Source organism: Channa argus, chromosome 15, assembly GCF_033026475.1.
Source record: "Channa argus isolate prfri chromosome 15, Channa argus male v1.0, whole genome shotgun sequence".
Taxonomy (NCBI): domain Eukaryota; kingdom Metazoa; phylum Chordata; class Actinopteri; order Anabantiformes; family Channidae; genus Channa; species Channa argus.
The window spans coordinates 22,160,397-22,434,743 of NC_090211.1; the positions used below are offsets into that span (position 1 = coordinate 22,160,397).

Here is a 274,347-nt window from a genome sequence, read left to right on the forward strand (position 1 = left end):
TCAATGATACTGTAATCAGTGGTACTCAGTAGTCAGATCATTGATAAAATATAAATAAGCTGAGTAAAAGTCTGTTCCTTAATTCAAAGTGCAGAAGGTACAAAATGTTTTAAATCTAATAAGTTGTACTTATCACTATTAATACTTACTATTACTATTCTCATACTTTAAGTACATTGTTCTGATCCGTACACACTTTTACTTACTGTAAATTTAAATGTAGGACTATTACTTGTAATGTAGTGCAGTATCAGTACTTTTACTTCGGTAAATGGTGTCTTTTTCCTGCATAGTAATAAATTCAGGCCAATGGCAAAATGTGAATAAAACACGGTGGTGAAAAAGTACAGGAATGACACAACAATGGCACCAAACAAACAGAGGTGAGCGCACACAGACTCATGCCTGAATGACCAAATATGGACTCCTCTGACCTCCCCCCCCCCCTCCCTCCCTCCCTCCCTCCCTCCCTCCCGTCTCTCTCCTTCTCTCTTTCCTGCATTTAGCTGGAACAGCAGCAGGGTGTGTCTGTAATTCAGGGCGTGTGAAGCCATTATATCATCCCGTCAGGAGGAAAGCGACCCATTCGGCGACGGCCTGGTAGAGGAGTGTTAACTCACTGTGCAGCTCTCGCTGTGTGAAAACGTGTGTGTGACCAGTCATTCATTTTGTGTGTGTGTGCGCGCAAATGTTCTTAAAACAACTGACAGGAAATAGGTTTTTCACTAACGGCTTCACCTGGTGGAGAAACACGTGAACACACACGCGCTTTAATGTGGCCACGACGTGTCAGTCTGTGTGTAGCAAAATGGCCCAAACCACAAAGAATAATGAAGAGCAGCTCCAGCTTTTGGGATAATGCAATAATGAGGGTACAGAGTCTTTTGTCCTTTTTGTCCCGCCCTGTTTGTGGTGTCTCCATCCTCCTTTCCTTAGTAATCAGTACACAGGAAGGGGTGATAACACACACGTTGACTCACAGAAAGTCAGGAATGTGGAGCAAAGGGGGAAAATACGCAGCTTTGTCTCCTTTCTGAGAAGTCCAACGTGTGTACACACAGCTGTCACTTTATTAGGGACACCAGTCAGTCTAATCCAACAGTCCTTCTTCAAGGTGATAAAGTTCAGTTTGAGAGGAGTTGATTTAAGATTTAAGATTTAAGATTTAGGTTGGAGATTCCGGCAGCTTCTAGTTTGTGCTGCTGTTGAATTGTTTTAAGTTAGTGAGAATTGTATTGTTCACCCCCATCACACCAGTGCAGTCTTTTAAATATTTCACAATTAATAACTTTGACCTGGGAGGGTTTTTCTTTTTGATTATAAACAAAAAATGTATTATTATTATTATTATTGTTGTTGTTGTTGTTGTTGTTAACATTGAGATTATGCGTAGCATTAAATACATATGTAAGATCACAAAATGCAGTCTCTCTGTTAAGTGTTCAATCATTCTGACATTATCTCATGACCCCGTCAGGTTTATCTGGTGACTCTTTGGAGAAGTTGACCCCAAACTTATCAAGCCACTAACTCGCGTTTATATGTTTCCACCAACCAGTGCAGTTACAGATGTTGTCCATCTGTAACTGCATTGCACATGTTTGTCCAGACTCGTGTTCTAATCAGTTCATCCCTGAGTCCAAGTTTGTATTAGGTTAATTTCCAAAGATACAGCATTGATGAGAATGAGAGTGAGTTAGTTACCACTTATACACTTCATCTATAATCATTATTACATTATAATGAAAAGATGCTGCAAAATGTACTAATCAAGCAGAAATCAGTGAAACTCTCTGATTGGTTATTAGGTTGAGCCTCACTTTAAAACTTTGAAAAGTGACTATCTCTGCTGCTCTGTTCCTTGATACATATTTCTAATAAAACATGTTCAGAAAAGTCAAAATCTGCAGCTTCAAGTGGAATTTTAAATGCAGTATTTTGTAACTGTGTTACTATTGAAGCGTGCAGTACTTCCTCCACTGCTGCGGATACAGTATGTTTGCAGAAGGAGCACAGAGAAATGAAGACTCAACTAGAGGCACAAGCACCAACTGAGTGTGTGTGGATGGATGAAGATGGAGGCAACAGTGGCTGTTGGTATTTGTCTGGAACCGAATGGAGACCTAACAAGGTGGAGATCAGCATGTGTTTGAAATACAAATACTGCATGTATTTACTATAAACACATGCTGCTCTCAGGCCGTGCCAGACGAGGATGCTGTTACACAGTTGTGTTCTCTCTCTCTTCCTCCCACACACAGATTTCAACACACAATCGTGCACCTCATGCACAAGCATTCGGCAGCATGGCAGGAAGTATCATTGCAGACAAACCCGCAGCAAAAATGACCAGTTTCAGGCTGAGAAAAAGGCAGGAAAACAGGGACGAATTCTGCAGCTCTGCCTCTGAGCAGCAGCAGCCGCCGGCTTCTTCCCCTGCCTTTTTTTTTTGCCTTATATGGTCACAAGAGTAGTGGAGTAACAGAGATGGTGGAGGTGTGGTCTATTGTTTTTGGCGGAAGAGACAGGGGTTGGGTTACATGCTGTTCTTGAACCTTTGGAGCCTGTCGTCATCTCTTCGGTCACCTCTGGTCTGAATGCAGACAAACAGGACGAGCATGGGGAGGGAGGTGTGTGTGTGTGAGTGTGTTTGTGTGTGTGTGTGTGTGTGCTAGTGTGTGTGTGTGTGTGTGGTGCCTAGTTAGGGGAAAAAATTTGATTTCCTAACCGAGTTAGGACCTTTTGGCAAAGATAAAACATTTTGCTGGACCTCACAAGTTCTAAGGACAATTTGAGGGTTAAACTAGATTTTAGTTTTTTTTTTAAGGTTACATTTAAATTTTTGGTTTTGGTTTTGATTAGGGTTAATGAGAGTCCTAACAAAAATAGAAATATGAACCCGAGTGTGTTTTTTATTTATTTATTTATTTCATCAGTGCTAGAAGTACTTGGGTTGTTTACTTGACTAAAAGTGGCCTTATTATAGTGTGTCAAAGTTAAAGTACTGCATTCATAATGCAACGTAAGTAAAAGTATTCTTTATGCGGAATCCGTGAATATATGATATTATTGAATTATGAATATTCATGCAACTGTGATGCACATGTTGCAACTGGTACCAACAGAGCCGGAGATCAATCAATCTCTGTCATTATGCTGTATGTTGTTTTATCATTATAAAAACGAATTATTAACGAGTTATCAAATGAATGTATTGGAAATATATTTAAGTCAAAGTATGAAGTAGTAAATAATAAAAAGGTTAAATTAGAAACGTTTCACAATTGTACTTAAGTACACATTTAAAGTACTTCACTCCCAGTCAGCCAATCACATGGCAGCAACTCACAGCCTTTAGACATGTAGACATGGTCAGACAATCTGCTGAAGTTCGAACCGAGCACCAGAGCCAGGAGGAACAGTGGTTGAAGTGACTTTGAATGTGGCTCGGTGGTTGGTGCTGGACAGAGTTTTCAGGGGAATTCAGGGGATTTTCACACACAGAGAACAATCTGAAAAAGAGAACATATTGGTGTCAGAGGTCTGAGGAGAAGGGCTACACATCTTCAAGATGATAAAAGGCCACAGTAACTGAAAGAACTGCTGAATCTGTGGACACACAACATGTCAGCTGTTACATTCAGATGGTTGGTCACATTTTGGCATGAACAACGTGAAAGCTTGGATCTATGTTGCCCTGCATCCACAGTTCAGGCACCAGTGGTTTAATGGTGTGGGGGATATTTTGCTGGCTCACTTCGGGCCCCTGGGTCAACAAAATCTCTGAGGAATGTTTCCAGCACCTTTGTTGAAGCAGTTGTGAAGCCAACAGGACGTCCAACCTGGTATAAGCTGCCAGCTGGGGTTGTATCGCTTTATGTTACAACTGGCTCGGGAAGGTAGAGCGGTCGACCACCAATCCCCCAGTTGTCGGTTCGATCCCCGGCTCCTCCGTTCTCAAGTCGAAATGTCCTTGAGCAAGACACTGACCCCAGTGAGTGTTGGCCAGCTGCATAGCAGCTCCCCCATCAGTTTGTGAGTGTGAATGGGTGAATGAGAAGCAGTGTAAAGTGCTTCGAGTGCCAACAGGTAGAAAAGCGCTGTATAAGAGCAGAACATTTACTAGCAGGTGGAGCTTAGACATATGCAAACAAAACCTACGAAGAAACTCAAATCATCTTAATCATACTTTTAATATAAACTTTTCAACCGTAAGCAAAGTATAGCTGGATTTAAGTTTATTAAGTTGTTACGTTTATTAGGTTGTCACATAAACTTACCAAAACTTTTATGGCTGCAGCTTCTCAAACCTTAGGATTTGAGGCCTTTTCTTCTGATATTATCAATCACTATAACTAGAAAGTTACTGAAATAATCACACAAAGGCATCAGCCAACAATGACAGTAAAATGCTGCTCATACGTTAATAATAATATTTGAGTTTTACTATCATTAGCTAAAACAAGCAAAACATTAGCAAAGCATTGGGGGAAAGCTTATTTATTCTCGGAGTAGGGATTGGAAGCTTCTATAGCGAAGGGATTTTCTGTGATTGGAAAACATTGTTCAGAATTCATAAAACTGCCCCTTTAATAAAAGTTAATAGCCAAATGATGCAAATGAGCAGCTTGTTTCGGGCGTTGGGAGCCGTCAAGAGGCAGAAAGTGGTTCACATGGGTTCACTGCTAACATACCATCTCAGACATCTCAAATCTGAGCAGGAATGTCTTTCATCCTGCACACAACAGTCGTGTTTGTACATCTGGATCACCACCATCACTCATACCTGCTTGTGTAATGTCGCAGGAATTCGTCCGATTTCAAAAAAACAAAAACATGCAAAACATTGCTAACCTGCAATGATCTAATGTGAGCCAGGAGCACTCAAAGTGCACATGAGGATGTGGGCTTAATGCGCAGTCTGAAGGCCTCTGCGATGACATGCCAGCAGGGAAAGGCAGGCTGGGCTGGAATGTTTTGTGTGAGAAAGACGGATGATGGAACGATGACTGGAGGGACGTCTCTGACTGCAGGCGCTCTGCTGGCTCCTCCAGCCCTGTTCGACCTCATTTACTCGAGTGTTTCTAGCAGGCAGTGACATCACAAACGGCCTAGTCCTTCACTGTGAGCGAGCTGCTGCACAGGCATCGGAGTCATTTACTGCTCGTCTTTTGTCGATGACTTAGACGAAAGTGCTGCCATGCAAATGAACCAGCCTTTTAATTATTGACAGTGTCCAATGATAACGCTGCTGTTTATTACTTTTACTTTTAGATTTGGGAGCCATGGCAACTTAAACAACAGAAGACATTTATAATAAGTCAGAAATCCAAAGTCTGCTTCCAATTCAGCAGTTAAGGGAAAAGTTAAGGGAGGCTCAGTGCTGGACTAACATACTTTTGGCAGATTCACATTGTGGAAACTAAAGAATTCTAAGAAAATAAAGTGTTAATATCAGCTCCACCTTTACCTGTTACCATTGCCCTTAGTTTGTACTCATCACTACAAATGTTCCTTTAAATCTTCACCTTTGTTTGCAGTTTACAGCACAAAAATAAATGTTTTCTCTTTTTCAACAGTTTTATTTCTTTGCTGCGAAGCCTCCAACTTACTGCTACCAACTAAAGGATCAGTTAGTAAACAGAAGAAATGAATGTTGGTGATTTTCCACATGTAGCAAGTCAGAAATCTGGTTTTTAAAGTTGTTCTCTCTTTAAATCTGTACATAAACTTAACAAGACCTGAACATGTTCATTCACGTTATCAGCAGTCTTTAATTTGTGTTTATGTGTCTGTGCCACCTCTGTAGATCTGAGTAAGTTACGTTTTTTAAGGTTTTTTTTGATATTGTCCTGGTCTAATGTGGTTGTGGGGTGAAAAAAAAACAAGCTGGTCATCGTCATGTAGCAAGTGCAGGGACAGTAATAAATAACGAAAGTGAAATGTTTATTCGAACACTGTTGTTAACTGATGCCTGCAGATTATAGAGTCATTCGACAGGGAGGTGGTGTTAAATCTTATGGAGAAGGTAAAACTGAAAATGAAAAATCATGTAGATGAGTCAGGACTCAGCGAGCAGAGAAAGGTGATCGGGTGATACTGAAGCAGAGACGCTGTCGATGAGGGAAAAGGTCATTTAGAAGTAGCAGAAGTGGGTGGTGGGTGGTGGGTGGTTGTTCCGTTGTTTTTTTAACTGATGACAGGCTTGTGACAGCACGAGAATCATTTTAGGACAAAGAGCAGAGAGAACCGTCAGGGAAACTGAGGTGTAATAAAATAGGGAATTGAGCTCTTTTTCAAAATGATCAGTTCAACATGTCTGAAAATTCCCCTGGTGAGAAAAAGTTCCCTTCATATCCTGCTGCCACAGAAAATAACTACAGCTTCTTCCTGCTTCTTTGCAGTGGAAAGTGCATGGACGGTGAACACATTTAACAATAAGTGTATTCAGAAAAACGTGCAGGAAAGTCAGATCTAAATATACTAGAACACACTGGAAGTTTGCACGATGTAAGAAGAGTTGTGAAAAGTAACAATTATGAGTTGAGTATTGTTATGGTATTAATGTTTAATGTATAATGTTTCCTCCAGTCGTGCATTGACTTTTAAAATGACCCTGCTTTCAGTATTTAACGAGGTCATGTGTTTCCTCCCACTCGTCCTCCATTAAACCTGTTCTAAGGGCTTAAAAACATTTTCCTCTTCCCATTGAAAACTTCCTCATCTTTGAATCTATAATGTTTGTAAAGTTTATCACATCTTTTCCATTTAGAGCCACTTTCTGCACCGACATGCTGGTGGGTAATTAAAGTTAATCATTCAGGCTTTTACTGCCCTGTCTGGAGCCTTTTGTGATACACATGGTTTTGGAGAAACCTGGTCTATTCTCTACCTTCATTTCTGAAACCGTTGTTGTCACACGGAGTAAAGAGAAGCTGAGCAGAGTTTAGTGAGAGTTTAAATACTGCATCAGTGACATTAGCACCAAAAAGCTCCAAGAAAAACACATTTCAAATCAGCAGATTTTGGCTCCTTTATTACGTCACTCGATCATGTTCCCTGTACACAACCTTGAATGAATCTAGTATCTGCATTTCCTGCTCGACCTAAGCTTCACAGTAAGGACCCAAAGACAAAAAAAAAAGTCACATTTTTAGGCATGAAGGTGTAAAATGACCAAGCGTGACTCACGTTAAACAAATGTCACCCTCTTGTGGACAACTACAGATAACACACACCGAACCTCATTCGGTTCCGTCAGCTGTCAAGTTAAATCCCCTCCACCAGCGAAGTACAACCCTCTTTTTTCCACAGTATAAGTGTAGTATTTGCCTTCCTACAGCACACTGTTACACTCTGACTCTGCTGCTACAGTTTTAATGAACAGAGCTGTTGAGTGGACATTTAAAAGAAATAGATACTAGAAATTGAGCAGGAACTAAAAGGTTAATAGAGGCTCACACCCATCACTAGACAGAAGAAACGACGCAGACGTGCACAGCTGCAGCCATGTGTCGAGAGACGGGTGTGAGTTTCTGAGAGTTTGCCAGATGAAACCAGAACAGCTTTGTTCATTTGTTGGCAGATGTTAAACAGCAAGAACGATGGCGAACTGCAGATTCATTGTCCAATGATTTTGCTGACAAATGAGTCCAGCTCATCATCATCTTTGATCCCCACAAAATGGTCGACAACGTCGCCTCCACGTATGGCGATGACTGTAGGAACAGCAGACACCTGGAGATGGAACAAACATGGTTTTATCAGCCAACAGTCCCAGGATCACAAAACGGAAGCTTTGAGCAGCTAGTTAACAACTAGTGTGTATTTTGTGGCATGTTATTTGCTTTCAGCATCTGCTGCAACGTTCTGCTGGCTTTACTGCCCAGATAGTCACCGTGGTTATGCACAGACGCCAACTGTGCAGGTGTTTCGTGGTTTTCTTTCATTGTCACATGGCTTCTCCTGATGCATTTTGGGTTCCTACATTTTGGATGGGAAAACCTTACCCCATATTCAATAGCCAGGTCCGTGTGATCGTCTATGTCCACTTTGGCCATGGCCACACGTCCTTTCTGTTTGGCAATAGCCTTCTCCAACCTTGGTCCAAGGATCTTACAGGGACCACACCACCTAAAACATACAACCAGAGCTGTCAGTACTGATTAGCAAAAAAGAGCAGCACACCGAGAATATGATTAGAAAACAGGTACCACATTCTCCAGGCTTAAGATCACAGCAGAGTATTAGACACTTGTCTTGTTGAACAGAAAGAACTGAACAAAAATATGAGCCGCTGTGGCGCATACATCGCCCTTTTACACAGTGGCACTGTACAGCTGGGGAGGGGACTGGGCTGTTGGGGGTTCAGTGTCTTGCCCAGAGACACTTATCCACATAGAGCCGAATCGAACCACTGACCCTGTGGTCCGTGGACGACTGCCTTTACCAACTGAGCTACAGCCGCCCAGTATTAGTATGAATCAAAGTGTCATCTAGTGTCTGTGCGACAAAATGACTTTAGGAGGACATGAGAACCAGGTTTTGCAGGTTTATTTCTGGTGGTTGCACAAAGAACCTTAGACTCTGAGGGAGTCAGAAATTAGCTTCACTTTGATTTCTGACCCCGATATATGTTTCTCCGGGTGACTCACTGTGCATGGAAGTCGACCAGTACGGGCAGCTGACTGTTTATGACCCTGTCTGTGAAGTCCTCCTGGTCCTGAACGTTGAAGGAGACACCTCTGTGAGAGATGTGAGGCAGGGAGCGGGACGGAGACAGGAAGGATACCCGGGCTGCATTGGACTGCAATGACGTGGAGAAAGAAGAAGTAGGGGTGATGGTGGCGGTGGATGCTGGGAGGTAGCGGATATCTTTTGCAGACAGTGTCCAAATTCTACGCACTAAAAGCCTGAAAGCCATCTGCAAGAAGGACATAAGGAAAACAAGAGGAGTGTTAACTGCAGCACATGAGAGGACGCTGGTGCTAACAGCACTTCTTTCCACACAGTGTGTTTACCTGTGTGACGTGTGTCAGCTGGTGCACAAACAAGGTTTATTTACATTTAACAAGCAAGTGTGACGTGGAAGGACATGAGGACATGACTGTCTACTAACTGCATTTGATTAGATTCTAAGTTGACACTAGACTTTGCTGCTTATTGGATGTGTCTTTGTGAAATGTTTGAGTTCAAACAAATCAGTTTGACAAGTTTGATTTTTTTATGTTAACACACTCACACACAGCAGGATTTGCAACAGCAAACAAAAACAGTGTAATGGCTGAAATCCCCATCAGAAAGATCCTGACTGTTTGAATGACAGTGATTCCAGATTACTGATGAGCGCGTCTCCACATTTAAAATAATCTGGGACAGTTTATTTTTGTCATTTCTTCTTCAAGTGAGGTGAGGTCTTTGCAGCACTTCCCATGAGCTGTGGTCTTTATTACTTTATTAACATTTATACTTTGATTCATCTTTTATAATATTTAGCTTTTTCCGAATGTTTTTCATATTGAAATGAATAGAATAAAAAAAGAAAACCTCTTCAACCTTGTCATGTTTCAGCTCCAACTACTCAGACAATATTCACCCAAAAGACAGTGATTAAACTTTAAACAAATCCAAAGACTTACAGCGATTTTTCTTGCATTTAGCTTTGTAATATATTTTACGTTTTTTTTTTAATTATTGCAGTTATGGTTTTATGCAATTGGTCAAAATTTCTCTTCCTTAGTGCTGTTTTTAACTCGCGAGTCTGACTTTTATTTTTTGGAATTTCCTCACATAAAGCACATCTCTGAAAACGTCTAATCTGAAGCAGTGTTTAACACGTCCCACTCTCCTTGTCATCAGGTATGTTCAGGTAATCAGAACCTGGAAGGTACCAGTTCACTTCGCTTTCTGCCACATCACCTTTATCCAACATGATGATTGATTAAAACGCAGCGGGATCATTTCAGTATCATTCAGTCAGGGTGTGACTCAAACATGACTCAGCACTTTCAATTACACTCACACACATTTGTCTCCACTTTGAGATTATCTAGTTCAGAAAAAAAGTGTTCATTTTCAGCAAAATCACTCCAGAATTCACACTGGGTTTTCTTTCAGAAATGCTTCTTTTTTTGGCTTAAGTTAATTGTTTGGAGTTTTCACCTCAATGTAAATAATTCAGACCAGAGACGGAAACTAGAGCATTTTTAAAAAGCTGTGAATCCACAACCCCCCGATCAGAACCATGAAACAACTCCAGCTCCAATGTCCTGTCACAGTACATCTGTGCCACTAAATGTTTTTTTGTCATTTTTGTACTACAAATATCACTTTTCACCCTGTGAGGTTCCCCGTCTTACGTTCATGGAGGCGTTAAGTTAATACTTCTGTCATTTTAGTCCGGACTCACGTGCAGCTCAGTGGGACCCGTCTCTTTTTTATTTAAGAGATTAGAAATGGAAATTTATCCTGAATAAAAAAGACACACTAATCCAAACCGACCTGTAAAATAATATAAATAATAATAATGATAAGTATTGTATATATTTAATATAACTTATATTAAAATGCTTTTCTACACTAATACATAATATGTACTTTAGGTGATATTTACATCACTCTCGTACTTTGACAAGTAGTAAATCTGAGTAGCGACATGTTTTAGCACTGAGTACACAGTGTGTACAGTAACGTCCTCCATTATACTGCAGTAATTTTAACGCGTTGTGTAATTAAAGGTAGTCACGACTCTGATAAAGCTCAACCAGCAGCTCCTCCATTAAACTCTGACGTGACTTTGTCCTCTTCGTCCTCTTCTTCCTTCTAAACGTCCCGCCGCCGCATCACCTCGTTTTAAAAAGCCCATAAACAAATAGTCCTCAGGCCTGACACGTGTCGGCCCGAGGACGGTGGAGGACAGGTGACATGAGGGAAATAAAACAAAAAAGACGCCGTTTGACAACTTACCTTGCTGTTGCGCCAGCGCTGAGCTTCACGTAAGAAGTACTTCCGGCTTTTCACCGCCGCCACTGCGTCGCAGCTCTGCGGCTACCGCCACCTACAGGTCGGGCGGGGAAGCACAGAGAGACCCGTTTAAAAAAAAAAACTTTATTAGCAATTTTAAGTTCACAGCCATTCTGATTTACAAATGACACAAATGATAACATCCACAACAAAACAGTGCTAAGGGGGAAAAATCTAACCAAAAAATTTCACCATAGTACAAAAGGAATTAGATTTTATAACCATTGCATTTTCTCAATAGTAAATTGATGAATTGTACTGTTTGAACTAAGAGAGCATTTTTTGCCAGTGAATTTACATTTATGTATATGAAATATGAAATGTGATATACATCTGACGTGTGCAGTTTCTAAGCATTCAAACAGTACGTACATGTTTCAACGTAAAGCAAAACATAATATGAACATCACAATGTCAAATTAAACGGACAGGGGTCTCAAGGGAATTGTTTTTCTGTTTACGCAATGTGTTTTAACTGGGTGGACTTTATGAGGAAGTCTGTAAGATGACTCTTTAACTTTGTCAGTTATCAGATACCTTTTCCCATGGTGTGTAATCCACAAAACCATTCCAGTAAGCACTGCCGTAAGGCCAAGTAGTGCAGGATGACTACTGCTTGGTTGGTGTGTGAATACCACGAATGTGCATCAAAAACATCATCTCCAGTACAGAGAGGAGCTGACATCATCATCACAGGCAACGCGGACAAACAAGCAAATACCGAACATATCTCATGGGGGACCAGCAGAAAGCCCCCACATCAAATTATTCCAGTTGATGAACATAAAGTTCAGGTCCAAAAATAGCAGTACTGCTGGAGGGAAGTGGTTTCATGAGTTACTAATAAAAAAAAACAACATATTGAGTAACATATTGACATCATGAATATACAAGTCTGGACCAAATTTGTTTCGCATGTGCCTCTTAAATAAAGTTTTAATCCCATATATTCAGGTCTTGTTCAGTTTGACTCATGTACACTTATTTAAATACACTTAAAATACCAAAAATAAAAACATGCAAGAAGGGTCTAATTTATACATTTATGAATTATATTGTACTTACTGATGCCTAAATGTGTTAACGTGAGTCATTTTGACGCAGCTGATTTTAAAAACTTTATGTAGCAACAGCTGCTTCATCCACAGTAATACATCCACATTTCTCAGTTCATCAGAGTCTGTTTCAACAACTGAACCTGTCAGATCCATGGAGCAGTGAATAAATAAATACTAGTTTCTCTTGACTTGTAGTGCATTAAAAGAATTATAAAATGCCTCCAAACGTGTACTAATGTACTGTAAGTACAGCACTTCAGTAAATGCACTGCATTATTTTCAGCCACCAGCAATAACATGACCTGGTTGAGTGTTGGGTGAAACCACACTGCATTTCTTTCCTGTTACGTGCACAAATGAAGCTCTGTGTGGATCAGTCATCAAATAACTTTTCCTGCTAGTTGCTAAATTCATAATTTATTGAGATGGAACAGGGCGGTCGATGGGCCTTTCATGTCTGAGAGGGCAACAGGATGAAAGAGCGAGAAGGTGGGTGGGTTGTTCGGAATAGAGATGTCAGCCAAGGCTCAGTGAACAAAGCCAGGCTGGACACAGATGAACTGTCAGAAAGAGGAACTGAGTGAGGATCGCTGAAGCCAGTCGATGGTGAGCCGTGTCCAGGACCCGACGATAAATGATGGAGCTCAGAATCAAAGTACTTTGGACCCCTGTGGACCCTCTGTGTTACCATAGCGTGTGAATACTTTTGAAAAGGGGAATAAGCCAGAGATCTGTGAAGCACATCCCTACATTTTAAGATGGATAAAAGCATTGAGAGGAAGGCTTCTACTCTTCTGTCTGGACTCTCTGCCAGCTTGCTGCCACACAGACGGCTCCGGTCTATATTCTGTAGGTCTACAGTCTACAAAGTGGACTGTGCAGGGAAACGTGTGGAAGGTCCCCGGCTCTGTGAACGGCCACAGAGTCTGGGCTTTGCAGGTGCTGGACACAAACCGACCACTACCACAAACAACCAGCAGAGCCTGTTTATACCCAGATGCAGGGGGCACACTCAGTGGTGAACAACAGGAGACACGGACCTCCTATTTGGAGGTCCGTCATTTGGAGCCTCTGCTACATGTGCCACTGCTGCTTCCTGGACATTCACCCCCCACCTCTGCTGGCACATACACAGATGCCCCCATCCGTTCCTTAACTGTTCCATCACTGCAGCCACTCTCATCCAGGAGAAGGCGAGAAGCCAACTGAAGGGTTTCTGGTTGTGCATTTTGGTTCATTTCTTGAAACAATCTTTGTAAACTGTCCACTTTACTCTAATACATAAATTCTTGACTGGTCCATTGTACATGAAAAGTTGGTCACAAACAACAAATCTCAGCAAAAAACAGACCTCTGTAAAGATCTTAGAGTCTTGCTGAGTAGCTGTTTGCATCATATCATGTTTTTTTTTTTTGGTACCTTTCACATTCATACAACAGACAAATAGAAAACATGTCATAAACCCTCAATACCTTCAACAACAGTGTTTCCCAGCCAGAGGTGGGAAATCGCAGATACATGTGCAGCTGTCAGGGTGGAACTATTGTGGATTAGCTGAATTCATGTGAAGACAAATTATTTCATTATTTAAAACTGTATGGTTTAACTATGGATCTATCAAGCAGAATACTGGATTAGAAAAGTGGAGATTGGATTAGAAAGTTGCTCAGTGGTGCATATCCTTCTCCAGTCAAGCCTCTTGGCTCCCTGCACACATCAATTGGAACAAAATAAATTAATCCCGTGTCTTTTAAACTTTATAGCTTTTTTCATTGTTTTACTACCAGTGAATCATGTGCCTCCATCTAACTCTGTCCTCTGCATCCTCTTCTCTCACACCAACTAACTTCATGTCCTCTCTCACTACATCCATAAATCTCCTCTTTGTTCTTCCTCTAGACCTCCTGCCTGGCAGCTCCAACCTCAGCATCCTTCTACCGATATATTCACAGTTTCTCCTCTGAACATGTCCAAACCACCTCAATCTGGCCTCTGACTTTATCTCCAAAACATCTAACATGAGCTGTCCCTCTGATGTCCTCATTCCTGATAACAGTTGAAATTATTAGCAGTATGATAAAGTATAAATGGTAAAATGATTAAAAGGCTAAAAAAAAGTGGCTAAACTAGGAGATTACTACATAAACACTAGAACTTGACCATTTAGTATAAAATCAGCAGAAATAACACATTTGAAAGTGTTTGATGCTGTTGAAGAACAGGACTGAGTTTAATTTTCTACTATGGTTGGCTACATTAGAGGAAAATAGTTGGGGCCACTCTGCTAAAAGTGTCCATGACATTAAAATCCTCTTGTATTTAAGCATCTTCTTCTTTTTCTTCTTCTTCTTTATATTATTATGAAGCATGAAAGTTGTGACATTGAGGAAACGTCGGTTTCAGGTCTTGGTTTGTTTGTTCTTACCTGATTGGTCATGTCATTCTCTCACTGCTCCAGCAGAGGGACGAGTCCAGAGAGGAGGGGGCAGGTGTTTACGACCCTGCAGCCGTTGGGGCCTGAACAGAGCCGGGCTCTGTGTCCCTGCTGAGGTGGGATCTGTGGGTCAGGACCAGAACACACCAGCCTCAGTCCTGCCTACCGCTCTTCTCACATCCCCCTCCTGCTCATGTTTACCCTCAAACTGTTTGTGAGTGAGAGTCTTTTTTTTCGAGGCAGCTCAAGCCCCCAGGCCTCTTTCCACCAAATAAACATTGCACCGGAAATTGCAGGAATATCTGGGATTTTTGAGGGGTCCTGGTGGAAAGGAGGAGAGGGCTAGAACAAGGGTGCTCCCTGTGACACCTTGGAGGTGAGGGGAGGGTGAAAAGGCAGGTGGGAGGGGGGGATCCAGAGGGGAGGGTGTGACCTTGCCTTGAGTGGTGAATGCATATCCACTGACAGACAGGTACCGTTGACCCAGTTACCTATGACCCCATGGGGAGCACCCAGAGTGTGTGCTAAGCCTCTTTAGAGAAGGAGCTGAACCTGACTGAGGTCCAGAAAAAAAGATTCTCAGCAAACTGCACAGTAACAACATATTTGGATGGTTGTATCAGCTGCACGTCATTGTTCTGTTCAGCAGCTCAGTACTTCAATAAATGTGCAAGTACTTACTGACAGTCTTCGCTCAAGTTTAGGTTCATAGTCTAAAATGCAACTTAACTTCAAAAGTAGCACCACTGCTGTAAGAAAGTCATTCTTCTGTGCTAATGATAAAAATGTTGAGGTTGATGCTGGTATGAATGAACAAGTCCAAGCCAGATTTGTTCCACATGTGCCTCAGTAATAAAGTTTCTACAGGAATGTGAAACGCTCAGGTCGTGTTGGATTTAATTCATGTACAGATTCAAGGAGAGAACAACTTTAGAAATGTGATTTCTGACAACGTATAACGAAACGCAGATTGAAAGAGGAGCAAAAGCAAAAACAGACACCAAACGCCACAAAACCTAATCTCAGAATGGAGTAACTGAAGCCTCAGTACCTCAAATTGTTGAGTAAATGTACTTAGTTACTTTGCACATCTGCTTCTGCTTTTTGTGGCTGTTTATTCCTCGTGTGGATTCTGGATGAACAAACCTGCAGTTGGGAATAACAGCTTTCCCAGCAGCCCCCGACCCTGCGTCCCGTGTCAATGGCTCCCACCCACCTTTGTGTCGGGGAGCTTCGTCGCAGCTCCACACCCACTCACCCAGATGCCTTTCTCTGACAATAACAGCGGTGGGAAATCACACAGCTGATTTGGCAAAGGCTGTTGTTCACCACCGTGCTATTAAGATGATTACAGCAGATGAACTTGTGTTTATTTCAATTAGTGTGAAACTGTATCCTCAGCCTCTTTGCGCCGCTCTGTCATCTTTTGAAATGTTGTGACGTTTGTTTCTGTCTGCGCTCACCACTGGCCTGTAATTGAGGTATTTTGAGTATGTGTTCCTTATGCGAATGCCGTCAATTGGACCAAATGTAATATGCACAGTATATATATACATATATGGGGAAAGTGGAATTACACAAGCAGACGTTTAGACGAGCAGCTTTCTTGTTCTTTACTGAAAGTTTGAGGGCGTGAGCGCACAACCGTATACGCAGTGTTTACAAGGAGATGAACGTGCAGCCACACGTCCTAATGAGAGCGTGATTTTACAGTGTAAATATAGAAAATGTTGACAGGGCCGTGTTTGCTGAGGATGCAGACACGTACGTGGGATGTCACACCTGACAGCTGTGTGTGTGAGAGCTGTCTCCTTTTCCCAGATCTGCTCTTACACTGATCTGTGTCTCAGAGTTTGGAGAAGTCAACAGTAGAGTTCCTGTTCTTAGTTTAAAAATAACTTCAGGACTTAAATTCCTTCCCCCCTCCACTCGTCCTTTCTTACTGGCACTCTCCGAACCTCGCTCCCTTTGCTTGTTTTTCTCCCCACTTTCTTCTGTTTTGGGACAGGCCGTTCTTTGTAGCTGCAGCACAAACAGACAAACAGAGGACATGTCTGAAATGAATGACATCTAGATTATGTGAACGCTGATATCACACCAAACTCACATCCACGGCCGACAATGGCGTCGGATAATACGATATTTGTTCATGTGGGGCAGATTCTCCATAAATAAAAAAAAAGGAAGCTGAAAATCAAATTACTGCAAAGAGATGCAAAATGTGTACATCTATGTAAAGAGATACATTACACACAGAAGCAGATGCAAAACATCTAACTATAGATGTAGAATAGGACCTGAAATGCAGCAGAATCTACCACAAGGATCCTCTGTGGGTATGTGTAGGGTTGATGGGTTTGTCCACTGTCTCATAATCTGACCAGCAGTTTCACCACAAGCAATCATTTCCAGGATGATGACATTTGCACATGTCTGCACACCTTAGCATGACACATGAGCTCCTGCTGAGGCTGAACTTCATGCAGGTCCATGGATGGATAATGCAGAAAGGACCAAAGACAGACAGAGAAACAAAACATGCAGTCATGCTGTTTGTGATGGTATTACACCCCAACATTGTGTGTCTTTTTTGGTCGTTTGGTTTCCCTCATTTTGTGTGTTTGTGATCATTTCCCAATTTTCGTTGTTTTAATTTTGCAAACGTCTGCGGTCATTTTACATCCCAGTGGGTTTTTTTCACATCTCTTTGATAATTTTACATCCCTTTGTGCTCTTTTTGTGTCATCAGCCTGTCATTTGGTGTTTCTTCCCAGATGCTCTGTGTGGCTTTCTGGCCAACTGGTCCCTTTTGTAGTTACTGACAGTCTTATTGTGGTTAGTCTGCCTTCTCTCTCTGTGTGGTGACCACTTGTGGCCCATTCAGTAAACCCTTCATGTGTGAGTGCAAAGCTACTTTAAATTAAAATTAAAAACATCGACTACTCACACTCTCTGTGGGTTTGACACGAGACACGTTTCGCTTAAACAGACCAACTCTCAGATCCTGAATCAAACTGACTGACCAGCTGAAAGGACTTTGTGTACATATTGATATTTAGTGCATGTGTGTGTGTGTGTGTGTGTGTGTGTGTGTAAAGCAGAGAGTAGGAGTCGTTGCAGCAGGTGTGGGAGAAGCTCTCCTAAGCAAACAATCCACACCTGTCTTCCTCCCCCCTCCTGCCCACGTACTGTGGCATAAACAGACTTTTTCTTAGGCAGACACACACACACACACACACACACAGTGGTCTTATGGTAAAACCACCACTTTTCTGCTTGACTCAGATGCTGTGGCAAAGAATCGGATGCAAAATGTTCCACTGACCTCACAGTAAACTGTCCTGTTCGACTGACTTTCCTTTTTGCTCACTGCTCTAATATTTCCACGTAGCTCCCACCGAACTACCAGTACCTGCCTGTGAAGTACCACAGTACCACTTCAAATTCTTTATCAAGTTTAAGTTAAGTACATGCTGTGAAATGTGCTAAATCCAGGAGTTGTTAGGAAAGTTATTTCTCTTTACTGATAAAAAGTTTTAAACTTTAATCTGTTTCCACACGAGCCCCATAAATAAGGTTTCTGCATAAATCTACTGTAAAACGTTCGTGTCTCGTTAAGATTCAAGGAGAGAACCACTTCCTGACTACTTTTTAAAAAACAACTTAAAACTTTCCACAAAAGGTTACAAATAAGAAACAAAAGGACCAAATCTGAAATGACAGGATGCAGGATGTGTGCACGGGTCCATTTTCTCCCTGTGTGTCACATCCAGAATAACACATCCACATTTCTCAGTTCATCGGATTGTGATTTATCAATCTGCATCTGTAAAGGAACTAAAGCGTCAGATACCTGGAAATACTCTCGATGACCTTATAATCGCTGTACTTGTGGTTCACCCTTTTCAGTCCTTCACCTGCATCTCCAACCTCCAACAAACAAGGACATTTTCCAGTGAAGTCGTGCAGCAGACTTGTCTCACTTTAGCCATTTCCTGCTGTTCGCAGTGGTTTTGGAACCTAAAGGTCATTGCACGAGTTCCCACAGAGAGAGTCTCTGATCCCCAGGGACCAATGAATGCTTCTACTTTAGTGTGTTGGAAATTGTGCATGTTTGTTTATTAGGTCTGGGATGGAGACCAAAGTGGAAAAGACACATTCTTTGATGAGTCAATGGAACTGTAATATGAAAACAACACACTTCTGTGTGTGTGTGTGTGTGTTGTGAGGCTGTATGAACACACAGGCTTCAGTCAATCCGGTGTTTTTTCTCACTTTGTTTTCTAACGACGTGTTGGCCTTGTTTACTCGGGGCTGTTACATCATCTCCTCGCACCGACAGAGAGAGATGGATTGTGTGGGAAGAGGATGAACGTTCGGTGAATACAAATTTTTGGATTTGTGTGTGTGCGAGGACATAATGTAAGAACTGCAAGTGTGATGGTGTCTGTGTTGGTGTTTGTGGAGCAAGTTGATCATGTACTGTGTATATGCAGTGGGGTTTAGACAAATCCAATATTCAGAACACTGACTTTATATGTGTACTCCGCTCACTGACAGACTGCTGACTGTGAATTACAGCTCAGGAGGCTCCTGCAACACACAACACAAAACAACTACAACCCCAGTTGTGAAGAAGATGACCAACATATGAGATGTTGAAACTGAGACCTTTAACCATCTCATGGAAAATATTACCTCATTTTGAAAACACGTCTCCAAAAAGTTGAAACATTTTACACATTTTCACAACTTTCTGGAATTTTGGTTGTACAATAAGACTAATTACCCCAAAGAAACACAAACCACCCTGAGAAAACATCTGCAAACAGATTAACATCAGCCATTAAAGACTCAAACTAATGCAAAACAACAACAGACACATAAAACAGACAGGACAACCACAAAGAGACACAGGAAAACCACAAAGAGACACGGGACAACCACAAAGAGACACGGGACAACCACAAAGAGACAGGACAACCACAAAGAGAGACAGGACAACCACAAAGAGACACGGGACAACCACAAAGAGACACGGGACAACCACAAAGAGACACAGGACAACCACAAAGAGACACAGGACAAGCACAAAGAGACAGGACAACCACAAAGAGACACAGGACAACCACAAAGAGACAGGACAACCACAAAGAGACACAGGACAACCACAAAGAGACACAGGACAACCACAAAGAGACACGGGACAACCACAAAGAGACAGGACAACCACAAAGAGACAGGACAACCACAAAGAGGGACATAAAAACCAAGTAACGTGTGAGAGTGTTGTTTCTACACCACTAAACATAACCATAAAGGTTTTATTGTGCAGTGGATCTAAGCGTCTAAAGCGCCACAAAAAGACACAAAGCCTCTACAAAGACACACAGAAAACTATCACAACCAACATGGCTGCATGGTCATTGTCTCTATGTCAGTGTCTCTATAAGTGTGGGGGGGACTTTCACTTGTCCAGGAGCTAGTTGTTTCATCATCTGTCCAGGATTTTTCAACTGGTTTTAGTTTTGTTTCTATTGAATTTAGAAATAAAAATGAAACCCAGGAAGAAGCAATAATAAAAAAAGTAACTTATAAAACTGTTCAAACGGACTCTTTTGTCATCTCTACAAAAGCAAAGCATAAAAGCCCTTGTGCTGCTGCCCTGTGTGTCTCTGTGCAGCACGAACCCACTGAGCACCACTCCACAAGCAGCATCCGCTCGCTAAGTGCAGGGGGTGATTTACAGAGGATGAGGGAGGATGTTGGTACACATGGCTGCAGGCATCTCTCTGCTTAATGATACACTTTAGGAAAAACTCTAGGGGAAAACAGCAATTTCATCTCCCACAATCCCTCTCGCTGAAGTTCAACAAGCCGTCCACGACGTGCGCCCGCGTTCCTGCTGAACAGCTGAATGTCATGTCGGAGGGTGCATTTGTGGATGAACCCTGAGACAAGTCAGTGGGTAGCGTTCATGTCTTCAGGTCATCCTCACCTCCGCTCTGGACTCTTCAATGAAAACCTTCAAGCAAAAGGACTCTGTTCGTGTTTGCACACGTGGGAACTTGTGAGTAGGTAAAACGGATGTGGTGGCTAAAGACGGGACATGGAGGGAGGGAAGGAGAGTGCTGAATTGCAGGTTAGGTTACCTTAGTGTTTTCAGCATCTCTGTCACCCAGTCATGCTCCAAGCATGGATGAGTTCCTGACCGGGCCTACTGGGACAACATGTCCTAAAAGAGACGCACGATGGCCAAACAAAGACAAACAAATCACCAAAAGAGACAAAAAAATAAAATAAAATGAAACCTTAAAAAATGAGCACAGAAAGAACAAAATGACGCATTAAGACTTCAAATGATGACAAAACAGTTAGAACTGTATCAAAAAGTGATTTGATGACCAGAAAGACTAAAAGAAAACGCTAAAAGAGGCACATGGTGAATAAAAGGACACAAAGTCACAAAAAAGTCCCATTGACTTAGAAAAGAAATCACCAAATGATGACAAAACAGCTGAAACATATGTATCTGGCTTCACCCTGAACACTCAGCTCTCTGTGTTCGGCTTTGTGCGCTCATGAAAAACACCACCGGAGGAAAACGCTCTTGTCTGAAAACGTTTTTAGAAGTTGGAGACTGGCCCCCACCAGCATTAATGCAGCAGCTGAGTTTATTTATCTGCTTTCTCACAAAGCAGCCGCCGGACACAGGCATGCGTGTGAAAAATATCATTTTCACTGAAACATAAATAAATAAACAGTGAAAAGCAGCTCCTCTGTGCAGCGGAGTAATTCGGACTTTTTGTGAATGAGCGCTTTCATGCTCGGCCACGCCCCTGACAACAGGCAGCACGTATCAACGTTGGAGCCTCAAAACCCGCCCTCTGAATCGCGGGGGCTTGCGTCCTGATTGGCTGAGGCAGCCCGGAGTGGGCGTGGCTGCCCTAAAACCCACGGAGCTGATCCATAAAAATCCCGGCCAGACGTGTGAAAGATGGAAAGTGATGGAAGACGTTAGAGGATCGTCACAAGAGTCGGATTTACTCTTTTTATGGACAAGAGCTGTTGTTTTTTCACCCAGGATTTATTCTTTATTTCTTATTTAACCTGTTTCTATGTGAAGCAGCTGACATCATGGGGACACTGCTGTTATTTTTTGTCTTGCAGGTGGTGATAGTCGGTTTGGTGAGTTTGTGCAAAGTTCATTTCCTGTCAGTTTCATGTAAACACCGAGGAATAAAGCCCTCAAACTGCTAAAGCCCCCATCGAGGTCCACACACTTGATATTCTCTGCAGCACCACAGTTTTTAAGGAATAAAGGTCCAAAGTACAGATGTACATGTATTGACTCTGATGTATTAATTTTGCACATTTCAGTATTACATGTGGAAAAACACCATTTAACTCTGTTTAATACCATAGCAACTAGAGCAGAGTGGTTTCTGAAAGTGGGGTTTGGGGACAATGTTTCGGGGGTCCTCAGCAACACGAGTATCCGGATACTAAACCGCATGAATGCTAATAACTTTTAACTCTTCCTTTCCAATGCAAAAGGAAAAATTAATATGTTTTTTAAGGTACAATCAACAAAAAAGTCACATGAAAATGTGTCTGAAAATGTAAATAAAGTAAAAAATGCACAATGTACTTCACCAAAAGTAAAAGTACTCTCGCTGCTGACTCTGTGAGTGTTATGTAATCTGCATGAATATTAACATGGAAATTTGCAGGAAATAATCTGGACTTTTTATTTTTATAAAACCTCTATGTTTCATTTTCAAAATCATGATTTATTAAGTGACTGAGATGACAAATACATGTGGTGGAGGAAAAAAGTACTTGAGTAAAGCACAAGGAGCTCAAATCTGTACTGTAAGTCCAGTAAATGTACATAGTTGGTTCTTTATCCAGTTTAGACTCTTGTTTAAATCTACTCATGAAACAAAAATGGTTGAATTAAAAAGAATACGTCGACAGCGTAGAAATACTTCTTGTACTTGTGCTGCTTGAGTAAAAGCAAAGTCCTAAAAGGAGCAGTACTCATTATGCCGAAAGACACATTTTTGGAATAATGTTTCTATTATCGAGGTAAAATTACTAATCCACTAATGTGCAACAATGGATCTTATTGTAATTACTTCTTATACTCCTTATTATACCACACAATACTCTGCCACGATTATTCTAGATTGAATTTTGTGTTATCACTCAAGAAATAGTGGAGTATAAAGTATCATGATATTCAAGTCGAGTACGGCTATGTCAAAACTGTACTCAAGTACACTACTTGAGTACATTTACTCAGTTACTTCTCACTTGTGCCCAACAAGAATAAGTGTAATCATATCACGTCCAGACAGTGAGGGGCCACCGTGTCACAGCAAGACCTGGTCTGGGTTTAGTCCCTCTGGGTGTTCTGAGTGTGGACAGTCAGGTCTCAGAGTGGCTCCAGTGTGTGTGAGGTGAAACAAAAGCTGCAGGAGCAGCCAGGGAGGTGGGGGTGTCCCTTTCATCCCTGCTCGGCCAGCGAATGCCAGAGCGGAAGGCGACAGAGGGTTACAGAAATCCCTGCAGGGCCTGGGACAGTGTGGGGCATTGAGCTGAGGACTGAGCCTCACACAATCTGAGGAATTTCTGTGATCTGTGTAACATGAGTCAGTCTATTGTCCGCTCGCTGCTTTTACATGAAAAATGTCCTGCATTAAGCTGCTTGTCAAAACGATTCCAACATCTCCTCCTGCAGGTGAGTGCAGGCTGCCCAGTGGTGTGCGAGTGTCCGGCGGGGGCCCCGTCCTGCCCCCCTGGGGTTAGCTCCGTCCCGGACGGCTGCGGCTGCTGCAAGGTGTGTGCCGCTCAGCTCAACCAGGACTGCCACGAAGGTCGGCCGTGCGACCACCATAAAGGCCTGGAGTGCAACTACGGCAACGACGTGGGGCAGACGCACGGAATCTGTAGGGGTGCGTATGCCAGGAAGGGAGGGGTGAAGGTGCTGGGGTTGACTGAGGGAATGTGTAACTTCAGGGAGGGGATTCTGGCTTCCGCGCCAAGCGGCTGGAGAGCCTCTTTGATATGGGCTTGAGGTTTGTGGCCAGTGCCACATTTCGAAAACAGAGCACCTTCATGAGCTGTGACTGAAACCCAGCCAAGCCTGGGATTTATATAAGTGGTGCAGTGTGTACACAAACACGCACAGTAGTATTTTTGTATGGGTGTTTGTTTGGGGGGGTTTCTTTTTAAAGGTGGGGGAGGGGGAGGGTAATCTGGGGTGTTGCATGGGGAGTCCCACGGAGGCAGGAGAACGAGAAGAACATTGTAAACAAGCTCCTCTCTGGTCTAAGAATAGAGCTTCATAAATCTGCAGATAGAGTTTCTCCCATCAACCTGCCACACATATTAAAGACGCATTCAAAGTCAGTACCCAAGGGAAAGTGCAAATACTTGCCTCAAGAAAAAGGCTAGTACCACTTCAAATTCTTTACTCTAGTTGAAGTACTGAGTACGAAATGGTTCCAATGTTTCGAAAGTGAAGGTGCCTGAGTTCCTGGTAAAAACAAAGTATTTCAACTCTGTTGAACTCGATGAACAAGTTCAGATATGTGGCTCATAAATAAAGTTTTTGCAGAAATCTGAAAAACCCCTGAAATGACCTGATTTCTAACTAGTTACTGGGAAAACCAACCTTTACTCAGTGGCAATAATGTTGGAGGAGACACAGCAGAGAAATGAAACTCGTTTCACATTTGTGATGTCACCTGCAAACAAACGTTATGTACTCACAGCTACTTTAGCCTCAATAATACACCAGAGTTTATTAGTTATGTTAGTAAAATGTGTAAAGTGGACGACAAAGGACCAAATTTCACGTTGAAACTTAGTGGAGTAAAAGTAGCATAAGAATAAGTAAGAAATGTATTTCAGAGCAGAATTTCAGCAAATCTGCGTCTTTACTTCTGCTTCTATGAGCCTCGGATCAGGAATATTTGATTACTGCAGTTGTTGTACTCCTTGTGTTTTGTCACCCTCTCTGTCACGTCTCTCCCATCAGCGAAGGCAGAGGGGCGCTCGTGTGAATACAACGGGCGGATTTACCAAAACGGCGAGAACTTCCACGCTGGTTGCGAGCACCAGTGCACGTGCATCGATGGGGCAGTGGGCTGCGTGCCCCTCTGCCCCAGCCACGTGCCCTTGGCTTCCCCTTCCTGTCCTGCTCCCCAGCTGGTCAAGGTGCCCGGACAGTGCTGTCTAAGCATCAACTGCCACAAGGGATCCTCAGTGGTTCCCCCGGCCCACCGGCGACCCCAGCCTCCCGCTTATCCACCGTACCCCTTCATCCCTTACCCGGCCTACCCTTATCCCAAACCTTACCCGAAGCTGCGCCACAAACTCTACCCCTACAAGCCCAAGAAGGAGAAGGACGCCCTGGGCAACGAGCTGGTGGAGGTGGGGCGCAAGCTGGACCAGCCACGTGGAAACAAGCACCTGGCAGGTAAGAGAAGGTGCCGCTATGTCCGTTTCCCGCTCGCAGTGAAGCCTCGCGTTTGGCCCCTGACGCACAAACGGCCTCACTGTGCCCCCCTCCCTCTTCATGTGTCAGCGTTCATGTTGGGCTTGTTTTCCACTGGCTCCTTGCACACCAGAGGTTCTCTCACTGCCTCACACAGCACATACCTCTGTCACCCAGCTTTGCCTGCCTGCAATCACCCTCAGTGTGCGTCAGCGTTGCCTGGTCAGTGAATGAGGCCAGTGTGCGTCGCACCTCTGCCTCTGCCTCTCTTCCCCTCTAAAGCCCCCCCCCCTCACTTTTCCTTCTGCTGATGCTGCCTCTCTGACTTTAATTCATTCTCCCTCTCTGTCATCTCTCCTAGCATGGAGGCAGCTGGGGGATCAGTGCGTGGTTCAGACTACTTCCTGGTCTCAGTGTTCCCGGAGCTGTGGGATGGGCGTCTCCTCTCGTGTTACCAACGACAATGCTCGCTGTAAGCTGATCAAGGAGACGCGTCTGTGCAACGTTCGGCCCTGCAGCTCCATGTCTGCGCCTGTTAAGGTGGGGAGTGTGTTTGAGGCTTTTAAGACTGCACTGCGTCCTCCAAGGGCCTGTGCAGTGCAGCCACCGGGCTAAATTGATTCAGAGAAGTTCTCAAGGGGTCAGATTGGTATTAATACCGTGGCATTTAAACTGACCTCCCCCACTCTGTAGCTGGAGGCTTTTCTGTCTATTCACAGGTCTGTTGCCGAGTGGCAGGATGACGACAGAGCTGCTTTAGTACTGGAGCCTTATCACAGCACGTGGAGAACCAGTCCAAAGGCTGCGTTCACATGTTTAGGTGTTGATGACACTCGAGCTCTGAAAGTGCTCCAGAACCAGCTACGATACAGTGAAGGTTCTAATGTTCAATTCCTGGTCTCTCTTCCTGGTTTCTCTTTACCTGAACGAGGCCGACAGGTTATTTGTGAGCATCGTCAGTCCCAGAGCCGCACATGTAGGAGCACGTACATTCGTTCAGACTGTTCTGCTGTGATGTGATGTTTATCTTTGTTTTAATTTAAAAAAAAAAATAAAAGCTGAACATCATAGAAGCTCCTCTTAATAAAATCCATCATATGTCTGTGGTGGGTGGGGGGGGGGGGGGTTGAACCTGCGACACTGTCAGCTGCATGTATGATATGATAAATATGATAAACGTTCTCGTTGTTGCAAGATACCAATTAATGAAGTTTTCAAATAAACATCTTTCCATTACCAACATATTGCTTGGCTGTAGCTCTGAGTTGCAACATTATTAATAAATGCACTTCTGAGAAAAATTTATTTTTACACATTTTTATATTATGTAAAACAAACTTTTCAGCAAAGCTGCACAGATTGTCATGGTTCCAAGAGGACGTATCCTACCGACTTTTCTCTAGTGCATCCTAATGAATGCAGGCCTCCACCTGCAGCACAGTGAGGGGCAACAAAAATTGTTTTACAGGATTTTCATAATATTGGTTATTTGTACCCCCCAGAGCAGAGGTTCCAACCCTGATCTTCAGGAACCCACAGCCCTGTTTGTTTTTCAGTTATCCCCACCCACTGCTCATCCCCGTAATCAGCATTAGTGCCTGCAGGTCCCTGAGCGTAAGGGTTGGGGACCCCCGCTCCACAGGATAAAACATAATAAGCTTTGTGATCTCATCACTTGTCTCCAACATCCGGTCAAAATTTCAACGTACTTCATAAATCCACTTGCATGTCTGCGGACTTGTAGCCCCTCTCACTCCCTTCACTCTCTCTCTCTCCACAGAAAGGACGGAAGTGCTCTCGAACCCATAAGGCCCCTGAACCCCACCGTCTGTCCTACGCCGGCTGCAGGAGCACTCGTCTCTACAGGCCCAACTACTGTGGCGTGTGCAGGGACGGCCGCTGTTGTTCACCCCGCCGCACGCGCACAGCCGGCGTGACGTTCACCTGCCCTGATGGTGAACGCTTTAGCAGGTCTGTGATGTTCATCCAGTCGTGCAAGTGCAGCAACGAGTGCAACCATCTCAACGAGGCCGTCATGCCTCCACAGCGATGGCTCTTCGGAGACACGCACAAATTCATCGACTAGTGGTATCAACCCCCCAAAACCCACATTCCCTTAGAAAAAGACTGGCTCCCCCCATAGCGATCCCCGTTTTAGAATAGCTGTCCTTAGTGTATCTATGAGTAGACGCGAGCAAGGTGCACACGTCAGAACATCTTCTGTGGAGGATTCTTTGGGGAGAACGGGGAGAAGAACAATGAGCACAGTGACCAGCTGCTGCTTTACTGTAGATAAAGACGTACTTCTTCAGACTGTGACTAAAACGTCCAGCTGCTGCAGTGCTGCGATGCACCAACTGTCCTCTGAGCTGTGGGACAACAGAGCAAGAACTGATGGGGTGGATTGACATCACAGTTGCTGAACTGGTCTGACGGCCTTATAGAAAGTTAAATACAAAGTCTGTGACTTGTGTAAAGACTGTAAAGACTAAGGTTGCGACAGCAGAGGACGTTGTCTTTTGGTATTTATTCTTTGGTATTTATTGTTGAGACACAGAGGCCTGTTGATGCTGCTTTAGGTTCGGAGCATCGGAAAGGACTAACTGGGCCTTTGCACGTACAGCTGCAACCTGTTTGCCTGCTGAAGGTCTGGGGCTATGTGGTGCTGCTCCAACTTGGCAAAACCAACCAACACCTTTACCTACTTTTACCTTAGAATTCATCCATGCGGGCCAGAAGAATGACTTTCTGCTTCGGTGTCTGATTGGTCTTCACCTGGATGTAGCTGATTTGAGTCATAGTGTATCTGCAAACAGTTTTCCTTCGATTTCTACTGCTTGTCGCCCATCACGCAGTTGAGCTCAGCTGGTTTCCTTTCTATTGAAAATCAATGGGCAGCTGCAGCCGGCCCAGACTTTAGTAGCCCTACGTGTGACCACTGGGTAAACAGCCGAGTGCTGTCAGTCAGGAGAGGGAGAGGACGACTCCCACGGACCTCGGGGTCACAGGACAGAGCAGGACATGATGGTGGGGAGGATATCGCTGCCTTGTTTGCACAGCTGAACTCATCCCCGACCTTCCCTCTGCAAGAAACCGAGACATTTAACGAGATGCTGCAAACAAGCCTGGGATCCTGGAGATTAGAATTGGATTCATTGTGCAAATTAAAACCCCGACTCCGACAGAACATCAGCTGCTCTCTGCTGGGCAACATGGGACCTAAGGGAAACGTGTAGGAGTGATATTCTGTGTTGGCGACAACGGACAATAAGAAAAACTGTTGAAGTCTTCATGGATGCAAACAGCTCAGTGGAGGTCAATGAAAACTGTTTGGGGACATGTCTGAAGACTGAAGCATCCTTTAATAGAAACGTTCACATGTAGTAATCCTATAAAGTATTAAACGCCCCAAACGTTCTGAAGGTCTTTAAAGGTGGCAGTGGACTTTACTTTCATTGAAGTAACTCGATTCACAAACTACAGAGAACACTGATGTGAACCCCGTCAGTCTTAAACGTTACTTTACTTTAATAACTCATGTACATTGACTTTACTGTAATGAAGTATTTTACACATCAATGTACTCAGCCATGACCTAGTCTGGTATCGTATGTGAATGTAACGTGCAGATTGTGGCAAACTGATTAATTCAATTGTAATAAACATTTTATTACTTCATTTTTCCACTGTTGTGCCTGAAGTTGTTTTAATGTTTGGCAGTTACCTGTAAAACTGGGAAATTGTTTTTTTTTTAATCATTTCGGATGATAATTGTGTACTTTACCAATGTTATTTGCCCACTTAGATGCTGTTGTGTTACGGTGTCTATAAAGCAGCTATGTACAAATGCATTAGCTCCGTTCTATCTGCTGTACAAGCGCCGTCCTTTTACTGCGTTATACTACAGTAGTTTGTGTATAGTTTATCACTGAACGAGGCCGAGTTCTTTGAGTATTAAGTGCCAAGTTGAAATTGTGATTGTATGTGTGCTAACGTACATTAATACCATCTGCAACAAAGTCTTGCTTTGTGAGATTATACTGTATATTAAAAACAAGATTCTCAACACAATTTGTCATGTGTTCTGGTTATTTTTTTTCCAGGAGTTTTGAACAGAGCAAGTCAAGTTCAAACCCACAGGAATGCACCAAACAAGTGGTTTGCTGCTGCTTGCAGTGATAAATTGCATTTGCACCCTTAATATCTGTAAATACAATTGAAATTTTGTCAATGCAGTTGTTGTGAAGTGTTTTAATAACTAAAATCCAAGACAAGAGATACAGATTATACAGTGGCTTGTGACACATTTGTATTAAAATATGCAGATTCACCAGTAGGACATCACTTGTCACTTAAAGGAATTCTAAATTTAAAAAAAAAAGCAGGAGCTGCCATATAAGCCAAAGCTGTTTCAATAACTACATGACTACTCAATTATTTCCTAAAGGTTTCAGTGGGGAATAAAAACAAACCACGTGATACAAAGTAGTTTCACCGGCTAAGAATCACTTTTGCGAGTTCCTCAGAACTACATCTGAATGCATCCCTGGGGCTCAGCGCTGTGGCAGAGACTAGAAGGGCCTCACAACAGACAACAATAGTAAAAATGGCATTTTTATAAAAAGTTTTAATGTCATTGAGCATCAAAAAAGTAAAAGACAAATTAAAACCAACCATTGCCCCACAAACTGACAATAAAAATGTTTGGTAAGCACAGGGAACACGCAGAGATTTCAAATCAGTGAAGTACATCCAAATACAAGACATGGGATCCACAGAGAGGAGACACCTGCTTGGCTGGAGGACTCATCTGGACTGCTCGACTGAGGAGGGACAGAGAGGGACAGACATGATGAGGAACAGCTGAGCATACCAACTTTTCACCAGCAGTTTAAACATGTACAGATTTAATGAGACTACAACTGTTGTCTACAGATGCCAAAATGGCTGAAGGTTTAATCACAGCAGCTGCTTAAAGCCGACGAGCTCGCGGTGACTTCAACGGCGCAACACCAACACTGGTACTGGACTGCTGTTGTTTGCAGGTCCTGAGATTAATTCAGGTTCGGTTTTTGCTTTTCTGTCTGTATTTCTAGGATTGTTTTCTACATTTTAAACTGTTCAGAAACAGTCAGAGCTCATGCACGTTTGCGATGTCACTGAATGTTTACCTGCTCTTCGGTGGTTTCTGTCATTAGGACCCTAGAAACTACACTTCTATAGCTTGATTTCTACTGGAGAACATGGATTTCTCAGCCATGTTGGTATAAAACCATGTTGACCAATGGGTTCGTACAAAAGAACCAATGCATCCTCGCGTCAGACGTGTGAATAAGCTGGTTTCTACCAAATACTCGTCAACCTCTGCCAGCTGGCACTGTGTAAAGGACATCTGTTCTGCCATTAGAGTCATTTGACATAAGCTGCACATGGACAGCAGACAAGAGCAGGCAGCAGCACATTTATGCCTCATAATCTTAAAAGTGAAAACGCATGAAATTAAACATCTGAACGGATCAGCTTCGACTTAAAACACTGCAGCTGCCTCCATGTCCTCTAGTATTGGGCCAAATCCGCTGATCTGAGCTCTGCACACACGTAGTTCAGTGTTCAAACACGCTTTTATTTAACTTTAACTACGAGCTCATTTGATTTAACTCCTCATGTATCAGTCTGAAGGCTGCAGAGAGCTGTTGACTGGTTTACTTTACTCTTCAGGAAACCGATAAAACCAGTCAGATCCTAATGAGGTTTAACTGTGAAGCTGCTAAATGACAAACTACTGCCTTTGAACAATTAGTCTCTCTGTTGTGTTCTGGGCCTTTTTAATGCAGTTTTCTACTAAAGCCACATTTTGGATATTGGCATTTAATATTCATTTCCTGTACTTTACTCTGTCTGGAATTCAAAGTCTACTTGGTTTTTATTATTTACTATTGTTCTTAATGTTCATCAGGTGACCGCAGGAAAGGAAACCACACGTAATCCTGTCGTCGTTGGTTGGAACCTACATGACCTCGTTTCTTATGACTTGACCGTTTCTTGACTTCTGATGTTTAGAGTCTAAAAATGTGTTTTTGACAAAATGATTTACACTAACACAAAACTAAGATGCGGGGCTTTTTAAGAAGGTAGAACATGGATTCCCACATAAAAAAGTAAATATGAAAAACATGAATTCCCTCTCAGAGCAGGGGCACATTAAGCAGATCCAATATCTCCGCGGCTCAGCACACTCACTGTAAGAGGAGATGTCGATCTCCTCTGGCAGCTCGGCCACATTGACCTCAAAGCGGTCCTGCACATCGTTCAGAGTCTTGGCATCGGTCTCGTCTGACACGAAGGTTATGGCCAAGCCTTTGGTCCCGAACCTGCCAGCGCGGGCAACCTGGCGAGGGGAGAGACGGGATGAAAGAGCGGATTAGGCTGCGGTTACAGCGAGCCACAAAGACAAACCTGTTCGCTCAGCTCCCTCCTGCAGCACTCACCCTGTGCAGATAAGTGTCAGAATCTTCTGGCATGTCGTAGTTGAAGACGATGTTGACTCTCTCGATGTCCATTCCTCGACCAAACAGATTTGTAGCCACCAAGATCCGCCTCTGGAAATCTTTGAACTGCTGATAGCGAGACAGCCTAGGGTGTGGACAGAGCCAGGGAGGATTATTAACACAGCTGCTGTGGGCATTAACGGGCAGCATCAGCGAAGTGTTGAGTTAACTGATGAGGTCTCAGCCCCCACAAACACGCTCAGCATTTAGAGAACATGCGTTTGTGATAAAGAGGTGTGTGAACGCCTCACCTCTCCTCCTGAGCCATCCCCCTGTGGATGGCGATGGCAGGAAAGTTTTGCTCCACCAGCAGCTGTGACAAAGCAATGCAGCGCTGCACTGACTTGACAAAGATGACCACCTAGAGGTAAGACACAGATAATGAAACAGCAGTAGGGGCCTGAATTTCTCTCAGCACTTTTACTGTATTGAACAGTATTGAATTACTACCGACCAAACGACAATTAGCTGCCCTGGTTCAATTTCCCCTTTGTTTGATCTCTGCTCGTCTGATTGGATAACTAACTTCTGTGTACGTGTGGAGCGGTGGGATGTTTCCCCAAATACTCAACGATGGTTAAACATTTAACACGGAAACTTTTTAATAAGACAAGAGGAGCAGGAGCGTCACTGGCTTTTGTTGGATTACAATATGACAGACACCACACACCTGGTTGAACTCCAACACGTCGAGCAGGTCGAAGAGCTTGCGGTTCTTCTCACTGTCCTTTAGCTTGCAGTAGTACTGTTGCAGGCCGTGCAGTGTGAGTTTGGTCTCGTCATCCACAAAAACTTCCATGGGCTGTATGAGACAGAAACCACGTGAGCATCTAGCAGCTAAAAAAATTTAATTCAACGTACACCAGCTTCAATTCCTGATTCAGGGACAAAGCTGCATTGAAACAAACAGTGCAGATTCACTCACATCCTGCATGAATTTGCGGCAGACCGGTCGGATCTCTTTGCTCAGTGTTGCGCTGAACATCATGACTTGCTTCTCATGGGGAGTGATCCTGAAGATGTCCTGCACATCACGCCTCATGTCTGTCACACAAAAACACACGATTGCAGTGAGAACAGAACACACCTCCACATGTCTTTGTCATCTCTACAACAGAGATGCACAGATGCAGAAACAAACGTTCAGGGGCAAGTTAGATTTTTAACTACAGAATTTAAATGGCTAAAAACACTTTGCTACAATAGGTGGTGTAGTAGTGAAAGTCATTCACTTGTAAAAGGTGGCAGTGCTAGATCTGTTTACACAGAAACAGAGCTGAAGGCTTGGAAAACCAATAAATAAGTCATTATGCCAAAGAAAAAAAAGGTTGTATTATTGTTTAAGTTTTCCATGTACCAGCTGGTAAAGGTGGAAATAAACAACTTTCTGTAATGGCAGAGTATTAATACAAAGTTGTTTTTAATAAAACTGGTCTTCACTGCTGTTTTTCATCAGTAAAGTGCAGTGCACATGCTGCCCAGATGATTTTCTTTGGTTACTCAGATAAAGCAGTGTCAAGTCAGCTCTTGGTGATTTTAATCAAGACCAAACTGTAGAAGCAACAGGAAAGAAAAGGCTGAATCACGTTTTAAATGTTAACTTTCGAACCAAACCCTCCCCCAAACCCGGCCAGTCTAAGCTCTGGATGTGGTTGGGTTGAGCTTATCGTATTTCCAAAGACATCACAATGAGGACAGACTTCGACACAGTGAAGTCTGAAAAATGCACATAGCCTTTATCCAGTCAGAAATCATAACTATATCAAAGTCAAACTTTCATGCCATAAACAATATCCAAAGCATCCATCTGCACTTTCCAGTGCTGGTCCCTTTGTTGATCTCTATACAGAATATGCTGATTGCTAAAAATAGAAAAGCTACCTGCCTGTTTATTGCAGTCCATGAATGACTGAGCCACATTTTACTGGGCCACAGTGTAAAGAATGTGTATTTTATTAATACAAAATACATAAAATTAACAAGGTGCAAGCAAACAAAACCTACTGTCACACACACACTGTACAGGCACAGGCAATAACATGTGGGTCATTATATCAGGAAGTGATGTGACCACAGCAGCAGCCTGGTTCACATGAACAGTATTGTTCCTCCCTGCTCCTTCAGTTGCTCTAGTAACAAATTAAAACAAGCTCTGCTGCATAACTGAAGGATCCTATTCAGTCAACTATGAGACAAATGTAATATAGAGACAGACACACACACAGCAGCAGGGAGTGTTTGTCAGACGGGACAGTGAACATATCAGGGTTGTCAGGTAAGGGAGGGAGTGCAAAGAAGGAGCTGAGTCACAGGTTGTAAACGGTTGGGAAGGAAAACAGAGCTTAATTGAACCTAGTCAAAGTCCCTGCTGACAAAAAGAGATCACAAGATTCTGAATCGAGGATTTGATCTCGAAAAGAATTAAGCAACCAGCCCCAGTATTTGTTGCTTGTGTTGTTTCATTACTTAGTGTTTCACAGAAAACCTCAATAACAAATACTCACCTAGCTGCTCCAACATTTTGTCACACTCATCCAGGACAAAATGCTTGACGTTCTTCAGACTGAGGGTCTTGTTCCGGATAAGAGCGAGGATGCGACCCGGCGTTCCAACAACAATGTGAGGGCAGTTCTTCTTCAACACTTCCTCATCCTTCTTGATGGCCAGACCACCAAAGAAAACGGCTGCTTTTACATTTGGCATGTACTTGGAGAAGCGCTCATACTCTTTACTGATCTGGAAGGCCAGCTCTCGCGTGTGGCACATGACTAATACAGACACCTGAGGAACACAGACAGAAAAACAGACTCAGATACAAGACGAGTGAAGTGCAAACATTCAAATATTTGCCCTCTGCATATGCAGTTTATGCTGCTGCAACATGCAAATATACCCGTGTACATTAAATAATAAATCACAACTGGACGTAATGACGTCCTCGACAGGACCACATACATAAACAGTATCATTCCTCTTGCAGGAAATCTACGTACTAACCTGTCCATCTACAGGTTCGATCTGCTGCAAAGTGGCAAGCACAAACACGGCAGTCTTGCCCATACCAGATTTTGCCTGGCACAAGATGTCCATGCCGAGGATGGCTTGTGGGATGCACTCATGCTGGACTGAACACACACAAACAAGAAAACATGCAAAAAGTTATTTAAGCCACAGCATTGCAACAGCACAGAGCCTGGTGCTTGCAAGCAGTGACAGTTTCCATTTGGAAAACATCTCACACCCAGCTGCAACGTTAATACATTTAACTCCAGTGGTTACAGTGTGGTTCCAGAAAGTTGTAATAAAATGGTTTTAGCATTTTAGTAAAGTTTAGGTAGTGAATGCAATGTACTATGCAAGTTCACTGAACTTTGCAGTTTATTATTCATTTAAGTGGTAGCAGCAGCAGCTCATCATCACATCTTTTCTCATCATTTTTCAGTTGGAGATACAATTGAGAAGCAGGTGCACAGATTCAGTGTACAGTTACACAACTTTTATACAAAAAAAAAAAAAGCACAAATTTGTGTATGTTGTGCATCATTAACTTCTCTTGTTCCCTGTTTAAGTAGATCCCAATCAAGATGCCAAAATGGTGGCCTCTGATTGCTGGGCGGGGCCACACCTGGTTGGGTGGGATTTGAAACTGCGGCCTTCTGCTTCCCAACAACCCTACATAACTAACTATAGTGTTATGTTCAGAACTTCACAGCAGATGTTTTGGGATTAAGACATATTGTGGTCTGATTAAATGGAGGAAATTTTGTTTTCATAATTTCAGGCACAACGTGTTTTGTTCCTATATTACCACAATCTTTCTCAGACCTTAACACAAGTCCCTTTCTGACTAAATTCTACACATAATCAAAACAACCAAACACGCCTCACCTTCAGAAGGATGTTCAAATCCACAGTCAATGATGGCACGGAGAAGCTCAGGTTTGAGCAGGAAATCTCTGAAGCCGGAGCTGTGGATGGAAACGTAGGAGCCCTTCACCTCCTTCTTTCCTGTAGGTGCTGCACTCTCTGGGGCTCCCTGGGGCTCTTCATCTTCTTCATAATCGAGCAGCTCATTGTCAACGTCATTCTCAGCCATTGTGTCTGAAATGAGGGAAGCAAAGTGTTGACCTGCCAGTCTCTGTGAGATCAGTTAATGTGGCTGAAACTGTCAGAAGTATCTTCATCCTTAATCTGTTATGTTAGTTTAACAAATCTTTAGCAACGCAGACCACTGCTTTTCAAATGATAACTAGAAATAACTCCCTCATATTTTTTACTTTAGACTTTCGTTCCAGTTTACTGCACAATTGTGCAAGTGAACAGAAGGTCTTTTTACAAAGCTTACCTGTTGGTCTGTGCCAGACTTTTCCACATTTAAATATTAATATTTACGTAATTTAAGTATGATGGGCGATTGTTTACAAGTTAAAATCTCCGTATGAGTAGTGAAAGCAGTACAAATGCAAATCCTCCAAGGATCTTTGTAGTTTGCGCCCCCATTCAAATATGCGAGGTCAGTGGGAGCTAAGCTGGCTAACGCAGTGAAACTCGAGAGCGCACGCATTTTTATTTTTACACTTTGAGAGCTGTGTGTAAGCATTCTGTGCCCTGTGACACTTTCATTCCAGTATTACTAGCAAGTAAAACACATCATCGGACTTCAGCCGACTCCGCCGGATTAACCAGACCGGTTAGCTTCTACGCTACACACAAAACTATTGTGTTGCATAACCAATGCTAACGTGGCAAGCTAAGTCGCTGAATGGGAAGGCTATTCTGATAAGACTACAACACAACTACGGACAAATGGACATAATACTAGAATTATAATGAACACTTTATCAGGATTATAAATATGTATGGCCAAGTGAAATAAACTAATATGAGGAAGAACGGAAGGCTGGCTAAGCTAACTAAGCTAACTAAGCTGGGCTACAAAACGAAAGCTAGCTCAAGCAAACAATGAAGGAACATGTTTTAATTCTGGAATAACGTAGTTGCACATTTAGCAATTATGAAACTAATTTACCACTTTCTGTAAGTCAATAAAACCTTACAAATCTCCCCAGAGGGTATCATAAATTCAATAGTGCATTCTTACCTTTTCGGTGTTAGCTACTGCGTGAACCTTTAGATCAGAACCGCATGGGCAGGCCTCATTTGGGTTATACGACTAACCGGAAGACCCGCCTCCGCTTCAGTGCGTTATCGTGATTGGTAGATGCAGAAAATCACCGGTTAGCGCGGCCTGTGATTGGGCAAAAAATGTGCCGCAGTCCCCCGCAGGTTAAAAAAGCGGGACGCAGCGGCACTGGCCTCCATGTACGGGAACCTGTGAGGGACAGAGCACATAACTGAATATCTATGTGTTAATACGCACAATTTATTTTGATAATATAAAAACACTGATAAATATCAAACATTATGTCATATTTTGCTTTAATAAATAAGTTATTTGCTTTTTAGTAGATGTCTGGATGTGTGCACACACACACACACACACACACACATATATATATATATATATATATATATATATATATATATATATATATATATATATATATATATATATATATATATATATTTCCCTCTTTTAATTTGTTTTATTATTTTCTTTATTATCATTTCATCCACTATTTGTTTGTTTAATGTAAAATGTAATCATGTTTCTGATGGAATGTATGTATATAGTTGAGGGTGTCATTAAGTTACCCTCAACTATATAAATGTATTCCTTAGTCTACTGATTTGCTTTAACTGAAATGTATTTATCCCATAAGTGTGTCAGTCTTTAAATACTGTGTGTTCTATAATATGTTGAATCATTTTTTTTTCTTCAAAGATTATTTATTTATTTGCAGCTGTTGGAGATTTTTAACAAAACACTTCACATTTTTATTTAAGGGCCTTTTCATAATTTTTTGTCGTACTTTGTAGAAATTAATTTGTAGAAATTTCAAAGCCCCCTACTGTAATGTTTTGTACACAGCAATGATACATAAATTGAATTTGTCATTTTTAGTCCTGCATTTCTTTACACGTCATGTCTACTTGAACTTTTTGATCCATAAACACCACCACACCTTCTCTCCAGGCCTGGAAAACATGCATTTTGCATGATTTAGTGAATTTATTACTATGACTGCATGTACCTGCAATGTTTATAAAAAAACATTTTGTAAACATTTTAGCTTCTGTTAGACATTGTATTATTCTAAAATATATAAGTCTTGCATTACAACGCCTAACAGGAATGTTACATTCTTAAAGAATAGCTAATCATTTAAAAAAAAATCCCATAGAGGTGTAAAAATATGCCACTAAAAAAGTTAGTGTCAGTGTTAGCATGATGTCATTACATCATTGTTATATCTGTGACTCCAGAGCTGAAGAGAAGCTCCACTGAGTAGGAGGGAAGTACGGGAAACTGTCAGACTCAGGCCGGACATGACCCTCTGAGTATGTACCTGGGGGAGGGGCAGAACGGCTCAGGAAATCCCTGACAGGGGGAGGCAACGAAAGGAACAACCATTCTTCCACCAGCAGACCACCTCCATGCAGCCTGGAGCAGCAACCCAGTTCAGCAGGCAGTTCCTCCAGACTGTTACTGCGCAAGTCCAACCTGCACAAATGACTCAAAGCTCCAACCCCTCCGGGTAATACACTGAGTGAGTTGTGAGCTACATTTAGGATGCGAAGCTCCAAACACCTACTGAAAAGATCTGGGGGCAAGTTCTCAAGCCTGTTCCCACTTAGATCCAGCTCTGTGAGCAGCTTCAGTGCCTTCACCTCCACAGGCAGCTCCTCTAACAGGTTGCTGGCCAACAGGAGTCGACGAAGGCTGCGGAGAGTGAAGAGAGCTGGGGGAAGTGTCCGGATCTGATTGTAGGACAGATCCAGGATCTCTAGGGCTCGGAGCACACCAACACTATTTGGCACTGCCAGAACACGGTTATTGGCAAGTCTGAGGCAGGAGAGACGTCGCAGATGAGCCAGACTGAGCAGTTCCTCCAGAGTTCTCAAGTTATTATGCTGCAGGTTGAGTGTCCGCAGGTTGCTCAGAGCCATGAGGGCGGAGGGCAAACGCTCGAGCTGACAGTCCTGCAGCACCAGCTCTGTCAGGTCGACCATCCGCTTCAGAGCTGTCAGTACCAGCAGCCTGGTTCCCTCATTGTAGATCTCCAGCCTCACCAAGCTGCCTGCCACCTCACACAGCTCCCCAGAGACACGCTGCAACATCCCTCTAATCACCAGCACACGGAGGTGGCGCAACTGGCGGAGGCTGCCCAGTGCCCAGCTGCGACCCACCCCACCCTCGCTGCTCAGGCGACCTGACAGGTGGAGCTCATGCAAGCTGCGCAGGGAGAAGATCCAGCTGGGGATCTGTGATGCCTGAGTAAAGGTGAAGTGCAGGACCTCCAGACGCTCTTGGAGGACTCCAAGTGCACTGGGATCCACAGCTGCTGTGCAGTTGTAGAGGTGAAGCTCCCTGTTGTAGGACATAAAAGACACAGAAAGACATGATTGTACTGTGGATATCATAACATTCAAAGTTATAATCAGATTTCCGTTCTTTAAAATGTATATACACAACTATGCAACTGACCTGAGCGAGTTCATGTTGGCAACCTGTGCAGTGAACCTGGCCTCTGTAATCAGCTCCAGTTGGAGGACCTGAAGCTGGCTGAGGGTGAAGAGGGCTGGGGGGAGGCGCGGCAGGGCCACCAGCTGCAGTCTGGAGCAGCCATCTGCATCCACACTGGTCATGGCGTGCAGCTTCTCCTCCCCCCAGCGCCTCTCCAAGCTTTCCTCCAGCAGCCTGCTCTCACTGATGGGGGACAGAAAGACAGACAGACGCCGGGCCAGCAAAGGGTCATACTGGTCTAACATGTGTAAAAGAAAGGCCAGGTCATTCCTCAGGTCTGGGACGTCCCTCAGGGAGCACAGCTCCTTCAGTGAGTGGAAGGAGTAGTGTTGTAGAGAACTAAACGGAGCAGACATTAAAGAAATACATCACACACTGCAGCCCACAGTAGGATATGTTCAACCTCATGGGCTTTGTTCTGCTTAAAGGCTGTTTGACAATCAGAGCCTGTGCGTGATGCTTAAATGTGTCAACAGGTGTCAACCTTTTCTGCATATTTTTCAAAAATTGCGTTAAATTAAATATCAATATACTTACACAATAATCAACTTTACAAAAACTGTGGATGTACAGTTACATCTTTTCTTTATTTGGTGCAAATTTGCTGCTAGTAAGTTTAAGAATCTGATGAGAAAATTCAGGAAACTTCATACTTTCCTAAATTTAGTCATTTACATTAAACATATTTTTTCTTTGCTATTTTCTTTTTCTTTGGTCACATATTGAGTCAGAAACTAATATTAAACTGGCTCAAATGTGCAAAGATAATGGCTCTTTTTGAATATTCACCCTCCTTAAAGCTCTGTTTGGAAATGACGGGCTCTTTAACACCTCAGTGGGATTCTGAAGGAGGTTTTGCAACTTCTCCAACTCAAGCCCAAAGCTCTGGTTTCACTTGGCATCTCTGTTGTTTGAAAACAGCTGCTGCCCACAGCTGGAAACGAGGTTGACTGAGCGAGAGTGAATGGAATAATTACATTTCATGCACTGAACACTGAAACTATGATGAACGTTGTTTTAACAACTTGTTTGAGCTGATTCACACAATCTTTCTCCCTTGGATTGTTACTGCGAGCGGGGATCATTTTTCCCCGCAAAACACCTTAAAAATGAGTGCAAATTTAAAAATCTTCTAAAATATGCACTTTATAGGTATTTGTCTCTGCACACCTGTGTAAAATCCAGCTGATGGTGTAAAGGTTCAGGAGGCCATACAGCCCCAGCAGGGTCAGGTAGGCCACCATCAATTTACGGAGAAGTGAGGAGAGCACATGGATGCACTCAAAGGTGGAGTAGCCCACCAGGGCCTGCGCCTCTGGGAGACAGGTGTGGGTGAAGGAGACGGAGCTGAGGAGAGGGATGGTGTAAACCACAATCAGCATCACCAGAAGCAGTTTGAAGATGGTCTGAGCCAAGTAGACCTGAACATATAAAAGGAGAGTTCATCAATAAATTATCGACAAGCAACCAAACTTTTAACCATCAACTCACACGAAAAGATCAAATCAAGCTGCTATGCTCTTGGAAAATGATGACACAAGAGGATTAACTCACAGCAGGTTGCTGTAAACACGAAGACATGGGGGGATTATTGAGGTGGACTAATGCAAAAAATCCCAGAATCAAAGCTCTTCAAGGGGAATGGAAAGTGTTGTCAAAGACAGAACAATTACACAAAACACGAGCACAAAGAATGAAAATGAAAACAAGAAGACACAAGCCCAAGACTCTTGGTCTTGGTCTTTCTCCCAGGAAAGGGGTCCTTTTATCTCATCCTGGAGCCTTTATTTCTTTGACAAAATAAATTAAAGGTTGACGGATGAAGAAGATGTGCAATACCCAGAAGCCCAGGCTTTGTCTCACCTTATAGATGATGGTTGAGTTTTCACAGTGAGACCGAAACTTCCGGACCTTTTCAAACAGCGCCCTGGCCTGCTCCCCATCACTTTTATCCAGGCTGACCCCCTGCCTTGAACTATCCACCATAACTGACTGCTCGGTGGAAGCAAAGGGGACCCGGGAAGCCAGGGACACAGGCGACATGGTGGAGTTACAGGAGCGTGCTGAAGGACATGGAGAAGGCGGCACGGCCGAGGACACACTATCTGACCTTTTTAACAGCGGGCTGTCTGTGCCCGAGTCTGTGCTTGAATGCCTCGTGTGGCTCACCGGGGGTGAGGAAGGGGAGGGGGGAGGCCGGGGCGGCCGTCTCTCTCGCTGATTCTCCTCGATATTCTCCTGCCGGGCGGCGTGAGACAAGGCCTGAGATGTCCACGGAGACTCGCAGCACTTTGCCAAAATGGCCAGGAAGTGCTCTATGCAGGCGGAGGTGTGAGGGAAGTGAAGCCAGAAGGAGCCACTGGCTACCAGCACCAGAGACTGCAGCAAGGCCACATAGGGGAAGAAGCGGGAGCACCAAGGCAAAGCCTTATGGTAGCAAACCTAAACACACACACATCACACATATTTCTCTGCAAGTGTCTCAAAAATATCAGTTTGAAAGTGATACATTTCACTTTGAACAATTTTTAACCACATAGTTGATTCACTGTTTTGACTTGTAATCTCATAATTCCGACATTAAAATTCAAGCGTTTGACTCATCGTGACAGGAATGATGCTGCTTTAAAGCTTCTTTGCTGAAGCCAGCTGCCTTCAGTGGCCCTAAAAGAGCCATTTGTGTGATCCACCATAAATGCATCACCATCTACATAATAAATATAACATAAATATACAGTATTGCAGTACCTGACTGATGTAAACATACTGCTGGAAGACCAGGTATGTGCGTCTCCCTCGGGCTGTAGGATGAAGATCTGGGCTGATGTGTGGAACATGTGTCGGGGTCAGAACCACATCACTGTTGGCTGAGGAACGGTGATGGTTGCTGTTCGCAGAGACGAGTGGATCTAAGGGAATGCACACGACTTGGTCCCTGGACAGCTGCTCCGTACAAGCCAGGACAGAGGCCATCAACATCAGGACCACCAGGTAGTCCATGAAGACCTCCCACCAGGGCTTCAACAGTTTAAAGCGGTTCTGATGCTGGTTCAGAGGTGCCAGCTCCGACAGGGAAAACATGACGACCTGTGGGACCTACAGGGATGGCACCAAAGACACAAAAAACTGATGGACTGACCAGGTATTGACAGGTACCAGCTCACCTGACCTTCTTTAATCATACTTGAATATTTCAAAATAATGATACTTTATACTTCGCTCTACATTTCAGAGGGAAACATTGTACTTTTACTCTACTACACCTCACCGACAGTTCAAACAAGTGTCTCCTTTGTAGGATTTACGTCAACAAATTATTTAGCTAATATACAAAGTATTTTTACACAGTGGAAACGATACTTTTACTTACTAATACATGAACAACTTCCTGATAAATCAGAGGATTTTTGTTTGCTTTAAATCGAAGCAACTAAAGCTGTCAGATACACGGAGGGGGAAAAAAAGTACCTCAAACATTTCTTTACGTACAGCACTTGATTAAATATACTTTGTTACTTCCCACCAATCTCATCTTAAATTTATTTGGACCTTTTAAAACCTTTTGAGGAGCGTTTGCTCATGTAACATCAGACAAAACAACCACTAGACCCCACAAATCAGACATTAACGTCTGGTTATTTTAAAGCCCAGGATTAACTTTCACCTACTTGTGTAGAAAACCTTTCTCTCCCTGTGCTGATCCGCTCACAGCCGCCTTCACAGAAACCTCATTCCGGTGCTGTCCGGTTCTGCTGTGGAACAACTTCTGAAACTTACAACAAACCCCTCCTCGGCTGGCCGACCCACAGCTTTGCAACCTGTTGCCATGACAGCGGAGGATGAGAGGCAGAGAAATCTAATTCAGCACTAGCAGCCTGTGCACAGCCCACTGGGAAGGGGCCAATCCTGTACCCTTTAACTCCTTCAGAACCAAATCACTCTGAAGAAACAATGGGACTAGCCAGATTCACTAAAACGGTTTATACTACAGTAGTAAAAATACTTTTACTCAGTATTTTACTAATTGTTTCTTCAGTAAATAATATGAACAATTTCCTTCAAGTTAGATGGAACACACATTTCCTGTGTTCTGAAATTGATCATATGATGGTGCTAAATGCAGTTTCTCTGTGTGGTGTTGTGTGTACAGAAAATACCCAGCAGGGGCTGCTGAAGGGAAACTGCAGACTGGATCTGGATTCATATTTGCTTTACCCGTGTTTCCTACCCCAGCTATAGTGGGGTGAAAACACCCTGGTGCAATTGATGGAGTCAGTGCAGCTGATCAATGGTCTCTTTCTGCCCTTGGACTGTCCTCTGCTGTCACTTGCTAAGGACAGAGGGAAGTTAACATCTTTCGAAAGTGCAAGTAAAATATGTTCATGCTGTGAAGTGCGAAGTACATTTTACCCTATGGTGGCTGATCTAAGCACTGGATAATTACAGCTAATTGACACAGGAAACACTCTTATTTGTGCACAGCAGAGACAGAGAGAGAGATGAGGGAGTAGAAAAGGTTTCAGGGGCTTATAGTGACACAATGTGACCAAAATAGAAAGTTATGTATAACATGTACTAAGTGTGCATGGTTTTAAATCACACACTGTTCAAATAAGTACAACCCAGACATTCACATGTCACATTATTTGGCCCAACTTAAGTACATATACAACGTGTATTTAAAATGAAATAGTAACTCTGGGTACTAAGCTCTGAGTTCACCTAAATTCATTTTTAAGTGCTCTACACTGTTTTGGTTTTTTTTTTTAGTTATGTGAACTAAAGTGTCAGTCTAGTATACTTGAGGCCTAGTCCAGGTCTGGGCTGCCCCCCTTGTTTTGTTCCATTCTTTTTAGTTATCGTTGATGTCCAGCAAAATGTAAAAAGCCATTTGGACTAGTAGTAGGGGAACCTGTCCTTTTAAGTTCCTGGTTCCTGCCAGCAGTTTTTCAAAACACGACCACAAGGTGTCTCAGTCCCACCACACACCAGAGCCCCCGTGCTGAAATCACATGTGTCCACACTACAGGGGAAGTAAGAGGGAGTAGGGCCTCTGCTTTAAGAGCACTGTGTGACCAATGACAGGATTTATTCAGTCACTGGTATAAAAGCATTTCTACAAAGCTCAGTTTTCCTTGATCACTCCAAAATGGCAGGACTGCATTTTCGCCTTTTGGAAAAACACCAGCTACGGGGAAAATTTTAGCTGAAAGGATCATTTCAGTTCAAGTCAAGTCAAGTAAATTTTCCACAGTCGTGACACTAAAACTAACAACAAATTGTATCTAATCACGTTTAGTGTCTGTCAGTTCGCAGCCTGGATGAACTCATTGGTCTGTTCCCCAGACACACCTCTACACTGAAAATGCACAAAAAACAATTTACAGCTGTCTGAACCAAGTAAGAGTCAACTGCTCTGCCCGAGATTTGTTACTGACCAGCATTTTGGAACGAAGGTTGCAGACTGACAGACTCTAAACAGGAGGAAATTCACTGAAGTTTTCAATGACAGCTTCTATCCTTCAATGTTGATTCAATCTGTGTGTGTGTGTGTGTGTGTGTTTGATGGGGGAGGGGGGTTGACACACTAACTTAAACAATTAGGACACGCTCAGTACTGTCAGAACAAAGCAGGGTCATATATGACTCATGTGCATTTATGTCGTGTGGTTTCCTTCATATTTGGGCCAAGAACAATCTGGAGCAAAGACTCAACAAGAAACTGACAGTGAACCACAATGGGATCTACTCTACACAGCTGCTGCGTTTACTGTGCGTTCGTGCGTGCGTGTGTGCGTGTGCGTGCGTGTGTGTGATGTAGTGCAGATTGTGGAGTCAGGGGTTTAAAGGAAGAAAAGTGGCGTGGTAGTTGTAGCTGTGGTGGCAAACAGTACGTGTGAAGGAGATTGCCATTTTCTGCAGCTACAGAGAAAAAATTGCAAGATAAAGCGTGAAAGTGTGACAGATGAGGACAATTCCTGATAAGATTATCACTGTAGCTGCAATAGAGTCAAGCCGCTTATACATGGCATTAGCATCAGTGTGGTTTGAAACTTGGTAAATCTAAAACCAGCAGCTGAGGACACCTGCTGTAACTAAATAAAATCCTCAAACCCTGATAAACGACACAAAGAATCACATGAGTGCAGCATCTCACTGCACTTGCACAGTTTTTATGTTACAGTTGTCTCTGGTATGTGCCAGGACCAGCAAACCTCATCATCAGTACACCTGTGCGGCTCACACAATATCTTTAAAGAAAGAAAATTGTGCTCAGATGCGTCATTTAACTCCCAGCGTGAATGTTGAACTGCTCCATTACACTGTTTAATCACATCCTGCATAGATCAGCTACAACACTAGTGAAATGGTAAACAAAATGATAATGATTAATAATTGATTTTTTATTTTCACAACATGGTAAATGTCCTGCACTTATAAAGTGCTTTTCTACCTATTCGTGCTCAAAGCGCTTTACACTGCTTCTCATTCATCCATTTCTCACACACTGATGGGCCAACACTCACCAGGAGCAACTAACTTCAAGATTCAAGATTCAAGATCCAAACAACTTCATTGATCCCATCGGGAAATTGTGTTTCCTTGTTGCAGCTACTCTCCGTGTGACAAGTAGAAAAGAAAGGAAAAAACCTCTGATCAATAAGTAAGGAAAAAAAAAAAACAGCTAGAGGGGTAAAGATAAATGAAATAGAAATAATAAATGAAATAAAAACAATCCTGTTTGTCCATTTGGATCATTCAGTCCCCCTCCTTTTTACAAAAGGGGGTGAGTTGAACAGTTTAATGGCCTCTGGGAGAAATGATCTCCTGTGTTGTTCTGTGGGGAACTTGACTGTGATCAGTCTCTGGCTGAAAGTTCTCCTCTGTGCAGCCAGCACACAGTGGACTGGGTGGGAGGGAGACTCCAGGACGGAGAGGAGTTTGGACGACATCCTCCTCTCAGCCACAACATGCAGAGGGTCCAGCTTCTGCCCCCCATCCCCTGGAGATGATTGTGCTCCCCAAGGGACATGGAACTGTCCCTTGGGGAGCACCTGTGCTGCAGGTCACAGTGTCAGAGACACAGTTTGGCAGACGGACGTCCTGAGGTCGGTCAGTGAGGTTAGTCCACGCTCCAGACAACCATGGGGGTGTCAACGATCATGCTCTTTAATTTCTCCCCCAGCAGGACAGGCTGGATTGTGTTAAAAGCAACGGAGAAGTCAAAGAACATGATCCTTACAGACCCCCCAGGCTTGTCCAGGTGGGTTTAGATGTGGTGTAGCAGGTGGATGAGAGCGACCCCTAAGCTGGGCTTCACTGTGTTGCTCAAGGACATTTCAACATGTGACTAGAGGAGCCGGGGATCGAACCAACAACTGCAAGATTGGCTCTACCCTGAACATGAAAGTTTCATGGCCGTGCTGCAAGAGAACTGCTTTAAAATTAGACAGGGCTGTGGTGTGGCATGTTAATTCTTATCAGGGGCTGATATCCTAACACCCCTCTCGCTTTCAGACTTCTGCTGCAAACAGGCCTGTGGCTTCACACCTCCATGCTGGGATTTTTGGGAGGAAAACCCCTGAAAATGGCAACAAATCAATTAGGTGTGTGTCTTCAAATAAAGCTTTTCTTTTTTAAGTCCTGTACACAGCTTAAGCTTCGTTTTCAGGTTTATCAGTCGATGTCTGATGTTTTTTAATGTCTCATTTTTTACTACAAAGTCTTCTGGGTCTTTGCTGGTCTTTTTTTACATTTTCTGAACCATTTTATTTCCTTGTGTCTCTTTTAAATCTTTGGTTACTGAAACTCTTTGACTTTCAAACAAGAAATATTTAGGACCAGTTGTTACTTTCCAGTAGCGCTCTAACAGATCTGTACTCGCACACAGATACTCAAACTATATGTGTTACCACTTTACATGAGCAGTGTTGAGGGTGTGGAAATGAAATAAACAGATGCATGAAACAACATCTAGGTCATGTGTCTTGCACATGCGCAATTGGTTCATTAGACAGCGGACACTTATGATGAAAGGTAGATTAGGAATCCGAAATATTTTTATGAACATTTCTTCCCCCTGTCTGGCACCGATACAGCTGGTGGATTGATTCCTATGCAACTGCCTAAGTCTCACAGGCCCAAAATCAGAGCTGCTAGAGGTCAGGGGGCATCTCGGCCAGAGCCTCTGAAGTTCCTGCTCCGAAAGAGTTCAGTTAAATGAGCACAAAATGATGCAAACATAAGTCGAAAAATCCCAACATAAAATGACTGACAACAACCATAAAGAGAAACAGAAGCTAGAAACACCAGCAGAAATTGACCACAAACGGACCGAAAATGACCAGAACAAAGGGTCAATCTGCCCACGCGCCTAACACCAGCCAACAAGTGAATGTTGAACTGTTTCTTTAAGCTGTTCAGTCACATCCTATATGGGGCAACTACAACACGGGTACAACGGTCAACAAAATGCGAATGGATTTTACTCAAGTGCTTTTGTTTGACTCTTTTACAGCATAAAAGTTCCATTATCTCACTGCAAGGGCAGCTGGAGTTTATTGTGTCTCAGGGAAACTTGGCTTTAAAATTAGACAGCGGGGCTGTGGTGTGGGAGGTTCAACATCCTCAGGGGCTGATATCCTAACACCACCCGCGCTTTCAGAGTTCTGCTGCAAAAAGGCCTGTGGCTTCACACCTCTTCATCTGCAACTCACACACACATGCCCATAGGCAGAGAGTTTTTGGGTGGGGTTGTTATGTGAAAGGATTCACACGTCCATGATGTGAAAAAACATCACAGGCTTTTGCTACAGACCTCAGCACATCAAACAACTAATAGCTTCAAGCTCATGCAAACAGCTCAGCTGTGTAGTGTAATATTGAGTGTAATGATCTGTTAAATATGACAAATAAAAATGAAAAAATGATATAAAAAATGGTGAATGATAAAATATGTTATTAGGCAGGTAACACTGGGCCTGATCTTCATACAAAAAAACGGTCACAAAAATAGCTCCAGAGATCTGGATTGAATGAATTTTCTGGGTGAAAATAAATGGTCACAACGTGATAAAAATGTACACGAGGCAAGAAAATGACACAAATCCAACTCTGGTATTAAAAAATGACCACAAAGAGATGATAAGTGATCAGAAAGGAGAAAAACTAATGCAAGAAAAATGACCACGCACACAAGCAGAAAGACTCAAAACAGACACAAGAGGAGTTCAGATAATAAATGCAAACATACAACTGACTACAGTTGATCTAATGGCCTCATCTGGGGTCTCGCTCAGTCAGGGCTTTTTCTCTAAAAGAGGGGTGATACATTGTTTGTCCATGTCGTCCGCTGCCTTTGTTGAAAAGAAAACCTTCAGGCCAACGGGTTCTTCTCATTTTTCATCTACAGCTCATCTGAACAACAACCACTCCCTCACATAAACAACTGTCACTTAAGAAACGATAGTTACACCAGCTCTGCCTGTAGCTGCATCGCTAGCACTGGCTACCAGCTAACAGCATTAGATACACACATGTTAAAGTCTGCAGATTAAGTTCTACACCTGCTCAGAAATGTCTGAGCATCTCGCTCATTGTGTGTCTCCCCTGTATTTCATTTTTATATTATTTTTGCACAAAAACATTTTATTTCGTAGTCTGAAAAGCAAGTCTCCTCTGATTGGCTGAGTGGTGCCGTGGCGTCGGCTTCAGTCTTTGTGCTGCATTCAAGTGCCACTTGCTGGCTCGGACAAAGGTGACATGGAGCCATGCCAAAGTCCGCTCGGTGTGTCTCTGGCCTGAAATCCCTCCCAGCTTTATAAAAATCCAGATCTCTGGATGTAATAGCTGGTTATGCTCACTGAGCTAAGAGCCTGGTTTCATACACTATTAGAGCTTCTAGCTACGCAACACTTGTGCCAGTGTAGGCAGCCGCTGTCCTGGGTACTGTGCATTTGTGGCGTTCTCACACCCCCTTATGAACCTTGGTGTAATCCTGCATTGTCACAGCGATACAAATCTCAGGGCAAGGTGCCTGCGTGGGAGTGGGGATGCCCATTAGTTGGCTCATTTTTAGAAGCCGTCACCTCATATTGATCACCAGTTCCACCACAGTCCCCGTCATGTTCGCCGTGCTCCTTTTATGGTGTCGTGATGGCTGCGCTAGGTTTAATTAGAGTGGAAAACATTTCATAGATGACATAGTGGGGGTGTTTGATCTGACGACAAAATTCTTTTCTTCTGTAGTTTTTTTTTTTTTTTTGGATGGAAAACTACAATTTGGTTTTAATCTGAATCTGTGATGTTTTCAATCTGAAAGCAATTGATTGAAAAGAGTAGGAGGGTGTGATAAACTGTAACATAGAAAGAAAAATGCCTCAGCAAATACTAGCTTCCTGTTAGTGGGAGGCACACGCTGACTTGATAGTGTTGTGGCTTTAAGCTTGTACATGGCCCTGTGAGATAGTGTGATAGAGAAGGCAGAGTCCGCAGTTCCCATGCTCATATTAAATATAGATTTGTTGTTTACCCTTCATGTACTGCTGAGCAGCTCCTCTTATTTTCCTGTCCTGCACTGCCTCTTTTATGTTGTACCTTTGCAAAATCAAATTACCAGTAAGTGTTTACTCAACACATTTAGCACATCAAACACAATCAGCATCAAGATCAAAATCTCACTAAGCGCTTCGTCGGGTTTCTTTCCCTAAACTCACAAGGAAAAGAAAGTCCTGCACTGTCCCTAACCTTTGCCCTTTTGCCAACCAAAGGGAGAGAAAGTTGTCAAGCTGGGAGGAAATGAGTGTCAGATGGGTGGGTGGGGGTAAACTGGTGACAGAAAGACAGAGAAGATGTTGGCCGTGAGAAAGTGGCACAGCACCTCATTTGCTGAGTCCCCTGACTGAAACCACTGTAAGCCAACATCCACCGCCGCTACACAGATAAACAGCAAAAAGCTGAGACTGTGGCCTGACCCCGAGACTACTCAGAATGTGATGCTGCATTCTCTGTGAACACTGACTATGTCTGCATTTGGCACAGTGATGTCATTTAACATACTATAAAACAGCAAACCTCCCCTGCACAGGATTTGTGGTCTTCTACGCCTGAACAGCATGTTTTATTTCAAACTGTGAACAATAATCTCACATAACAGCCTCCATCAGGTTTTTTTTGGCTCAGTTGCACAGTGGCACATACTCCGAAAAACAAACATTAAATAAAAGAAATCCTCCAGACTCCAGACACAAAATTCACCAGATTTTCTGCACACGTACACATTTTGAATTTCTACCTCGCACTTTTAACCAAACCCCATTAATCCCCCGTCTGCACTAATTTCGTGTTTCGCGCTGCAGCCTGATTCACAAAAGTTGCATGTTTTAGCTCCTACTGTGTATTTTATATACACTGATCAGCCACAACATTAGAACTGCTGGTCTTAATAATGACATGGAGGACAAGGGTCAGCACGGCCACTCCGAGCAGGCTGCACCGCCCTGAAGTACACAAACTCAATACTCTGTAAAAGTACAGGTATTGGTAAATAGTACCTTATATATTATCCAAAGTGCGTTACAATGTTGATTCCCATTCACACATTCACACACACTCACACACCGATGGCGTCGGCTGCCATGCAAGGTGCTCACCTGACCCACCGGGAGCAACTTGGGCTTCACTGTCTCGCCCACTGACCCTGTGGTCCATGGACGACTGCTTTACCGACTGAGCTACAGCCGCCCGTATTGGCCCGAATACATTTTTAAGTACACTGCAAAACTTTTAATGAAGTAAAAGTACTAAGCAGATTAACTACATTTTATCTAGAGTACAAAAGTAAAAGTACTCCACTTAAAAAACTATGTATTTTAAACAATAGTGATTATGGTAATTGCAGCAAAACATGTGCAGTAATGAATTGGCAACAAAGGGTCAAAGGTCACTGTAACCCACAACTATGCATTTTTCTATAAAAACATATCAAGTTAAAACTTCCAGGTGGTCTTAAAGTTGTGGCTGATTAGTGTACTATGGTACATTGCACAACCTAATCTACAGGGACAACTACCCATGTTGGTATTGAACCTCGGCAACACTAGACCTGTGCCCATATTAACTACGCTTCTCAGAGTAGAAACATTCTCAGAATGACACACTTTGGATTCTTCTTAGAGGAGAACGAGTAACAGATGGAAGAATATCCTGAAGTTAGGGACCATAATCTAGGAGAACTCCGGAGGCCCCCTAACTGGTTAGGAGTTGTAGGAAAGAAGGAATAAGAGCCTTTATAAATAATTCATAATAATAATAATAATAATAAGTCCTACACCAAGCTAGTTTTTAGCATGTAGTATCTTTAGTCCTCAGGTAACATTCAGTGTGATTTCCAGGAGTGATTCTGAAATTGCTTAGTAAATACTGGGCCTGGTCCAACCCTGGTCCAAAAGTGGTCTTACATAACCACACAAAACGCTGAAAATAATGTTTTTGCCCTTTACATGTAGTAAAAGAAATATAATAAAATAAGGTTTAGAAAGTCAAAGTAAGTCAACATCTAAAACAAAGCAAAAGGAAAATGGCTGTTTTACTTCACTCACTGTTCCCGACCACCACCACTCAGAGTTTCAGGTTCCTAGAAAGGCAGTTTTCTACTACCATCAGGGTAACAAGAAGCCCCTGAACCCCCCAAAACAAATGAGGCACAAACCCACTGAACCCACCAGCCCGTCTCAGCTCCCAGCGCGTCTCTCGTCTGCTGTTGCTAAAAGCCCCTGGGAAAAGGTTGAACCCCCCCACCACATCAACCACAGTGCTCTGACATGCCATTCTATACGCACATCAAGGGGAACTAAGCTCCATGTATGCTCCTCACAACAGGAGTCAAACAAGACTGTCTGCAGAAGTTCAGCCACACTGAGAAATGCTTTGGTTTCACTTCATATGTGGCCTTGATGACTTGATTTCAATCTGAGGTCAGATTCAGACCTCATTATTTCACAGTACTTGACAACCGATACATATTCTCAATAAAGACAGTGTCTCTTCTCAGTGATTTCTGAATCATTTATATTAATTTTAATGCCTTTGGTGTCATTTTCTTTAGCTGATGACGTTTTTTGTATGATTCTAGATTCTATAGTTTATTTGATATGGAGGCTTTGGTACTTTTTCTGAGTAAATCTGAAAGGACTTCTTTGATCTTTATCATCACAAAGATAGTATTTCAGATACATTACCACTGACAGTAAGACAAGAAATAAACTGCATCAGATTACCAACTGGATTTGCTAGATAAAAAGCTAAGTCATCAGCATATAGATGGATTTAGTTATTTTATTTCAATGAGTTATTCTTTCTTGTTCATATAATTGGCCTTAAAGTGGTTCCATTAAGTCACTGAGCCCTTTATTATATACCATTACATAATTAAGTGCAGTTAAAGTCTATCAACAGCGTTTCCCTAATATAGGCACTGTACAGCAATATACACATGGGTGTCTTTATTTTTTTGTAATTCTCATTTACACACATTAAGAATTCAGAACATTAGCTCCTGAGTTACTCTGTTGTTCGTCAGAGTGTTTTCCTGTACTGTATTATTAGGTGTTTTATTGGGACCTGGTTCATACGACAATATGTAGTATGAAAATGATCTTTTGTTGCTATTTTGTTGTTGGTCCAGATGTTCAGGTTCAAATTCAGCTTGAGTTTAATACTTTATTTTTGAACTTTTGTTGGCATGTAGATGGAAATTTGAAGTTGATTCTAAGACCATACAGACGTTATGTTATATGGGCCTAGGAATCTCAGAAATATTCTGCTACATGGTACAACTGACAAGCCCCACGGCTTAAAGCAGGCAACACAGAAGCTGGGAAGGAAGTGGTTTTCAACTAAATTAGAAGAATCTAAATTGGAAAGATGCAGCTACTGGTCCTACCAACCTGCCCAATGTTGGGTTGTTGCTTTTGTTGCTCTTTTCTCTCTTTACTTTCCACTCGCCCCAAACAGTCGAGGCAGATGGCCGCCCACCCTGAGCCCGGTCGAGCTAGAGGTTTCTTCCGTTAAAGGGAGTTTTTCCACTCCACTGTTGCCCTGAAAGATACAGTTGGGTGGAAATATTTACATCCCCTTATTCCAAAAATGGCAAAAAGAGTAAAGCAAAAAAACAAATGATTAAAGTTGAATGCAATCAATTTATCAAAGGGGACGCAAAATGTTGTAATGATATAACTTTCAGTATTTTAACAATGATGACGGAACATTTAGACTAGCTGAATGTGCATTACTATCATTCTAGGCTTGGAGTTGAACGGTGGACCTTTTTCCCCACTGATCAGTAGGATAACATGATGACACTTTACTTCATGGTAATAGACATAAACTGTTAAAGCTGTTTACATCATCTGATGCTTTTTCAGTTTTATTTTTACACTACTCGAGTTTTAACATCACAACACTAACAACCTACCTGAAAGCTAGAAATGAAACACAAAATGAATGAGCCACAGACTTCATGTGGTGCGATTATCTTCTTGCATTATTTTGTCTTTCGCACCTAATTTAATCAAGGTGCATGTAGTGGACACAGTGCTGGTTAAATGTCAAGGGCACACGTTGTTTGATTGACTGCGACGTAGCAGAGTGAAGTTGAAACCACGTGATCTATATTTAAAGTCGCATTTTCCTATAATGCCATTAAGCTATATGTCATAAGTCTGGAGATTTCTCACTTTATCCATTTGTGCTCCTACACAATGAACGTCGCTTTCCTGTAACCTGAGTACCAGTAAACTGTGTGAAGAAAAAATCCTGGTTCCCCCCAATTTAAATGTCGACGTCTGCGTCCCGGGTGCCTTCCCATCCAGTCCAAGCACTGCACGAAAAATGTTCCTCCACCATCAGGAGTAATGCAAATGGCCACAGAGTGTATAAAAAAGTTAACCGTGCAAACATTTGCATCCCCTTGATAAAGTCAAGAAAATAAAATAGTTTTAATAGACTTATGGCAATAAACAAATATTTTCTGGTGATGGGATTTGTATTAGCTGAATATGCATTATGTTGATGAAACTAATATTTGTTTTCCATTTTTTTTTTTGCCATTTCAAAGTAAGAGGATCCAGACTTTTGCACCGATATACATAAAATATTTTTTTAATGCAAAACCCAAATATCATTCATCAATATTAATGGTGATATTGAGCTGTACAATAAAACCTGATTTGACTAGAACAGGGCCTGGGCTGCAGGTTTAAAGCAGATGAACACACCTCATTTAGCTCTAATGTCATTTAAATGTGTAAAAAGACTGATGATGATCTTACTAAAACATAACTTTGATAAACTGCTAATCTCATTACATCAGATAATCTAAGTTAGTTTAACTTCATCTGATGATGGTAACATACAGACGAGATCTCTGTCGTCTTAATCCCTGTTGGTAAATGACTTGATAAATCATTTACATTTAGTCATTTAGCAGATGCTTTTATCCAAAGCGACTTACAAGTGAGGTACAAGGCAGCAAAAATCTAAATCAAGGAGAAAACATCAAAGCAAAGTCCTATCAGAAAAGTTCACATTTCACGAGATGCAAGTGCGAGAAAGAGCAGAAAGGACGTTTTGAGTTTTTTTGGTCATCAAATGGATTTATTTTGTCTTAGTGCAACTTGGTTGCAGCAGGAAAAATACGTCAGCCTAAACGAGTCAACCCCCCCAAGTCATAACAGTATTTCCTTATAATTCTCTTCTGTCTGACCATTTCATAATAACATTGGAATTTACAATAATGGACTGTGCAGCAGTTAGAAAAATGTTCCATTACAGCAGGTGCTTCAGTGGAAATGCTGTGAACAAATTTAAGGAAACAATTTCTTCATAACCACCATGGTGAGCAGCCGCCTTTATTTTACTCCTGATCAAGTTGATTATCTAGTTAATGATTCTGCAGCCTCACTGCGCCCCCCATAACCACAACAGCATATTATTCATCATTAATAGAGGACAATAATAACAAGCCCCGGTTTCTGTTCAGCACAGGCTGAAAAGAGCCATAGTTCTGTTCAGCCTACTATTCCCTTAAGTCTGAGCAGGAATGACTTCATGACCTTCTTTATGAATAAAATTGTAGCTATTAGAGAAAGTATTCACCAGATCCTCCCCCCAAAAATTACAGATAGATCTTCATGTACAGCAGTGCTAGAGTCATCGATAAGGCCCCAATCCCTGTTAGACTGCTTTTTACCCATAGATCTCTCTGAGCTAACTTCTATTATTACCTCATCTAAACCAACAACCTGTCTGCTAGACCCTATTCCAACTAAGCTGCTCAAGGAAGCTTTACCCTTAATAAAAGTCTATACTCGTCTATGCATGCGACACCACTGACCACAGCGTTTTGCTACAGAGACTGGAACATGTAACTGGGATTAAAGAGACTGCACATGTTGTATATCCAATAGATTTGTTCATGTTAACGATGAAACTTCCATGCAGGCAAACGTTGGTGATGCAGTTCCTCAAGGCTCTGTGTTAAGACTGATACTTTTCACTTTGCACACGTCTCCTAGGCAACATTCTTTGAAAACACATACATTTGCATTGCTATGCAGATGACACCCTAGCTATAATTACCCAGGTATAATTATCTATAAAACCAGATGAAACAAAGGATCATGACCTTCATATGTAAAGTGCCTTTACAAAGAGAAGACCAAGCACTGAACCCTGTGGGACACCTTGGATAAAAAAAGCAGTGAAGAGCTGTGGTTATTGTTGTTATTGAACTGTTGTTTTTTTTTTCTGTAATGTGACTAATGGTTGATTACAACACTGATGAGATAAAGATCTAAACGCCTAATGAATTTACATTTATTAAAGTACAAATGCACAAACTAAGTATCAATGTATAAATATTTATTAAGATTTATTAAGATTAAACTCAGCTGGCAGTGGCCCAGTTGGTGGAGGGGCCTGTCTACCGTAGGGTCAGTGATCCGCTCCCCAACTTCCTCTTTGTCCCAAGCCTGGTAAAACTGGGGAGGGTTGTGTCAGGAAGGGGATAAAATTTAAAAGAAATACAATAGGCACCATGTCCGACTCCATAGCACAGAAAAGCCAGTATGTGATCTGTAAGTAAAGGTTGTTTTGTTCCTGTTTTTGGTGTGTGTGTGTGTGTGGTTGGAGGTTTATTTATACAGATGATTTGTTGAGGAGAAACTGAGATGAGGTCAGAGTCTAAAGTTAAACTCTCCAAAATGAGTCAGTCATTACTCATGTTAATGTGTCTACTGTGGTGGAAGAAGTACTCAGATTTTCTACTTAACCAAAAGAATCATCCCCACGATGCAGAATTACACTCATACAGAGTGACATCACTGATCATTAGCAGCAGCTAAAGGTGGAACTTATTTACACCACTTTACACTGACGGCTGCTTCATCCACCAAAACACTTCAGCATTTATCAAGTAACATAAAATGGACATAAACTGTGCAAGAATCTACTTAGTTACTTTCTATCACCGGTGACGGGCTGAGCCATTTGAGAGTCTGTGAGTCTGTGAGTGCAGGACAAAACACCATGCAAGCAAGATGCTTGTGAACTGTGCTGTTTTCCGTTAGAATGAAGGCGTCAGCGGCTGCTGATGCTACGCTCTGCTAATCACACTGAGAGGTGGATGCATTGGGTTGTTAGGAAGAAGAAGGAGGAACTAGAAGCCGCGAGCCGCTCGCAGCGCACTGACTCAATAAATCTGTTTGCAGACACGCACTGGAACCCTGACCTCCTTCAGTGTCCACGCAGAGGTGGATGTGAGAGGGCTAAAGTCCTGGTCTGTTAGGCGTTAGAAGGTCTTTATAACCCCCCCCCCCTCCCCCCCACCCCCCCAGGTGGACAGTTTCTGGACGTGATTCCTAAGACATTGTCCAGAAGAAATTTCTTTTTTTTTCCGTTCTTTTGCCATTTAGTTTCCACGTATAGATCATTACGGATCCATCCATCCTGTTCAAGTCTTTAAAGTGTTACATCATTTGCAGAAGAAGTGAAGAAGCAGCAAATACTGACTGTTGCAGCCTCTCAGCTTGTTCTGCTGCTATGGTTTAATTGCTTCATACGATTTGGAAACAACATTACAAATTTAAAAAATACTCTTTTATATTAACTTGCAAACTGACTGATAATGTCAGTGGTGGAAGGTACATTAACTTAAGTTCTGTACCTAATTACAATTTTGAGGTATTTGCATTACTTGAGTGTTTTCATAGTTTGATACTTTTATACTTTTCTTTCACCAGAGTTCGAAAAAAAATATTGTACTTTTCACTTTATTTACCAGAGGTTAGGTTTTCAGTTACGACACAGATGAGAATGATATTTATTTTTTTAGATTAAGAAAAGAATCATATAAAGAATTTAAAACCAGCTCCTTCGTTAACAGCTTAAATTCCCTTAAATTAATAAATACATTAATATTAATTAACAACTGCTCCTTCCACTTTTATTTTATTACTTTTCATACATTTAGTTTATAGTACTTTTACATGCATACATTTGATTTCTCACAGTATATCAATGATATTTTTTCTGAAGCAGTTGATCTGTGTACTTCTACTGCGTTATTTGAAATAAAGGATTAAAGGTTAGTTGGATATAATTAAGTGTCTGAGGTGAAAAAATAAACACATCCCTCCAATAGCATTGTGTGGGTAACACACACACACACACACACACACACAGTGTAGACAGTGAATAAAGGTCCACATGTTCACATGAGAACAGTGAGATATTCAGACTTTCCAAAGGATGCTCACTGTATTTCAGAGTCCACCCACATGAACAGACACTGGTGATTCCAGCAGTGACACATGCATGTTGGTACCACAGTACATAAGGTTTCATCTTGACTTTGGTATGACAACACTTTTGTTCATCATGGCTCTTAAAAGTAGGGAGCAGGCAGAGATGCTGTCCAGTTTTTATAAACCTGTCAAAATAAGAGTCACTAAGCTGGACTGAAACAACGACACTGTTTTTCACTTTTTGGATTTTAATTTGTACATTTTAACAAACGTAATGTGATAGATTTTTTTTTTTTTAACCCTCCCATGGCTCCAGCCCCACAATCGTCAGCAGCCTTTCAAAATCAAATCCAATCTCATTGTGTCATGTCATCAGTTGATGGGTGTGAGAAACAGAAAAGAGGACGTTGCCAGCAGCAAGGACACAAGAGACATTCAACTACACACAAAGGTAAGATCAGCGTTTGAGCTGGAATCTCCTGCCTCCAGGGTCGTATTTAATTTAGACCATTTTCACCACAGCTTTTCAGTGCAGCTTCAGATGTGACACATTATTCTGCATATTACTTATTTCAATTGGGAGATTATATATTATATGAGCACTACTCATACAAAACCTCCATAAAAGTTGAAAACAAATTTAGGGAAAAGTGTCTACTTGTGTGCAGCATTGTTCTCTCCACATTTTGTAGTTTTGCTCTCAGGTTTTCTTTACGTTAAAATCAATGAAATCCCAAGCAGATTTAGGCAGTTTGCTGAAAAGTTATAAATAAAACAACAAGTTCACTTTGCTGCCCAGTTCGTTGATGTGGACAGAATATTTCAAGTTTGAAGTGTGTAATATAGGAATAAATGCACAGTGTCAGTTTAGAAGTCGGGTGAGACACCACATCAGGGTTGTCCTCAGTAAAAGACACTTCAGTGCAGGTGGCAGACTGAATTTGTTAAGGAAACCTCAAGCTCTGGCATCGTAACTGAACAACAGGTGTGCGACATCTGAGCACGCCAGGCTCTAAAAGTGACATGAAAGATCTGACTTTTCAGCCTCCTGCAGGTTTATTCTGCTGGAAGCTCACCAGTCACCGCTCTGCTATGCCGCGCTCGTTCCTCGTCAAGAGCAAAAGGACTCATGTCCTGGGCTCGTCCAAGGTCTCCTTCAGACGAGCGTCCCAAACAGAACTGGAGCAGCCTGTGCAGAATGGAATGGCGCAGGACAGGTGGGGTCCTGAAGATGTCGTGCAGCCTTTGTCCCCCACATTCAGGGTAAATGACCTGCGGACTAATGCCTGGTCTCCGTGGGATGGGATCCGCTTTAATGGTGCCCCCATTGATGATCCCTGGTCTTCAGGTACCCAACACGTTTTTGTGCACATTTTCATCTACTGCAGCTTTGTACTGACACTCCGATAAATTACAGAAGGAAAAATGTAAACTTGGCTTGTGAAGGCTAAATTTTCCTACATGGGTTGAAAACTCTCATTTTTCTTCGGCTAAATGAACCATTTAAAGCAGTAAGTGCTAAATTTAACACTGATTATTTCTACAGGGCTGTTTGTACTTTTGCTTATTCAAATTTTTACTTATGTCTTCCGCTGCCGGGTTTTTGATGACGTGAGAGACATTTGTGAAACATGTTTTGTATTATTTGATTGTGCTAAAGAGCAAAAAATAAATAAAAAATCTAGAAATGATCCCTATAAATGATAAAGTTACTGCCATCATCACCATCGCTTCACATTGCAGCCAAAGCCCCTGTGGACAGCTCAGCGGTTTCACCTTGGTTGTCACACAGACACCAGGCATCTGAGAGAGAGCGGGAACTGGAGAAACTGGTCCTCATGTTACTGAACCACACGTCCCACACTGACCCCAAGTCCCCAGTCAGCGAATGTCCGCTCTGTGAAAAGGTGAGAGACCCTGGGATGTTTGTCACTGTTCGAATGAACACAGAGAATCGGTGATGCAGCAAAGATTTGGTGTGTAAAATAAAAGCTGAGTGCTGCTTAAATTTGGATATTTTCATAGGAAGATATTAAACATGTGTTTTTAAAAGAAGTAAAAATCTAATCTGAAAAATCACGTCTCTTAATCTCTGTAGTAAGTGAATTGTATCATGTTATCGTGATTTAATAATAATCAGACATTAGACATTTTTGCAAATGATGTTAAAAACATTAAGTTTTATTTTTTTATTTTCCAGTATTATACGTTATTTAGTCAATTAATTCATTCATTAATATATTAAATGTATTACCAGCACGAGCACAGTCTATTAAACATGTTAGTGCTCTATTGTTGGCAAAATGTGTTTCACTATTTCTGAAAGGCCTCAAACGTATCTTTTCCATTTCTTGTTACATATGAGCTGGTGAAGCTGATGTGTAAAGCAGAACATTATTTGGCTCTAAAGCACAGTTCACACCTGGCTAGTTATGATTTTTGCATTGCATTGTTAAAGTGACCAACATGCATAAACTCCAAGGTGGATCATGACACAAATGCTCCTCGTGCACGTGATCTATCGCACAACAGCTAAACTGATTACAGTTAAATATGTCTGTAGTAATTGTGATCAGGGCTAAAGAGGAACTTGGTGATTTGTTGGCGTTAGGAGGAGGGTGGTTAAATATCGGGGTCTGTTTTCAGTCCCTCACACGATGCTCCTGCAGTGGGACCAGGCTGCTTCACGTCTTAACTTCACTGTCTGACCTTTGTCAAACTCAGCATCCTTAAAACAACGTGTACACTTGTGATTCAGCTGCCAATCACCATTTCCCTGTGTCACACAGTTTGTTCCAGGTGTCCTCATATCAGGGAACAGTCTGCAGACCTACGTCCACAAAGCCCTGTCCGTCCCACTGACATCACCCACAGACATGCCCAACATGCCCTTTGGCCCCAGAGGAGTAGGCAGCAGTGGCAGAGCTAAGGTGCAGCATCAGTACCAAAGTTTGCATCATCAGTGCTTGTATCATCGTCAGTATTTAGTCCTGACTGACTGAATGTGTGCTTGTGCTGCTGTGTGTCCAGGAGCGTAGCTTCAGCTGCAAGGTGTGTGGGAAAGTGTTCAAGCGCTCGTCCACCCTCTCCACACACCTCCTCATCCACTCAGACACCCGGCCCTACCCCTGCCAGTACTGCGGCAAACGCTTCCACCAGAAATCCGACATGAAGAAACACACCTTCATACACACAGGTGAGCCACCGCCCGAGTCGCCCACGCTTTTAAACGCTCTCCTGCCTCTGGACCTGTGCGCTCACTCTGCTCCTCCCTCAGGTGAGAAGCCGCACGTGTGCAAGGTGTGCGGGAAAGGATTCAGCCAAAGCTCCAACCTCATCACCCACAGTCGAAAGCACGGCAGCTACCGTCCGTTCAGCTGCTCCCGCTGTCAGCACAGCTTCCAGCGCAGAGTTGACCTGCAGCGCCACCAAGAGACGCAGTGTGGCTATGGAAACATGTTCTCTCAAAGCTGAGCCCGACGAGTGATGAGGCGACGGGAACACTGTCGTCAGACCTTCAGAACTGTGAAAATGCATTAAGTAATGACTGTGTGCTTGAAGTTCAAATAAAACTGAGCTGCTGTGCTGAACATCATGATTTTATCTGCCTGTGTGTGATTTTGACTAAGTGATGTTCCCCCTTGGTAATTGGATGATTTACCCAGTATGTACCGGGCAGCAGTGTTCTCAGTAAAATCATCCAGTCACATGTTATTTTCAGGAAGCAGTTTTCTCAGAAATTTGGGAAAGTGTGTAAATGTGTGTGATTACCTCATTACTGGAATAAGCCGAGTCCCCGACATAGAAAACTAAGGTCCATTAAGAGGATGCACTTCAGCTGCTGCATGTAACACACAGGTTTGTTGGAATCCAAAATAAAAGTTGAAAACCAAAAAAAGAACATGTTTGTACATTTAATGCTGCACTAATCAGACGTTTTCAGCTAATCAAGCTGACAGGCTGCTGACATGGTCAGAAGAACCTAATCCCTGTGGCTGCTCTCATCAGACTGGTCCTCAGAGAGTTTCCCATCTGTCTGCATCATCTGATCACACAAACAGCCGTTTAGCTGCTGAGGAGCTAAAAGAAGTTAACATCCTTAGGTGGACAGCAAACTCAACAATTACCACTTTAAACACATGTGAGTCATTTTTTTACGGCCTGACCTCTTCAAAACCCATGTGATGAACGATGGACTGGCTTATACGTTACATCCTAGTATAAACTATTTTTATATCAATGATACATAATGATAGTTTTTAGCAGTTTCCCTCATCTTCTCTGTTTTTCTGAAAACCCCCTGACATCATCTGGAGGCCCCCCTGGGGGGCTGCTCTACCCACTTTGAAAACCACTGGTTTAACAGAACTGTGGGTGTCTGACTTGTCCACAACAAATTCAAGAAAAACGTCCACAGAGATTTGTAGGTCAGTTTTTATTAGAATGCATTTGCCACATAAAACACACAAAAACTGCTGCGGATGTGAAAATCCAGCTGTTTCACAGTTACAACACAAACAGTGAAAATGTTCCCTTTCTGTCTGAATCCAGATAAATGTGTCTTTGTGTGATAAGTCGCTCGCTGCCAGTTGCGAAATGACTGGAGTTCGTTTGGTTCACAGCATCAAACACAGACTGATTCACTCCGAATCAGACGATGAGTAAGTGCTACTATTCATACGGTTTCAGTCCTGTCGCATTTCTGCTGCGCGGCAGGGAAGAAACTGCTCACACACACACACACACACACACACACACACAGGCAGCTGTGCTCCCTCACACACAAGCTGTTAGAACCTCTGTCCCAGTTCTCCTTTCTCTGATTTGCAGGAAATCCTGAGAAAGAGATAAAAGAGTCAAACTGTTCAGAGCGACTGTATCAGAGCAGAAATCTGCAGGTGCTCCCCTAATACTGATGCACCCTCTGGAACTGTCGCTGCTTCTAACCACCACAGTTTATTTTAAATCCACAGCTTTGACACCCAGCTGGGGTAACCGGTACACTTTCACTCTTTTATATGCACAAGGCCAAAAATAATTGACCCAAATTAAAAAAACAACAAAGAAAAAACGACAACTTACAGTTGTTTAACCCCTTTGATCACAGTCTCTTTTAAAAAGCAGCTTTTTAACAATCACAAAAGTTCTGCTCTTTTAATAAAGGGCGTGCGTTGCATTTGCACGTGCAGTCAAAACAGTTAAAAAGAAGTTTGTTGTAGACTCAACATTAACTAAAAGACTTTAAGATAATGTACTGTACTGTAATACACCTAAAGTTATGCTGCTAATTGCTTTACATGCATCGTGTGCTGTTGTGGGTATTTTACTCCTCAGAATAACTCAGTCATGAAAACTGCACGGAGCAGAATTTATTCATGCTGGAAAAAACTGAAGCTGCACAGAAGAAGAAACTGTGCTGCTAAAAACCACACAATTACACAACCTCAGAACTCAAAGTAACGTGCAAGTACCTGCCTAACAAAAGTACTACACTACAAGTAGAAACAGCAGGTCAAAGTCCTCACTCAAGCACATGCAGTACAATGTACTCAGTGTCCAGAAGCAGCAGTATTGTAGTAAGAAAAGCGTTTTCTCTAAGTGCTGAAACACCATAGAACTCGATGCTGTTGATAAAATGAATGAAGAAGTTAGTTCCAGATGTTTTCCACATGTGCTTCATGAATAACGTTTTTGCAGGAATTGTTCAGTTTATTTCAGCGAAAAGCTCTTTAAAAAACACACTTCTGACTACGTAATGTGAAACATCGTCACCAGTCATTTCATTTCTTTTATTCATTAAATGACTTAGATAACTGAGTGACGTTTTTCCCCTTGAATGACCTCCTGCTCCCTCAGGCCTCACCTCTACACTGAGCTGCACGACTGATCAGACACTGAAGGTGGTATCCAGATGCGGGGGTCTCCGCGATCCCGGTCCGTTAAACCCCCTTCGTCCCCTCCAGGTGATGCTGGACGCCCCCCTTCAACAAACACACAAATAAAAAGCCACAGAGTAGAGTCCTCTTCAGTTTCCTGTTTAACATGAAGTGATGGCCGCTGGGGTCTTTCCACCCTGTGCCTCCCAGATTAAACACTGGTTCACTCAGGTTCAAAGAGCTGCTTAACGTCTGCTTGTTCAGGTTTAAACACACACCTGAGACCAGAGTTCACAGCAATGCATCAAAAGTCTGTGTTACATTAATCAGTGATCAACAGCAGAAAACGTGAGGTGACAAGAGGAAGCTCATCTCGTTACCTGTAGAATTATAGATGCACCACACGGCCCCCATCAGACCGACGCCCATCATAAAGGCCAGGAACACAATTCCTATCACAGGTCCCGTCTGCACCACAGAACCTGGACAGTTCAGACAGGAGTGTTAATCAGTCTCACGTTAAAACAGAAATATTTAAACCAAGCGTACTCACTGATGTCCTCTGGGTCTGGACTGGCCACCGGGGCCAAACTCAGTCTCTTGGTTCTCTGACCAACAGGGGGCCTCGGCGCTTTGGGTGCCAGAGAACTCATGGACTGGGTGACGACCACGGGCCTGGACAGGTTTCTGATGTCACACTGAGACGGGAACACGGGTGTTAAGGTTTTCACACTGCTGCACATATTTTCCATCACTACATACAGTATATGACCTTAAAACAGGAGCTCGGTCGTTAAAGTGGGATTTTTCTGTTTTAGGCAAAGTTAAATGACACTTCTACACTTCTCTGGGGTTCATGAAAGCCCCTTCCACACACGCAGTGGAATCCTGAAATTCTCCAGACTTTATCCAGAGTATGTGGGAAAGCAACACACAAACAAGCTGCTCACCAGCTGACACCACCATTGAGGTGATGTCGCAGTTTGTTTGCTTCCAGGTGACGTTTACTTTAACTCGTGACAAGCTACTGCATTGGATGTGGTGCTTGTAAGTGCAATGATACGTAGCACTAGTGTGTTATTTGTTTCTGTACCTTATGACCAGGTGACTTTGACACAAGTGCAGGAATACGTAATCTGCCCAGACAGTCATTCTTCACGGTTTCCCTCGTGGATTCGTCCCTTGTTGAGTCACACAGGCGAAGGCTGCAGTGAACGAACTGCATAGAGTCCTTAAAAACGGACCGAAGGACGAAACTAAATCTTAAGAGCGGCATCTCCCTCTCTTCTCCCATGTTAGTGTCACTCTCTGTCATCCCTCTCGGTTCTTCTTGCCTTCTTTCAGCTCTGCCATCTCTGTGATAGCTTCGTCCCTCGTCCGTGTCCCCTGTCTCTCCCACTGTGCCCTTGCCTTCAACTCCTTCCTCCTCTTCCTCCTCTTCCTCCTCTGTCCTTGCTCCAGAGAGGCTCAGAGCGGGATCTGAGGAACAGCCCTCTTTAATGACGAACCAGAAAGGAGATTTTTTGGGGTCTGACAGGGGGGAGACCACACATGACTTCAGCTCCACTACTTCTGTGAGTGGCCCTTGGGCGGAAATCTGCAGGAGAACGGAAATAAAAACAGCAACGACGGAAATGTGAAGAGGATCAAGAGAATTTAAAGATGCACAATGAGTCTCTCTGCATGGAATTTTGGTGCCTTAAAGATGTTGAAATGCAAACTAACAGCAGACCTTGCAGCCCTTAGTGTTGGCAGTGAACACACACACACACACACACACACACACCTCAACGTAGATACGTTGGTCTGCAGCGATGACACACGGGCCGATCGGCCTCTGCTCATAGCTCTTAGTGACAAAAAGCTTCAGCAGTAGAACAGGCCCAGATCTGTGTCTTGGTGTTGGGAGGTGGCTCAGTTCTGGATTAGCCTCCGGACTTCTGGATACCCAGGGCGTCAGTCCGGTCTGTGGAGAGTTGGTCTCATCGGTATCATTAGCAGAGCTGGAGACTGCAGCCACACAGCTAAGCTGAGAGAAGGAAAGTGAGGATCATGAGTGAAGAGTATTGGATCAAAAGAGAAAGAAAATTGGCTCATGGCTCAGTTTTTGTCCTGACATACAGAGCGAAAAGTGGAAACTTCTAAAATGTTTGTGTCTTTCTACACTACACTACTATTTTGTTTGCAACAGAAGACTCCATTCAAGTTCTAGATCCTTCTGTGAAAATTAAAGCTACCACAATTTGGAGTGACAGACAAATTCCCTAGTTTTCTGATTTTAACAATTTCTGAAAACTATTATTATTGGTAATTTAGTGTAGATTGAGGATCTGAACACTGTGTTTTATGTTTAAAGGCAGATGTAGACACACACACACACACACACACACTGAAAACTCACATGTATGCTGAGAGGACGTTTGGACTTTTTCTCTGTCTCATTAAGTGCCGGGATGGTCTGAGGCTCGTCTCTCCACAGTAACACCTGTTCAGACATGATGAGAAAGAGTAAAACAGAAGGACGTACTGTGTAGGAATATTTATTGCACTGTAATAGTGAGAGGGACGTTAGAAAAAAACTGAATGTTTTTCATGGCCTATCTCACTTGTGGTGTGTCACACAGCTCAGTTTTAGATCCAGGTTTGTTTGCAGTTTACATGCATCCTCTTATTGATAAAATGCACAATTAGTAAAAACATTTACTTTTACGCCGATGACACCCTGCTACATAGCAATAAATCGTGTCACACTAACTGTCATGTCCATGACCTTTACCCAGCTAAAGGATAATGAAGCAGATCACATTTTATTGTATAATAACCTCCACAGTCTGTGGTTATTTATCCCATTAACATTAGGTTTGAAGTTTAATTGGAGAAAGCTGTGAAGTTCTGCTTTGTTCTTTTAAGATCAAATTAACCTTTTCATCCTCTCTCCCTTGAAATTCTGGATTTATTCTATACTGTTTGGCTTGATGTAACTTCATTTAGTCATGTTAAAGACATAGTTCTCGCTCAGCTCCAAAATGCAGCCCAGATGATCCAATCTGCAGCAGCAGGTCCAATTTCTTTCACGACACATCACACCAGTGTTCACATCTCTGCACCGGCCTACAATAACTACAATTTAATATGGACTTCAAATACAAAAGGGAAATAAACTGTAAGCACAGAACATCACCTTTAGGACAACTATAACCCCTGATGTGGATAGTTATGGGGCAGCACAGCGGTAGAGTGGTGACAGTAACAGTCCTCCTACAGTCCAAAAACATGCATCTTAAGTTCACTGGCAACTCTAAATTGTCCGTAGGTGTGAATGGTTGTCTGTCTGTGTATGTCTCTCTGTGTTGGCACTGAGACAGACTGGAGACTTGTCCAGGGTGGACCCCACCTCTCCCGCCTTAGATGCTCTTAACTTAGTCTGTTAGTTTCCATTGTTTCGTTTCACTCTTTTTCTACTGATTTCCGATCTACCGAACCGATTGCGTCTCACTTAATTTGCTCCTCTGCAGCACTGTTCTGGGCATAACCACCTGGATCACGAATCTTCCCGTGGCGACTTCCGATTACCTCAAGGCCAAGTGACTGTTACGTGTCACATGTTTTTACCACTGTCTTGAAGCCTTCTTATCTTATTTTGTATTCCGATACTTCACTCATTTTGTTTTTATCCATTTGTTTTTCTCAAACCTTCACTTCATACTTTGTGTTAATAAGCTTTATAATTATACCAACTTAAAGCATTAGAATGATATAAAGGAAGCTAATCCGTGCATCCGTAGGGAGTAAGATAAAGACGGCCTTTTGTGTCCAGACATCTTATCTCACCATGTTTTTGTACTGCACCCCTCTGGACTGTCCCAGGAGCAGACCGTCAGTCCCACAGGAAATGACTGGGAACACCAACAGGAAATGGCTCCCATTAGACTGGGCCTGGCACGCCGGGTCTCGCAGAGTCACGGCAGCCACTTGGTCAGACGAGCCCTAGAGCAAAAAGCTGATGTTAGCCAAAGAAACCATGGTGGACAAGTGAATGTTAAGCTGCATTCATTAGAAAGTCGGTTTAATGGCTACAAGACACAACATAAATACAGATGCATGCACAAAGTTGACAAAGACATGAAAAATGAGACCGAAACAACTAAACAAAGACAAATGTCCTACAAAGCGATGCACTATGACCATAAATAGGCACATCGTGACTACAAAGACACGTAAGATGACTCCAGAGGATCTGCTAAACAGCATAACGCCATCAAAAACAAGCCCAGAGACACAACAACCAGAAGATGATGCAAAAAAACCATGAACAATGAAAGAGACTCAAAACATCCACAAAGAGATAAAAACAAGCACAAAGACTTTAAACATGTACGAAGAGACAAAACAACCACAAAGCAACCGAACGCAGACACAAAAGCAGCACAATGACTCAACACAACCACACACACTGTGCACTATCGGGCTAGAAACTACAAGAAGTGAAAAAGTAGCAGGCTACTTATCAGAACAGTAGTAGTTCAGACCAGACACCAGACTGTGTGTCAGGCCGGGAGTTATTTCTCACACTGAGTTGTTTGCATACAGTGCATCACCGCATCTAGTACTGAAGTGCAGTATATGTATTTCATATGTAGTACTGTCCAAAGACCTGCAGGAGGTGTTGGTCCACGGTCACGCTGAAGAGTCCGTCCTCACAGCGCACCCCAAAACTGTCCTGGCCTCCATCTGTCAGCCACTGCCTCAGCCTGCGCTCCTCAGCCCAGAGAGGCCTCATCAGTGCAGCCGCACCTGAGAGTTTAAATACTCATGTACCGGTTAACACCACTGCCATTTTGAAAAGGACGGGGGAACAAATGAAGTCACGAACTTAAAACAAAGAGCAGAAATCTTCAGCTCACTCACACAGTGTTGGAAACAAGAGACACACAGGGGTCCTGACCTGTCCCATGCCCGGCCAGCTGGATCACGAAGCGATTGGCCAGGTCAGCCTCGGTGTATGAGGACACCTTGGTGTAGCCGCTCTCCCTGGTCCACACCAGAAGGTCAGCGATGATGGACAGGTCAGGGACAAGGGTACTGGACACGGTCAGGTCAGGCTCAGGAGGGAAGGGTGGGGACACACTGTTGGAGGACTACAGATGAGGACAGAAGACACATAACAGCTTTACAAAGTGTGAGCTCTGTACATGGACGGAGGACACAAATGAGCCGTCCCCCATTTCATCAGCTGGAGATTTTACTTAACATAAGTTTAGGATTTGCATTAGATTTAAATTCACAGAAGACATTTCTAAAGGGTTCCTAAACTTTCAAGTGCCACTGTAAGAACAGCTTTAGATCAAATAATGGAGCATCTTTCTACTAAAACATGTGAAAAAAGTCCAAACAAATAAGCAACAAAGTGCAAGTTTAACTCCTGACGCACAGAGCAAAGCAAACCAGGAACTTGTGGCAACAGCTTCACCTCCGGTCAGCGAGCGAGGAAACGCAAACCGAAGGATCAAGCTTCCATCAGCACCTCAAGGTTGTGAAACTACTTTATTATTAGACACGTTTCAAATGACAAATAACTTCAGCGTTGAAAGTCCGACTCCAAAGGGAAATAAGCAGATTCTCTGAGCCCTAAATTATTACGAAGCAATAACTTTGCAAATGACCAGCAGTTCACTCTTTGGCGCCGGATCAGGAAGCTGATCCAAACAAATGAACGAGGATTTGGAGAGAGACGTTATTTTTGAATGGGAGTCAACAGGAACCGGCAGGTAGTGGCCATCAGCGGCATCACACCGCATCTGCACCGGCTTCACTCTCCAGTGCTGGTAATTGCTGCCTGGCTTATACACACACACACACACACACACACACACACTCACAAGTAAGTCAGTTCACTGTTGGCAAGAACAAAATGACTGCAACCTCATCCTTCCCAAAAATAACTGTCCACTAGATGTAATATTAGGCACCAATGTCAGACACATGAGGCTCTTACATGAACGGAAACGTCCCCCTGGACGCCACGAGCGCTGATGGCCCAGTTGACCGGCATCGAGCTGCTGAGAATCAGTACGACCCTCTGTGGCTTTGAGTGGTCCACTGGAGGCACAAGAGAGACGACCACCTCCACCTGCAGAGAGCTGCAGGAGACGGAGAGACAAACGTCACTTTGTGTGTCCGCAGCAGGTCCCGACGTTCGGCAACCGTGTGTCCTCACCCACAGAGCCCCGATCCTGCTGAATGCAGCTTGATGACGTGGACTTCGGGGCTGATGGCCCCGGCTGCAGCGTGAACGCAGCCCTGCACTTCCTGTGGCTGGAGGTCAGAGGTCATGTAGTTGTGAGAGAGGAACAGTGGCTGCAGCTGGCACACAGCAGGCAGGGTGGGATCTGGGACGCACAGACGTTCGTTTAACAAGACGTCTGAGGACTGCAACCCGTCAATAAACCTCTGCACATTTGTCAGCTGTCTCACCTTCTCCCAGGCCGATGTAAACTCGATTTCCGTACGTCGCGTGTGTCAGAGAGGAAATGTTTCCGTGGTGTTTCAGAGCCCAGCGGAGCAGCGCACGGGGACGAAAAGGGAGAAGACGCAGCATCTGGACACGGAAGCGCAGACTGTGGGACTGGACACTGGAGTTTGAAGACACCTGTCCGAGGGGGAGAAGTTAAAGTTTGAGGGGCTACAGGGGTAAATGCAACATAAAAAGCACAACATGTAATTCTGATGTGCAGAGACAGTAAGACGTCACTCACACATGGACGGACAGTGAGACAAGGCTTCTGCATTTAGTTTCAGTGAATTGTGTCTGTTAAGTGTTTGGAGATCTCTTTGCATGTTATGTGGGGGGGGCGGGGTTCAGGGGTAGAGCATTGGGTTGAGATGCAGAGTTTGGATGCTGGTTCCACCATCGTGGGATCACTGAGCAGCACAGTTTTACCTCCAGTTTAACTCATGCATGACTGATTAGAATTTGATTCTACACAGACATAAACTACAACGTGATGGACTTGCGTCCACTACTCCCAGTCTTGAACGTGCACACTGACTGACCTGCACCAGCACAGGGAGGCTGGGGGGCAGCCTCTCAGCCTCCAGCCACCACGTGACCGGACGCTTGGAGCTGAGCAGCAGGTGGAGGGGTCTGATAGGTGATGGGGTCAGAGACAAAGGCTTCAGCAGCACTGTCACCTGCAGAGGGGGGAGGAGAGGCAATCAGCTGATGCTGCAAAGTTGAGGGGGGGTCCTGGAATGGAAAAACTTGGAGACATCTTTGTTACCTTGTTTTCAGGGTTGGTCACTTTTCCCACTGAGATAATGTGAGTTTCCTTCTTCCCGTGTCCTCTGGCTGCACAGCCCGGCCCAGCCTCAAACCTCTCCAGCAGACCTTGAACAGGGTGCAGCGCCCCCCCTGGACCAACCACGGAGCAACGCAGGTCTCCACTTTGAGCTGAGGAGGAACAACAATGTAATAAACATGAGCAGGGTGCTGGGATACTTGGTCTTCTGGCTCCTCCTGGTCTCATGTCAAAGGGAACTGTGTTCAACTACATTCGTGAGACAAGTCCACTGAAACTACAAACTATTATGGGCCTTAAACGAAGTGCAAAGTCTCAATGTTCTTACCTGCCACTGGCTTCCAAAGCAGGAGACAGATAACAGTCCATCCAGTCCCTGTTACTGAAGGCATCATGAAACACCTGGGCTGAATCGGGGGGATGGTCTTTTCTGCAGAATCCTAGTAAACAGGATCATGGTCAGTACACACTCAGTCTACACTGGGACTGCTCTGTCTTTTGGCCATCACCAAGACGTCCCCCTCCCACCTTTAGAACATAGCTGCTCTTTAATTGTTTTTGTCCACAGCTGCTGCTGACAGACCAGATCTTCACTGAGTTGGACTTGAAGTCTCAAAAGGTCCAGAAGCAGCTAGGATCTAGCAGCTAGACTTTAAACTTAATCCTGAAGATTTTAGCACATTACACCAATTTGCTCCTAAAACACTAAATGGACGAGCTCCTTCATTCTTGTGAGCGTGTGTTTACACTTTAAATCTGAAGGTTTCTGTTCCATCTCGATTTCTGGAGGCTGATTATTGAAAGATGGCAGTGACTAAAGGGTTAGTTCGGTTTGGTTTTTGGGTTTTAGTAAGTGGCAGATTTATGTGGTTATTCTCTAATAATGGTGAATGTGCTGCAGCTCCAGTTTCCTCAAGGAGAATTTCATGTTTTCCTTCATGAATTAAAATAATGGACGAGCTTGAGCTGGTTAAAGTCCCATGTAAAAAAACAGACCTGACACACCATGAAGCAACACTGAAGTACAAAAATCTCATCTATAAGCAGATATAAATATGTGTTATAAACTGTTTCTTTACATTATTTACAGGGGTGACTGTGGTGCAGGGGGGTAGAGCGGCTGTCCACTCATCTCACAGTTGGTGGTTCAATCCCCGGCTCCTCTGGTCACATGCCGAAGTGTCCTTGGGCAAGACACTGTGATCGGTGATTGTTGCCCAGCTGCATAGCAGCTTCCCCATCGGTGTGTGTGTGTGTGTGTGTGTGTGTGAATAAGAAGCAGTGTAAAGCGCTTTGAGTGGCAACAGGTAGAAAAACACTATATAAGTGCAGACCAATTACATATGTGGACAACCCCCCTCCCAAAATTATTATTATTATTATTTTTTTAAATATAAAATGTATTTGTGCAAATGTTCATCAGAGAAATTTGCTTTATTATGAATAAAAGCATTTATGTACATATAGAAGTTTTTCTAATTTATATTATCAGAGTATATTCTTAGTTATTACATACAGTCAATATAAATGTGTCCTTGAATTATTGAAATATTTGTACTTTATTGTAAAAATATGGCTATAACTCCGTATGTAATTAGGCACAGTATAAAACAGTACATTTACTCAATAATTGAACTGCTACTATAAATTTGATGTACTTAGATTCTTTGCATGAGAAATGTACTAATACTAAACTCAATTTCAGAAGTAAAATCTGTACTTATTATTCCACTACTGCAGTTACTTTGCAGATTAACACCACAACTGTTTATATCATTTCTGAATGAATCACTAATTACAATCTAATAACAATATGTAAACATTATTCTGAAAATGACGAGCTAATGTGACGGTTAAATAAACAGGAGAAGAAAAAATGGAACTCACCGTCCAGCTGTTGCTTCGGGCGTCACTGTGCAGACTGGATCCACAAGTTAACCCCCCCACTGCCCCTAAGCCCCTCATCCACCCCGCCTCCTCATTTCCTAAACCACGCAGTCACACACAGCCTCCACATGATGAACCAAGCAAACCACGATTCAGGCAACTTCATCCAGCTATGGGCAGATATTTGTCAGGGGAAATGCACCTACACACCAAGTGGCACTGAAGTAAGAGAGAGAGAGTGTGTGTGCATGTGTGTGGTGGTGGGGCTATGTAAAGAGACAATTAAGGGGGCAATGGGAGGGGCTGTGGGATGGTGTGACCGTGTGGAGAGAGAGACGGCAAGCAGAGGAAGAAAAGGCTGTGAAAATGTCTCCAAACGTAGAAGGAGGGCTGGAAGAAAAAGAGGAGGGAAGAGCAGGAGGAGGGTGGACCTCAGGGGTTTGACTGGCAGGTGAAATGTCTGGGGGGGGGGTCACACACACAGTCTGAGTGTACTTGGAAATCTGTGATATTCTTGTATAAACCTGGAAAGAGAAAGTTCAAGGATTTAGAAAGTGAATAAGTTCAGACAAGATTGATGCTTCCTGAGATTTCGCCGGCTCCCATTCAAATGACTTGATCAACTCTTCAGAGGCTTGTTCCCGTCAATCCACCTGCAACCGTTGTTCACCTGTGAGAAATGTGGCTGTGAAACACCAGAACCAAGTCCAAGCGTCAGGTTGTGTTTCTGAACTCAGAGCAGCTTCCTTAGTGCAGGATCAGAGTCTCTGTACAAAGAGACTCTCTCACACTCTCACACACACACACACACACACACACACACACACACACACACACACACACACACGAGGAGACGAGTCCCATCATGGCTGGACTGAAGCTTTCTAAGGCGGCAGAGCACGACTTTGAAAACTGGATCAGTTTTACCCACGGAACAGGATCAGAGAGTGAATACAGCTGCTTCACCACAGAAAGAAAAATAATAAAAAAAAAAGCTAATGTCCTGATGAATCAGGGCTGTGTGTCAGTGGTGTGTAAGAGTTCACCCCACTACACAGACATGGTTTCTGAGCTGGAAACATGAAATTCTCACCAACTGTTGGAACAAACTGTGTGGAAGGAAAGTTCAGCACATTTATTCAAACTTTTGTTAAACGTCACGCAAGTTGTGTCCATCAATCAAACAGGAAATCTCTCACTAACAAAGTAACAAAGGACGTTTTGAAACATTTTACACACTTTGGTCGTTTGCAAAAATGATTCAGACCCTTAACTCAAGACCCCAGTGGCAGTAATCACAGCTCTGAGCCCAAATACTTTTCAGAGTACTTGACTTGAGTACTTGTTACATTTCCTCCACTACAAATGAGTCAAGTACAGTAAGTTCTACTCAACTATATGTATCTGACAGCTTTAGTTACAAGTTTACATTTCAAATACAGTAAAATAAAAGTTGAGTTTACACAATAATTTGTCAGAAATCTGTTTTTTTTAAAGTGGTTTTCTCCAGGAATCTGTAAAAGTACAATATTCACATCTGTAATGTAGTGGGGTCGAAGTATGAAGCATCGATGGGAAGCCAATGTTAGAGCAGGGGACAGGTGACCAGGAGGTCGCTGGTTCAAGTCCTAAACCAGAAGAATAAAGGTGTTAGAGAGTGAACACTCTCAGTGAATCTTCACAAAAGGAGAAAATGTTGATACTCAAATTAAGTACAAATATGTTCAAATTGTATGTGGAAATACAGACATTTAGCTAAAGAACAGCTCGGTTTGCTGGTTCTGTTCCAGTCCTGTTCACAGAGCACGTGTGTCTAAACATACTGGAGTATTTATCTTTTTAATGTCCAGTTTCATTCCCAATTAAATCCTTCAGGCCTTTTAGGGCCCACAGCCCGGCTCTGCACCACCCGGCTCTGCACCACCCCGTGCACCAACGTCCTACCTGCTGTTACTCAGAGATGGAACTTTGCTTTTACCAAAGTGCTGTAGAAAATTAAACACTTAAACCCTCATATGGGCATTTACCCGTCTGTTCTGCAACATCTGAGCACTCAGAGAGATCACACATGATGAGTTCACTGACCTGTGTGTGTGTGTGGAAATTGCCATGAGCAGTACAGCTGACTGCTGTTCTGTGCTGGTTCGGTCTTCGCTCGTTTTGTTTCAGCACACGCTGCACAGCACATCAGGAAATTGTAGTTATGAATTCAATCATGCTACAAGTGGAAATTATGAAAAAACTGTTGCTTTTCTCTGATTGGTCAGTAGGCCGAGCCTCGCTCGAAATGCTGCCGGTGGTGCAACAGGAGGCTTCCACTGCACTTCTCCACATTCATGGAGCCTCCGAGCATATGTCTATTAAAATTATTTGAAAAAAGTTGGACATTTTAAAGTTAACGCAGCTGGTTCGATAAACGAGAGAATCCTAACAAAGACCACTGAGGGTTCTAACATTAGCTCAGAGGGAGAATTTTCTTTTTTGTAAAATTTGTCATAATTTAATTTTTTCAACCTAAAACAAACATTTTACAAACTTACTGTATAAATTATTTTAATAATAACCTGAATACATATTTAACATATTCAGTACGATGTTCCTTAGATTCAACGGCTGTCGGGACTCAAGTTGATGCTACTTTATTCTTCTACTGCACAACACTTCAGAGGTAAAATGTCTGCTACATTCGGCTGGGGCGGCAGTGGATCAGTGGGTGGAGCGGCCGACAGAGCAGAGGGTTGGAGGTTCGTGCCGAAGTGTCTCTGGGCAAGACACCAAGGCCCCAACAGCCCCCAACAGCCGTGCAGCGCCGGTCCAAGCACGGTAGAAATCGGGGAGGGTTGTGTCAGGAAGGGCATCGTAACGAACCCACAGGATAAACCGTCTGCTACATGAGGCTGTATTTACTGGTTATTCTTACAATAAAAATATGATAAACCTTTTAGATAAAGCACAAAGGTCTCAAAGGACAGTTCAACTATTTCTCTGCTAAATGTCTCACAGCTTCATTTAGGGACTGTAAGAAAACACAGAGAGGGGAATTTATTCAGTATTTAGAAAGGTGCCATGAACAACAGGAAATTTGTCTTTAGTCTCCAGGTTGGAAACAACATTAAAACCAGATGCAACATTTAAATTCAGCATTGTTAATATTTCTGGAATTTGAGTGCTGGAGTTTTGCTTGTAATGGATTTAAATCCCAACCTATTACTAAAGGCCAGTTCTAATCCTCAAATAGAACCTTTGACGGGACAAAATGTGTCCACACAGCCACAGGAAGACATGTAGACACAGATTCAACGACAGTAAGGTTCACATCTTTTACTGTGTCACAGTTCGATCACCAGAAACAGACAGAGGAGGAAACAGATGAGGAAAAATATCTAAATGTCCAAAAGTAAAACGCTGTTTGCAACTGAAAAAGTGTAGTAAAAAACCAAACAAAGTGAGACAGCAGGAATAAGTGTCCTGCCCTGTCCTCTGAGCAGGAGTCTCTCCCTCCTCTGGCTCCACCAGGTGGTCACGGACAGGCGCTACACTCACAACTGAGGCGGGGACACAGTGAAACACACACTCAGCAGCAACAAACAGCAGAGAGATAATGGAGATGGGAGTGAGAAGAGGAAGACAAACTGCCTCTGGTCAGAATAATCACGTTTCACTCGTAGAAGTTCTCGCACCATTTGTTACAGAACCTGGAACATCGTGTGTCATTATCTCTCTGCAGGAAGCAGGTCTGCAGATGGTAGCGATCGGACTCGGCCCGACCAGTTTTTTTTTTAACCTGTCAAACGCAGAGAGAGGAGGAATCCTCCTCCTCCTCCTCCTCCTCATCATCATCATCATCGTGTTCCTCTCTGCCTCACACAGAGTCAACTTGTCACGCTCAGTCTCCATTCAGCACCTGTGCCTGGCACTGGGCCCCTCAGCAGAGGTCGGAGACGTATTCGAAGTCCTTGAAGTAGTCCTGCTCTTTACGGGAGAGGGTGCGGGGCTCGCGGGGTGGAGTGAGGGTGGGATGCTCAGCGGTGAACTCCTGGTCGAAGTTGCTGACGTCTTCTTTTCCTCCGACGGTTGGGACAAACGGTGGTAGGACTTTCCTCTGAAGGAGAGCCTCCCAGTCCATACCCTAAATGAGGGGGGGGGTTGAAATTATTAGTATTACGAAAATCTTTTACACGGTTTTCACCCATTATCATATTGGCAATAGAACTGTGCTTCATTAAACCAAAAGACACTTGAAATGTTTGTTTGTGCTGAAGAAAAGTGAGTCAGACTGGTTTTTGGGGTCTTTTTCTTTTTAAATCACCATTTTCTGTTGCTTTCCTATCACTGCAACTCAACACAGAACAAATCTTAGACTCATCCTTTGTGTGTGAGAGCTAATTAGATGAGGACTTTAGGAGAAGATCTTTCCATGGTCAGAGTGAACTGGACAAACGATCATGTTGCTCGTACAAACTCCTGGCTGTTGGTTTACGTCACCAACATCACACACAGTCTGTGTCGACTCTCACCCTGAAGAACGGTTGCTTTTTGATGTCCTCTGCATCCTTATCACTGGAGCCCAGACGTCTTTCAGGATTCCTCCTCAGCAGCTGCAACACACAAACAGAAGGTGTTTGACACCAAACTTTAACAAAGTACAAACTTTTACTCCATTACATTTGAAAAGGGAATATTTACTTTTTACTTTATTACAACAGATTGGATTATACATTTAGACTAAAGAGATTTGAGTTTATAAATATCAAGTTTGATTTTAGATTAGAGATGAACCAATTAGCTATTCAACAGAAAAATCACAGAAACTTTTTGGTTTGTTTTGGTCATTTTTACCGTAGATATTTGTTCCAGCTTCATCATATCAGGGTTTGTTGAGTTTCCTTTTGTTTTCATTTATGTAATTAGTTTTTAATTTTGAGGTTTAGACCAAGTACAGTGAAGGTGACACGCGAAAAATACTGATTACAGTATTGTATGAAACACACATGATGGTGTGTTTTCTCACTTTAGTATTAGTACTTTCTTTAACACAGAGCTGACGTATAAGCTGCTCATTTCCAATCTATCCAAAAAAAAAAACAGAAGTAAATAAAATAAAGGTTAAAGTCCACGAGAAGCAGAAGTGAGTCTCACCCGTCTCATGATGCCAATGGCCTCGGTCGAGAGGAACCGCGGGTACCGCACTTCGTCATTTACTATGCTGTCGAAAACCTCCTCCTCATCATCGCCTGGGAATGGAGACTGAAAGAAAGACGTTACACCGATCAGCCACAACATTAACACCACCTGGTTGTGGACCAGTGCTGCCTCGGCATAAACATCATCTCCATAAAATACACACAGCTCCCTTCTTCTGAACTACATGCGAGTCCTACTTTTACATCCTCATGAAATAAACAGACACTTTCCAACAGATGAGTATGAAAACACACACAGTACATTGGGGCTACAAGGTTTGTGGTTTGTGAATTAAGTGTTTTAGATTTTCTCATGCCAATATTTGGGGGTTTTTTTCAGCTGGCATTCTAACATCTTTGATGTGTGTCATCTCACCTCTCCCACCAGCATCTCATAGATGAGCACCCCGAGCCCCCACCAGTCCACTGCTCTCGTGTACGACGTATCTGTGAGAACCTCTGGGGCCAAAAACTCCGGGGTCCCACAGAACGTACTGGTCCTGTCCCCGTAACCCATGCCTTATTGAGACGGAGACAGCAGAGCAGAGCCATTATCGTTTGGTGAATTAAAAGGAAAAAACACATGATCCAGCGTAAAGTTGCATTATGGTCAGTAAGTAATAGACCCTCACCTTCTTTGCAGAGGCCAAAGTCTGCTATCTTCACATACCCCTCGGTGTCGAGCAGCAGGTTGTCCAGTTTCAGATCTCTGTGGGGGGAAGTTGACAAATTCACGATGAATATTAAGGGTATTTGTCACATGTGGAGAGAAAAGATGAAAACAATCCAGATACTCACCGATATACAATCTTATGGTCGTGAAGAAACTGCAGACCCAAGACCACACAGGCTGAATAGAACCTGGATGATGAAACATACCCAACGTTCGTGTCACTGGTATATTTTTCTTGCAAACCTCTTCCCCCATTTCACAAAGATCATCTTCAAATCCTGATCTCTCACAGATATCTGCTGAGCTTTTCCAGTGTCCAGACAGAGACAGCAAAGAAAGCTTCCTGTTTTTGGTTTAAGTTTGCAAAGCTGCTGAGCTGTGACGGGGTGTGTCTGTGTCTGTGTCTGTCTCTGTGTCTGTCTCTGTGTTTGTCTATGTGTCTGTGTCTATGTCTGTCTCTGTCTCTGTGTCTGTGTCTGTGTCTGTCTCTGTGTCTGTGTCTGTGTCTGTGTCTATGTCTGTCTCTGTGTCTGTCTCTGTCTGTCTCTGTCTGTCTCTGTCTGTCTCTGTGTCTCTGTGTCTGTCTCTGTCTGTGTGTCTGTGTCTGTCTCTGTGTCTGTCTCTGTCTGTGTCTGTCTCTGTGTCTGTCTCTGTGTCTGTCTCTGTGTCTGTCTCTGTCTCTGTGTCTGTCTCTGTGTCTCTGTCTCTGTGTCTGTCTCTGTGTCTGTGTCTGTCTCTGTGTCTGTCTCTGTGTCTGTCTATGTGTCTGTGTCTGTGTCTCTGTCTCTGTGTCTGTCTCTGTGTCTGTCTCTGTCTCTGTGTCTGTCTCTGTCTCTGTGTCTGTGTCTCATGGCTTTCTAAACGTGCCATTCGGTGGCAACTGCAGATCCTCACTTTTGATAGAAATGAACAGAATTATTATCTGTCCCTGTGTAAGATGAGTGTGTGACACAGAGTGCTCAGTGTCACACAATGAATCCTTGGATGGCGTCTACATCCACCTGGCCAACTCTGCAAACACCCTCGTCTGTGTTTTGTCTCTGCATCCAGACTAAAGCTGAGCTTCTCCCAAACACATCGTGTTATGAGTGAGTGTTTAAACCTGACAAGGTTTGTGGTGCGTCTGGGGAAAGTGGGGCTTTGTAGAAACTCTGAGATATTCGTGACCGAACACATGGTGGCAGTAGTGCTGCTGCATCAGCCCAATCACCCCCATTCAAATAGTGAACTAGCCGTCTACCGGTCTTTGTGTTTTAACGAGGAGAGAGAAAACTAGAAATGACTTAAAACATTTTGCATGGATGCACAATGTTTTTGCACCCAAACAGCATTTTTGATCTTACTCAACCTAAATGTAACCGTTGTGCTTGTGAGGACAACAACATGAGCACTAACTGTTCTTCCAGTAAACAGTACTGAACCCTGTCCATATGCGAACAGACACACACACAGTACAACAGCAGAACTCACACAGCACGTGGCTCAGAAAACACGTCGGCATGAATGTGCATCATGAGGTCTCCTCCCGCCGTGTACTCCATCACAAAGCACACGTGTTCCGGCGTCTGGAAGCACGCAAACAGGTTGACCAGGAAGGGGTGATGGGAGCCGTTGACTGTCTCAAAGATCCGCTTCTCACACATCAGACTGTGGACAGACAGAGGACACGTGTGTGTGTGTGTGTTGCAATCAGGAGGTGAATGAGCTGCTGTTGTGCAGCAGAGCGCTGTGCTACCTTTCTACTTCGTCCCGTGCGACAATGTCTCCTTTCTTCAGGGCTTTTATGGCGTAAAGGTCTCCGGTCTTTTTATACTCAGACAGCAACACCTGAAGAGTCCAACAAAGTCTTTATTAAACTAGTTTTATAGTTTGGAGTTAAATTAAAGATGAATGGAAATAACACCAACAAATACCAAAAGAGAAAGCAACAATCCATCAGTCTGTCACAGCTCTTCTACTTTTCTCCACTTCCCACTCGGCCTGTGCTCAGTGGTAGAATAAGTACTTGGAACTTTTACTTAAGTAAAAAAATTTAGCTGAAGACACAGAATTATCTTAACTTAGAAATCTGAGAAGTAACTGTAGCTCTCAGACAAATGTAATGAAGCAAAAAGGCCTCAGTGAAATGTAAGAATAAAATGGAGGTTACATTCAAACAGATAAAGTGCTTCAGAGTTAAGCTTCAGTACAGACCCTGAATAAATGTCCGGGTTCAGTGGGGACTTTTTTTAAAAAAAAACAAAAAACATTCGAGTGAGTATTTTGGACAACAAAAGACCATTGTGCCACGGAGGAACAAGATATCAAGATAACAGTAATAGTTTTGGTCTGTTTGTAATATTTGTTAACAAGGCGAGACAGAAAAGATCCACAGCCTAAAGCATCCTTTAAACAACGAACAAAAAATGTGATTATTAGTTATTTCCATCCGGTCTGGTGTTCAAACACTACAAAACAGGACTGCTAGTAGCAAACCCATGTTTAGCTCAGTTTGTGGTCTCCACCAGCCACTGCCCCCTTAGCTCTTTGTGTTCACCAGCTTGTTAAACTGTTTGCTGCTGAGCATGTGCGGTTTTTTTTCCAAAATAATGTGCATTTGCTAAAAATGCTGCACATTGTGACAGTCAACTGAAATAGTAAAGAAGTTCAGCGTCAGGTAATAATTCACCTCTTCACATTGCACACAGCACTTTTATCTGTTGTTAAAATACAAATACTGAGTCACGTGGCTTTAAATATCTTGCTCTAAAGAGTTAGGAAATTATTACTGGACAAAAAGAACATTTAAATTAGCAGCGTATGGAACAGAGTCTTCCTGTGAAGGAAAATGAAGCATCAGCACCTTCCCAAAGTGGCCCCTGCCCAGCACTGCCATCAGCTTGAAGTCCTGCAGGGAGAGAGGGCCTCTGCTGGGCCTGCAAGAGAGATTTTAGGCAGATCATAGGCAGTGGGCAACATATGGTAGCACAGCATGCTGTCATGTATACGCACAACACTGGAGAACACACAAGTTCCACTATGGTGCTTTTCAATTTACAACAGAGCCCATAGAGTGACCCAACAAACGTCTTATAGTGCTTATTCGATGCTTTGGCATCCAGTCACGTATTTCCCGTTGACTAGCTCGCTTTACAAGCAGGTGTTAAAAAAAGAGGCTTTAACAGTGGACCATATTGCGAGTGGGGGAGTGTTTCTGGTTTCAAGCTGTGTTGGCAAAGAAGATGTGCTCAGGTGTGGTTTCTACGTGCATGTGAAGGTGCTGGGCTGTGTCTGCACCTGCGTAAGGAGTTACGTGAGTGCGATCTGCTGGGCTTCTCCTGAACAGGAGCATCCGGCGTGGGAGGGGGCTCGATGACCGGCATCTGTTCCTGTGAAATGCCACAGAGACGGAGGAGAGGAAAAAATGAAGATGTGAGGAAGAGTTCAGGATAATTAGTATGTGATGAAACACCTGAAGATGCCACGAGAATAAGAGATTTGATATTTGAATCTGAAATGTTCAGTACATTTTCCAGCATTTACAAAGGAGCAATGCAGCTACTGTTATTGGTGTGTGTGTGTGTGAAGGAACAAATGGAAGCAACTGTCAAGCGCTTCGAGAACGGATAAGGTAGAAAAGTGCAGACCTTTTGAAAGAGAAGGTCTATATCAGGATAAACCCGCTGACATGTTCCACCACGTTCTAGAGGGTTTGTGGGGCAGGTTAACAATTTTCAACCGTTTCAGAAAAGGTTGGGATGCTGTGTTATTTAAATAAAAACACATTTTTGAAACCTGTTTTTGATTAAAAACAGAACAAAAAAAAAAAACACATCAAATGTTGAAACTGAAGAAAGAATTTGAGAAAGGCTGCTCGCACTATTTTTCACACCAGTACTTTGACTTAAGTAACACTTTAAATGCAGAATAGTGATTCTTCTACTAGTAGACATGAGTACTTTTTTCTACCAGAAAATATATTACTTGTCTTTTACACAACACTTCTGTCTGTCTTTATGTTGCAAAGGTCAGCAGAGGAAAAATAATAACATTGGTGTAACAGAAATTGATGGAGGAATGAGGATAAAACCCAACATCTGTAATGACCTTCAAAATCGGTTGCCAGATCTCCCGCCTTGCTGATCCCCTCTTCCCGCCCTCCCTCACTGTTAATTAGTTCTCTAAAAGCATCAGAGTAACTAATCCCATAATTCTTGGAGCCGGTTGAACACGCCATCTGCCACAGGCCGTCTCCTCCTCTGACTCTGTATTTGTCTCATTCTGTGACTGTCTGCCGCTCTGGTCTCTACTATTCAAATCTGTTTTATTGGCATGATGAAAATGAATCATCACTTAACAGAAGCGTACAGCACAAAACCCATAACATGATTAAATGATTCAGAATGTACTAAATATAATTTAAAGGAACATACAGTACATGATAAAATTAGACTTAGTCTCAATGTCTCTTTCTTGAAGTTACTATATAATCAGTTACTGTTGTTTCTCAAGGCTCAATGTTCGGACATATATTCAGTTTTCAAACCCTACATTTTATTTTGTGATGGTCAGAACTTTAAATGTCTTTCTCCAAATTTAAATAAAGAGCGTAGTATGGATCACGATAATCACTGTACTCTAAAACCACAATTACTGCTTTGACAACGGAAAAAGAAAAACGGAAAACTAAAATGAAATAAACCTAATAATGGATCGCTACTGTGCAGCTACTACTAAATAACTAATGGATGGAGCCAAGTGAAAATGAGGTAAGTGTATCAGGTACAGCAAGCGGCTGAACAGGACGACCAGCTCCAGTTACACAACAAACGGGACCTTAATGGTTGAGATGCAGAATCAGAACTGACACTATAATAAACTAAAATAATAAGAAAGGAGTCGACTGAACGCTGGAACCGATGAAATCAATGATGAAAATGAAAAATGTGATCACAATAACAAATCTGACACTGAAAAACTATTAGTGTGATGTAACAAAAACGCAGTGGGGAACGTATAAACATTCACACCTGTAGGAAATAAACCGTTTTCTTTTTGTCTCTCGACGTCCTCGTCTCCTCTTTGTGCCACCTCTCTTTTCTGCTCTTCCACATTATCACTCTCTGCTGATTGTGTTCACGCTGGTAAACTAACACAGATTTAGCCTCGATCTAATTAAAGCTCCCCACATTCAATTATGTCTCATTAAAGCTGTCTCCCTGAATTTTCACTTCTCCATTTCTTTCATTATCCAGCTTGACCTTTCTGTCAGTCCCTCGCCATTTCCTGTCTTAGGTTTCACTGCAGCTCACAGCCAGACAGCCTTTGACTGTAGACCACTGTTTTCTAGCCAAAGGCTGCAGGTAGGAAGGGAGAAAAATAGTAACGCGATAGTGTTAAGACGGCCATCGTTCTCTGATGTGAAAACCGTGTGACTGCCTTCCTCTTTCTTCGTCACTCACCGAGGGAGCGGGTGCGTCCACAACATCTCTCTTGATCTCAGCTTTGGGAGAAGAGTCACTGTCCAGGTTCAGCTTCTCCACTGAGATTTCTCTGTAACACAAACCGGAAGCAAAGAAAAACTCAGATTTTGAGTCGGTGGCACAAATCAAAGCCCTTTGAAAGTGTAAACTAAACCAGAGACAGGGTTTAAAAGTTGACTAAGCTGTTCGACCTGTCGTGTCAAAATGGCGTCACAAATAAAAGGAAGGACGTTCCAGCAGTAATCTCAACAATCGACTCTAAATCTTCCTCTGGATATTGAATAAAGAAAGCCCACGGGTCAAAAGTTTCAATTATCTAGCTTCCTCCTTCAAGCTACACTTAGAAAACAGGATTTAGTCCAAAAAATAAAATGAACTCCAAATATTTTGAATAACTACAAATCAAATGAACAAAAGTTCAGAGGCCATAATCTGCACAGCCCTTCACGTACGAGTCATTATCAGTTTTCAAGTAAAAATCATTGAAATGTTCTAATGGGTCAGCTTTTGGTCTGTGAGTCTGTGTCACAGGAGGCTTCAACAGCACCTCTTACCATTAATACAGGAAGGTTTGAAGTATATTTCAGCTGAACAAGTATTTGAAACTAGTCAGACTGAGAGTTACACACCCTGTGCTGTGTGTGAGCGGGCTGCTTGGAAAGCTGCTTGTGTAGGCAGGTGCATTGGTCCCGCTGGGGATGGCGTTCCTCAGCAGGCGGACCCAGGTGGCAATGTCCACGTTCATCTGACGGGCCCGTAGGAAGGCTTTACCTGAAGACAAAAAGACGACAGTCGGGGGGCTTCACACTCTGCATCACTGTCAAACACATGACCTGGATTAGGAACAGCAGAATCTAACGGGGTAACCACTGTAAGAACGGCGACCATCACTACGTCTCCATCAGTGTATGTGAAAGGAAAAGGAAACGGGATCATTTGTCAGCTAACGTAGCTTTAATGAGATGAACCCCTGAGCTTTTTCTGGAAAGGTTTCTAATCCCAGCTCCACAAAATACCAAAAGCCAATAACACTTGAAGTGCAGCAGCACATCTCTCAGGCATGTGAAGCCTTTAAACACAGCAGGCGTTGGACCCTACAGAATGTGTAAACCACTTTGCAAAATATTACTCTCTTTAGCATCTGTCCAAACACCAGAAATAGACATTGGCTGGGAATTACTTGTACAAAACATAAGTTAACAATAACAGTTTCGACGATACGTTTGCTTGTAATATATTCTTTTAACTGTGACGTACATTCATTTGTCAGGAGCATTTTCAGTGCCTTGCTAAAGAGCACACTGGGCTGGGAAACAGATCAAATGAATTAAATGAGGAGAGCAGCTGTGAACATACCATGCTGTTTAGAGAAAACTTTCTTCTGCCTCTGGAGTCGTCGACCTCTCTCGATCATTGGGTTGAAGAAGGTCACCTGAACAGGAAACGGTGTCAAAACAGCAAGTGTGTGTCTGACGAGGTGTCTGCGTGAAAACGCAGCCTACAAGCGGTTTAGAAAGTGTCCTGTGTGTGTTCTCGGTACCTCAGCCAGCAGCAGACCCTGTGGCTCCAGTTCCAGCTGGACCTGATGTCTCTGGTTGTCCAGGAACTCTTCCAGCTTCAGGTACTTCAGTGCACACAGGGAGCGGTAATCTCTCCAGTACACTGCTATCTCCATCTCCCGGGACTAATCGCAAAAAACAAACCAGGAACGTAACGGGAAGATTGGTTTACCAGTGCTGCATCCATGTCTTAGATTTTAAAGTCTGCAGTTCATTGCGGGATTCGATTTTTACATGTTGGATTTAACTAAAGGCTTAGAAATTACAGTTGCTGCTGAAACTCTGTGTACAGTATTTATCCATGTCTTCTATCGTGTATCAGGGGAATAACCCGCAGACTGTTTCCATTATCCACTGGTCTCTTCCCTTTAAATAAACATTGCTTACTGTGTTTTATTATGTAATCTACAGGAAGTAAGTCTCTGCAAAGTCAAGTCATTTTTATTCTGCCAACTAATGAAACTGATGCACTTAGCATCTAAATCTTACACATCTCAGTTCCTTTAATTTCATCCATGTTACATTCACTTGTGTCTTAGTTTGTCCTAGTGTTGCATTTTTCACTAGTGAATCTAAAAACCAATCTTGGTAGTAATACTTGTATTTGTCCACTTCAGCATGAAACTGCAGAGATGCTGTAATGTAGTTTCAGATCAATATACTCAGCTGCAGATTTCGAAATAATGGATGCGTGCGTTTGTTTAACAACATCAGTGAAGGAGTCGTGTATCATTCTTCAATTATGAGGACAACGTTGAATTACGCCTGCTGTATCGTACCCTCTCCAGCTCCACAGTGAAGGTCTGATCCCAGGCCTGTTCTCCACCTGTTCTCCAGGCCGTCTGACCCACCACTGTGTTCTCCAGCTTCAGCACTGCACTTATCTCCGCTAGGAAACACATACAGAGATGCTGGTGTTAACTGTGGAAATCATAAAATATCTAGCATTGGAACTGTGTAAGTCAGGGGTCTGAAGTCCTGGGATCATCAAGTTTTCAAGTAATTAATACATTAGTCAATAGTCAGCAGCCACATCTGCAAATATTCATGGGAACTGGAGCAGGTTTACTAAGTAAAGCTGTGTTGTGCGTATCATGCATCATTTGTACGAACTGTATTCTCTGATCCTTTTAGCGGAGGCTGTATTAGCAACGTGTTGGAGACCCCTGGTCTACCATGTTTCAAATAAATAAAAAATTTGCCTTATTACAACTATTAGTTAATGTTGACTGAAAAAATGTGCTTAAAAAAAAAGCACATGCATATGCAGCTTTAGCATCAAAGCATCAGTGCTCATTTAAATACATCAAGTATATTCAGTAGTTTGAAACCCTCACAGGACAGTTCGTCGGTTTTCCCGGGGATCTTTAGGCTCATGCTGCTGGTGCTTCGGCTGTAGAGGCCGCTCAGTTTGAAGGAGGATCGTCCATCTCCTGGAGAGTGAGACGGAAGAACCACTGGGGTCCCTCTGCTCCTCCCTGGGATGACCTCTAGCAGTCCCACACAGCCTAACAGGTGCACCTGGAGAGTACCTGGAAGGAGAACGTAAGAGTCAGTTAAATCCTACAAAGAAGAAAACAAGGGAGTCTCTGTGTGCTCCCTACTGTACCTGTGAGCGGTGAAGGTTTGCTCAGGGTGCTGTACTGGTTGTGGACGTAGGGGGTGCTGTGGCGGGAGCTAAAGGCTGAAGACGACGCCAGCACCAGCTCCTCTTTGATGAGGCAGGCCTTGGGGTGATCCTCTGGGAGCTCCAGCAGCCTCTGCTCTAGAGAGCATCTCAGCAGGTCCAAACGCTGGGAGGACTCACTCAGCCCACACTGAGCCTGCAGGGTGTTAATCACAGTTCCAAATAAAAAGTGTTGATCTTTGAGAAACACTAAAAAGAAAAAACGCCTATGCACATTAAGATGGGCTACATGCAACAAACGTAATGTGACATTTTCTCTAATACACTCAGCAGCCAGTTAATGATCTGTATTTAGCCTTATTAACCTAAATAGACAAAAAAAAAAAAAAAAAACCTGAATCAACTAAAACACAATTCAGTTCAACAGCAGCAAACTACAAATGATCCAAAATGATCAGACAATTGAATTAACTCCCGTCTGAAAACAAGTGAACAAGTTTTCCTGCAGATGCCTGGTTAGACTGTATTCACACAGACACAAAAACACTGCTTCAGTGAGGGACGATGAAAACATGTGTTAGCACAGTGGGTTGGGACACTGTGCTAACACATACACTGAATAGGTAGTTAAAATACGAATCACATAAAAAAAAGTAATAATAAATCATAGTGCAGTGATGACTGATAAGATAAATAATTAAAAAATACAGCAGCATATGAATAAAATATGTAGCAGGTACATCAATTATTAGGACCTGACCTCCGCCATGGCCTTCTTGTCTTGGACCTTTCCTGCACCCAGCAGCCGCAGCATGTTCTTGGCTCCTTCAGCCATGGCGTGCTCCACCCGGTAGTGATGCCATAACTCCTCCACCCGCAGCTCCATCCCACACAGGTCTGGTTTGCCTGGGGCACAATGTCACTTTTAGTCAATAACATCTGAACAGAAACAGCATGCACATAATATGTTACTTCAGAACGTCTGGTGCACCTGAAAACAATGTGGAGCCAGATGTAAGGGTCTACATACTTTTGCAAAAAAGAGATTATACTTTAGAATTGTATCTTTGTAATTTGGCATTATGACTCTGTTTAAACTTGGATTTAAAATGTTTCAGCGATTTCACTTGTGTTCCGATTCCCCGAGGAACAGACAACGCATGGAGTGTAGACCACCTGGAAAAAGGTCCATTTTATTGATTTCAATTTAAAGCTAGCTCATGTGCATAACGTGAAGGGGAAATATGAATGTGTAAACAATTTAGCTTTTTTAAGTTTCTATTTCTTTACAAACTGTGTCGCTTCACTGACCGGTACTGATCCACCTTGTGCTGTTTTTATAGCTGTGTGTAAAGAAGGAGGTTTCCCTTAAAATGTGTGATCTACAATCCCTGAAAGACTGTCAAACTTTATGTTGATATACTAACTCTTGCCATTTTAAATCAGCCAACATGGACTTCTGACAGGAAATATTTAGCTCCTACATCACCAGCTAGTGGCTAGCTGTTAGTTGGTGCTGAGCAGGAAGTGGCCTGTGGAGCTTTTTCTGCAGCTCCAAGCTACGTCCACAAACTCTCCACAAAAAGAGTGAACCACAGTAAAACTGTGAAGTTGTGGTTCATTTAAACCAAATAATGAACTAAAAAAAAAAAGAGAAGCACGAGCCTGCACTTTGCCACTGTTTGCTGCTCTGCTTATGCTCTCTTTCATCTCTTATTCCTTCCGTCCCTCTACTTCAATCTGTCATCATCCCTGACTCAGTCCTTTCAGTCTCGCCTGCTTCCTGGCTCCCTGCATCTGTCCTCTCTAACCGCTGTTAAATGAGTCATGGCTTTTAGTTGTTGGGTAACATCAAGGGGATGCAGGAACATCAATAAGGCTCTAACCTGGGAGAGTGAGAGGGCTGTAATGTGCCTTAGTGTATGTGTATATGCCAACGTTCTAAAGCAACAATTGATCCATTACCACCCGCATCATAAAATATGCAGTGTGTATAAGCTAAAAGAGCGGCAGGTGAGATAAAAGGGGGATTCAGGGGAAGAGGATAAAAAGCGTAAATAGGTACTTTGGTTGTCCTCAGACTGCTCTGTGGCCTGCATGGCCTTTCTGATCTGCATGCGAATGATGTCAATCTTTGTCTTGCTGTCCTGCAGCATTTGCTGCGCCGTCTGGAGGAGCTTCTTGTCCTGTGAAAAGACCAACACACCATGAGGAGACAAGGAGAAAGAGAGGGGCACTAAGGGATGAGGGTTATAACGGAGAGCTCAGTACCTTGGTACCTCCATTGGCATAGATTGGGATCATGTTCTCTGCACCCTGTTTGACCTTCAGCTCGATGTTCAGCTGCCGCTCCAAAGCTGCGATGCGATCCTGATTGGCTGATGGTTGACTGACCGACCCTGGAGACTTAGGGTTATCTGGGTTAGGGGACAAGGATTAGAAAATGGAATGTTAGCACACAAAGCTAAAGACTAAAGACAAAGCACATGTTCTCCCGTGTACAGGAAGTGCTCCGCTTACAAAGAGCCCAGCGGGGAGTGTGGGGGCTCCAACAGGACCCCCCATACAATAGACTAGGGAAAGTTGTGGTTGAATACGGCAACAAAACAACAGTCGTGTTATCTGTGAGAAAGTTTTTTTATCTGTGTTAATCAATTTTCAGTAGCAGCACTGACGTATTAGAAGCTAGATTATTAGTGTATAAGATGTGTTCACTTGGTGTGTTACTCTGTTTTCTGCAGAAAGACATTCTGTTAAGTGTTTTGCATGTACAGACCTGACAAAATGGACCACTCTGCCTTACTGACCCTACTAGTCATAGAGATGGAATAATGGTGGCAACAAACTTGGTCACTCAAGAGGGAACCTTCATGGTGTTACCATTATTTTGAAGAGGAGAATGGTCTCACATCTCCATTACTAATTTTGTACCTTTATTGTCATCTGAGCCCTTGACCACAATATGTGCATCCAACTCCTGCAGCTGAGCTTGGAGGGCCTCCAGCTTGCGTTTGGAGCTGCGGAGCTGTGAGTCCACCTGCTGGGCATTTCTCTTGTCGGTCGTGGCCCTCCGCAGATTCTCCGCGCCCTCTTTTATCTTCAGCTCCCTGCGGATCTCCCTGCGGACGCTCTCACGGTGCTCGTCCAGGCGCTGCTGCACGCTGGAGTCTGAGAAGTCGGAGTTCTGGTCCAGCCCGAGCTGCTGGAGCACTGAGAGCCCACCTGGATCCCCCTGAAGAACGAGACAAGGAGGAGGGTGAGGTGATCCGGGAGACAAAGCTTTTATCAAGTAGTTTGAATGTTCATGAGTTCCTTTTAGAACATTTAGGTCCTCTGGTATGTTTTTTCACTGCTACTAACTAAAGAGTGAGTTGGTGAAAGCAAAATTAAATGAATATTGATGAGTTTTCAAAAATAATCTCTGTATAAGATGTGAGGTTTTCAGATATCTGCAGATACCCTGCAGCCGTTTGTGAATGATTCAGCAGGTTCATCTCTACAGCTGAGAGCTGCAGAGCTCCGGTTGGTAAAGTTCACAAAGCTGGCGAGTGGCAGCTTGCACAGATCTGACACTGAAGCACAGTGGGATGAAAGCAAAGAGGGCGACTGAAACCGGCTGAGCTGAGACTGTGGGGTCTGTGTTTAAGTGTGCAGAGAGTTGAGTGCTCACATCGGTTCTGCTGCTGATCAACACTAACCAGATTACAGCAGATTAGCACGGCATTAACACAGGCTGAAATCAATGAGGGTCTCTGTGTCTACTCCTGGATGGGTCACAAAGAAACATGCACACACACACAGACTATGTACTGCATGTATAAAAATGTAAGACGGAAGTGCAAAGACCTTCATAGAAAGTTCTCTCAGCAGGGTTTGTGAATTTGACAAGAAGCAGGTTCATACAAATAGATTTTCACCCAGATTTTATAATATATCTCCAATCATCCAAAAACGGTGGGTTTTCCGCTGTAAAACAACAGTCTCATCACTGAGATGAGACAGTTTCATCATTCATACTGTTAATAGAGGGCGAAATGTATGTAAGTGGTGGGCAATGAAATCTAAAGTCCATCAGGGCAAAAGTGTATGAAGCAAATTAAACTACTCACTGTTCATCTCATTAAGTGGATCTTTTGACTTCAACTTTGGGTAATCAAATGTAGTAAATGTTCTCCACACTCCTAAAGCCTCTGTGGATATTACTTCAATTGAAAGGATCTGAGGAAAGATTTTAGTATGACCCGTATGAAGAGGAGTGACCGAACGTCTCACACCTGCCATTTAGGGCATCAGACTGTTGTCACCCAGTGTAGCAGTGTGTCCAATCATGAAGAAACTGCTCCAGGTTGCAGACTGACACATGATAAAATTGAGTAGAAGAAGTTCATTGTTTCTTTTAGTTCCCATATGAGTATTGTTGAAAAAAGAAATTAACAACTGACACTGGACTCATAATCAGCCCCCTTTGTTCAGCCCAGTTTTCTTCTTGTTGCTCTGCTATGCTCTTCTACCACCTGCTACACTTCCCCCATCAAATTACAATAAACAAAAATGCTGAAAACAAAAAGAGAAGGAAAATAGGACAAAAAAAAAAGAGAGAGCAAGCCTTGCTCAAAAACTGTTTGAAATGAATATGTCACGCACTGCTGCCAGTGCGGCTGTGAGTCAGACTTCCCGGGAGACGTCGACACACAATAAGTTGTGTGTACACAATACGTTTTGAATACGTTTTTTGTAGTGTTACATCCTGTGGCTTTATGTTATGAATTACTGTTTTAAAGGCTAAAAAATAAATAAATTATATATATATATATATATATATATATATATATATATATATATATATATATATATATATATATATATATATATATATATATATATATATATATATATATATATATATATATATATATATATATATATATATTTTTTTTTTTTTAATTCACAATAAAAATAGATCTCAGCCTACAGTTTCCTAATGCAGAGTTTAAGAGTTTAACAGCAAGAGTGGACAAAATAGCACAGCAGCACCATAGTCAACACAGCTGTAACTGACAGTGTAACTTTCACAAAGGCAGTTTATTGTCTGGTGAACAGCTGTTGATAATGTTATTGTGTTCACTGCCTACATCTGTTTCCATACAGAGAACCATGCACATTCTTCATTAACCTACTGAAAAGGACTTGACAGCCTAAAAATGTCACGTATTTATGGTTATGACGCCTCACACACACACACAGACACACACACACACAGGGTGAGGGCCGCCCCCTCCCTGCTGACGGCCACTCAGGGCCTTACACTGCACCATGCAGCCAGCCATGGAGCTAAGCAGATCTGATTACAACTTCTTAGGCCTCTGTGTCCATCTAGCTTCACACAAGCTGGGTCTACAGCTCTGCTCTCATTAAAGCCATAATCCATCTGCAGCACAATACAGTACAACAGTCAGGCACGGCCTGAGCCACCGACCGAACCACATGGCACAGGCCAAGTGCTTGCAGGATTTTAACTGCTGCATTAATGCAACGTTGGTGCCATTGCACAACACTGTTTCACCAACTGAAACTAGGTCACAAAGAGGAAAACACTGCAAAATGTCTTTTTGTCAAGGAGTTTGGTCTGGAAGCAACTTTCTTTTTTATCATTATAAAGAAGTAATCAGACACAAACATCAGCAATGATAGTAACATTTACTCGGCTGTTCCCTTTCAGGAGTCTCCACAGCGAATCATGTGCCTCCATCTAACTCTGTCCTCTGCATCCTCTTCTCTCACACCAACTAACTTCATGTCCTCCCTCACTACATCCATAAATCTCCTCTTTGCTCTTCCTCTAGACCTCCTGCCTGGCAGCTCCAACCTCAGCACCCTTCTACCGATATATTCACAGTTTCTCCTCTGAACATGTCCAAACCACCTCAATCTGGCCTCTCTGACTTTATCTCCAAACATCTAACATGAGCTGTCCCTCTGATGTCCTCATTCCCGATCCTGTCCAGCCTCGTCACTTTCCTTTCATTCTCGCTAATACTCTTTTATCACACAACACACCTGACACTTTTCTCCACCTGTTCCAACCTGCCTGCACTCGCCTCTTCAGCTATTTTCCACACTCACCGTTGCTCTGAACCGTTGACCCTAAGTACTTAAAGTCCTGCACCTTCTTCACCTCTGCTCCCTGTAACCTCACTGTTCCATCTGGGTCCCTTTCATTCACACACATGTATTCTGTCTTGCTGCGGCTAAGCTTCATTCCTCTGTTTTCCAGAGCAGACCTCCATCTCTCTAGATTTTCCTCCACCTGCTCCCTGCTCTCACTACAAATCACAATGTCATCAGCAAACATCATAGTCCAGGGAGATTCTTGTCTAACCTCATCTGTCAGTCTGTCCATCACCAGAGCAAACAAGAAGGGTCTCAGAGCTGATCCTTGATGCAGACCCACGTCCACCTTGAACTCCTCTGTCACACCTACAGCACCTCACCACAGTCTTACAGCTCTCATACATGTCCTGCACCACTCTAACATACTTCTCTGCCGCTCCAGACGTCCTCATACAATACCACAGCTCCTCTCTCTGCACCCTGTCATACGCTTTCTCTAAAGCTACAAAGACACAATGCAACTCCCTCTGACCTTCTCTGTACTTCTCCATCAGCATCCTCAAAGCAAATACTGCATCTGTTGTACTCTTTACTCAAGTACAGTACTAAGGACAATTTTGAAGAGCTTGTACTTTAAGTGTGTTTTTCCATTTTAAATTACTTCCATTTCACTACAACCCTTCCTTCATCCATAATACGTAGTTTTATGGATGAAGCAGCTATTGGTACAAAAAGTGATTAAAATCTGCTCCAGCTTTACCTGCTGCAACATTATGCACCAATAATGATCATCCAGTTATATGAACTGTATTCAATGAAGTGCAAGATGAATAGTTTAAATTTTGGTTGTTTAAGTTCATGCTAATACTGCACTTTTACTTTTGCTTCAACAAGTCTAAACTAGACATTTATGTTGTCAACTGCATTAAGTCTGTCAGTGTTTAAAATATTATGTTTCAATTAATAAGTAGAAATGATGCCCAGATAATTGTTGTACTTTTGGAATTTAGGTACATTTAAGGGCTTGTATTTCTTACTAGAGTAAAGAATTTGGTGTTAAAGTGGTACTTCTACTGGCAAATTTGTAGGCGAGATACCAACCAAGTACTTGCACTTTGCCTTGAACCTGTGTACTTCTGTCAACGCTTAGCAGAAGTCTCAGATACTCATGTATAAAGACAACACATTATCCTTGATGCACAGGCCTTTGAAGTTGTGTGAGCAGCAGCATGAGAGAAAACAGAGGCAGTAACACAGTATGAACGACAGGAAGGGAGAGTTTGTCGTGACGTCCTCCTGTTCAACACAATACAACTTAATCCCTGGTGTTTTACAACAAAGACCCTCTGCAGCGAGGTGCACGACGGCTCACACAGCAGGGTGAAATCACAACAGCAAACGGTGATGAAATCTCACAAATGAATTGCGGTGTTTTTACAGGAAGTGAACGGGGAAGCTGAGAGAAAAGAGAAGGGCCAACGTAATGGACTGACAGAGAAAAGGCAGCCATGTTTAGGCCCATTATGGCCACAGTTTCCTACCGAAGACTCCATGTCACTTTGATCTGTCGACCCTGTGGAGTCAACCGCTTGATCCCCAGGCAGGTCCTCCAATGCATCCTCACTGGCCATGTTTAGCCTCCCTCTTGCGCTGCTCCTGGGCACCCTCCCTCTCCTGTCTCACTGACACAAACACACACACACACACACACTGACAGTAGGGCCAATCAGGCAACACCAAGTGCTATTCCTGCCTCCACAAAGTCCAGGATGTCCTTCCCGCTAGGAATCAAAAAGCCAGTCTAAATCCGGAGTGAGTGAACGAGGTGGAGGAGAGGAAGAGAGAACAGCACAGGCCGAGCCCCACCTCGCTGCTTCCTGTTCTACTCGCTGCCAGATAGAAACTGAGGCGTCACACACTTTGTACAGACACACACACACGCATACACACACGGGTGGTTTTGTAAGTGAGAGAGCTCACAGTCACTCTGCTTCCTGCTACTGGGTCTCCAAAGCTGAGAGGCAGGCTGCTGACAGAATGTGGGCATGTTAAATGGACTACGAGACCCTCGTAGTCTCGTAGATATGAACTATTCCTACTACTACTAAACAGCATCACTTTGTATGGAGACTGAGCAGGACTACAGACAGATTAAAGCAACTTTCTTGTACGAAAGCCACAGAACCCAGTTGAAAAAAAAAAACATAAAATTAACTCAAGGACACAAAACTACTACAGAGTAATACAAAATGACTTAAAATGATTAAAGAGGCACTTAAAATGGCCATAAAGAGACTTAAAGAGACTACAGAGGGACAGCAACAAAGACACATTTAGTGAAGACCAGAAAGAGACACAAAAAGCCAAGAAAACATTAACCACAAAGGGACATAAATATCAGTGCAGAGAGACACACAGTCATCACCAAGACATAAAAATGACAATTCAGATTTAACACAAACAGAAAGAAAGACTAGAAAGACTAAAGTGAATTAAAACAAATACACAGACAGATCCGAGACAGAGATCAACTATCTGCAACTGGCTAAAAAGCATAGTAGACGGTTTTACAGCATAAAATAGGTGGATTCTTCTTAGAGCTGCCACAATCACAGAAATCAAGAGTTTCTTTCAAACAGTAGTTGGTTTTAGCTACAAAATATAAATGTTTTCTACCTTTCAAATTCAGTGTATTGTTTTAATTAACTAAATTCAGTGGCTTTAAAAACACACACAAAAAGATGGACACGCAGCAGTGTCCTCCTGTGATGTCCTCCTGCCTCTTGATTTAACACCACGCCATATGGAGACAGACTGCACTCACAGAGAGAAGAGGACAGACCAATGCCTGCTGCTGCGTGTACTTCGACTGGCGGTTTTGGAAGCTAGGACCAAATCTAAATCTACAAGAGTCTGTCAGCACTGACTGATAGCAGAGCCTCAGCCTGTCACTGCCTCGTACCGTCAGTGAGACCAACACAGGGTCATGGTAACGGACCCTCTGAGCCCTCAGTGTGTGGCAGATGGCGTTCCCTGGCTTTGGTACCCCACACACTATCACACACCTATATAAAAGTTACATTAGCCAAATAAATGTGAGGCACACACACACACACACACACACTCAGTGTGTCATTTGAAGAAGCAGCATGGCAGTTCTTCTTCAGGCACACTGTCATGGGGGGAATAGGAAGTGAAATTACATGAAGTTGAGCACATATGTTCAAAACAAAGGCAACTGCTCTTGTTTAGAGTCATTTGAACTGACGCCATAAATGCAAATGGTCCCACTGAAAATACATTTCATTTATAGGCTGCTTCTAAACATGTGCAGATGCTTTTTGAAAAAGCAGACAAGCTCATGCTACACTAAAATCAGCAGTAAGCACAGGACATTTCACACACTGAAAGTAGCTCTAAGTGCTGTAGTAATATCCTGTAGTAAAATAATGCCTTACCAAGCTGCACACACTCTCAGTTCTTTTTGTGTGATGTGGACCAATGGTTGCAGAGATAGCAGGCCCCATGCATCCATGCTGTCCCCCACCTTCAAAGAAAAACAGCTGCACTATCCTCAACTGAGACAAAAAGCTGCTCTGGTGACTGTACCGGGGCACAGAACTGCCCTGCTCTTCGTGTCTGTTCAATAAATGCCGTTACTAAAACTGTACTGACCACAGTATCAGGAACTAAAATCGGTTTAAACACAGAGCTCTTAAAGTTACAGTCTCACTCTATTCACCTGATCAGGACCAACCTGGAAACACATGTACTGTACACTGTGGCACTAACCCACTAACAGCCCATTTTCTCTCATTTGTTTTCATGTGGCTTTGCCATTAGGACCATCATTAAACTGTACACTGTGATACAATAGCATGAATATCCTGTGTCTGCTTGTTCCAGCTCTTCACCTCACACAATGTTTGCACTGAGAAAAGTACTAGCTTTGTCCTTTGGGTTTTCCTCTGCCCTCCTAAAGGGAGTATCTGGCCCCTCAGGGGCTAAATATTGCACTATGTATGGCCTCTAACCTGGTCTGTCAGTGTGGAGGGGATTAATGTCCTACTCACAGGGCAACCAGCTAATTTGGGATCAACCAAAAAAAAGGACACGTCACTGCATTGTTTATATTTGAAAGCCAGTCCAACGTGCTCTCTGCCAACGAACACCACACTGTACCTTTAATTACTAATTTCATATTAAAAAGATTTAGATTTTGGAAATTACCCGCTTGATTCAATGAACACGCGTTAGCTTCAGGCACATTTTTTGCATATTGGTACACAAACTGTGGACTATGGGTGTTGTCCCCTGTTGACTCCATTAAAAGGGCTTCAGGACCAGTACGAACAGGAAGAATGTTCACAGCGAGCAAAACCTCTGTCTGACCTTGAGGTATCAATACTTCATCAGGACCACTCGTTGGTGTGATGACTCTCCGTAAACCTTACTGAACTGTAGTTTTGGTCAACAAATACTTTTTACGTCAGGAGACACCATCTGGGACGTGTGAGCGGTTAACTCAGTAATAACTGCTTACTTTGTCTCTGTCCTCTCTGTGACGGCTTGTCACTCCATGTTCGAGTGTGCCAGTTCTAAACATCTATAAACTTTTGGAACTTAACTGAGCACATGCAGCCTTAAGGCAGACGTCACAGCTACGGCTGTTGTGGTCTGTAGTTCTAAAATCTTATGACTGTAAGCAATTTATTCTCTGTTACTCTGCAGTGTCGCCAACCGTCTTCACATCTTCAGCCATTTTCTGTCTTTGCCATTTTTCTTCCCTCCTTATCTTATTGCCCATCCATCATGTCCTGACCTCTGTCACAGGTGTGATGCCATTGGGGGACAGAAAGCCATCTCTCTGATTAGGTTTTAATAACCCATCGGCTCAAGTGTGTCTATAAATAGAGATTAAGTCCATTTTGTTGGGGTTGGAGAGAGAGAGGTGAAATGCTTCAACTCTGTCCCTTTGTCGCTCATTCGTTCACAACAATAATAATAATAATGGGGCTTGGAGCTGACTTTTAGCCCAAATCTAATGCTGCAGCACTGCCCAAAATAACAGCCATTTACTAAATTTCCACTAAACCTGATTTTGGATGGAGTGATGTTGTTGTAGGGGGAAGGGGGATTGGGATTTCCAGGAAGTTTCTGTTGATGAAAATGTGTTTATTATCAGGAAGATGTGGATTAAACACTGTAGCCTGAGGTCACAGTGTGAGCTTTGCTGTGTGGGGATGTGGGCCCTTTTTTCTCACATGGTTTTGGAGCCCACACTCGCAGCTTACAAACAGCAGTGTACTTCCACTTGGAGCCAGGATCTTCCTAGTAAGGAGCTGCAGGTACTGTCTTCGTCCTGCTACTTCTGACTGAACACAAGCTCAGCACTGAGCACACTTCCCCCATTCTGCCTACAGACGTTCAAAACCTTCAGCTACTTGCTAAATGCAGCAACAATGCAAATACTTTAGTTTGAATCTAATCAAATACTTGCTCTGTACACAGTGCATTTCTCTGGGTTTTTTATGTTCTAACATGCATTGAGACAATGGAGAGTGAGATCATGAGTACAAACAAATGATTTCTTTAGTATTTCTAGAGAAAAGTGTAATTATTAAGTGGAAGTTAATTGGAGCCTGGTGACTTGGCGCTTCACAATATTTCTGCAGTAAATCCAATCGCTGGACATTTTGTTTGCCGCCTTTTCATCACGTTGTAAACACAGCCTGTGAAACAGACAGAGAATCTGGGAGACAAAGCAGGAGTTTAAATTCACAACACATCCTGATGTCTGCACACAGCCTCATTCAGCAGCAAGCTGGGGACGGGATTTGGGTTAAGAGGGGGTGGTTTGGGGGGCGGGGGGTGGGTTGTTTGAGAGTTAGGGTGGAGGCTGGGGATAGTGAATTACAATTAATCTCTCTAAACACATGCAAGCACACACACACACAGACACACACACACACACTCCTTTTCATTATACCACTAGACAGCAAATAAAATTAAGTGATGAAGACCAAGTGAAAAACTGATATAGTACACACACACACACACACACACACACACACACACACACACAGACACAGTAACTGGTGAGTAATGAATACAACAGCACTGTAAGTCAAAGTCAGCTGGATATTGAGAAAACCTACAGCTCATTATGTCAACACAGGAGATCAGAGGGAAGCCAACGGACAAACTGCAGTTTACTTCAGGACACTGTTACAGCCAGCGACAACAACAGGCTCGTGTGGATATGTGGTGGAGAGTAATGTACAACAAATATAAGACTAGGATTTTAAAACTTTATCTTTTTGTGCTTCATTATTAACTTAAACTACCTCTACAACTACTGTCAGCTGAGTGAAATCAATTTAAAACTGTTGTTTTATATAAACACTAAACATTTTAATTTTTTGTTAATTAGATTATGACAAACTAGGCTCCCAGATCTTTCTTTAGCCTATAGGACCTGAAAAAGAAAGACGAGACAGCTACAAATCAGGTCATCTTTTAGCCTGCGGCCATTTTGTGTCCGCATTTGCTCTTCGTGTATCTCTTTTAGGACCTTTGGGATTCCTTTGTTTCTATTTTAGCTCATTTTTCAACAGTTTATGGTTATTTTAACTTCTAGGTTCTTTCTTTGTGGTCTTTTTTTTTTTTTTTGTATCTTTTAACTTTAAATACCAACTACGAACTTATATTAACACGGACGTCAAACAGAGGCCTCAAAGGTCTGAGAGGCTCCTGGACCTGTGCTGACTAATGTTGTTCTAGACCATCCGCGATTATTCTGAGGTTTAGACTACTGCTTGGACAAAGTAGAGTGAATGGGTTCAACTTACTGAAATGAAATGTGCATTTTACTCAACAAGTCAATCAATCAAAAGATAGATCCACTGCAGTTTAGTAAAAGATGAAAAAATGCTCCACATCAACCAAGCAGTAATAAAATTAATAATAATAATAATAATAATAATAATAATGTTGTAAATATGTTTTCAGCAATAATTAAGCAACAAGACCAGATGAGAATGACGCCATAGATGTATGTATATGGTAAATTAACATCTAAGGCCAGTGGCTGCAGGTTAGGATTTAAAAATTGAAAAAAGGCACCAATGTGAATGGAATCCATTTACACTGTATGCATCCTTTATTTAATCCACACTAAAACCAAAGTATAGAAAGGACACGTTGTCATAGGAGCTTGTGTGTTTGACAATACAGTATATTATGCAGGTGCATACTGTAGGAGACAAGCCGCTAAGCGAACCAGCTGCTGGCTGTAGCCTAACATTTAAAATCCACAGACAAGGGAGTGGTTTCAGTTTCATTGTTCTCTCCGAGGGAAATTAAATAATAGTCCTTACTTCCCAGTCAACTTTGTTCACCTTTTGATGTGTGATGAGGTGTTGAGTTTGAAGCGATTTCCCAGGCAGTACAGTTTGCCTCTTGCTGCACTGGTTTGAAATGATTTCTTTAGTCTCCGTCTATTGCAAGTCCTCCAGTTTTGCAGTATTACAGTACCAAAACATTAGAGTAGTGGCACAGGAGAACACAGCTGTTATGCAGTTGGGATTTCAGATCTGCGCCTCTATGAATAACAGCTTACAGAAGGCACCTTGGACTACATGTGTTGCCTGTTAATCCCTAAAATCCCTCACATTTCAGTGGAATTTCTGTTACCAAATCTCTTTTTGGTGTTTTACAGAAAAGCAACATGCCTGTGATCATGTACCGGGTCTGGGTACAGACATAAAGGGGGGATTCTCCCTGTCTGTGTGCACAGGAGGAACAGAAAGAACTGAGGCCCTACACAGATACCTCAAAGTTCAAACCCTGCCCTACAATCAGGCTGGTTCATGTTTTACTGCCGCAGTTCTCAGATCCAGTGTCAAAATGTCCAGTACTTGAAGCCAATGGGAGAATGCAACCTGTCAACCTTTGTAAGTTTGTTCTGATGAGGGAACTGCAGCTGATATTACTTTATGAAACTCAGTAATCGAGGAGACCTCATTGAGTTACTGGATGTGTGTGTGTTGAAGCAGTGTCTGCTCCACAGCTGGGGAGGCAGCGTTCAGCATGAATAGCAGCTTTGTGAAAGGGTCGATCTTCTCAAGAAACTTCACTAAACGCTTATGTGTTGGTGTTCCCGGCTTTGTCCATTGTGAACTCTGCTGCAACAAACAGTCGCTCTGTTCAGGCTCCTGAGGAATGAGGCAGCAAAAACCCTCCACGTCCACGTATGAGCCAGATGCTTGAGGAAATGGACGTAGGTGAAGGACATGGAGAAAAAAAACAAAAAAACAAAACAACAGCAACGATATTTCATTTAAACTCAAACATGTTTTAGAAAAGCACCCACTTACCAGCTCAGAGGTCTAAAAAAATCTTGGACTAAATACAACAGTTATACCCCACTGTTCTCTGAATGCTCCATTGAGCACCACCAGAATATGAAAAAGCCAGCAAACAATGTTGTTGACCTACAACAGTCAACCTGCTCAGGGCTTCATATTTCCAGACAAAACTCTGTGTGAGAACAGGAACTGTACAATAAAGAGCAAAGAGTCATGTGAAGTGTAACATCAAAGCAGCAAAGTTGCAAACTTAATTAAACTAAACTAGTAAGAAGCAAATCTTAGTGGTCAGAGGACAACAGTAGAGAGGACTGTGTTACATCATATAGAGCTTTGATACCTTCAGTAGTTAATGACTTACAAAACACAAATGTGAGGCTTCACCTGTTTGCGTTAATCAGATCTGATGGGTTTCCCACCAAAGCAACTTTATTTTTAGTACAAAATCCCCCAGTGTCTCTGCTGAGCTGCAGCTGGAGAAAAAACAGGACCTTTAAAAGATACTCACAGCCCAAATCAAACACATAAACTTAACACTGCAAGCTGAACAAAATGAAGACTGACAACTTTGTCCACCATCACGTACACAGATGCACAGTGTGAAGAGGAGGAACGACAGCAATGAGAAAAAGCTGTTTCAGTGTCCATGTGGGAACTATTGTTTTTAAGCTTGTCCTGCTGTGTGACAAGGTCCTGATGTCTGCTGATTGGACCGTCCGCTTCACATTAACAGAATGTGCTACACATTCTCCATGTGACATGGATGTTCTCAGCTGAGCTGCTACTCGACTTTGTCATTCTGCGGGTGAAAAGAAACACACACACAGATTGTTTTTGTCATTTGTAGATGCAGAACAAATGACAGGGCGGATGTGAAAACACACCCTGACTTGCCTCCCAAAGAGCTTAGGCTTTTGTTTAGAGTACGGTGAAAATTAGTAGATTAATAATCGCAAAAGCGAATTATGATCTCGTGAGAACTGAAATGATTTTTTCCCGAGAATCGTGTAGCCCTCGCACCAAGAACAGCTAAGTCGTTTTCCGCCAGAGCGGCCAACAGACAAACAAAGTGTTCAAGATGAACTCGACCAAGATTTTCCAGTGTCTTGTTCCCTCATGGATGTTTCATAATTCAGCATCTTACAGCCCTGACAACCCACAGGAAACTGTTTGAAACATGAATGAGCTACAGCTGCTACAGGATTTGATCCATTACCATACCGCCCCCACCTCACTGACTGGGACAAATCCAAACTCAGATGTTGAGTAAATCATGCTCGGATGTCCACGGGAGATTTGACCAGAAAAATCAAACAGACGCGTAAATCTGTGGTTATTAAGATTTTCTCCCACTGTGACAATCTGTCTCTTACTCCTGAATCTGGCAGATAACAGGTCAAGTGACATGCTTTTTTCTGAAAGACGGAAATGGACGTGGAAAGCAGATTAAACCTGATTACGGGATGGTGGGGTAGAGAAGTCCACTCCATAATGCACATCCCTCTGTGATGATGTCATCAATCACAACAGAAAGAGAAGTATTATTTTATTTATTTATTTATTTTGTCCTTTCATCTTATCCCATGAGTTCAGTGTCGCCACAGTGGATCATTGTTGATTTGGCACAGTTTTTACCCCGGATGCTCTTCCTGATGCAACCCTCCCCAATTTCTACTGGACTGGCACTGGACTGGGGATCGAACCACTGACCATGGACGACTGCCTTACCAACTGAGCTACAGACGCCTTTGTATCATTTTAAATATACAGTAAAAAACACTGAAAACATGACCCCCTGTGAAAGGAAATGTGCTTCGGGGTATCAGGATTCCAGACACTGCAGGACCTGCGCAGATGTCTGAACCCACACATCCAGTAGTTTTTAGGTTTTCGGTTTAAGGTTTGATTTTTAGGTTTTTGCAACTGTTCTGCGTTCAGATTTGGCTGCGTTGAAGCTTTAAGGGACAAGACAGGAACTAGTCAGCATTTTTCTTATTTGAAGACAAAACTTTGAAAACAAGTGACAAATATAAACCTAAATCTCCGTGTTTGGCTAAAACTGTTGGACAATCTGTTTTAAATGAATATTCAAACCGTGTATTATTTGAGGACTATTTCCTTTCAGATTTATGGACACTGCTCTTGTGAGAAACTGATTTAACCATTTTGTGAACTAATGGAGCAATCATCAAGCTTCAACACTGACCTGGAAATGAAGTCAGCCATACAAAAAGCTTCCACTCCTAAAACACAGCTCAGGTTTATCATGGTTAATTATTCAGAAAATCCATCCGTCAGCTATACTGCTTCCCTCAGCTGACATTGAGGACGCAGCCCTTAACCCATCATATAGTAATGAACAGAGCACAAAATGTACTTTCTTTTCAAGTCCACATAATTACACAACAAATAGTCTTTTCTCTTCAGGCAGAACAGTAAATCTGTCTGTTTCAACAATGCAGCTCAATGGCACAGAAGGTCACAAACCTTATGTACACAGACGATATTGTTTTCATGGGTTGTGTTGTCATTGAGAAATATATAAAAGCTTTTTACATCATTAAGAAAGGAGGCAAATGAAACAAGTGACCCAAAATGAGTCATGTGAAGTCAAGTAACAAGACATTTGTGTCTTGTGTTTCACCTCTGGACCTTCCCCCTGCAGACGCTATTCATTCAGTCCTATTTATAGTTCTACAGTTACAACTCTCACAGTCTCCAGTGCATTGTTGACAAAAAGTACAAAAAAATCAACGCCAATAAAACTCATAATGGTGCTGCCATTTGTGCTGCAGTATCACCCTGTTTCACCTGTTCAGCCTGAGTGACTTGAATAACAAAACTGGCTACAGTTTAGTTTGGAGTTTGTTGTTGGTCCGACCTGCTACTACAGTGCCTCCCCCACTCGGGCAGGTAATAATAGTTGCTGTTTTTCTTGTCTGTGTGTCTCACTTTTATGGCCTCGGGGCTGGAAGAACAGTTACTCCACTGTTGGCGGCGGCATCATGGCCGAACGCGCCACTGCTCCCACGAAGCATCAGATCCGTGCTCCCTTTAAATCCAACACCAGTCCTGCCGCACAGCTCAGCACAGAGGCTATCACATGACATCTGTATGGTGGCGGTTTAACTCATCTCAAATGCCTCAGGTGTAACCAGAATCAGGCCCCATGGTGTCTCACCATGCTGCCTTGTGTGTGTGTGGACGTTTCTACTTTGTCCATCATTGGACACTGTTGACATCAAAAGCCCCACTGGGAAATTAGTATCTGGGTTTATGGAGAATGACACGCTGCCCCTCGACACAGTCATCAACACTGGATTTAAGGTCTTGGTGAAGATAATAAAAATACTCATCCTTGTCTTTGAAGGAAAAAAATAAAACATGAACATCTACAATCCGGGACACAGCTGGGCAGATCCCATCTACTGACTGAGCTTATGCAACATCCCCGGATGCTGCAGAACAGCTGCTTAATGCGCCTGGTGGATTTAATCAGTGGACATTTTCAGTTTACGGCCTCTGTTGTTAATTAGTATAAAGCCTCTTCTTGTCCACTTTAGCGCTGACATTTCTTTCAGTAACAATCACAGGGCAAATACCACAATTTAAGTTATTTTACAACTCCACCATGGGCACTAAGCTTCAGTGCCTTCCCACATTAGGAATCTACTTTAGCAACCAACCAATGTGGGAGACTGTCGCTCAGTTGCTAAGGCAGTGGCCACGTGTCAAAGTGTCCTTAGGTGAAACACTGAACTGAAAGTGGCTCCCGGTGGGTCAGGTGAGCACGTCGCATGGCAGCCACTGCCATCTGAGTGTGAGCGTGTGTGTGAATGAGAAGCAACACTGTAAAGTGCTTTGGATAAAAAGCCCATTCCCCATTTCCCAGTGGTCGCTTCTCAGTTTAACAGGACTCCTAAATGGCTCCATCCTTCCTCCTTATCCCAAACTCATACTGACACAATCATTTTGGGATTGAATTTTTGATAAGTTGCTCAACATTTCTTGTTCTTCTTAGCAACACATTATTCAATTCGGTAAAACCAACAATCCCTTAAAAACTCACCAGCCACAACACAGCTGGGGGACAAGTTACCATTAGAACCAGCAGGTAATCCAGGCTTCACCAGGTTCACGTTGAGCTCAGTATCAGCGATCACTAATCCTCAGAAAGGATGTTTGCATGTAGCAGCAATAGCTGAATTCAGCTGGCTATTAAACTTATTCTTGTTCAATTATATAATAATATAATATAACAATATAAGTCTTCACTGACTGGGGCAGTTTGGCTGCACCCTAATGGGCGAGCTTGAGGCTATGACATTAAGATGTCCAATCAGCACACTGAGTTGTGGAGCAGCAGTTAAATGTTTGTCCACTGTGTCTGGAGGAGAGAGATTTCTGCAGACAGAGTGTAATCCTTGATTCGGGCAGGGGGGGGGGGGGGGGGGGGGCTGAATGTTTGGGGAGGTAGTAGATGTGTGTGTGAGCCTGGATGTGTAATGCTCAGGAGGTCAGAGACACAGAGAAGTCCTCCCAATCCTATTATCCACAGCAGAGGCAGCTGGAGACACACATAACTCAGAGTGTGATGCAAGACATCACGGTGTAATACAGCTAGAGATGTCCCAGGCCGACCCGGGCATATTTTCAAGGTTCGGTATTGGTAACTAATGTGTTGTTTAGTGTGAACCTGCTGGTGCTGCAGCTGCTCTCCTTTACAGGCAGGATGTACAGTGCATCTTTCTGCTGCAGAGGAGAGTCATCAGAGACACTGAGGGTTGGTAAAATGCATAGTTGACTAAACCCTCGCTGCTTCCCCTGATCAAGTGTCAGTGAGTGCAGAAAACATTGAGCAGCAGCTTCTCCAGCGTAGCCAGAGCACAATGGGCCCTGTGCTGGCCATTTATTTCTTGGTTCAAGATTCAAACAACTTTATAGCTCGCGTAGGGAAATTGTGGAAGGTGTGTGTAAATTGTGATTGGTGTGTATATGAATGGCATCCTGTCCAGTGACAAACCCACCACTGTGCATCTGATTATGGCAGTACAACAGGCAAAATGTAGGTATTACTGCATCTTCCTTTCCAACGGTTTTACCAGCCGAAACAAAGGCACAGAGGTGGTTTTGTCCCTGTGCAGGACAGTGCTGATGCTGAGTGCTGCAACTGTGCTTAAATAAACAGACAAGAATCAATAGACAACAGAGAAAAGTAGAAGAAACGTGACTGATTAGCTTCAACAAGAACTTTGAAGTGTTTCTGTGATGTGTCCTCACTCTGGAGGATCTTATCGTGTTAGATTCAGTCACAATCCACTTGATCTTTCATTTATATCAGTAAATGCAGTTTGTAAAGTTCATATGTTTTAATCAAGTAGATCCTGAAAAATACAGTGTCAGATTCAGTAGGATCCAGATGTGGTTTTACTGTGCGACATAAAGTTTTGATTTACCAGGACTGTAGGGAAATACTAGTTGTTTTTTTTTAAAAATCTGTTTTTTCTTGCACTTGCATCTCATGAAAGGAAAACACTTCTTCTCTTAGCACTTTACTTTGATGTTTTCTCCTTGGCTTTGATTCGTGCTGCCTGCAACCTCACTTGTAAGTCGCTTTGGATAAAAGTGTCTGGCAAATGACTAAATGGAGATTAGACTTTGTGTTAGCACATACATCTTTTAAAAAAAACACCCGTCAGGGACATCCCTGTTTTCTAACACGTGAAAACCTCAGTATGGCCTCTAAAGTCCTCAGAAACCATTAAAGAAATGGAGCACTCTCTGTGATGATCAATAAAAAGTCATTTGGAGTTGCCTTTGCTCCTTCCCGCTGAAGGAAGAAGAAACAGCTTCTCTCGCTTTCAGAACTAACAACAGGAAACCAGCAGAAATAAAGAATTCATGAAAGGGCAGCCTCAAAGTGTGGGTTATGTTATCAGCTCGGCAGGAGGCTTGATTCCTCAAAACCATCTAAAAGAGGAAGAGGGCCAATACATAAACAGCCTGTAAATCAATGAAGGCAGGAGGACGATAGAGAGAACAGCACTTTACAGTGATTGCCTCATTTTGTGCGTGTAATGTGTTTTAAACAGAGGGTATGGGGGAGGGGGGAAGGTTCACTTCAGTTTTCCTCTGTCAGCCCAGCAGTCGTGACCTCCAACAGCACGAGTGTCTGCTAAAGTGCAGCTTTGACGAGCTACTCAGGAGAAGGAAAAAAAAAAAAACAGATGCGAGCAATGAAGCTCAATCACAGAGCCTCAGTCCACTCAGACAGGTTCATCCTCTCATCACCACCAAACGTGGTCCTTTGATCTCAATCAGCCTCTGCTCACTGTCTGCTGGCCCACAGTAAATGTGGCTGAACGCTCACAGAGGGAAGCAGGCTCAGTTAAAAGACACCATGTTTAAAAATGGACTGTAAATGGCTCCTAACCTGCTGTTTCTATACTTCACTGTACTGTTTTAGTGAGTCTGAGAAAAGGATCCTGATCGTCCAGTCACTACAGATATGACAGAAAACCAGTGGAATGAAGTTGTGTGCGTCACTTTGCTTTTTCTTTTACTTTACAACATCATGACAAAACATTTATCTGCCACCTTTACTTTACTAAACAAATTAAGGGTTCAACATATAAATCACATCTCTAGCTTACTAGAGCTTTACTCATTGAAAAAAAATGTTAGAGTTGGACAATTTTCAAAAATCAATCTACTTTTGGAAATACGTACGAGCCAAGAGTCTGAAAAGATGACAACCAAATAGAACATGTGTTGCGTGGTTTCTAGGACTAAACTGGAGTAACTTGAAACAAGCCACTATTTACTGCTACACAAAGAGGTTTAGTGAAGTTAGAGGTCCAGTGCTCTGCTGGGACCTGGTGGAGCTGACAGCCATACTGTGGCAAACACTGTACAGCTATTTCTAAAGTATTGTCTAAATCATTTTAGGTTCATTTAGGTTTTTTACCAATGAAGATCCCATTGAGTAAAGCTACTTTTTTACTGGAGATGCAGCTCCATTAAGTTTCAGACAAGAAAATCCAAACACACAAACCGTTAACAGAACATGGCTTAAATAATGCAAGAACTATGAAGTTGTTAAAAATGCCACAACCCCCTGTTTTTGACCGAGGCCGAGCGGTGTCAACTGTGTGTCTCTAACAGAGCAGTTGGTGTGGGACAGATTTGGTGCATTGGGGCCCACATTAGCCGTTGCTGTTGATCCCCGTGCCCACACAGGCCGTGCTGGCTTTCCAAGAAACACCGGAGGCTCCTTCCCTATTCAAAGAAGCACCCAAAGAAAAAAGGAGCTGGTTTTTTCGACCACAACAAATGATTCAGCAGTTTCAGATGGACTGTGAGTAAATTGGTTTCTCGCGAAGACACTGGCTTGACAATTCCCAGAATCTGTGCTTATTGCTCACTGGCCAACGACAGGTGTGAAGCTGAGCCCACACAGGTTAAAGTTTGTCCACTGAAAAAGGAAACGTGAGTGGTGGTTACTGGTCGTAATTACATGCACACATCCGTCACAAATCTCTGTGTACTCGTTCCAGCCTTTAATTTTTACCATCTGCCTCAGCTGCTACCTGGGCTGGACTGGCACCAGGTTACTGTAACTTAATCTGAGGCTTTGACATCACAGCACTCTTTATACAACTGTCCCCCGACTCCACCTGAGGGAAACCACTGCGTCACAAATGGGACATCATTTTATTTGGGAGGTCTACGCTGTATCAGTGCTGTGGTGGATGTTTTGGTGATGGCCTAATTTGATACAAGTGAACAGAACACAGTTTGAAATCTCCAAAGCTGCACTTTCACCTGCAGGTTTTAAAATGATGAGAGTAGTTAGTTCTTGGGCCGCTGAGCTCCACTGGAATCCCGCTGAGGATGTGAGCGAGAGCAGCCGAAGAAACAAACTATTTGCCAAGTAGAACTCACACATTTTGGCAGAAATAAACCTTTACACTAGAGTCAAAGTGAGACAGTTCAGTTGGGTTGTAGACATAAACATGTGTAGCGCTGAATGTTCCACCCAGGGCTAGTGCAACCCCAAACTCCAGTTGGGCAACTAGGTCGGCTACCAGCTGCAGTGTTTGTGAGCATCACCACTACTACAGTGGTGAGAGAAACTGACTCTAGGTCTCTAGGTACCACTGCCACTGATGACTTCAGTGGGATAAAAACACAACATGGCTGCACGTATAGCGCTTTACAATGTTGCTTCCCATTCACCCTTTCACACGCCGATGGCGATGGCTGACATGCGGGAATTCTCCACTGACCCACTGGGGGCAATTTGGGGTTCAGTGTCTTGCCCAGGGACACTTCGACATGTGGGGAGTGGGGATCAAGCCACTGACTCTGTGGTCCGTGAATGACTGCCTTTACCAACTGAGCCCCATCCACGTCAACGAAGCTCATCAGAAGATGAACTCCTCAGATTGCTGCTGAACTCGCCCTTTAAGTATGAAAATGTGGAATGTGATCTATGTCAATATCCTAGAATGTGTCACTCTGATCCTTCATGTTCCATACACACCTCATCTACTTCCTGTTTGTCCATGCAGGAAAACAGATTCCCTCTTCTGTTGCTTCTTGTTACGTTTCTTTCATTTTTCCCCTGTTTAGGCGTTTTTAGGGAGTTTTACCGTTTCCTGTTTGAGGGTCTACAGTCCGTGAAATAAACTTGATTTGAATTTAGGTGTGTGTGTAAATTGTAAATACTTTTCATGTCACCAATGACAAAATACATTTAGAAGCTGCATTGTATCGAATTCTGCAGTTAGTACCTGTATCAAAAATCATGGCAGTCTATTGTTAGTTGTAATAACCAGATGTAAACATCATCCCCAGCTTCTGTTTATTATGACTGTGGCATTGGAGACTACACGTTTTCACGGGTCTGTGTTACATCAGCATGGGAGTTCACAAGGCCTGGATGGTTTAATACCAAGGTGCTACTGAGAAGCATCATGGGAATTGGCCCATTCCAGGGGGCAAAAGCTGGTATTTTAACCTCTATTTGCTACATTTTGACCCAAATCCATTTTACTAATGTCCAACTTTACAGCTGTGGTACAGCGAGTGATGAAAATAGCCCTTTGAGCAGCACAAGCTCTCATCAAAATATCCAAACATGGAAGATTATCCCCCCCCCAACATCCCTCCAGATATCACGCATCGACAGATGTTTGAGCTTTGATCTACACATAAACACAGCAGCTTTCACACAGATAGGAAAAAGTTGGGAAACTCACCTGTAGCTCGTTGTTATTGGCCATCGTGTGCTGCACACACAGCCAATTAGATGGCGACTCCAGGCGACTTCTTCGAATGTTTGTCTCACTTTACAGCCTACGGATCATGGTCCAAATACAGTCAAGTCCTCCGGTGGTTAAAGAGATGAGGGAACGTGCTGGAAAAATAAAGGGATAAGAAAATCTGTAATCCGCAATTTAAAGGCGCAGGTTGATGTAAAGAGCCGCACGAAAAGCACATGAAGAAAGTGTGAACATGGTGGCGTCAGGACAGGCGACGGATGAGCCGGAGGGAGACCATCACCTCCTGACAGCAGCAGGATTCTCGGACTCTGGTCTGCATCACGCAGAGCAGCGGGTCCTGTAGTGGTGTCACAAAGACCGCTGCTGCAGGCTGCAGGCTGCGGGCTGTCTTCTCATCCTCAGGGAGGGAAATTCCGGGAAGAAACCCGACGCCGGCCAGGACTCACCGCCACCCTCTGCTCCGCCTGTCACCGCAAACCGAGGCCATGTTCCCCGCGGCGGTGCGCTCCTGCTCGGCTCTGCGTGCGGCTGAGAGCCGGTGAGTGATGCTGCCGGGAGGAGGAAACGCGCGCTAACCGGCCCTGCGATAAAGCATGCCACTTCCGGTTATAGCCTTCAAAATCAAACCGGCTTCTTGGCGTTTTGTCGCTAGTAGCGACACGCAGACCCAGTGGAGGCGTGTGAGTGTCACGTTCTAACAGCGTTTTATCAAATATGATAACGTGACTGACCCGCACTCAACTTCGCACCACGAGGAAACTGCTTCAAGGCTAACAGTTAGCAAGCTAAACCAAGTCAAGCTTTCACTTAACCGGCTGTGTCTCTAACAACGGCTGTGTACCGGTGCTTTTTCATGAACACTACCCGCAGTACTGTTGCCATTTGAGGACCCAGTAAGACTTTTCTAACCACCTAATTATAACCACTTTAAATACAAGTATTTCGCTTCCAGCTCGAACAAAGATGGCGTCACTTTCACGTGTACCTGGACGAGACATGAACAATTAGCAGTTACGGCTCTGTGGCTTCTTCAAATGTTGTCAGACAAACGGTTTCCAACCACAAACCCCAGTAAAAGTTAATACGTGACTGCTACAAGCTAATGCTAACAGTCTCTGGCGTTTGAAATGACCGCAATAGTCACAGACACGTCACCGTGTCCACTTCCTGTCCACTTTTAGCTCGTTATAGTTCATATTCTGCCAGCGTTTTGCTTCAAATGCTAACAGAAATGATTCCAGAGCTCATGGCGGCTAATGTGTTAACTTCAGGTCATTTAACAGCTTGGGGCGTCTGCCGGAGCACAACACCTAAACTTTATTACAGCGAGATATTAAACAGAACAGGGTCCCCAATAAACAAGGGCCAAACTGACACCACCGGAAGTGAGGAATCTGTGCACTGGTTGCTATTGTAATGCAACTTAATATTCAAAGTCAGGTTTGCTTTTTAAAGATGGTGCTCGACGCCCATAATCTGTGCTTCAGCTGCGATTTCTTTTATTTTGAAAGCGCCATACTTCCCCCGTTGCAGTATTTCCTGTAGCTTGACGCAGCTGACACACCTCTGTGCAGCCCAGCGCCCAACTGCTCCCACCTGACACCTGTTGATCTCTTCAACACATGAGCTAATGACTGTTTTCTAACGAACCGTTTACTACATTTACTCTGCAGCTCGTATGCGTCCTGGGAATTTGTGTATTTTGTCGTCAATATGTTGATTCTACAGCAGGTGAATTCAGAGACACCTCTGATCTAAAATGACCAGTGGATCTTGTTCAAATTGCGCCTCTGTCATGGGGTAAGGTGTTAGTATTCTTTAGATTCTAGTTTCATTAGATTCAAGTATAAGTACTAATGCTACCCTGAAAAATACACAATATTTACATGTATGGAAAACCCTGCACATAAATTCTTAACATGTAAATATAATCCGGTACTAAAAATAAAATTACTGTCTCCTGAAAAATGTCCCCTTTGACTTTCATACAGTTTAACCTATATACACAAAGCTTTATGTGGATATATAAATATGTTTTATATATATTTTTAAAGTGGTCAAAATAGTTTTCAATTAATTTACAGATTAATCTACTGATCATTTTAGTTTTAGTTGCATCAACTGTCAGGTGGTTTAATTTGTAATGCAGATTCATAATTCAGAGATTTTTACAAGATAACTGAACTTGTACACGAAAAGAATTGTCAGATAAATGCAGTTGACGAACAAAGACTTTGGGTAAATGTTGCATCTGCTAAATGACCAAATGCAAATGTATTAAGTAGAGGGAAAAAAATACTCAAGCAAAGTTCAAGTACTTCAACGTTGTAAATTTGTACTTAGTTACTTTGAAACTGCAGCAGGGTGAAGCTATTGCTCATAACAGTAATTCTACTTACATGTGTAAGGTCCCACTTAGCATCTTAGTCTGTGTACAGGAGAAATATTAGTGATAAAAGTGCTGGTAGGTTTTACAGTGAGGCATTAATCTGGGCCTTACGTTTATCAAGAATGTCACATGAAAATATTCTCACATGTTGAAATACATTAACCTGGCAAAATGCCCTGACCCCCCCCCCCCTTCCCCTCAGACTCTTCATTTCCAATAATGTCATCTTCACTTACATTCACTTCCCTCAGGCTCATCCTTCGTGACATACTTTAATATATCTCAGATAATACTTGTGGCATATGCATACGACATCTGACACACATTTCATGCTGTTTTATTTCATACTGAAGATAATTTGGCAAATGGCACAACAACAGTTTCTGCAATAAAAAAGATGGTGATCACAAAACCAATAGTAACAATGTAACACTTGTATTGCATCACTCTATTATATGAAAATGTATTTCAAAGTTCCACATAAATATCAATGCAGAGGAAGCAGAGGCACGAATGCATGCATTAGGTGTGTTTGTTCATATATAAGGCTATACATGATATAACATATATCTGCTGTTTAACACAAACAGGATATTAACATGCTTGGTCCTGCAGTGTAAATGTTTTAGAAAACTAATCTGTACATGCTGCTTTCAAATGTCACATGTTCATTTAGGACCTGGACGTCTTGTATTTAAAATAAATGTGCATTTTAGCAGTAAATACAAGTAAACTGCATTGTTTTGTCGACCTGTGCACAAAACCTCAGATAAAATAATTAGTTTGAACTTTACTACACAGTGAAATAGCTGCTATGCTCAAAGGATTAGAGTCTCACTCATGCAGCCATCAGGTGGCGATGTTGTTTCTCAGACTGACCCCACCTCCTCACACAGACACAAAGACTCAGGAAAACCCTTAAATTCACAGCCACTGAAATAAATCATTCTAATAATTACCTGAATTCTCCTGCTCCACATACCAAACTGGAGTACGACACAAACCACAGAACAGGAAGCACAAGTCGGAACAGTCGCATGTTACAGTGAATAGATGTTAAACATGTTATGGGCCCCCCCCCATTTCCAGAGGAGGAACTAGTACATAAACTCAAGTTAAGGTTTTTTGCCCAAAAGAGTACTTTCCTACAAGTATATTCTATACTCAAGTACCCGCTGTAACACATACTGCTACTGATAAACACATAAAAACAAAGTATTTAACACTTTTGAATTTGATGCTGTTGATAACATAAATGTACAAGTCTGGCTCAGATTTGTTGCACATGTGCCTCTTTAATAAAATTTCTGCAGAAATCTAAAATGTTCAGCTCATTTTTATTTTGTAATAATGTGCAGATTCGAGGAGAGAACCACTTCGAGAATCTGATTTCATTTCATTTGGATTTCTTCTATTTATTAACTGACCTTTTTTAGTTTGTAGCAATAAAAAAAGCAAACGTTGGAGGCTTCACACCAAAGAAAATTCTTTTTAAATATTTTAGTCCAATGAGTTTAACAATCTGCAAAGTGATTAAAGCTGAAAAAGTCTCTGAAAATATTAAAGTAATTTTATTGAACAAATGTGCTTAGTTACTTAGCACTTCTCCCCCACCCTGACCTCAAAGACCATAACACCCAGGAAATGAGGTTACAACTTTGGAATTTGAGAGACAATAACTACCCCCCCCTAAAAAAAAAAAACCCACCCACCAGTCCAGCCCCCTCCTCCCAGCAGCAGAACAAGGATGGTTTTCTTCTTCTCCTCCCTCACACTTCCCCTCTTTACTGTGGCTGCAGTCAAGTTAACGGACTAGAAACGAGTGCACGTTGGGGGGGGTGGTGGGGGTGTTGGGTATCACGGCATCACATTCACACACGAGGATTTTTCACACGTCACCACGAAGCTCCTGTGTCTAAATCTATTAACAGTACAGCTACTTACCTGCAGAGAAACACCACACGGTGAAAAGAGAAAGAAACTAGTGCAATTTGTCATAGCTCAGCCCCTCGTGTGAGAGGAAGACCAGTACCTGGTCTCAGTGCCGCTTACAAAACCCAGATCACACACTTGTGGTAAGGAAACATGCTCTAGTGACAGGAGATGATACACGATGTGCACAACAACTCGGTGAATCCGCAGTGACTGATCTAATATGAAATCAGCTGAGGGTTTGTTTGGTCACACGATGATCTCACTTGTGTTCAGATTAAAAAGTCCCCATATGGCTTCAGATAGACAACAAGCCTCTGTTTAAGACCCCAAGACTGAGGGGGTCTTTTTGATTTTGGTTTTGTGTGAACGTCTGTTCGTTTATGGTAGTATTGTTTATTGTGGGTCATTCAGTGCCTCTTTTTGGTATTTGTCATGTTCATAATCTACCAATTTTGGATCTTTGTTGTGTGGCTCCATTTCCAACTAGAAAGAGTGATTGTTTTTTGGGGACCCTGGGTTTGAGCCCAGTAATCCATCCATGGCATCCGATATAACTACACTGTAAGATATGTTTTACAATAATATTCTCAATAAATATTTCTAAAAAAGCGAAATATAGATTAAATCTACAGAATTTCCATACTCATGTTTAAAGAAATAATTTGGCATTTTTCTTAATACATTAATTGGCTTTCTGGTGGAGCCTCAGACGTCTCTGTCTTAAGATAAGAAACTAGCAACTCATAGATTGATTTTTCTAATTTTGCATAGATCCAAGCTGCTTGCAGCTAAACTAAGTTTCACATTAACTCAGAGTTGGTGTCAGTCTGAACATCAAACTCTCCACAAAGCAAATTAGTGCATTTTCAGTGTCAAACTGTTCATGTTGATTTTCCTTTATGATCTGTTAATGGTTGTGTTCAGTGCTGGGTCTCCACCTCCACCACAGTCCAGTCTCCAGGTGGGGAGCTGCCCCTGCTGTCTGGGGAGTAGTTGCTGACGGAGGTGACTGTAGCATCAGGAGGCCTGAACTGTGGCAGCAAGTTGGGCCACATGCTGCTCTCCAAGGGACTTAAGGTGCCCCCTGACCCAACAGGAAGGAGAAGGAGAGGTGGGCAGCCCCCATCTCCTGACAACATCAAGGTCTGGTTGATGAGCTGCTGCACCATGTTCTTGTTCCACGCCAGTTCTTGTGGAGGTACTGGGTGTAGCTGCCTTTGGGAGGATACGGACCTCTTCCCTACCACCTGTGCCTTCCTGTTCTGGTCTCCTCTGGCTTCGTCCTCTTCATCGCTGGTTTCCATGGCTTCGTAGATGGTGCAGAGCCCTGAAGACGGGGAAAGCATGACTCCAGTAGGGCTCCTCCTGAGCTGCTGCTGCTGCTGGATCTGTTTCTGCTGCATGCGGTACTGCTGCTCCAGCTCAAGCTGCCACTGCAGAACCTGCCTGCGGTGCCGGTGCTCCTGCTGCTGCTGTTGCAGCTGCAGCTGGAGCAGCTCCCGGCGCTGCTTCTCCAACTGCTTCTGCTGCTCCAGCCTCAGCCGCTCCTCCTCCAGCCACTGCCTCTTCTGCTTCTCCTGCTCCTGACGGTGCTGCATCTCTCTCAGCTTCTCCTGGTGCTGCTCCAGCCTCCTCAGCTGCTCTCCACCAGTACGACCGTCAGCGCAGGTCACTGTCAGTGGGGGAGGCGGTGCGACCTTTGCAAAATGTGCTGCCAGAGTCGGGTCGATAGGCCTCCTGTTGCCTGGGACCATCGCCAAGTAGTGGCCATTGGCTATAGGAACAGCATGGTTCTGGTTCTGGTTGTCTTCCTGCGAGTGTGTTTTCAGCTTGTGGTCTTCTACGACTGCATGTCTCTTTGCGTGTCCTGTGAGATAGTCAACATCACTTGGTGCATCCGTTAGAGATGCATGCATCAAACAGAACGGGTGGCACAACAAAGACGGGGTTCAGGAGAGATCTCACAAGAGGGTGAAGGTGGAAGGTAAAAAGAACGGGGGTCCTCAAAATAAAGGGACATCCATGACACAGGAATGTTCTATACAGTAGCTACAAACTCACTCACATTATACCAAGAGACAGAAACACATCATAGGGTGGTAACAGGAAGATGTTTTCTCTCTGAAGTTGCCTTTTTTTAACATAACCTGTTTTGTCTTTGATTGGTTGGATCGTTCAAAATACAGCACATGGTTCCTTTGTTCTCAGTGATTTCATGCAAGAGAGCAATCGTATACACAATACAGTTCTTTGGAAGAGACACATGACCAGACAGGAGTTCAAAGTTACAGAAACATCAGTCAGCTAAAGTAATGCATCGTGTAAATATGAACTAAACTGTTCGACATGAAAACTGCTTGAAGCAGCTGATTCCCTTTATTTTATGGGCCCGAACAGTGGCTGTAATATTTAAGAAACTGTTTGAGCTGGTTTGACGTAGTTTGTGCACGTAAATTTGACAAAGGGGTCTTGAGATTTCTGATGAGCAGTAAGAAGCAATTCAGAGGAAAAATGGTAGATATTGTTCCGAAGCCTTTGGCTGCACAATTACATGTTTTCATATGGCTCATTCAGACACTTCCTCTCGTTCCGCCTTTAATGATCTGAGCAGTTTTCTCCTCCTTGAGTGTCTGAAGCCCTTGATTTGCTGATCCCAGTAAGGTTTTGCACCACTCGCAGGCCTGTGTAGTAGTGCAGTTATTGCATCGTGTGTATGTGTGTGTGGGGCTGCTGCATTTACATGACTGACAGTTGAGGACAGTAATGCGCCAACAAAAGTAAGAAGATTGTGAACCAGTGTTTGTGAGGCAGTGGTGGACTAAAGGCAAGTGAGTGTGGACTTTGTGAGTCGCCAGCTCAATACCTGGGCACACACGATTATTCCTTATACACGATTGACACATGAAAGGGCAGCAAAGCCGCCATGGTGCCAGGTTGACCGATATTCGAGTCAGGTGCCCGTGTGAACACCGATACGGGCTGTGCTCCTTTTGCTGTAGTAAATCAGCCAAACAATGAGTGAAGCTGCCATTTCACACTTGATAAGTGTCAAACTTCTGCTGGACAACATTTATTTAATAACTAGTTATTTTTCAGATTGACATTAATGCAACACTATTCAGTGTACTTATCAGATTTTAATTTCAGTAGCAGCAGTAATTTTAATTTACCATCGTTATTGAATTCTAAAGCAAAACACCCAATAAGGTCTATTGTTACCAGCTGCAACAATAAATTGATGCATTAAAGCATCAATATTTATAATCCACTAATATTTACTAATAATAAGTTCGGCTATATTGCATATTTTATTAAGATTACACAGGTGACATTTTGAATGTGGTAATAATTTTACATAATTGATCTGACTACTTCTTCCACCTGAGCCCTCGTCTGAGTCAGTCAGGTGGTGGTGCAGCCATGGGTCTCAGGTGGGATCAGAGTGGATTGATGGACAGAGTTGTCGACTACAAAATGTTTTACTTTTGTGCAGGAGGTGGAAATAAATCTTTCCATTATTAAAATAAATATTTAAAATTCATTTCCTAATGCTGCTCTTTTGAGAACTGATTTACGTGACGTGGCTGCTCTTTGTGTCCTCACTTTATTGGACAGCTTCCAGCTATGAAAGAATGAATGAGTCCTCTCAGTAAAACCCGACTGATAAATAAACGTTAGATACTCTCAGCATCTTTCTTACGATGCCTTTGCCTCCTGTCGCTTCGTAAAGGCAGGTTGAACCTGACATTGTGGTGCAGGACACGATGTAGCATGCGGGCGAGCAGGGCACTGGGAAAACATCTGGGTCACCTCTTGGATTTTAACCAAAATTCCATTTTAGATAAAACACCATTGTGTGATGTTGCATCGCTTCCTGTTTGCCGGTTGTTCCCGTGCTGAATGAAACAGGAGATGCCATGAGAAATCAGTCATGTAAACAGAGCAAACACGCAGAGACTCACACACAGTAAAGTTCCAACATACTGGATCCACAGTGGGAAATAAGAAACGGGAACAAAATGCCTTGCATTGATGTTTTAATGGAATTTTGAAGGATAACCTAGTGTGAACCATTCAATCATAAACTAGTGTAGAAGTGTTCCAACTTCAAGGTAGTACACAGTTGTTAGTTAAACATGCAATATACTGTTGAAATAGTAAACCAAAAGCCCACAATGAAAAGGTTTCTGCAAGTGTAAAGCCGTGAGCGTGATGTGGGATAATGCAGGGTCTCGCCGGATCAGCTAATTAAGGCTTGAAGCATTGCCACTGAAAACTGAAAACGCCTGAAACATACTGTACGTCACTGCACGTTACAACCTACGCAGCGAGCGCCGAACCTCTTAAAGCACACAGTAAAAACTTCACCGACTGCAATCTACGACTCCCACGCCTACTATAGCTCGACAGATCTGTAAGGGGCCAAAACAGCCGTGTTAATATCTAGCTTTTATGTTGATAGCTAAAAGGTCTGGAAACGAGAACTCAAAAAATAGAAGCATGTGACTATTGCTATGGTGCTGCTGAATATGGAGAGTGTGTACACGGGGTTAGAGGGAGGACCAGGTCTCAACAGAAAAAAAAAGAAAAAAAAAAAAGACAACAATAAGCAAATACAAAAAAACAAACAAACAAAAAAAAAAAAATCAATGACATTTGTTCGGTAAAAACAGTAGGATAAATACACATTGAGTCCATTTCATTCCATCTGTGTTTTTCTTTTTTTTTAAAGGTTTAAAAGCTCAGTCACATCGGACCAGTCATTCAGTCAGTACCCCATCAGGGGCTACAGAATATGCAGTGTTACTTAAAAAGAACATTCTACTAGAAAATGGTAGTAGCTATTGTACATAAAAGTTTAAGCCGTACACTCACAACCATGACCAGTATAAAAGAGGAGGCTTCATTTAAAAATCACTACAGTCTTTTTTCCATCTCATTTGTTCATTTTTTATAATCTTTTTTCCTCCATTTTTTTCTTCTGCACCATTTAAATCAACTGGAGAGAAAACCAACAACAGGTAGAGGATGAAGGGGGGTTGCAGGGAAAAGGTGCATTCCAGGATTAACAGGGGAGACTTATACGTTACCTGCCAGAAAACTATCAGTCTTATCACATATGGTGGCGTAGTAAGGTGGCTGCAGGTCGTGGCTGTCTCCAGTTTGCTGGGCCACCAGCGGATCCACCTCCGCTGCTGCAACCTTCCCTCCGAGCATGTAGTGGTGCTCATCCAAACTGGGGTGGCCTAGTGGCATCAGGTCCACCAGCAGGTCCTGGGCAGCGGCAGCAGCCGAAGGCAGGGTCAGCTCCTTTATAAGAGATGGGTCCTTGGCCTCCTCCGGCAGCTGCTCTTCGTTCTCCAGGGAGAAGATGCCGGGGCTCTTTCCGCAGCTCTCCGCCATAGAGTGGGCATTGGAGTTAGAGTTGGTGCAGTCGAAGCCGTAAGATGCCACAGAGTTGGCAGACTGAGGGGTGACCCCGCCCCCGTCCTCGTCACCCTCTCCAGTGTGTGCCGCCTCCTCATCCTCCTCAAGCGCGGGCAGATTGCAGGTGGGAGGAGGACTTTCAAATCCAGCACTGTCATCTGTTATCATCGGTGCATCAGGGTCATTTATCTGCATCTCGCCCTCTGTGTCGCTGGCCTCGTCTCCTGAGGTGGAGGGTGAGGATGGTGCAGATGCTGGAGCGGTTGAGGGCCCTGTTCCCAGGATCTCATCTGCAGGCAGTGTCTCAGCCTCCTCTTCTTCTCCATCACCTTTCTCCAGGTGGATACCCAGGTCCTGGTCCATGTCAGCCTGTACTGACGTGGGCACGGGGGTCTGCTGCTTGTCAGACCGGGACTCCACCCCGGAGCTGCTGTCATAGTCGCGAAGCTCCTCGGGCGTGCTCGTCTCGCTGCTGCTGTGGGCAGCCAGGGCAGTGTTGCTCAGAGTGCTGGACTGGGACATGCCTACAGCTGGGGCAGCGAGAAGGTCATGGACCTCCTCGGGAGCTGAACCCTGTGGTTCCTGCTCGAACTGAGGAGCAAAAGATGGGACTCCACTGTCCAAGCATGTCTGAGCAGGAGACTGGGTCGGGGTTTCAGACTCAGCTGCTCCGTGGTCAGAAACAGGACTGGGTGAGGTGACTGAGAGCAGTGACTCTGGCTGAGCCCAGGTGTCAGAGAAGGGGTTGGACTGTCCCCAGGAGGATGAGGCTGGGGGCATGCACGTCAGAGGAACGGAGCGGTTGAGGTTGTCTAAACGCTCTTCCTCGTTGAAGTCATCTTCGTCGACATTCCCACAACTCTCTGCAATTCCTTCACTGTGCATTTCTACATCTTCATCCTCCTCCTCATAGTGTTCCTGCTGTTGGAATGACATCATGTGATGTTCCTCCACTCTTTCTGAACTCAGGTCCATATCATCCACGCGCTCATCCTCGTCTTCATCCTCTTCCTCGTTGGCCAGGGTCTCCACGTTGGGAGAACCCATGAGATTGCCATCTCCCTCAGAGCCTCGGAGGCTTGAATCGACCAGGGCATCTGAGCTCTGAGTGCCCTCCAGTATGGCAGTGTGCTGGGTGCTGCTGAGGTCAGACACTCCCTGCTGCCGACTGCTGGTGCAGCTGCTTACATCCTCAGAGTCCATCCCAGACAGCAGGTCGTCCCCGAGCCAGCCTGCTGAACCACCGAATCCAGAAGACCTGACCTGGAACTCCTCAGAGGGCTGAGACATGCTCATGTCAGTGATTATGGATGAAGGCTGATGGCCTAGTCTCCTCTGCTCCTCGTCTTCATACTCCTCTTCCTCGTCATCATCCTCATTGATCTCCTGATCAGCCTTTTCCACTGCGTCCTCCTTTTCATGAGGTGAGATAAGGTCCCTGCTAGTGAAGTCTTCCAGTAGGTCAGGCTGTGCCATCAGATTAAAGACTGCAGCTGAAGGAGCAGTGGACACAAACTGGTTTTCTTTATCCTTCTCTTCTTCTTCCTCCTCTTCCTCATCCTCATCCTTTACTTCTGTTTGGAAGTTGTCTGTGCTCTGGGAAGTGATGCTGGATGAGGCCAGGGGCTGGTTTTTGTCCCAGGGGTCTGAATGGATGTGCATGTCCGACAAGGCGCTGCACCGCTCTCTGGCAGGAGAAACCGGGCCCGGTGGAGAACAAGGAGGAGACATGACAGTAGTTCCCAGGGAAGGAACCGAGCTGCTGGCAGACTGCTCGAATCGGAAAATGTCCAGCTGGGCTGGTTCATGGATTCGTTCAGCTTGTAGTTCTGGCTCTGTTAATGGCAGAAACAGAGGTTCTACAGGGGGTTCTGGAGAGGTTTCTCTTAGTTGGTCTGATGTCAGTTCTCGTGCAGGCTCTGGTGTCAGCTGTCGTGCAGGCTCTGGTGTCAGCTCTCGTGCAGGCTCTGGTGTCAGCTCTCGTGCAGGCTCTGGTGTCAGCTCTCGTGCAGGCTCTGGCGTTGGTTCACGTTCTGATTCTGGCGTCAGTTTGTGTTCAGGCTTTGTGGTCTGTTCAGGTAATGGTTCTGGCGTTGGTTTGCGTTCAGGCTCTGGCGTTGGTTGGCGTTCCGTTTCTAGCGTCAGTATGTGCATGGGCTCTGGCGTCGGTTCACGTTCAGGCTCTGGCGTCAGTTCGCATACTGGTTCTGGTGTCGGTTCGCGTACTGGTTCTGGCGTCAGTATGTGCACAGGCTCTGGCGTTGGTTCACGTACTGGTTCTGGCGTCCGTTCGCGTACTGGTTCTGGCGTCCGTTCGCGTACTGGTTCTGGCGTCCGTTCGCGTACTGGTTCTGGCGTCGGTTCGCGTACTGGTTCTGGCGTCGGTTCGCGTTCAGGCTCTGGTGTCAGTATGCGTACAGGTTCTGGCGTTGGTACACGCACAGGTTCCGGTGTCGGTTCGCGTACAGGTTCCGGTGTCGGTACGCGTACAGGTTCCGGTGTCGGTACGCGTACAGGTTCCGGTGTCGGTACGCGCACAGGTTCCGGTGTCGGTACGCGCACAGGTTCCGGTGTTGGTACACGCACAGGTTCCGGTGTCGGTACGCGTACAGGTTCTGGCGTTGGTTCGCACACATGTTCTGCCATCAGTACAGATGCTGGTTCTGGCGTCAGTACACGTAAATGTTCTGTTGTTGGTTCCTGCAAAGGTTCTGGTGTAGGTTCGCATGCAGGTAATGCCGTTGGCTCCTGCACCGAGACCGGTTCTGCTGTGGTCTCTGGAGCTGCAGCAGGGGGTTCTGGTTCCTTTGGCTCAGCAATGGCAGATGCCACAGTTGTGATGGCTGCAGCAGTGGCCGCAGCAGCAGCTATTTCCTTTCCGTGTTCTAGAGACGTTGCAGGTTTCGGACCGCGTTTCACAGGAGTGGGAGTGCTGCTGCCTACAGTCTTCTTGGGGCTAGAGGTCTTGGCTGCAGTCGTTTTAGAACCAGGCATTTTGGAAGGTGTTGGCTTACTTTCTTTGGAGCGGTTGGGCGTCTTTGTGTCCACAGCCTTGTTAGCTGGAGCCTTCTTGGCAGTGACTTCTGATTTTGAGGCTGATTTGGGGGTCTCAGGTTTTGCTGACTTTGATGTAGATGACGGGCGGGTAAGAGGTGACTCTGCAGGCTTTTTGGCTGCTGGGGTGGCTGGTTTGGAAACATCTAAAGGAAAACACAAAGGGCAGAAAGGGTTAATTTGACAGTTCATTTCCAACTGGAACCCCTTGGTTTTTTTTTAGTTTTACCTTTTTTCACAGGGGTTGAGTTTCTAGATGTTTGTGATGCTGGAGCTTTGCCACCAGAGGGGGTAGTGGAGGTTGGTTTGGAGGAAGCAGGCTTTGCCGCAGAAGAGGGGGTTTTAGGGGTGGCAGGTTTCGATGCCGCAGTGGAGCTCTTGGTTGTGCTGGCAGTGGGTGGTCGGGTTGAGCCTGTGGCTGGACGAGGTGATGGTGCTGTGCTAGTTGCAGGTCTAAAGATAACAGGAAAAAAAAAAAAGGTGCTAGTGGCTGAACTACAGGTTAAAGACAAAGGGCAGAAAACACGGGCACATCTTTTAACATTAACTGGAGCTGACTCACAGCTCTGGGCCAGACATCAGCCCTCACTCCAACCATGCAGGGGTCAGCCCTCTGCTGTGAGTGTCTGAGATTGGTTGTGACAGGAACAGGGACTTTTAAAGTCTCACTTATTAGTCACCACTTGAGGAAACCCTAAAAACCCCACAGAGTTCACAAACAGCTGAGGCCATTAAAGTGCTTAAACAGGTTTAAACAGGGAACTGAAGCATCTTCTTTAGCACAACACAGCGGACGCCTCAAAGTCATGATGTGCATAATGTACCAAATATTCCTGCATCCCGCCGCTCTCTGGGAAGCCTGGACTACACAGTGGGACATGTTGTAGAAACATTTCTGGTGTAAGCGGGACTTTGGTCAACCGGCATTTAACATGCTGGTAACAGATGCAGATTTTAAGCTGAGCCACGACAGACCCCACACAGGCGTCCTGACCCCTGTCAGCCCTGCTCCAGCGCCCTCGTCTACACCATGTCCCCACAGGGGACTGACACTTGGGGTGGTGTGCATCAGCCAGCCGAACCCAGGAACTGGCTAAGCAAAGTAACCTACATCCAGTCATCCTGACGAGAGCGTGCACTCTCCTGGGCCCACACTGCCGCTTTCTAAATAAAGAAATGAGTTAGTCCTGGCAGAAAGAGAACAGGGAGGTGGAGGGAAGATGGCTGGGACCACGTTAATCTTTTATACTGAAAGGCGAACAAAAATAACTTGTCCAAATCCCTCAGCTGGAGCAGTGCGGCTGTGTTAGAAGGACGTGCTATTTACTACCTGGCAAATGTAATGGAAGACTGTTTGGTAACATGAAATCAGATTAAGGCTGGAGCGAGGCACAATACGGGTGTGGTCACATCAAACAGGCTTTGACAGTTGAGCCGCATCATTCAGAGGTGGCTTTGGGGGAGAGAAAGGTGTGTCACTGATACATGTCTGTGCAGTTTTACTAATATAAAAGCCTCCCGGCTACACTAAACTACATATAAGACTGATCAGTGAGTCAATGTGAGCAGAACAGAATCCTCCTATCATCGTGTTAACACAGGTGAAAATGGTGGCTGCAGTGCAGAGCAAGCTCTGTGTCATAAAACATACAAGGAGATATTGCTATTGAGGAAATGCAAAGGCTGATTAGAAAGTAAGAGGGAACCTTCAGAGACAACACTTCAAATACTGAGTCTGATAAAAGGAGTTTAAATGCAGGACTGGAAATAAACCAGGCCACTGAGGAAAAAAAAGAGGCATGAGCGAGAGGCCAGATAATATTCATTTGATTACACTCGATCCTGTGTCTATGACTTATCAAAGAAGACAGTCTGCACAGTATTTAGCAGCCCAGAAAAATGGGATCGTGTGTGTTCTCAGATTAGAAGTTAACAACACACTGAATACAGTGAATTATTTGAAGCTTCCATTCATTCTGTAATTAAGCTCAGTGTCAGCTGAACAGAGGACTAAAAGGATTATTGCTCCTCTTTAAGTGATGCCTACATTTACCTCAAAGGGAAAAACACAGTGTTTGACCACAGGCCTTACTGACAGAACAACACTACAAACTGGAATTAAAGCAAACACCCAGAAATGAAAGTCAGGTTAGCGGCTGCAGGGACACTGAGCTGAGCTGCAGCAAGAAACTTGAACATCACCTCAGTTGCACGAGGATCATACATACAGTCTTTGCAGCTGTGCATTTCTTCAGTTGCTGCAGGAAAAGAACAATTGTTGTGCAGAGCTGCCTACTGGTGCTGCTCTCGTTACAACGGGACCGAGGCTGTGATTTAAATAATGAGATGCGTAATGAAAGGGGCAAATGAGTAAGCAGGAGCTAAGCCAGCAAGCAGGCAGACGCGTTCCCTGCAGCAGAGAGCGAGGGGGGGAGGACCTCCCCAGAATTAGAGACGGGGTTTTAATTAAGCAGCAGAAATGGAGGAGCTGGCTTTTAAAGGTGGTTTGTGAACAAGGACTTTTACTTTCTTCAAGTTGAGCTACTGAGTATGTGCTCTTACATGCTAAGCAAAAACTAAGATCATTAATACAGGATGAAACAGCTGACTTTTAATTATTTTGTGCTCATTGTTTTGAAAAATATCAGTAAACATGTGGTTGTGTACAGTGAAAACACTCCTTCCTCTAAATGAGCGAACTCAGACACACCCAGTGTCCCACACCTCCGTCCCTCCGTCTGACTCATTCGCAATGAAGCCATTTAGTAATTGCTTCTGCAGTCGGGAGATTTAAAACCTACGCAACATGTCGTCTGCTTCACGTTGGACAGTCTACACACACACACACACACACACACACTCGGCAGCGGCCATTTGTTAGATCATGAAGCAGTAAATTGTATTATCCCTGAGGGACCATCAATGAGGAAAACAGCATGAGTAATATGGGAACATAAGAGGCCGATGGGAAACCGCCTAATCCCCAAACACTCAGAGAGAGAGACCTCGCTCAGTCCTCTCAACCACTGAAGGGCACACGTCCCTCTGACTCACACAGTGATGCCCTCTGCTCCTCACCTTCTTCTTCATCCCACCTCTGCCTCCCTCCCTCCCTCCCTCCCTCACACACCTCACACTCTGCATGTGTCTCTGGCAGCAGTGACGGGAGCTCAGTGGGAGAACGTGACTTATTTAGCCACGTAGCTGCCACCATCTTTGTTTCACTCTGCTGCATGCAGAGAAGCTTGGTAGACCATAAGGCTGGAATGAAGAAGTCTACGCACCAGGTGTGTCCTTGAGCAAGACTCTTACCATTAGCTCCCCGGGCTGCCCACTGCTACGCTGAGGGAAGGGGTTATATGCAAAGAGAGGGTTTCATTGTGACATGTACATATGTGCTCAGTGATGACAAGTTAGGTCTCGTTGTTTTCTAGGCAGACAGCAGCAGCGTGATGAAGCAGCTCAGCAGAACGTGCACAAGTATCCAGCATGTTTGCCTCCATCCCCCTTTACCTCCACATCACATTTAGCAATTTAGCAGCAAACAAATACATGCTCTGCATTCTAATGACGTACTGCTCCCACTGTGCGCACACACTGAAGCGCCTATATACTGATGCACTGTGTGTTTGCACTGCTTTGCACACTGCACACCAGCTCTTCAACATCAATGCATCACCGGACACGAACCATCTTGGCAGCTGCCTGACAAAGACAAAGCTGCCTCATGTTCAGGCTCACAAGCTGAATCACAAACAGATCGGAATCATCTCTGTGGTCTCCTTCTGCAAAATGAACGGGCTCAAATGTTTTCCATCACAAACTGCATGCTGCGTGCAATCAGCATCACCCAGCAGGTGCCCAGCTCATTAACATAAAGCATTTTCACCTCCACGCCCTAACCCTCAGTTGTGTGTAAGGGAAAACTGCAGTGAGCCACCAAGCAGTGAACGGACCTGTGGCTCTTCAGGTGACTCACCAAGTTTAATTGAGTCTTTGAAGGTTATAAACCTCAAACACACCCATGTGTACATAAACACACCTAAAAGGACAAAGCACGGACATGTCCATGGCCACTGCAAACTAATCCTGAACATACACACAAACATTTTCACTTTGTTGTTATTTGATACACGGTGCATAAATTATATACACCATCACTGACCCACTACTCTCAAAATCAAACCGCTTTTTGGAAAAGAGCTTTGCGTTTCACAGAAACAGCCAGGAGCTACAATAAAGAGCCTGCAGCAGCAACAACCAAAACACTTTAGTGTCATTTGGTTGAAACCTCCAGCTGAAGCAAACACTTGTGTGCGGCGTTAAATTAGATAGATTGCAGTCAGTGAAGCTGCGTTTGCTTGTCGCTTTGCTTTGTCTAATAACTGGAACCTGCTGCAGCTGGAATTCAATCAGTTCGGAGTAACACTCAGTAAATTGATAGAACCACTGATGGTGTGTGTGTGTGTGGATGGGTGGGTGGGGGTTAACGTGTCCATGGAGATCCCTGTCTCTCTGCTGATGGTGGGGCTGTGTCAAAGAAGTGAAGGAGGAAAAGGGAGAAATCTAATTAAAGCAGAAATTTATGGGCCTGTCAAAGCTCATCACATTTACAAAGGCTGATGTGCACATGTGCACACACACACACGCACGCACACACACACACACACACACACACACACACACACACACACACTTAAAGTATCCCTGCGAGGCTACATGGTGCTGTCAGATGAGCCTATTGTCAGTAATGGCTGTATGTCGTTCGTGGGGATTTCACTTCAGAAGCTGAAGCTTACATGCATTTACATACAATAATTATCTCAGCTGACTTTCTTTCAGATCCGCCTGTTTAAATGTGACCTTCTCTGCTCATTAGCAGAGCAGTGTGCAACATGTTTAGACTCAAACTTTGTACGTAGCAACAATTCTGACTCATGCAGCGTTAAGGTTTTCAGTGAGCACACAGTGAGTGTGTTTACATCCAGCCAGGAATCCGAGTGCAGACGTCTGCAGAACAATACCTGGAACTAGGTTTCACCAAAAGACTAAAGCGGAGTCAGAACAAGCTGTACCATCCACTCTGGAGACCGTGAAGCTGTTTTATCACCATGGCAGTTCATGCAGGCTTCAGAACCAGCACTGTGTACCTCACTCGTGATTAGGAACAAACCCTTGTGTAATAGGTTTTAATACAATGTTTGCACATCAACCACTGAATAAAGCTGTAATCTGAGTGTAATCTCCATAATCCAACTGCTGCTAGTCGCTTGCGAGATGGGGACAACGGTGACATCATTACCACAGTGTAGAATGTCTCATTTCACCTTAATGAATATATTTTATACCTAAGATTATACTGATTATGAAAAGTAACTGTAGTATGTAGCAGTTAAATTGAAAAACGGAAATATTCAAAGAAGTAGCATGAAATTTTACTAAGGTACAGTTCACTGCTCCCCTTAAACAAGCACGGACCAGGAAACATTTGGTGACTTTTACATGAAAAATTTCAATATTTGCCAATTTCAAGTGTTGACTGAACAGTGATGCCGAGGAAGCTCCGACCGACAAACAACCAGAGGAGCCATGAGACTCCCACAGGCTCTATCTGATCATGATCCTCACCGTCTCACACAAAGACCTCCTTCAGCCTCATATGCTGGTCTCCCACTGAGCCACCTCAGGACCCGGCACAAAGCACACAGTGTGACTCAGGTGACTGCACACAAACAGACCCCAGCGTTCAGATTGACACCAAAACAAAGACAGTGAGTGTGTTTCCCTCCGTCCTTCTTGTCTTATTAATATTGCTGTGTAAAGTAGGTTCTGGGGAAGCCTACAAGGCATCGCTCTAAGGCTGCTTCTGACGTCGTCTGGTTGCTGGCCTACTTCTATCCGGCTACTGAGCCTCTGTGTGGGGGATCATTGTCCCCCGTTCCTCCGGGATGGTCTTTGAACCTGCAGCCAAGTGAAGCCTTTTGAACCAACTGCTCCTCACTTGGCACCGATAACTCAGCTCCCTGCATTTTTTTTTATCTGCTGCTTTATTTGCAGCTGCTCTGGAGCGAATTTGCTGATTTGCTTGCACATTACTAGAAAATGTTTTAATAAAAAGGAGCCAACTGAGAGTGATATTTGTGCCTGGAGGATTTCTGACAACCTACAGACCCAGAAACAAATGAGGCCTCCGCTCGGCACCAATGCCACACCCACCTGGTTGTCTTGGAGGCGGGGGCCTTGTCAGGCTTGGGTGAGGCTGCAGAGCCCAGCTTGGAGGGAGCTGCACCAGCAGGTTTGGGAGCTGAAAAGGAGAATAACAGAGAAACAAGTGAGGGACAATGAGGAATATGATTTAGGCACAGAACATTCACCAGATGTCTGGCAGATGCATGTGTACGAGCACTGTGTCTAATACATGTGCTGAATCCACCTTCTACCATCGCATTACTACCAACACTCTTCATCAGAGCTGTGAAAATGTTTTAATGCTAAACTTACACTTCTTACACAGCCTGCATGCTGATTTTCTGAATTACCTGGGTCTTAATTTTGGTTTTGTTGTCACATTTACACTAACCTGGGGGCTTTTTAGCAGCAGCAGCTGCAGTGGTGGTTTTGACACCATTAGTGGGCGCTGTCTTCTTGGGTGCTGCTGTTCCGGTCACTGGTTTTGCACCGTTAGTGGAAAGGGCCCCTGTGGCTTTCTTTTCACCCACTTTGCTCTTGAGGGCTGGTGCTGAAACTGGTGTTTTTTTGGATGCGGCTGATGTGGAGGTGCTCTTCTTCTCCGGAGCAGGTGTGGTCTTCTTAGCCACTCCATTGGTCTGAGGCTTAGACACTCCGTTTGAGAGGCGGACTGCGTTGGAGCGGGAGCCAGATGTGGTCTTGGTTGGACTAGTGGTGCCAGGTTTTGTCTTGGCTGTGGCCTTGTTGGTCGTCTTGGCTGTGGACTCTCCTGACGTCTTGCTGTTGGTCTTGGCAGCTGGGCTTTCTTTAGCCTGTTGAGGCTGGATGTCACCCTGGCAGGACTCTGGTACAGGCGGCTGTGGTATCTCCTCCTCTGCTGGACTGATGATCTGGTTGGGCTCCTGTCCCACAGCTCCCTCATTTCCAGGATTGGATTCCAGTGTTTCCACTGGCTCCAGTGCCACTGTGGCAACCCCATCCGGCTTCATCTTCCCTCGAGTGGTACTAGTCCGTCTCTGCAGGGCACGGCTGATGGACTCGAGTGTCACTGGATGGCCAAAGCTTCACAAGCTCTGTGGAGATGGCTCGGTCTGTTCTGCACAGAGAGTGAGAGAGAGAGAGAGCATAACGTTCAGTACAGTCAGTCAACAGCAAGACCAGACACGAAGGCAGATCATTGTCTCTCCCATCAGGAGATCCAGAAATGTTGTTAGGCTTAGGAATCAGATAACGAATGGCTCCAGCATCACACTCACACACAATTCACTTCAGTACAGCAGGCACACTGTGCAGAAAGACACATTACTGCTACATAAACCCAGGAAGCACCTGAATCCTATAGAGAATATAACCCAGAGGAAAAGATGCTAATACGCACATAAAGTCAGACCATCTGACTTTGTGTGTCCATGAGAAGAAGAAACATCGGAGCTCAAACTGTCCTGCTTAGAGGAAAACCTAAGGACACATTTACTGATGAGCTGAATGTGTGTGATGTCTTAGGAGGACAAGAGGAGGACAACATGGCTACTGCTGAAACATTAAGTTCACTACCAGCTGCAGTGCAGAGCGAGTGGTCCCTTCTGTGGCACCAGAAAAGTGCAGTGACATACTTGGGTTGGCTTTTTTTCCCCCTTATTGGTTCAAAATAGCCTCAGAGTCACCAGTGTGGAAGACTTGTTTTCTCGGATAGGACACTTAAGGGAGTGCGAAGGGCTTCAGCACGCAAACTGTACAGGAGCTGTAATAATGATCACACACGTTTGGCTTTTTAATCTGCACACAGGATAACATGCAGCAAAGACGGGGATGAATAGATATTTTTAAATGGGTCAAGAAATAAACAATGAAAAACCCAAAGACAGTGAATCATAGATCAAAAAAGGAGCAACTGGGGACAGGAAGTGGGACGTGAAGCATATGAGACCTGATAGAGTGACTATGTGTAATATGAGCTGTCACATGTTTTTAAGTGTCTCTTATTTTGATACTACTTTCAGACAGAAAGACCACAGGAAGGGAAGATTGGTGTGTGTGTGTGTGTGTGGGGGGGGGGGGGGGGGGGATGGCGGGGGTGGGGGGGCTTTTAGAAATTTACAAACAAAGCAATGAGCAGAGGCCAGTCCACAGGAAGTAGCTCGGCTTTGCGGAGCATGGGAACAGAAGGACAAGAGACAGGGCAGAACAAAATGAGCTCACCACTGGCACTATGCTACAGAAATCACTACTCATCCTAGTTTCCACTGACCTAAACGTGCGCACACACACACACACACACACACACACACTGTCCCATTTGTAGAAGAGGACACATCATCTTTATGCCGCTAGCTTCCTGGAAACAACTCCCGCACACTTTTCCTTGTCTTTCTTTCCGCCTTTGCTCATCTCTTACTCACGCTCTACACTGAAACCCGCCTGTCAAAAGCTCTTCTTTCAGTCCCTGCTCCTCAATAACCCCCCCCCCCAAAAAAAAACCTCTCTCCCTCCATCCCTCTGTTCTCTGTTTGCCTTTGCACAGATGGCCTGAGCAGCTGAGCAGGACCAGAGGGCGAGAGAGACTCTCCCAAACAACCGAAGAACAGAAACCGGCAGCTCATGACACAGGCCGCCACCCTGAACCACCAAAGAAGACCCGTCACTCAGAGGAGGTTTTTTAATTCTAATGAGGCAACAAACTGTGGCCAGTCGGTTTAATTATGTCACAGTCACAGCTTTTAGGACAAGGACAGGGTGCAGAATGGTGGGTTTTTCTACAAACACCTAATATAAATCTTAATTAGACAATCCGAGTCGCAGCAAGACAACAGCACTGACACGTTCCATCACATCTTTAAGCATCAGGTGGTTTGTAGGTGGAAATGAAACCCGGACAGGGAGAGGAAAGCTGTGTGGATAGTGCTGAAGAGGAAAAAGGTTTGCTGAGTGACGCAAACTGCTGATGCTGCTGCTCGACATGACGAAATACTACTGAAGATACTGTTGATCTATAATCTCTGGGTTCTAATTCAGTTGTTTTTGATGATTCAAACCTTTCTATTAATAAATGTAGCTATTAGTTTATATGAACTGTCAGTTAAAATAAAACTTCTCAAAAAAAAAAGAAAAGTCACAGATGGCAAGTACACAAAATGACACAGTCGAGAGACCGAACACACGCACTTGTAGTTTAGGAGGCCCATCATTTCCAGTACTATTTAAAATGTTATTAGCTGCTACATTTTCTATTTATTTTAATTGTAGTTTATTGATTTTTTTACTTAATCTTTATGTGGCCACAGTTATTTCTGCCAAGGAGACGTCAACTTTCAGGTCGTCCATCTGTGCCACTTACCCCATCGCAACAACTTTGAAAAAGCTGGAGGGGATTTCTTCAAACGAACACATGGACTCAAGGATGAACTGATTAGAATAGGAGTCTGAACAAACATGCATGTAAACTGCAGAGGCACATTCAACGTTTGTCTTATTCCAAATGTGTCAACTGATGAAACTGTGACTCTTTCAGTGTGTAGTGACAAAAAGATCGTGGAGGTCATGAATCTATAATTAACGTCTCCACCCACCTCAAACGCTTAAATAAGACGCGGTACAGCCATCAACACATTGACCTAAGTCGACCACGCATTGACCCAGGAAATAAGACCATGTCTAATCCCCATTTCCTGGTTTCTCTTCCCACAGCAGACTGAGGCATCTGGACAGGCTTTTCATTTTATCGTTCCCCTCCAGAGATAAATCCTGACTGCACGGCAGAAGCCAGAGTCACATTTCTCTCAGACAGCTGGGAGATTACGCTTCCCTCTCAGGTTCCAGAGCTCATTCAGCCACCTCTGCGTCATTAGGGCCATCAGTCAGTGCCAAGAATAAACAGAAATACACTTTTTCTTCTGCTCTCCACAGAAACTGGAGTCACATCCAGACAGTTTCTGTTTCAGCAGTCAAAACAAGAGAAATTATGGTTCAGAACTGAACTTCCCACTATAAACACTTAACCGTCCCTGCAGAAGCCGGTCGGTTCCTTAGGGTTAGGGTGAGGTCATAGGACAATCCTATGGCAGTTTATGGGCCTTGTCCATAAGTCAGTCAAACTAATTTGTACTTCAGCAGCACATACACGATTTACGATTTAAGAGAATTTGTGGCATTAACCAGTTTTACTAGAATGAACAAATTTCACAAGTTTAAACCTGCCAGTTGAGTCCTGTACAGAAACAGAGGCAAAAATACTCTTTTGAATTATGGCAGCTTATAGTAGCCTGGAGTATTTTTATCGTCGGTTTTTGTAGAAAGAAACCTCTGAGGAAAACCTGAAAAACTTAGGAGATGAAAATGCTTCAATACAAGCTTCATAGTCCTCAATTTCCTCCCTGATAAAACGTCTCCAAGCCACTGAATGAGACTGAAGACAAAGTGATGTTCTTAGTCCAGAAAACATTTGCTTAAAGTGCTACAGTAATCGTACAAAACATTGTAAAGCTAATGTGAGAGTTCTGAGAAGTTTAACATCTCGACTTCTCTGAATAATTTTGAAATCCTGTTCATTTCATTTTCCTGATTTACACTCAGATTATTTCACACATTTGGTCCTTGGAGCTTTGAGGCAAAACTCTACATTTCTGTTTTAACAACTAAGCAGCTTTAATAAGCAGCTGAGGATTAAATGTTTTATTGGATCATTGGCACCTTCACTGTAGCTGCTGGAAATGGTTTTCCATTGCTGACAGGGATTTTATGTGCTTGCTTCCACGGGACCAGAAGGAATGAATACAGTTTCTCGCCCCAGGTTGTGTCCCAGGGCTAATTCCCAGGGGAGCAGTAGATGATGACAACACTGATTAAAGATCTGAAGGTATTTTCTGATGTTTCACTGGCTCTTCTAACTCTTTGGATCAGATTTGTTCTTGGAAAAATATAATTTAGTCAGTTGCTGGCAGTCTCACTTTGATCGAAAGTCAAGCAGAGTGTTGTGCGTCGTTTAAACAAATTAATATGGTGATGATGATAACGGCTGCATAAAATTATAAACTGTGAAGACAAATGTACATGATAAATTGATGCACACTGACTGAGGACAGCATTACCTCTTGAAATCTTTTTTGTGGATTAGAAATTTTCGTACTCAAGAACCCGACTAAAATTATATTTTCCAGCACAAATTCAGCTTTTCTACCTATTAGCACTCAAAGCGCTTTACACTGCTTCTTATTCACCCATTCACACTCACACACACCCTGATGGGGGAGCTGCTATGCAGTAAGTTGGGGTTCAGTGTCTTGCTCAAGGACACTTCGACATGTGACCGGAGGAGCCGGGGATCGAACCAACAACTGTGGGTTTGGTGGATGACCGCTCTACCTCCTGCACCACACAGGATTTTAAAGGTTAATGCTGAGGCTTAATTATCCCTGGCTTCAAACGGAATCTCTTCCTCACGAACGTCCACTTATTCTGGAACAAACAGAAGCCATAGCAACACTCAAAGGCATTTTTGTTGACATCATAATAGAGAAAATTGTAATGACAACATTCAGTAAATGGCAGGTTTGTAGAAAGTAGATATGGACAAGTTCAATAGGTTTTTCTCTTTCCACTACTGTTGTGCTGGGTTTTTTTATTCTTCACTCATCGCGAAGAGTCAAATGGTCAAATGGTGTATATAAAGTTAAATTATAAATAATATTAGTTATAAATGAACCCAATTTCTCCTGGTTAACATTTATAATGGATAATTGTGGATTTGTCCTTTTGGTTTATCCTGTGAGTTCAGTGTGGCCACGGCGGATCATTGGCAACAGTTTTTAATTCACCCTGACACAACCCTCCCCAATTTCTACCGGGCTTGGGACAGGTGCTGCACGGCTGGGGATGGGCTGTTGGGGGTTCTGGAAGAGCGGGGCTCGAACCTCTGGCCCTATGGTTGGTAGGCCGCCACTCTACCAACTGAGCCGATAATATAAATATTAGGAAATATTTAACTTTCGACATTTCAAAGTAAAGGGCTTCTAACTTTTGCTCTACTGTGTTTATCACACAACAGATTTGGAAGATGTGTTTCTGGCTACTGCTATTCTCTGTTGGGTTTAGGTGAGGGGTGGTACCTGGGTACAATATGTAGCAGCCACATTATTCACAGCCGAGGTTTTTTCCCCAACATGTCCCAGGTTCCACCCTGCACGATAAAAACATCATCAGTCGGCTCAATTAAACGTTATATGACCACAGACATGCAGAACCTACACAACATCTATGGCGTAGTTTTGACACACCAGTATAAAATCAAGTCCATGTGTGTCCATGGGACTCCCTCTAACCTCGTCCTGCTACAACCAAAGCTGAAACAAAGTGCCATTTTCTACCCACTAGGCTCAAAGTAAAGTCAGTGACCTGAGACATAATGGTCTGCGAATTGCATTTCCAGCAGCTGATTCCAGACAGATGGCTGTGTCAGCTACATTAGGCCCATTTCATAACATGCTTCATTTTAGGAGCTGTGCACAGTGTGAAATGTTTAGTGATACTTCTGAGGAGAATTTCTGCTCCTGACCTGCACACACTGGATCTGCAGCGGACTAACTACTTCCACAGGCTGTGAAAGAGTCCTAGTCCTGCACTGAAGGATTTTTTTCCCCCACTGTGAACTTCTGAATGTATAAAATATGAGTTTGTTGGCCACAATGTGTTCACAATGTGTCCGAGTTCCACTACATCCCACTCCAAATTCCCTGCAAGCCTCAATGATGAGCACACACACAGCCTGAGAACACAGGAAGCTCACACAAAGAGTCACTTACACAAGAACCAGTGCCAGTAGCTGGAGCAGGAGTCTGTTTCCACCCGTCTCCACCTTGTAAACACACATAATCTTTGAATAATTATCAGTCACATGATGATGTTGACCTCTCAGATGGATCTGGTCGAGCCTCTGTCACGACATATAGTGGTTTAAAGTTAGGTTTGTTTGCAGTTGACAGCAAAAATGTGAAGCGAGTTCACAGCATTTTCTCCTTTTAAGGTTTCATTTCCCTGGCGTGTAGCCTCCAACATTTCATTTTTATTGCTACTAACTAAAGGGTCAAATAGAAATAGAAGAAATTAAATGAATGTTGATTTTTCACAGTGAATATTCAAATCAGGTTCTGGAGTAATTTTCTCTTTGAATTTGTATATGAATTAAACTGAGACCTGAACAAACCTATTTTATGAGGCACATGTGGAACAAATCTGGACTCGAGCTGGACTGAACAGCACCAAGTTCAATAGAGTTTCACTTAAATCAAACAATTTATCTCAACTACATGTAGTTGAGTATTATTTTAAGTACTTGCACTTTTACTTGCTAACCGAGTTTCTGTACATCCTGTACTACAAATGCATACAGTACTTTTTTTGGTCTACTAGTTTTATTTGCCATAAAGTTTGTATCACCACTATTGTTGTAGGATTTGTATGTAAGGCTCTGTGGTTTGCTTGGAGCTAAATGCTGCGTAGTTTATTTCTGTAGCTCTTACTAAAGTTAATTAGCCTTAAGCTGTAAGCTAATGATGGGCAACCAGCTCTGCAGGGTGAGATGATCCTCTCAGGCATCATCCCCCTTCTAATGCGGTGGGATGTAAACAAAATGTGTGTGTGTCCCAGGCTCACTACTATGTTTAGGCACAAACCATCAATAACTGGACGGCATCCAGCTCCACTGAGGGACCTCAGCTTGTCTCAGTGTCTAGACACAAGCATTCACACAACAAAGTTCTTTGAATTATTGGGGCATCCGCATATTTGAACAGAAAATGGCTTCTCTGACCCCCTTTCTGCAGCAACTCTAACCCACAGATGGGGAGGTGACTGAGGAAAACATGAGGTCAAATGATGGAGATGTAAACTAGGAAGCTAAATGTTAAGTGGATGTGCTGGTTCTCCACAAAGTGCCCCAACCCCCGACTCCCTTTAGCAAACCAAGCATCCAGCAGCATCTATGATTCTCTGTGTTACAAAGTCTGTCCTTCTTTCACAGTACACAGCTGTGTACTCTTACATATTCATTCTGCAAGTGTGCCCCTGGGGCCTACTCTAAATAGTCACAGAGAGGGATTGTGGGCGAGGAAGCAAGTGGGGGAAACAGAGGAAAGATGCAACGAAAACAACCTTTGGTTACTGGTCCAGTAATCTAGACATAAAGCTCAATGAAGATATGGCTGATGTAACTAATGTGTCTGTGACAGAAGGTTAGTGCTGCATTTGGGAGAGTTGGAATTATGACCCTAGTGCGTCTGGGGAATATTTTTTCAAACAGTCCTTCCACCCACTTACAAGTCCATGGTAATTAAGTGTAGGATAGTTAAAAGTAGGAATCAGGACAGTCGTGGGACACACTTCAATCCCTCAGCGTAACCAGTCCTGTTATCCTGTGAATAACCGCTCTGCAGGCCTGTTACTGTTCTCTAGCTTCCGGCTCCACTGCTCATGTGTATGTGGCCTGATGCAAGTGGCCTCGCTTTTGACGCACTTTTTACTTGTGACTGTGACCAAAAATGATCAAATAATGTGGAGTGTGTCTGTGTTTTTGTGTGTTTGTGCTGGGGTAGTTCAGACCCGAGATGCTCCTCAGTGGCTCGAGCCCACTCCAAACCACAACAATGGCCTAAGACAACTCTGCCCTTTTAAGGGCAATTTGGACCCACAAGTTCCATGTAAGAACATTTCCTGTTACACAGCAAAAGCCAACGTAATGAGAGGTTTCCTTTAAAACTGTTCACACTGGGTCCACGCAAACAAATTATTTGGGGTCGTTGGTGAGAAATGAACCATCTGTGCTAATGTGACAGTTTGAGTTACGTAAAAGAAAACTTTGTTTATTATGCTTTGAATTTTGCCCAAATCATCAGTCGAAAAGCCACTTTCATTTCATTTACTCTCTGAGCCTGGGAGATAACCAGCAAGAGACCAACGGCTGCAACAGCCAGCGTCAGTTACCTGAAAGATGATATTCTCACAGTCAATGAAGATGCTTGTATTATGTCAATAAACCTGTCTCAATAAATAAATCTCACAATAGCACTGTTTCATTATCGTTAAGGGTAACGACAGTCGGAGGATCCCAGCAAACGCTTTCAAAGCTCAGACAACTACTACCCCCTACCACTGCACCCACTGACACTCTCCTTAACGAGATAATTAGTTACATGGTTTTCCTGCAAGTCGTTTAACTGTTATTGGACATGCAGTCAAAGAAATAACGGAGTTTCTCACTTTAAGGCTGCAGGATCCTAAGAAGTGTTTTAGTTAACGGTGGTGTTTATCTGAAGCAAATCGACCATAATGGACGGAATCAAACTGAACTCTGTGAACATCTGGATCTCTGTGGCATCACGGTTTTCTCTGCGGCTAATTTCAGAAAGTTATTAGAATAAAAAGCATTGGTTTATCGATTTTCTGTGACAACACTGAATCTAAAACTACATGAATAGGAACATTTAAAATCAAAAGCTATGACGTTAGATTTTTTTAATCAACAAATGAAAACTAAGTAATGTGAATGGACACAAAAACATCAGCGTCCTACAGCAAAGTCCAGTTCAACAACCTGCAGCATCTGTTGAATCAAACTGTAGCTTCTAAACATGAGACAATCTTCTCACATTCACTGTGTTCATGAGTACTGTCATCAGGACTTACTGCTTCCTGGAAGAAAAGGGTTTATGACGTAAATCCATCTACAAACCACTGAGTGAGTCAAGACAGACAAAACTGCCAATAAGTTAAAGAAAACAACAGCAGCATTTGTGAAAAGCTGAAATCATTAACTTCACTTTCATTCAAAATGTTTTTTGTGCTGTCAAAAATAAAAAATAAAATTAAAAAAACACACACCCATCCTTTCACTTACGATGGGTGTGTGTGGGAGTTGGCATGGGAGCTGGTCCTCCGTCAGCTTGATGCTAATCAGTTCACACATTCCCAAAACACCCCCGACCTGAGGTCACTGCCTCAATCCTGCACACAAATACACTGCAAACAAAACCTGCTGCTCTCCACAGCATCCTCATCAGACAGTGGGGGGCTGAGCGAGCCAGGCAGAAACACGGAAAGTGGGCTTCCCTCACGGTGTTCAGGCTAATATTCAACCCACTGTCTGTTTCTATGCTCAGACTGATGCAACCTCAGTCATTATCCGTTTTCCTCTGTTTGTTTTAGGGGAGAAATAAGGGCTTAATTGTCGTGACATTAATAGAACTTTCTATTTAAAAGGCCACAGACTCTTTACAACCAGAGAGCTGTAAACACATTTCTTTCCTCTGACTTCATGTGAAATCTGCAGAGGAAATGAGTGAGAGCAGATGATAAGTTCAAGAAACAAACAAGTTGCCAAGGAGGACGAACGTTCAGGACCATTGCGACACATGAACGTAAACCAAAGTTTGGGCCCCTGATCACACTGAACAAGCACTTTAACGTGCCCATATACTTCAGCCAGGACAGCAAGAACTGAATCCCCAAAAACTCCAACTCATCGTCCCAAAATATGTAGAATTTAAACATATAGAATTTAAAGAATGATTATTGACAGTATGCTAGTTACAGTAAGTGCTGCATCGGTAATGTGCTAACTTTTAAACCCATGTTTGTAACAATATACTAATCTATGAAGTATAAAAAAACCTGCCAGAGTTACTTAGCCTATTTTTTTGTGAGCAGGGAATCTGCTCCATACAGCTTCATCAGTCTCCACCAGGGAGGAACAGTAGCACTACGTGAGTTTAGCCTTTGAGGCGAAGCAGAGGACAAACGTCTCCAATCACCGGTGCTTATTTAGTTTCAAGCTGTTGGTGGTAATTGAAGGCAAGACAAATAAGCCTTTTTACAGGTATAAATTATGTTTATACCTCAGCTAAGCATGAGGGCTGTGCCACTTCTGCCTTTTTTCCACGTCTCTAATCAGGTCTTCAGCTGCACAAACTCTTAAAAGCTTCCTTACTAAAAAAAGGCTGTAACAACACTGATGATGAAACTATAACTTGTCCACACCTACCTCTTGTTGTGGCAAACTTTAGAGTCATCGCTAAGGACTGATTGAGCTGCGGGGATGCTCAACAAGACAAACTGAAGCAGAACAAAGCTCCTGCTGAGAGGAAGGAACACGGCTGATTGTGGCTCCGTGTTTACTTGGCTGCAGCAGATTGTGTGACAGACACCTGCATCACACTAATCCGGAGAACTCTCTGGAGCCTCACTCTAACATCATGAAGTGAAGACTCGCATTAAGGGATTAGAAGATGATGTAAGAAAATACCTTTCTGTTATAGTAATTAAAAAGGGAGACGGACCATCACAATGCCAGCAGCCATCACACATTAGCTGTGTGCTCTCTACGAACAGGCTGGTGCACACAAACATTTCAAACCGGCCCTTCCCATTGTGTGTCCCCCCCCCCCCCATAACACATGATGGAGTTTGTTAACTCTGGACAAAGAGAGACCCTAATATTAGACAACTAAACCAGTATAGAATGAGAAAGTAGAAGACAGTCAGCACTAACAAAGGCTTCACTATGTCCCAGAATGTAGACAATACTGCAGGGAGGCTGGAGAGTTCATCAGACCCAGAACGACGCAGAGCCAAAGCCGGCAAGGGTCCTGCTACAGCCTAGCTGAACCCCACCACTCACTGGGGTGACCAGCAGGACAGCACAGGGACCAGCTGTGTGGATATTGATCACACAGGAGAAAGTGGAGATGCAGGCTGGCAGCTCTGCAGATGGCCAGGACAGAGACAGACAGAGGAAGTGCATTAGGAAGACAGGTTGCTTTAATGCTGTTAGTCCTGTCCCCTGAGAGGTAAGACAGTCGTGACAGTCCTGGTTTATCAAGGAATACAATGAAGTAAGTGAGTGTGTGTATGTGTGTTTGTGTGTCTGTGTGTGTGTTTGAGGGGTGGGGGGCAACAGAGTAAGCAAAAAACAGTGACAAGGGACAAGAACTGCAACACTGGGCCCTACAGAGAATCTATGGCTAATTTGTAACTTGAAGAGCTGCTGGATCATCTCCATAATGGGCCGTCTGCCCACAAACAAGCTCCTCACTGGGGGTAAATGAGATGAGGCCAGCGCAGGACCAGCTGGTGGCCTGGATCAGTGACTACGTAGGGAGAGAGCAGGACCAAGGCATCTGGACAAGATGGCACAGACACACCCAACAGGCCGCAGAGCTCTCTTGAGATTCCGCGTGAGGACGCAAACTATAAGTGGAACACCTGTGTCCATAAGAGGATTACGGCCTCCTGTGTGACGTGTACTTTCCAGGTGGAATCTGATCCCTCAAAGGGAGGGAAGCGACCAGCTACACCTTTGAGAGACCTAATCCTCCTCACGAGTATCTTAACATGTGTCCGCAAAACGCCCGAAACTCCTCTTTGACGCCATCTACAATAACTATAAAGATATTAGGCAATAACCCGACCTACATGTCAGCAGGAAAAAACTGTTTAGACATGAGTCTCTACAGCTGGCAGTTGTAATGGGAGTCTAGTTCTGTCAGCAGCCGCATCCAGAACCAACTCCTTTAATTCAGCACACAAACACGCTGAGGGAAGGCTGCTGAGAATCTGACATAACACTGACCACATCATCCAGCGATGCCATCGTGAACAGGAACCCACTGACACCACTTCGGCTGCACAGTTAACCGTTTTCACATCTACGTGGTGATTTAACGGAGCGGAATTTCCAAATCTAAAAATGTAACCACACTTTCTACGCTTGCATTCTGTCAGGAGTGGCCTTTCAGTCTGCTCTTCCGTGCTAGAAACACTCCTTGTTTGGGTGCAGGGTGAAGCAGGAGGCAACACATAATGTAGAAATACCCTGTGGAAATAACAGCGTTTGGTTGACAGCAACTGTTGCATGATAGAAACACCAACAAGCCCACTCACTCTCCAGACAATCAGTACGTTTACATGGACTTCAGTAACCAGGTTACAGCCGTCTTTCTCGGGAAATCTGATTCCTTCATTGTCATGCAAATGGGCAAGCTGCTTTTTAAAAATAGGGGTGGGGGATAATAGCAGACTTCTCCCACATAACTCCAACACAAAATGCCTCAGGGGTCTCAATAACTCGCTTTTTAAAAAAATACAGTTTGCCCTGCAGATCAGCTCTATGTCTTTTTCCCTCTGCCCCCACTTTCACTTTGCAGCAAAACGAACACAGCCCACCCCCTCCATAATAAGCCTGAGGTGGGGGGAGAAATAGGATTACGCTGATACTGCATGTATCTCCACCTTCTGTGGAAATGTGTGTTCTCACTTGAAGCTCCTCCATGTAACTTGTGGTTCAGGGCTGCAGTGCACGTCTGTTTTTTTTAAGTGGCGTGTTCAGCACAGCAGGGTTTTGAATAACAGTCACGTGCTCGTCACAGCTCGAAAGAATAGTCCATTAGTGAGTCAACAGGTCAAGTTCAGACTCAAACGTTTTTATTACTTCTTATATCATAGTGTGTTTACATACAGCTGAGAGAACAACTTGAACAATGACGGCGAGTTTTATGGATCCAGACAAAACCATGTTACGATGCATTAAGTAATTATACCGACACAACTGCAGTTTTTTTTTTAATAGGAGATGTAGATTTTCAGATGCAAAATTCTAAACCAGGGCTACACCCTCAATGTCATGACTTCAGCAGGATAAAGGCCCATTCATACTCCATCATCAGGACGTCTGCATAAAATACAATTTGTCACCACCCCAGTCTCTGGGGTCCAGGGGTCACCACGGACATTCTATGAACTACTGTGTGCAGCCCCCAAAATTTGGGTCGGCAACAAATGTTCACAGCCCCGGCACACAAACTGCACGTGTCAGGACATGAACCAAAACTATGTGAAATTTATTTCCACATCCTTGGCACTGTTCATATGATGCAGTATCATCATCACTCAAATACAAACAAATAGAACATTTCTTCTTGTAGCTTTTCCTACTGTCCAGAGTTGCTTTGTACATGTAGATTGTGTTTGCATCTGTATCCCCAAAAGGTGAATGTACTGTGCATAAATCCATCATGCAGGATAAACAGCTACTCTGAATTTGGCTTAAGAAATGGTGGGTCTGTGCAAAGAACAAAATATTTAGAATATTGCTCTAAAATGTGGTTTAGCCACACTAATCGCTTTCCCAGCTTTTACCGTCCTCATTACACCAAACATCCAAGCACCTGAACGCATAATGCCAGGGAAAAAAAATAAATTCAATCTTGAATTCAAGCAACAGGGCTGTGAACCATATCCATTATCCATCCTCCCACCAGAGGAATTCAGAGCGTCCAAACACAGCAAATTATTGCAGCTGCTGGCAAATCCAGCCTCAAACTTTGCCTCCAGTTGCCAGCTGCATGGCTGGACAACTGTGACGCTGCAGATCGAGGCTGGTATCAGGGCCTGAACACAGGCGACAGCAAAGTTTATCTCTATGAAAGTCACTGCAGTGCTCATGGCAGTTTCCTTAATCACCAATGAAACAAAGAGGCCAACGCAGCCAAGCTCCCACTTTCTGTTCATTTCAAAGCAGGAAACTTATGTGCTGCTGAGGCTTAAAACAGACCCAAAGATGATGCTGCGTATTCATAATGATGCCAAGAAGTGCGAAGGTCACGGGTTAAGGCTGAGAAAAGACTGATTGTGACTGAGGGCTGGAGGCTTTCTGGCCTTTTAACAAATGACACGTTCATAGCTGGGGGGTGTGTGTGTGTGGGGGGTCCATTCTGAGTCACACACCCAGCATCAGAGTTCTGAGGATGGGGGCTATTAATGCAACAATCATAATCTCCTCTCTTAGGACTGACACATGGGGCCAGGGGGGCGAAACAGGTCATTCAAATTTAAATTGGCTTTAAATGCAAAAGAAAGACTTTTCTGTGTGAACATATTCACTTCTGCATGAAAGAAAATCATAGAATCATGTTATGTAGCTGCTGCAACAAATAATTGGCCTCACTAATATTAAAGGATAACGTCAATCATTGTCTACACGTTTCATTGACACCGAAACAACAAAGAATTATCTTTACTCGCACACAGTTTCTGTCAGTGTGCAAACTGGGTTCGTTTATTTTCTGTGAATTCAGTAGTCGTCTAAAAAATCTACGGCTTTCGACTCGTCCCTTCAGGGGTCAGCACAGCACAATGCGCTCCGCACGTTGATTTGATTTTTTTTTTACGCCAGATGCCCTTCCGGCTCCAACACTCCCATTTGTATTCGTGCTCCGGCCTGGCACTGAGGTCGCCCTTGGTGCTCTACCACACCGATCCACCAGACCCCCCTTTGTTGACGTCCAAAAAGGATGAATGGAAAAATTTGGTCAATGTCTAAATTAATCATATTGACCACGATCAACACACAGACCCTAAAGCCAACAGTGAATCTTCTCCGCCCACGTTTAGTTAGTTAGTTAGCTGGATTTGCTCATCCGTTGAGGACACAGACTTCAATAGTTGTCCAAAACCAAATTCACCAGACACACCACTGCATTGAATGGAATATTCCCTCCTTCCAAAAACCAAGACCCTTGTAAATATTGTCCACACTCTTTGCAGTCTCTCTATTTCCACCATGCGCAGTTCAGCGGCTGCAATACAGGGAAGTGCCAAATCTGAGCATATGGTGCGGTGCTTATTAAAAATAAAAACGCCACTAGTTTTGGAATGGAGAAATATGTGGAGTGGTTTGTGTGTCTGCCGGATTTGTTTTAAATCCAAATCCAAACAATGTTGGTGCATGGAACCAACAGAAGAGCAAACCCAGGCTGCAGGGTGAAGACTAAACAAATGTGAGTGGAGACGACTGTGAACAACACAATGAATTTACAAAATGGCCAAAGCTTCACTTTAACAGACATGAGAAGAAGGTGTCAGTGTCTGTATGAGGATTGTTGAAAATAACATCAAATTCAGAAAAACCAATTGAAGCTTTTCTTTAACAATAACAGCTGCTTCCACTAACCATGAGTGTCCAAGCTGCTTTTGTTTTGTCCAGCAATGACAAAGAAAAGCAGCTAATGGACACATATTAGAATTAGAACGTTTGCATTGATCTGAATATGAACTACTTTAATTCTTCAAACTGAAGCTGCAGTTGGTCATAAAAGGTGAAGACACCTGAAGCACAAACAAAAGAAAAACCAGCAGCCTGCATTGTCAGACATCATTCACACACTCGCTCTCATTCTTACTGGGCGGCGCAGTGAACAATCGCACCCTCGATTCCGGTTCTTCATACAAACGCACAACACGGTCTGAAATCCAAGTCGATGGAACAGAAACGACTGTACTATTACTGCACGTCCGTGTTCTTCTCTTTAACTGTAATCAGCTTCGTTTATTCAAGTTACAGTTTCTGACTAAACCTCTCCCCACACACACACACACACACACACACACACACACACACACACACACACACACACACACACACACACACAATCCCTGCGGCTGTAATCCTCCGTCTAATAATCCTAAATAACTTCATAAAGACAGAGTGAGGTTTTTAATGGCTGCTAAATTTAATTTCACACGATTGCATTAGCCCGTCTGTCCGTCCTCCATTTCCCTGCCTCATCCACCAACACTGTGAGTCAGCCATTCTCTCATCCATGCACTGAGGCTGGCTGGCTGGTTTTCCTGAGAGTCCTGGAGAGTCTCCAAGCCTGAAAAGTGCTGGTATTGGTCACCCTGACATCGATACCTCACAGTCGATCACCACACTTTATTGACCGACCCCGTGCCCACTGTGGCCACTTTCTGTGGCTGTCTGCAACACCTCAGGGGGACGAGAGCAGAGCTGCTGTGAATAGAGGACAAAGATTTTAAACGCTTGCATGTTTGCAGTTTATTAAAAGCTCTTGGCTTTGGCTGTGTCGCTCCTCCCCATTGTTCTACTGAAGGGAGTGTAATCGCTCTTGTTGCTCTTGGTGAAGGAGCAGCTCCAGGGCCCCTTCAGCTTCAACTCTCCCACCACAATAGCTGATCATTTTGTTGGGGTCTGTGTGTGTGTGTGTGTGTGTGTGTGTGTGTGTGGGGGGGGGGGGGGGGGGGTGACATTAATCACATCTGATTACATGCCAACTTGAGTGTGTGCACAAACGCTGCAAGATGTGAGAAAATGCCTACTTTACCAAGCAGCAAACACACAGCCTTGGAGTTATTTTTGTGTCGCTGACATGAAAAGTGCATGTGCAGCATGATGGGCTCGACATTTTGCCGGCTTCCCCTCCCGGGGCCACCGGAACATTTCTCAGCCCATCACAGAACAATGGGCATCCACGGTGGAGGAGGATGGAGAAGGAGGGGAGAGCAGAAAAAGAAAAGTTTAGGGAGGGAAGGGCCAGACAAGACGGGGACACAAAGACAGAAACTCTGTAAGGAAAAAAGGAACAAATTCAATCCAACGATGCTGTTTTCTGTGCGCTTAACAGGTCTGCGAAGCCCCCATGCGCCCCGCCACCGCCCCATCAAACCCCGTCCTCTGCAATGCAAGTCAATCTCACACCAACGTGACCCTGAAACACAACATTTTAATAATTCTGCAGCCGCACTGGGGCTAATTTCCGCACACAAAGAGCAGCAATGACCCCTACGAGCCGTTTAGCGTTAAAACAAGCCATCACTAGAAAGACCCCCGGGAGGACAACGCACATTTTAGCGTGCGTAACAGACGGAAAACACCGCTGTCGATGGACCTTAATTAGCTAAACAGACGTTACAAACGGGTGCTAGCATGCTAGCCGACGCTAACACAATGTCGCCCTTACCAGTCAGTGAAAGCGGCGGCGGCGGCGGCAGCTAGCACAGTCCTCCCCAGCTACGCCCAGTGTTGGCCCCCGACTGGTGAATCCTCCAGCCCGTTACAAATACGACGGACAGTGTGAGGATGAGGATAAAAAGGCGAAACTGGGGTCGAAAACTGGAGAAGATCACGGGAGACCGGAGCGAATCGAGCAGAGCCGACAGACGAGAAAGTTGTGGCAGCGAAGCGCCGTTTCTCAGTGATGTGAAAGGAAGAAAGGAAGAGGCAGAGCCACGGCGCGAGCCCGGTGAACGGATGGATGGACGGGCGGAGGAGACGGGAGGGAGGCCGCTGCCTTCAGGGGCGCCTGCAAATGTCGGAGCGAGCAGTGCCGCACCCAGGGGCGCTTCTAGATGTTTCTGTGCCCGAGGGGGCAACGTGCTGTACAAAGAAAACGCATAAAAGTATAAAAGGAACAGAGACACAAGAACGAAAGATAAAAACAATTACAAATAACAGTAAAAGCCAAGATCTCAAACTGCCAAAGAAAAATAGTGGGTTTTACAATTACACTTAAACTAACTACATAGGCAACGTTTACTTTTAGTACTAAAGGACAATCTTCAGATATTTCTACCTTACTAGAGTATTTCCATCTTCTGTATTACAACTTTTCAGATGATACATGATCATGTTTATTTTATCATTATCATTATGTCTTTGTCCTTTCTGCTTATACCGTGAGTCCAGGGTCGAGTTCGGACTTGGACCAGCACTGCACAGCTGGGCAGGGGAAGGGGCTGTTAGGGGTTCAGTGTCTTACCCAGAAACACTTTGACACTTTATACACAGATCCGGGGATCGAGCCACTGACCCTGTGGTCCGTGGACGACTGCCTTTACCAACTGACGCCTAAGCATATAAGGTCATTAAGATTACCTCCACATTACCACTTTCACTTAAGGGTTTTTAAAGCTTATTTTCCTGTACTTTTACTTAAGTATGTTCCACCCCTTGTTATTTTCACTCCACTACATTCAAGAGCGAAATACGTACTTAATTTATTGAAAAATATTGTAGTGTATAATTATTATGGATTAGCCATCTTGCAGTACGTAAACCAACTGAAGGGCGACAAAGGCTCAGTTGGGCGACTCTGAACTCACAGGATAAACTGAAAGAACAAAAAAGTATGTAAACTGTCTGAAATCACCTTTTCTGTAAGTGCTGTTTTTATTTCTAACAGACAGAGTTGACAGTTAAAATAATTTTATAATGCTAATACTAATGCATAATGTGAGACTTAAATGACAGTTTTTAAGAGTAATTTTCACAAAAAGGTTTTGTTGCTGTGGTGAATTTACACCCTCAATTTAACTCTGACAGCTATTGTGACGTCAGAACAGACAGATTTGTGTTTTGCACTTCACAATCCATGTAGGTCATTGATGCATTTACCACCCAGCAAATGTTTATTTTTATGTATATTACCGGATTATAATTAAAACATATTCATTTATAATGATGCATGCACAGTGTATCATACATTGTGTTATCAATCTGAATCCAAATACTACATTTGTCAGAAAAATGTAATGGAGATAACAAGTACAATAATTAAGTATGAAGATGTAATTTAATCAATCAAAGTACAAGTAGTTTTGAGTTAATTGGTGGCTTTTATGATACTATTCACCAGTATTTCACTCACATTCCACTGTCTCATCAGCATAAACCAGTTCACGGTATGATGATGCAATGTGTGATGCCGACACATCATCACCACAAATTCTGCTGAAAAATAAAGATCGGAAGTGAGTTTTGTTTTGCTAAAGGTAAATCCAGCCATCACCATGTGCTTGTACAGACAGTCTTCATGACTCAGGACTGGCTGGAAATAGGAAATAACTATGAGTCTGTGAAGGCAGCATTCACCAAGACAGCGCGCTATGCTGAAATTGAAAGGGGCTGAATAGCGAATAGCTTTCTGAAAGAGCAGCCAATGGCCTCCCAGGCGGGGGGATTATTCAAATTCACGATGATGTCACCTCTTGCAAGTCACCCTCACTGTTGCTCAGAGCTCCTCACCGTTGTCTGCTGCCCTCCCTCTTTGGCCCCTGCAACCCCTTTTCTCTCCTCTTCAAACCCCCTTTCTTCCTTTCTTTATGCCCAACTGCACACAACCACACACACACACACACACACACACACACACACTTTAACCGTGTATTACTACCAGCTCACATGCATCAAGTTGTCTGCATTGTCCTCATTCAATGTAACTGTTGCATCCAGAATTCAGATTCTCTCAACACATTTCAGACCTGTTGATTGCAAAATTTAAACATAATTCGACATAAATTTGCTTTTGAATTGAGCTCTTGTATTTTTTTTTTCTAATTCAGTCACATCAAATCCTGCTGCCAGTGTTTACATTTGCTCATTTTTTTGTCTTCAGAGTCGAATCAGCTCCAGGCCACACAGCTTGAAGATGCAGATTAGCACGTGCACCTGCCGGAGTGACCAGAGCTAAAGCTGAAAGAGATGAATCGGGCACCAATTCAGCAAGAAAAGACAGCAAGGAGCAGCAGATAAAGTACACGAGGCGTCGTGTTCATTTGTGTGTTTGTCTCTCAGTCAGAATTAGACACTGAGGGGCGTTGTTTCGTGCCACACCAGCTTTTGTTTCTCTTCACCAGAACAGAGCTTTTCATCACAGACAGTCTGGATGTGCATGCCACCTGTCTGCCTGTCTGTCTGTCTGCTGCTCGGCTCCCAGCAGCCGCCTGCCCCTGTCTGCATGAGCCAGGCTTTTGTGTACTGCTCTGTTCTTTTCACATCGAGCCTGTGGTGCACTCTTCTCTTTCCAAGCACTCAGGAGGGAAAATTTGGCTCTGAAATGTCTTGTCTGTGCTCAGGGTGGAATTGAAAACATCCACTGCATATGACCTCAGACTGAAAGGCTGCACGTCCAGAAAAATGAGCTTCTTCTTCTTCTTCTTCTTCTTCTTCTTCTACATCGCCATTCTCTCTGCCACCACTTGTCTTGCTGCTGAACTGAAGGTCAAGTTAAACCCACAGAAATAGCTGTAGGATTGGTGCAGATAGTTGGTCAGTCTGCACCGGGTTCAGAACGGCGCCCACACCCAGTGAACACGTGATCATACAACATGCATGCAGGTGCACAGCTCTATGAAAGACATGCACAGAGAGCAGGAAGAGGGTGGGGAATCCGGGGGCGTCGGATGCCTGCTGGCATGATGCTGATGGACTTATTGGCATGGTCAATGAGGCACAACAAAGAGAGGAAGGTGTTTTTTCTACACGAGCGACGGCGAGCGGTGGCGCACACAGGAAGGGGCAGGGCTGTGTACCCCGCTGCACAGTTCCCGTTTATTTATCATTGTGTTCCCCGCCAGTCCCCGGTGCAGCTGGGGCAGCCATAACACAAAATGGCTGGCGCTGAGTCAAAATGTGGCCTCCAGTCAGGGGTCTGCTACCTTTGACCAAGTCTGCTTAAATAGCAACATGAGTTATTTAAGCAGCAGCGATACAGACGCTGCTCCCACATGCAGAGCTCTGCAGCTCGGCAGCCAAAACACACAAGATCTCACAGGGAGACACACCCATCACATTAGTCACCTTTGTTTTTTGTAGATACTCTCAAATCAAGCTGCTCTTCATGCAAGTGGCTTCAAAGGACATGAGAGGTGTCAGCCCACATGACGGCTCGAATCACAAGAATATCATTACCTACGAAATGGGGTGTGTGTGTGTGTGTGCATGTTAGCGCATGCCGCTGCAGCTGCAGCCCCGTGCGCAGTATAGACTCCCTGATGAGCAGCACTGTGCCAATGCAGCACATCATTAACACGCAGGATGCTTCTTCTCTCACTGACACACAACATGGGAAGAAGGATGATGCGTGGTCCTCACGCATCACTTATGTCCGTAGATCTGTCCTACACTGAATATGATAGAGGACCAGTACGTACAGTTCGTCTGTGTCAGCTTGGTGTCTGTAGTAGTTTGATGTCTGTTTTTAGTCATTTGGTGCGAGTGTGTGGTTCCTATTTTAGCAGTTCGGTGTCCAGTTTTAGCCATTTTATTTTTTGCATCTATTCTGGGTCATTTGCAAATAGACCCCCTGGTCCAGGGACCCTGGTCGACCTGCCCATCACCGATGCTCATATGAATGCAGATAAATAACTATTGTGTGTGAACTGGTTTTTATTCTTCTCCTAATTAGTGACGGGTGCATGGCAGAGTTGCACAGTGGATGCAGCTTCCTCACTCCATTGTCTAATCAGCGTTACATTGAAACATGAGATGTCCAGAGCAGGTCGGCGTGTTCCTGTCAGTCTGGTTCTAATTGCTTCATCTCAGCTCTGGCAGTGTCCTTGAGTAAATAATGCATGCAGGTGCTATACCACACCCCCCTGCACTAAGGCTGAGGTCACCTCAGGACGCCATCATGGAACAACCTGTGCGAGAATCTTACTCAGTATTTTTGCACGAGTTGCAGCTGAGAACATGTCGATCATAAGAACTTCCTATAGTCACCTTTATTTATTGCATTCAGTTTTACTTTGTCTGCTTTGTGAAGCACTTTGTATTTGCTGGTTTGGACATTAGATGCAAGAATAAAATATGTTCTAAACTAATTTGTTAAAAGTCCAGTTACGTGCAAAACCTTCCTTTGTATCTTTACTTTGACTTAAAGGGGAAGTACATTACTTATGCTCTACATTATTTATCGATACTGAAGGCATCAAAGCCGTCCCTGTCTTTATTTCACCTCTCTCCTCTTCAAAGTGTCTTTATTGCTTCAGGACCTCATTGATTTCCTGTGATTGGTTGTATGGGGGCACAGACACAGAGACTGTAGGTCGTTTCTCTTGGGCGGCGTCAAACTACCACAGGACTGAAAAGTTTCATCTCAGTTTGTATTATAGTCTATTATCATTTCTGAAGCAGCTCATTCTGCCATATGTAGGATCATGAATGTCACAGGAAATAGAGAAATGCTAAATTCAGCTATTCAATTTACAAATTTAGTTTAAATTGTTTTTTGTTTTATTGAAAGTAGAATACATTTATAATTTATTGAAGTTAAAGATTTACATGAGCACAATTTGTATATAGCTGTGATGGATCCACACATGACCTATTGGGTAGAGGGTTTGGGAAATGTCTGTAAAACTCAACTAATGAAAATTTCATTTGAAGAACAGAGGTGTACGATTTATCAAGAGAGTTTCTTGTCTAGAACCATTAAACCGTGTTTCTTAAATCACAGTTAATGAAACCAAATGAAATGTACAGCGGACTTTAAAATTGGTCCGATATTTATGGAAAGCTAATTCAATTGCAACCAAACAATTTACAAATTAAATTTCACCTATGGAAACCTTAGGATCAAGTGGTAGAGCATTGGGTTGGGATGCAGAAGGCTGCGGGTTTGAATCCCAACCCACCAGATGTGGCCCTGCCCACCAAGAGCATCCGGCGTAAAAGCTGATGCCAAATCAATGTGCGGAACACGTTCCGCTGTGGCGACCTCTAAAGGGACAAGCTGAAAGCTGTCGATCTTTTACCATCAAGAAATTTGAGAAGCAGATGTGATTCTGTTTTTTATATATATATATATATATATATATATATATATATATATATATATATATATATATATATATTTTTTTTTTTTTTTTTTCAACATTCATTTAAATATAAGGGTTTGGAATAAAGACTCATTATTGAATGAATTAGAAAATTATTTTTCTTTGTTTATTGTCCGATTAAATAAATGAAATCCTTTGATTTTATTTCTGACACGTTGTCCTCCATACAGCCTGGACACCCACACATGTCCTCTGTATTACAGTTAATATAAATAATACATTTAGTAAGTAAAATAAAAGCAGCAGTCACGCAGACATGGAGTTTTTAACACAGCAGAAATGAAATAAAACTCACAGCACACTGGCCCCTTATTTGTAATAAAAGTATTAATTTACAGGAAGATAACTGGACATCAAATCACAGCTCAGTAAAATTTACACATGATATTGTAGATTGTTGCATTTTAAAGAATTTAAGCAGCTGACTATTAAAACATGACACTAGCTAAAATCAGCCATTCAGTTTCAGCTTGTTTCCATTTTATTTCTCTGACGTCTTACATTCAGTAGAAATGAAGGTTAAAAAAACACAACTTCCTCATACACAGAAACTAAAAAGCTCCCTTTCATCTAAATGAGGTAAAAATTAGAATAAAACATTAATTATAACGGGAGTAAAAAACACAATGAGCAGTAAAATGTTGGCTTTAAATCATTCAGGAGAACATGAACAGTTACAGTACAGTGCTTCCCTCCATTAATCCACATGGATCCCAAGTGACACATAAGAAATCCAGTGGAGCTGCACATCAGTGTTCATTAAGTGCAAATCCTAAGTGAGTGAAAATAAACCATAAATAAAAAAACACTCAACACTAGCTGTAAACACCAGAAATCCAAGCATTAGATTCGTTCATCAGCCCTGTGTGCAGCATGCTGGACCTCATTTACAGAATGTGTATGTTTCTAATCAGCTGAAACGTTTGTGCTCCGGTTACAGACGGACACGACTCTACGGAAGCTTCTTTACTACCACACTAAGACAAAACACAGTAACTACTAATCTGTCAAAACTGAGCTAAGACAAGAAATCTTTCCATAAAATGACTGTAGTGTACTATGAGTGATAGTGAATTTGGAGCTCACAAAGGAACAGGCCGCTGAACTTTTCTTTTTTAATATCTAAATAACGGAGCTTGTTCTAACGTATAAAACAAAAAGGCTAAACCAGCCCAGCTTAGCCGCTACTGCTACAGCCCTGAGCTCAGCAGAGGACATTTTTAAAATCCACTGACTTCTGGGTAATTTGTGCAATAAGTCCTATGCTGTAGTTCCTGCTGTCAGTCTTTGCATGGCAGCGCGTCTGAATTCCCAAAATTCATTTAAACATCACCTGACACTGTGCAGGCCACTTTAAACCTAACAGCACTTCATCTCACGCAGCCTTCTGGGCTCTTCCAGCAGAAAGACTTCATACATATTGATGACAGTGTGGCTGCAGGCTCATCCTCCCTCGTGCAGCCAGGATGCAAACAAAGGGGAGCAAAGAGAGAATAGGGAACGAATGTTGCACAAGCTGAAGCACAAGTAGTCGTTAATTAGCACTATTTGTTCTCCTGTGTGAAAACCCACAGGAAATACACTGTTCATTTAGAACCGAGAGGCAGAAATGTCCAGTGTCCTACAGCGGGCGGCCTTGTGGACAGCATAATGACATTTACAGTTCTGTAGTTATTGCATGATTCAAGTGGACATGTTGGACCCGGTGTCCTGTCTACAGCAACAAATGTGTTTGCTGGCATTGAGGCCGTCTCAGGAAGAGACGATAAATTATTCATACAGTAAAAAAGCCAAAGCAGGTAATTGGGCTGTGAGTGTGCAGAGTGTTCTGCTGTTCCAACGCGAATCGAAATGCAAAAATTCAAACAGAGGCAACAGAGGACGACGTGGCTCAAGGTCGATCAGTTCACTCTGCAGGCATTTATCGTCCCTGCAGGGCATCTGGAGAATGGAGAGCAATTTCAGTGAGTGGAAATATGGTGCTTTAAGGAGAGAGAGGGAGAAAACACACACACACACACACACACACACAGTGCTTACCTCCTCCTCCTCCTCCTCCTCCTCACCAGTCACAGCAGCAGAGGAAGGAGCAGGATGACCCCTCAGGCCCACGGAACTTGCCAGAGCTGGGCGTGTCCATGCATTCAGCGATGAAGGCGTGTAGATCGGAGACACGTACCTGCTCCTGGGTTTGGGCCTGTGGGAAGACGACATACACGAAGCAGAACGGAGTCACAATCCACTCTGTACGTAGCTGCACAAACACTCACCGTTATCTGATCCACCATCAACACGATGGAGTTCATGTTATAGTAAGTGTAGAGCTGCAAGTGAGGTACAAAGCAGCAAATAGCTCTAAATCTAAAATAAATATATGTCGTACTTTTATAAATACTCTGGGTCTATATCCAACCATATGTGCACATGTGGACTGAAGTCAGTGCTGTTAGCACGAGTGATAATCCAGAGTTTACCATGATGGTGTCGTAGGCTCCGGTGATGAGCGCGATGAAGAGGGACAGCACCATGTAGATGAAGAGGGAGATGAAGGTGTAGAGGTAGACCTGGCTGAAGATCCACACCAGAGAGCTGCTTTGCTCCATCTCAGCGAACGTGACAAACATGTCGTCTCCGTTGATCAGAGAAAACAGACACTCTGACACCATGGACAGGGAGCGAAACTGTGGGGGTCAAGCGAGGAGGTCACTGAAGCTAAACGGCTGACGGTCTGAATACTTCCTGTTCTATTTTTAGATACGGACACTTGAACGTGTACTTCCTGTCCCAATGACTCGTGCCGGTGTACGGTACCTTGGTATGATACGGTCCCAGCACAATCCACCCGCAGAAACAATAACCCAAATAAATAGCGGCCGCACAGCAGCAGAAGCGGATAACGTTGGGGAAAGCGGCTCTGAGGGTCACGATCAAGATCTGCGGGGAAAAGGAGGAGAAGCACGGCAGACACACAGGAAGAGATTACAAACATGATCCTGGCAGCCAACTTCTTCATTCTTTGTGTGTGTGTGTTTCGTGTACATTGTATTTCTGGAAGAAGCTGAGGTAGCGGATGACTCCCACCCACACCAGCAGAGTGGAGGTTCCCAGCAGGATGCTGCACACGTCATACGATGACAGATTCTACAACACAACAGTGGCTTCATCAGTGACCGGAAGCTGTGGTGCCAACATCTCAGAGACAACACCAACACGCGTCGCTACCTTTGACTCGATGCCGATTTTGATGAAGCTGCCGACGATGGTGAACATGTCGCTGACAATGAGCAGAATATACCAGCCGTTGATGAACTCCGTCCTTTCCCCCCAGCTCACAGAGCGGCCCAGTCTGTGTTTGAAGAACTGCACGTACTCCTGGTGGAAGAGAGCATCAGTGAGGAGACACAGGCCATGGTACCACGTTTTTAAATTAAGAAAGAAACTTCCAGAAAACCAAAGACAAACACACCCGAATCTGAACCAATAATTTACTCATCAATTTGCTCTTAATTGGAAAAGAATCCTCAGCGTGATGCTTTTTATTAAAAAAATCCTTCTTTTATGACTAGAAGTGCGTAAAGTTCTATCACTGTGAAAAATCCTGTTTAAATGGATGAACGTGGCATAATTTCTGGTGCAGAATGTGGTCACACATGCTGTGCACGGTGTAGCAGTCGGTGTAATTCTCACGTGCTGCAGGAGGACGCCTCTGAGGATGGAGCGGCCGCACAGCAGCAGAGACAGCAGGCAGACGATGGCCACCAGCACGTCGAAGAACTGCCGAGCGTAGCTCTCCGCTGATGAAGGAGGACAGGAAGGAGTGGATCAAGGACAATGACAGATAACACAGCTGGTATCGGGTGTCAGACGAGTGTGTTCCTCACCGTGTCCGGACACACTGGGGTCTTTACACTCCTTTATGGAGGCCTGGTTCTGCAGACGGATCTTCACTTTGCCGCTGTGGGCCCGGTTATCCATCACGATCTGAACCAGAGTCAACACACAAAACACGACATTTCCGCACAGCTGCATCTCTTAAAGTAGTTGTTAACCCTCTGATGCACCGTTTGTATTTTATTTTCACTAAAGCCACAACTGCAGGCGTCAAGTTTTACGTTGATTGGTGGTTATTACAGTGACTTTGACACGAAACATCAAGTAACTGCAAAGTTTAAGTTTGGGAGAATTTTGGCTCCGACTAGTAAAATACATCGAAGCTAATCTACTTTGAACTGACTCAGCTGATCATCATTTTGGTGATAACATCATGAAAACACCCTGCACCTTCACATAAAGGGAATTTGGGTGGAGACACATCCACAGAAAAGACAACAGGGTGGAAGAAGTTGGAGATTCTAATTGTCCAATTAACGAGGTGAATCACTAAAAGAGCAAATGGGGGAAAAAAACAGTAAAATACAGAAATACTTTTATGGGTCAAGTTCTATACATTAATTAAAAAGTATGTTGAATTAATTTCTGATGATGGAACATTTGTACTGGCTGAATGTGCATGAATGTTTTTGTTTTGCTCTTTTTGCTCTTTTGAAATAAGGAGATGCAACATGTGATGGGAAATGGCTCCATCCAGAGGTAACAAGTCTTAGAATATGATTTAATGAGCAGCAGTGCTGTGAATAGGTAGTAAAAAATAACAGGATACTGAAACAGGAAAAGTAAAAAGTAATTAAATCAGCGCTTAGACCAAACAAATTAAAAAGTATATTTATTAAGGTTATGCTGAACATTTGTTACTAAAGTTAAATTGTATTTAATCCTAACAAAAGTCCATCAGCGCACACTAACCTGGTAAATGGTCCTTTCTCTTTAATAAAGCTTATAGTTAGTTATAGTTATGCTGCTATAGGCTTAGACTGCTGGGGGACCCACCCCCCAATGCTCTGAGCTCCTTTCCTCCTCTTGTCCCTCTCTCCTCTCCTCTCACCACTGTATGTCATTAACTCTGTGTGTTCTCTCCCGTAGTTGTCTTTGTCCTCCTCTGTCCCCCTCTCTCTGTCCCTTTCTGCAGGTGTCCCCCAGCTTTGAAGCTGTGTGTCTTCCAGCTTGCAGCTACTGGTCCTACCAACCTGCCCAATGTTTTGTTGTTGCTTTTTGTTGCTCTGTTCTTTTCTCTCTCCCCTTTCCACTCACCCCAACCGGTCGAGGCAGACGGCCGTCCACCCTGAACCTGGTTCTGCTGGAGGTTTCTTCCGTTAAAGGGAGTTTTTCCTCTCCACTGTTGCCTATGACTTGCTCCAGGGGGAATTGTTGGGTTCTCTCTATACATCTTTATAATCTTGACTTTATTCTGTAAAGTGCCCTGAGATGACTTTGTTGTGTATTGGCGCTATATAAATAAAGTTGAATTGAATTGAATTGAAACCATTCACAAAACGATGGTGGAGCCACAGTGGAGACACTTTGATACATAGCCAGAAGGGAAGGGGAATTGAACCACTGACCCTGTGGTCCATGGATGACTAACTTACCACCCGAGCTACAGCCACCAACAAACAGAGATTTTGTGTTTATCTGAATATTTGTCTGTGTGTCATGAACCATTTCTGAGTATGAAGGCAGAACGGTGACCGTGATCTCAGTGAAATGACCTGAATTAATGCACAGTCAGAGCATCATTAGCCAATCAATTATCCTTTTTTATGAAATAAAAAAGGGAAATGTCCTCAGATTGACAGATGGATTAAAGAAGAAAATAAAACATCAGATGAGGGAAAGTATTCAACTTATTTTAAGCACCTGCAGAAACTCTGTGATTAACTTCAGCTGCATTAGGACAGAGTTCGGTCTCCTTCCTGTCACAGTTGACTCACCGTGATGCTGAAGGTGTAGCAGTCGGGGATTTCGTTGTTGATAATGGTCTGAATGTTGATGGCCTTCAGCTGGAAGTCAATGGTCACATTGATCAGCCTGCAGATGGAGACGTGAACGTGCAGAATTACAACAGTGAGTGAAAACAACAGTGTTTGTTTGTAACGCTGAAGAGAACAGACAGTGAATCTCACTTGTAAAACGTGAGAGTGAAATTATTGAAGTCCCTCCAGCTTTCTGGAGCTGAACTGGAATCAGGGGGATTCAGCCCGATGCAGCCTGGAAAAAACATAAAACAAAATATATCAGAAAAATAGACTAATAGCAGCTTTTATATATATATATATATATATATATATATATATATATATATATATATATATATATATATTTCACATGGGGAAGATTTATAATGAGCTTTTTCCACATCACATGAAGCCCAAACCACAACTCTGCACTTCCTCAAAGTATTTAAAATCCACTGCTGTCTCATCGGCGTCTGTTTTAGCCACAAGGTTTTATGTCTTGGCAGCCAAATCTGCCAAATCAGCAGCTGGATGCAAAGAAATAATTTCCCCAAAGCAGAGATACAGAACCACGTTTTTAGTGACATGAACTATTTGAAGCTTCCAAAAAGTAGGATGCAGTTATGGGGTATTTTGTACAACCCACCAAACTCTCCCAACGGCACCAGCCTACCCAGAATCCCTCATTTCAGACGGATGAGTATCACCTCCTCATGTCCCTAAAATCAGGCAAAAGGTGAGCAGACTTTGAAGTCGGTGTCAGAAAGCGTCAAACTAAACCAGCACTAAGTGTCACTGATGAGATGGTAACACGATCCGTGAGCTGTGATCAGAGCAGGTTACGCTTCAGACTGCAAAAAACATTGTTAGAGCAAAGGTGTGAGGAGGTAAAGGGGACGACATCACTGAGATATTAGAGAAGAGAGCAAATATGGCCATAAAACAATCTGATGTCAAAAACAGAATGTTATTTTAGCTTCAGGTTTATATTAAATGAAACCATTTCAAACCAGTGTGTTTGCTCCAGTGAAGATGTTCAGGTTTGTTTGTCTGCAATGTGCCACCAAGGAACAAATGTCTTTGTACAGCTGCTTTTTGACACGTGACGCTGACTCACTTCCTCAGTGGCCAAAGAGAAAAAACTTCCCATGGGAGCTAGTTTAACAGTTCAGACTGGGATGATGGAGAACTTCCAGAGACACAGTTGGACCCTGAAGCACAGATTTACTGCACTAACATTTAGTCATTTGACTTGTACTCACACACACACACACACACACACACACACACACACACACACACACACACACACACACACACACACACACACACACACACACACACACACACACACACACACACACACACTCAGTTGGGAGAAACAGGGGGACACTAAGACCAGTGGACTGGAGGAGCTGGGGATTGAACCACTATCCCTGCAGCTGGTGAGCAACCTGCCCCCTCAAACACACAGACCTTCAGAAAGGTCGTCCTACCTGTGACGACGTGCGGATCAATGTCGAAGGTGTCGTTGACGGGGTCGATGGTGCCCCTCCTGTACGACCTCTGGCAGAGCAAGAGCGCACTTCTGTTCACGCCCACGCCCGGGACGTATGCATACTGTCCCAGTGAGATCTGAGGCAGAGCCATGTACTGGGGGAAAGAGAAGAGTCAATTTTCCTCTGAAGTTCACTGCAAAATGCCGTTTTTCTCAACCATTCTTGTAGTTTAAACTGAAATAAAACCATCAATAACAGAAAGTAAGTATGTTTTTACAGGACTGAATTCATGGGAGTGTTGAAGAAACAAGTTGGAAATGGTTGAGCTCACACAGGAGGAAGAGGAAGTGCGGGACTGAACTTTAAGTTTGACGGAAAATTCAGAAAGTTTTCTAGGAAACTTGCGAAACTGTGTGTGTGCAGTACAAGAACTGGACAAAATGTCCCTGAGCCGCTGACTGCTGAGGTCCAGAGCAGACATACAAATAAATCCTCAAGACAGTTTGACAACATCTGTGCCGTACTCTCCAAGGCGAGGACATGTCCAAAACATGTCCATGAGGGAATCCTCATTTGTATCTGTCACAGTACAGACTGTACATTATGAGGTAACGGGCTGAGGACTGCGTCCTGCGTAGGGACAGACGTTACTCTGATTGACTTACTGGGACAATAAACACCAGCTTTTCCTACTCGAGTGTTTGCCTCCTACACCCAGACCCTCCCTGCTGCGTGTTGCGTGTCCGGATCCTGCAGGAGAAGAAAGAGAAGCATCTTTTTCACTGTACCTGCTCGATTGCAAACTGGATGTGGCTGTACATCTCCGTCTGCGTGTAGACGGCCTGCGGAGCGTCGTCCTGATAACCTTTCAGGAACAGGTGTTTGAAGGCTGCCGTGTTTTCCTCTTTGAATGTCACCACCATCTGGTTGCTGAGCCCGAACAGCACCAACTGTGGGGCAGAGACAAAAGCAGAGTGGTGGGAACAGTTCTCAGGTTCGGAGGTTGTGGGCTCTGAGGTTTTAGACTGAGCTCTACCTGCACAGTCACTATGATGATTTTGAGCAGCTGCAGGCCCAGTTTGAAAGGCTTTCGCCCTTTGGCGTGATACTTGTCGCACGGGCTCATGAAGAAGTACTTGAGCTTCCGCCTCAGGGCCTCCTCCTCTTCCTCCTGCTGCTGCCGGAGCTCAGAGCCCACGAGGCCACAGGGACGCGGGCCCACGGCTCCAAGAGGGTCCTGGGATCCATAACGGGCCACAGAGGAGAGCAGCCCATCCTTCTCTGGGAAACACACAGACACATGGTGATTTGAGGTCAAAAGCTCTGACAAATTCCAGCTGCTCTCCACATGTGTAGCTACAGAGGCATCCGTGTGGAAACACACCGGAGAATAATCAGAAAGTTCTGACATGTGCAACGACAAATATTCTAAACTAACAGCACTGGGCTGAGATGCAGGCGACCGTGGGTTCGAATCCCAACCCACCAGATCTGGCCCCGCCCACCAAGAGCGACTGACACCAAGAGCCACCTTGGTGCCAGTCGCGAGCCCGGAGAAAATGGGAGGGTTGCAGCAGCAAGGTGCCAAATCAACGTGCGTAACATGTCCCGCTGAAACCTGAAGGGACGAGCTGAAAGTCGCTGACTAATGAGGTGGTGAACAAAGAAAAGAAGCTTTCCACTTAAGAGCCAATTAATATTGCGTTTGTTCGGTGTGAGATACGCCAGATGGTTCTAATATGAAATCTCAGCACTAAATACCCACTGGTGGGAACATCTGGTTACAACAATGAATCGGAGCACAAAGAATTCATTTTTTTGGATTTTAGGTTAATATTTCTAATAATAATGATTTGTTTGAGTCTCAAGTTCAGTCCGTTGAACATTATAAATTCATTTCTAATCAAACGCCCTCTGACTCCTTCACACAGAGCAAACGCTTACTCAAGAGAACCATCTGCCTCATACGTGGGGTTGAGACTCTCATCATCACGCGTTGTGATATGGATTTTAGCTTCAGGCCCAGTGGGAGATAACGCTGACATCCACAGGGTTGGTCTGTCAGACTTTGGACGTTCAGTCAGACTAACTTTCTGACAGCTCCACAGACATATGACAAACAAAACTGCTCACTGCTTTTATGACGGGCAATAAAGGATGAGATGTGGCAAAGGTTAAAAAATAAATAGCTTTTGTTAAAATATGTAGCACATAAGAGGCACTTGCAATAAATAAAGGCTGTAAAATCAGCTGCTCTCAGCTGCTTCCTGCTTTAGAAAGTTTCTCAGATGACAAAAAGCAGATTTGGAGGCAAACTCTCTCCAAGCATTTGGGTTTGAAATGTCCCATGTGAGGACTTTTATTTAGTCATATTTAAAATCCCCCTTGTCATCAGAAAACTCTGCCTTTCACGTGATTGTAGAGGTTTTGCTTACTGTGAAGAAGCATCTAAAAGAGAAGCAGGTAAAAATACTGCTAAACACTTCAGTGTGAGCCTGGAATCTTTAAAGGTTTAATCCTGCAAACACACACACACACACACACACACTACGGAGGGTGCTGTATAAATACTGTATTTCTACCTTCAGAGTCTGAACAGATTTAGAGTTTAAATTTGATTTGTCAGACAAAATGCAAAGTGAAGTATTGAAAAGTACTTCTCAGTACAAATATTTAACGTTGGTACTTGAGTGAACGGGCTGCACTGACTAGACCCCAGAAACAGGTTCTGTATTCAGGCGGCGACGATGATCCATCAGCATCAGATCTACTGGGTCCAGCAGCCCGTTTGCGGATCCATAAGAACGATATGAACCATGAGCCCCCCCACTCCCACTCCCACCCCCACCAGACAGAGAAACACAGCGAACCAGAACGAACCTGTGGCTCCGGTGTCCTGCACGCTGCTCGGTCCTGACGATGCCATGATGGTTTTTCCTTCTCGCACCGGGACGTTATCGGTCCAAACACCAAGCGGACGGTTGGATCACGTCGGGCTCCATCACAGACACATCCGGGACCGTCGTTGTTGCAGCGTGTGGATGACGCGCAGGTAAACACACATGTAAACACGTAAAGACCACATCCGGTTAATGTGCTGCGTCACTGCTGACGCCATGTTACGCCGGGGTTTGGTTGTGTAAACGACGATCAATCTATATCACAATATATACAAAAAGTACTGCTTGTTTATATTTTAAGATTTATCACCTTATTAAAAAATACTGTTATTTTAAAAATAAAAATATATAACATTTATATTTTCAATATCAAATTAAAATAGTTATAAGTTTTTAAATAAAAACATCCTTATTATGAATAATATAAAAGCTTGAGGAAAAAAATGTCTTCCTTTTCGAAATTAGTACAAGTTGTAGTTGTGCCTTCTTTTTACTATTATTTTCATATTTATTGTCATTAAAAAATTAATCAAAGTCAGACATTAATGTACGTAAGCGGAATTTGCAGTCAGTCAATCAAGAGAAATGAAAACAAATTTAGAATTTGTTTATTCAAATAAAATAAAAAAGAGTAAACCTTATAGCTTTTTGTGCATATATGTGTGCATATAGTCACCATATGCAGAAAACGTACAGTACTATGTTGTGATAGAATAAATAAATCGGAGGTGATTATTTAACAGTATATTGATGCCTCATCATGCAGTACAAAATTTGTATTTTATATAATATTAATATGTACAATATGTGTGACAGTATACAAACATGATTTAATCGGAAGTGAGTAATTAATTATCAACCATACTGAATGCTGTAACAAGAGAAAGCAAATGTGATTACTTCATAAAATACTTATTAACAATAAATCATATCAGCCACTTTAAAATGCAGTAAGGCAGGAGAATACACTTAGAAACTATAATATCACTGTCACTTCATACAGAAGATAAACAGTTTCAGACAGAAAATACTAATTTAAATGTCGTTTCCTGTATTGTAAATATATTTCTGATATAACCGCTTTGCGGTTGTAGAGTCAGGGAGTTATGGCGGTTGCGATTGTGGATAAATCTCCAGCATTAGGCGGATCCCCCGCACCAACATGGCGGCCATGTGAACGCATGGCAGCAGTGAACAGCAAGACTGTACGAGATCGGTAGGTAAACATTTTTAAACCAATCAAGCCGCAGCTCCCTGATAGTCAGGTGATCTCCAGCACGTGACTGCTGGCAGGTAAACAAAATGGGACTCGTTCATCCTGTCAAATCTTTATTTAGTTCCAACACATACGTAACGAGAGAAAGTCACAATAAAACAGCATGTACACATTTTTAAAAAATGTTTTTGACTTGGCACAATCAGTAACATGCAATGTTTTCATTCATAAAGTAGCGAGTTTTAATTTTTATTTTCTTTTAAAAAGATACAGTGACATCACAGAAGAAGATAATTTACTCGATTTAAATGTATATGTATGTGTTTTAGTTAATTCTAAGTGAAATGTAAGGGCAAGAATTATACAAAACACATGGTGATATCTTTAAATTGATATTCCACGTTTGAAATATGGGAGGTTTGCGTCAGGAAGGACATCCAGCGTAAAAACTGGGCCAAATCAACATGTGGACAATGATCCGCTGTGGCGACACTGAACTCACGGGATAAACCGATAAAAAAACTTTTTATACGTTTCCAGCTGATATTTAATGTGGTGATGACTCAGATTTCGATGTCATTAACAGTTTTATTTGGTATCAACAGACAAATAAAAGGTGCCATCAACATGTGAAATCCTCTACCTGGCGCAGTAGATCAGAGAACCCTGATTTCTCTGCCCTGCTGACATATAAGCAGGTTTCTAATCCGATTTTTACAGCATGTGTAGCACCAAAGTGTGCAGACAGGGAGAGTAGTCAGTGGAGCGTCTGGAGTACACACACCGTCCCATTACCTTTATACAGGTCGTCCTGTGAACAGACACTTTGTCCAACACAGTTTAAATCTATGAGCCAAGCTTCCAAAATAAGTCAGAGGTAAAAGGAAACGTTGAAACCTGAAACCTGATTATTGGTTTAACCTGGTTTTCAGACGAGCCAGGTTTCTTCAATGGATGACACAGTCGTGGCTGATTCACCAAAGAATCTTTGTCAGGTTGTGGAGGAGAAAGACGTGTGTAATGCAATACAATTCCTCCAGCTGGAATAAAATTGGACACACAACAATTACAAAAGGACTCCACACATGCACCAATCAAACATAGTAACAGCGTGTAGCTACAGCCAATTATTAATAGCAAAGAGGAAAAAGACACCAAGTTACAATAACTGTACAAAGTTGCTTGTTATTCACTGTTCTCCTTCCACTAACAGTTATTTTTGTTAAGCGATTCATCGTTCAGTCTATAAAAAGGTCAAAGTGCGTCACAAGGTTCCAGAGCGCAAATCACGTTATTTACATGTGGTGATGTGTTGGCCAAGAATGTTTAGCATCGTCTCTGAATGACTGGTGACGTAAAAAAAAAAAAAAGGACTGCAAACACACTTCATGAGGTACAACAGGTGTGAGACGATCCACGAAAACCTGAAGGACTGAACCGACTAGCTGTGGCCCAGTGCTGCTTTTATCTGCCATCCAGGGACTTGTCCCTGGTTATGACGGACTCGTTGAATTTGATCATGAGCGTGGTGCCTTTGTGCCAGTGGGCAGTGACTTTGGCGGGGAAGCCGCTGTGTGTGAGCACGGCCTCCACGATGCCGGCAGTGAAGGAGGCGCAGTTCAAGCTGCTGTTCTCTTTGGGCACGGAAATATAGGCGTTGATCAGCGGGTCCTTCTCTATGATGTAGTACGTCTTGTCGTCATCGTTGGCCTGCTCCAGCTTGTCAGCCTCCTTCCCAAACAGAGACCTCCACACGTTCACCTGAAGGAAAAGGTTTACAAGTTGAAGGTGAGCGACAAGGGAGAACATCTGTGTGAGCAGGAAACAGGTGACAGCGCAAGGAAGGAGGAGATTTCTGAGCAGAATGACACGTTTCCCTTCCTGCAGATCCAGAAGCTTTTCACTTTTGTCACACGCACTGCATCTTCAAGCCCAAACTTCAAGCAACAGATTGTCCGACGTTTCTGTTTTAGGGTGCAACACTGGAAAACCCCGGCTCACTGTCTGTTTCACAATGTTCCACTTCATGGCAGTACTATAGTAATGGATTATAGTAATACTTACAGTAACCTGGTTCTCACATTTGTTTCTGCTTGTTATGGCAGCATGACTCACGCATTTGTGCAACTTTGTGTTAGCTGCATTTTCGGTCTCACTTTTTTAAAATACCATGAGGCGTCGATTTACCGCATGTAGGGATTTCTGCTTTCATCCACACACTCCCCTCTGCTCCTTCCTCTGTCAGAGACGTTTGTCCTGCACGTGTTGTAAAAAGCTGGGTAGGACCTGGTTACATGCACCTGTCCCAATGCCGATACCAGTAACAGGCACGATGCCCTTGTGTACTTGTCCTCCTACTGAATAATTGTCTCCATTACCGCACTCAATACCATTTTAACAGTTTTAAAACTGACAACAAATGGAAAACTAAATGCTACCTCTGCTCTGCCAAAGTTCCAGTTACTAACAATCAAACTCTTTTTCCTCGGGATTATTTTGCATGTTTGATATTCACGACTGATCGGAGACAACTGAGCGGGATCTACGGTAAATGCAGCTTTACACGAAGTTTGCTTTGTTTTGTCAGTTATTTTACCTCCATAAACTCTCCCTCATCTTTTTTTCTTTTCGTTCATTCAGCAAAAGTCCCTCAGTTTATAAAAACATTACCATATTTGTTTGGGCAGAAGAACAGGCGAGAATTTGCGTTCTCATGGGATTTGCTGGACTGCATGGATTGATGAGAATTTTAATGCCCGGCAAGTTATACTAGAAGCAAAACTGTTCAGTATTCATATTTGCACTCGGTAAGTAGTGCTTGCAGGTGACTGTTTGAATTGCATTTGTTCCTGTGATATGGTGGCTGATGTGTTCTGTTGTGTTATATTGCAACAGGTATGTGTCCCATTTATGTCACCCCGCCCTAACCGTTGCCTAAAATTGAGGTAAGGTCCTTGACATTTGCTCACCTTGATGAAGAGCAGCATGTTTAGCACTTTGGTCTCCCTCTTCCCATTCTTCTCCCTCAGCACCAGCACGTCCAGCATGCTGGCTCCAACACTCTGGCCCATGTCTGAGAGGCGGGTCTGCAGCTCGGACACAGAGTACACTCGGCTCTGGCAGTACTGGACCATCTCCGAAAACAGCAGGGCAAAGGCACTGACGCTGACTTCGGTCTTGGGTCGGGTCAGGGGTCGCTCTAAGATGTTGGACTTCCCTCTGGTGAACCGCGTGTCCATTTTCTGATGGAGAGAGATGAAAGTCCTTCGTTAGCATCTGCTGATACAGATGTGCAGCTCACTAATTAATAATCTGGGCTATAAAGAGTAGGAAACAAATACATGTTATCTTGGCACTTGTGCCGCTCACATTTGTACTTATATATAATTACGAGCTCAAAGACACAAAACAGGAATCCTTAATTAGCTTACACATATCAAAAACCCAACATCTCGATCTGTCGTTGCACTTTAATCCCATTTTTTATTGTGTTGTATTGGGTTTTATTTAAGCAGATGTTTGTGTGGGTACAGCAGTTTGACAGACGGGTGCTGAAACCCTGTTCTCAGAAAAGTTGGGACGCTGTGTAAAATGCAGAGAAAAACTGTTCCTCAGCCCACGATCTTCTCTACAGTCTTGTCTGTGTGAGATTTCTCTCGCTGAATGACTGATGTTATGAATTGTAGATGCTAACGTTTTTAACTGTGCTTCCCAGATGCTTTTCCATATTACATAATAAAAATCATTTTTCCTTTATGTTACGCGTCACTAACAGTAACGGTAATGTCATAACATAGTTACTTAGTTACCGTTAGATGTATTAGTCATTCTCATCAACGGGCTTCATAAACCGTCTGTAATTAATTATTTAGCAGTACAAACAAAAACTACAATTATTATTAATTCCGGGTTTGACCTTTTCAAACCAACCATCAGCTGATCAGCATTTGTTAGCCACTCAGCGACAGATGCTAAGACTGTTCCTATGGAGAGAACTTCCGGTCAGCTCGTCCCCCAAAGAAAACAAATAGCATTAAAAAAGCAAACTACTGAACATAAGACGTGAGCTGCATCTCTGTTATAAAGCTCTTTGTTAACGAACCAACCTCGCTGAAGCTGGATGTCCAGTTTCTGATCTTCTTCGTTTGCTGTTTATTTCCGCTATTTTTCTTCTTCTTCTTCCTCTTTATTGGCAGGTCGCAAACAAACAAACACAGGCCACATAGCGCCACCCAGTGCTGAATCAGCGGAGGTCCAAGTGGTAAAAACCATTCAACAGCAACTTCTCTTTCTGTGGCCAAAGGATTTTTTCATTAATTCAACAGGTCACAGTCTCAATTCACCAGGATGCTGAATCCAGCTGAGTCTGCAGACAGATGCAGTACAGAGCAAATGTTGAAGTCTGTGGGTTTTACTTACTACACACACATACACACATCTACACATTTTGCACAATTCTGTGTCCGTTTTTTACACAGTTAGTGCCTGGTTTTGGTTGGTTTGTCCCTTTTATATATACATTATTTTTAAGTTGTCCATTATTTTATCATGTTGCGTATTTGTTTGAGATAATTTTGTGTCTTTTAACTGAGACATAACTGGCCTGTGCCTTGTAAGGCTGGAAAGTAATCTAACCAGTTGAAATGTTACATCTAAGCTGTTAGTCAACACTTTCAGCACATCTTAAATGTTTCATGATGGCTCTCAGGTCTCTTCAGTCTGCAGCAGACCAGTCTCATGTCCCTGCTCCTGAGAAGCCCCCTCCTCCATGGCTGCCCCCACCAGGCTTCACCACAGAGCTGCTATTAGCAGGTGATGAGCAGTGTCTTCTGTCTGACCTGTGCACCGTAAAGCTGCTGAGCTGGTCGTCCAAACTTTAGTTTCGCTACACATTTTATATCCAGAATCATGTTTGCACAGGAAAAAAAACCTCTTTACATTTAAAAATATTTAGTTCATCTGTTTTAGTCACTGCACCTCCCTCTATAGAACTTTATCATCACTGAGAACAGTAATAACTAATTTAACTCCTTTACATTCCCAGTTCCACTTCCTGTTCTTCCTGTTCTTGCTGTCACGTGACTCGGTGATCCTTGATCTGTGACATTCAATCTCAGCAGTTTGTGACACGGGATACTTCACCAAGGTCTGAGTGTGCACATGCAGCCCTCAGTGAAAATCAGATATGAATAAATCAGCATGCAGATGGGTTCCTGTCCCTGCTGCTCTGCACACACGTGATTCATGGTTTTGGGAGTTCCCCAGTTCTGTGTTTTCTGCACGTTAACGAGAACATTATTGCCTCAGAGAGGAGTGCCAATGATTTGTATAGCGATGCAGAGTTTGCTGCTGGCTGACCATATTCCCACCAGGTTTGTTTCACAAGCAGCAGCCACATAAACACTACTAAGATTTGTTGCAGAAGTTGTGAATTTTTAAAAAATATCCAGGTCAGTCACATCCACAGTGTGTGAGGCTGCAGGAAGACCCTCAAAGGTTAGGACAGAAGAATATACGCTGGCCACAGTGCAGATGCCCGTTTCCCACATTGCTCAGTCGGCCACACCACCTGATTAAACGCAGGCTTATCTACAGTATGTGTACAGCTGTTACATAACCAGCCACTGACGCTGCACGTCTATAAAAGTCAGCAACAACAAGGCAACAGGCGTTTGACGTTCGGAGCCGCTCAGAATGGATCCGGGCTGCTGGACATTAACTCTGAGCCTCACTGTGCTCTTTGCCAGCACATATACACAAGGTAAGGACACGTGTTTCTCTCTTACACTGGGATTTTCTATAGGTTATGGTCGAATATGCTCAGTTATCAGTTTATTAGAAACACCAAGGCCTCGTGCAGGATGGTGAGAATGTTCAGCTTGTTCGGAACTGAATTCCCCTTTGGGATCATTTTAGACGCTGTAGTTTGTGCTGAACAGCACCTCATTATACTTTTGGATTTATTTTTATGAATAGTTTGCAGTGGAATTTGTTAAAATCCTTATGATTTGGAATAAACCAAAACTCAGGAGTAGTGAACAGGATGATCATTGCAGGCAGAGGAGAGAGGAGAGTTTTCTTTGCTGCATTTTACAAAAGCTTCAAAGCAAATCAAATTTTATTTATAGTCCCATATCACAAATTTAACGGTTTAATCACTTAACAACATCACCTTTAAATTAGACCAAAACCAATAAACTTTAGTGTTCGTCACATTTTACAGTGCAAATATGAAATAAATTGACAGTAAATATTTTTTACTTTAAAAAGTTGCATTTCTCTGATGGTTTTATTGTCACTACTAGGTACAGGGTCCATTAGTAAACAGCACAAATTAAATGAATGTTGATGATTCTGCACAGTAACTATAGTCGATATCAGCTTTTTAAAGTGGTTCTCTCTTTGAATCTGTACATCAATTAAAATGAAAAAGTTCTATAGTGTTTAAATACTTTGTTTTGATCAGGAAATAAACTTCTGACTGCAGTACTGCTACTTTCAGACTTAAAGCCAATTTTTACAGCAAAGATTTTTACATGTGAAGAAAGAATTTAAAGTGGTACTTTTACTTGCAGTGAAATTAATGTAGTATACTTCTGCTGCCTCTTCTTTAAAAAATATTTAGTGAAAACTATGTTTACTCATCTTTGTCAGCTGTGCAGATTTACTACTGTCCACTTTCTCTACTGACAGCTGCTTCAGCATTTATCAGCTGATGACATTTTGTACTAATAATCCTGAATTTGACACAACTTTCCATGGAACACGAAAGACCTGATTAACCTCAACAAATAGCACTTTAGCTCATTGTTACATGTGGCCGAGCACAGAGTGGCTGTGGTTCAGTTCGGAGGCTGTCGTGCACGACTTCACAGGCAGTGCACAAACACGAAAGTGAAAGAGTTACTTACGTAAGAGTGCATGAATATGATCAGAAAAATGATATAGTTTAAAGGAAAAGAAAGTCTGTGAAAGGATTAATTTTCAGGAGAAATACCCAGAATCCTCTGTTCCCCCACCAGGTGTGTTTAGGGTGCAGGCTTTGGCTGTAGGGGGGTGAAAATCGTGGTTTGAAGTTGTGTATTTTCTGCCTCCAGCTTCGTTATCTGGCCACATGGATGACTTCATCACAGCCGTGCAGCAGGTGGAAGACAAGGCCCCTCACCTGGAGCCGGTTGCGGTGTTACAGATGCTCCGCAGGGCAGCCGGTATCAAGGATGCTGCCGTTCAGCCCTTTCTTGGTGTTGCAAACTCTAGTGGTCCTGAACTGGATGCTGCTCTCAGGGAGTACATCAAGAATTATGTGCATCACAGGGTGACTGACGGTGGCACGGAGGAAGGTGTGGTTCTGACCCCCGATGGCACCACTGTAGCCTTAAGACCCCTGCTCCTGGGGCTGGAGGCTGGTCTCCTCTCCAGGTCTAGAGGGCGAGTTCGGGGCCTGTACCAGCTCACTCTGACTAATGATCTCAGCCTCTCTCTGAGCTCTCCTCTCACCCGGCGTCTGGGATCTGATGGCTGCTGGGACAGCTTGACCTCACCTCGAGTCTTCACTCTATCAGACGCTCCCTCTCTGCTCACCACCGCTCAGGTCAACGGGGGCATGGACGGTGTGGTTCTGGGGATGGAGGTCACCGCCAGGCGTCCCGCGAAGCTCAGCCGTCTGCTGAAAGACTACTACCGCCACCAGCTGGGGAAATCCGGCCTGGATGCGGCCCCGCGCCTCATTAGCCGACGTCGTAGGGACAACTTCAGAGAACTGGTCACCGCTCCAGAGCTGATCAGAAAGGTGGTGAAGTCAGTGGAGCTGCAGCGGAGGCTGACGAGGCGATCGAAGGAGAGGAAGCAGCTGCTGGCTGCGGTGAAAGAGGGAATGAAAGAGTTTGTGCACATGTACATGGGTGAGCACGAGACAAAGTGCACAGAGGAAGTGAAAGGATGATAGATTTAGGCAGAGCTGAAAACATTAGAGGTGGAAGAAATAATCAGATCCCAGTGAAAAATGACCCAAACAAAAGTCCTGCATTTTCTCCCTTAGTTAAATTATGAACAGTAGCTCTAATCAGATTAGACTCGATTACAATACGATTCAAACGACAACAAAATTACAAAAACATTTCCAAAAGAGGCACAATGTGTCCAATGACTTCCCATGTCTGTGTCTATGTACCTGTGTTCTCATTATCATCAGTACAATAAAGTACTATGCTCTCAGAGAAAGTACACTAAAGTTACTCAGTTAACCAGCTACTAACCAGCTCTGGCTGCCTTTCAGATTGCCCCCCCATCATACCTCGATGCATGTGGGGTGCAGAGGCGTACAAAGGGACCCCCACCAACCTGTCTCTTCCTCTCTCCTTCCTGTACATCCACCACACCCACACGCCGGGTCAGCCCTGCCTCAGCTTCCAGCAGTGCTCTGCAGACATGCGCTCCATGCAGCGCTTCCACCAGGTGGACCGAGGCTGGGACGACATAGGCTACAGGTAAACGCCCTCCGACACAAACACCGACACGGTTGACATTGTGCAGCAGCTAAGCTCCTCTGGGCTCCTGCAGCTTCGTCGCTGGCTCCGATGGGTTCATCTACGAGGGCCGAGGCTGGCACTGGCGGGGCGCTCACACCCTGGGGCACAACTCTGTGGGCTACGGCGTCTCCTTCATCGGGGACTACAACAGCAGCCTGCCGTCCCAGCATTCAATGGGGCTGGTGAGGGATCAGCTGGCGGCCTGCGCTGTGGGCAGGGGCCGGCTGAGCGCCAGCTTCACCCTGCAGGGTCACAGACAGGTGGTGAACACGGCCTGCCCCGGAGAAGCTCTGTACCAAGAGATCCAAGGCTGGAAACACTGGGGGGTAAGCAGGAGAGCTGAGATTAATCGGTTGATTATTTTCCGATTAAGCAAGTTTTCATTTTCCAATTAATCATTGAAACACTTAATTTGCTCAATAAAGATGTAAATTAAATCATTTTTTATATATCAATATTTTGTTCATTGACCTGCTCTTTAAACAGAAACTAGATCAGTCTTTACTGGTGATCTGTGTTTTACAGACCAGTTCATTGAAGTTAAAGAAAGTGATTCAATATACAACAGCAAAATAAGTCAAACATTAGCAGAGCTCCATGTTATGTCCGTAGTTCCTACGTCCTGGAACTCATCAACCTTTCACTAATGTAGAGGTGAATCTACGTCAATACGTACATTGTCATATCGTATGTACATGCGTGTACGCACGATTTCTGTTGACGCGTCCTCCCACCCAGAGGTTGGACACAGCTATAATTTGTTATGCAGAGGAATTGTGAAAAATAAAATGATCCTACGTTCTTTGAGCGTCACACATCACACAGAAGAAAACACTGATTCTCCAAAGATTCTCCTTCTAAACTGTCCTGAACCACATCAGAAGTGGACAGTAGAGAGACCTCAGCTCGTTGTCTTCAGTCTCACAATCAGGTCTGATCTGAAGCTGCTTCACTGCAGGAAACAGTGAAAGCAGAGGAAGTTGGAGGCGTTCTGGAGACGCTGTCTCAGGATCATGATCCAGACCCTCTAAAAGCACCAGGAACGGAAGAGAAGTCCTGACCTTGATCCAGCTGAAGGTGTTAGAGGAGAAGGAGGCTAAAATAATATAAAAAGGTTAAATGTTGCCGTAAAAGAAGCAGAGATCAGAGAAAACTCTAACATGGCCACTGCATCACTACACAATAATATATCAGACACAAAACAAGTACTTTTACTCCTTATGAGTGAGTACAATGTGCTGATTGAACTTGTTTTTATGTGTATTCGTTGTTATACTACTTGTTTTCCTTATGTCAGTGAGGTGAATACTTCACCTTTTCACTAACTTTATTTTCTTTCTTTCAGGAGGTCAAGAAAGAAAAACCATCAGCGTGACAATAAGACCAGCTGCACAATAAACGTTTGTCTCACTCTCAGCTGCTGCTTTCTCTTTGTCTCTTTTTACCCAAGCTGCATAAATATTGTGTGATTGAGAAAAGGTTTAGAAGCCGATGAGACTAATACACACATAAAAATAAAACCTTAATAAAACAATTAAAAGTGGCTTCATTTCAGGTTTTGTTGAACTAGCTTTACTAACTTTACTTAACACAGTAAACCAGAAGGTATCGTATACATTTCTTTTACTGCAGTTATCCAGAGCACGAACTGGTAATGTGCATGAATTTGTTGTTTACTTTGGTGTGTTGAGGTCTAAATATTCCCATTTTTAGCAGAATATTGTGACATGTCAATGTGACTTGTTTGTCAGCGGCTGGTCATTAGGTCAGAGCCTTCACTACTTTCCAGCAGAGGGAAAGAGACGTTTAATGGAAGCGTCAGCTTCGATAAGGACTGAGATAAGACTTTTACAAACAGGATGCTGTCTCTGTGTTTTGACCATGTCCACCAGGTGTCTCTACCGGGAACTACTGTCAGTAGTTACAGTAACCTGGGTATGTGGTTTGTCCTGTGGACGTTTCTTTCATTTCACACTTTGTTGCTGACTAAAGTTAAAAAGACTACAGGTACAAACACCACATGTCCACATCCCAGTGTTTCTGCACTTGGCTTCATCCACATTAGAACATTAATAAAACGGAAGCAGGTCATTCTTCTTCTACTGAACACACCTGGAGGACTGACGGCCAAGCCAGGCACACAAAACCACAGAAGAAGAAACTGTGCACTGTCTGTGGTTGAGCATTGTTGTTATCACCGTGTGAACAGATGTTTTTCTGCACTGCTGCTGCTGCAGACAGTCCTCATCAAGTTTAGTTGCTGCCCATGTTTTACTCAGACAGGCAATAAAACGGACGGTGGCTTTAAACCTGCAGTTGATGAGGACCAGAGACGGGGCTAAGGTGACCACAGAGACCCACACAGACTGTAGCTCCTAAAGTCACAGCTCCTATCAGACCTAAAACTCCACCAGCTGCTCCGCCACTGAGCAAAGTGGCCACACCAGCCCCGATCAGACCTGCAGCTCCCAACACTGATGCTGTGCTGCCAAGGGTTCCACTGATGTTGGACTTCTCTCTGAGTGACTCCAGCTCCTGGGCCTGTTTCTTCAGCTGCTCAGCACTTTGATCGAGGAGAGAATCAACTCCAGCAGATCATGTCCAGGGCTACAACGTTTTATAAAGGATTCATGAGGGGACATTTTAGGGGGGGGAGTAGTGTGTTTTGTGAGGATGTGCTGAGTTAGGACATGACAAGTGAGAGACTGGGGCTGCATCAATGTCCTGCTGGACGCTGCACCCTGCAGGTACAAGCTCATCGCTGTCAGGAGAAGCCAGAAGGGTAAAAAGTGTCCACATGATGTAGTCAGGACCATATGGGGAAGAGACGGTTATATTTGTTTAGGCCAAATGGGGATGGTTGTTGGAATTTCAAAGATGTCACTACAACATACAGTTATCTCTCACATAGTTTAACCAGAAACCCTTAAAGTCATTTTTGTCTTAAACTTTCACTTTTAGTAATTTCTTTCTTAGTTGCACAAAAAATTACAGCAGCCGGTTGATGACTTAAAGTTAACAAAGTCAAATTGCTTCAGTTGAGTCTGAGCTTATTTCGCAGCATAATGTTAAAGCTTTGTTTTCTGCTCATAGTTGCTAAAACTTCAACGTCACATATTTTAAAAAGAATAAACTCTGATTTTACCCTGAACTTGCATTTCACCTAGTTTTAGTTAGACGTGTCTGACATTGCTGTTTGTGTCACAGAGTTTCACAGAGTTTCACAGGCTGAAACAGAACAGAACGGACTGTTTGCTGGTGGTGGGGGTCTCTCCACTTTTATACCTTAATCCTTCATTATATTTGATAGTTTTTACATTTAAAGTATCCTAGAGAGTTGGGAAACAATGTCTGGAATTTCCAATCAGGCTTAGTTCCTCCAGTAACTGGCACTGATATTCAGTCACTGCTACCAGCAGCAGCAGCCCCCGTTTCTTAGTGCAGAGCTGTCAGTGTTGGGGGAACCGGGAGGTTTACTGAACAGGGTTTAGTTATATCTATTGTTATAACCCAGGGTGGAACGTGACTTATTTACAGGGCACTTTGTGTTGGCTTCATTTCCTGTCGGACTTCAGACGGACTTGGTCTGTAGTGATGGGAAGTTCGGCTCTTTTCAGGGAGCCGGCTCTTTTGGCTCAGCTCCCAAAGAAGAGCCGGCTCTTTCGACTCCTGAACGGCTCTTAATTTAGGATTTTTTATAGGCCTTTATTTTACCATAACTTTGCAAAAACTCATGGTTTGTTTGTTGAAAACCCTTTCATGTGCAGTGTTTTTATGAGAATCCTTATAATTGCCTAATTTTGTGCATTTATTCTGTTACAAAACCATTGTTTTGTTTAATATTTAATCAAACATTTTATTGCACAAATTAACAACAAAACAGCAAATAAATCCACAGAGCACGACACTTTGTCCTCTACTTGACACTCTTACTAGCTCCTCTGCCAGGTTTTCTGCAGTGTCTGTCTGTGAACTCAAAGCAGTCGAGAAGACAAGATGTCATCTTGTAATTTTCAGTGAAATGGCAAGTGACAGCCATGAAAGAGCAGGTGGTTCTGGAGGTCCAGCAGTCAGTTGTCAGGCAAACTGATGGAGCTTTTTTCACCCTTTCTTGCCATAATGCACATTCTGTGTCATATAGTTTAGATATTGTTGTTTGGGACAATGTTCTTCTACTGGATAGATAGATTGTATGTGGGATTTAAAGTTTTGACAAAACTTTTAAAACCTCTGTCCTCCACAATGGAAAAGGGTTGGAAATCAGTAGCTATCATTTTAGCCAACTCTTCATCAATGCTGTGCTGTTTGGGTGGGGTCATCACTTTGGGTATAAACTGGCTTACTTTGCTTTGAGTTACAGTAGGAGAGGTTATACACGATGTGTGGGGAAGCCTGTAGATGCTGCTGCACTTGCTGTTTTTTTTGGGATGAGACACACCAGGATCTGTAGATGTGTGCCAGCTTGCCCTCTCTCCTCTAACTGCACTGTAGGATGGACAGTTCTCATATGTCTATGCAGGTTTGTGGTGGAACCTGCTCTTAAAGTAATTTTCATCTTGCAGTGAACACACTCTGCTTTGCTGTTTCCATTGTCTTTAAACTGGAGCCAGATGCTGCTTCTCTTTCGGGTTTCACTCATAGTCTCAATTACGCCAACAGTACACACTCCCCTCACCGCTATCTGACAGACAGTTAACGCTGCTTCACTTCTTGGCACCCGACTCTCTGTTTTCACATAATGATCCCATATCCTCACATCTGATTGGCCGCGATGCCATTGCTGACCAATCAAAACAAAGTTCTGCCTAAAGCAGCGCTCGGGCTGAGAACTGAAGTAAGCAGCGAAAGGAAAAAAACTGGGAGCCAGCTCTCGCTCGATGCGAGCCGGCTCTTCTGATTCACTACAAAGCATCGGCTCTCAGAGCCGCATCTTTTGCTCATGACACATCACTATTGGTTTGACGAACGAGGCGGTTCCTCGGTAAATGGTCTGCACTTGCAAACGTTACTGTTTCATCCTTTAATGGCAACAGAGCCGATTAATAGACCCGGGAAATATTAACAATAATCAACATTATCTTGCGATAATCTTCTTTTCAAAGGCAGTTCAGACACATCTGTTGGATTAAAACACAGCACAACACATAGAGGAAGAGAGAGTGGTCGAGCGGGGTAGAGACTGAATGAAGAGAGCGAGCGCTGTTAACAGACAGACCTGAGAAATAAAACCTTATTTTCGGTGACAGTCGCGCACAAAGGAGGTTCAGGTCTTTCTGTTTTCTGTGAAGAACAAATGAACACACCTCCACCTCAGCTGGTGTGTGAAGCCCGCGGTGAAACAGACACTCAGACCCGAACCTGTGACAGAAAAACAATGAGGGGAAGTTCAGATCATCACACACTGCAGAAGCTTAAGAGAATCAAAAGCGCTTTGCAGCCTCATTTTCACAAAGTGGGTTAAGGGAGGTGAAAAGGCGGGTTACAGTTCACGCGGGGGGGGGGGGGGGGGGGGGGGGGGGTCTGCTCCATCTGTTAAAATGGAAATCTGTTAAAACCAAAATAGCAATGAAACCACCTGGGCTCAGGTAAATAAGTGAATAAAACACTTTAGCGATGTCCAGAAACAAACTCCCGTGTTTCTATTGTAAAACTGCGGGATTTAAGTCGATCTCGTGGTTGAGGTTCCACTTGTGTCCGACCTTCTTCTACTCAGGTGACCTCACGTTCTGCATCGCTGATGCTGAGCGTTAAGATTTTGGCTCCTGCTTAATGTTGCAGCATCAAACATAAAGGTCATTTTAACTAGAGTTGGAAAATGTTTTCTGAATTTCTATATTAAAAAAACCTTCACCTTAACTTGTTTCCCATCCATCACCAGCCTGTTTCTCTCATCTATAGAGGCAGGGAGCTGCAGCCAATCCCAGCCGTCAGCATCTAAAAGGCAGGACACCATGGTCACAGGGCTGATACCTGCTGAGACACACAGCCGTTCAATATTGTATGTTGCTTACTCATTTAAATGATTTTTCAATATGAAATCATTATAATATTAGAGCTTTAGCTCTAGTGTGCTGAGCATCAGGTCAACTATAACCTGCTATTATGATTGTGGAAAGAGAGGAAAAAGTTTACGTTATTACACTTTTATTACACATTTAATTCTGTGTATCAGACATGGACCATCTCACTATCAGAAATCACTGTGACCACTGTGGCAGGACTTTTAAAACTTGGCAAACACCTATAGTTTAAGCCTGTATGTCACCTAATGAGCCAAGTACAGGCCAGCAACTCAATGCATTCATGCTAAAGTTCAAAGTGAGCATCAAAATGGGAGGAAAGGTGCTTGAAGTGACTTTGAATGTGACACGGTGGTTGGTGCTGGACAGAGTATTTCAGATTCTGATGATTCAGGGGGATTTTCACACACAACCATGTCTAGGGTTCATAGAGAACGATCTGAAAAAAGAGCAAGAATCCGGTGAGCAGCAGTTCTCTGCATCACAATGTCAAGCTGATGCGATCTTTCATCATATACTATTTTTTTACTGCAGTTATCCATCCTCCCTTAGTCTGGGGTCATTTTCTTACCATTGCCCGGTTTTCACTTTTAGTGTAGTAGTGTAGTAGTAAGTATTTTATGAAGCTTTGTTACCTTTACTGAATCGCTGGACATTTCCAAAAGGATAATTTCCCACTAATCAGCCATTAAATTGTTACAGTGTCTCCAGTAACCAATAACCAGACCCCAGTCTGACGTCCCATGAACATTCTCTCTTAATATTTAATTAACATCTCATTTTCTTCCTCGCAAATTCTCTTCTTTTTATACAGGATTGTGATGGCTGCAGTCTCCGTCCCACCATGGATTCGTTTGGTGATGTTTTGACTCACCGTCATTTTTACATTAAGCTCATTTTGTTTTCACTGATTAAGTCTATAGGTTGTCATAATTAAAAGGTTATTTGTTTGGCATAGATAACTGGTCAGTGTAGCACACAGATTAATTTTCTAGAGTCAATACTTAAGTTGTTTTTGCCGTATTAACTGAATTTGGGCCCACATCAGGTCATGTACCTTACTAGGCCCAGGTTTAATGCAGGAAGGGGGAAATATGTGGAGGTATTTTGTGGTTGTTATAGTTAATTTAAAACTGTATTTGCGATGTAATTTTCTTGTTTCTTTAGTATTAAATAATGTAGGAATGCTAGCAAACTGGCTGTCTGGGCTGTGTTACTGGTTTGAGCGGCCAGTATGTATGTTGCCCCTTTTGTGTCAGGTTCTGTCCTGCTGATGGTAACAACTTGTGTTGTAGTTCAGTTTGTCATGTTGGACGTTTAGCTGTGTTTTGTTGACCTGTTTGTTAATAAAAAAAAGTTTCTCTCGGCTGTATGAAGTCTCGTCAGGCTGCACTGGTTTTAAATACTAGTGCATCTTTGAAGCGGACACAGAGAGGGACATCCAGTGTTCCCGCCTTGTATCTCCCAACATGCTTTGCTGGGGAACCTCTAAGTGATGCGAGTCTTTTTTTCCCCGTCTTTTTTGCAGAATCTCTTTGATTCTGTATTTTATTCATGCATGAAACCAGCAGGACTCGTGTTTCCCGTGGTGACTGTTCCGCCTCTGTGCCGCTGCCGGCCAGCGGAGGGCGCCAATCGACCGTGCGATAATCAACATTAAGGCTTTTATTGATTTCCAGCCTTTGGGAAATTTCTTTCCACAAACTAAAGGACTAATCCAGCTGTTGTCAGTCCGCAGTGAGGCGGTACAACTCTGCTTTACCGCGTCCACTGCATGGTGGTTGCTGCCGCGGTCACTGCGCAGGACGAACGCGCAGGGAGCAGCCGAAGTTCAATAACCACAGATGACGGGAAATATTTCACCTGTGCACATGAAACAATCGGACGTGAACAAGCGGGCTCGGGGTGACAGGTGATCCCTGAGCCGTTTGGATTCGCACAGAGCAAACATCGCGATAACACGCTTCACATCAGGAGGGTCTGCACACCGAGAAACGCCACATTACAGAATAAAAGCTCCACAGCAATAACTTGGACAAGTTTAATAACTTGCCCCCGGTGCGTTACTCGAAACTCTCCCCGTCGCCCTTCCCGTCGACGTTACGCACGCAGCCGTGGCGTGCCCGCGAGCCAAATAACATGGAGTCCTCAGTCTGGCATCTCCAAGGGATCCGTGCAAAACCCTGAGCAGCGATCACAGGGGGGGAAAAAACAGCAAGTTTGTGCATGGGAGCAGTCGAAGCGTGTTCCCAGCATCGTGTCGGGGCGTAAAGCTTCAAGCTCCGTCTTCCAACTATGGCGAAGGAAGCGTAGACCGCCAGCCCGTCTCTGGGATCCGCAAACCAGGCCGACTTCTGTGAGTATTTGCATGAAAAAACTGCAGTTTCTGGGCGTTGGGGTTCAAAAGACGCCGTGCATTGATGCATCGTTGTTGTGGTCACCTGACAGCGACCGGATCGATGCGAACCGCGTCCTCTGGAGCCACACAGACCGAGCGCTGGGACACCTTGGTGTAACCGGGCATTTTCCTGCTTTTTAGTGGGGCAGCAGAGGAGGACATGGGCCTGAATATAAAGGCCACTTATTTATGTAACCGTGTGGCTGCTCCATTTCAGTCTTTAGGACCAGACATGTTGGGGAAATGGGTCAGACAGGCGGAAAACTGCACGTGTGACGGCTCCTACTGCTTTGATTTCCGTCCCCATAAGCTGAAAGGTGGGAAAGCAGCCTTGTCAGTGGGAAAGTTTCCCACCATGACAAACTTTTATTTTGTTCTGTGTGTGTTTGCAGTGTAGGAGTAGGCTGCACAATGTAGGCCGGCTGGTCACCTGTGGGTCTCCATACTGCTCTCTGGGGGATGGACCATGGAGCCACAAGGCCGACCCCTAACCCCAGGGACCAGCTATGGACCCCCAGCCTTCAGCTCAGCACAAACCCTCCTCAGCTGCACCTCGCAGGTAAGAGTCCATGAAGTGAGTGCTGCACTGAGCCTCTCAGTCGGTGACATACGTCAGTGTTTCTCCTGTCGCCTCCAGTCCTCGACTTCTCCGAGTGTGAGCGACGGCCCGATGTCTGCCAGGTGTTCGTGGGCCCACGCTGCGGACGAGACGCACACCGAGGGCCCAGACCTGGACAGGGGCGCACAAAGGAGGTTCAGGTCTTCCGCCTTTCCCTCCTCCCTGAGCTGGGACTCGGACTCTGAGAAAGAAGCACTAGATGGTAACGTTTTCTCTCGTCACAGAGCTGCTGCTGCCCAGTAGTGATTCTAGAAGTGCCAGTCCTTGTTGTCCCCTTTTTGTTTTGCCTGTGATTCAGTCTGGATGTAGTCAGATCACCCCTCTCTCCCTCTCTCCCCCCCTTCTGTGGAACCTGGATTGTATATCTGACTGTGGATTGTAACTGTTGAGCTGTGAAGTGATGTTCCCTCCTCTGTGGTTGTGTGTTCTGTCTGCTGTTCTGTGTCAGAGGAGGAGCTACAGCACTTTTCTAACCCTCACGGTCTGGCTGCTCACAGCCCCGGATCTCCTTCTTCGGGAATCAGGTGAGGAGGAGGAGTGGGCCGGTCACTTTGTCAGTGGTGAAATCAGAGGCGGTAGAAAGCAGCTGATTAGCATAGTTAGCATAACGAGTAGAAACAGCGGGAAACTGCTAGCATTCAGCTAACTGCTCCTTTAAAGCTCCACGATTAAAACCGCGTAAAAACAGAGAGTGTGTGTTTATGGGGATTTTACGTGCAACATAAACAGGGTTTCTGCAGGTTTTTAAAGCATTTTGAAATTCAATTATCTGAGTTCTACATACTGTTTGTATGGATTTTAAAAGATACTGTAGCTAAAGACAACAGGTTTTCAAAGAATAACTTGTACAGTAATTTATAAATCTTTATGAAGACATTTATTTTTATGTCCTTCATATTTCTATAGGTGTGATGAAGATCTTTACATGACATACCGAAATCAACTCTTTAAAAGTCTATAATTTAGGGAAACCTGCTGAATCCCTGATAAATCCCAGTCCTAATCCTGATCCCCTCCATCAAACAATAAGCCTTATTTACCTGCAGGTGCTGCTGGAGTTCTGAGCTTTTCTGATACAGCTTCACCTTCCCCGTATGGCAGAAGGTGAAGCTACCAACGATGGTGTACGGTAGATATTGATTAGTTTGATTAGGACCTGCAGCAGGAGGTGAAGATGCTGTTATACAATAACACAAGGTGCTTAGGTTTAAGGGAAAACCAAACCGCTGCCTAACAGCATCTTTAAAAATTAGGAAATAACATCCACTATCTTGTTTTGCTTCTTTACGTTCAGACAAAAAACAAAACAGTTTCACCTTGAAATTAACCACTGAACTCCGTTTCCCGTGTTTGTAACCTGTAAAGAGACTGTAACTGTAGACGGCAGCAGATGGTTAATTAATAATAATGAAGCAAAGGGATGACGATCTGGGCGAGAGTGGCAAACTGTTCCACGCTCTGGGGCCAACAACAGAAAATCGTGGTTTGAGGTGGGGGTCTGGGATGAGAAGAAACCTTTATAAAACCATATATGTTGCCTCATGCAGCATCACACTCTCTGTGCTCACAACAAACTTTGCCTGTTCATCAGATTTTCCCCTTGTTTCCAGCCTTTGTGCTAAGCTAAGCTAATTAGCAGCTGGTAACACAAACAGGCATGAAGGTGGCATCAATGTTTACGTGTAACCTCAGTCAGGAAACAGAGTAAATTAATTTTCCATAATGTCAAATTTTTGCAACTGCTCTCAAAACACCATTAAAGTGCAGGTCGCACAGTTATTTTTCGCAAGAAATGATCAGGGATCATGCTGCCAACACTGAATTATGATGGGAGACTTGGGAGACAACCCCCAGTTTGCTAAAATCCTGCACAGTTCCCTCAGAAATATTCTCAGAAGTAACTGTAGCACCTATAATAACTTAGAGCTCATGCATGATGTTTCATTTTTAGTTTATTTTATGCAAAAATGCAAAATCTCCACATCTTGAAGTTTCACTTAACGCTGTTTCTTCCGATGCGGCACAGACTCGATAGTGAAGAAGACCCTGAAAAGCTGCACTTGCAGAGTCATACTGACCCCCCTCTGGAGCCGTCGACAGAAGATGGAAATACATGTCAGCGTGGCCCGACACAAGGTAAAGACCATCAGGAAGAAACACAGTCTGCCTTATGGCTCCTTCATTCATATTCCCTCTGTTGCCTCTTCACAGTGGCAGACAGCAAAGTCTGGAGCGTATCTGAGGGAGCTGAGCTGTTACCGTCCAACGTGAAACCAAAGGAAAGCTGCCAGATGGAGGGGGCGGTGGACCATAGCGAGGAAGAGAAGAGACCCAAAGGAAAGGAAAGCAGGGCGCCTGAGAGAGATGTGTACACCTTCCCTGGAGACTCAGATCCTGAGAGCCCCCCTCCTGCACCCTGGGCTCAATGCACCTTCATTCAGCGGTGCAAAAAGAAGAGAGTGCTGCTCCGGCCTTTCTCAGGACTTGGCACCACAAAGCGCGCGTTGCCTGAGACTGGCAAGCGGGCGAGAGTGAGTCCTGAAATATCAAAAACTGCTGAGATGGCCCAGCTGAGCCGGGGCGGAGGGGTTTACGACTTTGAAGAAGTGAGTTTTGGAGAGGAGGAACCAATAAAGTTCAGACATACAGAAGAAGAAACGGAGCCAGACAAAGAGATCTTCACATGTGTGGAATGTAGCATTTACTTCAAGAAGCAGGTCCACCTGCAGGAGCACATGGTCGAGCACTGTCAGAGCGCCGCGGCAGGTAGGAAGCGTTCGGGAAAGACCGGCCGTTTTCGCTGCATCGAGTGCGGGTGGAACCTGCCCAGTCGGCTGGCGCTGGCAGACCACCACAAAAAGCACCAGGAGTCCCGTCTGAAGATCCTGGAGGAGATTGAGAAACTGAATGAAAATAAAAACCCAAGCCAGAAACTGGACTGTACAGGCCCAGACCGGGATGCAAGCCCAGGCTCAAATCCAGGCAAAGTGTCAGAGCCAGAAATAGTCACATCTCCACCCCTGTCCCCAGCCCCAGTTTCAACACCAGAAGCTGAGTCAGACACAACTCCTCCGAGTTCAGGCCGGCCCCCAGCTCAGGCCCGAGCCGGCTCCACCTACCGCCGCCGCTTTGTCTGCAACAAGTGCAACTTTAGCGCAAGAACCCCCCAGGCACTGGCTAATCACTCCCAGACCCACAACAAGAAAAAGACCTCTCTCCAGGTGGACTTCCCACCTCGTGGATCACCATCACGCTCACCGTCCACGTCCCTGTCCTGTGGTCACTGTGCCTTTCTGACGTCAAGTCAAACTGTGCTGAGGGAGCATCAGAAACTGGTTCACCCTGCAGAGGTCTCTGTCTGTGGGGCCCAGGTTGATGAACCCGGACCACATTCGAGGTCTAATGTGGGGACTCCGATCTCTAAACCCATCCTTGATCCTGATGATCTCTCAGAGTCTGGATCCCTGCCTGATGCGGCTCCAGGCCAAAGCCAGCAACAAGTCACTGCCTCTGGGGAAAGCACAACCCCAGACCACACTGCAGCTCAGCCTGCAGATCAGAGGGCCTTCAACAGGAGATTCAGCAGGAGGGGGAAGACCTGGATGGAGCCGGACAGGTTTCATCCTAGACTGGATGATGACAAGCTGCCCGGAAGCGAGGAAGAAGAAGAAGAGCAGGATGAAGATCCAAGCACAGAGCTTGCTGCTGAGCTGTCGAAAGAGGACACCAACTCACCTGGAGGAGTGAGGCCGCACACGAGAGCACGGTCCAACACAGGTGAGAACCAAACTAAAAACCACTCTGCGGAATCTGTGATGCAGCAACACACACTTTAAAAGTGTGTAAAGATTAAAACTGCACCAATCAAAACTTTTATAAAAGCATATTAATGCTCCTGTCTCACTGTCGATTCTCAACCCAGGTTACAGCTCAGAACCTTGGAAAAACCTGCAACCTGCTAAGCAGCACGCACACAGTGCAGCATTTAGCAGCCAAAGAGCAGAAATCTCCCTGTGGAGTTGCTGGAAACTAAAACAGATCTGAAAGTAGAGTGAATATGAGATTTGTCAGGTGGCCAGAAACACAATTTCCAAATGAATGTTAATGTTTCCAAGAAGTGCAGGATGTGTACTTGCAGGCAGCTGTTTGCTAACACCATTATGAAGCATTGCTCCAGCAACGTTACCTTCGTCCTCCGTGGTTTGCATGCATGCAAAATCTTCTAGAACTCTGGAAAGGGAGGTTGCAAATAATCGAGGGTCTTTAATAGAAAACTATGTACTCAGAGTTGGGCCATGTTTTGAAGAAGCAGATATAAACTCTGAAGCAAATGTGAATTAAAATGAGCCTTTTTTTTTAATCTTAACACATTGTTGCTTTTTATTTCATGGCCTTTAAAAATACAACAAAAATAAACAGTGTTTGTGGCATCTCATAAGGTCTCGAACATAAAGACATTCAACCACCATGAGCTCCTTTTTATTAATGATGCTGCAAAATAGAGGAGGCTGGAAACAGATGTCTGAAATGTCAATAAGTAACAATTTAAGTTCAGACATGATGTGTAAGACAGAAAAAACTTTCATTCAAAGCAAAAATAACAGAAAAACAACATACGAACGATAAGACCTTCCATCTGACCTCTGCAAAGCAACATCTGGGCAACATTTGTACGGCGGCTCTGAGAGCGATTTCAGAAAACACAACCACATAAATGCAAAACAGAAATGTCACAGGAGCAACTACAAATGCATGAACAAATACACATGTCCGTCTGTTTTTAGTGGCCCCTGGAGACTTTGGTGTGACACATTGTCCACAGTTGTTCCAGGTGACACTGAAATTTGATGGACACAACTGGGACACACATAGTTTGACACACAAATTAAGTGGAACAGACTCCCCCTCAGTCCCCCTGGGAAATGAGTTTGTTTTGGAGTTTTTTTTTCTCTTTACTGTGATGCTGATGACTTCTGTCCCGGAGACATTGTCCTGCTCCTCACGCTGTTTCTTCATTTGATTCCTTAGTGCTGCACTTGTGTTTTCAAATTGTCTTTTAATTGTCAGCTCTTTATCAGCCTCGTGGTCCTAAGGAGCCCGTTTGCTGCAGGAGTTGAACTTACCCCTGTTTACACTTTGTATTAATTAGATCAAACTGGAGCCGTAGGCATTTTAAATCCCCTGTAATCCTGTAGCACAGTCAGATTACTGCACTTTTTGTGTTTCCAGATGTCATAATGGGATTATTAATGGGAGTGAAGGAGAAGACGACCAATAGAAAACCTAAAGTTGTAATATAGCAGAATTATATCAGATTTTCTGATGTTGCTGAGATGAATAGTTTCAGTATTAAATAATTTTTCAGAGCTGACTTGGGTCATCATCACTTTACAAAGCAGCATACGTGCACACACACGTTTTGTAGTTTTTAGCCCTAAATGAACAAAGAAATTCTTCTTCTTTTTTTTTTTTTCGGTCTAGATGAGAGCTCAGCTCAGACTGCTACGTTATCGCTCCCCTCTAAGAAGAAGGACGAACACAAGCGGGAGGTGCAGAAGGACGGGAAGGTTTTCTTTTTGAGGAGGAGGACGCGCGTTACCGCTGCTTCTGCAGAAAGTGACAGCGAGGAGGACGACGTTGACAAGGAACGTGTGCGACGTGTCCTGTCACAGGGCGCCTTGGATGACGACAAAGATGATATTGACGAGGACGCCGAGGCACTGAAGAGCGTGGAGAGGAAATGCCCCTACTGCCCCGATCGATTTCATAACGGCATTGGACTTGCCAATCACGTGAGAGGCCACCTGAACCGCGTGGGCGTCAGCTACAATGTGCGTCACTTCATATCCCCCGAGGAAGTCAACGCCATCGAGAAGAAGTTCTCCTATCAAAAGAAGAAGAAGAAAGGTCAGCGGCTGTGTAGATGTTGTCTGATTTCAGCTGTGTGACAAAAACAGGAGCCACGCTGAAAAATGTCCTCATCGTAGTTTTGTCCTTTTCAGTAAATACTTTTTTTTTTGAACGTGGTGAAGTACTGCGGCCAGGACTGGACCTGCAGTGTGATAATGGGGACGTTCACCTCAGAAGATTAACTGAATCAGGGAAAACGGCCTCAGCAAAATTTTAATCTTAACTTACCAAATCATTTATACTTGATTGTCTATTTTCAGCTTTGCTTAATCAGGTAAATACTATTTCAGTTGGGAGTCAGGGACCTGCCCTGAAGTGGTAAAAGTACACAGTCCATACTGTCATGTACTTCCAAAATGCAAGTAATTGACTAAAAAAGTACTCTGCTCCAAGTAGACGTACCAATTTAAATACTTTCAAAGTTGAAGTACTAAGCACATGCAGTAAATGTACTTTAAAGTCTAAAAGTAGCAGTAGTGCAGTAAGAAACTGATTTCTGAGGAATTGAGTTCCTGCTTTTAAGTATTTAAACACTACACAGAGAAACAAAGAAACGTTCGTAGTGATGAATGAACCTAAGGCCAAAGATCAGTGATAATACAGAACCTGCAGCAGGTAAAAGTGGAGCTGATCAGTTAATATTTCTGCTGGTTTTTAGTTATAAACCAACCTGTTGGACACCTGGTAAAAACAGTCCTGATGATGGTGTTAGAAGAATCAACAAAGACACTTTTAAACATAAAAGTGCCGCATTGAATATTGTGAATTTGTGAATATTTCACTGAAAATTTTTACCTGCTGCGAGTTCTACAGGGGAGTCGGAGGAAGTCCAATTTTCCTGTGTGGACCAGGAATGTCTGCTGGACCAGTCTCAGCCCATTGTTGCTGCTTCAGCTGACATGTTGCCAAGAGTCACAGATTGTGAGTCGGAGCTGGGATTTGAAGGACCACGTCTCTTTGTTTTTTTTAAATCTGTCTTAAACTGTCAGTTTTAACACTGAAACAGTTTAACTTGACCTTTTCCTTTTGCTTCCACTGTGTCTGAAGACCACACTAGTCTCATCAGGTGCATTTCTATTTGTGACAATAAAAATGTCATTTTTGCTACTTTGCTTCCACTGCAACTCAACAGAGACATAAAGAGGACTGTGGATTCTGTCCTCTGTCGCCTCCACTGAAGGGTTTAAAAAGATGGATTCCTGAACAAAACCAAAAGGCTGCACCTTCACTCAGCTCTAAACTTGTGCTTGTTCTCTCCACAGTCGCCAACTTTGACCCGGACACATTCAGTGTGATGCACTGCGAGTTCTGCAGCGCCGGTTTTGACACCCGGGCCGGCCTGTCCAGCCACGCCAGGGCCCACCTCCGCGACTTCGGCATCACCAACTGGGACGTCACCATCTCGCCCATCCACATCCTGAGGGAGCTGTTCTCCAGCAGGCCCGACCTCGTCATCCCCACTGCTCCCCCCCGGAGCTCGGGCTCCCCGCTGGAAGATGAGGAGGAGGAGGATGATGAGGAGGATAATGAGGATGAAGATGATGATGAGGATGAAGGGGAGGGAATGATTGAGGTAAAGCTGGAGGGGGAGACAAGTGAGCGGACGCTGTGCGCTGATGTTTCGGATGCACTGCCCTCAGCATCTCCTCCTCGTTGGAGGGAGGAGGAGGAGGACGGTGGGGACGAGGGTGAGTTTCATCATGGATCCGTCTTTAAAGTCTCATGTGTTGTTGATGCTGTTGGATTTAGGAAGTGTGAGTTAGTTTGAGCTGATAAAGTGTGTGACCTGAGTGACACCAGCTCCACTGTGTGAGGTGTGCGTGTGCGTGTACGCGCGCGCGCGTTGGAAAGGGTCCCTTATGCCCGTGGTTGATGTGGCACTCGGTGCATTCATACCAACCTCCGCCTTCACTCGATTGGTCACGCCTTAGCTCAGCGGTGCATATGGGGGCAAAATGGCTGCTTCCACCGCCCCGCAGACCCAAACAATAGCGGAGAAACTGTCTGGCTTCGGCTGCCGGGAGTCCGATGCACTGCGGTTGCGGACCGGTGAGTACCGCGCGCTCTAATCCCCGTGCACCGCGTGCCCTCGTCTCACACGGCGGCGCTGGCACCGCAGCTGCGGCCACGCCGTAACCAGACAACAGCCATTAAAAAAAAAAAAAGTCTTTCTGCTGTGGGAGCATGTGGAGGGAAGGAGCCGCAGGTACGCTCCGTCCCACGGCGCGGCTCGTTGTTTCCGCTGCTCCCGTTCAGCGGATCGTGGCGGTTTTCGCTGCCGTGGTGATGTTGTTGTTCCAGTTTCCTGCGTGTCGGAGCGCTTCATTGTGCACGTCTGGGATGACGTCCAACATCCCGCTGCTGCAGGATCAGTAAAATCACCTACAGTTGCCCAATCCTCGCCATTTTACTTTGCTTTGATTTCTGATGGAGGACACGCTGTGCTTCCGAGCGCACGCGTCTGTGCGCGTTTTTACAATGAAGCCACGGCGGCTTTGGGCAGGAAACGGTGCAACTTTGTGGGCTGAAACAGTCATAGTGTATAATCGTATTAGAACTTATCCGGATCAAAGTGTATTGGAAGTATCAGCCAAAGTCAAACGTTGTGCTGCTGAGTTTGCTCCGAGGAAGAAGCCTCGGTTTGTCTCACGATAATAGCTGGTGTTATAACGCTGCGCTCCTTGGTGTCACATCGACGCTCTTTTACAGTCAGGAGATGAAGTGACAGCGCAGAGCCGCCCACCAGACAGAGAGCATTGTCTGTCTCTGTCTCTTCTGATTTAACGATTTGTCGCAGAAAATGGCACTTTTGTCCCAGGAATGTGTGACTGCGGGAAGCAGGGCTGCTGTTTGTTTCAGGACCTAGTGCAGTTGTGACTTTTGTGACAGGGTCTCATTACTTCATTGTGTTCCTGTGCGTTTGCTTACAGTAGATATTATAGCTCCCAGTCTGCTGCTTTTATTCTGTGTGTCTGCTCCAAAGAGCCGATTGTTTCCCACCGTTAGATCTAAGGTAACACTGAACTTTAATTGATCAACGTGGCCTTTCTGCACTTGTACGGATAAGGTGTGTCATGTTCTAGGTGATGAAGAGGAAGCAGCTGGGGAGGAGGACGAGGATGAGCTGCAGCTTCATCCTCTGGATGATCTGAGCTCCAGCCCCGGGGGGAAAACAGGGCTGTGCAGCGAGGACACGGATGGCCTCTCCCCCAGGGACGAAGCAGACGCCAAAGGTGAGCGAGAAACGAGGGAGCGCTGACCCCAGAGTGTTGACAAGGGATTGGATTTGTTACAGCACAGCTTTGGAGGTGGGGGGTGGGGGGGTAGATGGTGTAAAGCTGACCTAAGTTCAGGACTACAGAGAGGGTTGTCTCCAGGTAGCATCGCCTGAGCCGCTCCCTCTTTATTCCTGTGTCAGTACAGCTGCTCTGATCACACCTGATCCGACTCTGTGACACTGGTTCTGCTTTAGTTTGATGATTCCTGACACAGACCGACACATTCGGCCTTCTGGTGTATGTGTAAGCAGAACCAGAGCCCGATGTGTTGTTGTTGTTGTTGTTTTGTTTTTTTCTGGGACGGGAGCAGTTTCAGAGCTAATCAGTCTGAAACAAGTGATTTACCACAGGTTTGTACAATGTTCCTGCATTAATTAGCTCATCATCTGTTCTTGCCTCTGCTGCAGTCCACAGCTTGAAGTGTGAAGTGTGTGGAGCTCAGTTCGAGACCAGACGGGGACTCTCCAGCCACGCCCGCTCTCACTTGCGCCAGCTGGGCATCAGAGTGTCGGAGAGCAGCGGGGCACCCATCGACCTCCTCTACCAAATTGCCAAGGAGCGCAGCATAGACGGCCAAATAAGCTCCTCCCTCCTGGAGCCCCTTTTAGCCAAGAACTCCTCCCTTGCTGCCCCTCAGATGGACGAGGAATTAGAAGACATGGATCTGGACGAGAAGCCGATCACTTTCTCCATTCTGGCCAAAGCAGCAAAAGCAGTGCCCCCCTCTTCCTCCTCCACACCTTCCCCTGGTGCCTCTCCAGCTCCGCCTCATCCAGCCTCCCCCTCCTCAGTAGTGAGGAAAGCCCCCATCTCCTCTCTACTGCCCGTGTCTTCCCCCTTGCGCTCGTCTGAGCACAGGCCCGGGGGAATGAAGAGCTTGACCTCGAACCTTGCTGCCCCGGCCGCCATGGCGACGACCAAACCCCTGTGGGCACCACAGGACAGCGATGCTCCTCTCAATCTCGGTAAGTGCTGCCGCCTCTGATGACACGTTCCACTGTTCCCGTCAGTCTTACTTCAGTCCCTTCTTCTTCCTGTGCAGCTCTGGACGTGGACCCCAACAAGGACATTGTCTGCCAGCTTTGTGGCGCCTGGTTCGAGACACGGAAGGGCTTGTCCAGCCACGCTCGAGCCCATCTACGACACTTTGGGGTGGAGTACTCTGAATCCAAGGGCTCTCCCATTGACCTTCTAAACCAGCTCATAGACACAGACGACTTTAAGCACAAAGCCAGTTCCCTGCAGCTCGACGGCCATACTGAGCCGCGAGGCCTCGGCACCAACACGCCATCTCCAAAGCAGTCCCTGCTGAGCCTGTCGTCCTCTTCCACGCCATCCCTCCTCTATAAGGTGACCACAAGTGGGGGAGGGTCCACGTCCAAAGCTACCTCTTCCTCTGGAACGTCTTTACTTGGCCCACCTGCCAAACGCCTCAAGTCCTCTTCCATGCAGGTCTTCCGCCTGAGCAGTGGGGAGCTCATGGCCCTTCCACACAGTGAGTGCCGCTTGTATGAAGTAACAAATCTGTGATCACTTGTGATATAATGTCGACTTTTTTTTTTTTTCTGCTAGATGAACCTCCTAAAGAAATTGGCTGCGAGTTCTGCGGGGAGTATTTTGAGAACCGTAAAGGTCTGTCCAGCCACGCCCGCTCTCACCTGCGCCAGATGGGCATCACAGAGTGGTCTGTCAACGGCTCGCCCATCGACACGCTGAGAGACATCATCACAAGGCGGGGCCTGCCTTGTGCCCTTCCTCTAAAACCTCTTAAAACTCCACCTCCTTCCTCCCCGGGTCCCCCTCACTCCCCTCTGTCAACCTCCTCCTCTCCTCCAGCCCCCCTCCTCAACCGTCTTCCCTTCGCCTTCGCCCGCCCGTCCAGTCCTCCTCAGCCCGCGTCATCCAAATCGAGCTCGGCGGCCTCCGGCAGCGGGCTGATCCTCAAGCTGAAGCCTGAGCCGGTGCAGCTGGAGGTCACCACGCAGGGAGCCTTGGGGAGATCTGGGGGCTTCTCAGGTGAAGCTCTCAACTGCAGCTGGAGCAGCTCCGACAACGTGTTCCCTCTCAACTTGGGTAAATGAAGCCCTCAGTCTTGTGTCTCAGGCTTATGCTGGATGCTGGAAGATAACGATGGGAGAGATGCCCGTGTTTACTCATGCTTCTTAATTAATACTCGAGATTCCAGCTTCCTAATGAACTCACACAAAACAGGCCACTTTTCAGGAGCGACTCCTCATTTGTCTGGAGTTGTGAGGCCTAAAGCACACAGTGCATGTTCACTAAGCCGGAGCACTACACTGCGTATATTAAAGTTTAGTATTTATTTAGCTTGAACTGCTCTCACTTCAGTACTTTTTAGCACAGTCAGATAAATGAAAGCTTTGAGGATTGTTTATTTTTCCAGACATAATGTGACGTGAACACTGTTTAGAAACAGGAAGCTCCAGTATATTATTATACAGTTTAACCTTAAAAGATATTGAGATTCTTTAAATTCTTTAACTGCAGATTCCTTAAATTCCTGCAGAAGTTAAACAAAGTGGTTTTATTTGCTGACTAGGTTGGATGAACTGTTTCTTCACCTAGCAGACACTGAGCTTTCTTTCAATCATTAAACGTGATTTTCTGCCTCTGTTGTTTCTGTAGCAATGGCCCATGAAGTGGAGCCTACACGTGACATTCGCTGCGAGTTCTGCGGGGAGTATTTTGAGAACCGTAAAGGTCTGTCCAGCCACGCTCGCTCCCACCTGCGTCAGATGGGCATCACGGAGTGGTCTGTCAACGGCTCGCCCATCGACACGCTGAGGGAGGTTATGCGCAAGAGAGGGCTGGGCCCCTCCTCTCTGTCCGACCGCGGAGTGAAGAAGGAGTCGAACCAGGGAGCCAGTAGTCCACCGTGGGAGAGCACAACAGGCGCCGGCACTTCAGAGCGTCTGAGAGTGTCAGGATACCAGGCGTCCAAGTTCCGTAAATCTCCTCTCAGTTTGCTACAGTCGGGGACGAGGCTCCATAAGCAGGGGCTGGGGTCCGGGGGCCCATCTTCTGCCCCACCTGCAAGGAAGATCTTCAGGATGTCCCCACTGGGGAAAAGGCCTCTGTTGGAGGAGGCTCATTCAGTGGAGACTTCGCACTCATCACCACATCGTCTTAAAAACTTCTCCCCTCTGCCGCATGACTTCTCCTTCAAGAGAAAAGCCTCCCCAGACAAACCTGGACACCAGGGTGAGTCGGTCGGTTTCTGGCTTTGTGCTGTTACTCAGAGTTCGCGTTACTTCATATTGAGGAACAGGTTCCAAATGCTAACCCTAACCTGAGACCCTCAACTCTAGAATTTTGATCTGCTTGTAAATTACCTGATGACAAATAACATGATACAGGAGCTGACGATTAAATAATAAGCTTGGGATTCCATGTAATTCCTTTGTGGTTCATACATAGTATTTCCGAAATCCTTAAATTGAAGCTGACTGTTTACTTTGGGAGCACATGTAGATTTCAGCTCCATTGTGTTTCTGTACAGAGGCAAAATGATGAAAACGGAGTCACTGTCTAAATACTTGAATTTGTTGAATTTTTCTGAACTGTGTTTCAGATCCAAGCTGTGAGCTGTGTGGGTTCTACTTTGAGAACCGTAAAGCTCTGGCCAGCCACGCGCGAGCCCACCTGAGGCAGTTTGGCGTGACGGAGTGGTGTGTGAACGGATCCCCTATCGAGACGCTGAGCGCCTGGATGCGCAGCAGGCCACAGAAGGTGTTGGAGATGCACCGGAGCTACATGCAGGGGAACCGCTCCACCCTCAAGAAGGTAAATCAGTGCGAGTGTTGTTTTATCTTGTGGATAAGGGGCAAGGAGATCGAGAGCCCCCCTTGGCAGGACCCCCTGTTAGCATTGTATGTAAGTTCTGAAGCTCAATTAAAAGACACACGAGGCTTCATGTCATACACCACGTCTCCCCTCTTGTTTCCTGTCAACTGTCTCCAGTCCAATAGGCAAAATTGTAAAAAAAGACCACGTGTCTTTATGGCCACGTGAAAATGGGCTACACCTAAGCAACAAAAGACAAAGTGACCAAAAACAGACTGTGACTGTAAACATTTAATGACCCATCACACAACCAAAAACCGTCACAGTGACCAACACAAACCGACCAAAGACTGCTGTTAAAAAAAATACAAAAAGACGCACAGTAACTTGAAACGTCCGTCCACTGTCAGTCAGTCTTGGTGTCCTGTATAGAGGACCTGGAGTCCGTTGTGCTCCATTTTTTGCCAAGTGTTTGTTTTTGTGAAGTATTAGTATCAGAGCTTGTGCCTCTGACAGAGCAGAGCAGCTACACGATAAAAGATCATAACCCACTGTGGTACTCCTCTCACACGCTCCTCTTCTTCGTGGTGTGTCTGAACAAGCTTCGCGCTCGGAGATCTAACGCGCCTCAGCCGGCGGCTCGACAGACATTTTGTGTCTTGGAAAGCTTCAGACGTGTTGTCTAACAGCTTTGAGCCTTACTGTAGATCCTGTGTTTTTACACCCAGCACAAATCACTGTGGGGACAGATGCCAGAACAACTCAGCTATTGACTTGATAGTTGCCATAGTAACCGGGGTGCCTGGCAGCTTATGTTTCATCTTCAGATAAATTATGGCGTGCTGTTGATAGAAGAAAATGTATGTTTCCTTTTCCTTTTTTCTCCCTCGTGATTTAGTTTGCGCCGCATTCGCGTCACTGTCTCACCTTCTCCCCGAGCTGCAGTGTGACACACAGCTTATTAACGCCCCCAACAAAGCTTAGCCACAACATTAGAACCACCGCCGGGTGGAGTGAATGCTTACAGCGGTTGCTGTCAGGGGGTGGGGGAGGCTCTTACAGCTGGGAGGGAAGGGTCCACTGTCTGCGTCCATGCTGACCCATGTCCACCCTGAATGCTCCTACAATGGCCAAGTGAGCATCAGAGCGATAAGGTGGCCCAGTCTGATGAATCAGGTTTTCTTACATCATGTGGACAAAGCGATGGCACCAGGATGCGTTTTCTGTTTGCAGACGATATAAATATTATGTTAAAAAACAAACAGTTTTCAGCTATTTTTGTTATAGACACTTCTTGATGTTGGAGACGTGCTGTGGAGGCCTCTTCTGCACAGTCTCACTGATTTTCACTTCAGAAAGCATTTTTTAGGGGGGGAGGGCTCTTTCTTCAAAGAAGTCCTCAACGATAAAACATTTCTGCTGTATTAATAACTTAATTAGCTTCTTATTTACTGCAAATTGATAACTCCAATGACGTGAAGAGCCGAGCAGAGCGTGGTGTAAACGGTGTTGTTGTTTATCACCATCATTTTGAATTTTTGACCAAAACCTGTGACTGTGAACAACAGTGCTGCTGTCTTTGATGATTTCAAACTCCTGCTACCTGAGGAACAGTGAAAATAGTATTAGCTTTGAATCCAGACAGTTGGAAGAGTCCACGAGGATTTTGGAAATCTGGATTTAGATCATTTCAATGGGGCCACCTTCAACATTGTCAGTACAACTTATGCCGTATGTAGCATCTCTGTGGGGCCTGTTGTCTTAACGCTGATAAGATCACTCATCTTTTTCCATCTTCCAGAAGGGCAGCTCACCTCTGACAGCATCAGCAGATTCTGATCACATCCTCCCCGTCTCGTCACAGAAGACCTCTTCCTCCTCCTCGTCCTCCTCCCAGTGGTCTTCTTCGTTGGCTGTGAGTCTGGTGCGGCCGCTGAGCCGGGAGGTCGGCCACGGCTCCTCCAAGGCGGCAGAGAGCGAGGCCGGTTCCAACCGTCAGGCCTCTGCCATGGGGCCGGGACGCAGCAGCCCCAGCCTCTCGCGGCTCGCCGGTGGCCTCCCGCTTCAAGCGCAGGTGGCACGCAGCGAGCTGAATGTTCGCCTGCCCAGAGGTACACAATCATGCAGCACTCATGGTCTCAGTCACATACTCATGTTCCTACACTGGATCTTTTACGCTTGTGGTTTATTTTTATTTATTTATTTTTCTTCACTCCAAAATCTTAATCTGCTGAGGGTGGTTTGATTTATAGTCAGCCGTTTGCAGTGATACTGTGTGGATGTGGCTCTGCTCCATTGTTAGATTCAGTCTAAATAACGTCAGACATTCCCGCTGGTTTTTGCCCTTTAAGCTTATAAGCACATGGCAGTAGGACCCTACGATTTGATTGGTTGCTGACCTCACGGTCAAAATATGGTTATAGAATAATGATTATTAATAAGGATTATTCCATTTCAGCTATGTGGGGGCGCTGAGCGTGTGATTCCTAAAAAGCACTGCTTGATTTTTAACCATAACGGTCTAAATGTCAGCCGATTAATAAGTGGAAATAACTTACGCTGGTTTAGTCGATGTCCAGGTGGCAGAGACTCATCTCTCTCGTCTCGTTAGGTCCAAGCTGAGGGAGTGGATGTGTAAAATGATTATTATGCAGGATTCTGTATGAAGTATCACTCCAATAAACATCCCCTCATGTATGAACACAGCAATAAGCAGATGGACTTAATCCACACTAGAGGATGAATTGCATCACCCCCCCCCCCCCAAAAGAAAATAAGTAATTTACTGATGATGCTAAGCTAAAGATGAACCCAGAGCACTTTAGAGAATGAGCCTCATGTTATCAGTTTGATATGAGCTACAATGGAACCACAGAGGATGTGTTGGTGCTAAAGTTAAAAACCAGGTAAGTGTCACTGAACAAACATGAGGAGAACTAGTATTTAGGCAGCGTGTGTGTGTCTGCCTGGCAGCTGAATACATGTAATTGTACACTCCCTTCCAAAAGTATTGGAACATTGAGGGGAATTCCTTTATTTTTGCTGCAGACTGAAAACATTTGGGTTTGACATCAAACAATGAATATGACACAAGAGGTCATCATTCCAGCTTCTATTTCCAGGTATTTGCATCTGAAACTGATACACAACTTAGAAGATTGCACTTTTTGTTTGAATTTTTCAAGTGATCAAAAGTATTGGAACACATAGACGTGAATAAGACTCAGTATTGAGTTGCAAACCTTTGCTTGCAATAACTGCATCAAGCCTCTGACTCACTGACATCCCAAACTTTTGCTTTCTTCTTTTGTGATGCTTTTCCAGGCTTTGACCCGAGCCTCTGTCTGTTGTTGATGGAGGATCTCCCAATCACTTTGGTTGCATCTTTCTTTAAATTGGCAGACAAAATGTTTCTGTAGACTTCTGAGTCCATGTTGCTGCTGCCATCATGAGCCTGTCCCAGAAAAGCCATGCAGCCCAAGCCATGACGTTAAATACGTGAAATAAAGGAATTACTCTCACTGTTCCAATACTTTTGGAGGGGAGCGTACTAAAAAAAATAGATGGACGATTGACGAGAGATTCCTCGTCTGAGGTTAACAGAAGGTCAAGAGATTTCTGGGTTTGATCATCTAGTCACTAATCCATCTTCACAGTTTGGTTACTCGCCATCACTGACAACATCAGGTCACAGGAAGGTTGCATCAGGAAGAGCATCCAGCATACAAACTGTGCCAAAGCAACGCGCGGACAATGATCCGCCGTTAATTCGATCATATTGCATCTTAGACGTTCATGGTGATCAGTCAAGTCATGAGAGGTTCGCTTAAACTCTAACAATACATTTTACCATCTTCAGAAATCATTAGTGTGAAGATGAGTTTGCTGAACACGACCTGTAAGTATCACAAACTTCTATTTGTCACGGAGCTTTTTCATCTTCTGCAATAATTAAGAAGCCAATGCTGGTCCAGGCCCATCTTTCCATCAGGGAGATGCTGACATGTGGGTCGGCCTGCAAAAATAAATAAATAAAATCTATATATCATTTTTTTTATAAGTGCACTTTGTTCACATAAAAGGCTCATCAGAGCTTGTGATAGTGGCAAAATGAAATCTAATAAATGGAGGCAGCCATTTTACAGACGACAGGACGAACCTAGAAACAAATTGACTGTGGTGCAGCTTTGTGCTTTAAGATGCAGGTTTTCTTCAAACTGTGTGCAAACTCACATCTGACATTTATAACAGACCAAACTCCTGCAACGTTGCTTGATGAATTTTCATGTGGATGATGTTGATGATGTCATGTAGCTCCATGCACAGCTGTGGCTGCAGTGAGTGCAGCTGCAAACTGCTGTTTAAAAGGTGATGACTGGCTGCAGTTTGGGGGGGGGAGTTGGGGGTTGATTAGATTTAAGACAAAACAGAGAGACTGAAAGCGAAGAAGCTCATCAGGGGAAATAAATGAAACGTTGGCCTGTGGTCTGCAGTGACAGTGAATTTATTATGTTTTCACATTAAATTGCCTTTCAGTCTTGTTTTCTTTGACACGTACAGATTAAAGTGAAGGTGTTTTTGACGATCTGTCCCTTTTTTTTCTTTTTTCTTTTCACTCCAACTGATTTACACATGAGACATGGACCTATTTTAGTTTGGAAAAATTCACGATGCTTTTGAATCTTAATCTATTTTTTCCTTTCTGTGTCTTTTGCTTTTGACTTTAGATGTAAACTCAGTGCAGCTTTGTCCAAGTTTTTAGGATGGACCGTAAATGGGACTGAACAGACGCACATTTTCTGCTGATTTTCACCTCCTTCTCTCACTCAGGTTTTGAGCGTCGGCCCTTGAAGCACCCGTCTTGCCCCGACGGAACAGAGAGGGACCCTCCTAAGCCTCCCCGCACTGGCACCGTCCCCTCCCTGGTGCCCAAACCACCCTCCTACCCACTGGTCAAACTGGTGGGCAAGTTCTACACCCTGAAGTGCCGGTGAGTGAATCCTGTGTGTTCTGGGACATTAAGGTTAGGATTGTGGACACTGCAGCATTAATAGAAGCATCTGTCCAAGTTTTAAATAGTCCCTTAATCCCCGAGCAGCAATCGCCACCCCCACCCTCTGCCGGGCTAAACTCCACTTTTACGATGCTGGTGCACTTTATTGACACTAGTGAATCATTTGGGATTTTCAGGCAACATGAATCAGTGCTTAACGTCTGGTTCAAGTGCAGAATAAAAGTTTGAACAGAACTGCTCCTCCTGAGGGAACCACTGAATCAGATGGTTCTCTGCTGCAATATCGTAGAAGGTTCCCGCCAGGTTTGGAATCAGTTATGGAGTTCATGAATGTCAGGTTTACGTCCACAGCTAAAGGTAAAATGGACTGAGAGACTGGTTGATTTTCATTCTAAGCATCACCGGTGGCCATGAGCTTTGGTTAGTGACCCAAACAACAAGACAACAAAAGTTCTCTGATACTGCGCCTGTTGCCACGTTACCCTCTGCAGGTCGGTGGAGGTGGAAAAATGTCTGTGTTTTAAGTTGACTGATGACGACAAAAGTGAAGCTGAATACAACCTCCAGATCCAGTTACTAACAGTTATTCTCATGTTTCTTTTAATATTTATATTTTAAAAACCTTTAATATTTGGCAACAACAAAGGTTTTATTGATAGATATGCTTCTCCATCCAGGATCTCAGCCCAAATCTGTGCTTTGTTCATCTTTTTTTCTTTTCTTTTTGTACTTTTAGTGAAAGTTCATTTCGTTTCTTGCACAATTTGCTTAACTGCATTGGATTAAAGAGGTTTTCACTGTCCAGGGACTCATTCTAGAAGCAAAACCATTTAGTACCTTTATCAGTAGTAGGTATTGGCAAGTACTCAAATGTAGTACTTGTATTCAGTCTAAACCAGGACAAAGAAGCACAAAACTTTAGAATCTTTGTACAAACAAATTCTAACTCTGAGGAAAATTGATTGTTAGTTTGAAAGTTGTTGTGTCTTTCGGTGGGACACTGCAGATTAACGGTACTTTTAAGCCGAGTCTGTTACACTGCATCCAGTGGAAACATAAGTGTCAGTACAGCATCATCCCTGCTGTTCGTTTGACTCCTGTTCGAAGCTTCATGTTCAGCTCCATCAGTCCAAATTCAGTAATGATCAGGCTGGTTCAGCTTTACATGTAATGCAGAAGCTGAGCCGTGCAAACTTTTTCTGTCTTGTTAGTTTAGAACATTTCACTGCTCATTCAAGCAGCTTGTCCAGTCGGAGGAAAGTCCCTAAATCTATCCTCCAGGAGCATTTGGGGATTTCCTCACCAACTGTCTTACGATTGAAGACCTTGTGATGGTGGAAGGTTTGATCTCACAGACTGAACACGCCTGATGCAGGTGATCAGCAGCAGGGCCGAGATAGCTGGAAAACTAGCGTGGTGTTTTTGTGTCTCTGTCAGGTTCTGCGAGGTGGAGTTTCACGGCCCGCTGTCGGTGCAGGAGGACTGGATCAGACACCTCCAGCAGCACATCCTCAAGATGAACTACAACAAGCCTGCTGCTCCCAAAGGAGCCTCCTCTGAGCCGCCTGCCTCGGCTGATGAGCCGGCCCCGGTCCAGGCCTCGGCCCCAGCCTCCACCTCTACCTCCAGTACCACCTCCAGTACCGCCTCAACCACTCCCGCCCTCACCTCCACCCCGACCCGCTCCCCTACACCTCCCGCCGAGTGTGCTCCCGCCGTCACTGCCACAGAGATAGCAAAGGTCTCAGAGGAGCTGCCACCTCCGGCTCCCCTCCCCCTCCCCACCCAGACGGCGTAAGCTCCGATTTTTTTTTTTTGCCCGCTGTCATCCTTTCCTGCCGTCACCATTTCTACTCCTCATCTCTTTCTTTCGTTTGGCTTCACACAGTGGTGTTGAAGAGGAGTGTTTCCCTCCAAAGAGCCCTCGGAGCTGTGAGCACCTGTGAAGCAGCTTTCTAACCCTGTTACCATGGGAACTAGGCTCTCCTGGTTTATCTGGGTGATCACGGTCCCAGGTTATGAGAAGAGACAAACTAATGTTCTGTGTCTGCCTTGTTTATACTGAATGTCCAGATGTTGCAGTGCCGTCTCTCTGGTAGCGTTGGCCTCAGCCCCTCTCACACAGGTCCTGACTGAGATTAGGTGACGTTTCTAATCAGCGTGTCTTCGAGTTAAGACGTTAAACACTTGTTAGCACTTAGTGCTAAAACCAAAAGGCACTTTCAACATTGACACTGTCACTCAGCACTTAGTCTACATTTACAGTGATTTGAGAAAGTATTCACACCCCTTCACTTAGTGACCACATGCAGCTCAGCATCTGCACTTTAGCGGCTCTGAATGTGTTTGAGAGCTTCAGCTCATTCTCCCTGACAGATCCTCTCAGCTCCATCGGACTGGATGGACCGCTGACAAAGACGCGATTTCTCAGCTGTTTGCTTCAGGTCACTGTTGACCCGGAAGCTAAAATTCCCGTCTGTCTCAGGTGTCTTCACTCTAAGTAGGTTGTCCTATGTATTTAGGCTGGATTCATCCTGTCCCTGTCAATGCTGCACAGAAGCAGATTAATCAGACACAGAATCTCTGTCCTCATACTCCCGGAGTCCTTTCAATGAGGTTTAACATACTCCAAACAGTCTGTGTCTTCTGTCTGTGTCTTACTGAGACGTTTGTCCTTCTGTCAGGTTCTGCATCTCCTGAGGTTCTCTAAGTGTGACCGTTGGATCTTCTGGTGACCTCACTGACCCTGGACCTTCATGTCCAGTTAGTCAATTTGGTCTGAAGACTGACTCCAGGAAGAGTCCTGGTGGTTCTGTGGACTGTCCTCTTGGGAATCTCAATGAATATCTCTTGAATCTGAAACAAACAAGATCAACCTGACCATAGTTTGGAGACACAGTGAAGACTAAACATTTTAGACATATTTTAGTTTTGGGATTTTTAATGAATTTGCAGAAGAAAAAATATGACATTTTTAAAATTTTATCCATTTAGAATGAAATGTGCAAGACGCCAGTGTGAAGGAGTGTGAATACGTTCTCCAGAAACTATAAATGGGCGACAAAGACTGATTCCAATTGGAGCAAGAAGTGGAAGCACACCCTAAAGGGATGACCCCCCCCCTTGACTATTAAGTTTATAATGTAAAATTTTCCCCAGACTTTGAATTTTTGGCTGAATGTAGCTTAAAGCACCTGATGAATCATTACATGCACACAATCAAACGTTTGCCCCATGTTGTGGAGAAGGCACAGTCACTTTTGAATCTTCAACATTCGATGGGTGGGGTCCTAAAACCTGTTGAAGCTTTTCCATTCAGTGTTCTTCCTGCCTTTTTCAGTGTAACCTAAATTCAAATTTATTTATTATTATTATGCATCAGAATGTGCTAAGCTAGGTCATTGTAAAGCTGAAGTAGATCTTTGGAATGTTTAACAGTGGGTCAGCGCGTGTGTGTGTGTGTGTGTGTGTGTGTGTGTGTGTGTCTGTAGATGCATAGCAGATTTGCATTTCCCATTTTGAGGAGGACGACTGGAGTAAAACTGCTCCAGCAGAAGGAGTCCGTCTGCGTGTGGTCTGATCAGGACTCGCATGCATCCGTCGCCATGTTGAGATGTGCCAAAGAGTTGGTTTACTTCCTGGTCTCCCCTCTAGAAGAGCTCGACACTCAACAATGGACTCCGGGTTCCCCCATTTTGAAAGACTCTGGGGTGAACCACTGGAGCGGCATCGTGGGACTTCTGCTGTCACTGTAGGCTTAGATTATTCCAATTAAACATGAACCAAACTGGACTTGGAGCAGGGCTTTGAAGAACTATGAGCCCCCCCCCCCCCTCCAAGTCCAAACCCAGACACGGGTCAGGGTTTCGGGCTCCGGAGGCTGAAGCCTGCCTCAGTCTCTTTCTGCGTTGCTTCATATCCACTTAGACCTGAAGCAATAAGTGAAGGGTCCACTTTGGCCGACGAGCTTCTCGAGTTTGTTCCAGTGTTTGAAACATGACTGTTCGATCCCAACCGTAAACCCCCCCCCTTCCCCCCCCATTTATGGAGTATAGATACATACTATATAACTACATGTACTTAAGAAACTGTTGATGCTAGTAGAGCAAACAGCAGTTCTATTAGCGAGGTAGTTTAAAAAAAAAATAAGTGATCTTAATTCTTCTATCGTGATTTGATTTCAACTTTGATGCTATGTATTTTTTATTGCTCTGTGCATTTCTGTAATTGCAGTCCTGCAAGGTGAAACTTAGAGTATTTTTTATTTGTATCATTAGTCTCTCCAAGCTGAAACTTTGGTGCTGTTGAGGGTGTTGCAGGTCGGGAGCTGGTGAGCGACTGAGAAGGAAGCAGTTAATTTGTCACGTCCTAGTGTCTAAGGACTCTAACAGACAGGACTTAAAGGGAACCACTGTGCACAGTGACTCAGTCTGCGTCTCTGTGCGTTAACAGTAAGAAAGGCTGCAGCCTCCTACAGGTCTGTGGCTGCTTTACTGTGGGAGGCCTGAGTAGGAGGCTGCTGTATCAGAGATCCCTTTAAGATTACCTGCATAAGCCTCAGCTGGTGTAACTGGCTGTTCTGTGTGCGTGTGTGTGTGTGTGTGTGTGTGTGAGAGAGAGAGTGTAAAAAGACAGTGAGGTGAACATGATGACTAAGAAGAAAAAGAAAGAGCTGTACTGTACACAAAGGGTAAAGTGAATCAACCCCAGAACAAAATAAATGTGATTTCAGTTTCACAGGCTGAGATTTGATCTGTTTTCTGCTCCACCTCGAAACAAAGTGTCACAAAACTGCCAGAACAAGAATCTTATCAACCACAAGAGATGCAAAATGAGGACAGACACACAAACCCTCTGCGAAGTCACAAAATCACCAAGATCCACTGAGACGTAACAACTGCAGCGTCTTCAAAGACACTAAACGTCCACAAAGACATAAAGTCTGATCACAACGCAATGCAAAACTGCCAAAAAGATGTGAAGTGATGCAAAGCGACACAAACTTAAAGTCCAAAGTCCCCAAAATGTTTGTCAAGAGACTTGTTTCTCACAAAAAGACAAAAGTTACATAAATGCTTAATATTGAACGATAACTTCATAAACCCTAAACATCTGTGTCCGTGTCCTAAATCACAATATTTCTGAGACACATGCAAGTTGTCCTCTTAAATACAAAACGTCTCAAAATAGAAGTGTTGTCTTTAAAGAGACGCCACTGATGCCAAACGATCTCGAGCACAATGATGTCAGAGCTGCACAAGAACTGAAACCAAACGTCTCTGTAAAGACACTGGGATTGTAGTGTTTCCTGAAAGACCCTAAAATACTAAGACAAGTACTGCAATAAGATGCAAATTGTCTTGAGACATGAGACACAAAACTGATGTCCAATCATCTCAGACTAATGCAGAATGGCCCTAAAGACGCAAGACGATGTAAAAGCAGCTAAAAGGCGCAGAATGGCTGCACAGTTTGTGGACGTTTTGTGTCTCCCAGTGTGGGGGACAGACGGTGTCAGAGTCTGTCCCTGCTTCTGTCTTTGTGCTTTGATTTCTGTGTGAGAGAGAGACATTTCTGTCCACTAGGGGGAGCTGCAACACAGGGTTTCGGTTTCACCTTGTTGACCGATTAGTGTGAGAGACTTAAATTTATGACAAACGTTCTCACTATATTCTGACTTTTTAATCAGCTGAATGATGAAGAAAAGATCAAATTCTGCTGGGAGTATTTTTACATTTAACACTGAGGTACATTTTTGTAGTTTTAAAGCTTTAAACCTCTTATATTTCTACTAAACAGTGGATTTGTGGCCCCCAGAACCCACTTCAGAGAACTTTCCATGGCAGTAAAACTAATGATCAACACGCTGCAGTTTTCTAAGGAACCACAATTTAAGGAAAAGCATTTATTGTAATTGAAAATAACTCTTGTTGCTTCTTTGTTTGACTTGGACGTGCAGCTTCCTCCATGAGCACAATGTCATGTTGTTCCTGAGAACTGTGAGGATCCCATTGTTTTTATTCCCCTCAGTTCATTTAGTGATGGGAAACTTCCTGAGTGAGTTCACCCCCGAGCCGCCTGAGCCGAGCTTCAAAACCTGAGGCCTCCTCACATCTGCATCTGTTGAAATACCACACTCCCAGACCTCCCCAGCAATTACACCAAGTAAACGGTTATTAATGTGGATCAAAATCTGAACACAACTATGTACAAACAGCTGCAATAAAATCACCTGGTAAACAGTCACAAGTTAGGACGACTTCCAGGTACCTGAGCAAATTCTGTAAAAAATCTCAAGCATCGTCTTAGAAGTTTACTGATTATAGTAAATGATGCTTGGTTCATACAAAACATGATTATAGCCTGTTTCCATTCAGAATTGTGGGAAAAACTTTCTGTGGTTCACTTTTAGTTAATTTTTATTCTGCTTCATGAAGGTGAACGTGGGCCTGTGCACAACTAAAAGACGCAACACGGCTCTGAAAGACTGAAATCTTTTAAGGAAAACGTGCACAAGACCATTGAAACCTGGAAAACCAGGACTAAACTGCTAGAACGTTCCTTTTTAAACTGGCTTTGGTTTAGTGTTTGGTTCTTTAATTTTGTCGTGCTATGGGATTTTTTGACTGTTTTCTAGTTTGTGTATTTCATTTTGGTGCAGTAGTGTCACCGTGTTCAACCATGGTTGGTTGATTTCATCATCCCCTCGTCAGTTGTCTGCATTTCATGGTGCATGCTAAGGTGGTTTACAACGTTTGAGTGATGGATGAGACACAAAGCCACCGCTAAAAAAACAACGGCTTTTCTGCGATTGAAATGAGCAAACACAGACACACTGAACCTGTCATTTTTTTTTACGCTCTTATTTTGAAGGAGGGGTTTCCATGAACTACGTTCCGAGCAGTTCCCATCAGATGATATGCGAATGTTCCGTGTTTCAATAAGTGAGGGTCACTCGCACTGTTTAGTTTGGACTTAAACAAAGAGAAAGGAAAACTCCCGTCGTGCTGCAGCAGCAGCAGCAGATGTTACACTCGCACTGACTGCCAGTACACAAAAACCCTGAATACACAAATATCCAAGCGCCGCACTTTGAATCCTAGGAAAAACACAGGCTGCCATGTAAGAAACATCAAATATCCCAAACCCCTCGAGGTTCTACCCAAAACACACACATGGAAACAATTACACTACGTATTTGTTCTTGGTCAAAAAAACCACCAGCGTTGTTGCATAAAACATGGCAACAGTTGGGCCCAGATTAATCCCAGCTTTGATTCAGAAGGGCCACAGCCACGTGCACGCTGATCAGAAACAACATGACCACCTGTGCAATTTAGTCCAATCCGTCAGTTTTTAGGTTCATAATTCCACTGTGTGTTTATGGTGGAGGTCATAAATGGTGGTGGAGTCGCACTGGAGAGTATTATGACAAGAAGTGGTTCTAATGTTTTGGCCCCCTCATTCATTTAAATATGGTGGCCAAAACATCAGGACCATCTCTGCTCGTGATGCACTGCATTACCCTGTCATGTCAGTGCCTGCCAGCAAAGTGGTACTTACATTCCATAATCAGCATTTTTCTGTAATAATACTTGTACTGTCTTGAAGCTAAAGCTGCTGATCAAACTTAGCTCAGCAGGGAAGAAAATGTGGAGGCGGATCAGGGAAAACACCGGATGGTGTAGCAGGAGCGACTGGACTCTCAGCAGCACAGACGCGATGCTTTTGTTTGGGTCTGTTGTTTGCAGGCTCTCGTTCCTCACCTCAACCAAACCCTTTTATCGGAGGTGGCAAAGCTAAGAAGTAGAAGTACTAGTGGACAGTAAATACATGCTGCAAACTGTGCAGTGCTTTGAGTCCAAAAGTAGCAGTACTGCAGTTATTTATCAGAGTTCCTGAAACAGACAAAATATTGCACCACTGTTTAATTTAAACTCTTTATAACCTTAATGAAAAAGTCCAGATTAGTTTCTGCGAGATTTAAATGTTCAGTTCATGTTCAGTTTAGTTCCAGTACAGATTCACATCAGAAAAAAGAGGAAACTAAACTGCAAACAAACCATAAAAGGTGAAAATTGATTAATAGTAACCGTATCTATCAATCAAACTTTACACAGCTTTCAGACAGATTCGTGCCGTTCAAAGAGCTTCAGAGATGATTAAAAGTTAATAAAAAGGTAACAAGCAAAGACTAATAATGCCTGCAAAACAAGAGTATTTCAAATATAAGAATAAAATCGAGAGGTTGACCAATAAGACATAAAAGACAATGACCAACGTAGACAAATAAAAGATTAAAGATAATACATGTAAAATTATCATGAATGAAAAATGCTAAAAACAAATTAAAACAGGTTAAAGCAATTATGAACAAAACATAAAAATGACACGAGAAGAAAGTTAGAAAAAGAAAAAGTATGTAAATAAATGCAATAAATGAAGAGCACAACTAAAACATACCAACCAGCCGTCAGGCTGCAAAGCTGAGTTTTAAGTTTGTGATTAAAACCATGTTCCGAGATCCTCAGACTGTTCCAGCGGCTCAGAGCACGAACACCTAAAGAGCACTTTGGAACAACTCAGAGGATGTGAGAGCACGGACTGGTTCATACAGGTCAGTGAAGGACCAGGAAGTGCTGTAACGAAAAGGAGAAGAAGATTCTACCACTTTACGTAGTAACAGATACTTCGTCTACAGCAATACGAGCGTTTGTGAGCTCAGCAACACAATAAAATCATTCTAATGTCAAATCAGTGTTTCATTAGAAGCTGCTCTGCATCACATGTCACAGGTCCACGGTTTCTGTTTCACCTCCATATTTGGTGCGAGACGAAGACTTGATCCTTTATTTAAACTGTTTTCTGCTCTCACACACCCAGTGGTCCACATTGAGGGGATTAAGTGTCTGGACTGAGGGATCCAAATATTTTAATCACTTAATCTGGACAAAGATGCACTCGGGCCCTTCGGGGCTTCCTACATCTTGATGCTCTTTCCCCATTTGTTTTGAATCTTCCGAGATGGAAACAGGAAAGGATCCTATCTCCCTGTGGAGATTAGATCCTGGGACCCTTGAGGTTCCACATGAATGTCCCGAGTGGACCCATTGTTAGTCTCCAGAGCTCCACACAAACATCCCCACCCGCCCAGAAGTGGCACAAAGTGGAGGAAAGGGCAGGAAATGTCAGAAATAGAGTTTTAAAGTAAACAGGCTGAAAACAGCAGGACAATGGTGGCCAGACGCTCCGTCAGGCTTCCAGCAGTTTTCCTCCAGCTTTTCCTCCACAAACGGCAGAAAACACGTTTCAGTCCACCCTGAATCACCCACAATGCATTTCTGGAGATTTCAAGGCTCCATTTACCGGATGGATGAGGCAGACGTCACCGTCTGTAAGTTCCACCAATAAGCGTTTTCAGCCAAGCAGCGAAGGATGGACGGATGCTGGCACTGGTCCGACAGTTCTGGCTCAGGCTGAGATACAAAGACAGTCCTCAGAAGCCTTCATGTTTTAAAGGTGCTCATGAACCTACACTATAAGTTACAGTGACAGTCTTTGAACATCACATCACTGCCCTATTTTCTTATAGAAATGTGTGAGTGAGGCTCAACCTACTGACCAATCAGAGAAGAGCAACAATTTCCTCTTAATTTACATGTTTTCTTTAGCTTCTTATTCACTGTATTTAACTATGATGACCTGAAGGGTGGAGGAGCGTAACAGGTTCAGAGTCTCACGTTAGCGTTCGATTACCATACACACTGTGACGTAACCAACCTACGATGCGAAAGTGAAATGTTTTCAGACTTATTAAAAACCAGGTTCGTCCCATTTGCTTTAAATTTCACTGGAAACCACCTGAGCTGACTGGACATGGTTTAGAAAGACGTTAGGTCCCAGGAAGTCCCTGTAGACCTGCACCTTAACCCACTGTAGTGAAGCACAGATCAGAGTAAAGACAGATTTCTTGAGCTCTGGATGTTCTCAGCACAACGCTTGTGCCTCTGACCTTTCCCACTTTAATTTTACGCAGCAGCATGGCTTCCATCATCGCCACGACTCCTTAAACCTCTATTATCAGCCCGAGCTCCACAGCTGAAGACTGAAGCAGAAAGCCCCTGTTCCTGAGATGCTCCCACAGTCCCAGTCCCTTTGGCAGCATTTAGATGTGCTTCTTTAAAAACCACAGGGGAGAAGCCGGAATAGCTCAGTCATGGCTGGGCTGGAAGCTGTCATTTCATTTCCCTCCCGGCGTCTTCGGTGTGGTTTGACGGTGGGGGCTCCTTTCTACAGCTGATCAAAACACCATTTTGTTGGTCTTCTGCGTCCCCCAGGAGCAGACGTGTTTACAGTGGATTTTTGGACGGCTAAGACAGACTTGACCCTAACTCCACACACACTCAGCTTCCTCACGTTGTCCGGATCCTCGTGTAAACACAGCAGAGTGAAATCCCAGTCTAAGGCTGCAGGTGCCTGGATTCTGTGGTCGGCTCCCAGGAGATGCCGTGCGGAAATGAACGACTTTGGGAAAAGTTCAGGCTGAACTTCCTGCAAATTCTGTTTCTGTATTAGCTCGGTAAACAAACATGAAGCTTTCAGATGGAGGGAGGTGGACAGGCGCCATCAATCCACTATGAGTGTCCACCATTTAAAAAAGGCTTTCGTCTTGTTAAAGGGCGTCACTGATACTGGACTTGCTTGTAGTTTGGGTAGCACATGGACACAATTGCCATTAAACTTCCCCGTATCGAAATATCTCTCTACTTCTAGCTGAAAAATGCCTCCAGATGACATCACTCAGATGATGTCATCTTGGTGGTGCTTGGTGCTGCTTTCCCAGAGCTCCCCCAGATGACATCATCTGACTCGTAATGATGAAAAACTCCCCCGGGTCATGTCATCTGGAGGAGTTTTATTAGCTCAATATGTTAATATGGGGAAGTGTTAAAGCATGAATGCATATTAAACTAAAGCCATAGAAAGCAGGTTGAAAATGGATGAGACTCAGCCACTGCATTCTTCTCATGCCTGCAGGCGTGAAGAGTTGAACAAGAGATTTTAGATTTTTTTAAAGATTTTTTAAGATTTTAGTTTTGAATTTGCAGATAGAAACTTTTTTTTGTTTGTTTCGTTCTTTTTTGGAAAAAGTTAAAGCGTTTTCCTGTGAAACATGAAAGCTTCTGACTGGACAGAATGAATTATTGTTTCTACCTAATTTGGCTTTTTTCTGCATTTTGTGACAAAAAAGAAATAATATTTCAATAAAAAATATCCTTATATCTTCACCTCACACCTTTGAGCTGGACAGAAATTGTAATTTGATGAACTTCAAAGCAGGCAGCCATCAGACTTTTAATAAATTGTAAAAAAAATGCACGTTGCACATTGACATTACTCATTTGCGCTAATTTTACCTATTTTTTTATCTTTTTTGTTGCTGTAACAATTAATTTCCTTTAAAGGCTCAATGAAGTATTTTATCTTTTGTCAAATTTCTCATGTTTTATACATCATTGGTTTTATCTGTTTAATCTAAATCTGTATCTAATTTCTAAGTTTTTTTTTCATTATTCTTTTTTTATAATTCTGAATGTATTTTGATCCTTTATTCCTGTGTCTCTCTGTTGAAGTGCATTCATGTGTATGAAATTCGTCCTCTTACAGGTGCCCAACATCCTAATGAGATTCATTCCGACTCTGTACATTTTGTTGCACAGCTTCATTCCACAAATTGGGCCAAATTGTTCCAAGTATCCGATAACCATAATTAGTATCCATCATGATACTAGTTATGGTTTGTAAGCACGCAGTGATTCCCATCCTGCTTTCAAATTGCTCCTGCACATGAGTAACACGATCAAATGCAGGGGTTGTCGTTTCTAATGTCATCAGTTCAGAGTTCACTGCCCTGCAGCCACACTGCCACCGCTTCACAGCAGATGATTTCACCTCCACTTCCTCCATTTCCACTAATAGGGAAAGGACACTAGGGTTTATTCGGGTTTATTTCCACCTTATATGACAAACCACACGCCGCACAGCCAACAACACGTTCACGCTGATCATTTCCACCATCTCCTGGAATGTGAAACGAATGTGGTCGTGTGCCCTGGGTTAGAACAAAGAACCATGATGCCTCTGCCCAGTCGCTGAGCTCATAAGCACCATCTGAAGAGGGGATGATGATTGACTGCAGCCCATTAAACCCCTGGAGATCCCTGCAGCAGCAGCAGCAGCATAAAGAAGCACATTAGCAGCTCATCCACTGCTGGCTAATGGCTCTGTTAGTGTCAGTCCTTCCATCAAGGGATTCATGGTTTTCTCGGATCTCTGAGTCACTTGGTGGCCTTTGACCTCGCTGTGCTGTGGGGGATGTAGCTGTCAGCTGGAGAGGATCCATTAACTTCATCATTTTCTGGATTTAGGATGTCAAGTTTTAAGTCAATATGACCTCGAATGGCTCTTTTTTACAGTTTGTCTGTCACAGAAGAGCTGTTTAACATCTGATTTGTAAAGGAGGTTAAAGAATGTTATAGTCAGTCTGTTGTTTTGTACAATCCACAGTTCATGTATTTCATCACTGTGTTCTGCCATTTTAAAACATGTTTATTCATCACATGTGGACAATGCAAAGACAACCATGTCCCTCAGCCATACTGTGGTGCAGCAGGTAGAGTGGTCTTCCTTCTCCCCCATCGGTGTGAGAGTGTGTAAATGGCTGAATGAGAAGCAGTGTGACGTGCTGTGAAGTGCAAACCATTAGCCATTTACCATAACTGCTGGTTCAATAATGATGCAGCTGGAAGGGTTGGAGATAAAGTAACAGATGACCTCCATCATCTGGTGGGACAGTCCCAGCTAACAACCAGGGTTACACACAATAAGTACAACGTTACCCGAAGTTCTCTTTGTTTTCCAAAGTTATTTTATCCTCATTTTCCTGTGGAGACTCTACATGTTTTTCCCTTTTTTCGTTGTTTCTTTTCAGCAAAAGTTGCTCAGTTTATTCAACACCCGTCGCCGCCATGTTTGTTTTTGCAGAAGAACGTGGGGGAATTTCTGTTCTTCAACGCAATGAATTAATGAGGATTTTACTGTCCAGCAACTCAGTCTAGAAGCAAAGCTGTTAAGTACTTGTATCATTACTCGATAGCATTAAATACTCAAATGTACTCAGTCCGAATAAGAAGCGTTTACATGTGTAGAGCTGAAAAACTAACTCCAAGCAAGAACAAAAATCACTTCAGGTTGTTCGTGACACCTGGGCCGTGCAGATCTACATTCGTCAGTCAGACTAATTCTGAAGTATTTTCAGACTCGTCATAGACTCTTCTAAAAATCTGGAGAACTTGGAACTATTGCCACGCAGTTGTTTGCTTGAGTCAGCGAGTGAAGTTACAGTTTTTGTACACACCAGTCATATTGTAATCACATCATCCGTGACTCCATCTTTGTTTGTGCCAGAATATAAGACATTTCTGCAGGTGCTCTAGAGATTTTGATGCTGCCAAACAGAAGAGATCAGCAAATCCAGGAGACACCACAGAGTACAGAAGGATCAATTTACATTTTTTCTACTTATCTTTACACTTGTTCTGATCTGGGGGACACTTTGAATCCCGTGAAGTTGAAGGACAGACGCTGTACAAATAAGGTTTGACTGGTTTGGTGAACTGAGATGCCCTAATGGGAAAAGATAAAGCTTTAATAGTCCTGAAGTGGAGCAGAACTCAGAAAATAAATCATCTCAATTTATTAATAATCATCTGCGAGCAACTGATTTTTCTTAGCTCCTGTAAAAAGAGTTCGAGTGGTGTTTCTGCCCATGTTTCACCCATATCTCTTAAAAATAGAGAAATTCTCTAGAACATTCTTGTTACTATATATAACTTGCTGCCCGTTGGACACAGACCATTATTTCTACTAAACATCCAGTGCAGCTTTCCTAGACCCTGAAAACCTGCGTGGACTCGAAGCCATTTCCCAGTTATTTACAGACCTGTGTCTAACGGCAAGCTTTCAGCTGGAGCAGCCAGTATTGATCTGTTTGGATGCTCTCTGAAGTCAGGGGATGCATTAAGAAGAGAAGCACTCTGCCCACCATCAGGCCTTAATTAGCAAAGGAAAACCAATGAGTGCATTCTGCTAAAACCCTCCTTTGTGGTGTGAATACTCCTGTTACGCCAGTTTCTCAGTTTGAATGAGGTAAATGCACAATTCATGTTTAAAGAGTTGTTGCATAACTTCATCCTGACGTCCTCCAACCACCATGAAGGTTCATCAGAGGACAGATACGCTCGTAGATATCCAGCTCTTACCTGCTCCCTCCTCAGACTTTGCTTTCAGATTCTGCACTTTTATTTTATTTCTAGTTTCCTGCACTTTTATTTTCCAGCACCTTAATTCCATTTCTGGTTTGTCCTTTCAGTTGCCTTTTTTTTTTACCTTCCTAGTTATTGAGTTCTATTTAATAATAAAAACTAAAGTTCTATTTCCCAGTTTTGCCTGGTCTGTCTGTTTGACTGACTTTTTGTTCCTTTGCCCTGTTTTTTTGGCATTTGATAAAATCCCAAAATCTAATAAAAAGTCATTTTTGCTCACTTAGGTGTTTGGTCCTTGTGTGTCTGCCTTGTGTCTTAGGGCATGTTTGAATCATCGTGTATCTCTTTTGTGGTTTAACTGAGCTCTTTCAAACACGAAACACGATAACTTTGACATGACTGTCAAACCTGCTCCATAATCTTTCTGCAGTATGTGTGAGAGCATATTAACAGTAACAGAGGAAACGACGGCTCCTTCCAGACTGTGTGCATTTTAGCAAAAAGCCAAACAAGTCTAAGATTAACCTCCACATTTATACTGTATGTAAACACAACTGTGGCAGTTACAGATTGAGCCGGACACCCAGGAGCCTCCAAATATGGCCGCATTCATTTTTGTTTCTAATGACTTTTTATTCTGGAATGAGTTTTATTTGTGTCCTCCTCCACTGATTTCTAGTGTTTTTCCTCTGATTAGGAGTGTGATCATTTCTCTTTCCCCACAAAACAAATAAAAAGAAACTGATGATGTGTAAATCATTTGAAACCTATTTAACACTACTGACATATGAAATTTATTTTTTTTTTCAATGTTTTACTCCTATTAAATTCAATGCTAGCAACACATTTGAAAGTACTTTGGATGGTGTATGTTAGTAATATCTTTAACCAGGTTATTACAGTTTTGTTAATGACCTTTACTGCAAACAGGGCTTTACTTCTGAGGAGCGTATTTACCTCTACAGATTTTTTTAATTATTATGAATTTATGTAGAAAGAGGTTATTAAGCATTTGACAGCTCTTATTCGTGGTCATTGAGCAGAAACTACCATGATGGTCAACAGGTCATTACTGCACCTTAGTATTTGATTTCCACATTATTACTCATGTGAGTGTAACCTCCTGTTACACAAATCCAGTGCTTATTAACGTGCTTATTACTATAGTAATTACCATGGTATTACAATATATTATTTTACTAATATAGAAATGTTATCTATAAAAATATGATCAACTGATAAAAGCTGATGTAATATTCTGGTTTAACCACCTGTCTGCACATAAAATCAGCTCCACCTTTATAACCAGTGACCTTTGTTTGTATACTTGTAGCAGCTCTGTTGCTGTGTAGCTCCAGTCTGCTCACATTATGAAGACGACCAGCTCTCAGATGGTGGCTGATCAGTGTATTAACTCTGTTATCAATCCAGTTTATTACAGTAAAGTTATCTCCTGTTACCTTCCTAAAATAAACTATGCCAACATTTCTCCACCTGGACTCTTTTACTGCTGAGCCATGCTGTTGTAATTCATGCAGAATGTGGTTCAGTAATTAATAATGAATAGTTAATTAATGCATTAATGCCCCGACACCCCTTTTGAACTGTGCATCAGTAAGTGAGATGTTGACTCATTTAACCGCAGGACAATTTTCCACTTCACCTCCGTCCACGTTGAATATTCTTCCCTGAACAATAGTTAAAATAAAAAAAGTGCAATTTAACACTTTCCACTATCCAGTAAACTCATTAATTGGCTTTGTGCCTCCGCTGGTGGAAAGAAACTGAACATTAAAGGAATATTGTAATAAAATCCCTGCTGCGAGCCGCTCATCCCACTCACAGGCACCATTTCTTTTACTGCACTTTTATTTGGAGTTTTTTGGAGTCATCCCGGGCCAGTTACAGGAAAGCACATTTTGAAAGGGGTCGAACATGCTGCATGGGTGCAATCAGTCTGTGCCAAATGAAAGCACAGGTGCTGGAGAGAACCAAACATGGAGGCTGGCAATAAAGCGTCGTCTTCGCCGCACATTACTGAATTTCTGGTTCGGTTTTTCCGTCTACGATTTCAAACCTGTTTCAGAAATCAGCAACACATGTTGGCCCACATGTGCCTGATCAGTAAATCTGTTGATGTGAGAGCGTCTGGACTGTGCTGGACCCTCTTGGTCATCCCGCTGGAAGCATTTGTGATCGTGTGTACGGTTGTTCTCTTTCAGTGCCAAATTCCGCTTAAACAAATAATAGGAAAACCATCCATCATCATCATCAAAGCCGTATCGGGGATCTGACATCATGTCTGTCTGATTTAAAGCTGTTTGCTTTAAACGTTATTTAGATGTGAATCCACTTTCCAGATGTTTGTGTGTTTTGTCAGTGAGAGTGGTGAGTCATGCTCAGTCTTTCCCATACTACAGCCTCCTTCACAGCTTGGCAGGCAGTTAGCCTCTTTAGGAAATAATGCTTAGCGCACTGCCGACATGTAGATAGGAAGGGAGGACACGGCCGGTGCTTCCTTAAACAAAGGAAAAGTGAGATGAAAATAAAGCATCGTTACCTCAAACCCAGAAAAAGAGCTCGTTCTTTAATTAAGTGGCTGGTCTAGACTCCGGGACCTGTCCACACATTTCCAGCTGTGCTATCCTCAGCTGACCTGCAGGAGGGCGGAAGGGCTCGACAGACGCAAGCCCGTGAGGATTGCTGGGAATAACAAATGACACAAACTAATGTCACCGAAATGGATCCTTTCTACGTGGTGAGGAGAGAAAGAGAAAGTGCCACAGTTCAGACTTTGAGCAGGGCTGTGTGAATAAAATGGAATAAAAATAGAGCAGCAGATATGATGCTGATAAACGTCAGAACATAACTTTTCACAACATAAGTTTGGGGTGGTTATATTTATACACACCCACACCTTCTTAGACACTTAGGAAGTTGCTAAGAGTAAACCGAGGAGCTTCTTAAACACTCACTAATACTGTGAGCTGAATGTAAAAACCCCAGCAAGGACAGCAAGGACATTACCAGCTGAGGTTTGTGCTGCTGCGGGAAAAGCCTGAGAAAACTCCACACTGTTTATTGTGACTGATAAGAGCTTGACTGACGTCTCTTATGAGGCCTTTAAATGGGACAGGAAGGAAGTCTGTTCAGAAGGAAGTAAACACACATCATCTCACAGATTCTCATGTTCTCGTGTTCATGTTTTCATGTTCAGATCTCACTGGGTTTCGTGTTGGATCGGAATCTTTACACTTCAAACAAATTCAGCGTTGCACTGCAAAATCCAGGTGTTGGCCTGATCCACCTGATCCGTTTTCCTCCAGAAAGAGCTCCACCCTAATGACTCAGGTGATGGTGTCATTCGAGCCAGCTGTAAAAGCTAAAGTTAGCCCAATTTCCCTCTGGGCTACTAACATTCTGTCAGTGTGTGTTTGCAGGAGTGTTTATCTCATTGTTTGATGGTCCTGAAGGAGCTGTCACAGACAAACCCACCTGCTACACTGAGCCCACAGTGAAGCCAGCAGCTCACGGTTTAGTGCAGTGATGCTTGGACCTCCTTTGCATCCTAACATGCTGATGGCAGTTCGCTCGCTCACAATGATGTTTGTGCAGAGGTTCAGTTTCCTGGTCCCACCTTAAATGCTGTCCATGTGCACGTACGAGCGCTATGTGCAAACGCTTAAAGATGTGAGAACTGCTCCAACACAAGGAGACTGAGTCACGGTGCATTAGGAGACATCAGGAGACATCTGAGCATGAACAATATCTGCAGAGGAACCGGAAGAAGACGCTGATGTGTTTTACTTCATTATTATTTCTGTTTTACCTGCACCATAGTAAACAGGAACATATTTGGTGGCTGTTACACATGTAATTGCACAAAAGTTCAGTGCATTATTCAGTATCTTTGCTTTACATTATTGATACTATCACACAAACATTTGCCTTCACAGATTATTAAAGCATCTATGTATGTAGAACAAAACTCCAGAAGCAGAGTAGATGATAAGATGATATAATGTCCTGTTGTTGACACTAGAACATCTGCACCAGGATCCATGTGAAATCCACTTACTGTTGTTATTGATATGGTTGGAACACGGTCAGCTTGTTGGCCTCTGCAGCGCTGCAGCATACATCATATTTTAGGCACCGGAGACACATAACTAAATAAAAAGCACAGTAAATATAGTCTGCTGGATATTTCAGTGCTGGGCTCCTAAACTTGGTGCTAAGAGAAAAGCAAACATAGTGGAATATTTTGTCAGATCTGCGATATTATCAATCAACATGAGTCAGTTAACATATGACAATTAACAGTTACGGTAAGTGAAGTCACGTGTCAGGTGATCTTCACGTTGACTCACGCAGAGAAGGAAAACTGTGCAACGTGTCTCAGCCCCAAACTGACTGTGTTTGGTTCATTAATGGCGTGTTGACTGATGAACATGTCAAACTGGGCTGTGTTTTTGTTTCCAGTCGGCCCTGGACGTAGGCCCGTGCGTGAAAGCTTGAAGGCCCCTCATTTCTTGTTTTGATCCCATTATTCCAGGTCCAGATCCGACGCCGATTATTACAGTGCGATGACAAGAGGCACAGAGCAGGAAATGTGTGATTCATTCCTCCTTGTTTGCATCCAGAGCCCTTTCACCTTCACCTCGTGTCAGTTTTTATGCTGTGGAGGAGAAGAGGAGGCCGTCTTTGTGAAGCTGCACAGCTGTGCGGTTTACAGGGGAGCGGGGGCTGCAGCCTGACCACAAAAGGCAAAGTAGAGCCGGGATCCACACAGTGAATTCACCCGAGTGACAGGAGATTATCCTGGTTCTCATGTGACCTGAGCACACTCACGAATCCACGTGTTTTTCAGGAACCGTCACCTTATCTGCTCTTTCTGTATTTACTGCACTTACTGTGACTCATGACGAGAGATGTTCAGCTGGCGATTACCGTCCACAGAAAAGCTTCAGATGTACAAGCAAAAGTCACTGAAGCTGTTATTAAGTGGTAAAATGGGACATTTCATGATTGGGGCCACGGTCAGACTGTGTTTCTGCACCGTGTCAGAAGGAAGTGAACAGTTCTTTCAGCAAACATACTTTAAGACACAGAAAACCTCTGTTTTTTTAGTCAGTTCATCAGATGTCGGCAAAGCACGACTCCAAAACGATGCCAGGCGAACGTGACACCTTATCATCTCTCAAGTCTCCAAAGTCTGTGGCCTTATGAAAAAAGTAGCTTGAGATGATTTCTGCTGGGTTTTGGTGCCAAATAAAATACGTCGAATGGTCTTAAAACAACATTACAGATGATTCAAGATGAATCCAAGACGAAACAGGATTCAGAAATAGATTTATTAAAATTAACAGAGCATCTGAGCTCCGCTTCTGGGAGATTTCACTCATACAGTGTAGTTTGGAATTCGAGCTAATGAACAGATGCATCAGGACCTGATTTGAGGGCGAGGGTTCTGCTTTTCATAGCGAAGAACACGGTAACAGCCTCCAGCATGTTGGTGGTGACAGAGAGTGAGAAGGGTCTTCAGCATGGAGCCGATTACAGCTGAAACCAAGCTGATGTGAGCAAACGTGCGCGTCAGTGCAGCAGCCTGACTGGACCTGTATCATAATGCAACAATCTTCCATTTTAGCTCCCAACAAGAGCAGTGAGGGACCAAACAAGCATCGACGAAAGGACGCGACTAGAGAAGACACGTAGCTGTGGGACGGGGGGTGGAAGGGTGACAGGCAATATTTGGTACGTATCTCCTCGTCACACACTCCCTCTGATCACCTGAAGTCCGTCAGTGTCCTCAGTCCCGGCTGTCTCTGTCTGTCTGTGATCCACCTGATCCGTTTACCTGCACTGTAAGAGGTCATTCAGGGACCTTTAACCACTAACAGAAGATAAAAATCCTAGTTTACTTGTTTAAACACACTTTTAAATTTGAAAACTTACTTTCACGAGTTTATATTTTTCCTGACTTTCTCCTGACACAGGGTTGAACCCTGCAGTGATATCGAGCTCCACAGAGGCCGGACAGAAGACTTGTTGAGTGACATCTCCGACTCGCCCTTGTTTACCTCTCTGCACGTCCTGTTATTGGCCCTGAGTTATGTGCTGATCGCAGAAGGAACAAGCTGCGAGGCTGTTTACACTTCACATAATGTCACATAATGACTTCCTCTCCCCTCATCAAACGAGCATTTATTTCCCCAAAATCAGAATTTCCCTCTCTTTAAAGTCATGATGGAACCAGATGCCTGGCTGAAAAAAGGGAACTGGTCCCACTGAACATGGAGGGAATCCAGGTTTCAGGCTGAGAATAAAACTCTGAGACTTTGTTTGGGTTCTGATGTGTGAAGACTGCGATGAGAGTGTGAGGGATTCCTGCAGAGCTTCAAGTCGACTCATGTTTATGCTTGTAGCTGGGCCGTGACTTGGTGTTTTTTTTCCTCCAGGTCACACTTCTTCAGAATTCTCTGCCTCAGGTTTGTAGCTTTGAAAACCATTCACTTCGTTAATGAATAAAGTGGTGAATTCCTCTGATGTGATGCTGCAGATTGAATCCGTCACTATGACCTCAGCTAAACGGCATTAGACAAATGAGTTCATTCGCACCCCGATGCGCCTCTGGGCCAAGCGGTACATGAGTGCACATGCTTAGTACTTGCCAGTAAATGGCGAGTATGTCTGCAGGCCACAACTAATTCCCCAGCGTGGCTGAAGGCAGGGAATATAATGACAGGCTTCCCACATCCAGTCTGTCACGGTTCACTCAGAGGCCACGTTTTCCGTGACGAGACATCACACGAGGATTTTACAAATGAGGCCAAATCCAGAGAGCAACCTCTGGAAGGAGTCCCTCAGGGGGCGATGGACTCGATTTTAAATGGGACTTTCTGTTTCAAAGCATGTTGGCAGCACGTTTAGGCCTGACTCACATCTCAGCACTGCCACCATAATTGACACTTCATAGACGTTAATGGTCCCACTTGTAGTCTCCTAATGACTCTCAGGGTGATAGTTTGGCTTCTTAGCGCCGTTTGAATGGCCTGTCGTAATATTGGGTTCAGATGAACATGTTCCCCTCATGATGAATATTCTGAGATAGATTCAGCTGCACACGCACTTACTGGACTAAGATGGAGAACATAGGACACATTCTACACCTTGTTGGTTCATCAGACCTGCCACTTCCCTCTCCTTCCAAAACGCACCAATTATCACAAAACTAGTGAATTTACAAAGACCTACAGCAGTAAATGCATGTACAACACATAACATGTATGTAGAAAGAAAAGCTCATCGGTGGCTTCTACAGTCACTTGCATCAGTTTACCGTAAAACTAAAACCACCATTTTTCTTCTTTTTTTGCCTAAACCACAAACAGGACTTCGTGTGAACTTTACAGGACGTTTTGATGTTTATCGATCAGCCATTAAATTGCAGTAAGTAATGATGGTAATCAAAGAGTTCAATCAGTTTGCTGATGTCACAAAGATGTCATGACGTGATCCCACTGACTGACTGCACACCAAAAATTCTAATTAGTTAAAATACATATTAAGTGGAACACAGTCACAATTAGTTTACACGCACACAAAGACAGTGTGCAGTACTGTGACATTTACGCTAATGGTACGAGAAATTAATCTTATTTCTAACAACAAAGTCAACAACACACTTACATTTAATGTGACGTTTCCTTCATTTCTGTATGACTGAGTGTAACTCACAGGGCGTCAACATGGTCTGATCAGCTGGGACCCCCCCCCCCCGAATCCTTCATCGAACCTCTTCAGCGTACTCTTCTACTGAAGCATTCATTGGCTCAGCCGTCGTCGTGTTGTGGCAGCACACGCCGTACATCTGCATTATAAACGGCCTCTAAATATCATCGTTCTCAAACAAGCGCCGTGTGAGGTGCAGAGCCAGCAGAAGCTTTCAGCAGCAAAGTGCAAACCTGTAACCAAGCCAAAGGGAAACAAACGGGGGATTGTATCAGTAGGTGGGATGCAATTATCCATTCTTTGTGCCAATAGTCAGGGATGGTCATGTACTGCATCGTGTCTCTGGGGCCCCAGTTTTTGTCTCCAGCCCCCGCAAAGCTGGAACAAGCCTCACAGATCACCGCACCACTGTTACTCTCCCTCCTCTTCCTCTGTGTTTCCCTCATTTTTAGGACTTCTCTAGACGTGTTTCCTCCACCTTATTGGTCGAGACAAGTACGTTTAGCTGGTGGCTTTCTCTAAATAAACCAGAGCAAACTGAGCACGAGTGAAGGCTCTCAAAGTGTGGGTGGGTGGGTGTGTGTGTGGAAAGTCTCTTGAGCAGCGCCCATTATACTTAGAGGTCAAGAGGAAACTGCTGCAGGTTATTGGACGAATGAGTCCTGGGAACGATTACAAATCCAACTCTTTGACAGTTCAAGGAAACTGCGAGGAACAAAGACAGATAGTATCTCTAAATGGTCTTATTGTGTTAGATTGTGTCCCCAGGGACTTGGACTTGAATAAGCTAACATAGCAGATATTTGTCATGTGTGTTTCTATACAAACCGACCTTCACAACTGACTCAGTGAAGGTTTTTTAGTGAGAGAAATGATCTATGCACAAATCAATGCACCAACACACAGTTTTGACTGTGTTAGTGCACAGTATTTGCAGTACAATGCAAATGTCCTGCAGTCTCAGATGTCAGACTCGTCCAGTAGACTGACTACATGTCTGACTACATGTCAAGTTGTTTACACTTCCAGCTCGCTCTCGCTCTCGTTCCCGAGGCGTCGCCGCTTTGTCCAGACCCTTTGAGTTACAAGCTAACGTTTGTCTGAAGACTGAAACGTGTCAGCTGGGCTTCTTTTTCTTTCTGACCTAACCCTCCCCAGTTGTCCCTTGATCTAAGCCTCTTAACCCTCATGGTTACGGACGGGGACGGGGCTGGGGGTTCAGTGTCTTTCCCAGGCGGGCTTTGACATGTGCGAGTGCAGAGCTGCACCAACTGAGCCACTGCTGCCCCGTAATGAATACAACCCTGAGACCCCTGATCCCCTTAGATGAGGTCGTGAAGTGTGGCCGTCTTGGTGCTGGGTGCTTGGTTGAGTTTCTAACAATAAGGAAGACGTCCAGTTGACATGATTCAATCTTCGCATAACCAAATCCATAAGATATAGAATATGAAGTGGAAAAGTCTCATAGGGAGGTGGACGAGGTGCTGGATGGTACAACAAGACACCAGGGTTCATAGCACAGCGTGGTGCTCGTGGTTACGTTAGCGTTTTGTTTTTATGTGATGGATTATGTGACGTTACGACCCTGGAGTTGTTCTCACTGACTCTGATACAGTTTCTGTTTGTACATGAGCTTGTTGCTGCGGCTTCAATAGTAAAACCAAAGTGTTACCTCAGTATGTGACGCGAACATGTTCATCTTTGCTCATTTTTCAAACGTTTGGGGTTTTTTTTTCTTCTTGACTCATTTTGGTCATTTTATTTTAATCTTTGCTTTATATTTGGTCCCTTTGCCAATTATTCAACTTCTGTTTGCCATTTTTTGTGTGTTTTCTCAGTTTTTCTCTTGGGTTTTTCTCTTGAGTTTTTCTGTGTGTTTACAATCCTTTCGTGTCTATTTTGACTTTTTTTTTTAACAGTTTGTGACATTTGTGTCGAGTTTGGGTCATTATGTCTGCACTTCTAAAAAACGGAGTTACTCTCACCTACGACCTTCTTTGTACAGTTATCCATCCATAATAACAAGGTTTAATCAGATTTCTTTAGCTAGAACTCAGCACAGGTGAACTATTGATCTGTGACAGGACGTGAAGGAGCTCACAGAGGGGCTGAGTCGAGCTGTTGTGCTGCAGAGGGAAGAATCTGCAGCATCTGGTCTCAATCGTGGAGGCCGCAGACAGGAGAGCCCATTAGTTTGTGGCTGGCACTTAGTGAATAAGGCCTTTATGAGAGGTTTGGACACGACTCCGTGAACCAAAAACAGCCAGTTCAAGCTGCACTTTGACATTTAAATCAGTTCCTGGCCCTGAACATTCCTCCTCACATGCACAATCATTTTGGTAGGTGAGTGAGTGGCTCCAAAAAGAGCAACGACCCCGTAAACACTTATGCACCAGTGCTCGTGTCAAAGCAGGATTTAAACATATCAGCGTGTTTCTTCGTGAACGATGTGTGATTATACGGACGCAGCAGCCTTCCTGTTTTTCTGTCCACAGCACAGACTGCTCTGACTACACGTTGTTCCTTCCAATCTTCAGTCTGACGCTGCACAGTGAAACGTTCATGTCAAAGACAAAGTTCCGTGTTGCATGGAAGCTCATTTATGCTTGAAAAGTGGGGAATGACGAAACCAAAAACACTTAAATGGGTCGTAATATGCATAAGATTGAGGTTATATTTTCATTCTGCTGCTCTAATGGAACAGTTCTAGACCAGTTCCAATTCCAGAACCTGCACATTCTCCTTATAATCTATGCAGTACTTCCTCAGCTCCTGTGTCCTTAGGACCCTCCCTCACACAGAGTCTGCTCCGTTCTGATTGGTCGGCTAGATGCAGCCTGCCGGTGGGCTCAGCAAATCACTCATACACGGATGGGATACAGGTACTACAAGAAATGTTTCCACCTACTGCAGAGAAAATTCGTCATTTTTATGTTTTGAAGTTATTCTACAACATTTTTTACTATTTCCCTGCACAAATAGTAAAAAATGTGGAATATTATCTCATAACTTTTTTGTCATTCCAACCTTTTATCGTTTCCCGGTAGAATCGATGGTGCTATAAATAATTAAAGCTAAATTGATAGAATTTCTCTGAGAAATTTTACCAGCACTGATTGATTTGCAGTCCACTTCCCAAAGTTGCTCTCAGAAATCCTGTCTGTGTCTGTGGGTGTTCTCCATTAGTGTGTTTGCTCTGCGTTTTCCACGACTGAATCTGATGAAGGAGGAGGGGCCTCTCAGTTCCTCAGTTTGCAGGAAAACACATCCCTCGGGGTGAATACAGTACATAACTGGTAGAGATGTGACAGTCGGGAAAAGCAACAGCATTTTACGGCACTCAGGTAAAATTTTCTGAGTCATTTTGGAAACTCTCTTTCTTACGAAAGTAATTTTGTGATAGTTTCAAGGTAAACAGAGGAACAGGTGACTCCCACAGCCTTAAAATCACTATGTCATTATCTAACAGGCAGAAACATGTGCAATATCGTCTATTTTCACAACATACTCGAAGAGCAAGAGACCTGCATAACACTGGGTTTATTACATACACCAGTGTCAAATATGAAGGCAGGGAAAAAATAAAAAATTAAAGCCTGAAAGCAGGCAAATAAAACAAACTTGAAGTCCCCAGTATTGTGTTACCAACATGCGTGAAGAAGGCTAAGGCCTGGTGTGCTCCCAGACTTCAGTCCTGGATTCTACAAAAGAATAGAGTCACAATTATTCCTCACAGGAGAAACAAGAAAATGAAGCAAGCAAAATAAAATCTATTCAATGTAGAGAAAGTAAACAATGCACATTCATTGACACATTGCTCAGCTGGACAGTTGGTTCCAAACGTCAGCATAAGCAGAACAGCCAACTGACGTTAAATGCCAGGGAGAAAAGTATAAGGAGGAGATCAAGTTAAAGATCCTTGCTACCACTTGATCACTTTAGCTCCTCAGAGGGTCTTCGGCGTAGAGCGTGGGACAGGACTGGCTCGTGGACTGGCTCGTGGACTGGTTCGTGGACTGGCTCGTGGACTGGCTCGTGGACTGGCTCGTGGACTGGCTCGTTGTAGACTTAAGAGCAGCAATTGTACCCACACCAAACAGTCTTGCCAGGCACCAGCAAAGTTGGACACAGCGGCCGTAAGAAGAGCAGCCCCTCCTCCCTGAAGGCCCTGTACCAAGTACCAGCCTTCACAAACATATGTGTACTGACATCCACAGTTAACAGTACAAACATAATTACACACCAGCAGTCAGAGAAAATAAAAGCGACACATCACATTGAGATTATGATGATACACTGTATATTTATGGTGTATTGTCCACAGCTGTGGTTGTCTGTCTCGCTCATGTCAGAGCCCTGTGATCAGTCCAGGCTGGACAGTGTCAGCTCCAGACCCTCATCATCTTTAACAGGTTCTTGCCCAGTGGTACATGGACTAGACGTCTGCCACTGCCTGTCAAATATGAATCATGATGATATTAAGGCTGTGGGAATCACAGCGTGGCCGTTTGATTGTCAGTGCAATGACGATCCTCTTCTTCTTCTTCTTCTTCTTCTTCTTCTTCTTTCAGTCGCTCCCTCTCAGTCTATCCCCTGCACATTCCTGGACTTCTTCTCTCCCTGATGTCGTCTGCCTTCGTGTGGTGTCTCCCTAACACCAAACATGAGACTATGATCTACAATCCGGCCTAAACAGCCAACAGTGCATCTTGTTGAGAAAAAGCTTAGTGTAAATCTGCAAACAGTGCAGTGTGCATGAGGAAAATGGCTGTGAGAGGAGAGTCGTGTGTTAAACCGTGTTTACCTGCTCTGAAGTAACGTGGCTTTGGATTCTTGTCCCCAGGTTCCTAATCTGCTTTTTGCAGGACAAAAGTCCACAAACTCTTGGGAGATCACACAGAGCTATGCCTCCTCGTTTGACCAAGTAACTGCAGCTGTTTCAGCACAGCGACCCATGAAAATCTCTGGATATTTTTTGTGTAAATGTGGCAGTAAACACGTCAGCTAACGACCTGGAATTTATAGCCTCACAGCAAACGAGATAATTACACAGAACTGACTTCATTAGCTTGGTTTATGGTGCAGCAGCGTGGACAAAGAGACGTATTGTGGGGAGATTTATGATGGCTGCTATTTGGACGGCAGCAAGAAAACACAGCCTCCAGAAGTGAAGTGGTGACTGAAAACCAGCTCCTCAACTGTTCCCCACTGGTCCCTGCCGTCCTCAAAATGAGTCTTCACATTCATTTTGAGACAGTTTTCTGTCAATTTCTGTTTTGTGTTTTTTGTCATTTTGAAACTTAAAAATGAAGTCAACAAATTGTTGTTTATAGCAGAAACCTTCGTGGAAAATGGTTTGTAGATTGTAGAGAACTTGATTTGTGGCTTCTGGCCCACAAACATGCAGAACATTTTCTTTAAATAGAACTGTGTTGTTTCCGGTGTAAAATGTTCAGCATGATGAATCGTCACGTGAATCTGTGGCCTAAACACATGAAAACATACACATACTGTTTATGGTCAGTCTCTTATTTGCATAATGTATAAGCAAAGAATGACAAATAAAGAGAATCTTCTTCTGAGTAATTTATGAAGTTGTACATCAAACCTCTAAATTAACTTAAAATGTGGAATCTACATCATGTGATATGCAAAACATTAACCACAACAACTGACTGGCATGTTTTAGTATGAGGAGAGCAGCATGAATGCACTAGATCAGCTCCACAGACAGTGAAGGAGCCTCAGTGGGGGACAGCTACTGTCAATTCAGTGTCATTCGGGCTCCTGACTTGAAAAACTGTGAACAGCAACATGAAATCAAGCGTTTTTAGAGGAAAATGTGTTTTCATCAGCACGTGAACGAACTTCGTCTCAGCAGTGGAGCTGATCGCTTGTGAGATACGTTAAGCATTTGTAAAATGCACTGTTGTTGCATTGGAAAGGAGTGTGCTGTTGGACCGGGGTCACGGTCCCCCAACAGCAAAACAACCCCCCTTTAAGGCAAAAACAGGACAGACACACTCCACAGAGACGGCAGTTCTCCCTTCTCCTGTTTACTGAGGATAAACTGTTTATGAGGTGATCAGCAGAATACGCTGTGCAGCTCTCAGAGCATTAGGGTGTAAGCTCCTGTGTGCCCCCCCCCCCCCCCCCCCACCCCCCCCCCCCCCCACCCACCCCCCCCCCCCCCCCCACCCCCCCACCCTGCAGTGTTCTCATCAAACTCGACAGACCTGACTGATCCCAGCAAACTGACACTTAGCTCGCTGCTGCATGAGGCCGAAAACCCGCCGTACAGCTCAGTTATTCCTTCTGCAGAAAACACGAACAGGTAACTGAGGTCGCTGCTCTTCATCTGTACCAGATAACCTGGATCCACGGAGACCGGATTCCTAAACTCTCCCCTGCCTGTGTGCAGCAGGAGCGGCCTCAGCTCTGTTGACAGGATTTAGGGCTCGGCACAGCGCTGAGCCCTCGTTCTGTGGAAAAAGACTTTCAACAAGTGTTTTACAGTAAGACTGCTGAGAAAACAGAATTTATTTTCATCAAACACCATAATACAAATAGTCATTCACACAATTTCCTCCCATTTGAAATAGTGGCTGTAGTCGACCTCCATCTTTCCAGAGGAGAAACCAGCTCCTACTGTGGACAAGGACGAGTTGGGATTATTGCTGAGGACAGGGCATGAGGCTGAGGACAGGAGCTGAGGCTGAGCACAGGAGCTGAGTCTGAGGACAGGAGCTGAGTCTGAGGACAGGAGCTGAGGCTGAGGACAGGGGCTGAGGCTGAGGACAGGAGCTGAGGCTGAGGACAGGGCAGCAGCAGTGCAGTTTAAAATAGCTCAGACAACCACACATCATGTTGTGTCCACAGGAAACATGGGGCCAGGTTCACTCACAAAGTGGCTTTTATGTGAAATACACCGTGGTTTTCATGGAGCTTAGAAAACCTGTGGGTTCTCAGCTGATGGACCTGAACCTCTGAGAAGACTTCAGAAATCATTTCAGCACTGTGTGTATTATAAGTTTGTATCAAGACAAAAATACTGGCTGTTTGCAGTTTCCTGCTTTTCCACATAAATTACTCACAAAGAGAAAGAAAAAGCTGGTAAAACACAAACAGACATGATCCTTCAGGTGTTAAACACGTATACATAATTAATATATAATGTAATATCTTACTGTGTCTGTGTATTAGGTACCAGTACAGGTTCAGTAGAGGGGGGGGTGTAAGTTCTTGTGCTCCATTGGACAAATGGCACAGACGGAAGTGAGGGGGGAGCTGTGGTTTCTTGGTCACTAGTCGACGGGAATCTTGACGACTCCCCCGGGAGGGTTCCTCAGAATCCTGCTGATCCTGTCTGCTGCTGCTTCTCCGCTTCATTGGCACAGATTGTCTGCATTCCTGACGCAGAGAAACTCAGGAAACCGCAGCGCTCGGTTTCCAGGACAAATCGCACGACAATCTTCACAAACAAACCCACAACATCTGCAAGTATGTGTCAGACCTCATTCATTACACAAACAGTAGAGGTGCATAGAGATGTGCAGCAAAGTGCACATGTATTTGGATGGTGACGCCACAGTGATTTTTACATGTTTTGTTAAAATTGCTCTTTGCACTTTGCAGGAATTATCCCTATTATTCACTGAGCGTACGGAGCATTTTTTCACTGTGTAGCTGTTTGCTCTTCGTTACACAGTAAGTGTTGAAGGGGCTCCGTGTGTCCTCCACCTCTGATATTCACTGTAATATCCCCAAAAAAGGTAAACACGCTCTCGCGTTGCAGAAATGACCCGTCGGCCTCACACAATGTTCCTCAGAAGCATCACACTTCCCTCCCTCTCTCCCACAGCCCCCGCTCTAGGTTTTTACTGTGTGTGGTCAGTGAAGAAGTAGCTCAGATGAGCTTTTACGCAGCTGTGAAGCAGGTTCAGACTATTTATTTGAATCGTTGTTTGATGTCTCTTCCTTTTTGTAGTTCTTTAGTTTGGTTTTTGTGTCTTTTCTTGTCTCTGTGCACTTTTTGCTTCGCTCTGGGCGAATTTATTCTCCCTGTGGCGTTTTTTCTCTTCATTTTGTCTGTTTGTGGACATTTTGTGTCTCTCTGTGCTAATGTTCGGTTTTGTTGTGTTTAGTTTTTACAGGAAGACCCCATCGCCTGTAGTTAGCCATCCAACACTGTGTATAAAAACCAATCAGCACAGTTAAACACTAAAATAATGGTCATTCTGAGGTTTTCAGTGAATAAATGCTGGAATGTGTGGGAGCAGTTTATTGAGTGGTGTGACAAGCTTCAGCCAAACTAGTCCGACCAGGCAGCACTGAATTATTTCTGTCACACAGTCAGTGTTGTGTGAGTGCAGAGTGAAGTCCAGAGGTTCTACTGAAGCAAAACCAATCCCCACACAGGAAGTTCCTCCTAGGCACACTGGGTTCAGGGTTCGGGGTCCAGGAAAACGTCCACACTCAGCCAAGAGGAACTGGACCAAAGCTCTTTGAGAGATGATGTTGTTTTCAGTGTAGTTTTCTGTTAAATGGATGTAAAGTGTTCAGTGGAGCAAACAACATAAAACCACTCATCAAGCGTATTTACAGCTGTTCTTTTCATGTTTTATGGGCTTCAGTGGAAATAAAATCATGCAAACAGCATGTCAACTAATTAGTTACTATGTGGACCATCAGCAGCTGAAAACTTCTCGAGCCACAAACTAACATCAACTAAAGGCTTTGTGACAGAACATTTCACTTTGATGTTTCTTTGCAAATGGTCTGTTTTAAGTCAAAAAACGGTCAGAAATGGTGCAGGTCCACGACCTTTCTACACTGTCCTGAATCCAGGAAAGTTGGACTAAGCACTGGATGGTTGGGTTAAAGCCTAAAAACCCTCGATAGCATTTCTGTATAATTGGGCCAAGAGACGCGAGGATCTTACACATAGAACTTCCATAAGCTGTTTTTTGGCCTTTGGCCTCTGGACACCTACACCACACTGACAACGAAATGAAGACTTTCACTTTCGTGTCTTGACTCTAAACACACCAAGTGGTTCTGCCTAAGAACGGTTTAAACTACAGCCAATGATGTGACAGCGACTCCTAACTCACCATTCAGCAGCACAAAGGCTGAATTTTCCAGATCGGCTGAACATTCCAGTGTGTTATCACCTGGTTAATCAGAGTGTGTGTGTGTGTGTGTGTGTGTGTGTGTGTGTTGGGGGTTTTAACTATATTTATCCAGTTTGGAGACACAAGTGTAAACAGTGCATGTAAAAATGTGAACATCCGCTGTTCTGCTGTTTTGAATGAGTGAATTAAAGAGGAATTTCAGATGAATGCTAAGACAAGGCTGATGATTCTGTCTTCCATTCATCTGATACTGCAGTAGTTTGTGTATACAAATATGAAGAATACTGGGACTTATCCAGAACGTTCCTCTTCCTCCCAAAAGAGACTGAAGACTTACACACAGTCTCTGGGGGACAAGTGGATGAAGTACCCAAAAACTGTACTTAAGGAAAATTACAAACACACAAACAAGGATGTAAGTGATTTTTTAGTGATTTTACCAGGAATTCATCAGAACAAACTCATACCGGCTCACTTTGAGTACTGATAATATGTCAAAGAAGACACCAATAAGACCATGGAAGGACGGACTGACACCATGTCTTATCCTGGTATAGTGAAGACATCCATGTCTCAATGATTTGTTTTCATAAAAACAACGGAAAATTATGAAAAGGTGTCAAATAACGTGATTGTAACACAACCTTGATTAGAGATTTAGTCATAAGTAAATCTACTTAAATATAGTGGAGATACATGAAAATGTCCTTAAGTACTTTGTTCCTTTTCACCACTGAGGATTTAAATACTAACAGCACACTGTGAAAATACATGTCCTTCATATAAAATCGTACTTATGTTGAAGCACAGTACAGAAACACGCTAATGAAGATGATTGTCTCAAACATGAATGTGAAACACAGGTTCGGCCCTCGTTGAGACCTTTGGACCCTCGGGGGGTGAAAACTCCACCATGCAAAGAAAAAAGCAGTTACTGTCCAAACGAGCTCCAGAAACACCTGGAGATTAGAAAACCGTGAACGTAAGCGTCTCCTGTCCCAACACACTGTCCCAACTGTTTGGGAAACATGTTGCCGACATGAAATTCAGACAAACACAGCGTACGCAGGAGCTCACGTTTTTAGGAAAAAAAACGAGCAACTCTTCATTAAATATTACTTCAATTCATTAGTTGATTCCACAGATTCGTGTACTCAGTGGTTACAGTACAGCAGCAGAAGTGAAAATGTAAATCCTCCAATGAAGCAGAATTGCATTTGAAGTTTATATTTAAACCAGCTTTGACTTTGGAAAGTCTGCAGGCATGAATGACTTGTCTCTGCTGAAGCTGATGCTAGATGAGCTCAGACATATTGTCATTAGAAACTACATCACTGCTCATAAAAGTAGAGCTTGGAAGGAGCTTTTTTCCTGCAGCGTCAGGCCGCTCTGCCCTTAGATCTGCTTACAGGCTGCACACTCAAACCTCATCGTGACTGAGGAGTGAGGTGGAGTCACAGCTTTTAAATATTCACATTCTCCTGTGGGGCTTCTCTGAGTGGCCCCCTCGCTGTCCAGCAGGGAGCCGCTGCGATGAGGAAATAACTGGCTCTGAGCGACTGAGACGCTCGTATAAAGGCAGCGGGCTGCAGAGGATTGGATTGTGTAACACTACACAGCAGACTGATGCGCTATGAGGACACGGCTCAGGTGAGGACGTCAGAGGAACGACAGAAGAAGATCAGTGTGGATTTATGAACTTTAGGGCGTCAACTATGAGCAACTGTCAAACTCGCAGTCACAGTCTTCTTGTCCATGGATTTCTCATCCCAGAGGTGGGTTTCATTTCTCTTTTCTGAAGGTAAAAGAATGATTTAAAACCCTGAGGCTGAAGGGATGTTTTTCTTTGGATAAATATAAAACACATCAAATGATGTAGAAACTCGCTCATAAAGCTGCGGGAGTTTTTTTTTTAAGTGTCATTGCAGGTCCACAACCAAACCAATAAGGAAACTAAGAACCTAAATCTCTGGATACACTATAATTATCAATATCTGTGTAGAAAATGAACTTATTTAACCAAATCAGCTGCATGATATCTATTCAATGATGTGTTTTACCTCAGCATTTCCCTGCTCACACTCACACACTCAGAAACAGGATGTACTTCTGCCAAGTCGATGTTCATGTGTAAGGAATGTGTTGTTGATGAGTTGGTGCAAACTAGCTAGAATTTATAAAATGAGCTTGAAAAACATCAGATTTTCTCGGTGTGACGAGTTTGCCTGAGGAGACAACGGGCTCCGTGTCCACGTCGCATGGACGCCCTGCACTCACTGCATGTGCTGCTTGTGTGTGTGATGATGCTTAGCTGCACGCTCCCTGACAAACCGGTTTGTGTGTGTGTGTGTGTGTTAGTGAGGCCCCTGCAGCAGAGCTCAGAGTCGACAGAAGCTGCCCGAGCTTGTTCAGGCCTCCTCTGCTGCCTGCTGTGGGGAGCAGACACGGCAGGAACAAGTTCAGGTTTGAAGTGCGGTGCAGCTTTGGCCTCACGTTATGTGTCTAGTTTTAGTTTTATTTGAAATTAAAGTTTTCCCGTGATATTTGAACAGTTGCTTCAAACTGCGTTGCGGTGCAGGGGTCTTGGGCCTGTGCCCACTAGGGCCATTCAGGATTTACCCACCAAACAAGCAAAGCTAAAAAAAGCTGTTTTTGCTGAAATAGCTGAAAGTAAATGTCACTTCCTGAGACTGTGGCGCAGGAGGCGGAGTGGTCGTCCGCAAATGGAGGGCTGGAGCCAAACCCAGCTGTCATTGGACGAGAGGTGGGGGCCACCGTGGACAGATCACCAGTCTATCGCAGGGCCACAGAGAGACAGACACAGACAGACAAGCATTCACACTCACACCTACTGTCAATTTTAGAGACAGCAATTAACGTGACATCCATGTTTTAGGACTGTGGGGGGAAACAGGAGCCATAATAATAAGAATAAGAATAAGAATAATGATGAACAATGCACCTGTTAGTGTTCATGTTTTATGTGGGTTTCAATGAAAATTTGTTCCACAAACCAACTGCAGTTTTTTATTAGTAAGAGATGGTTTGATAAGGCTGAGCCTGTTCTCAGCTGTTGGCCAGATTTGATTGTAATGAGTGAGGAGATGAGCCTCACTGATTTGTTCTGGGCCTTCTGGGGGTTGTTGTTTCCAGGAAAATGATATTTCTTCATATTAACGGATAAAAACAAGTAAACCTGAGTGTGGGCTTTGTACTCAAACAGGCCTCCTGGGCACAACATAACTGCAAAGAGACAAACAATGATGCCAAAAAGAGCCACGACAGCATGATTTCTAATCAGTGTGTGCGTCTTTCTGTCCAGTAGAGAGGGGGATATGTGGGGGTCCTGTGCCAAGGGCCTCAATTTCTCACAATCTGTTAATGGTTGTTGTTTGGTTAAATAAGATATTTAGGGGAAGAATGTTGTAGGTTTTGTTTAATCCAGAGGAAGGTACAAAGACGACTCAAACACCAAATACACCCTTCCTTCTTTTTTCTGTCTCAGGATCTTCTCAGCCGGAGGACCCACATCAGGCCTGGAGCCCAGCGGTGATGCTGGCGATGTAGCACTACGACTCCTCGGGCATCACAGCCTCTATCACGCTCTCTAACAACACCACCATGGTGCAGGAGCCAGAGGTGGAGGCCATGACTAACAATGCCACCGATCCACAGACCAACCCCACAGCTGCCGGCCTCACCATGACTCTGGGCATCGTGTTCAACGTGGTGGCCCTCATCATCCTGGCCAAGGCTTACAATCGCTTCCGGCGGCGCTCGAAGGCCACGTTCCTACTCTTTGCCAGCTCGCTGGTGGCTACAGATCTGGCTGGACACGTGATCCCTGGAGCCCTGGTGCTTAGGAGATATTCAGCAGGCATCAGCTTCAAGGGGGATCCTGCAGATCCAGATGCCTCTTGTTTGTTTTTGGGAGGTTGCATGGTTTTCTTTGGCTTGTGCCCACTTTTCATGGGAAGTGCCATGGCTGCTGAGCGCTGTCTGGGCGTCACCAGGCCCTTGCTGCATGCCCGCCTGGTGACCACGGCACGGACAAAGATCGCACTGGTCCTCATCTGGCTGCTTGCTCTATGTGTGGCCGTCCTCCCCTTCTTCAAGCTGGGTGCCTACACCTACCAGTACCCAGGGACGTGGTGCTTCATTAGGGTGATGGAGGACACTCAGGCAACAGATCTGGCCTTTCTGATACTGTTCTCTGGACTGGCTTGGAGCTCCCTGGCCTCAGCCTTTGTGTGCAACACCATCAGTGGGATCACGCTGGTGAGAGCCCGGTTGAAGAAGAAGAAGAGCTCCTGCTCCCAGCGCTGCTCGGCCAGGTCCCACGACACGGAGATGGTGGTGCAGCTGGTCGGCATCATGGTCACATCCTGCATCTGCTGGAGCCCTCTGCTGGTGAGTGTTGGGGAAACAATGGAACCCACATTTATGGGTGTTCAGCGTGATTAAACGCAGTGACACGCACATGTGATGAAAATTCATCTACATACACACAGATTTACACTGAATTTCAGAGGTAAATACTGAATTATGTTTACATATTATTGCATTAAACTATCAAGCACCAAACAAGTACAACTGAATCATTTTTGATCCAATTCAATTCAGTTCAAATCAACTTTATTTATAAACAATCTATTTAGTTAAAATTTATTTAAAACAATCACATGGTCATATCTGAACTCTGACTACTTTCACTTTGAAGGCTGTAAGGAGATTTTTCTGTTGTTAGATGTCATGATACACAACAGACAACCATCAGCACACAGATTTGAGTTGACAGATTTGTACAGAAATATACATTCTGAATTATAATAATGTTAAATAAAATGTTTCAAGTTAAACGGAAGTGATAATTGGATAAAGTCAAAGCCTAAATTTAACTTTTTAACAATTTGACTTTGTTGTTTGACTTTGAAATGTTCACTGTTTTTCCAGTTTAATATTCATCCAAAACCAATTTTTTGAAACAAAAAAAAAATTGGTTGCAGCTTTTTTTGGTTTACTGTGTTTGTTTCGAGTTTACCCTAAATCTGTTCCCTTTCCTATTCAGGTCTTTGGACTGATGTCAGCGATGCAGTCCTACAGCCACTCCCTGAACCGTGACAGAGACACTTACAGGCAATTGATGATGACGGGTGTCAGGATGGCAACGTGCAACCAGATCCTGGACCCGTGGGTCTACATCCTGCTGCGGCGCGCCATCCTCAGGAAGATCTACCGTATCACCAAGAAGCAGGCTAGTTTCAAGGGAAGCACCTTCCGCTCCATGCGCTGGGATGTCAGCTCCTTCCAGGGCTCAGAGAAAAGCTGTGTTAATAAGACCTAAAGGAGGAAATTTTCGAGGGATTCAGTTTTACCTGTCTGCAGGATCAGAACTGCACCTGGCAGCATTTCATCACTATTCACTATTTAAAAGGCCCCAGATGAAAAGAGAACTCTTTCCTCAGCTGGTGGGAGTGAAGTATTACAGTGTGTGTTGGGGTCCCGAGTCAAAGGTTGCCAATGTACTTACAGGCTACAGAAAAACTCTGAGGTTGTTGTACTGTACGTATGAGTCGGTGTCGCGCTACAAAGGGAAAAAGCCCCAATTTAATATAAACTGCTAACAGTCTATGTCCAAATGCAGCATTTCAGTCTGCGCTATGGAAGTTTAACAATGCCAAAAGGTTTGAGCGCACACACTCTTTAATTTGAGCTCTAGACCGTCTGCAAGTCAACAGATGAGAACCCACAGTACCTTCTCAAATTTAAAATACAACAGAAAAACCTGCCAACTATTTTTCTATTTCATACAGACAAGCTCAGTTACGCTGTTACAAAGAACTACAGACGTGGACTAAATTGTTTGGAATCTTCCGTAAAAAGAACAAGAAACCCATAATCTGAAATAATGTGAAACTGACAAACGACAGAATTTTTTCAGACAATACAACAAATGAAAATGGCTCCCACAGATTTGTTGAAAATATAATCAATAAATAGATAATAGGGATATTTAAAGTGTTTCCTGTAATTGGCATCAAAAGTCTTCAGTCTTGTTATCTTGTAATGAAAAGAGTCATTTAGCCTGTTTTAATTGGAGAAAAGTGATCAATCTGTCATTTGGTTTCCTTTGGTGACTAATTACTAGAAAATATCATTTAGATTTAGATTAACAAGATAATACAGAAAGTAAATACCTTTCTGGTAATTTTTTTATTATTTTTTTTGTTTAACAGCTATTTGTAGCGGTATATTATATCTCCAAATATGGGATAATAATTAGAAAGATAAAAACCCAGAGCTCAGACAATCCCTTGGCCAAGTCAAAATATTTAATGAAATTTTATTGATATAGCACCAAATCAAAAAAGATTCAACTCACGGCAGAGAATAACTCATTGTAGCCCAACAAATCCCTCTTGAACAAGCACTAAGCAACGGCAGAAAGAAAAACAATACACGTGTCCACATATAAACAACTATAAAATTCATTTCTACCAAAGGAATGTAGAAAGAAAAAGTGAATATGAATGACTGTGAGGACATATCAGGCATCCAAACAAGCAGTATTTGATTATAAAGCCAAGCTCTTTCAGACATTTTGTAAGTTGTTAAAAAACTACTACAGAAAAATGGCAACATAATATTCATAACTTGAAATATGAACATATATTTGTGCAAGTATAATTGTTTTTCTCCATTATAACTTGCTTATCTTTTGAAATGCTTCCCAAAACTTCCTTTTATTTATATAGCACCTTTTGTCCTAACAATGTCCATAAAACAGGAGTCTGTTTAAAACAAGGCACATCCACTGACGTATGAGCGAGGTATTAGACGTTAAGATAGAAACTTGTTGGAAAACATACGACTAAAAAATACAGGAACCAAAGTTTTAATATTACTTGTTTCTTGTTCATTGCATGGATAGATATTATTTCACAATGTAAAGTGTGTTCCTTATAAAAAAAACACAGAATTAAGGTTGTGTTTTGGCATCAATAAGCTCTGTGAGCGCAGATGTACATTTGTGATGTGTGACGACATCTCATCTCTGTAAATTTGTTTTGACCAAATTGAAAAAGAAAAGGTTTTGCTTTTACCTCAGCTTGAAGATGTGAAAAACAACACGTGTCCTATGCAACACTGTGACATGAATGTGAATGTATGTGTTCATTTGTGAATGTATCTACAGTATTTTCCCCGAGTGTCAGGGGACCGAAATGAAGCTATGTGTTGCTAAAGCTAACTACATGTAATATCACCAAGATAAGGGGATTGTAAGATCACATAAAGTGTTATCTGGTTGATGTTCGTCTCTTTCTGGTGTAGAAAATATGTGGTGTGTGGTAAAGCTGTTTATTCAGCATGTGTCATCACGGTGGAAGAAGTACTACTGAAGATCACGGTGGAGGTCACGCATTCAAAGTATACTAAAGAAATCATTCTGAAAGTGCCAAGTGTGCTCATTATGCAGAGTGGCCTAAAGGCTGGTACATATTTGATTTCAACTGTTTCTGAATTTCTCCTGAGTCAGGATATTCAAAAATCAGAACTAGGAAGCTACACTAGCTACAGCTGTCAACTAAATATAGTGGAGAAAGAAGTAAAGAATCACAAAATGGAAAACTAACGTCAGACTGTCTCTTGATTCCACTTCCTGTTCGTGTGCAGTCTCAGTAAAAGTGGTGTACAAATACTAGACATACCATTACTACTATTAGTATAGTACTATATATACTATTATACAATAGTAAGTAGACCTCATCTGTAGATGCAAAGAAGGCAAACTGCCATCAAGACAGCGACCATCCACCTCGGTCAGACGTTTTTGTGGAAGTTGTCGACCTCACCAGGTAAAGTTTAGTGTTGAGCTTTTTGCTGAAAATAACTTAAAAACCTATTTAGAGCTCGCTGGTAAATAATGATGGTTTTAACATAAATGCACTGGAGATGGTTAAGATGGTCAGTTTACAGGCTAAAGACATCCAGCACTGTTTGAAGGAGGACGACAAAGATCAACTTTGTGAGCTGCTGTTGTCCTTTGTCCATCAGTCCACTAGAACTATAAGACGTTTAATCATAGAATTTCTCAGTAAAGCAAATTATTATCCACTTGAAAATGTCTTTTATGTCTCTGTACCACAGACAACAGGTCCTGTAACATAGTTACACTAGAAATTTAGTTACAACTTAATTTTGTTTTACATTGATCAATGCAGAAGTTTACAGGACACAAAAATAAGTTGCTGTAACATTAATATTTTAACACAAATCATGAAAGTACAATTTAAAATTAAATTATGGCTTTAAACCATTAAAACCCAGTTTTTTAAAAACCTTTTTTTGGAAACATTTAATAAAGTAGTGCTTAAAATGTGTAGAGATTTGGATGCACAGTAGTCAATGTGTCTTATTAAGACTCTTTTTTTAAAGCTCCTGCAGGTGTACAGACAAATTCTGATTCACAAAAATCTTAAATGGTAGAAACATCTTACAAGCTACATTCATGATTATGAATCATTGGAGTTAAACAGTAATATTTTTCAAGGTGCTGCTGGAGCTGGATCAGAGACTGCTGGCGCGTCACCAAATATCTGGACATTGACGTGTCACCTGCAAATTTGAGCATAGCACTGGGACACTTTAACAATAAGCTTTTGAGCCAAAGTTAGTTCTCATTTTCAGTATCATCTCATTTGATTTATTGAGTTATGTTCTGACTCCCAGTGCAACTTTCCAGAATAGGATGGAATCTCTAAAGCTCAGGATGAAGAAGACAACAGGTCTTGATTGTGCATCTAAACATGTTTGGCCCCTGAGCAGATTTAAGGTTTAACAAACGAGTCCTGAAACTGTGTTTCAGCAGGTTAAAGCCCTAACTGAGTGTAAGCTTCCTATGGGGACAAATTCAGGTCTCCTTCCTAAAGGACGTTCCACCTTTCATCTGAAAGGCTTCTCCAGTTATAACTGACCGCTGGGTATAGTCCATTTTTAGCGTGCACAAGTCTCTGCCTCGGTGTGTTTCAGCACTGAGGTGGAATATCATAGAAAATGACGTTGTTTTGATGCTGGAGTTTCAACAACAAACACGGTGTTTTTCAGACCCAGCAACAGACTGAGGCAGATGTGTCCTCATCCTTAGGACAAAAAACTAAAGACATAAGCAGAGCAGTGACCGTCCACAAGGGAAAGGAAACAGCACACGGAACAACACATTGGATGCAGGTCCTCAGCTTCCTCGAGTCAAACTAAAAATACCAAAAACACAAACATCACGCTGCTAATGCAAAAACTCACAATAACACCGAACAATAAATAAATACTGAAAGCAGTGACTAATACAAAAATACACAACTAAACAGTGATAAAACAGCAACAGGAGATAAAGTGAACCTAATGTGGCAGCAGCTTAAAATACTGGAGGAGATTTATGTTTAGAGATGAAAAAGTTACACATCTTTTTTTTCTGAGGGACACAGAATACAGGGCACGGATTTGTCCAGGCTGACGGTCCGATATCAGCAGAGCAGAGAAGGACTGCAACTTCTGTGGCTCCTGGAGCAACATCTTTGAGCGGGGAGGTCCTGAAGAAGGTCTCAAGAGGTAAAATGTTACTGTGCGTGGGCTGGATTTACCGGACAAGTTGGAGAGGAGGGGAGTTAAGTGATGTCACTCAGTTTGGCACCAGGAATGTCAGTAAGTATGTCATGCTTTCAGCTGGCTGCTCTAAGGCTGCTCAGCTGTGGAGGAGCCTGATAGGTGCAAAATCTTTACATTTGTTAGGAGGCTTCATTGTAGTAACAGGATGGGGGATCAGAGCTGCAGAGACACCCAGGTTCAGAGAACAAGGACTGATCTGTTTTGATGCTGTAGGAAGAGCACGACGACGCCACAGTCAGAGTTAGGAATGACGAGCGCGGACTTTCCCAGGTTGCTGTCAACAAAAAAAGGACAAACAGATCAAATGTCAGCAGGAGGGAGGAGAAGAACATTTCAAGAAGGGGATTTCAGGTAAAATGTGGCAAATGGTCAGAACACACAGAACGCTGAGGTGGGGGGTTATGTAACTTCAAATAGTTGCCAGGGGATATTCAGATCCATTGTTTTCTATTTGGAAAAGCAGGTTTTAACAGCGAGTGGCTACATTTGATGATGTGTGCCACCTTGCAAACTAATTCTTCATCAGCACGCTTCTATATACCTGATGCTGTAATTATCCTGTAATAGTTGTTGCTTAGCCAGAAATGATATTAGACATCTATTATGATAATAATAGATGTGATATTTATCTTAGATCATTTCAACATCAAACCTCCATGGTCACTAACCTTTGCGCTCCTCATTAGTGCTGTTCAATCTGCAGCATCGGTGTGGGAACTAAAACCTGGGCCCTGTACATGCAGTTTGCAACAGTTTGGCCAAAAACACAAGAGATATATGCAGCAAACAGTATTCAAATGTCAGTGCACTGTTGCTTTTTTTTTCATCGCCTTAGTAGGAGTCACGGATACTGGAAGCCATAATGGATGCGGTTAGACACTTTGAGGGCTTAATGGCTTCCTCAGAGATGTATGACCAGGCACAGTCAGGCCTCAAACCACTGACTCTGCAGTTCATAAGCCACCACTCTACTCACTGATCTGCTGCAGCATTAATTACAATCCAACAATAGAATGGATATCAATGTGAAGTGGGACATGAATAAAAAGTACTTTTACTTTGTACACGGAGTATGCTTTGAATCAACAAAGACGTACAACTACAAAAACTAATACTTTTGTACTTTTACTTAAGTAAAGATCTCACTCACTAGGTTACTCACTAGAGTCACCTAGCACAACGTGATTAAGTATGCTTTCTTATACAAACTACTCTTTTGATGTTTTTGAAAATAGTTAGGTATAAATTACTATAGCAACTGCAACTATTAACCAATAATGTAATTTTGCTGGATTTGTGCATCAACCTGCTATTACATCTAATTGATGTGCATTATTTTAAAAAAGTAATTTTGGTGTTGTTCATTTTTAATATTAGTTTCATGACAACTGAGTAAACTTAGGATCATGGTGTGTTAAGTGGTTTTACAGTTGATTGTTTATTTACTGATTGATTGATTGATTGATTGATTGATTGATTGATTGATGTAGTCATACTACTGTACTTACTTACTTTAGTTTTGGATTTTATATCTATGTCTTTTATTAATTAGTCATCGAATATTAAAAGTGCATTATTTACGACAGTGTTGGTTTATTTATTGTTTGTAAAAATCACTTGGTACATAATTAGCTGTCACATAATTAGATGTCACATTATTTCAAATATTTTGTAATAGAATTTTTGTTATAGGTACGATCTGCTTTCCGAATGGCTACATTTTCAGTCACGTGAAACCTCCGTCCAATCATTTTTAGTCGTGGGCGTTTCCAGTCGTACGCCTGAGCTGGGACCGGGAGCTAGCGGGCAGCACCGTCCATTAGCAGGAACGACAACACGGTGAGAAAAATTAGAGTGGTGTTAAACATGAACGGCTTTTGGTTGCTAAGCAGCCCCGTCGAGCGCGAAGACTAATTCAACTTGTGAGTGTGTTATGGTCATTTTTTGACACCCGCTTGAAAAGCATCGGTTGATAAAGCTAGCATGCTAAGGGCTAACAGTAGCCGAACATTAAATTGGGTCTCGGTTTTGTCTCCTCGACCATCTTGGTGTCTGGTAGACAGGGAGCCAGTATCCAGACCCAAAATACGGATACTCTTCGGTATGTACGTCTCTGTTTAGCCGTGCAGGTGACGTAAATGACAAGTGTCTGCTGTGTAGCGGTTCGGTGAGCGTGTTGGCACGAAGTAGCTTTGAGCGATGGGTGATTTTTTTTTTTTTTTTTTTTTGTGGGGGTTGTTTGCTCGTCGCCAGTCTGGCTGTGAAATAAAATGGCGTCTGTTTTAGATTCCCCGGAGAGAGCTGTGGGGTCGCATCCTAGGACTTTCAGGTTACCTCTTCATTTAAACTTAAAGTTGTTGAGCAGCTAGTCCATGTCCTTGTAGGGCTTAGATCACTACAACAGGTGAGGTTGGCTTGGTGGCTGGACACAAATGTTGGTGCTCTGTGGGTTTTATCTTGTGTTTTTACTGCTGGTGGTCACTAGATTCAGTGTAATCAAACCTTTCTACAATCCTTTCTCTGCGACGGGCACAGTGTTTCTTTTATTTCGATGAATACTAAGTTCTCAGCTTGGATAGAAATACAAAGAATATCAATCGAGTAGCTGTTTTTCTATTACAGTTACATACAGTAGAATACTGTAATGACACCAGTGATGGTACTGGTACATGACTAAATGACAAACCCATTACACACAATGTATATTTAGAGTACAAATGGATTATGACCGACGTTTCTATTATTGTGTCTATTCCGTTCTTACTAGTGTGCAGTCTTGTGAATGACCATACAGGTCAATCCACTCCTTTCTGAAACGTTGCAGATAAAAACAATAAGTTTTCACCTTTTATGAAAGAGGATTTATTGCAGTGTAAATCATAACTTTAATGTTGTGAGGTATTTATGATTGCAATGATGTTGGTGTTGCATGTAGGGATCAACCTAAAGAATGAACAAACACTCCTACGTGCTTTGCCTGGATGCCACTGATTCACCCAGATCGTATCCTTGTTGTTGTAGTTTCAGACAAGCAAACATTCTGACTGACTGACTTCTATTTCAGGCAGTCTGGCCAAAACTTCGTATCACAGTCTCAGTCTAAGATGTCCGAAAGATATGACAAGAAATGGGTAATGGAGCAAGTAACACGTCAGTTAACTTGATTCTTAGTCATATGTGCAGATATACAATGGGAATCAAGTTATTTCTCTATAAACACCCAGTGGTGCATTATAATACATGTACCCAAAAAGCAAGGGGGGAAAGTATTGAGTAATATTAAACAATACTTTAATGTAAAGGCAATGGACTCAGTTAAAAATGCTCAGTTTTAACAGACAGAAGATGATGAAGATGCTGAATCAATGAATTGGGCAGCTCTAATAATCTTTACATGCAATGGGTTTTTAGAAAGCAAACACAGTATAAAATCTTCAAATTGCCCATCTGCACTTTTCTTTTTTTAATTCAAATATTTATTTTTTCTCAGCTAGAAATATCACATCATGTCAGCTCCTCACACATAGGAGTCAGTCCACATGCTTCCAGTTTGATTTACCTTTCTGCATGTAAAAGTAGGGCTGTGTTTTGTCTTTTAAGACATGTGCTGCTTTTCCAAAAACCTGACCAACAGAGCTGAGGTCAACAGACAGCCATCATAGGTAAAACAAAAAGCTTAACATCAGGTTAAGGACAGTCCTAGGAAACACAACAGGTTACAGTGCAGTACTGTGGTTAAGAGACTTTTAGGTCTCTGATTGTCCTTTTATAAATTATAGGGCACAATTTGGCATGAACATTCAAACAAAGATGTGAATATCCAGTATACCATGCAGGCGTCCAGCCAGTATTTCTCACTTTTATGTTGTAGTACAGCTTAAAGAGGTTGGCAGTCATGCAATAACAATTCCTACATCCGGGCTTTTTAAACAAATTGCATCGCTACAGAAATCAAAAATCAAATGTCATACTGCCCACAGACATTAGAATTCCGTCCTAATCTTGTGTTTTTTTTCCTCCTCCAGCGACTGTCTGCAACAAGAAGACTTTTGATATTCAGTTTTCGTTTAGGTGAGACCAGCAAGACTGTAACACCCAACAGTCATTGGATACAGGAGTCACCACAGTCTCTGGAACAACATGGTAAAGATTCAATTCTTGTTTGTAGTAATGCATCTCTGCATCACGTGTTGGTGTTTGGTTAGGTGTAAGGCACACTGGGCACACAGGGCACACAGGCTTTCTTATTAAACATTACTTTTAACAGGATGGATAAATGTGTCACATCTAATTGAAGTCACAGGACTGGTGCCAGTGTTTTGTCACTCCAGTCTGCCCAGGGCTTTAGGAACACATGCTGCCGCTTCCACATCAATGCTCTCTTCTAAATTGGCTGTGACTGGCTGCACATACAGTCGCCTCGTGTAATCACTGGTGTTAGAAGCTTGGCCCAGAAATGGAGCTTTAGTTTTTGTTGCTCTAATAAATCAAAGATAAGTGGGAAAGTAGCTCTGAGTCATTAAAGTTGACAATTTTTTTTCTTTATAAATGCTTCATCAACACTAACCAAGAGTCGGTCTCATAAAACTGGATTAATGAAATTTTATGAATTACTATACTGTAGAAAATTAAAACCTTTAGATCTATAGCATGGACTGAAGTTGCAAGAGCTGCTCATGGTTTTAGATATAGAATCTTAATTGGTCATCATTGAGCACATGGACATTTTCACATGTATAAACCCTGATAAGTTGCTTATGTGTCTTGTACAGTGATGTGCCAGGATGTCAGTTTTCGATTTCAGTTTATCACAGATGAATTTAAAAAGTCCCGCCTGTATACTTGTGTCATGTATTAGCACTGTGGTGTTGCCATGTAGGGCATGTTTTGGTGGAGGGTAGTTTTTGCATACTCCACCTCAGCAGGAATATCCCAGATATTTGTTAAAATTTGGATTTCCCCATGTTATAAATTATTCCCCACTGCTGTCATGCCCTCAAATATCGGCCAGTTATAAGCCACAGAAGCACACAGCCTCAAGACAAAGCCAACGTGCCAGCCAACTTGTTTGTGCAAGTGTTTGCGTGATACTGTTTCTGCCAGGCGATAACACATACTGTTTTTTTATTTTTTTATTTTTTATGTTCATCTTTCACTCAGAGTTGCAGACTGACCCGAAACTAAACCGAAAACCTTTTTTACTTTTTTTTTTTCTTCTTCTTATCACTAGCCTCCCCCAATGCGCCACCGCTCCATGCGGGTCTTCATGAATGACGACCGCCATGCCATGGCCAAACATTCTGCCATCTACCCAACTCAGGAAGAGTTGGAAAGTGTCCAGAACATGGTTTCTCACACAGAACGGGCCCTGAAGGCTGTCTCTGACTGGCTGGACAAGCAGGAGAAGGTCAAGCCTGAGTCTGAGGGCACAAACCCTGAGAAAGAAAGGTGAAGAGATATCAGAAATGTAAATTAATCTGTTACCAATTACTTGCACCCTATTGTCTAACCACCACTTACTTTTTTTGTGTTTTTGAAAGTGAGCACAAAGATCAGCCCCCACGCTCTCTGCGTGGTGTGATGAGAGTGGGCCTGGTTGCCAAGGGCCTGCTACTTAAGGGGGATCTGGACCTGGAGCTTGTCCTCCTTTGTAAGGACAAACCCACTATTAGTCTGCTGAAAAAAGTGTCTGAGAACCTTGTTATACAACTCAAGGTGAGAACAGCTGATTCGGTGTGATGACAATGTGATGACCTATTCATTAGAGCCTCATTAATACTGGGCTGTGGTTTAAACACACAATCTGCTGAATTACATTTGCTTTACATCAACAAACATTTTCACAAACAGTTCAGACTCTGTAGATTTATTGTGCTTGTATGGAAAGATGAAATGTCATCTGCAATTCTGTGTTTTGTGTTAGTTTAAGCAGTTTTTTCAGCTGTTATAACTGTAGTGTAATTGCTGAAAAACATACATTTGTTAAGCACAAATGTCGGCCTTTGCTTACATTGATGACTGGTCCCAGAGTTCAGGAACAATTGAAAGACTAATGAATTTAAAGAGCATGTACAAAGTTTGTCGTTTTACACTGCTCATCTTAGAAACTTAGTGCAACTTTCCTTACAGTCATTTCAAAACTCAAAACCTTTATTTTTTCCTCCTGGTAGAATTGTTAGTGTGTGCGTCATTGTGAATGGATGAAAGAGAAGCAGTGTAAAGTGCTTTGAGTACCAATAGGTAGAAAAGTGCTATAGAAGTGCAGACTGCTTAATTATTGAGTTGTTGTTTCATGCAGTACAATGCAGCAGAGCTGTTATGCCTACTGCCTTCTTTTACAAGTTCATATTTTCTCAGTTTTTAGTTGAAATGGTCAGAAGTGATAATTTTATTGTCTTCAAAACTGTGGACTTAATGGGTGTTGGAGTTGTACTGGAGTTCATTAATTTTAAGTAGCATGGCCAAAGCATTAGAACCACTTCCTAATGTAATGCCCTACAGAAAAATTATAATCTTGTAAAAGTAGAATTCATGGCAAAGCTGCTGGATTGGATTGAATCGCATTACTTTGTAGTTTATCTAATGAAGTGGCCAGTGAGTGTAGTTAATGGTGAAATATACTGTAGTGCCCGTGTTTTGTACTACTTCAGGGTCATAAAGGTCAACCAGCGTTGAAATGATTAGCCTTCGATATGCGCATGCTAATTAAACATTTGCTAATCAGTAAATCGTGGAAGGGCTAAAGAATCTGAATGAGATTTATTGGCCTAGTATGCTAACACAAGGAATTTGCTTGGGTCATTGGTTGCTCTCAAGGACATGTTCAACTGGTAAAAAGACAATAGGAAAATGACACAACATACAGAGAGAAAAAAAACTATGTACAATGTAAGAATGGGCTAAAGAAAGCCCTGGTACAGTGGGTGTGTGGCAGATCCAACACAATTACCTTTGTATTTAAGGTGGTGTGTGTGTGGGGATTAAGTGTAAATGTGTCCAGTGTATACAGTAGCATGGATATTAGCAATGTATCAGTAACTATGAGGTCAGCTGTTGATGAGTGTGATGACCTGAGGAAATAAACTGTTATGGTGGTTTTGACTGACAGAGCACTGTATCCCCGGTCAGAGGGGAGAAGCCGGAAGAGGTTGTGTCCAGGCTGAGAGGGGTCAGTGGTGAATTTTCTGCTTCCTGGATTTCGATGTGTAAAAGTCCTGGAGAATAAGAAGGGAGCAGCAATCATTCTTTCTAAATGCACATTGTCCGTGAAATAACAGAATTTCTGTGAAGATCTGCTTTTAAACAGTTTTATTAACAAGTATAAAGACTAAAAAAGCACAAAGAAGCAGCAACATTCTCATGAGAGCAGAATGAACAAAGAACTGCCTGTTATTCAGCTATTTATCAGTGTTGTCTCACCCCCCTTCTAGCTGAACTTTGCACCACCTGTCTATCTTCATGGACATGCTAAGAGGTGTCCATCCTGCACATTCTCACATATCTGTCCTTCCAAACTGTAATCAGAGCACCATGGAATAGTTAAAGTATGTGAAGGATACATAAACGTAACACATAAGGGATTCATATTTTCAATTCTGAATCCGTTAAAAATGTTAAACCTTTATTCTATTTTAATGTTGAAGGAGAAAAATTGCAAAACTTCACTGCAGGGACATGTAACATGAACAACATGCTACAGTGAGCTTGTAGGTAACCTCCACCTTCAGAATGAACATTTGTGTGTATTTGGGGACGTGAAATATGTTCTGGAGTGCGATGGTGGAGGATCTGGCAAACACTCTGTGCCCCATCACCAGCAGACTAACATTTTTGAGCAGACCCACAAATATTCTTGCTAACAAACAAGTGAAGCAGACACACACACACACACACTGCAACACACACTACAAGACTTCAATTAACTCTGGAGCAAATGAACTCCACTGCTGCGGATATAAAAACCAATAGCAGAGCACTTTCATTCTTTTCTCTTGGGCCCTGGTATTTTATGTAGGGCAACTCAAACCATTTATACTCCAGGCCAAAAGTTTAGGAAAATTATCATTTCATATTCAAGAAGTGCAATGACTCCTTTTTTTGTTTCACAGGCGATCACAGAAGACAAATACGTGGTGACCCAGAACATTCGTGAGGCCAGTATTGTCATCAAGAACACCAAGGAGCCCCCTCTCATCCTTACCATTCACCTGACTTCGCCTGTGGTTCGTGAGGAGATAGAGAGGGCTGCTGCTGGAGGTAAAGTACTACACCATGTCCTTGGGGGTGTAACGTTTGGGGGCTCCCCCTCTTCTAGCTGGGAAGCCAGGCAGGAAACCAGAATAGACAGATATTGTTTATTGGGCCTTCAATGGAGCTAGGGGACAAGATTGCACTGTCACATAATGAAATTGTGCTATGCTTATAGCTCTTTAGCCATTCTCATAGTTCCATGTAATGTAATTGTACATTTTTGATGGCCCAATATACAGTATAGGGCAGGTAGTTTGCTGACTGCTGAAGAACTGGCTTTCTTTCCCCCCTTAATGATTGTCACCAATGAAATGAAGGCTTACTGAGAATTTAACCAAATACAAAGAGAGAGACCACTTTGTTTGCATGTGTTTTATCATTGATGATGAACGGTTTGCATTGCAGCAAAAATGAGTAGCAAAACATGTGGTGAACCTGTTCTTGGTTGTTAGACCCAGCAGTGGGCTGTTGATGGTCTCGAAGGTTCCTTAGCAGGGAAGGCTCGGAGTTACAGATAACGTTAAGGAACACTTGGCTTGTCCATGTTAGGTCACCCACAACACTGGGACCAGACCCAGCTGTTAAGTAAAACCGTGTCCTGATGCTGTGTAGACAATGGTGAAGCTTAAAATTAGGTTCACGCAAATAACCTAAGATTATCAGTAGCTCACTCTGTGTCAGATCTCGCTATAGAAGTGAGGAGCGAGTGTTGACCCTTGACCTTAACTGTAGCTCCCTGCTAACACCGATGCCCAGTTTGGGTCTTGTTGTTTTGTTTTGTTTTTTTTAAGCAATCAGTTTTGCTGCAGTGTGGACTTGTTTTGATACCCACTTTTTGTGCATCTGATAACTTCTGCCTGTGGTTCCAATTCTGATTCTCTCTGTCAAGCCTTCTAGTTTTGTCAATTTTTAGGGACGCTGGACCTTTGACCAACTGGCCGCTCTCTGTCTCGGAAGGGGCAAAGTGCAGTGTACCCAGTATAGGGGCAAAGGGGAGGGGCTCTACCTCTTGTTAGCACCAGAAAAGAAAAGCAGACTATTTATTTGTATTTTTTATTTTTATTTTTTTAAAGCACTGGATAGTGATGGGTGGATGAAGCCGTATGAAGCTTTTGGGTAATGTTTCTGTTGTTCTTTTAATCAGAAATGCGTAATTAAATAAATGACAAATGCACGGTCTACAAAACAGAGAAGATATTCCACTATATTAATGTCATTAAGGTCCAATGTGATTGGATTGGTGGGTTCTTCATGCAACTCAATCGTTAAGATTTATGCAACATTTTGTGTTACAATTGCTGCATTGGCCTGCGTCTAAGTAACCTAGTTACAGTCAGCTTTTTCATGCAAGTTGGTTTCCGTAATGAAGGAAACCTGATTTTCTAGGTAGATTTCTCCTAAATAATCCGACCTCTCTGCCTCCATATAGAAGCATAACCAGGTTTTAAATTGGAGCTTTGAAGGACAAACGCATTCAGATAATCATGGAGGAGAGCGTGAGTATAAGGAAAGATCCCTCCAAGGATCGATGCCTCCTTGTACCTGAACCCTCTGGAGGCTTTGGTTCACTTTTGCAGGTGAACACTGAGATTAGTTTTTAAATGACAAGTCCATTATAAATTAAATGTAGTATTATTATTATTACAAGCTGTGACACACTGTTGAAACAAGCTTTGGTATCATCCACCCATCTCTAGCACTGAAGCAGCCATGGAGAAAACTCCCATTGATATAACCAGTTATCCATGACATTTTCTTTAGGGGGTTTTAGTAATTATTTTTAGTCCGGTTATGGCCCACTTGACAGTTCTGGTGGGGTTTAAGTCTAACCATTGTGTGCCAGGCAATGCAAAAATTTCCGTGACTTCTTGAGGTTTAAAGATCTGAGTGCATGTATATAAACTGGGAGGTGAGAGCGTTTGGTGGTTCTCAGTGGAGGGGTCCCCCTCCCCTTCCCCCTCCAGCCTGTGGTTTGGGAAAGCTGCCTGTGTTCCCCCTGGCCGGCTGACAGAACTCCCCTTGGTCAAACTGTACCTTGTCTTCTTATTCCACCTGCCAATAGAAACGCTTTCAGTCAACGATCCCCCGGATGTTCTGGACAGGCAGAAATGCCTAACTGCCTTGGCGTCTCTCCGCCACGCTAAGTGGTTTCAGGTTTGGATCTTGTCTTTATTTGTCTCTAAAACTGCAGTAGTTTTCAGTTTGATTTTATGCTGTATGTTCTGTTGTCTTTTGATTTTCGATTTACTTTTTTTTTTTTTTTTTTTTTGAAGTGTCCTTCCTGTAGTAATACTTGATGATCTGGATGTTTGTTTCTTAGGAAACCTTTGTCATTACACTGTTGTAGAGTTGCTTTGCTCACTTAACAGGTTCTACTGCAGTACCCTTTTTTTTTTTTTTTTTCCAAGATGTTCATTGCTGCTTTTTAGTGTCTGAGTTCATTAGTCTTCCTCACAGCTGCTTAACTCAAATCGATATATTTCTGGGACTAATCCACAGTTTATCCAGGTGCAATATTTCTATAATGTCAGTGTTGGTGTGAGTGAGTTGTTGTTATTTTTACATTTATGCAAGCTACCTGTAGAGCACTTTCTGCTGCCCCACTCTGTAGCTTCACAGAGGGAACCATGTTATAACAACTCATCCTAGTATCGTGGCCTGTGTCATCTTCAGCTTTCACACTATGACAGTCCATCTCTGCAGCTTCTTTTTTGTATAGTATGTGGCCTCAACTCCTCCTGCTCTCTGTCTGTTGCTATTACTCTGTGGCAAAAAATCAACAGGAATATTGCACCTTGAGTCGTATTTATCATTTTTCAGCGACACCACATGTAGGCACATTTCTTTTTCTTCACTTGTTTCACACATTACAGCTGGTAGTAAGTTTTAGGCAGCTTAATTCACTACTTTCCTCCCTATCTTTAGTCATGTGCATGTTTCTCCTCACAAACAATTGTGTGACACCATTGATTATGTTGGCTATTGATTTACAGCCATGAATGTGAACAGTTAAACAGGGTCAAACAAAACAATCAAACATTGTTATGACATTATTTTCTACAATTTCTGGACATAATGACAAAGCTAAACCATTACAATCTATGTGGCTTCTTTTGTTTAACATACTTTATTTAGTTGGAATTTTATCTTGCTTAATGCTCCATGTGGACTTCCTGTTTCACTAAAACTGCATGTCCTCATCATGCCCCTCCTTCATCCCCCCCCACCCCCTGCTTGTGTTCCCAGGCTAGAGCCAATGGGCTGCGCTCCTGTGTTATTGTCATCCGGATCCTAAGAGACCTGTGCGCCCGCGTCCCAACGTGGGCTCCACTTCGTGGCTGGGTGAGGGAAAGCATTCTCCTGTCTCAGCTGATTTGGCTTCTGAGAATGGTTAAATATGTAGGAGACAGCAACAACATCTTTGCCAGCATTCATGTTTCCTCTGACAAAGCTTTTTTTCCCGCTTGGATGCAATAAACAAGACACCACCATCACAATTGTTAAATAGCAGAAATGCAGTCTAGCGCAGTGACCCAGAATCTCACTGTGTTAGTGACTGAGTTTAAAAATAACAGTCTCCCTGTCTCTCTTGTTCCATGCAGCCATTGGAGCTGATCTGTGAGAAAGCCATTGGCACAGGGAACCGGCCAATGGGGGCAGGAGAAGCTCTGCGAAGAGTTTTAGAGTGTCTAGCTTCAGGAATCCTCATGTCAGGTATGTATGAGAGGTCTCTTCTCCAGATCCTTTGACATTAAACCTGATGCTGTTCATTTGAATATTACAGCTGTCCTTGGCTTAGCTGACCTAATAGGTGTGTTTTGTGTTGTAGACTGTGCTGGAATCTCTGATCCATGTGAAAAGGAGCCAACAGATGCTATTGGTCACTTGGACCACCAGCAGAGAGAAGACATCACAGCAAGTGCACAAGTTAGTAAGATAAAAGTGTGTGTGTGTGTTTAGGTGTAAAGTCCATTTTTTAGTAAGCTTATACTTCATGCTGTCTGTGTATCTTCAGCATGCCTTAAGGCTGTCAGCTTTTGGACAGCTCCACAAAGTGCTTGGAATGGATCCCCTTCCCTCAAAGATGCCCAAGAAACCTCGTAGTGAGACTCCTATTGATTACACAGGTGAAACAGCTTGTCCTGATATTGTAACAATGTGTGGCATAGATGCAAAAAAGTAAGGTGCTTTGGATGTAACTGTACAATTTTGTGTATGATCCAGTGCAAATCCCACCTAGTACGGCATATGCCCCACCAATGAAAAGGCCAATTGAGGAAGAGGAGGGTAATGATGACAAGAGTCCTAATAAGAAGAAGAAAAAGCTGCAGAAAAAATGTAAGTGCTCTTTTAGATGTTATTTGTTGTTATCTGTTATCTTAAAACAAAGGTTCTTAAATTCTATTCACCTCCACATTCCCTGTAAGATGCAACTAGGAGCTGGTACAAATCACATAATCATAATGATGTTTATTTGCCTTGGCATTCATAATATACACAGCGCAGTGGAATAGAGAAATATATAGCAAGTGGACTGTGTTCAGATAAGATTGTGTGTTGAGTTGACCATTGTAGATGGGACACATAACTGTAAACCTAAAGAAGACATGGAAGAGATCCAGACAATTGCCAGACTTATTTATTTATTTTTGGCTAATCAATCCTGCTGCTTGAATCCCCTGGAGGGGCAGCTGCTAGTCCTGTTGATGGGGCACTGCACTGGTCAAGATAATGTTTTACTAGTGCCTGCTCAAGAAATTAGGCTGCATATTCTGAAAGGTAGGGTCTAAGAGATGTAGGAGTAAAGTGACTTAGACAGTAATTTGCTAATGGCAGTGGTTAACATAGCCATGATACCAAAATAAGCAATTAAAAAAGTTAAAGCTACCAAAGCAATAGGCCTTTCCAAATACTACAGACCATTAACAGTACTGCAATAATTTTTTTTTCCCTGACCCTTGAACGTCTCTCTAAAAGAGATTTCAGTGAGACTATTCATTTCTAATTGTTGGGGCTTTTAAAGTTATTATAATGCATTAATGCAAATTCCTTTTAATGCCACAAACGTCTTTCATATGCAAACACAAACTTTCTGGCGAAACATTCCTGCGATTTTCCGCAGTTTATCCTGCTCCACTGTGTGTGTGGGTCACTGCCGTGGATCATGTACATTATCCGGGGTTTATCCTGCGAGCCCCCTAGTACAGTGTCCGGCTTATGTGCGTGACCATCGCCGTTGCCTGATGGAACACACACACTCACTCTCACAGCGGACAGGTTCCAGGTGGAAAACTCTTTAACTGTATTGTTACAAGCAAATACCACTTGACGAGTAAAAATGTTTTGTTTTTTTCCAGCTCTGCCTGTGGTGACCATGTATATGTGTTAACCATAGTGGGTTTGTTTAATTGCTATGAATACACTAAATCAAGCTGTCTGTAGCCTGTGCTAATTGTTTTTGGACTGTGGGTTGCACAAAACAAGCTATTTGAAAAAGTGAGCTCTGTTTTTGACACTCTTTAGACTAAATGATGAAGTATTTCTCTTCAGCTCCAGAGGAGAAGGCTGAGCCTCCTCAGGCTATGAACGCTCTGATGAGGCTCAATCAGCTGAAGCCTGGTCTCCAGTACAAACTGATATCACAGACCGGCCCAGTTCATGTTCCAGTCTTCACTATGGCTGTAGAAGTGGATGGCAAGAACTTTGAGGCTTCTGGTCCTTCTAAACGCACCGCAAAGCTGCACGTAGCTGTGAAGGTGAGCACAACATCTGCGGGATAAATGTCTAAATCCCCCTCCTCTCACAGATCTGTTAAGCTTCTCTTCTCTTTCACTGTCATGTTTTCAGTATTTAATTTGGCCTCAAACTCTACTTTTCCCCTTATGATCCTTTTTTTTATTTTATTTGCATATTTAAAGTTCAGTGAATATGTGTGGACGGTTTCAGGTCCTGCAGGACATGGGTCTCCCTACTGGAGTGGAACTAAAGACAGCTGAGTCTGTTAAATCAGAGGAGGTTGCAGCGTCTGTGGAAGATATAAAGCCAGTAGCTCCACCTGTTGAAACTACCACTGCTGCTACAGTGACAGCCAACGCAGACACTACCGATGCTGTAGAGGTATGAAACTCCTCCATGTCAGAGGGTTTTTGCTGTATGGGTGAGTGCTTTAATTTCACTGACCAGCTTTGTTTCCCGTCAGACGGCTCGCCAACAAGGACCAATCCTCACAAAACATGGCAAGAACCCCGTTATGGAGCTGAATGAGAAGCGCCGCGGCCTCAAGTATGAGCTTATTTTGGAGACGGGCGGCAGCCATGACAAACGCTTCGTCATGGAGGTGGAGATAGATGGCCAGAAGTTCCAGGGGGCGGGGTCCAATAAGAAAGTGGCCAAGGCATATGCTGCCCTAGCTGCTTTGGAGCGGCTGTTTCCTGAGGGCTCTGTGGGTGATGCAGCTAAAAAGAAGAAGGGACCACCCATGGTTAGTAGAACTAGCAGATAACACTTGCATCTCATCAACTGTGATGCAACACTTCTCTGATAGGACTTTGCTTTGATGTTTTCTCCTTGACTTAGATTCTTGCTGCCTTGTACCTTCACTTGTAAGTCGCTTTGGATAAAAGCATCTGCTAAATGTAAATGAATATTAATGATATCACAGATGAATATTAATAGTTTCTGCCTCTTTAAAAAGTGGCAAAAACTGTTTGATAATTACAGTGGTGTTTTTTTTTTTTAATCATCTCTAAATTCTAATCGTTCATCAATGGTGGAAGCAAATTATATAGTACAATTGTGAGGCTTCCATTTTCTACAACTTCTTACTATGACTTTTCTAAACTATTGGTGGTGAATATTGAAATATTAATTCATTACATATATTTAAACCGTACTTTCTTTTCAGAGTAATTCACACTAGAAATCTTAGATCCACAATATATGATGATGATCAAAACAAGGTAAAAGGTCATTAAAATCTGCTCCATTGGTACCAGCTGCACCATAAAGTGATTATAGTCCAGTTATTTGATATCCACTTATGGGAAATTAGTCATTACACTAAGTACTTTTGGTACTAAGTTTTTTTTTTTTTTTTTTTTTTTTTTTTTTTTTTTTTTTAAATAATGCTTTCATACAATAACTAACATTTGCAGCACAAAATGCAGCAATTTTTCCATATCTGTCCTTAAGAAATGTTTTACATGTATAAAGTAACAGCGCCATTATTTAAAGCAAATAAAATGTATAATTTCATTTTATACTCTGTGTGTGTATATAGTCAGGGTGTTTATATTTTTAAAGCAGCCATCTTGTTATCGGTGTAGCATCAAATTCTTTGCAGTCATCACAAAGTTAAGACATAACTACCAAGGTACAATTTTAATCTTGTGTAGCGTTACAACATAAGTACACTTGGCATGACTGATAAATCAGTCTGTCCGGCAGATGCTAAATGTAGAGTGACATATAAATATAAACAATAAATAGAAAAACTTGTGACCTTTATGCATTTTAATTTTGATTCAGTTTTCATTGATTTAGGAAACAGTCACTCAGTGTTACATGATCAGCATTAAAAACATATGGTCATATGGTTGTTTCCTCTTTTAGCATGCTCCAGGTTTTGGCATGATGGGAGCCTCTGGAGGTGGAGACTCAGCTACGCCCAGGGGCAGAGGGAGAGGGCGGGGTCGTGGAAGGGGCAGGGGCTTCAACAATGGAGGAGGCTACGGCCAAGGAGGTAGAAATCCACTTTTACTGTAGTTGACATACTTCATGGGCTGGTAAAAAGTTAGACCAGCAGATTGATTTGGTGTCTTCCTCCCAGGTGGCTTTGGAACGTATGGTTATGGGAACAGCACTAACTCTGGATACAGTGAGTATTTGCCTTTTTATAAAGCTGTTTTTAGTTGATATGTACATTTTGTCTGGGCTGCTGTTGGCCTCTAATTTACCAAGTAAGAAATCCATACATACAGTGACTTTGGAAAGTAATTAGACTCCTCCACTTTTTGCACACTTCGTGCTGAAGATTGACAGTTTTGTCCGTCAGCCATGGTGACTGAATGTGGACATTAACTACAATTTTCCATCTGCAAATGTATTCAGACCCTGTTATTCAGTACTCAAATCTCTAAACCTTGTTCAGTCATTCTAAATTTCTCACTCCTGGATTTAAGCAGTCAGACTCATTCTTCCTGACAGACCCTCTCGGCTCAGTCACATTGTAAGGGAAGTGTATGAACATTCATCTTCTGTGGGGTTTAAGTCTGGGCTTTGGTTGGACAACTCAAAGACAAAGACGTGTTGTCTTGGTTGTTTCAGGTCATTGTTGAGCTGAAAGGTGAATATGGTCTCTTCACTCTAAAGCAGGTTTTCTTGAAGAACTGTATTGTGACTGTATTTGGCTGCATTCATCCTTCTGTCAGTTCCTGTCTCTGCTTCTCAGGATCTCTCCTGTCTTTATAACATGATGGCACCACCTCCATGCTTCATGTAAGGATGGCATTAGGTCTGATTGATGGAGTGTCACTGAGATGCTCCTCCTTTTTCAAAGTTCTCCAGTCTTTTTGCAGAAAGCTTGTGTTACGTTCTGTTAGTGACCAAGATTCGTCTTATTCAGTTTCTCAGCTTAGTCTGATGGCCAATTCTAGGAGGAGTCCAGATGGTTCCAGACTTCTTTTATTTAACAGTTAAGTCCTGGGATCACTCAGAACCTGATGAATTCTTATATAAATTTGTCATAATCTGTTTGGCATCACAAAAGCTAAAGGGAATTTCTTTGACTCAATGTTTTGGCTTTTGTCATGACCTGCAGTGTGAATTGTGGGATTGTACATAGATGGAACTGTGTCTTTCTGAGCTGCATCTAGTCCTTTCAGTTTTCTACTAGTAATCCCTGCAACAGTTCTGGATAATCAGTACATTGGCAGTTGCATCCATTTAAAACAAAACGGTAAGCTGTGCAATAAGTGAAGGGTCTGAATACTTACTGAAGCAACCATATGTTTGAATCAGTATGTGAGAATTGGTCTTTTATTCTGCTGCAGTAATGTGCATGTGCCCAGTAAAAATTCTTACCCGTGTTAGAATAACCTGCACAGAGTGCTGCATAATAAAGCAAACACAATAGATCACATGACAGTAACACATGTTGGGATGTTCCCAGTTTAGTGATTTTACATTTCTCTGCTTTAAGCCACAGGATTCAATCCATTTTGACAACCCCGCTTCTTATGAGAACCCTTTGCTTCATTCTGGCAGCCTGTTCTGAGGACTGACCTACCTGAGAGTGACAGGAGCAGAGAAATCTAAAAAAATAAATAAATAAAACCCAACAACTCAGTTAAAACACAATCTGACCTGATGAGTTATTGAACTGCCTCCTTAATGGCAGAAAATCCAATTAAACAAATGTAATTTTTATTTTTATTTTCTTTCTCTGCCCTGTCTCACTCTTTAGGTGACTTTGTCTCAGACTGCTATGGCTACCACGAGTTTGCGACATAGACGCTGCCCATTCTTAGAAAAATCAAAATCAGTCCCGTAGAGAGGACAAAAATGGACAAAATGCTCAGTAGTGTTCCAGCAGCATCACCCTTCAAGTCCACAACCCTGGAAATTAAGCGCCAGCAATCCTTCCACCATGTCTTGCCAATCCTCTTATCATGTGCTGACACCCCGGGGAGACGATCTGCCACTGCATGCATGTAGCCACGAGTAACCTTCTGGTCTGTCGTCTTGCTGTGGACGTTCTTGGACACCTGGACTTCCCCGAACTGCAGGGCTCATTAACTCTAGACTGCTGTGTGTCCGACTGGGGACAAGGGGCATTGAATCTGGCCTGTGGGAGCTGGAAAACATACAGCCTTTTGGATTATTGTCAAGACGGCAACAGCCTCTCTCTCTTTCTCTCGCTCTCTCTCTCTCTCTCCATACTGTTTACTTAGATGGGAATACTGAGAAAATCTTAACATTATTTGCCTTTCTGTCACTTCCATTCTGAGCAGATTTTGTAGTTTTTAATTTTCTTTTAAAATGTGCCACATTGTTTATGTAAAATCTGCTATTTGTGTGTCGAATGTGCAACATTGTTAGGTCATGGCTACACTGAATGCATGAGGGTCTTTCTTTGGCCCTGTTGCTAATTGCAGTATCTGTATCTGTAACAGCAGCAAGCATTGATGAAGTGAGGAGAGATGCTTGCACACACAGAAGGACTGGAATAGAAAATCGCATTGATGTTTGGGAGGGGAAGACTTGCTCTACATGTTTTTATGTTTTTTAAATAAATGTCGCCCTTCATTCCTGATACTCCAGGGTCTGAGTTAATTCACAGTGTAAGCAGTAGCTGTCAGGATACAGTGAAAGTTTAGAAATGTCACCATTTTCTCTATATAAACTTGGCCTAAAAGTAGATGAAGGACCCACGATTTAACAAAGAACAAATGTTTACTTCAGCATTTGTTTCAGTTTTTTTTCCTCCATCTTGAACACGTGTAGGTGTTAAAAGTCTGAACTTGTAATTATAACTGTAATCACAAGTTCAGACAACTAAACATTACGTTTTAATGTGAGCCCTGCAAGTCAGCTTGGAGGATTTTAGCCTATTCCTCTTTACAGAACAACTTCACTCCAGGATATTGGTTGGCTGATTGCATGAGCTGCCTGCTTCAGGTCCTTTCACAGCGTTTCTGTAGGATTAATATCAAGACTTGGACTCAGCTTTTCCAACACATTACGTTTCTTCTGCTTTAAACATTCTTGGTAGAACAACTCTGTTTACTAGCATTATCCTCTTTATGTTAAGCTTCAGTTTACAGGTGGATGATTGAACGGTGTACTTCAGGATTCATAGCTCAATCAGTGATTTATATGTAGACCAGATCCTAATGCTGCCACCACCTTTTTCCACAATTGGGATAAAGTTCTTATGCTGGAATGCAGATTTTGGCTGTTACAAGCCAAAAACTTGGACTTTAGGCTTTTCTGTGTGTTCTTTGAACCATGACACACTTAAAAACCTATATTGTTAAGGTCAAGCTGGGAAAGTGAAGACCCAGATTTCCCAGGTTGAAGTGAGACCCGGACCTCCTTGGTTGATGCTTGACTGAATTCCGTTGATTGAAATAGAAATAAGTCTACTTTTTTTTTTTTTTTTTTGTCATCTGTTTATTTGGCCTCCCTTTATCTTGTTTTGGTTGTATTAGTGCAGAAATTGAAACTACCCTAAATGGCTCAGAAACCTTGAAGCAGTGCTGTTTCCGCCCCCCCCAGGTTATTACAACAATGGCAGTACAAATGGAGGAGCAGGGGCATCGAGCAGCCCATCAGGTGGCCCTCCAGCCAGCTCAGCACCAGGATCAGCACAGGGCTCCTATGGTTCATACTACCAGAACGACGGAGCATACAGTGCAGCTTCTGGTGCCAAAACCCTCAAGAAGAAAGCCCCCATGCACAAAGGAGGGAAGACACCTTTTCCAGGTCCCCAGGGAGCCAACAGTGGGTCTGCAGGGGGGTATCAGTCCAGCAGCCCCTCGGGGCAGGGTTCCTATAGCCAATACGGGCAGGGCTACGGGCAGGGGAAGAAGACTTTTAACCAGAACCAGGGTGCAGGTGGTTACTCGTACAGCACTGCCTATCCCAGCCAGGTGACAGGGGGGGCTGGCAGTAGCCAAGACTACAGCTATGAAGGTAAGTTATAGGTTTTTGTATTTTCACGGAGGACTGGTACTACTACTTAAGCTGTACTTCTTTGAGTGTTTTCGGATTTGTTCTCTTGCGCCGCACATACAGTCTCCAAAACTCCCCTGTAGCTTCCCTTTCACTTTATTGTCCTACACTTTCTTTGCAGGTTTCAACCAGTCCAATTACAACGCACAGGGAGGAGGAGGAGGAGGAGGCCCCAGCAACCAGGGCTTCGGCAACAGCCACTCTCAGTACCACAACCCCGCAGGTTATGGCAGAGGCGACGGCAGCATGAATTACCAGTACAGATAGACTGTCCCTACGTCTTTGAATCGTGGGCACCAAGCGTCCTGCATCAGTGTCTCAAGCCTTCTCCAAAGAAAGTGGTTGACAGCTTGCCTGTGCTCTCTGCCTTTTGTATGTTTGCTTCTTAAATGTGCTTTTGGGTTTCTACACAGCACATGGGCACAAAATGACTTGTGGCTGAATATAGTGGTTTGGTCAGTGCTTGGTCTTGTGTGGGTTTGTTTTTTTTCTTCTCCCCACCAGTTCTCATCCTCATCACTAAATAAGAAGGGTGATGCTACAAGTTACTCACTCAATAGCCTTGTCTCAGTCTCCTTTCTTATAAAAAGTTGTGTGGCAACTGCTTTTTAATTTTATTTTATTTTTTTCGTTCCCTTACGTGAAAATAGTAAAATCTTGTAGTTTGAAACTACAATGATTGTTGTATTTTTTTGTGAATTTTTCAGAGACCCAAATAGCTTGTCTTTTTGAGTGCTTGTAATTTTGGCTTATTTTGTAATTTACCTAATATGATGTAGTTTATAATAAATGTTTTTGGAAGTTACTGGAAAATACACTTGGTGTACATCCTGATGTTAAATCCACTTTTCTGCCCAATGTAGTTTTTTTTGCTTGGGTGGGATTTGTTCCTGTTGATGTTTAACAAAGTGTTTGTATTAAAAATTTTATTTTGAACAGAGGTCTATAATTCCTGACCTTTTCAGAATCGGTGTGTTTTGTTAGCCTACAGAGAATGTGCCTGGTGATTTGCTCCACATGTGTCATGTAGACTAAAATTGAAATCAGAGAAATGATTAAAAAATTAAATATGCTCAAATTAAAAAAGACATTCCAATTAAAATGAGAGCGACTCGGCCTGGCTCAATAACTTTGAACCCAGAGCTGTGTTTTTCCTAAAAAGGAGAAAACGACCACAAAGAATTGAATGGAATTGATTTGTTGTAAAAATCACATTTCACATCAACGTTTGCAAAATGCCAAACGTGTTAGAAGTAGCTGAAAGTAAACTTAATCAAATAAGTAGTTTTCAGGTAATTTTACTTGAGTATTACTCCAGTACATTTTCGTTAAATGTTTTAACTTTTAAAAGAATTCATGGCAGAGCCACTGTATTGGATTGCAGATGGTCATAATGTTCCTGCTTGGTGTATAATATGTGATAGCTCAATGAGTAGAGCAGTGGCTCAGTTGGTGAGTGCCCCCCATCTCCCAGACCACTTGTTGTGGAAGCGTCCCGTCCCCATCCTCAGACGTCCAAAGCCTGGTAGAAATTGGGGAGGGAAGGTGTCCGGCTTACAAACTGTGCCAAATCAAAATGTGGACCCTTAACTCACAGGATAAGCTAAAGGTGTGTATGTGTATGTTTGCTCAATGATAGTAAAGGTTGTTTTTATATGGGGGTAAAATGTTTAAAACAGGAATGATACTTAATATGAAAGTATAGTTGTACATTATGTTCTCTTAATAAATTCAGTTTATAGGTAATGAAAAATATGTTCACTTTTACCAGCTGCAACATTAAAGTGAACACTAATAATTTAAAACAATGTAAAACAAAAAAAAATGAAAAGTTTTTAGTACTTTAAATATGTTCTGCGGATAACAATTGTGTACCTTTTCATACGTAGCCATAGCAACGACGCTTAAGGCCAGTGCCAAAAAAGATTAACTACAATGTTTACGGTAATCAAGGATGTTGTTTTTTATATGTCGCACTTGCTCGAATGCTTTCGGTTTTTGGAGCTCCCACGTCACATCCGCTCTCTTTTGGGATTTGCAGGGATCCAGCATGGCGGACGCCGGTGTGGTGGAGAAGCTCCTCCGTTCGATTGAGAGGGCGGACGATGGCGTGGACAGCTTGGCTGTGGCGACGGGCCTCGGGGAGGATCACCAGCTCATTGTCGGAGCTGTGAAAAGTCTGCAGGCGCTCGGAGACGTGAGTTTCCCGCGGACGAAGTGCTAGCGGAAGTTGTTGTGTCCGTTAGTTTGACTGACGCAACACAAGGATGAAGATTAAAGTCACTAGGATGTTTGACAGATTTAGTGACGTTCAATTACATCACACACGGTGCCGAAGTTAACATCTGTTTCTGCACTTATGGCTAAAGTTGAAAGGCGACTTCACACATTTTTAACGCGTGTTCTATGCTTCCAGTTTGGGGAGTGCATAGGTATAAATTAAGATAACGTCAGATCAGTGCATATGACATCATCTGCTGGAGTTATTTCGAGTTCCGATGAGGTCATCTGGAGGTGGAACTGGATACAGCATTAAAACACACCACCTCATTGTACAGGTGTCTGGGCTTGATCGTCACCTTCTGCATATAAGTGACCTCCACATGCAGCTGTCAGCTCCACAGATACGCAGCGGCTCTTCTAGACTTTACAAAGCATTTTACACCGAATTAATCAAATTCTGATGATACAAATATTGAAGTCACAGGGTTTGTAATCCTCAGAAAAATGTATTTGATATATGTAACCACTTGTTCTCTGTTGTCCAGTTAATCTCAGCCGAGCTGCGCTCCTCCAAACACTGGGAACTGACAGAGGAAGGCACTGAGATAGCTGAGCAGGGCAGCCATGAAGCTCAGGTGTTCGGCTCCATCCCTCTGGAGGGTCTGGCTCAAAGCGAGCTCATGGTGAGTGCCCTGTGATATCATGTGATCACCTGTAGACTATTTTGAACATTCAGGCTAATTTGAGTGCACAAAAGACAAAGTGGAAGATCTGTACTCGAAAATCGCTCCTCACACTCCAGAAGTTAGTGAAGTGAAAGTGTTTTACTCAGGACGTGTTTTCAGTGAAATTGTTGCTCTGCATTTGTCCCTTTTGCAGAAACTTCCCTTTGGGAAAATCGGCTTCAGCAAGGCCATGTCCAACAAGTGGATCAGAGTGGACAAGACACATGAGGGCGGACCGAGAATATTCAGGGCCGTATGTGTCTCTTTGTATAAACACACACTTTTTTTGTGTTCAATTCCTCAGATTCTGATTCTGAGGAGCATATGTGTGGCTGTGTTATGGTCCTCAGGTGCAGAGCATAGAAGACCAGGTCAGGGAGAAGCTGCTTATGGTAAAGAAAGGAAACGTGTCTCAGCTGGAAGAGAAGGAAAAGAATGAGCTGAAGAAGAGGAAACTGCTCTCAGAAGTGTGAGTTCCCAGATGTTTGGATCAGGCCTGCAGATAAAGTGGTTCAGCAATAGAGGATGTGTGGTTTAGGAGGCAAAATAACCCAAAGAGGTGGCGCTCAACTATGATACATGCTCCTCATTTTCCAAGACTAATACAAGTCCTCTATATTTTACCCTGAGAGTTTGTTGCTGCTGAGTGACATGCAGACTTTGCATCACAATCATTCCTCATCAGTTTTTCAAACCAAGCAGAAGTCGTTGTTCTAACCAGAAAACAAGGTTTAGTTTCCAACAGAAAATCAACATCAGTTGCATGGAATAATTGGACTGCAGAAAGGATGTTGTTTAAACAGAATCAGACTTTCTGGAGAACTTCAGGAGCTCAGGAGTCTAGATTAGTGACTCAAACCAAGTGAGATGATGAATGTGAGCCTGCCTACTAAACAAAACACTGAATGGCATAGAGCATAACAGACAGGTTGACTGTATGTGGCAGTGTCTTGTTAAAGGTGGGAATGCACGTTGACAGTATTACAAACATTGGACAGGAAGCTTTGCAGGTGTTAGACCTGCAGGCTGTGCTGTCTCCACACATCAACAGCAAGCCCGTATCCTGAGAAATGCCAGAAAACTTTCCTTCTTTCACTTTGCTTTAAATCCACATGTAAAATAATTGGTGGCGAGTAAATGTGTCTATCAGTAGGTGGCAGCAGCAGCTTTCAGCCTGAGGTTAGGATTTTCTGTAAAATGTTCCTTTCTTAAGATTATTTCAAACTTTTATTGAGTTATCTAATGAAAACACAGACCTTTATGTTGTCAGAATTATGACAAGTAAATTCTTTTTGTTTGGGAGAGGAATGTTTGTCTGGGCGCTGTCCCTGTCTTCTCAATTTCAAGAGTGACTGTGCTGCATTATGAGATTAGGATGGGACCCTCCAATATGAAACACACATATATAAGAAGAAAGCAGAAATTAGGAACTGAACTAACATCTTGTTAGCTGAAAATAAAAAAACAGTACAATGACGCCATGTTCAGTCAGTTCTCTTCCTACTGGGGACCTCTGCTCATGTTGGGCCACCGCTGGTCCAGTTGTGGTTGTTCTGACAAATTTTTCATTTTTCCGTGCTCAGGACAGTGAAGTCGTACTGGATCACTAAGGGCAGCTCCTTCAGCACCACGATCACAAAACAGGAGACAGAGCTCACACCGGAGATGCTCGCCACGTGAGTTTGTCAAAAAGGAAACCATCTCATATCGATATCTTCTACGTCTGATAATACTAAAAGAACCTGTAGCATATACTAGCTGAATACTCTACACATGTACAATGTTTTACATTTTGAAGATCATTCATTTAAGAGGGGATATTGCTACTTCTTACAGCACTATATTTGCGTGCCTCCCTGGTTGTGGAGTACTTTCAAAACTGTGGTGCCGGCACTTTTACTTAAATAAAAGAAAGATCTATGCTCTGTTATAGTCTTATCTGAAATATTGAATGGACAGTTTGACACAGCTGGATCATGTGTCCTGTCTGCCCTCTTCTGTCCATCAGTGATGGTTTGCAGGGTCTCAGACAGAGGACACAGAGAAACCTCTGCCCATAAAAGGGGACAAGTCCAAAGACGAGGACTTCGTCCTAAAGGCAGGGCGGGACAAGCTAAAGATTTGTTTAAGAAATTCAGGTTCCTTAATGAGACATTTTGACATTATTTCTCTGTGCTGCAGCTGTTGCTTCCTTATTTCCACTGGTTTTCCAAGTTTGCTTATGTTATGTTTTATAGGGACATTGAAATCTTCAACGTGTGCATTAATGATACTCTGTGTTGGAGCAAGGTCTCTGTAGGCCTTAAAAACAGCTCACACAGTTTCTCACATGGAAATATTTTATATGTGCATCACTTTAAAGATGTTATTCGTGGGCAGAAATCCGCAAATATTTGACACTTTACTTGAAAAAATGACAATTTAATCTTAATTTAATGATTCACATATTTTTGCAGCTTAACGAAATATTATCAACCAATTCTCTATATTTTACAATTCAAATCAGTTTATCTATTCATCAGGTCCAGGCTACATTTTCACATTAGGAGTTATGGCTATATTATGCTGCGAGGCAATGATGGTGTAATATAATAATTGATCATGTCCCTAATGGTTTCCCATCATGGTGACAGACTTTGGTACATTAAACATATACATTTGTGCCTTTTGTCATATCAAAATGTGTAGAACCTGTGAACCTACAGAAACATTGTGTAACATATTAATTAGTTTAAAAATTGTTTTCATGCTAAAGAAGGTGTGAAAACGTATCATAGAGGCTATTAGCTAAAAGCTGTTTAGCTTGATGGCTTCACTCATTTCAGCTGTCGATCAAAATGTTCCAATTATGGCTGATTTGGGGTAAATGATGTTGTAAAGCGGCTGAAATAAGAGATTTCCTGATCCGTTTTTATCCCCTAGAACAACATTCAGATGTTACTGTGGCCATTCTTACTGTTCAGGTCGTTACGTGAGCTTTTCCTAAATGGAAGTAATGGGGACTTCATCTTTTAAAAGCCTGTATTAACAGGATGAGTGATAACAGCCAGTAAAGGCTGTTTCACAGCTTGTATAAGCACCTGACAGTTGGACAGTTTTATACTATATCAGCTCATCTCCAAACCTTATGTTCCAGTGGCAGCTGGAAAGAGAAGAAATTTAAGCCCTATAACTTCGAGGCCATGGGCGTAGCCCCCGACTGTGGCCACCTGCACCCGCTGATGAAGGTGCGAACGCAGTTCCGGCAGATCTTCCTGGAGATGGGGTGAGTGGCAGTAAACATGCCAGCGAGATAAACCACTTTGCACACAGACGCACATTAACTCCGAGCTGTCTGTAGCTTCACTGAGATGCCCACCAACAACTTTATCGAGAGCTCTTTCTGGAACTTCGACTCCCTGTTCCAGCCCCAGCAGCACCCGGCCAGAGACCAACACGACACCTTCTTCCTGTCAGGTGGGCCCAAGTTTGTGTGTGTCCCACATTTCTGTCTCTCGGTCCAGGTCCATATTCATCTTCATTTGGACCCTAACTTGTTTTCTCAGAGCCGGCACTCGCCCACGAGTTCCCACAGGACTACTTGGAAAGGGTGAAGAGGGTCCACTCAGAGGGAGGCTACGGTTCACAAGGGTGAGACATGACGTTCAACAAATAACTTGTTCACGTTACAGTGACGTGGATCAAATCTCTTTTGGTTTAATTGGATACTTCCTTCATCCTAAAGGAAACGTCTGTGCCAACACACTCAAGTTTACATCGTCTACATGTATTTAAAAAATTGTTTTAAAAAACAAAGCTGGTTTGTTCATATCAGATCTTGGTTTATTGTGATTGAAGTCAGTGCTTTGGGCTTTTTCAGGAGATTGAGTTGTATTTTCACTGCAACACCAAAGCAAATTAACCTGCTGATGTATCGGGCCCGTTTCCACCAAAGGATCTTCTCCTGGGGACCAGGAACCTTTCAGGAAATTCTGTTCCTCTGTCTGTGTGTTCTAAGTTAACTTTTAGCTAAGGGTTCTCCCCCTAGTCTGAGGGTAGTATTGTTGGGGTACTTTGTTTAGTCCAGCGTGGAAAGGTACAGTGTGGAGGGACTTTTGAAAGATTTGTTTTTGGGGCCTTTTCCCTTCATGACGTAGTCACAGTGGTAGAGACAGGAAACCTGAGAGGAGAGTTGGGATGTGAGATGCAGCAAAGGTTCCTAGAGAAATACAAACACAGGACGCGGCAAATATGTGGTCTGTGCATCAAACGATTAGTTATCTGGGTTCTTCAAAAGGCCTTTTACCTGTGAAGGCTCTTGGTTTTTAGTCCCTCGAAAGTGAATTACCAAAAATGTTCTGGTGGAAAAGCAGCTATAAGTGGTTGTGCATCAGGTTTTTAAAAATAGATTATTATACTGTGTGAAATGTTGCACAGTAGGTGACTAATCGGTGGCAACTCCCTCACTAAGTACCTCTACGTAGTGCTGTATTTTGGGGGAGAACTGCACTCTCAGAACCCAGTTTACAGTTAAAGGAGCTTCATCTAACAAAAGATTTGTGGTAACCAGGAAAACTTTCTGTGGTGGAAATGGGACTGAAGCTGTTCAGACTGAAAGTGGATACATGTCACAAAACTTCTGCCCTACAGGTACAAATATGACTGGAAGGTAGAGGAAGCTCAGAAGAACATCCTCCGCACTCACACTACAGCAGTCAGTGCTCGCATGCTGTACAAACTTGCACAACAGGTGAGTTGACCTTGTTAAAGAACTAATGGTTTGTTGAACCTGAAATCTCCCTTCAATCTGATTCTGGAAGCTTTGGCATGAACAGCTGCATGAAACACTGCAAATCCCATGAGCCCCTAAAGGGGACACGATCATCAGGCAGGGAGCTCAGACAGCAAAGTCGGGTCGCTTTGCTGATGAGGTGGGGTGTAGGAGTCGTCAGTGGGGACCAGGCTCACAGGGGTCAGCAGGTCACAGATATAAGCAGGAAGATTCAGAGCTGTGAAATCTTGTGTATCAGCTCCAGTCTCTGAGTTGTCATTAAGCTTGTGGACGTTAAAACGTTTGTTTTGCACAACCTTGACTGAATCTCTTCTCCGATTTACTAATATAGTCAATCTATTTTATGGTTTTTATTGAATTTGTAGTGTACTGTATTTGTGTTTTATGTACGAACCCAATTCTAAAGGAGTCGGGACGACGTGTAAAATGTAAATAAATAAATGCAATGATTTGCAAAACTCATCAACCCATATTTTATCCACAATAGAATATAAACAATATATCAGATGTTGAAACTGAGACATTTGACTATTTCATGGAAAATATGAGCTCATTTTGAATTTGATGGCAGCAACACAAATCAAAAAAGTTGGAAGAGACGCAACAAAAGGCTGGAAAAGTAACTTTGCATCAGACAGGAATGGGACAACTGTCCTCTGCTAAACTCCAGCGACTGGTCTCCTGACTTCCCACACGTTTACAGACGGGTGTTAAAGGAAGAGGAGCTGATATGTTGTTTATGTTCTATTGTAATTAAAATGATTTTATGAGATTTTTAAATCATTGCATTCTGTTCTTATTTACTTTTCACACATCTTGGGGATGTACAGCATTTTATCATATTTAAAGCACTTGAGTTATCCTGTATATGAAATTCGCTATGTAAAGAAATTTGCCCAACGTGTCAAATGATCCACCAGGACAAGTTCACCCCCGTCAAGTATTTCTCCATCGACCGAGTGTTCAGGAACGAGACCTTGGATGCTACTCACCTGGCTGAGTTCCACCAGATTGAGGGCGTGGTGGCTGACTACGGCCTGACGCTGGGAGACCTGATGGGGATCCTGCATGAGTTCTTCACCAAACTAGGTCCAAACTAGGCTTATTATTCTATACATGGCTGTAAAGCAGCTGCAGACTCTGATGGACCCAGTGATAAGTGTTCTGACCTTTGCTCACAAATCCCTTCTTTCTAGGAATCAGCAAACTGCGCTTCAAGCCTGCCTATAACCCGTATACAGAGCCCAGCATGGAGGTGTTCAGCTACCACGAAGGTGGGATCCAGCTACCGCTGCTGTTTTCTGTCCCTGTCACCCAACAAACCCGACCACTGCTGTTTCCTTTAGCAGCAGAAAAACTATTTATGTTTGGATTGAAATTTGAAAGAGAAATTTACATTCCAGAGACTTGAGTTTCCCTAAAGTGGTTTTGTTCTTTAAATCTTAAATGTAAAGGGAACTGGTTTTGCTCTTATCTCAGCTTCTAACAGACAAATCTGTAAGATGGAGGGTAGTTGATACTCGTTGATTAGATTTTGTGAATATGAGGAACAGATGGTTGCTGCAGCAAAACATGACGGTGAACATGTATGTTAAAGTTAAAATAGACAGGACAGCTGCACAAACACACAAAAAAACATACTGCAAGTAACATTTTTAAATGTGTTGTAGCTTCTGTAAAAGCTCAGAGACTCTACTTTGTGTGTTTCTGTGTATTTAGGACTAAAGAAGTGGGTTGAGGTGGGGAACTCGGGGGTGTTCAGACCAGAGATGCTGCTGCCTATGGGTCTTCCTGAGGGTGTGTCCGTCATCGCCTGGGGACTGTCTCTGGAAAGGTGAACACACACACACACACACACACACACACACACACACACACACACACACACACACACACACACACACACACACACACACACAGTCAGCATGTTAGGCAGATCAATGTCTCTGAGCGATCACACCAAACCACCAAACGGTCCAACCCCAGCTGCTAAGATTGTTCGTGCACCGTTTTTACTGGAGGCGACGGTCAAAGCTAATAACTGCGGAGCGAGCGAGCAGGCAAAGCCTGTGTAATCCATGCTGCCTAATCCTGCCCCCCCACTCTGAATCCCACCTGGTCTAGAAACAGCACACACTCTGTTACTAATGCATTAAGTGTAAAGAGCTGCTCCGTGTCCTGCAGGCCCACCATGATCAAATACGGCATCAACAACATCAGAGAACTGGTGGGACACAAAGTGAACCTACAGATGGTCTACGACGGCCCCATATGTCGACTGGACTCCTGAGTGTCAGTAATACTTTATTATGGATGGACCCACTTTACCTACGACTGCCAGTTGTTGTTGTCCCAGCTCGACCAGCAGGTGTGAAGGCGACTGTAGCAGACAGTGGACGTCAGTTTGTCGAGGGGCTTCAACACAAAGGAACGTTACACCCAAACAAAACATCAGCGTGAGTCCCGACTTTGTTACAAACCAGAGACGCACATTACTGTCTTTTTTTCACGTCTCCTCTTCCCAGCCGACAAACAACTTGTACAGGCAGAAATGCAACTTTTGGACAGCGACACATGCAAAATAAAAAAAACGTTGGAATACAGTCTGACTCCTGTGTTTGTTCATGTATCATATCATAGATCAGAAATATGAGCTGTTGCTGGGCAGGTTCATTCGGACTGTTCTGCATTAACAGGCCTGAAGTTGGTCAATGCCCAGAATAAACCCAAGAAAATCAGTTTGAAAACCTGATTTAATGAAGTATTTTTTACAGAGTGAGAAATCTGTTAAATGAGTTTCTATCATTAACTAAGAGTCAATGTTATTAATGTAGGTAGTTGATAAATACTTTTACAAAGGTCAAAGTGGTAGAAACTACTTCAAAACTTATCAGCATTTAGTTCTGAGAAAAACAGTTTGTAAAAGTGGTGACACCGAAAAATCTAACTGAAGAACAGCAACGATTGAAAATGCTACCAGGACATTTGGTTGCTCTTTGAAAATCCATGTACTGCTTATTGCAGGATCACTGGTTTGATTCCTGGCTCCTCCTGGCTTCTGTCTACGTGTCATTGAGCAACACACCGAACCCCAAGTGTGACGAGAAGGTAGAAAAGCTCAACACAAGTACAAACGATTCATTTCTAATGTATTAATTTATTATTTTGTAACTGAGCAGAATCTAACACGTTACCACAGCTGTCAGATGTTTGTAATGAACTAAATACTCAAAGTTCAGGTACCAAACAAATGTCACTACATGTAAAGGACTTGGGGAAATATACTTTCAACTTTTGAGTATTTCCTTCAGAGATGAGCCAGCAGTGATAGAAGCAAACGGTACATTTACTCATGAACTGTCCTCAAGTTTTATTAACTCCGTTTGACGCCGCTACATCCCAGAGGAAAATCCTCTGTTTCTATTCACCTGAAACTTTAGGAACTCGGACCCAAAAACAGCAGAACAAGCAAAACGCACAGAACAACAGAAGGTAGCAGATGTCAGAATGTGGAGGCACGAGAGCGTGTCTGAAACATCCCCGCTCGACTGTCTGCAGACTGGACATGTGAGGACACACACTGTTTACCGTGGACTTCTCCTGTTTTCTGTGCCAAAAGCGGCGTTGTAGACATTTCTTGCATCTTTCTTTAAAAGCGCTTCTAAGCTGAGCTTTCTAACCGTCAGCAGCAGCGAGTGGATCGCGACTCTTCTGGATTGTGTAGCTGTGTATTGAAAAAGTGTGTTTTTGTGTGAGTCCGCAGCAGAAGCTGCAGGGACAGTGGCTCCTCTTTGCGCACGGCCTCTGGGACAATGGCACAACACTCTCCCCTTCACGGAGGCGGAGGATTTGCTGCAGGACCGGCTTAGTTTGAGCTCTGTGCAGCGGATAAACACAAGACGTGACGGAGGGTTTGGACGCTAAGCTGCTCTGATTGGCTCTGTGCAGCAGACGGAGGAAATCCGGGAGTGTGGGAGACACCTGCAGGAAAAGCCGCAGGATTAAGTTGTGTTGAGACTTGCTGGAACTCGGTTAAGTCTTCCGCGTAAGATCATCCCTCAGACTCTCGAAATAACTTGTCACTGACGTGTGTGTGTGAGGGACGTCCAGCTGCTTGTTTTCCAGGCGGTGGACACACTAGGAACAGTGTCCAACATGTCTTTGAATGTCACACATACAGCAGCTTGATGTGCTTTGATTAAAAACAATCCTGCATTTCATTGCGGAGTATCAGGCACAAAGACCACGTGCAGTGGTGGTCGTCTGTGGTCCTCAGGGTGTCTAGCATGTTTGTCTTTGTTGGACTGTATTTGTGTGTGTGTGTGTTTCGTGTCCTGGGCTCCAACGCTTTGCTGCTACTGCAGGGATCACGTCAGATGCTGCTGTCCCTAGTCCCTGGTCCTGGGCTGCCGGAGAAGACCAGGGAGCTGTGGCTGGTGGGGCTGTGCGAGTGCGGGAAGAAGGACGGGATGTAGGGGATGGCAGCCAGCAGCAGCGGGCTCGTCTGGGGGCTTTCGCTGCAGGACAGAGGGATCACGACATCGTCCTGGTCCCACACGTGGAAGGCGTTGTGGGCGAACGGAGGAGCCGGGTGAGGGTAGCCGGAGGTCACGTGGCACGGGTTGTTGTCTTTGTCCACGTCTTCGTCTTCAAGTGGACCCAGCAGACAATCTAAAGGAGGGAGACAACAGTTATGAGAAGGACAAGTGCAGGATATGAGCTCAGAGCTGTGGCTTTGCTCTCTAATAGTTTACAGTTCAGGTTCCGTTTTCAGGGCCAACGTCCCCGTCCCGGCTCAGGATCCTGCACATTCAAATGTACAGTTCCAAAGTCAAAAGATGTGGTGAACGTTTTTTTGCTTTCTACAGCGGGGTCCTCAGGGGACAGACTGGGGCCACCAGCGTTTGTGTGCGCGCGCCACAATCTGCCCAGATGTTGAAGCAGCATCTAAC

The 274,347-nt window shown here is 43.5% G+C and overlaps 15 protein-coding genes and 1 long non-coding RNA gene across 34 annotated transcripts; 7 read left to right on the forward strand and 9 right to left on the reverse strand.

Moving 5' to 3' along the window:
* Positions 1–7,015: 7,015 nt before the first annotated feature.
* On the reverse strand, positions 7,016–11,056 carry txn2 (thioredoxin 2). Its single transcript, XM_067476282.1, has 4 exons — positions 10,966–11,056; positions 8,655–8,923; positions 8,010–8,133; positions 7,016–7,737 (listed from the first exon to the last, which is right to left on the reverse strand). Exons 2-4 carry the CDS (start codon positions 8,921–8,923, stop codon positions 7,621–7,623), a joined length of 510 nt encoding a protein of 169 aa, XP_067332383.1. The 5' UTR covers positions 10,966–11,056; the 3' UTR covers positions 7,016–7,620.
* Positions 11,057–21,501: 10,445 nt separating this feature from the next.
* si:ch211-106h11.3 (CCN family member 1) lies at positions 21,502–29,092 on the forward strand. Its single transcript, XM_067476281.1, has 5 exons — positions 21,502–21,702; positions 23,261–23,474; positions 24,563–25,003; positions 25,383–25,561; positions 26,802–29,092. Exons 1-5 carry the CDS (start codon positions 21,652–21,654, stop codon positions 27,105–27,107), a joined length of 1,191 nt encoding a protein of 396 aa, XP_067332382.1. The 5' UTR covers positions 21,502–21,651; the 3' UTR covers positions 27,108–29,092.
* A 165-nt stretch (positions 29,093–29,257) lies between these two features.
* Positions 29,258–36,829, reverse strand: ddx39ab (DEAD (Asp-Glu-Ala-Asp) box polypeptide 39Ab). Its single transcript, XM_067476280.1, has 10 exons — positions 36,671–36,829; positions 35,458–35,670; positions 34,567–34,694; positions 34,074–34,350; positions 32,495–32,613; positions 32,240–32,371; positions 31,821–31,930; positions 31,510–31,654; positions 31,262–31,409; positions 29,258–29,844 (listed from the first exon to the last, which is right to left on the reverse strand). Exons 2-10 carry the CDS (start codon positions 35,663–35,665, stop codon positions 29,828–29,830), a joined length of 1,284 nt encoding a protein of 427 aa, XP_067332381.1. The 5' UTR covers positions 35,666–35,670; positions 36,671–36,829; the 3' UTR covers positions 29,258–29,827.
* A 335-nt stretch (positions 36,830–37,164) lies between these two features.
* si:ch211-106h11.1 (volume-regulated anion channel subunit LRRC8D) lies at positions 37,165–43,046 on the reverse strand. The gene is made up of 6 exons (XM_067478394.1): positions 42,886–43,046; positions 41,966–42,313; positions 41,081–41,659; positions 40,388–40,638; positions 39,179–39,556; positions 37,165–39,061 (listed from the first exon to the last, which is right to left on the reverse strand). The coding sequence occupies exons 2-6, from the start codon at positions 42,296–42,298 to the stop codon at positions 37,939–37,941; spliced, it is 2,664 nt and encodes an 887-aa protein (XP_067334495.1). The 5' UTR covers positions 42,299–42,313; positions 42,886–43,046; the 3' UTR covers positions 37,165–37,938.
* Positions 43,047–58,125: 15,079 nt separating this feature from the next.
* On the forward strand, positions 58,126–61,872 carry LOC137100356 (zinc finger protein Gfi-1b-like). Of its 2 annotated transcripts, none has more exons than XM_067478158.1 (6): positions 58,126–58,471; positions 59,065–59,368; positions 59,764–59,927; positions 60,810–60,950; positions 61,051–61,216; positions 61,298–61,872. In XM_067478158.1, the coding sequence occupies exons 1-6, from the start codon at positions 58,400–58,402 to the stop codon at positions 61,492–61,494; spliced, it is 1,044 nt and encodes a 347-aa protein (XP_067334259.1). In that variant the 5' UTR covers positions 58,126–58,399; the 3' UTR covers positions 61,495–61,872. The 2 variants fall into 2 exon arrangements, with proteins under 2 accessions (XP_067334259.1, XP_067334258.1); XM_067478157.1 differs by having other exon boundaries at positions 58,127–58,471; positions 59,075–59,368.
* Positions 61,873–62,440: 568 nt separating this feature from the next.
* On the reverse strand, positions 62,441–73,930 carry engl (endoglin, like). Of its 7 annotated transcripts, none has more exons than XR_010910885.1 (17): positions 73,082–73,930; positions 71,523–71,634; positions 71,177–71,346; positions 70,950–71,087; positions 70,371–70,545; positions 70,114–70,285; positions 69,892–70,036; positions 68,842–69,034; positions 68,551–68,690; positions 67,728–67,883; positions 66,298–66,381; positions 65,683–65,925; positions 64,990–65,493; positions 64,450–64,594; positions 64,277–64,378; positions 63,884–64,174; positions 62,441–63,644 (listed from the first exon to the last, which is right to left on the reverse strand). XR_010910885.1 is itself a non-coding variant. In XM_067478155.1 (17 exons), the coding sequence occupies exons 1-16, from the start codon at positions 73,157–73,159 to the stop codon at positions 63,886–63,888; spliced, it is 2,673 nt and encodes an 890-aa protein (XP_067334256.1). In that variant the 5' UTR covers positions 73,160–73,926; the 3' UTR covers positions 62,441–62,856; positions 63,884–63,885. The 7 variants fall into 7 exon arrangements, 5 of the variants coding, with proteins under 5 accessions (XP_067334256.1, XP_067334255.1, XP_067334252.1 ...); XR_010910886.1 differs by having other exon boundaries at positions 62,441–62,856; positions 73,082–73,929; XM_067478155.1 differs by having other exon boundaries at positions 62,441–62,856; positions 63,884–64,001; positions 73,082–73,926.
* Positions 73,931–76,103: 2,173 nt separating this feature from the next.
* Positions 76,104–112,210, reverse strand: pkn1b (protein kinase N1b). Of its 4 annotated transcripts, XM_067478149.1 has the most exons (23): positions 111,633–112,210; positions 111,329–111,486; positions 90,517–90,817; positions 89,857–90,002; positions 89,651–89,771; positions 88,346–88,491; positions 87,568–87,781; positions 87,296–87,490; positions 86,738–86,847; positions 85,940–86,083; positions 85,756–85,831; positions 85,029–85,170; positions 84,379–84,469; positions 82,214–82,305; positions 81,780–81,852; positions 80,673–80,764; positions 80,408–80,584; positions 79,063–79,125; positions 78,897–78,973; positions 78,641–78,783; positions 78,221–78,328; positions 77,599–77,679; positions 76,104–77,210 (listed from the first exon to the last, which is right to left on the reverse strand). In XM_067478149.1, exons 2-23 carry the CDS (start codon positions 111,350–111,352, stop codon positions 77,007–77,009), a joined length of 2,820 nt encoding a protein of 939 aa, XP_067334250.1. In that variant the 5' UTR covers positions 111,353–111,486; positions 111,633–112,210; the 3' UTR covers positions 76,104–77,006. The 4 variants fall into 4 exon arrangements, with proteins under 4 accessions (XP_067334250.1, XP_067334249.1, XP_067334251.1 ...); XM_067478148.1 differs by having other exon boundaries at positions 111,329–112,210; XM_067478150.1 differs by lacking the exons at positions 111,329–111,486; positions 111,633–112,210 and adding an exon at positions 97,155–97,330.
* A 7,486-nt stretch (positions 112,211–119,696) lies between these two features.
* prr36b (proline rich 36b) lies at positions 119,697–148,462 on the reverse strand. Its single transcript, XM_067478146.1, has 5 exons — positions 148,145–148,462; positions 130,738–131,442; positions 130,374–130,461; positions 124,387–124,610; positions 119,697–124,303 (listed from the first exon to the last, which is right to left on the reverse strand). The coding sequence occupies exons 2-5, from the start codon at positions 131,333–131,335 to the stop codon at positions 120,756–120,758; spliced, it is 4,458 nt and encodes a 1,485-aa protein (XP_067334247.1). The 5' UTR covers positions 131,336–131,442; positions 148,145–148,462; the 3' UTR covers positions 119,697–120,755.
* Positions 148,463–154,701: 6,239 nt separating this feature from the next.
* mcoln1b (mucolipin TRP cation channel 1b) lies at positions 154,702–164,230 on the reverse strand. The gene is made up of 14 exons (XM_067477858.1): positions 164,032–164,230; positions 162,188–162,432; positions 161,940–162,101; positions 161,149–161,305; positions 159,821–159,905; positions 159,629–159,725; positions 157,682–157,781; positions 157,488–157,594; positions 157,023–157,172; positions 156,840–156,941; positions 156,612–156,734; positions 156,275–156,481; positions 155,841–155,997; positions 154,702–155,741 (listed from the first exon to the last, which is right to left on the reverse strand). The coding sequence occupies exons 1-13, from the start codon at positions 164,075–164,077 to the stop codon at positions 155,863–155,865; spliced, it is 1,716 nt and encodes a 571-aa protein (XP_067333959.1). The 5' UTR covers positions 164,078–164,230; the 3' UTR covers positions 154,702–155,741; positions 155,841–155,862.
* Positions 164,231–165,367: 1,137 nt separating this feature from the next.
* LOC137100060 (trafficking protein particle complex subunit 5-like) lies at positions 165,368–169,503 on the reverse strand. 2 transcript variants are annotated; one of them, XM_067477666.1, is made up of 3 exons: positions 169,374–169,503; positions 168,237–168,509; positions 165,368–167,028 (listed from the first exon to the last, which is right to left on the reverse strand). In XM_067477666.1, the coding sequence occupies exons 2-3, from the start codon at positions 168,504–168,506 to the stop codon at positions 166,732–166,734; spliced, it is 567 nt and encodes a 188-aa protein (XP_067333767.1). In that variant the 5' UTR covers positions 168,507–168,509; positions 169,374–169,503; the 3' UTR covers positions 165,368–166,731. The 2 variants fall into 2 exon arrangements, with proteins under 2 accessions (XP_067333767.1, XP_067333768.1); XM_067477667.1 differs by lacking the exon at positions 169,374–169,503 and adding an exon at positions 169,184–169,319.
* A 1,307-nt stretch (positions 169,504–170,810) lies between these two features.
* On the forward strand, positions 170,811–175,211 carry pglyrp6 (peptidoglycan recognition protein 6). The gene is made up of 5 exons (XM_067477665.1): positions 170,811–171,028; positions 172,365–173,168; positions 173,543–173,753; positions 173,827–174,121; positions 175,141–175,211. Exons 1-5 carry the CDS (start codon positions 170,962–170,964, stop codon positions 175,168–175,170), a joined length of 1,407 nt encoding a protein of 468 aa, XP_067333766.1. The 5' UTR covers positions 170,811–170,961; the 3' UTR covers positions 175,171–175,211.
* A 6,297-nt stretch (positions 175,212–181,508) lies between these two features.
* wizb (WIZ zinc finger b) lies at positions 181,509–205,575 on the forward strand. Of its 4 annotated transcripts, XR_010910767.1 has the most exons (19): positions 181,511–182,171; positions 182,606–182,772; positions 182,851–183,034; positions 183,281–183,356; positions 184,859–184,968; positions 185,044–186,609; positions 188,314–188,739; positions 190,005–190,430; positions 191,826–191,975; positions 192,428–192,985; positions 193,063–193,515; positions 193,593–194,093; positions 194,667–195,242; positions 195,613–195,824; positions 197,626–197,935; positions 200,655–200,814; positions 202,276–202,632; positions 202,727–205,298; positions 205,354–205,575. XR_010910767.1 is itself a non-coding variant. In XM_067476510.1 (18 exons), exons 2-18 carry the CDS (start codon positions 182,680–182,682, stop codon positions 202,782–202,784), a joined length of 6,153 nt encoding a protein of 2,050 aa, XP_067332611.1. In that variant the 5' UTR covers positions 181,509–182,171; positions 182,606–182,679; the 3' UTR covers positions 202,785–205,575. The 4 variants fall into 4 exon arrangements, 3 of the variants coding, with proteins under 3 accessions (XP_067332611.1, XP_067332610.1, XP_067332612.1); XM_067476510.1 differs by having other exon boundaries at positions 181,509–182,171; positions 197,689–197,935; positions 202,727–205,575; XM_067476509.1 differs by having other exon boundaries at positions 202,727–205,575.
* Positions 188,421–189,711, reverse strand: LOC137099536 (uncharacterized). The gene is made up of 2 exons (XR_010910768.1): positions 189,538–189,711; positions 188,421–188,716 (listed from the first exon to the last, which is right to left on the reverse strand). It is a non-coding gene; the product is annotated as an uncharacterized lncRNA (long non-coding RNA).
* A 27,953-nt stretch (positions 205,576–233,528) lies between the features above and the next one.
* Positions 233,529–239,340, forward strand: LOC137100358 (prostaglandin E2 receptor EP1 subtype-like). The gene is made up of 3 exons (XM_067478161.1): positions 233,529–233,805; positions 235,536–236,440; positions 237,099–239,340. Exons 2-3 carry the CDS (start codon positions 235,652–235,654, stop codon positions 237,372–237,374), a joined length of 1,065 nt encoding a protein of 354 aa, XP_067334262.1. The 5' UTR covers positions 233,529–233,805; positions 235,536–235,651; the 3' UTR covers positions 237,375–239,340.
* Positions 239,341–243,449: 4,109 nt separating this feature from the next.
* On the forward strand, positions 243,450–262,612 carry LOC137100063 (interleukin enhancer-binding factor 3 homolog). 5 transcript variants are annotated; one of them, XM_067477672.1, is made up of 18 exons: positions 243,450–243,532; positions 245,719–245,836; positions 246,924–247,141; positions 247,234–247,408; positions 249,802–249,949; positions 252,006–252,097; positions 253,190–253,285; positions 253,546–253,657; positions 253,773–253,870; positions 253,959–254,070; positions 254,168–254,281; positions 255,494–255,699; positions 255,890–256,060; positions 256,143–256,424; positions 257,555–257,684; positions 257,772–257,819; positions 261,221–261,637; positions 261,798–262,612. In XM_067477672.1, the coding sequence occupies exons 2-18, from the start codon at positions 245,834–245,836 to the stop codon at positions 261,941–261,943; spliced, it is 2,568 nt and encodes an 855-aa protein (XP_067333773.1). In that variant the 5' UTR covers positions 243,450–243,532; positions 245,719–245,833; the 3' UTR covers positions 261,944–262,612. The 5 variants fall into 5 exon arrangements, with proteins under 5 accessions (XP_067333773.1, XP_067333776.1, XP_067333777.1 ...); XM_067477673.1 differs by having other exon boundaries at positions 243,475–243,615; XM_067477674.1 differs by lacking the exon at positions 243,450–243,532 and adding an exon at positions 244,803–244,824.
* Positions 262,613–263,690: 1,078 nt separating this feature from the next.
* On the forward strand, positions 263,691–271,998 carry farsa (phenylalanyl-tRNA synthetase subunit alpha). Its single transcript, XM_067477680.1, has 13 exons — positions 263,691–263,873; positions 264,445–264,582; positions 264,779–264,877; positions 264,975–265,093; positions 266,208–266,300; positions 267,761–267,889; positions 267,965–268,080; positions 268,170–268,254; positions 269,254–269,353; positions 270,316–270,484; positions 270,592–270,669; positions 271,115–271,229; positions 271,580–271,998. The coding sequence occupies exons 1-13, from the start codon at positions 263,727–263,729 to the stop codon at positions 271,683–271,685; spliced, it is 1,494 nt and encodes a 497-aa protein (XP_067333781.1). The 5' UTR covers positions 263,691–263,726; the 3' UTR covers positions 271,686–271,998.
* The last annotated feature ends 2,349 nt before the right edge of the window (positions 271,999–274,347 follow it).

What these genes read in the sequence shown, in the direction of transcription:
- mcoln1b (XM_067477858.1), bottom strand. Translation starts at nt 164,077, where the DNA reads ATGGCATCGTCAGGACCGAGCAGCGTGCAGGACACCGGAGCCACAG. An exon ending in TCATCATAGTGACTGTGCAG is followed by an intron (nt 162,102 to 162,187) that starts GTAGAGCTCAGT and finishes TCTGCCCCACAG; the next exon opens with TTGGTGCTGTTCGGGCTCAG. An exon ending in GCTACACCTTCAGCATCACG is followed by an intron (nt 157,782 to 159,628) that starts GTGAGTCAACTG and finishes ACTCTGGTTCAG; the next exon opens with ATCGTGATGGATAACCGGGC.
- si:ch211-106h11.3 (XM_067476281.1), top strand. Translation starts at nt 21,652, where the DNA reads ATGGGGACACTGCTGTTATTTTTTGTCTTGCAGGTGGTGATAGTCGGT. An exon ending in TGGAAACAAGCACCTGGCAG is followed by an intron (nt 25,004 to 25,382) that starts GTAAGAGAAGGT and finishes CATCTCTCCTAG; the next exon opens with CATGGAGGCAGCTGGGGGAT. An exon ending in CCATGTCTGCGCCTGTTAAG is followed by an intron (nt 25,562 to 26,801) that starts GTGGGGAGTGTG and finishes CTCTCTCCACAG; the next exon opens with AAAGGACGGAAGTGCTCTCG.
- LOC137100358 (XM_067478161.1), top strand. Translation starts at nt 235,652, where the DNA reads ATGGTGCAGGAGCCAGAGGTGGAGGCCATGACTAACAATGCCACCGAT. An exon ending in TCTGCTGGAGCCCTCTGCTG is followed by an intron (nt 236,441 to 237,098) that starts GTGAGTGTTGGG and finishes TTTCCTATTCAG; the next exon opens with GTCTTTGGACTGATGTCAGC.
- txn2 (XM_067476282.1), bottom strand. Translation starts at nt 8,923, where the DNA reads ATGGCTTTCAGGCTTTTAGTGCGTAGAATTTGGACACTGTCTGCAAAA. An exon ending in CTGGTCGACTTCCATGCACA is followed by an intron (nt 8,134 to 8,654) that starts GTGAGTCACCCG and finishes TGTATGTTTTAG; the next exon opens with GTGGTGTGGTCCCTGTAAGA. An exon ending in ACCTGGCTATTGAATATGGG is followed by an intron (nt 7,738 to 8,009) that starts GTAAGGTTTTCC and finishes TTCCATCTCCAG; the next exon opens with GTGTCTGCTGTTCCTACAGT.
- pglyrp6 (XM_067477665.1), top strand. Translation starts at nt 170,962, where the DNA reads ATGGATCCGGGCTGCTGGACATTAACTCTGAGCCTCACTGTGCTCTTT. An exon ending in TGCCAGCACATATACACAAG is followed by an intron (nt 171,029 to 172,364) that starts GTAAGGACACGT and finishes TTCTGCCTCCAG; the next exon opens with CTTCGTTATCTGGCCACATG. An exon ending in TGGGACGACATAGGCTACAG is followed by an intron (nt 173,754 to 173,826) that starts GTAAACGCCCTC and finishes GGGCTCCTGCAG; the next exon opens with CTTCGTCGCTGGCTCCGATG.
- farsa (XM_067477680.1), top strand. Translation starts at nt 263,727, where the DNA reads ATGGCGGACGCCGGTGTGGTGGAGAAGCTCCTCCGTTCGATTGAGAGG. An exon ending in ACACCGGAGATGCTCGCCAC is followed by an intron (nt 266,301 to 267,760) that starts GTGAGTTTGTCA and finishes CTTATGTTCCAG; the next exon opens with TGGCAGCTGGAAAGAGAAGA. An exon ending in GGTGTTCAGCTACCACGAAG is followed by an intron (nt 270,670 to 271,114) that starts GTGGGATCCAGC and finishes CTGTGTATTTAG; the next exon opens with GACTAAAGAAGTGGGTTGAG.
- si:ch211-106h11.1 (XM_067478394.1), bottom strand. Translation starts at nt 42,298, where the DNA reads ATGTTTTCCCTGTCGGAGCTGGCACCTCTGAACCAGCATCAGAACCGC. An exon ending in AGTATGTTTACATCAGTCAG is followed by an intron (nt 41,660 to 41,965) that starts GTACTGCAATAC and finishes GTGTGTGTTTAG; the next exon opens with GTTTGCTACCATAAGGCTTT. An exon ending in ACTCAACCATCATCTATAAG is followed by an intron (nt 40,639 to 41,080) that starts GTGAGACAAAGC and finishes TTATATGTTCAG; the next exon opens with GTCTACTTGGCTCAGACCAT.
- ddx39ab (XM_067476280.1), bottom strand. Translation starts at nt 35,665, where the DNA reads ATGGCTGAGAATGACGTTGACAATGAGCTGCTCGATTATGAAGAAGAT. An exon ending in GCCGCAAATTCATGCAGGAT is followed by an intron (nt 32,372 to 32,494) that starts GTGAGTGAATCT and finishes TGTCTCATACAG; the next exon opens with CCCATGGAAGTTTTTGTGGA. An exon ending in GGGATGGCTCAGGAGGAGAG is followed by an intron (nt 31,655 to 31,820) that starts GTGAGGCGTTCA and finishes TCCACACCCTAG; the next exon opens with GCTGTCTCGCTATCAGCAGT.
- prr36b (XM_067478146.1), bottom strand. Translation starts at nt 131,335, where the DNA reads ATGAAGCCGGATGGGGTTGCCACAGTGGCACTGGAGCCAGTGGAAACA. An exon ending in CCCGCCTCCAAGACAACCAG is followed by an intron (nt 124,611 to 130,373) that starts GTGGGTGTGGCA and finishes TGTTATCTTTAG; the next exon opens with ACCTGCAACTAGCACAGCAC. An exon ending in CTCAACCCCTGTGAAAAAAG is followed by an intron (nt 124,304 to 124,386) that starts GTAAAACTAAAA and finishes GTTTTCCTTTAG; the next exon opens with ATGTTTCCAAACCAGCCACC.
- LOC137100356 (XM_067478157.1), top strand. Translation starts at nt 58,327, where the DNA reads ATGGCTCCAGCCCCACAATCGTCAGCAGCCTTTCAAAATCAAATCCAA. An exon ending in AATGTCCGCTCTGTGAAAAG is followed by an intron (nt 59,928 to 60,809) that starts GTGAGAGACCCT and finishes TGTGTCACACAG; the next exon opens with TTTGTTCCAGGTGTCCTCAT. An exon ending in ACACACCTTCATACACACAG is followed by an intron (nt 61,217 to 61,297) that starts GTGAGCCACCGC and finishes CTCCTCCCTCAG; the next exon opens with GTGAGAAGCCGCACGTGTGC.
- LOC137100063 (XM_067477672.1), top strand. An exon ending in GCCACGCTAAGTGGTTTCAG is followed by an intron (nt 252,098 to 253,189) that starts GTTTGGATCTTG and finishes TTGTGTTCCCAG; the next exon opens with GCTAGAGCCAATGGGCTGCG. An exon ending in CCAAGACTACAGCTATGAAG is followed by an intron (nt 261,638 to 261,797) that starts GTAAGTTATAGG and finishes CTTTCTTTGCAG; the next exon opens with GTTTCAACCAGTCCAATTAC.
- pkn1b (XM_067478147.1), bottom strand. Translation starts at nt 95,327, where the DNA reads ATGGCCAGTGAGGATGCATTGGAGGACCTGCCTGGGGATCAAGCGGTT. An exon ending in GCAGTCTGAGGACAACCAAA is followed by an intron (nt 88,492 to 89,650) that starts GTACCTATTTAC and finishes ATTGTGCCCCAG; the next exon opens with GCAAACCAGACCTGTGTGGG. An exon ending in CTTTGGCCTCTGCAAAGAAG is followed by an intron (nt 78,784 to 78,896) that starts GTGAGGGTCTAT and finishes CGTCTCAATAAG; the next exon opens with GCATGGGTTACGGGGACAGG.
- engl (XM_067478151.1), bottom strand. Translation starts at nt 73,159, where the DNA reads ATGAGGGGCTTAGGGGCAGTGGGGGGGTTAACTTGTGGATCCAGTCTG. An exon ending in GCAGGATCGGGGCTCTGTGG is followed by an intron (nt 70,037 to 70,113) that starts GTGAGGACACAC and finishes CGTCTCCTGCAG; the next exon opens with CTCTCTGCAGGTGGAGGTGG. An exon ending in TGGACCAACACCTCCTGCAG is followed by an intron (nt 67,884 to 68,550) that starts GTCTTTGGACAG and finishes TTTTTGCTCTAG; the next exon opens with GGCTCGTCTGACCAAGTGGC.
- LOC137100060 (XM_067477666.1), bottom strand. Translation starts at nt 168,506, where the DNA reads ATGGACACGCGGTTCACCAGAGGGAAGTCCAACATCTTAGAGCGACCC. An exon ending in ACATGCTGCTCTTCATCAAG is followed by an intron (nt 167,029 to 168,236) that starts GTGAGCAAATGT and finishes CTTTTCCTTCAG; the next exon opens with GTGAACGTGTGGAGGTCTCT.
- wizb (XM_067476509.1), top strand. Translation starts at nt 182,680, where the DNA reads ATGGAGCCACAAGGCCGACCCCTAACCCCAGGGACCAGCTATGGACCC. An exon ending in GAGAGCACGGTCCAACACAG is followed by an intron (nt 186,610 to 188,313) that starts GTGAGAACCAAA and finishes TTTTCGGTCTAG; the next exon opens with ATGAGAGCTCAGCTCAGACT. An exon ending in CCCCTCCCCACCCAGACGGC is followed by an intron (nt 202,633 to 202,726) that starts GTAAGCTCCGAT and finishes GGCTTCACACAG; the next exon opens with TGGTGTTGAAGAGGAGTGTT.